The 286,518-nt window shown below is 51.3% G+C and overlaps 2 protein-coding genes across 2 annotated transcripts; one reads left to right on the top strand and one right to left on the bottom strand.

Moving 5' to 3' along the window:
- Nucleotides 1-33,196: 33,196 nt before the first annotated feature.
- EPHB2 (EPH receptor B2) lies at nucleotides 33,197-220,228 on the top strand. Its single transcript, XM_064363439.1, is given in 18 exon segments — nucleotides 33,197-33,228; nucleotides 88,947-89,011; nucleotides 91,953-92,637; nucleotides 172,514-172,669; nucleotides 174,414-174,749; nucleotides 193,030-193,154; nucleotides 203,169-203,331; nucleotides 205,736-205,844; nucleotides 206,658-206,722; nucleotides 211,934-212,056; nucleotides 212,643-212,890; nucleotides 213,883-214,098; nucleotides 214,959-215,108; nucleotides 216,299-216,492; nucleotides 218,321-218,476; nucleotides 219,036-219,138; nucleotides 219,229-219,342; nucleotides 219,345-220,228. Coding segments are annotated over 18 exon segments (3,348 nt in total). The 5' UTR covers nucleotides 33,197-33,215; the 3' UTR covers nucleotides 219,672-220,228.
- Nucleotides 220,229-258,546: 38,318 nt separating this feature from the next.
- On the bottom strand, nucleotides 258,547-280,369 carry LACTBL1 (lactamase beta like 1). The gene is made up of 8 exons (XM_012439768.2): nucleotides 280,250-280,369; nucleotides 279,782-279,909; nucleotides 270,947-271,082; nucleotides 267,448-267,557; nucleotides 264,556-264,713; nucleotides 262,856-263,094; nucleotides 261,459-261,564; nucleotides 258,547-260,157 (listed from the first exon to the last, which is right to left on the bottom strand). Exons 2-8 carry the CDS (start codon nucleotides 279,791-279,793, stop codon nucleotides 259,176-259,178), a joined length of 1,743 nt encoding a protein of 580 aa, XP_012295191.2. The 5' UTR covers nucleotides 279,794-279,909; nucleotides 280,250-280,369; the 3' UTR covers nucleotides 258,547-259,175.
- Between the last annotated feature and the right edge of the window lie 6,149 nt (nucleotides 280,370-286,518).

The raw sequence follows: 286,518 nt of genomic DNA on the forward strand, positions 1-286,518 counted from the left end.
AAAAAAAAAAAGAGCATAGTATCTGCAAGAGTTGCACAAGGCAGCCGAAGAACGTTTTGCAATATTAAATAACTTATATTACTCTTAAATTTGTATATACGTAGGTCCAGCTATAACATGCTTAAAGTGTGACGTCAATTACTTACGTGGCTGTTGGATCTCAATATTGCCTTGAGAGACAATAAAAAATCGTGCTATATATGATATGATTTACATGAAGAACTCACAGCTTATAACATTTTCCACAATAATCATAATTTATCATCTGCAACTCCATTACAATGTTTGAGCTTGCAACATAAAATTCATGGCTCATTTCCTAATCTAAACATTGCTTTAAGAATTTTATTGACAATTTGTTGCTACATCCTCAACGGAGCAAGTGTTTCCAAATTGAAATTAATTAAAAACTAGCTAAGAAATACAATGACTTGCGAAAGGTTGTCTAATTTCACATTGCCATCAACGGAACAGAAATTATGTGGGAATTGTGATTATCACCGCACAATTACTATTTTGCTGAAATAAAGGCAAGAAAGACAAAATTGATGGAACAAATAATAATTTATGAATCATGTAGGTTTTTATTGCTCATCCAAATATGATCAGCCCATCAAAAACTACCCAGACATGTGTAATATTATACTGTCACCTTTGATACCTTACTGACTTTCAGCCGTATAAAAACTGCAGCTTTACTCATATTTTATATTTTGTTATAATAAAGGTATAGTTGCCATATTTTATTTAACTGTTTATTAGGTTTGATTTATAACTTTTATTTCATTTTTGAGACAGGGTCTTACTCTCTTTGCCCAGGCTGGAATGCAGTGACATGATCAGGGCTCACTGCAGCCTTGATTTCCTGAGCTCAGGTGATCCTCCCACTTCAACCTCCCAAACTGATGGGACTAGGGTACGTGCCACCATGTTGGCTAATTTTTACCGATAGATAGATAGAGATATAGATGTACACACATACACACACACGTGTGTATGTGTATGTGTATATGTGTGTGTGTGTGTGTATATATGTGTGTGTGTATATATATATATTTGTTGTTGTTGTTGTTGTTGTTGTTGTTGTTTGTAGAGATGGAGGTTTCACCATGTTGCCTAGGCTGGTCTGCTGGTCTCAAACTCCTGGACTCAAGTGATCCACCCACCTCAGCCTCCCAAAGTGCTGAGATTACAGGCATGAGCCACTGCACCCAGCCTGATGTATGACTTTTAAATATTAGACACAAACTCCATTTGTACCTTGCCCTGAACCCCACAAATGTTTGGATGGACCTGGCCAAGGAACCAGCCCAGCCCAGGACCACACAGGATTCAAATGCTTTGTCTCTCATTCAAACCTGCATTTAATGAGCCCCTACTGGTTGCTAGGCATTGGGAATTGGGTCAAGATGTATGGTTTACAGCCCCTGTTCTTGGGAGCACACCAGCTCACAGTGGAGCCCAGAAAGCTCCAGATGCAGCCATCAGAACCCCTCTAGGAGGCTGGCTTCAGTGGCTCACGCCTGTAATCCCAGCACTTTGGGAAGCCAAGGCGGGTGGATCACTTGAGGCCAGGAGTTCGAGACAAGTGACTTAGTGACTACCCTACTGAACCGCACAGAACGGAACAGCTTCAATATCTTGGAAAGTTCTCTCAGACAGCTCTGGCCCAGAGCCGCACTGTGCAACCGAAATATAAGGCAGCCACATGTGGAATTTTAAATTAGAAAATTTAGCAATGTTAATAAAGTAAAACAAAACAGGTGGAATTCATTTTAATAATACATTTTCTTTAATCTAGTATCTTCCAAATATTATTTCAACAGACTCTCCTGATGGGCTGATCCCGGCCAACATGACCAAACCCTGTCTCTACTGAAAATATAAAAAATTAGCTGGGCATGGTGGTGCATGCCCATAGTCTCACCTACTCGGGGGGCTGAGGCAGGAGAATCGCATGAACCCCGGAGGCGGAGGTCGCAGTGAGCAGAGATTGTGTCACTACACTCCAGCCTGGGTCCTGGGTGACAGAGAGAGACTCTGTCTCAAAAACAAAACGAAACAAAACAGAAATAAAAAGAACCCTCTAGGAGGTAATATGTCAGAGCGCTTACATATACATCATCAAGTTTTAATTCAGATGGGCCTGGACTGAGGTCTTGAGTCATCACATCTTCACTGAGTGGACTTGGGCAAGTGTCTCAACGTCCTTATCCATAAAAGGACTGTGATGTTCTATACGTGACATTATTATGTATGCGATACTGTTAAATTCTATATGTGATATGATTATATTATTATTATATCACTATCTGATACATTTTTATAATATCACCAGCCAGTGGTTATTGTGAAGATCAGTGAAGAGAATGAGCATTAAAGCCTGTCACACAATGTATGCTACAAAGTCCCTCTTTTTTTTGAGACAGGATCTTGCTGTGTTTCCCAGGCTGTAGTGCAGTGCCTCGATCATGGCTCACTGCAGCCTCTACCTCCTGGGCTCCAGTGATCCTGTTACCTCAGCCTCCTGAGTAGCTGGGAGTACAGAGGTACGCCACCACTCCTGGCTACTCCTTGTATTTTATTTTATTGTTTCTTTATCTATTTTTTTTGAGATGGAGTTTGGCTCTTGTTGCCCAGGTTGGAGTGCAATGGTACGATCTCAGATCACTGCAACCTCCGCCTCCTAGGTTCAAGGGATTCTCCTGCCTCAGCCTCCCAAGTAGCTGAGATTACAAGCATGCACCACCATACCCAGCCAATTTTGTATTTTTAGTAGAGACAGAGTTTCACCATGTTGCTCAGCCTGGTCTCGAACTCCTGACCTCAGGTGATCCATCCACCTTGGCCTCCACCACCGCGCCCAGCCTGTTTTTTATTTTTGAGATGGAGTCATGCTCTGTTGCCCAGGTTGGAGTGCAGTGGCATGATCTCAGCTCACTGCAACCTCTGCTTCCCGAGTTCAAGTGATTCTCCTGCCTCAGCCTCCTGAGTAGCTTGGATTACAGTCATGCACCATCACGCCAAGCTAATTTTTGTATTTTTAGCAGAGACAGGGTTTTACCATGTTGACTTGAACCCCTGACCTCAAGTGATCCACCTGCCTCAGCCTCCCAAAGTGCTGGGATCACAGGCCACTGTGCCCAACCTAATTTTTGATTTTTTTTTTTTTTTTTTTAGAGATGGGGTCCCACTATGTTGCCCAGGCTGGTCTCAAACTCCTGGGTTCAAGTGATCCGTCTGCCTCAGCCTCCTAAAGTGTTGGGATTTCAGGCGGGAACTACATGCGGGGCCACAAGGCCACTCTTGATAAACGCTACTTGTGGTGGTCTCCTTATGCTGCCTATTAGAGATCTGACCTGCCACCAGACTGTGGGTTCTTAAAGGGCAGGAACCAGGGTCTCTTCATCATCTCTGCCCGTCCCTGTCCATACCCTTCCCCTACTCTCCTTCCGCAGCACCTCATCCAGAGCTCCCCTCTTTGACTGGCTTCCTTCTGAGGTCAGACAGGTGTGAAGCTATTCAGCTTTGGTGCCTCCCACCCCCAGGGCCTAACTCAGGCTAGGCCAACTCAGGCTTAGCAAACCTTTTCATCCTATAAGGCAGTTGGTGGTTCAGCAATCAATCTCCCCAGGGTGGGTGGGGGTAGGAAGAGAAGCGAGTTCTGGGCTGGGAGACAGGAGACCTGCTGTGAACTCTGTCTGCTGTGGTGGGCGGGTTACTCTCCCTCTGTAGGCCTCAGTATCCCAACTGTAAAACAGGCAGGTCAAACCTGATGAATGTCAGGGCCTTTCTATGGCATGATGGAGAGATGAGGGCCACCGACCAGCCAGCATCTGCTCAGAGGAGGGAGGACAACAGACACACCCCTCCTGTACACACACGCTCACACATGAAATGGGTGCACTTGGATTCACCTCTGTTATGGGGTTGCTGTAAGCCCTCGGTGAGCTAATAAAGAGCTCAGAACAGTCCCAGCTCCTGCTGTAGGTCCTCTCCAAGCATTTGCTCTTATATTACTTTTCGCTATTTTTATATATATTTTTTGGTGTTATATTATTTATACAAAAAATATTATTACAGTACATGAATTATTATTATATTTATTCCATATGGAGCGTGTGGATGAAGAGGCAAGCATTGGTATGATCGAGCTGAGTCCCAGGCCTTTAACAGACTGCATCTCATTCAATCCTCCCATCAACTCTCTGAGGGTATGATCATTGTCCCCCATGTCACAGATGAGGAGACTGAGGCTTAGAGAGGTAAAATGGCTCACCCAGGGTCACACAGCCACCAAGTGGCGGAGCAGGGATTTGAACCCAGTTCTGACTCCAAAACCCTCACCCTTTCTCCTAGGCCTCACTGTCTTCTTGGAGAAGAAGAATTAAGTTCTGCATCCCGTGGCTGGTTCCCTTCAAGGTGACCAGTCTAGTCACGCCTCTGTTGGTAAGACCTACCTGTAGACTCCCTCTACAAGTTCTAGTCCCAGGCAAACAACAGGTGCTGGCAAGGATGTGGAGAAACAGGAACAGCTTCTACACTGTTGGTGGAGTGTAAATTAGTTCAACTATTGTGAAAGACGGTATGAAAATTCCTCAAGGATATAGAACCAGAAATACCATTTAACCCAGCAATCTCATTACTGGGTATATACCCAAAGGATTTTAAATCATTTTACTATAAAGAAACATGCACACATAATGTTTATTGCAGCACCAGCTACAATAGCAAAGACTTGGAACCAACCCAAATGCCCATCAATGATAGACTGGAAAAAGAAAATGTGGCACATAAACACCATGGAATACTATGCAGCCATAAAAAAGAATGAGTTCATATCCTTTGCAGGGACATGGATGAAGCTGGAAATCATCATCCTCAGCAAACTAACAGAAACAGCAAACCAAACACTGCATGTTCTTACTCATCAGTGGGAGTTGAACAATGAGAATACATGGACACAGGGAGGAGAACATGACACACAGGGGCCTGTCAGGGAAAGGGGAAGGAGAGCATTAGGACAAATACCTAATGCATGCAGAGCTTAAAACCTAGATGATGGGTTGACAGGTGCAGCAAACCACCATGGCACATGTATGCCTATGTAACAAACCTGCACATTCAGCACATGTATCCCAGAACTTAAAGTAAAATAAAAAATTAATAAATAAATAAGTAAATAAGAAGCTCTAGTCCCAGGCTGCGTCCTATTAGGTCAGGATTCCTCCAACTGCCACGCCACAGCCCTAGACTCAAGAAAGGACACAGTCCCCGCTGCAGCCTTGGTCGAGGTTTTCTGGAAATGGACAGGTTTTTAAAACAGTGAGAGCAACCAGGAGCTCAGAAATCTCCCCCCGCCCACCCTGTCCATGGCCTCATTTGCATAATCCCCACAATCCAATGCAGACCCAGCTTCCCTTTGTGATATTAATTAAGTGGAGGAAAATGTCCTGGACAAGAACTGGCTCCCGTTTTTCAACCATTGTCCCTTTATGCCACCCCCCACTGCTTCATCCCTCCCAAATATGTCATGGGTATGGTGCAGAATCGGAATTCAGGAACAAAAGGTTTGACCCTCTACCTATGTGTCCCCCATTCCCATATCCCCAAGGGCTGCTGGGCCCCTGAAGCCAATGGAAGAAGGCCTGCCCCTGCTCAGAAGCCAGGGACCGGTGGGTGCTAAATGCTCAAATGTGTGATAAAACAGGCCATTTGCATTTAAATATTAATCCTAGAGGAAAATAATAGACTATTAGTTAATAGATGGAATTGACAAGCTGGCTGCATGCCAATTCCATCTCAGACAGTTGCAGGGCTGAGCTCAGCCCAGCCGTTGAGATGATCCTAGAAAAACGGGAACCACCCGCCTTATCTCCTTGGAATCCCCTTGGATTCCTTGCCCCAGACTTCCCAGTTGGAAATCTGAGGCCAACTGCCAATTCCACTCCATGAGCTGCAGAACATCTCACCACCGTTGCCCACTAACTTGCTGTGTGACCTTGAGTTAGTTACTTTCCTTCTCTGAGACCTAGTTTCTTCATTTATAAAATGAGAGGGATGGAGAAGCTGATTCCAGCCTGGCTCTTCCAAATCTAAAGATTCTAGGGTTCTGGCCAGGCTCAGTGGTGGCTCATGCCTGTAATTCCAGCACTTTGGGAGCCTGAGGTGGGTGGATCATCTGAGGTCAGGAGTTCAAGACCAGCCTGGCTAACATGGTGAAACCCTGTCTCTACCAAAAATACAAAAATTAGCTGGGCATGGTGGAAGGCACCTGTAATCTCAGCTACTAGGGAGTCTGAGGCAGGAGAATTGCTTGAATCCAGGAAGCGGAGGTCGCAGTGAGGTGAGATGATGCCACTGCACTCCAGCCTGGATGACAAGAGTGAAACTCCTTCTCAAAAAAAAAAAGAAAGAAAGAAAAGATTCTAGGGTTCTGTCATCATCAATATCAAGCATGTGGGTTGAAGACTGACTGGGCACACTTCACCTCAACATCTTGGGGCCTATTTCCTGGGAACAGAATCTGTCCAAGGAACATCTGTGAGGGCTGAGAAGTTTAGGCTCCCTACCCTCAAAGCTCCTTCTCCTTCCTTGAACTCAGCTCCTCTCCTGGATCCTAAATGCTTGTTCCCATCTGAAAGCAGGTTTGGAAAAGGACCAGGACATCTGAGTTCACCATGAGGCTCTGGGCAGGGCTGTTCCCTCTCCTAGGAGACCCAAAGTCAGCAGGGCTTTGGGCTGGCCAGGAGCCCAGGTGTACTCCACCCACACGGGGCTGGTGTCTCCTGAATGGCACAGAATGAGTCAGGCAGACAAGGTGGGTGCTGAGAGGGAGCAACCTGCCAAGAGCAGGAAGGCACAGAGCCTTCCTCAAGCATCCTAAGAGGATTTGGGGCAGCAAATGAGATGATGTTTGTAAAATGCTCAGCACTGCCCCGGCACCAACTTTTTTTTTGAGACAGGGTCTTGATCTATTGCCCAGGCTGGAGTGTAGTGGTGCAATCATAACTCACTGCAGCCTCAACTTCCTGGGCTTAAGGAATTCTCTCACCTTAGCCTCCCAAGTAGCTAGAACTACAGGTGTGCAACACCACGCCCTGCTAATTTTTTTTTTTAATAGAGACAGGGTCTTGCTATGTTGCCCAGGATCATTTTGAACTCCTGTGCTCAAGTGATCCTCCCACCTTGGCCTCCCAAGGTGCTGGGATTACAGGTGTGAGCCGCCATGCCCAGCCAGTAATTGCTATTATCGGTATTATCTCAGTGGTTACAGATGCCTTCGATTCTTAATAACTACAAGTCCTGTTCAGGCCCCCTGAGGCTTTTGCTCGGTTTTAGTAAGTCCTGATCACAAAGTAGAGATTCCTGGTTTTTTATTGCCATATGCGTCCTCCCAAAAACTCTTTAGTCAATTTCTTGCAATCCAGAGAATCGTCATAGCTCACATGTCACCACCTCCTAGAAGCCTGCCTGCTTGTCATCATGCCTCTCCATCCATCCAACAATCCATCCATCCATCCATCCATCTACTCATCCATTTGGCAAACGTTTCCAGAATGTCTTCTTTGCCTGGTCCTGTTTAAACGTGAATCACCCAAAGCCTTTCCAGAGAGTTCAGCTACACCCACAACCAGTTCCACGACTTTTTTCTTTTCACATTCAGGGTCCTTAAAAAATGGGACCTGCAGGCCAGGCACGGTGGCTCACGCCTGTAATCCCAGCACTTTGGGAGGCAGAGGTGGGCGGATCACGAGGTCAGGAGTTCGAGACCAGCCTGACCAACATGGTAAAACCCTGTCTCTACTAAAAATACAAAAATTAGCTGGGCGTGGTGGCATGTGCCTGTAATCCCAGCTACTCAGAAGGTTAAGGCAGGAGAATCGCTTGAACTCAGGAGATGGAGGTTGCAGTGAGCCAAGATCCTGCCACTGCACCCCAGCCTGGCAAAAGAGCAAGACTCTGTCTCAAAAAAAAAAAAAGAGACCTGCACCTTACCCTGCTGTGTGTGTTCCCAGCCCCAATGCCCAGCCTAGTCTGGATGTTTTCTGTGATTATACCTGGATAGGGGGCAGCTGTCCTGGCCTTCAGAGCATCCACACCCAGCTCACTCGCCCAGCTCCCCCACCCTACTGCACCTCTGTTGCCAGGAACCCATCAAAACAGCACTATCAAACTCCAGGAGAGAGGCAGATTGGGAAACGGTCGGCCAGGGGAATAGCCATAAAATTCTGTGTACTCCTGTGGGGCGCAAAGATCAAAGTATCCCATATCAGGCTCAGTATACAACCGTAACAACCTTTTACCTGGATATGGCACTCCACAGTTGACAGAGGTGTTTCCCATCTCCTGGCTTCTTTCATCTTCAACAGGGCCCCTGGCCACAAGGAAACTAAGGTTCAAGAAGTTACAAAACCACCCAAAGCTACACAGAAAGTAAAGGGCTGACTTGGGATTTCAACTCGTCTCTCCTGACGTTTAATCAGTGCCTCTGAAACCACATCACAGCTACAAGCTTCAGAAGGGCCTAAATCTGGGGATCGGGAGACCTGGCTCCCAGCCCAGCATCCATGAGTCTGTTGAGCGACCTTAGCTAAGTCACTTCCTCTCCTGACTGCCATTTCCTCCACTGTAAAGTGAAAGGGCTGCCAGGCTCACAAGGTTGTTGCAAAGATCAAAGCAGATGATGGGTGGGAACAGACTGTAGAGACAGGCTGCCCACTGCAAGCTTGACACCCCTCACCGCACCCACCCACCAGGAGCCTCACCTACAAGCTGGACACGCCAGGCCCTCCAGCTCCCAGGAGGAAGTGAGCTTTGGCTCCACGTGGTAATGGAGCTACTGGGAGCTACACGGCTCACAGCTACTGGGTAGCATTTTGCCACCTGTCTCCTACACCAAGCAGGTTCTTTCTACTTGGGGGAGAGAAGTCTCCCTTCACTCTAGCAAGCAATTAGTCAGTGCCCGTGTGCCAGGCCCTTTGCTGGACTTGGATTCAGAGCGGAACAGAATTCAGTCTGCCCCAGGGCAGCTTCCTGTATGGATGGGGCCTGAACTCGCAGGGAAAGGAAACAGACATTTCACAGGTATTCTCGAATGACAGGTGTTTTCTGTGGGTCATTGCATGCTATGCCCATCATAAACCTATAAGGATCTGGTCCATTTGACAAATAAAGAAATCTGAGGGCTGGGCACAGTGGCTCATGCCTGCAATTCCAGCATTTAGGGAGGCTGAGGTGGAAGGAGCTCTTGAGTCTTCCCTGAAGTTTGAGGCTGCAATGAGCTATGATCATTGCACTGTACTCCAGCCTGTGCAACAGAGTGAGACCCATCTCTAAAATATAAAAAAGAAAGAAAAGCTGGGTGCGGTGGCTCATGCCTTTAATCCCAGCACTTTGGGAGGCCAAGGCGGGCAGATCACTAGGTCAGGAGATGGAGACCATCCTGGCCAACATGGTGAAACCTTGTCTCCACTAAAAATACAAAAAATTAGCTGGGTGTGGTGGCACATGCCTGTAGTCACAGCTACTCAGGAGGCTGAGGTGGCAGAATTGTTTGAACCTGGGAGGTGGAGGTTGCAGTGAGCCGAGATCATACCACTGCACTCCAGCCTGGTGACAGAGTAAGATGGAAGAAGAAAGAAAGAAAGAAAGAAAGAAAGAAAGAAAGAAAGAAAGAAAGAAAGAAAGAAAGAAAGAAAGAGAAAAGAAAGAGGAAAGGAAAGAAAGAAAGAACTAGAGGGAAGGAAGGAGGGAGGGAGGGAGAGAGGAAGGAAGGAAGGAAGGAAAGATGGAAGGAACTGAGAGTTAAAGAAGTTGAATATTCTCCCTGTTCAAGCTCAGCCATGATTCCAACACATCCCTCCCCTAACTCCAAAGGTCATGCTCTTTCTGATCCACAAAGCTACTTTGCAAGAACATAAAATGAAGGAAGTTGAGGTGTGTGTCATCAGCAGGCTAGGGATATTTCCATAAGGACTATTGGTCTATGGAAGATTCCTGGGGAGCTGGTCTGTGATGAGGTCTTTGGAGGATAAGCAGAATTCTGGAAGGCAGGATAGGGAGAAATGGGGTCTAGGGTGAAGCTGAGCATGAGGAGAGTGTGGAAGTGAGAAAATGGAGGAGTTCCTGGAGAGCTGAGGACAGCAGTTTGGCTGGGACAGAGGACACCTGGAGGGAACAGTGAAATAGGGCTGGGAAGGTGGGCTGGGTCCTGTCCTTGAATGCCAGGCTAGGGAGTTTATATTACAGGGGGCAATAGGGGGGCATGGAGGCCTTGTGAGCAGGAAAGTGGCTCCACTGAAGGGGTTTGAGGGTTGTGAGCAGAGAACCAGAGAAAGAGGATGAGATTTAATGAGATTCATCCCCTGTACTTTGCATTTAATTTTCCTCTGACATTAAATAATTTAAAACACTGAGCATGTCCTGTGGACAAGGCCCCGTGCTTGTCCACATGGATTATCTCATTTCAGCCTCACAGCTCTAGGGGCAGACACTATTCTTATTCCATGTTACAGATCGGGAGACTGAGACAGAAAAGCAGAGGGCCTGAGGACACAGTGCTCATCAGAAGTGGTACTGGATTTGCACCCAGGCAGTCCTCTCCCCAAGCTATAACTCTTCAGAATGACAGCAGGAGGGAAGCCTTTCTCCAGAATGACAACTCAGATGACCCTTTCCCCAAAAGGCTGGTCATGAAGTGGGGTGCGGGCCCAGGGGTCAAAAGTGGAAACCCAGGACCCCAGCACCTCCTGCCTCTAGCCATCTCCCTTCTGATGGTTCTCCTAGAGGGTGCATTCACTTCCAGGGCCACCAGGTGGCAGTCAAGAGACTGGCTAATTGGCGCTGCAGCCCAGTCCAGACTCCGGCGCTGAGTCACAAAGACCCAGGGCTGACAGTGAGGAGTTGGGCACAGGGTGGCTTTCACAGAACCCTCCCCTCCTGGTTGCTTCTCTCCACTCTCCCTGCAGCCTCTGTGCTCAGAGGGGCATCCAAAGTGGAGCTGGGTTCGCAGGTACCTCCAGAAGTGGGAAAGCAGGAGTTTCTGGTTTCATGGCCCATCATCTCCCTGGAATAGTACGCAGTGGTCAGCAATGAGGTTTCCAGCGGGTTTTTAACAACCCAAGGGAATGCTCGCTCCACAGTGCTAGGTGGGAAGAAATAGGGCACAGCACCACACAGACAGCAAGGTTATAGTTACATGCAAAATACTTGTGCCTTAAAACAAATGTCTGGATGGAAACAGATCAAAATATTAGTAGTGCCTCTCAGGCTGGGGAGATTAGCGGTGGATTTGTTTTCTTTCTTATCTCTTCTACATCTTCTTTATTTTTAACAATAAGTATGCGTTACTTTTATCATAAGGTAGAAAGAAAAGTTTTCTTGAAAGGGGGAAGAAAGAAGATTAGCTATGAAGACAATTTTTTTTTTTTTTTTTTTTTGAGACGGAGTCTCTCTCTGTCACCCAGGCTGGAGTGCAGTGGCATAATCTTGGCTCACTGTAACCTCTGCCTCCAGGGTTCAAGCAATTCTCCTGCCTCAGCCTCCCAAGTAGCTGGGACTACAGGCGCCTGCCACTATGCCCAGCTAATTTTTTGCATTTTTTTTTTTCAGTAGAGACAGGGTTTCACTGTGTTAGCCAGGATGGTCTCAATCTCCTGACCTCATGATCTGCCCACCTTGGCCTCCCAAAGTGCTGGGATTACAGACATGAGCCACCATGCCCAGCCTGGCAATTTTTAATCTTTTAAATGTAACCTCCTCCAGGAAGTCTCCCCCGCTTCTCTAAGCAGAAGTAGTGACTCCCTCCTCTGTGCCCGCAGAAGGCATGGACAACCTCTATTAAACAGCACTTTGCATTCCTTAGGGTAACTATTGCTGTTATCTGTATCTATGCTATCCAATATGGTAGCCACTAGCCACCAGCCACACGTGTCTATTGAATACTTGAAATGTGGCTAGTGCAAATTGAGCTATGCTGAAATATGAAATGAACACTACATTGCAAAAGCCTCATATGAAAAAAAGAGTATAAAATGGTTCATTCATTACATGCCGAAATGATAATATTTTGGATATATTGGGTTAATATATTACAATTAACTCCATCTATTTCTTTTTCCTTTTCTAATATGGCTACTAGTAATTGTTAAATTACGTATGGGGTTTGGATTGCATTTCTATTGAACAGTGGCTGGTTCATGAGCTTCATGAGGATAGATCTGGGGCTCTCTCAGCTCAGGCCCAGAAAGGGGAAGAGCCCTGTCTGAGGTCACACAGCCAACTAACTGGTGGCAGAACTAGAACTTGAGCTGGAGCCATGTCTCTGTACTAAGAAATTCCCCCTGGCCTGGCACTGGCTGTAGGAGTGGTTTGACCCACAAATGGCCATGTGCCCCATCAGACCTGCATCCATCAGCAAAGGCACTGGGATGCAGTCAGAGACTTGGGTACACTGAGAGGGGATGTCTGTTCTGTGTTTTCTCTGGGCTCTGCCACTCAGCGTAACACTTCCCCTCCCTGCAGGAACCCTGCTACCTTTCCCCTCAGGAAGAAGGGGAGTCAGGGAAAGCAAAGGGGGCCCAGAGCTCACTGGCATCCTCTGGTATGGCCGAGACCCTCACCAAGGTCCTGTGGCCCCCATGAATCCACAACAGTGAGAGGCTGTACGTGACCCCAGAGAAACCACTTTGGCCAATGCCCTCATTCAGCGTTTGTGACAAGTGGGGTTCAGAGACGGTGAGTGCCCTGCCTGAGGTCACACAGCAAGGTGAGGGAGGGCTGGGGAGCTAAGGGAGACAAGTTCAGAGAGCCCCTGCCGCCTCCATCTAGGGGCTCTACAGGCCAGCTCAGCCCCGCAGCCCTGGAGGATGGTGGCATGGGTTAGCACATGGGGTCCCCCAGGCCCTGCTCAGCCGAGTTCATGCTGTTTTCCCCACCTCCAATCTATCCAGTCTCAACTTATGATCCTCCATGAACACCCATTGTGCTTAAACTACAATCCATATTTTCCCTCCCTGACCTAACCTCCTCCATGCCCCAGCTGATCGCCACACATCAGCTCCTATTCCCATACACAGTATGGAATGTTCCTACCTCAGGGCCCTTACATCTTCTGCAGTTTCTCTGTCTTTCTTTCTTTTTTTTTTTTTTTTTTGAGATGGAGTCTCACTCTGTCACCCAGGCTGGAGTACAGTGGTGCAATCTCAGCTCACTGCAACCTCCATCTCCCAGGTTCAAGCAATTCTCCTGCCTCAGCCTCCCAAGTAGCTGGGATTACAGGCACACACACCACCACACCCAGCTAATTTTTGTATTTTTAGTAGAGACGGGTTTCATCATGTTGGTCAGGCTGCTCTCGAACTCCTGACCTCATGATCTGCCCACCTCTGCCTCCCAAAGTGCTGGGATTACAGGCGTGAGCCATCATGCCCGCCTGCATCTGCAGTTTCTTCCGCCTGGAGCTCTCTTCCCACGTATCGGCATGGTGGACTCCTAGCTGTCCACCTTTCAGCTGTCATGTTGCCTAAGAAGCCTGCCCTGATTCCCCCGGCCAGAGCAGCCCCCTGCCCTCCATCCGTCACTGCCCCATCACCCTGGTCATTATCTTTCTCGCACTTACCACTATTGTTATTAGCTTGTCCATATATTGGTCTTTCTGCAGCAGAATATAGGCTCCCAGAGATCAGGGCCTTGTCTAGCAGATCTTCAGCTGTGTTCCTGCCTCCCCAGTGCCTAGTATGCAGGAGGTGCCCAACTAATGTTTGTCAATCAACTCTGATTGAAAGAGACATAGACCAGACAGGTCACTGAAGCCTCACTCCAGCTGCAGCAAAAGCAAGCAAACAAACTCCAAACCTGCCACATGTCCTTGGACAAGTGGCCCCTCTTCGGGTCCCAATTTCCGCTTCTGAAAAATGGCGTTCCCCTGGCTGCCAGGCTGGCTCGCAGGATAGGCTGGTTGAATTAGCATGAGTCGAGTTGATGGGTGTGAACGCTGCTTTGTAAACTGTTAAAGCGTGATTGCAAATTCGAGTAGCTGTTGTCATTAGACAAATGAAGCTTAAACCGCCTCTTCCTCTGCTGAGGAGGGGATTGGGTCAGATGCTCCCTGGGGTCTCCTGCCCTGGGAGTGTACAGTAGAGTTCTGCATCTGGGCACTGCCCTCATGGAGCTCACAGTCGGCTGGAGTTGTAGAGATAACATGCAAATCAGAAGCAATCATCAGAGAAATCAGCAGTGGACCATGTGGGGCTGATTATCTTTCAGGGAACAGATAATAGGCAAATAGGTCAGTCAGAGAGGGGTGAGGCGAATGTCAGTTAAGCTCTTGGTGGGGGCTGGGGTGAGGCTGAATCCAAGTCTTTAGAGCCAAGAAGGCAACCAGGTGGAGTGCACAGCTGGGACAGAAGCACAGCTAAAGGCGGTTGCCAAGAGATCGGGGAGGAAGAGCCTGGCCACCCCATAGGATCCCAAATGGGGAATCAAATACTGTTTAGAGAAAAGGATGGGAGGGAAGGGAACTTCACTATCATCACGAATTTTCAATTTTTTCCAGGCAAAGGCCCTGGATAGATGTCTATTTCATTAGATAACATTGAACGAGTCACTTTCCTCTTTTTTTTTTTTTTTTTTTTTTTTTTTGAGATGGAGTTTTGCTCTTGTTGCCCAGGCTGGAGTGCAACAATAGGGCGATCTTGGCTCACCACAACCTCTGCCTCCCGGGTTCAAGCGATGCTCCTGCCTCAGCCTCCCGAGTAGCTGGGATTACAGGCATGTGCCAACACACCTGGCTAATTTTGTATTTTTAGTAGAGATGGGGTTTCTTCATGTTGGTCAGGCTGGTCTCGAATTCCCGACCTCAGGTGATCTGCCCGCCTCAGCCTCCCAAAGTGCTGGGATTACAGGCGTGAGCCTGGTCCAATTTCCTCTTTAGGCATCACCTTCCTTATTTGTGAAACAGGATGTGGGAAGCTACCCTGAGCTCTGAGCTTCCGTGAAAGGCACAAGGTGATCAGCACTGGGGTTGGATGGATCTGGCATTGAATCCTGGCTCCGATTTGCCATGTGACTTTGGACAAATTACTTATCTGGTCCTCAGTTTCATCATATGAAAATTTCACACCTGCTGCACAGAGTAGGAAAGATTAAGGGGGACAAGAAATAAACGAAGCTCAGCCTGGTGCCTGGTACCAGGTCCTCACAATAAAGCAGAGGCACTGCTCTTCCTATTTTGAGGGAAAATGGGAAGTAACCGCTGACCATGGGTAGATGGAGTCAAGGGTCCCAGGAAATAGAAACAAAGAAAAAAAGTTGAATCTGCCCAGTACATAATAGGTGCTCAATAATAAATTCTCAAAATTTGTAAGTGGCTAGGACCTGAATGCACTGGAGGTGGCCAGAGTTTAGAGCTGCTCTGCCCAGGAGAGGGAGGATTGCCTTAAGATGGGCCAAGCTGGGGGTCCCTCAAACCCTGGGTCTCCTGGGTGGTCTGACAGGCAGGAACTGAAAATAAAGGTCAGCTCCACCCCAGTGGATCTTGACCCTGGTGAGGGGTGTGTAGGCTTAAAAGGGGAAAATCTCCCGTTTTCCTCTCTCCCTGCTCACTCCTGTTCTGTCTCCCTCCCAGGCTGCCTCCTCCTGGTGGCCTTCCAGGATGACACCCATTTCAATTGGAGTCTTAAGGACCCAATTTTTCAAACCTTAGATGGATTCCCAAAGCCTATGTTACCTCATTTTCTTGGTATGGACTGAAGGGTGAGCCCTGACAAAGGAATTGCTGGGACATTTTGATAGTTTGTGGGACAAAGGGACACAGAAGATGTGGGTAGCATAGACTTAAATTGCCTTCGACTTAAACCACCTGCTCCTCCACTGGCCTCCTCCATCCACTCCACAGAGTTCCAGGCTCCTGATGAAGTCTCCTTAGTCAGGAGTGGGCTCCCAACCGCCAGGGGTCCAGCCTGGGTGATTGCCACAGGCCCCCTGCAGCCGCCTACCATCCAGACCTCGGTAAAGTCTGTTAATGATGATGGTGATGAAGGCTGTCAGAGCAGGGCAGGGCCCACAGGGTTGGGGCTCAGGGTTGTGTTTTCCCTGAAGGGAAGGCCATGCACAAAACCACGGCTGCACAGACAGGTCCATTCCACAGCGTGGGGGTGGCTGGGGCTTTCCCCAGATTCCCCCATGGACTTCCTTCACACCATTCCCAAACTGCACTGGGAGCGAGATCAACAGAGAAGAAATCCAATGTACAGATAGACAAGTCTGCAGGGAGGGGCTCGCTCAGAACAACGAGGCAGAGAGGGGAGGCCTGGGGTCTGCCTGCCAGGGCCCAGCCCACCAGTGCCAGAGTGACCCCTCCCCAACCCCAGGCCCTCGGGTTAGCGCCAAGGCCCACTCTCCCACTCGGAGGCCCCAGTCCAGCCCCAGTGCCTGGGAAAGCCGCCTGTTTTGTTCCCAGATGCCCCACCACCCCCCTTTTTTTTTTTTCATTCATTGCAGTTCAGTCCCTTTGGAAGCCGCAGGGACCTGGGTGGCAGGGCTGAGGCGAGGGGGTGGCACTCCCTGCCCTGACAGGTAGTGCCAGCCCCCGCTTTGGGAAGCCCCTTCCCCGCCCCCCCACCCCCCGTCCGCTCTCCCTGCCCCTGTCAGCCGCGCCAGACGCTCTCCGGCTTTGCAGCATTCAATAAAAATTGAGAAACATTTGGGCTGAAATCGCTGCTTTATCTGGAGGAGCCACAGCGCCGGGAGAGACCACTGCTGCGCGGGGGGAGCCCGGGGTCTCGGTGGCCCGAGCGCGCGGGGTCGCCGCGCTCCAGCGCCCGCGCTGCCCCCGGGTGACCCTGCGGGCGCGATGTGAGGACAGGGGCTCGGGGCGGCGCGGGGCCGCCGGGGGCCGGGGCGCGCACGGCGGGTGGCGGCTCGGCCGTGCTCCCCCTGCGCCCGCGGCTCAGGTGGGCCGTGCCCAGCGCTGGCGGAGCCCGGGTCCCCGTTCTGCCCGGGCTGGATGGCTCATTCTGCTGGCTGCGCGGTGGCGGCGGCTGTGTGTGCGCCGCGCCTCGCCGCTCCCCCCGGCCCCCCGAGCCCGGGGCGCGCGCTCCCGCCCGGGCCGCCCGGGGCCCGCGGCGCCGCGGCCCGAGGCTCCGGGAAGCGCAGCCATGGCCCTGCGGAGGCTGGGGGCCGCGCTGCTGCTGCTGCCGCTGCTCGCCGCCGTGGAAGGTGAGCAGGCGGCCGGGCGGGCGGGCGATGGGGGCGGGGAACGGCCGGGCACGGGCGGCCGCCGGCGCCCACCTCCGCCCCGCGGCCCTCAAAGTTTGCCCGGGGGCCGGCACCGGGCGCAGGTGGCCGCGGGGAGGTGTGTCCGGCCGCGCCGGGAGGAGCGGGGCCCGCGGGCGCCCGGGGAGCGGCGGGCGCTGATTGACTGTGCCAGGAGGAGGCGAAGGGACCATCTTGCCGAGGCTTTGTAGCCAGCCCGGCGAGCGCCGCCCAGGGCTGGGGGCTGCCCACGCGCGCTCGCCGCCCCCGGCCCAGGCAGCCGCCTCGCGCCGGCCTGGTCTTGCTCGGCACCGGGTGGAGGGGCGCGGGTCCGGCCGGGGATGGGGGGGCCCGGCGCGCGGTCGGGGCTGGAAAGTTTGGCAGGGAGCAGAGGGCGGGAGGTACCGCGGCCGGCTGGGTTGGGGGCTCCCGTCCTGCGCCCCCGGGATGGGGCCCGGCGCCCCAGAAAGCAGGGACTGGCAGAGTGGAGGGGAATGCGCCAGCCCCCGCGTTGTTGCCTGCCCATCGCCCGCGGCGTACAATGGGGTCCCCTCCCCGTGAGGACTGCACAGGGGATGGGTCCGTGGGCATCTCTCCGCCGCGCGGGGTCTCTGGGCACCCCTGCCGGCCACCGCCCCGCGGCCGCGGCGCTCAGCGTGGCGGCTGGAGCCCCGGGAACTCTCCAGCTGCCGCCAAGGCCGGACCAGATGCTCTTGCCATGTGTTGGCCTTGGCCAGGGTCGCCGGGCCCCCTCCCCATGGCCTCGAGTATTGGTACCACCCGACCCCCAGGGGGGCAGGGGTAGCTGCCAGGTCTCCCGAGCCAGCTTGCTCTGGAGGGAAAGTTAGTGGGGTCTGGGTGTGTCCATGAGGAATGGCCGAGCTTGCAGGGCAAGAAGCAAACATGAATAATGGTTCTCACGTGTACTGCACTTTACAGTTTTCAAACCACTTTACAGTTTATGAAGTACTTCGCACTATACGCAGCTCTCTGTGGTTTACGGCGTGCTGCACAGTTGACAAGGTACTTTAAGCTTTACAAAGTGCCTTCCCGCCCACAATTGTGTTGGATCTCTCAAAATACTCCTTCCGGGGAAGCCTGGTGGGTATGATTCCTCCTTCTCTTTAGCAGATAGGGAAACTGAGGCTCTGAAAAGTCCAGTGTCTCACCCAGGACCGTTGGGTGTTACAAACAGAACCCAGGTCTGAGGTCTTTCTTTGAAACCAGCACTCACTTAGCTGGGTTTTCTTGCCCCTAAACCGCGTGACCCCTACCAGGGTTCTGCTCCCGTGGGCTGAGGGATAAGGCCTGTGTGCACTTCTCAGGCCACTTTGGGGTTGTGGGGAGCCCCTTCCCTTCTTGCAGCCTCAGAAAAACTACCTATCAGACCAGGCTTAGGGGCTGCAGCCTCTGGGAAAGGCATCGTGGGAGACCCCGTGCTACAATTTGAGTTTCTCTTTTGGTAATGAGCACTTTCATGACCGCAGTCGGGGGGCGGGGGGTGTCCCTGGATGGCAGCCACAGTTTCTGGCACCGAGGCAGCTGTCCTCCGGCTCCCGGGGGATTTGGCGGCTGCCTGCGGTTTCCCGGAGTGGGGCCACTGGGGCACCGAGGGTGCCATGGGTTCTGGGTGTGGAGGGCAGCCCTGGGGCCCGGCTGCTGGCGGGAGCTCCGTGGAATATGGCTGAGGTACCACTTATTAACTCTGGCTTTGGGGAAATGACTCATGCGTTGGCCCGCTATACATTGGGATGTTTACAGTATTATGGGGAGCTTGGCATAAATATTGCTATTTAGGTTGCAGTCAGCGGTGCTGGAGGGGAAGAAAATTGGCCCTTCTCTCGTTGGAAGAGGCCTGGGTATGTTTTTAATTACTGCGGGGTAGATGGAAGGGCCACGTCTGTCCAGCCATCGCCCTGCCAGAGGCTGGTTGGAATCTGGTGGGCTGTGGCCAGCCTGGACCCTGGCCCTGGATACAGGGCTGGTGAGCACTGACATCACGGGAGGGTATGGCTACTTGGACCACCACTTGGGGGCAGGGTGGGGACGAAAGCCACGGCAGGGTGGGAGGAGGGCTGCTGCAGCACCCCAGCGCTCACCCCAGGCTCTTCCCTTGCCCCCTGGACATTAGGAATGTAGTCCATCAGCGGTTAATAAGGAGCTGGCTGAATGGATGGGGAGGTGGTGTGAGGTGGAGGTCAGAGGGCCAGCTTCTAATTTACTGTGGGACCCCGGACCAGCTCCCTTCCCTGTAGAGGCCTCAGTTTTCCTGGGTGTAAAATGGCCTGGCTAAATATCTTATAGAGTCCGTCATCTACACCCTACTTCCCCTCTTTGAGCCTCATTTTCCTCCTCCGTCCCATAAGGGTGGTGATAATGCCTGTCCTGCTTGCCTCCTGGGGTGTTTGTGAGGATCAGACCAGATAACAGATGGGAGAAATCCCCCTTCTAGAACTGGGTATGGCCTTCGGGGCGTGGAAGCCAGGGATGGACTGTGCTGCCTTTGCACATTTGGGAGACAACAGGGTCCTCCTGAGGGTGATATAGTCTGTGGAGACAGGACTGAACCGTGGGGTGGTGGGAGGGTGGCCCCTCTGGCTCCCAGCACCCAGAGCCACGTGGCCACCATTTCCTTCCCTTCCGTGTCTCCTCAGCCCATAAGGCCCCAGGAAATCCCCAGCTTTCGCCTTCGGAATAGGAGAGAGGAGAGGGGGTGTGTGTATACGAGGGGCTCCTAGGTTAGGATGGGAAGCTTAGCGTCTCCCCCAAACTGTGAGACCCCCCCACCCCCTCACCAAGAGAAAGAAAGCCTGGAACATGTGGAATGGGGGCTTAGATCCGGATGGAAGAGTGCTGGGGAAACGTCCAGCAGGACAGGAGGCCGGTGGCAGACCCGCCACTAGATGGAATCCAAAGGTCAAGGTCTCGAGAAAATCAGCCTCCTTACATCTGCTCATTTGCTCTCCAAATATTGATGGAGTTTCCTCTCTGGCTGGCATGGTGCCGGACCCCGGGCAGGCAAGGAGACGGGACAAGCTGACGGGGAAAAGAGTGGATGAGACAGAATGTGATACGAGGTCCAGTGTGCTTCCCAGGGGAGGCTGTGAAGCCCCCGGGGTGCTTGAGGACAGAACAGGGTTATTTCATCTTTTATGATTTTATGCTTTGCCTAGTTTTCTCACCACCCATTCTCCCTGCTGTGAAACTTTCTTGGCCACCTGTCATGCTTATGAACTGTGTTCTCAAGAGTTAAAGAGGTTGACTTTGGAAGTTAGAGGATGAGGAGAATTTTGCCTGAAAAAGGAAATAGCATGTCTATATGTGAATAGAAAGACGTGGAGGCAGGATGATCAGGTACTTACTTTGATGTGTCTGAGGAGGGTGGGGGTTGAGGGCGGCAGTGGGGGGTTGAGACTGAGAATAGGAGCGGGGTGGTCAGGTCCTGAAGGGCTAGAATGAAAAGCCGGGGAGTTTGGATCAGATGCCGAGGGGCAGCAGGGAGCCCTTGAAGGTTCTTGAGCTGTCAAGGGACCTGGCCAGATTCGGACTTGGAAAGATCACTGACTTGCAGTGTGTGGTGATGTTCACATGAGCCAGATCTTGTCCTGGACAGTCTCAGTAAGGCCAGCTTGTCAATTTCCAGCTAGACTGTGAGCTCCCTGAAGGCAGAGACCCATCTGCCTCATTTCTGTGTCCACAGTTGTGGTCTGAAGAGCCCTGTTCAAATTCCACCTCCCCAGAGGCCTTCCCTGATTCTCTCATCTAAAACAGACCCAGTTCCGCTCCCTTCCATCCCACCTGCTTTGTTTTGCTTCATGAAACCCATCGCCACCTGAAGAAGTATCAAAGACCTGCTTGGCATCTGCCTTGCCCACTAGACTGTAAATGCCAGGACTTCATCTGCCATGTTTGCTACCACATCTCTGGTGCCTAGAACTGTGCACAGCTGTGTGGGTGCTCAGGAACATGGAACGAATTGAATGTTGAGTGAACGAACGGATGAATATATGATCCCGTGTTCTGTGATAAGTATTGGGAGAATGATGTGGACATGGAGGAGAGTCCATCTGGCAGAGGAAATCAAGGAGGTCTTCCTGGAGGGAGACACCAAGGGGATGGCTTGAGTAGAGATGCAAGAAAGTGCTTGGGGATAACGAATAGATCAGTTCAGCTGGAGCAGAGCATTCAGATGGACCAGCAGCCACCGTGTGCTAGGTAGACAAGTCCACTTCTGATGGGGGGTGGGGGAGCCTGCCTCCCTCCCTCCCCCAACTCGACTCTCCCACCCCATACTGGGCCCACCTCTGGGGCATTACCTGTCTAAGACCCAGTGACCTTCCATGGGATTAATTTGGAATTGGTTTTCCTTTTATGTCTGTTTCTTTTGCTTCTCATCTTTAAAGGAGACTGCTTTCATGTATTCGTCTTAGTCAGGAAATCAGGGCTTAGATTTAAAACCTAAATGCTGTAGAATTTGAAGGCAAGTTGACTTATTCGCTCATTCATTTCTCCATCCATCCATATATTTTTAAAGAGTCACCAGGCACCTAGTTCTTGTCAAGGGCTGGGTGGGAGAAGGGATTGTGCCTTCAGTGGGGAACAGGGCCAGCTGACTTCATAGGCAGTGTGTGGTAGAGAAAAGGCACAGCCTTCAGGGGCAGACGGAGTTCAAATCCTGGCTGTGTGCTCTAGAGCAAAGAGCACAGACTCCTTGCACGTCAGTTTTCCCCTGGGTTCCTGAGTCAGACACTCATTAAAACTGTGGACATTAAATGCTCGTCTCAACCGCTCTGAGGTCCCTGCCCTCAATGATGGTGACGTGGACCCCATTTTGGCATTTAGACTGTCCAGGCATCAGATCAGCCATCAGTGTCTCCCCTGACCCACACCACGAGCTCCCAACTTCCCCCAGCCTCGGGATGGCAACCCCCCAAGTATAGACAGACTTAGACTCCATCTCTGCCTTTTTCTCCAGGTCCTGTAAGGGAAAAATACTCAGATTCCTAGTCCAGGGGAACTCTCATCTAGGGTCCCTAGGCCTCCTGAGTCCTGGGGATCTGTAATCACCCTGAAATTGTCATAGAACATTGGGTGGGCCCCTCCCTCCTGTGGGATTGTCTTAGGCACCCTTGGTGCTACTTCTTCAAGGTTCTGCATCAGCGCCAAAGCAGGGACAGGTTTTTTGTTTTTTTTTTGAGGTGGAGTCTCACTCTGTCACCCAGGCTAGAGTGCAGTGGTGCGATCTCGGCTCATTGCAATCTCTGCCTCCCAGGTTCAAGCCATCCTCCCGCCTTGGCCTCCCGAGTAGCTGGGACTACAGGCATGTGCCACTACACTTGGCTAATTTTTTTTGTATTTCTAGTAAAGATGAGGTTTCACCATGTTGGCCAAGCTGGTCTCAAACTCCTAACCTCAAGTGATCTACCCACCTCGGCCTCCCAAAGTGCTGAGATTACAGGCATGAGCCACTGTGCCCTGCCTGGGAAAGGTTCTATGGGCCAGTTTTCTGGACATTCAGCCCATGGTAGCCTCGGATCAACTCTGCCTGCCCAGAGCTCACCTGTGAGTTTAGACTGAAGACTGGACCTCTGCACACAGGAAGGGGCAGATGGAGCCCGCTGGTGACAGGATGCTTGGGCTGGGCAAGGCAGGGGACCCCTGCTCCCACTGAGGGTGGAGGAGATGCAGACTAGGGTGGGCCTTCTGGCAGAGGAGGACCTACCACACCTCTGACCAAGAACAGTCTCCTGACCTGGCACCTACATGCCTGACCTAGCTGGAGATTTGGGAGACGGGGAACAAGGCTGGGGAGTCTGTATTTTTAACACACTCTCCAGGTCTTTCCACTAGGCAGGCAAATTTGCCCCCCAGCAGCCTAAGATAAAACACAGAACTCCTGGGAAAGAGGAAGAGAAACCTCAGCAGGAAACTGGAAAAGACCGAAATGAAGTGAAATCAATCAGAGTTAGCGCCCACCAGCCCCGGCTGCCGCTGGCTCATGCATAAAAAGAAGGTTAGCCGGGGGAAGGCAGGGAAGGAAAGAATGTTTGCACAGCTCCCAGGGGTGGGCCGGCGGCAGGGCAGTTGTTGATTGTGGCAGCACCTGGAGGCTCCCTGATTGGGATCAGCTCAGTCCGTCTGATAAGGCGGCCTTGAAAGCGTTTTAGGGCCTTTTAAAGCAGCTGCCTTCCGGAGGGTGCGGGAGGGGGGACACCTGTCTCCCCAGCACCCCATGTCACCTGGGGACTTGCCTAGGATACCCTCACTAGGTGAGCCTCCTGGAGCCATCTGCCGCCCTGCTGCAGTCCCCGCAGGGTGGTGGTGTCCTCAGAAGGGGCGACCTTGCCTGCTGTATGGCCTTGACCAAATGATCCACTCTCTGAGCCTCAGCTTCCTCATCTGGACACTGGAGATGCTGCGCATGTGTGAGAGGCTCATTACGAGGATTAAATGAGGTCCTGTGGACAGTGACTGGCAGAACTTATTTATTAGCTGCCATAACCATTAAATGTCAGCAGCACCCTCGGCCCCGGCCAGAATGACTTGCCCCTTTCTCTGAAGTCCCACGGCGCCTTTGCTTAGCCCTGATCACTTTCTCTCCTATAAACAGCAGAGCCTGGGGGTTACAGGAAGGGTGGGTGGAGTCAGACTGTCCCTACTCTGTGTCCTCTGGCTTGTGTCTTCACCTCTGAGCCTTGGTTTCCTCATCTTTAAAATGGGGGTAATCATAGTTCCTAGCTCTTGAGATGGTTGTGAGAATGGATGTGTTAATCTCAGGAAGACTAAGCTGAGTGTGTGCCTCAGGTGTGCTGCCCTTGCAGTAAATGTTCATGGTTGCCATCCTTGCTTTCTACCAATGGGAAGCTCAATTCGCAGTAGAGGAACAGGGGGCCAGTGGACCAGATTTTCCATCTCCAGCTCTCCCCTACCCATTCTGTTCTGAGCCTTATAGGGCAAGGAGGTCTGGCTGACTTGCTAGGTAGCTGAGAGGCCCCTCCAGCCTGCCCCACTCATGGTTCCATCCAGGCTTTCTCAAAGGCCCCCTCCCCACTCCAATTCAGCCTCCCTAATCCAGGAAAGGGGTAGACTCCTTCATGGCTGTGCCCTCCTTCTTGGCCCAGTGCCTGCCAGGCACCAATTTCCCTGTCATGATCATCTGTGCCAGACACTGTACTAAGGGCATTACGTGTGTGGCCTCGTGCAGTTGTCCCAAGAGCCCCACAGGTGGTTGTATTGTGATGCCCATTTTACAGATGAGAAAACCGAAGCTCTGAGAGGAGTGAATGGCCCAAGGACACCTAGGGAGTGGTGAGGCAGGGATTCAAACCCAAGTCCAGTGACTCCGGAGCTCATGCTCTTCTCCACTTCTGGAATGTGCCTCCCTGCTCAGAGGAGAGGCTTGGCTCTGATGAGGGTCTCCAAGGCAGCTGTCCAGCCTTGAACTCCGTCAACATCCTGAGATAATGCAAGTGGGAGGGTTCTGGAACACACAAACCTGCCATAAAAATGCAATCTCTGTCATAATGGTCAGAATAATGTTGTTCTAACTTAGACAAATCGGGTGTGAACTCATTATGTTGGAAGGGGCGCCTCCGCAGAGAACAGAGACTACGGAACAGTCACAGGGCCATTCACAGCTCGTGCTTCCAAACACAATAGCTCATCGGCCCTTCACAGCTGTTCTGAAAGGGTCAGGAGCCATGGGGCCCACTTTAGAGATGAGGAAACTGAGGTCTGGGGGATAATGTGACTTGCTTCAAGCTTGACTGGACTAAGCTTGAAGCCCAAGGCCAATCTTGATTGCTCATCCATCCAGTTTGAATTCTTAGCCAACATTTGAAAATCATGAGATTTTGCAGAAAAGTCCTGTTTCTGGCATCTCTGAAAAGTCAGACAATCTGGTTTCGCTGGGCCCACATTCCCACATGGCCACAGTCGGCTGGAGCTGAATGGTGACTGCCTCTTCAGACAGAATGTGTGAGCACCAGGGGCACCTCTCCGCTGACTTGCAGCACTCCTTTGTCTTGGTGCATTACAAGTTAGTGCAGAGGTTCCCTGGGTGCTCAGCCCCTGTAAGGGCTTGAGTTTGCCTCCTGGATCTGCCTCTGTTTCCCTGTGTGACCTGGAGTCAATTGCTTGGCCTCCTGAGCCTTAGCTGCCTCGTCTGTAAAACAACAGGGGTGAGACTCAGTGGTTTTGGAGGCCTCTTCCAGCTCCACCATTCAGTGCCCAGTGCCAGGCTTCAGGCAAGAGAAAGGAGAGCTACAAAAAGTACAGGACTCCACTCCTGAAAAGTGTATCACTTATCTTTAGCAAGCCATCCCAAAACCTACTGGCTTAAAGCAACGATGATGTCTTAGTTGTTCTGATTCAGTGGCTTGGCTGGGCTCAGCTGGGCGCTTATTCTGTTCCCCTGGTTGTTAACAGGGATCCCTCGGGAGGCCGCACTCAGCAAGGTTGGGCTGGAAGTTCCATCATGGCTTTGCATACGTCTTTGAGGCTCTTGTAGAGAAGGCTGGAAGGCTGGTCCCCTCACGCTCCTTGCTATCTCCATCCTTTGCTAGTCTAGACTGTGCCTCTATCCATGGCAAGTAGCTCCCAACATGGTGAAATGGAAACTGCAAGACTTCTATTTTATTTTATTTTATTTTTTTTTTGAGATGGAGTCTGTCACCCAGGCTGGAGTGCAGTGGTGTGATCTCGGCTCACTACAACCTCCACCTCCCAGGTTCAAGTGGTTCTCTGCCTCAGCCTCCCGAGTAGCTGGGATTACAGGCGCCCACCACCATGCCCAGCTAATTTTTGTATTTTTAGTAGAGACGGGGTTTCAACATCTTGGCCAGGCTGATCTTGAACTCCTGACCTCATGATCCACCAACCTCAGCCTCCCAAAGTGCTGGGATTACAGACGTAAGCCACCGCACCCAGTTGGAAACTGCAAGACTTCTTAAGGGCTGGGCTCTAATGTCACAAAGTGTCGCCCCTGCAGCATTCTGTTGGTCAAAGCCAGTCACAACGCCAGCTCAGATTCACTCCAAGCTTCCATATTAGGTTCAAGGAAAAGAAAAATATACAGGGCTTGATTTTTTGTTTCATCCTTGAAGAGAAGTCCCATTTCTTACTCAGTTGTTTAGCACAGAAAATTTAATGGTGGGTTGTCCAGCATCCCACCCAACACGTCCTGACCCACTGAACCAGGTGACCTCAGAGTTCAGTGCCCACCCCTGCACCCTGTTCTTTTCCATGTTTCTTGGGCCAACCTGTGGTCCAAACCTGAACCTAGACCCTCCTTAATGGGAGGAGTGGCTTCGTGTTTAGCAGCGGGAGGAATTGTTGGCAGCCATATTGTAGACAGTCTCCCACAGGGAGTTCATCGTCCAGTCCAGGGATGGGGGTGGGGAGGTAGCAGGAAACCAGAAACCTCATTCCCTCCCTCCCCACCCCCAGCACTTACCCCCTGCATTGTCGTCAGTGTTATTTGGCTCCTCTGAGAGGGCAGGGACTTACCACTTCACCATGTACAGCACAGGGCTTGGCTCATGACAGATACTAGATAGATGTCTATGCAATAAACAAACCTAAAATTAACGAAAAATGGCAACCTGGAGTTGTAGATACTCCAGACCTAGTGTGAGGCTTGAGGCCAGAGAAAGGGGCCTTGGGCTGGTGGGACTGAACTGAAAGGATGGGTCCCAGGTGCTCCTGTGGCCTCGGGCAGGACACTTCAACCCTGTGGCCTGGGGCAGGTCACTTCACCGCTCTAGGCCTCATTATCCTCATCAGTGAACTGGGGATCATAATTTCAGGCACCTCAGAAGGCTGAGCTGAGGAGCAGCTGTATTCTTCATTCTGATATGAAAGACCCGGTAAAGGGGTGACTGTGGTTGTCACTCCCACCCTGCCCAGAGGCCATCGCAGGAGTGGGGACACAGAGGAAAAGAAAAAGTTCTGAAGGCGTGGGCCAGTTGTTGTCAATAAAGTTTGGAGCACAGATTGGCCCCAGAGCACATGGAGATGCGTGCAAACAGAGAAGTAAGTGGGTGGGACCACTGAGCTCTGCGCGTCACTTCCAAGGATAGTTGAGGGGGACCTGGGCACCATAGTCAAAGCTGATGCATTAAACCATTGAGCAAGAAATGTGGGCTTTTGTTTGCTGACTGACCGGGAAATCTGGCCTAATGTGATACAGGGAATAAATCATAAGAGTCTTGGTCAGAGGTCTCAGACTTGCAAGCTGGCCCACGTTGTGAATGAGTGAGGTGACCTGGCTGTCGGACATATAATAGTGCCCCAGGAGGAGCACACGTCCAGTCTAAAGAAGGCAGATGTGTCCAGGTGTGGCGACTCACACCTGTAATCCCGGTACTTTGGGAGGCCGAGGTGGACGGATCGCCTGAGGTCGGGAGTTCAAGACCAGCCTGACCAACACGGAGAAACCCTGTCTCTACTAAAAATACAAAATTAACTGGGAGTGGTGGCTCATGCCTATAATCCCAGCTACTTGGGAGGCTGAGTCAGGAGAATTGCTTGAACCCAGGAGGCGAGGTTGCAGCGAGCTGAGATTGTGCCACTGCACTCCAGCCAGGACAACAAGAGCAAGACTCCATTTCAAAAAAAAAAGAAGGCAGGTGCTACCCACTCCTGACCATGTTGTCACACAAGAATCCATGCCCAATTTTGCCAGATCTTCTGATTTGCAAAGTTCTTTTTTTCCCTCTCTTTTTTCTTAGACAGGGTCTCACTCTGTCTCCTAGGCTGGAGTGCAATGGCACAACTGCAGCTCACTTGCAGCCCTGATCTCCTGGGCTCAGGCGATTCTCCCCCCTCAGTCTCCCAAGTAGCTGGATCCATAGACATCTGCCACCGCATCGAGCATTTCCCACCCCTCTTTGGTAGAGACAGAGTCTCACTATGTTGCCCCCAAACTTGTGGGCCCAAGAGATCCTCCAGCTTCAGCCTCCCAAAGTGCTGGGTTTACAGACATGAGCCATTGCACTCAGCCTGATTTGCAAAGTTCTGATGCTCATGGGAAAACTGGTTTTTGTTTTGTTTTAAGTCTTGCTCTGTCGCCCAAGCTGGAGTGCAGTGGCACTATCTTGGCTCACTGCAACCTCCGCCTCCCAGGTTCAAGCAGTTCTTGGGCCCCAGCCTCCCAAGTAGCTGGGACTACAGTCATGTGCCACCGTGCCTGGCTGATTTTTGTATTTTTAGTAAAGACAGGCACCTGCCACCGTGCTCAGCACTTTTTTTCTCTTTTTTATAGAGAGAGTGTCTTGCCATGTTGGCCAGGCTGGTCTTGAACTCCTGGCCTCAAGTGATCCACCTGCCTCAGCCTCCCAAAGTATTGAGATTAGAGGCATGAGCCACCATGCCTGGCCTGAAAACTGGTTTTTGAATGTTTACTCATTTTATTCTAAAATGCAGTTCTGGCCAAACCAAACCACGTTTGCTAGCTGGATTTGGCATGCTGGCTGGCAGTTTACAACCTCTGGTTTAGGTATTTGGGGTAAAGAAATAGTAAGGGTATTGTTAGCACCATTACACAAATGGGGAAGTTGAGGTTCAATGACTTACTCAAGGTCAAATAGCAGGTGAGCACTGGGAGGTGTTAAAGCATGCCTCCTCACCTTGAATGGGAGAGTCTCTTTCCCCATAACTTCCCTACATGGTTCCTCCTTCCCACCCTCCAGAACAATCTAAGAACACAAGATCCATCCTGCAGGCATCTGCCATGTTTGGAGGCAGAGAGCATGTCTTCCCTAGGTTTCTTCTTGATGGAGGCAGAGTTGGCAGAATGTATGAAAAGCAGCATGGTCTTAGAATAGAACCATACTAGATTGGACCTCTGGCTCAGACACTTACGGTGTGACTTTGGCTCTCTTAACTTAGCTCTTTGAGCCTCAGCTTCTTGAACTATACAATGAGGTTAGACAAGGCGTCCTAGAAGAGGCAACTTCTAAGATGATTCTTAAGGAAGAACCAGGTGAAAAGCAGCGCGGCAGTCATTCCAGGCAACGGGAACAGCATCTGCAAAGATCCGGATAGGAGGCCCGTGAGCGTGTGATGTGTCTGGGGAGCTGGAAGGAGTCCTATGTGACTGAGAACGGGGCATGCCAAGCACTGGGGCGGGGTGCAAGCTGCCTGGCCCCAGCAGGGAGAGAGCGTGGGGTCAACATTCCCATTATGGCGACGACATATGTCCACGGCACCAACTTGTCACTTGGCCTGAGTCCATGGGAAGCCGGAAGGACAAAAAGCATCTGAAACGTGTAAGTGGGGAGAAAGCGGCTTAGTGCACAGTGGGATGCGTCCCGCCTGAATGGGGCTTCTCCGCCTCTCACGGGGAGGCAGAGCCTGGGAACAGCCTCGTCCAGAGCCCGCAGGGCCTTTTTGGAACCCACGAAAGGCCATGGCCCAGGGAGTCTGTTCGAGTCAGGGCCCTGGCCGGTACATCCTCTTGCCTGTCCCCATCAGCGTCAGCTGTCACTCCCCACGGCCTCGGATGGCAGCTCCCGCAGCTCTCGGGAGAACAGTGGAAAAGGACTCCTGAGCTGCCAAGGAGCCCCTGACACTGGGTGCCCCCGGCTGGCCCAGAAGCACAGCCATGCCAGCAAAGCTCAGGACTCCCTCTGACTGGCCCCTTCTGGAGTTGAAAGGGTGATGAGGCTGGGCCTGAGTCAGGAGAGGCTGGAGATGGCGGGGGAAAGACCCTGAACTTTGGAGACGGGCAGAACTGTGTTCAAATCCTAGTCTTTCCACTCACCGCCAGTGTCAGGGGTAAAGCATTTTACCCTCCGCAGCTTAGTTTCTCACCGTAAAGTGAGGATACTGTCACCTACCCTGTGGTGTTGTTTGGGGAATTAAAAGAGTTCATGTATTTTGTTTTAAGCAGGTGTTTTACCAAGCCTCTCTCATCCTCAGTCTCTTAGCCATTCAAAGACAATAATCATAGTAATAACAACAGCAGCAACTAGCATGTATTAAGGACTTGCTAAAGACCAGGCACTGGATTGAGGTATTGTTGTCACCTGCATCCTACAGATTGAAAAATGAAGCTTTAGAGAAGGTGCTCATGTATCCATGGCCATTTGGTCAGTAATGGTAGAGCTAGGATCCAGGCTTAGGGAGTCTGGCTCCAAGACAGATAGAGAAAGAGCTGATTTCTTTTTTCTTTTTCACATTTCAAACACACAGAGAACCTGAAAGCGTAGTAAAACAAACACCTGTATAGCCTTCACCTAGATTCAACAATCGCCAGCGTTTTTGCCACCTTTGCTCTCCTGTGTGTTTTCACCCTCTACTCCCTTTCCCCCTTGCGTGTGTGTGTGTGTGTGTGTGTGTGTAATGTAAATGTATTTTTTTCTGAACCATTTGTACATAATTCGCATACATGGACAGAGAACTGACATTTACTGAGAATTGACTCATGTATGTCTAAGGCCAGCTCTCTAAACCACTGTTTTAGATCACTTTGCCTGGCACACAGTAGGACTTTCGTATTGGCAGTGATCAGGAAGAGTAACTAGTATTACCCACAGCTTACCAAGTACCCCCCACCCCGTATTAGCTGGTTCCATCCTCACGGTGGCCTAGCATAGAGCTGTTAACGTTTTCTTCATTTTCAGAAGAGGGAAGAAAGACTCCGAAGTTAAATAAGTTGTTGCAAAATAAGAAGTTGGGATTTATACCTGGGTTGGCTTGGCAGCAAAGCCTGTTTCACAGAATTGTAGGTCACCCGCTTTTCTCTCTTTCCCGGATTGATCCCTGTTGTAGCCATCAGAGCGCAGCCCAGGGCAGCAGATGGCAGCTTCCCACCCAGCTGCTGCAGGACATAGCCCTTTCTCTCTAGGAATCAAGGGGAATTACAGAGGCTGGTGAACTTGGAAAAACTGGGGACTGGCCCAGGCCCACAGCTAACCAAGTAGTTTTGGGGACCCAAGCCTTTGGGCTTCTAGAATCTACCACATTGTTTCATGTTGCTCCGCCCCCTCCTCCTCGCCTGGGTACCCTTTTTGCCATCTCTCCCTGGTCAGTTCTTGCTGCCTGTTAAGATGAAGCTTGACCATCTCTTCTTGTGTGAAGCCTTCTCTGATCTCTCTCACTGGCCCTTCCCCCTTCTGCTCTTGGTGGCCTCTGTGTCCTTGGTGGCACCTTGTATGCCCCCCTTTTATGTTGCCTGGGTTATGCCATACCGTGTGTAGGTTTCTCCCCAACCGTACTGGGAGATTCTCAGCCATGCTGGTTGGGTAGTGTACAGTTAGATGGTTGGATGAACAGCTCAGCAGTTGGGTGAGTGGTTGAGTGACTGATGGTTAGACAGGTAAGTGGCTGGATAGAGGATAAGTGCATGGATTGGATGGCTGGGTGAATGATGGGCAGGTTGATAGTGAGGTGGATTGTTGGGTGGTTGGATGGTTGGCTGGCTGGCCCGGTAGATCGAGAGGTAGATAGGTAGATAGCAAGATGGTTTTGTGAATGGAGGGACAATGGCAGGATGGTTGCCTGTTTTGAATAGTCGGATGGATAAATTGATGAAATTGATGGATGAATAAACAGACACCAAAAACCAAAATGCATTTCTCCTCCCAAGACTCTCTTTTGTATCTGGACTGTGACATTTCCTCATTTTCCAGTTCCTGGCCCTGGAGGGAGCTAGCAAACAGCACACTCCCCAGGTTTGGAGAAACCTTCTGAGCCATTGACTGTGGATTTGCCAAGGTTTTTGCATTGGGGAGTTCTGGAGAAGTTGGCCCCCAAAGTGAATTTCTGTAAAGTAAATCCTATTTTCCCATTGACTTGGCTCACAGTTTTGGAGATATATTCCTGCTGTCAGAGGCTGGTGACAGGTGGGGGAAGAGCTGGAACTCTCCTGGGTGTCAGCTGCCCCAAGCTTCTACTCACTCCACCTTGAGAGCAGACTGATGCTGGCCAGGAGCACAGGAGCTTAGAGCCAGGGGGAGATGCAACAGCAGGGGAACAGATTTGGCATCTGGTCCCAGAAGCCTCCGCTGCCAGTGGGCTGCTCTGCTGCGAGGCTTCTGGGATAGCACACTCGGTCTCCTCCAGACTGATCTGTTTCTGTTCATCTGTCCGTACATCCTTCCTTCTCACAACCCCGCCCTCCCACCTTCATCCATCCATCTGTCCATCCATTCAACAGCCATTTTCGAAAGACTCTAGGATGCTAGGGGACATAGAAGGAAATTAAAGAAAATTGACATTCTGATGGCAAAGAATTATATCCCAGTAGAGGTGATAGGCAAGGCCTTCTTCCTCCTCTTTCTCCTTCTCCTACTCCATTTCTTTTTCCTCTTCCTCCTCCTCTATCTCTGCTTTCTTTTCTGCTCTCTCATTCTTCTTCTTTTCTTCTTCCTTCATCACTATGATGATCACAGCAGCCTCCACCATTGAGTCCTCACTAAGTGCCAGGCACCATCCTAGGTGAGGTTCTGACATGCTCTAACTTATCCCCCTAAGAACCCTGCATAGTAGGTTCTTTCCTTTTCTTTCCTTTCCTTTTTTTTTTTCTTTTCTTTTTGGGGCAGAGTCTTGCTCTGCCACCCAAGCTGGAAAATAGTGGTGCAATCTCAGCTCACTGCAACATCTACCTCCCAGGTTCAAGCGATTCTCCTGCCTCAGCCTCCCAAGTAGCTGGGATTACAGGCGCACAGCACCACACCCAGCTAATTTTTTATATTTTAGTAGAGACGAGGTTTCACCATGTTGACCAGGCTGGTCTCGAACTCCTGACCTCAAGTAATCTGCCTGTCTCAGCCTCCCAAACTGCTGGGATTACAGGCGGGAGCCACCACACCCAGCCCATAATAATTAGTAACACTTATTTTGTAGGCAAAAAACCAGGCTCCGAGATGTTCAGTGATGTGCCCAAGGCCACACTTGTGTGTGAGATGGAATGTGTTGAGTGCAGAGGAGAAAGTCCTCCAGCCTGTGCGATCAAGATGGCATTCTTTGGTAGGTGGGATTTTGTTACATAGTGGATGGAAAGAAGGGCATTCTTAGCAGGGGGAACAGCCTAGGAAAAGGCCTGGAGGCTGGAAAGGGGCAGGTTTGTAGAAGTAAACCAACCTGTGAGAAAGAAATGGCAGAGGAGATTTGAGTCTGTTAAGAGAAGCCTTGAGTGGTGAGCTATGTCTGATACTGGAAGCCGTAGTAAGCCACTGAAAGAAATCCAAAGGAAGGAAGGGTTCAGGAAGGAGGCCATGAAGCTGGGAAGAGGATCCAGAGCAGGGACAGGCAGGCTGGAGGCTGGGAGGGCTACGTGGGCCTAGCCTCCATTAAACCAGACCCTGGGTGTGGCTACTCCTGCCCAGCCAGCTACTCCAGCAGTGGGAGAGGCCAGAACATAGCCCACATCCTTGGGGGGTGGGCCACAATGGTAGGGACCAGGGCAGAGTCAATGAGTCAGGGCACTGCCTCCCTTCTCCCCGAACTGAAGCCCCACAGCTCCCAGGGAGCTCCTCCACTTCCTGTCCCACCCTGCCCACTTCACTCCTTGAGCCAGGGAAGGGTTACCAGCACCTTGCTGGGCCTCAGCTCTTCCATCGAGCCTGGACAACCCAGGCAGCACCGTGAGAACCATCCCAGAATGCAGAATGTCAGAGCTGGACATATAGGGAAGCTGAGGCCCAGAAAGGGACAGCTGCTTGCCTGAGGGCACACAGAGACAGTGGCAGGGCTGGAACTTGGGGCTAGATCTATAGCCACTAAAACTCCTTCCACGGGAGATAAGTTGGTGGCTCCTTTTTCTAACTGTGGAGACTTGGACATATTTTTCTTGTCTTGTCTTTTTTCCTGTCCTGTCTTTGCCTGTTTTTTCTTTTCTTTTTTTTTAACCTTTTTTTTTTTTTTTAAATAGAGATGGGGTCTCCTCTATATTGCCTAGGCTAGTCTCAAACTCCTGGGCTTAAGCAATCCTCTTTCTCCAGCCTCCCCAAATGCTGGGATTACGGGTGTGAGCCACTGTGCCTGGCTGAGACTCGGACTTATTTAATATCTGCCTGTAGCCCTCTTGAAAGTAAGGTGGAATAAAAACAAATAGTGAGCCTTTAAAAAATGTCTTAACCACTCTGAACCTCAGTTTGCCCTGCTGTAAAATGGGGATAATAATAAAAAATAAAACATTATTTAGTCATCATTTTTCCCATAACCTCCCTATAATAATGTGAACTTCACAAATGCTCAGCATGGCACCTAGGACTTAGCAGGTGCTCAATAAAAAATCAATGAATGAGTGAAGGAGTAAGGAATATTTATGATTTACGGGTTCCTGGCAGTGTGCCTGGCGCTGCAGAAAACCCTTTCCATGAGGAATCCTGTTTAATCCTCAAAACAATCCCGAGGTGTGGAGTTGGTATGATTATCTCCACTTTGCAGAGGAGGAAACTGAGCCTCAAAGAGATTGCACATGACTTACTCCTGGTCACACAGATCCTGGGTGATGGAACTGGGATCAAAGCCCTGCTCTGTGGGACCCACAGGGTGCACAGCTGCTGCAGAGCAGCATGAGTACTTCTGGGACCCACTGTGGGGCCTGTCACAAAGTGGTGCTGGATAGACCACGTCCCTCACCCGAATCTCCCCATTCTCCTGTTCTGGACTTCAGTTTTCCCACCTGGAAAGCTCCAGGGCTGGACTCTGACCTTTTCATGGTCCTCCTACATGGACTGATCACACTAGGGATGATCTTCCCATGGCTTAGAGGACCAGTTGTCCTGCCCGATCACGGCCCCCCAGTCCCGAAGAGACAAGGCCTCTGGAGGTGTCCCAATGGTCACTTCCCCTCTGGGACCCCAGCACCTCTGAGGTCTGGTCACTTGCTTCCTCAGGGGCCCTGAATTGGCCTCCATGCAGATCCGCCTGCGTGACAGCTCCCAGTGGCCTGCGGGAGGAGTGTTTTCTCAGCTCCCTGACGGCATCCGTCCCAAGGTGCGAGGCTCCAGCTGCACGCGGCGGGCCAGGCTGCCGTTCTGTCTGGAGCACTGCGTGGAGAAACAAACACAGCTGTGTTTATTCCAGAAATTACACATCCTGATAATCTGCTCACTCGGGGTAATGCCTCCCAGTTAGGATCACAGGGGGAGCTGCACCAAGGTTCCTTAATTTCTGGGCAGGTTTTAATTCTCTGTGACATCTGTGCTGTTGGTCAGCAGGTAGACCTCAGCCAGCGGGCACCCAGACAGCTTTGGATGCTCAGTCCTGAGGTGGGTGGACATTCTTACCTGGGCATAAGATGCTGGAAAGAGAGGACCTTTTGTCTTGAAACCTCCAAATTAAGATTTCAAGCCTGGCACTTCAGACCACAGCCACGCTGGGAGAGAGAAACACACAGACTTATATTAGGAGAACGCGACCCAGGACTGGATTGTGGATCCAGCCATGTCGTTGCTCCAGAGGGTTTCTATGATGCCCTGTTGCTTTCGGGTCACTTTTCCATGGCCCCTAGGCCCATGCAGTCGCTTCCTTCCCACTCTGCCTAATGTCCATCACCCATTCTGGTCTCAGGCTTCCAGCCGCTCTGGCCCTTTCAGTTTCTTGCAACTCCTAGACTCTTCCCACCACAGGGCCTTTGCACCGCTTGGTCCCTCTAGCTGGAATGCTGCTCCCTTATCACCCAGGTAATTCTCACCCATCCTCTACTTTTTCAAGGAGGCCTGCATAGCTCCGTGGGCCCACCTTTTGCTGCATTTGTCACCATCGTAATTTTAAAATGATGAGTTTGTTGCTTTGAACATCTCTACCTCTCCTACCAGACAGTCAACTTTACAAGGGCAGGGACCATGGTCCAATTGCTTCATCACTAGATTCCCTGCACCTAGCATAGCACCCGGCCCCTACTTAGTAAGTGCTCGACTGATATATATTGACTGGAAGAATGAATGAATGAATGCACGGCTCTCAGATGAGTGAAAGGAGGATATGCTTTTGTTTGTTCTTGTGGGTGACAGTTGGCAGAGTGCTGTGACATCCGTCATCTCCCTTTAATTGAACAGAGTGGGATTGAAGTCTGCAGGGGCTTGGCACGGGGCCAGGCCCCAGGGTGGGGGTGTGGGATCCGAGGTGAATTAGGCATCGTGGGCCTGGCCTTGGGGAGCTCACACACTGGCTGTGCACAGCCCCCTGGGAGGAAGGTCCCACTGGTATTGTTCTCCTGGATGGACAGATGAGGTTCCTAATACTCAGAGCCGGGGGTGGAGGCGGGGGTGGCTTGATGAGGCCACACAGCTAGTCAGCGGGACAGACGTGCACTCAGATCCAACGGATATCAAGCCAGGTGGCCCTTCCCCCACTTCTCCGGGCACTTGGGTGGAGGTGTCAGGGCTCCCTGGCCTTTGGGGGTCTCGACATCCAAAGCCCTTACCAGTTGTGTGGCTGTGGACAAGTTACAGGGGGCAGCAGGGACTGTCCTGCCCCATGGAGGTTTTCTTCTAGTGGGCAGGACTGATGCCAGATATCCAGTGCGTAGCTTAAGCAGGGATGCGCTAAGAAGAAAACCGCAGCAGAGATGGAAGGGCCAGCGGGAGGAGGGGATCAGGAAGGCCCTTCTGAGGAGGAGGTGTTTGAGCAGAGCCCAGAAGGAAGCAAGAGAGCGGGCTCAGGGATACCTGGGGCAGGGTGTTTCAGGCAGAGGGGAGAGCTGGGCAAAGGCGCTGTGATGGGGTGTGTAAGGCCGCCAGCGTGGCTGCAGCGGGAGGGCCGGGGAGAATGGGAGCAGGTGACACAGAGGGACCGGCCGTGGCAGGACTTTGGCTTCTACCTGGAGTGAGATGGGAGCGGTGCAGGGTTTTGAGGAGGTGACAGGATCTAACCTGGGTTCAGAAAGCACCACTCTGACTGTCATGAGAGGCCCGACAGTGGGGGATGGGGCAAAGCAGGGGACAGGAGGAACCACCACAGAGTCCAGACAGGAGACAGTGGTGGCTGGACCAAGGGAGCGGCGGTGCGCTGTCAGTAAGTAGCCCTGGTTTTGCTTCCCAGGCTGCCTCACATAGTTTGGGGGATCCAGAGGGGGTGGATAGAAAATGGACCTTAAATGTCTTCTCACTCTGGCCTGCCCCCACTCACCCCAGGAGGCTCTGTTGGCATTTTTGGCATGGAAGCATATGTCTCTGTCTTTCTTTTTTTTTTTTTTGAGACGCAGTTTCGCTCTTGTTACCCAGGCTGGAGTGCAATGGCGCGATCTCAGCTCACCGCAACCTCCGCCTCCTGGGTTCAGGCGTCTCTGTCTTTCTAACGTAAATTGATAATGTATTGACAATGCAATCTCCTGGCAGCCAGGCTGGTGACTCTAGCATGTGCTAGATCATTCTGGAGGGAGTGGAAGACAGAGGGGCAAGAAGAGCCTGGCCTGGGCCCAGGTCCACCCCTGTCAGGACTTGCTGAATGACTGTGCACAAGTCCCTTTCCCTCTTTTGGGCTGGGGGCTGCACTGGGGGACAGCGGACCACTGAGGGGTTCTGCAGCCACACCAGCTGGGTTCATGTCCTGGTACCAGCTCTTACTAGATATGACTGTGGACAAGTTGCTTCATCTCTTAGAACCTCAGTTTCCTTATCTGTCAAATGGGGATGGTAACAGTCCTTATCTTAGTAGGTGGCTGAGACATAGTAAGTGCTCAATAAATAACCATCACCAGCCGGGCAGGGTGGCTCATGCCTGTAATCCGAGCACTTTGGGAGGCCAAGGCGGGTGGATCATGAGGTCAGGAGTTCAAGACCAGCCTAGTCAACATGGTGAAACCCTGTCTCTAGTAAAAATACAAAAATTAGCTGGGCATGGTGGTGTGCATCTGTAACTCTAGCTACTGAGGAGGCTAAAGCAGGAGGATCACTTGAACTCGGGAGGCAGAGGTTGTAGTGAGCTGAGATCATAGCACTGCACTCCAGCAGTGCAGTGGGTGACAGAGCAAGACTCCGTCTCAAAAACAAAACAAAACAAAACCCACCATCATTCCTGTGTAGAAGAAAGAGGCACAGAAGCCAGGGCCAGGAGGCTTTTGTCCGACCTGTGCCCCAGTCTTCGTCCGACCCAAGAGGAATGTGGCTCGTCCTTGGTTTGAGCAGTCCTAAGGATCCCTTGGTCTCAGTACTTGCAGAACCTCAGCAGCAGTTGCCCTGGAAGGCGGCCCCCTCTAGTGGAGGAGATTCAGCTCCAGGCCATACAGACCATTGACAGGCTGTGTGACCTCAGCCTGGGAGCACAACCTTCCTGAGCTCCGGAGGTGATGAGCTCCCCCTCATCTGTGCAGTGGGAATTAGAGGGCCTGCCTCCCAGAGTGAGGATGACATAAGAACCCACTTGGAAAGGACTTAGAGGGTGGGGCTCTGCAAATTCTGGCTCCCTTCTGCCCAGATGTGTGGGCCAACTGCCTCCCAGGAGTGGGAGCCAAGAGCTCCGGGGGCCTGGGAAAGGTGAGGGGGCCAGAGGAGGTGGGAGCAGAAGCCTGGAGGCAGAGCAGGGCTTGGGGAAGCGCGTGGGGGCCGGAGGGCGGCTCTAACTCTTCTCTCTAATTTTTGAGAAACTCTTTCCCCATCTTCATATAATTAAGAGTATTTTTAAAATGCCTTGTTGAAATAAAAATAGTCCATTTCCATATGACCTCATTTCATTCCACACCCCCAGTGCGCGTGTGCACACAGATATATACACACACACAAATGTCTAGATTCTAAAGCTGCCTTCGGTGCCTCTGCTGAGAGGGTTCTTATTTTTGTCTAGCAGGTAAATATTTAGGGACCCCCCTGCTTTATTTTCTGGTCTGCAATTGGAGGCCCTCCAGGGTCCGTTAACAGCGGCTGACACTGTGCGACTCTGCAGTTTACATGCCTGTTCACATTGCCATCTCCATTGCTCCTCCTGCGTTCCTGGGAGGGGGGTCGCACTATGACCCATCACGTAGAGGTAGGACCATCTTTTTACCAGCAGCACCTAGTCCAGACCTGGCATATCACACACAAAAAATCAGCTAGTGTCTGTTGAATACAGATGAAGAACGAGACCCTTAACACAGATGAAGAAACTGAGGCTCAAAGAGATGAAAGGATTTGCCCAAGTGGATTTTTCCTGAGTTTTTATCCAGGACTGTCCAGACTCTCTGCATGTTCCCCCTCCTAGGCTACCTTTCTTTTGTTCTTTCTTTCTTTCTTTCTTTCTTTCTTTCTTTCTTTCTTTCTTTCTTTCTTTCTTTCTTTCTTTCTTCTTTTCTTTCTTTTCTTTCCTTCTTTCCTTCCTTTCTTTCTTCCTTCCTTTTCTTTCTTTCTCTCTCTTTCTTTCTTTTTTTCTTTCTTTTTCTTTCTTTCGACAGAGTTTCCCTCTGTTGCCCAGGCTGGAGTATAATGGCATGGTCTCACTGCAACCTCCGCCTCCAGGTTCAAGTGATTCTCCTGCCTCAGCCTCCCGAGTAGCTGGGATTACAAGTGCCTGCCACCACGCCTGGCTAATTTTTGTAATTTTTATGGAGACAGGCTTTCACCATATTGGCCAGGCTAGTCTCGAACTCCTGACCTGAAATGATTTGCCCACCTCAGCTTCCCAAAGTGCTGGGATTGTAGATGTGAGCCACTGCTCCTGGCCTAGGCTGCCTTTCTAACCAACCTCTTTATTTTCAGATGGGGAAATCAAGACCCAAAGAGGGTAAGGACCTGTGCAGATTCACACAGTGATGTGTGACAATACGAATGACAAAAATATTAGTGTTATACAATTTTAACATTCCTGTTAATAGTCATTTTAAAGGACTGATTTTACAAAGTAGTAAGTGCCAGAACTGGGATTTGAACCCATGATTCTCTGAGTCCAAAGCCCATGCTCATGACACGCTACTACATCAGGCTGGTATGATTTGGTGGGGACAGAGCTAGAGTTGAACCCAGGACTGGATTCTTGGCCTCCTGATCTCTAAAAACAAAACCCCAGCCCAGAGGCCACAGGGGAGGCCCTGTCAGGAGCTTCTCAGTCAAGAAGGACAGAGTCCTGCCCTGGGCCCCCCACCCAGGGCCAGTCTGGGCTGGGGCAGGGGGCTTGTGTCTCTCTCAGGCCTCTCTGTGAGGGGGCTTCGGAGCAGCTGCCTCTGTGGCTCAGGCTGTAGACACCTGGCCCTGGCTGCCTCTTTAGCAGGAGCAGGATAAATCTCCCATCCCCCTCCGCCCTGCACAGCCCGGAGTAGTTCACAGCATCCTTTTCCCCTCCAGTCTCACCCAAGCCTCTCAACATCCTTGTGAGACAGTTAGGGTAGGCTCCCCAGTCTCCAAGCGGAAAAACCGAAGCCCACAGATATATACACCCAATAAAGTACCACCAGTACATCAGTATTCTTTTTTTTTTTTTGAGACTGAGTTTCGCTCTATTGCCCAAGCTGGAGTGCAGTGGCGCAGTCTCGGCTCACTGCAACCTCTGCCTCCTGAGTTCAAGCGATCCTCATGCCTCAGCCTCCTGAATACCTGGGATTACATGTGTGCACCACCACACCCAGTAGATATTTTTAGTAGAGATGGGGTTTCACCATGTTGGCCAGGCTGGTCTCAAACTTCTAACCTCAGGTGATCTGCCTGCCTTGGCCTCCCAAAGTGCTACAGTTACAGGCGTGAGCCACCACTCCCAGCCTGAACATCAATATTATTTTGCTGTGGTTCTTAACTTCTTTGGTGTCATGAAGACCCTTGAGAAGCTGCCTCCTCAAGGCAGGCTATGAACTGCCCCCTCCTGGAAATTTGGAGACACACCGATACTTTCATGCACAAATTCAGGGGACTTACAGATTACAAGCCTCTGTTGTGTTGCTTTGCGGTGCTGATGATAGGAATAGAACTTTGTTTTATTGAGCCTCTGCTTTTTGTTGAACAGGGTGTTTGATGCTTTACATACATTATCTCAGAACACCCCTGCAGGGTAGGGAGACTGAGGCTTAAGAGAGGGTGATGCTGACTAAGGCTGCACTGCCGGGATTTGAACCAGCTCTACTGACTCCTGTGACCTGGGGGGCATGGTGTGGGAGCATCTTCCTGAGACTATTGTTAAGAACTAGGGCCTATGCTGGGTACAGTGGCTCACACCTATAATCCCAGCACACTTTGGGAAGGTGAGGCAGGAGGATTGCTTGAGGCCAGGAGTTCGAGACCAGCTTGGGCAACATAGCATGACCCCATCTCTACTAAAAAAATTTTTTTTTAATTAGCCCAGGCATGGTGGTGTGTGCCTAGAGTCCCAGCTACTTGGGAGGCTGAGGCTGGAGGATCGCTTGAGCCCAGGAGGTCAAGGCTGTAGTGAGTTGTGATCACACCACTGCATTTCAGCCTGGGCGGCAGAGTGAGACTCTGTAAAAAAAAATAAGAAGAAGCAGCAGGGCCTCTAAGGAAGTTTAGAGTCCATACTTTCCGCCTTTGGAAAAGACTGCTGGCTTACCCCAGGCCTGAGAGCAGGAAGAGCTCCTGAGAAGAGGGTTTCTAGCAACCTCAGAACTTTCAGCAGGGAGCCTCCTTCTCCCACTTCCCAGGGGTCTGATTTGAGGCTCTGGGTAGAGCCTGTCTCTCAAGTCTATATGATGGGAAAGTCTGCAATTCAAGCTGGACTCATTTGGCTTCCCTCAATGGGAATTTGCTTTCCTTGAAATCCTCCCCCTACCCCAGGACAGACGAATGATTCCTGTAGGGCACTTGGGACTCCCTTGGAAATGAATCTGCCAGAGAACAGGACTGAGGGAGATGACTGGAAGAGCCCCTGCCTGTGCACCCCTCAGGAGCAGAGCAGCCTCTGGTATCTTGTATGGTGGATAAGAGTGTGGGCTCTGATGGACCTGGGTTCAAATCCCGGCTTAGACCTACACGTGGTGTGACTTTCGATAGGCTGCTTTCCCTCTCTGAGCCTCAGTTCCCCGTTAGTAAAATGAGGATGATGAATAGCACTAAGAGATGTGTGGCACTGTCCCTGGCCCAAAGGAAGTGCTCAATAAAGATAATCATAGTGGTCATCACTGTTGCTATCGTAAGCAGAGCAGGGGGCTGTGGAAGAGAGTGCATCACACACACGGAGGTCTACAGGAGGAGACCTCCCTTTCCTCTTTGGCAAGATTGTACCTGGAAGGGGGTTGGGCGAGGAGTGATCAGGCTGGTATGGGGGAACGTTTGGAGACAAGGAGGCCCCTCTGCCTGGCTGGTATGGGGAATGAGGCCTGGTGCTGGTCCCAGGGGCACAAAAGCCTCTCGCCTTCGACTTTCCTCCCAAATCATTCTGGAGGTTGGACAAAGAGTTCCATGGGGCCCCCTTCCCAATGCATGAGCCGGGGCTCTGTTTGGCAGCCCCCACCCCACAGACCCGCCTCAGTCACTGTGTTGGCCAAAGCGTGGTTCCCTGGGGGGGGGTGGGAAGGAGCCTGGGAGCCTTGGTGGGGCCTGCAGGCCGCGGTCTGGTTCCCAGAGGCCCTGGAGGGGGCCCCTTCACAGCTTCAGCACGAGGCCCGTTGGGGGTGGGGGCAGCCTCCGCAGCGCGGCGTGTTTGCGCCGCTGACACTCTGGCAGGGTCACTGTGGATAAAGGCGCTACCCAGACCCGGGGCCCAGCCTGCAATGGGGCTTTCTTGTCAGAGAGGAGCCTTTCTTCCCAGCGCACTGTGGGGCGGCGGCAGGGGGTCACCCGGATAATGGAGCTTTGGGCCAATGGAGATGCGGGACTCAGCCGGCCCCTCCCTGTCGGAGCTGGGGAGGAGGGGAGACCGACTGGCTCAGATCAGCCGCCACCTTGGCCATGGCGCTCTGGGTGGATTCAGAAGGGAAGACGTTGGAGAACCTGGGACTCCCAGAAGCCTTCAGGTGTCTGCGAATCCAGCCATTGGCCTGACAGGAAGCTAGGGCCAGTCATCCAGTGCTTCGGTTTCCTAGTCTGGCTGCCTCGTGCTTCTCAGGAGACCCCCCGACTCTGCCCCCACCCCGGGCCAGAGCAGCACAGTCCATTACAGCTGTGCCTCCCTCTCGCCCTGGCCATTCAGCTGCTGTCTGACTCTGTTCCCACAGCCACCACCTGACCTCGAGGCTTCTCCCTGCCCCCTCCTGGACCATCTCGGTGACTCTTGAACCCCCAGAGCATCACCCTGAGTCTTCTAAACTGCAGTTGAGACCACATTACCTTCCTGCTCAGACCTTGGGCTCCTTATCTAAAAAAATCAAGGTCAAACAGCTGCTCGTTGACCTGGCCCCTGAGGCGCTCTCTGTCCTCTTCTCACAAACTCTAGGTGGATATCATTCTCATCCACAAATTCTAGGTTTCATACATGCATACATGTTATAAACTCCCATGGCCCCAGATCTTCATTCAGGCCCCAGCTGCTACCTAGAATGAATGCCCTTCTTACTTTTGTCTAGCGAACTCCTACTCATCCTTCAAGGCCAAACTCAAATGTCCCCTCCTTGGTATATCTTGCTTTCTACTTACCCTCAGCCTTTGATTCACAATTCTTGTAACACCAAGGTATGGCTAATTTTGTCTACATCACCCTCCCCCATTAAACTGGATTGTCGAGACTTTCTTGTCTTATTCATCGTTGGGCCTCCAGTGCCTAGCATGGAGTCTGTTACCAACTGGCTCCTGGTTTGATGTTTTATGAATGAGGGAATGAATGAATACGTTGTCTGCCCATAAAAATAACTTCCTTCTCTATCCTAGAGGCTTTTACAACTCAGCGCGACACTCCCACAAGACCTTGGAAGTAGGAGGAAGTTACCATGATGCACAGGCTGTTCAGATGCCTCTGAAACTAGGTAGAACCTAGAATGAGACTGGATCTGGGTCTCAGGCCAGAGCAAGGTAGCTCTTATATCAACCTAGTCTCACAAAGGTCTTGGAGTTCATGCTCTACCTTGAGGTAAGACCTGGTCAAACCATTTAAAGATGAAAAAATCCCAACTCATCTCAGAGCTGAGCATTCTCCACTTAGAGGCTGGATGGATTCTTAGGAGCTACTGGGCTTAATCCATCCCCTCTTAGCACAGATGGCTTTGGTCACTTGGGATCCTCGTCTTAGTTTCTCTTCCTCTTTTTCCTTTGTCATTTTCTTGTTCCTTAGTATTCCTGCCTCTGTGCTCGTCTGTGTTGATGGTCTTTCCAAAGCCAGGAGTCCCCAAATGTTCTTGCTCCCCAAACCCTCAAGCACGTGGTGATGATGGTCATGAGAATAATGGTTTCTGTCCCCGAGTATGCCTGGGTGTCAGGTGCTGTGCTGAGCTCCGCTGGTACCGTACCCGCAGGAGCTTCCTAATGAGCGCCTGTGGTAGCTACTACCATTAATCCCCACATTGCAGATGAGAAAACCAAGGCTCACAGAAGCAAAGTAATTTCCCAGAAGTCATCCGGGTAGTAAATGGCAGAGCCAGGATTCAGATCTACATATGAGTTCCGTGTGCTTTCCTGTTCTAAGGCCATACTGCAATTCATTCATTCATTATCCAGTCATTCATTCAGTAGCCACTTACGGAGCCCGCAGGCTATTAGTCATTGTCACCATTACTCATTCCTTGCATCCAACAGTCGTTTACTGAGGACCAACTATGTGCCAGGGCTCTGCTGCAGAAACTTCTAGGGGAGGTGAGACCTTGAGGTTGGCATTGGCAGAGAGGAGGAAGAGAGGCGTTCCCCCCATGATGGGGGAACCTCTAGACCAGGGTGCCCCCACAGTCCTTGCACGATTTGGACCTGTGGCCCTGAGTCCTGTAGTCTAGCAGGCTGGGGAGGACACCAGCAGTGAGCAAGTGTGCCCACTCCCGAGTCACCTGGCACAGCGAAGCATGCTCGGGATTGTTCTTTTCAATCTATTTTTTATTTTATTTATTTTGAAAACTTGTGTAGTTTTTTTTGTTTGTTTGTTTTTGTGACAGGTTCTTGCTCTGTCACCCAGGCTGAAATACAGTGGCACAATCATAGCTCACTGCAGCCTCAAACTCCTGGGCCCAAGCAATCCTCCCACCTTGGCCTCCCCAAGTAGGTGGGATTACAGGCGTGTGCCACCATGTCCAGCTAATTCTTTTTTTTTTTTTTTTTTTTTTGAGACAGAGTCTCACTCTGTCGCCAGGCTGGAGTGCAGGGGCACGATCTTGGCTCACTGCAACCTCCACCTCCCAGGTTCAAGCAATTCTCGTGCCTCAGCCCCTCAAGTACACTGACCGCAGGCACACGCCACCACACCTGGCTAATTTTTGTATTTTTAGTAGACAGGGTTTTACCTTGTTGGCCAGGCTGGTCTCAAATTCCTGACCTCAAGTGATCCACCTGCTGTGGCCTCTCGAAATGCTGGGATTACAGCCGTGAGCCACCGTGCCCGGCCTGTTTAGGGTTTTGGCTTCTAGACTTAGCTCTGCTCCCTTTTCCATATCACCACATCACCCCATCTCTGAGCACATTTTCTGAAGTGAGCCACTGAGACCTGACTCACCTGGGCAATCCACAGCCTCAAAGAATTCATCTGTGTAAAGGGCCTGGCACGGATGATCAGACCCAACCCAGTCTAGGCATTTCTGGGGTCTCGGGCAGGTGACCCTTGGAGAATCAGGGTCAGGAGAAGCTGGTCCGAGCCTGCGCAGCAGCCCAGAGGCTGGGAGTAGAAGGAAGCTGCCCTCCCCCACGTGCCCGGCCTGGCCTGGAATCGTTCTTGGATTCGATGAGTGATTCATGACCTGACGCTGCAGAAAGTTGTGCCGGGCCGCAGTAGGGCTGCCCGGGGTTTGTGGTTTGGAACACAGAGAAGAATTCCCTCGTCGGCTCAGGCTGGGATAACTTACTTGTTGAGAGAGACATTTTCACAAAATAAATCCTTAGAGAAACCAGGCGCTGAGGCAGGGAGGCCTGGTGAGGGATTATCCAAATAAATCGGTTTTGAAGCTTCGGGCCCAAATGATTTGCCTGAGCCCTTTGTTGCTTCCTTGTATTCAACCTGAGGTCCCCAGTGACCCTGAGATCTTTTTCAGTGGTACTGATGCAACCAGGTCCTCTCCTCTGCTCCTGGGCGATGTCCTCATCATGTGGCCTCACTGGAACACGCTTCAACTGGGGTCACTGGGATATGTTGTTCTTGTGGGGCGTGTGTCATCATCAGTCTCATCTTTTACTTTTTCTAAACAAGGTTACGATTCACATTTATGTAGGACAATTCTTCCTTGTGTGGGACTATCCTGCCCAGTCAGGGTGTTCTGTACCCCTAGCTCCAGCCCATGAACTGCCAGTGGCACTCGGTATGGTCACTGTGCCCTCACAATCCTTAAAAGGTGAGACCCGGCCAGGCACGGTGGCTCATGCCTGTAATCCCAGCACTTTGGAAGGTGGAGGCAGGTGGATTGCCTGAGAGCTCGGGAGTTCGTGACCAGCCTGGGCAACACGGTGAAACCCCGTCTCTACTAAAATACAGACAATTAGCTGGTCATGGCAGCATGCACCTGTAGTCCCAGCTACTTGGGAGGCTGAGGCAGGAGAATTGCTTGAACCTGGGAGGTGGAGGTTGCAGTGAGCCAATCGCCCAATGGCACTCCAGCCTGGGCGACAGAGCGAGACTCCATCTCAAAACAAACAAGCAAAAAAGAAGGTGAGACCTGTGGCCCTGGGGTCCTGCGGTCTGGCGTGCTTGGGATGGTACCTCTGTGGCATCAGCATTGAGCAAGTATGCTCTCAAGCCTCACTTGTCACTACAACAACCACAGCTGCATTTCTGAGTGCCACCTGGGGACACCGTGCCAGGCAAGGCTCACTGGTCTCACCAGGGCTCGTGTCCTGCCACCCTGAGTGTCTTGCCATTCCTGAAACTCACCGGACCCTTTCAAACCTTCCTGCCTTTCCTCCTGTTGTTCCCTCTGCCTGGCATCCCCTTCCCCACCCCTCCCATCTCTCCCAGAGCCCCACCCTCCCTCAGCCCAGACCCCTCGCCAGCATGCCAGCCCCTCCCTGCTTCCTGATGTGGGTGGCCTTGGACTCATTTCTTCAGCTTTCAGGGTGTCATTTTCATCATCAGTAAAATAGGGAGCAGAATGGAACCTTCCTCCCTTGGCTGTGGGGGGAGTCCGTGTAAGGTTCTGAACTTGGTGTCCAGTGATGAGGCCAAGCCGGACTTGCTGAAGGCAAGAGGATTGGCACCCCAGCTCCTGTGGCCTGCTCCCGTCTACCTGCCTCTTCTCCCTGCCCCCAGGTCTCCCCTGTGGTGGGGGATGCAGGTCCCATCTTCCTATGGGGCACTGGCTTTGGAGACCCCCCCCACCCACCTGTCTCCTCAGATTCTGAGTGCCCAGTCTCCCCAGCGACAGCCCTGGGAGACATCTCCTCTCTCGCCGTGGGCCTGCTGGGACCTGTCTTCCCAAGCTGACACTTCACAAGTCTGTCCCCTCTATTTTATCCTCCTGCTAAGTAAAACTCCTTAAAACGCGTTCCTGGAGCCGTCTGTTTTCCCTCTTATCTAAATCCCAAGCCCTCCTGTCTCTCTTTGGGAGATAAGGGGTTCCTTGCAGGTTACTGTAGTTAAGTGCTGGGCGCTCACTGCCTGACTCATAGAATAACTCCTGGCACATAGTAGGCTCTTAAATACGTGTTGAGTGAGTAAATGGACCCTGTAGCCCTTCTGTTCTTCCTGTTCGGAGGTTTGGAATGAAGTCTAAAAGCTCAGGGAAGGTAGGATATAATTGCTTTGACAGCCTGGTTTTCTTCCCAGCAAAAAAAAAAAAAAAAACAAACTCAGTTTCTCATGTTGGCTCTGACTCAGTGCAGTAACAAAAACAAGGGCAATAATAGTTCACCTGCGTGGAAGCCCAGAATGTCCACACACTGGGCTTGTTACCCTACGTGTCTGTCTTAGGGATGGGCTTTATTTTTCTCCCTGTTTCAGAGATGAGAAGGCCGGGGCTCAGTGTGGTTAAGGCACCTGCTCCCATTGGGGAAGTGGCAGAGTTGGGGCTTGAACTCGTTCCGTGTCTCCAGTGCCCATGCGCCTCATTGGTACCTCATACCTCCTCTGCACCATTTTATTTTACTCACAAACTCATCCTGCTGCAGATGGGAAATCTGAGGCTCGGAGAGAACAGCTTGCCCGAGGTCCCCTGGGTGAGTGGGTGGGCGGGCAGGGTCCAAGCCAGCATCAGACCCAGGCCCCTGCTCGTAGGATCCATCCACATCACCTTCCTGGCTCATATGAACCCAGAGGCTGTGTTGGTCTGCAAAGCTCTGGGCTCGTGGTATGGGCAAGCCATAGGGTCACTAACATGAGGACCGCCCGGCTGATGTAGAAGGATGCCTTGAATGAGACAGATTGGAGACAGAGAGCCCTGTCTTCTGCATTAAGGGTGGGCCTGGGAGCAGTCAGGAATAATGGAAGAATGTCAGTGGAAAGGGTGGGGGCAGGGGCAAAGCTGTGAGCCGGAGCTCTGTCCAGGTTCCCAGCTCCTGGGCCTCACCCAGATCAAAAAAAAAAAAAAAAAAAAAAAAGGATGAATTAACTAAATGGCTTTCTAGTCTTTTTTTAAAAAAGTCCTTTCTTTATTTCTTTCTCTCTTTCTCTTTCTTTTTTCCTCTCTCTGTCTCTCCTTCCTTCCTTTTTTTTCTGAGAGAGGTCTCACTGTGTTGCTTAGCTGGAGTGAGGTGCAACGGCTATTGAAGAAGCAATCATAGTTCACTACTGCAGCCTTGACTTCCTGGGTTCAAGATCCTCCCACCTCAGCCTCCCGAGTAGCTAGGACTAAAGACATATGCCACCACACCCAGCTAATTTTTTTTGTTTTTTGTAGAGGGGACTCACTAAATTTCCCAGGCTGGTCTCAAACTCCTGACCTCAAGGGATCCTCCCACCTCAGCCTCCCAAGTAGCTAGGACTATGGACGCATGCTATGACACCTGGCTGACTTTGCTTTGATGTCTTTCTAAGCAGAGAAGTTTAACCCCCAGGTTTTCTCAGGGTCCTTGTTCCAGTTCCACTTTGACATTAGCTACACTCATTTATGAACCTTTTTAGTTTTTTTTTTGAGACAGGGTCTCACACTCTGTCACCCAGGCTGGAGTGCAGTGGTGTGATCATGGCTCACTGGAGCCTCAACTTCCTTGGCTCACGCGATCCTCCCACCTCAGCCTCTTGAGTAGCTGGGACTTGCCCCACCGCGCCTGGCTAATTTTTTTTTTAGAAGAAGTTTTGCTCTTGTTGCCGTGCAGTGGCATGATCTCAGCTCACTGCAACCTCCGCCTCCCGGGTTCAAGTGATTCTCCTGCCCCAGCCTCCCGAGTAGCTGGGATTACAGCACGTGCCACCACGCCCAGCTAATTTTTTGTATTTTTAGTAGAAATGGGGTTTCACCATATTAGCCAGTCTGGTCTCAAACTCCTAACCTCAGGTAATCCACCCGCCTTGACCTCCCAAAGTGCTGAGATTACAGGTGTGAGCCATGGTGCCTGTCCCAACTAATTTTAAAATTTTTAGTAGAGATGAAATCTCACCATGTTGCCCAGGCTGGTCTTGAACTCCTGGGCTCAAATGATCCTCCCACCTCAGCCTCCTGAAATACTGGGATTACAAGCATGAGCCCCACACTCAGCCCAAATAAGCCTTTCTGGGCGATGACTCTGTACTAGGCATCCTACTCTCTGGAATGTATTGGCTATTAATAGTCACAGCACCCAGGGCTCGGTGATGCCACCCCTAACGTCTGAAGGGCTGCCAACCTCCAGTACCAGCTTACCAGGATCAGCTTACTTCTTGTGAGACCCAGGCTGAGGCACTTCACCTCTCTGAGCCTCAGTTTCCTCCTCTGTAAAATGGGATGGTCATCACTGCTTCATAATACATTTGGGAGGATTTTTGCAAATTTAATTTAATTTTTTAATTTTATTTTTTTGAGACAGGGTCTCACTCTCTTGCCCAGGCTGGAGTGAAATGGGATGATGTTGGCTCACTGCAACCTCCACCTCCCGGATTCATGCAATTCTTGTGCCTCAGCCTCCCAAGTAGCTGGGATTATAGGCATATGCTACCATACCCGGCTAATTTTTGTGTTCTTTTGTAGAGACGAGATTTCGCCATCTTGGCCAGGCTGGTCTCAAACTCCTGGCCTCAAGTGATCTGCTCACCTTGGCCTCTGTAAGTGCTGGGATTACAGGCATGAGCCATGCACCTGGCCCAGGAGGATTAAAGTAGATGATAGCCCCAAAGCTCTGAGTACGGTGCCTGGCACGTCGTAGGCCTAGGCCTCCTTCGCCACCTCTACACATGGTAATGTCATCTGCTTCTGGACTGGGTCCCCCAAACTCTGAGTCAAGAAGCCTGACATGGCATCCAGGTAATGAAGCTATTTTTATCCGAACCCCCAAATTACAACGTAGGAGTTCTGACAGAGTTTATAATTGATGTGCGAATTTGTTTCTAATGGAACTCACCCAGTAGTACTAAAAAGAATCAGATCACATTTCATTATTAACACAATGAATCACCTTACTCAAAATCACAAAATCACCCCAAATCATGATTTCCCTAAGAAACAGATTGGGGCAAGGATATGAATAAAATCAGTCATATAATCCCTTTGGAAAACAGTTTAGCTGTTTCTAATAAAATTAAGCGCATGCCTACCTCATACCCCAGTAATTCCACTCCCTATTTAGTACATTTGACCCTTGAACAACATGTTGGTAGGGGTGCTGACCCCCCACACTGTTGAAAATTCATATATAACATTTGACTCCCACAAAACTTAACTACTAACAGCCTACTGTTGACCAGAAGCCTTATTGATAGATAACCTAGTCAACTAACACATATTTTGTATTTTATATATATACTTTATACATATGTTTTATATATATATATTATATATGGTATTCTTACAATAAAGTAAGCTAGAGGAAAAGTGTTATTAAGAAAATTGTAAGTTGGGCATGGTGGTGTGTGCCCAAAGTCCCAACAATTTAAGAGGCTCAGGCAGGAGGACTGCTTGAGCCCAGGAATTGGAGGTTACATTGAGCTACAGTGAGGCTATATGAGCTATGATCACCCAGTGAGCCTGGGCAACAGAGCGAGACACTGTCTCAAAAAAAAGAGAAAATCCTAGGCCAGGCATGGTGGCATGTACCTGTAGCCTCAGCTATTTGGGAGGCAGAGACAGGAGGATTGCTTGAGGCCAGGAGTTCAAGGCTATAGTGAGCTATGATCATGTCACTGCACTCCAGACAGGGTGACAGAGTGAGAACCTGTCTCAAAAAAAAAAAAAAAGAAAAGAAAAGAAAAGAAAAGAAAGAAAATCAAAAGGAAGAGAAAACATGTTCACTATTCATTCAGTGGAAGTAGATTGTCATAAAGGTCTTCATCCTCATCGTCTTCAGGCTGAGGAGGAGGGATTGGTCTTGCTGTCTCGACGGTGGCAGAGGCAGAAGAAAGTCTAAGCATAAGTGGACCTGCTCCATTCAAACTGGTGTTATCCAGGGGTCAGCTGTATATACCTAAATGAGATGAATCCACACGTTCACCAAAAGACAGGTGCTAGACTACAGTGTTCATAGCGGCTTTGCCTGCCACAGCCTCAAACTGGAAACAACCCAAATGTCCATCAACAAAGCATAGGCAAATAAATTGTGGCATATTCATTCACATGATGGAATATGACACAGGAATAAAAAAGAACTGCCGATAACACGCAAGATCATTACACCTCGCAAAAGAAGCCAGACATCTAACAATACACACCGACTGGTTTCATTCATAGAAACTTCAAAATCAGGCAAAACTCATCAATGGCAATGAGGCCAGGATCGTGATTGCCTATGGTGAGGGAAGGATATTGATGAGGAAGAGACATGAGGAACTTTTTGAGTGGTAGCTACACGGGTATATGCATTTGAGACATTCATCAAGCTGTACACTTAAGATCTGCGTGCTTTACTGTATATGAGCTACACCTCGATTAAAAAATAAAAACTTTAAACGTCCCTCCCCACTTTCTAATTGGTTTGGCATTGGGCAAGTGACCAGTCTGAGCCTCAGTTTCCTTTATCTCTGAAAGGGGGTGGTCACGGGGATTGAGAGGATGTACTGAGATAATTATAATCCGGGCAGCAGCCTAGCTCACGGTGGGTGCTTGGCAATGGAGGGCTTTGTTGATGTCATTCAGCAAGGACTAGGCTGGGCCTCAGATGAGGCAGCTGTGAGCACGGGGCAGGACGCGGCGCCTGGCATCTGCTCACAGATGTGGCTGGTGTGCCTAGCTGATGCTGCTCTGGATTCTGTGACAATCTGTAGCTTATCTTTCAAAGCCTATCTCCGCACCCACTTCCACACCTCAGCAGTCAGTCTGCCCAGTGGGGACGCAGCAGGATCGGGATGTTTAACTTCTCTGTATGCCAGCAAGGCTTGGTGAGAAAGACCTCCAAACACATAGTGATCAACTCTGCTCTGATCGAAATCTAGACATGGCTGAGTCGCTGCTCTGGGCCAGGCATTTTGCCAGGGAAGGCAGTGAGTGCAGCCTCGGAAAGATCACACCAGACACCTGCCCTTTGGGCTGTACAGCCTGGCAACGGATCAGTCATCCAAGGATGAACCTCACAGACATGGGGCAACAGCACCTTTCACAATTGCCAAAAGAGGCAGTCATGATGGGGTCTGGTAGGCCCGTATATGTGGTTTTTCACTGGCTTCACGCAACTCCACCAGGGGGGTGTTGTTATCTTCAGGTGGCTGGAAGAAGTGACGTGAGTGTGGCCTGAAAGATGAGTGAGAGTTGACCTGGCTAAAAGGGACACGAGGGTGCACCAAGCTGGGGGAATATCCTGGGCGAAGACCCAGCAGGAGTGTGAGTTATTAGAGGTCGAAAGGATCCAGAGTGGCTGGAACTGAGAGCTCAATGGGGAGAGGGGCAGGGTGAGGCCCGGGAGGCCTGTGGGCTCCTCCCCAAGCCTGCTTCTGTGTGTCTTCACACTTGGAGCAACAGGAGGTCAGTCCAGTGTTTTCTGCATGGGGGAGATGAGATGCTGAAATTAGCCTTTGCAAAGAATAACAAAACCTCCATGATCGACCACAGTACGACCACCTACTGTGGACTGTGGACCGTGTTAGACTCTCCAGTACACACTTCTGAATCCTGACCACCTCCTGCACAAGAGGTCTCCCCCCACCTTTCAGGATGCAGAAGCCAGCTCACGAAGGTATGAAGTGTGTTTTCTTCATGACCTTCCCACAAGCATGTAGGGGAGCTGGGATTCAGACCCTACTGTGTCTGAGGCCACGTCCACACACTTCCCACTGCACCCTCCTGACCTGTGAACCCTTCGGGGTGCAAATCTCTTAGTTAGCCTTGCTATCCTCATTCCTGGAAAAGGGGGTTAGGACCAGCCCCGCCTCCCTCCTACGGAGTGTTTTAAAGTCAGATGAAATAAAGCAAGACATGACATATGGTCAGAGCAGGCGAGCCTCTTTATAGAGAGGGAAACTGAGGCCCAGAGGGGAAGATCGACTGGCCCCAGATCATACAGCCAAACTCCAATTCTGCATCGGCTGCTGCTTACCAGAAACCCAGGGAGAACTGTCTTCTGCTCAGGCTTCGGTCACCAGGCTGAGGGCCCAAGCAAGGCAGGTTCATGTCCTCTGTTCATTGTGGTCAGAGCAGCTGTGGGCCACAGATAGCCCAGGCAGGGTTACTTGTATTAACAATGGCTGAAATTTATTAAGCACTTTCTCTGTGCCAAAACACTCTGCTAAGTGCTTTTACGGAATTATATTGTTTAATCCTTGACATTGCCCCAGGTGGTGAAGTGGCTTGCCCAAGATCAGACTCAAAATCAAGGTCTGTTGATGCCAGACCGACGAGGCTGTTCCAGACTCTGTCATCCTGGTAGAGCACATCGAGAGGGGCTTGAGATTCTCCAGCTGCCAAAGCCCTTGCATAACCACAGGCAAGGGAGGGGGTTCTGAGATGACTCACCCACCCAGCTGAGCAAAGCAAACACCCCGGCGTGGCATGTCGTCTGTGGGCTGGCATTGCCAGACCCCCAGTCATCAGGGACCTCTGCCAGCAGGGACAGCCTGCAGGAGAGCAGGCAAGCGAGCCGTCGGGATTCCTCTGCCGTTTGGGTGTGACAGGTGTGACCTGTTTCCTCACCTGAAATGAACCCATTTGCTTCCTTTTGTTGGTGGCTTGAGCTCTAGAACCCCTTGTGCTATGGAGCTGAGCCAATCCGCTTGAGGAAAAGGACAATGAAGTTGGGCGGCCCCACTCAGCCACTGATGGGCTGTGTGACTTTGGGCAAGTCACTTCACCTCTCTGTGCCTCAGTTACTTGATTCAGCACCTGAAGATAATAACACCCACCTGGTGGAGTTGTGTGAAGCCAGTGAAAAACCACACATACGGGCCTGGCAGGTTAGCATGGTAGTGGAGAACCAGTATGACTCTAGAACTGAATTTCCTAGGTCACATCCTGGCTCTACTACTTGCTAGCTACTTATGCAAATGATTGAATCCTCTCTGGCCTTAGTTTTGCCATCTGTAAAATGGAGCAAGTAATCTTGTTGATTTCGCTGGGTTACTGTGAACATTCTAAGTGTTTCCGCACGTGGAGCTCTTAATGCCTGCCACAGAGTAAGCACTCAGTAAGGTTGGCTGTTGCTCTAAGTATTCCTTCATCCTCCCTCCCAACTTGCTTCCTTTCTCACATTGGCTGCTGGGAAGCTCAGAGCAAATATTGTTTCCTAATTAGGATCACTACCTCTGTTTTTTTGAGTCTGTCTGGATCTGTCTCCCAGGCTGGAGTGCAGTGGCACAATCTCAGCTTACCACAACCTCTGCCTCCCGGATTCAAACGATTCTCCTGCCTCCTCCTGAGTAGCTGGAATTACAGGCATGTACTACCACACCCAGATAACTTTTGTGTTTTTAATAGAGACGGGGTTTCATTCACCATGTTAGTTAGGCTGGACTCAGACTCTTGACCTCGTGATCCACCCTCCTCGGCCTCCCAAAGTGCTGGGGTTACAGGCATGAGCCACAGCAGCTGGCCTACCTCCTCTTTTTTACATCAATTTGATTCTAATGTCCTGAGATATACATACATACATACACACACATACATATATATATATAATTAAAATAAATTACATAATTTATTTTAATTATAAAGTTTCCTCCAACTCGTTCTAGAAATAGTATTAGGTTGGTGCAAAAATAATTGTGGTTTTTGCCTTTGACAAAGTTATGGCAACAACCAGAATTACTTTTGCACCAACCTAGTAGAATATATCACACATGTCATGGCGCCTCTTGTCTGTGACCTGCTGGCCATCAGGGCCTGTCCCATTCTTTCCTTTTTACTTGGTGGCTTTGCTGGTTACCAGCATGTTGGTGCCCTGGAAAAAAGAGGAACACAGGGCAGGGACTGGGATGTGCATTTCTTCTAGAACTCTCTACGCCCCCCACTGCCTCTCCCGGGTCTGGGCACATCAGAAAGATCCAACAGAAACCTGGAAGTGAATTGAAGGATTCAGACAAAGGTGTTTGGGTCTATGGGTGACAACAGGTGTTTCTGGGTTGTCTTGTGTCACAGATCCCAGGTGACATCAGCCCCACTGCCAAGGGAGCTGTTCCTCCTGGCTTCTCTTTGAGGGAAGGGGAAAGGAAGGTGAAGGTATTGGGCCAGCATGGAGAGGGGAAGGATGCTATCTCCTCCCCATCCACAGGGTGGCTTAGGTCTACCGGAGCCATTCATTCATTCATTCACTCACTCACTCAGCTGGGCCTCCATCGGGTTCCAGACCCTAGACTGGGGGCTGAGGATACTGAGGTGAATCAGCTGGCCCCTGCCCTCATGGAACACCCAGAAAGACATACGGACAGAAGGATGGGGATGAGGAGGAAATGCATGAAGTTACCCCAATCAAGATACATGGTTTGACAAAGGACTTTCTTCTCAAATTTTGAATGTATTTATAACAACAGCTGTCATCCATTGAGTGCCAACTATGCACTCAGAGCTGTGCACAGCCCTTAACCTGCATTATCTCATTAATAACCCCCGATGGCCCCCTGAAGAAGGCAGTTAGATTCTTATTTGGCAGATGAGGAAACAGCCCAGAGCAAGGATGTGACTTGCCCAGGGTCACACAGCAAGCAAGTGTCAGATGTGGAATTTTAAGTCCAGAATCCTTATCTCAACTTCTCCCATGTGCCACCTCTCCATGAAAAGAAAGGCAGTGGGGTAGTTTATATTGGGGCAGCCCAAGAATCCAGGGAAGGTAGTGGCCAGAGCAGTAGAAGGATTTTCAGCAGGCAGGGGGCAGGGGCAGCAAGGGAGATGGGCTGGGATGGGTGCTGAAGCCCAGACCCTTCTGTGGCATCAGAGCTTTGCTCTCTTCTCTTCCTGGAGTTCTGGGTCACTAGAGCCAGACTTCTGATGTGCTTTAGTCTTGTGTTTACTCGAGTGTCAGACGGAGCAGGCTCCAGGGGAACACGGAAATGGCATTAAATAACGCTGAATCACACGGTAAGAAAGTTCCCCTTCCCTTCTCCTCCGTGCCTGCTGATTACTCACGAAGAAAGTCTCTGTTTCCTGCCAGCATGTCTCTAACACCTCTCTGACAGCCCCTAATCTCCCTTTTCAATTGGGAAAAGTAGACTTCAAGCTCAGACCCTGCTAGGGAGCGGGAATGCCAGGACATCATCTTGTTTTCATCACGAATAGCTGAGCTTATATATTTTTATTTAACAAACACAAACATGGCACTTTCTAACTGCTTTGCAAATAGTACAAATATTTCATCCCCATTACAACTTCATGAGATAGGTGCTGTGCTCCACCTTCCAGGTGAGTAAGCTGATACACAGAGAGGTTGAATGACCTGCCCGGGTCACACCTGGTGAGTGTCAGAGCAAGGACTAGGAATCCTGGCTGCAGGCCCCAGAGCCCATGCTCTTAACCATCTCCCCAAACTGCCTCTGTTTCTAGGAATTGGTGCTGGCTTTCTTCTAGTGCCAGGAGTAGTCTTATTTTTCCTTTACTAATGAATTTCTTTGTGTGAAAATAGATGAGGCAATTTAAAAGTAAAGTGGAGTCCAGGTGGTTGCGTGGATATGGCCAGCCAAAGTCCTAACAGAAGTTCAAGGGCTACTGAAGTTTGAAGAACACTGGTCAGTCCAAGCCCTTCATTTGCGGAGGGGATGCCCTGAAGAACAGAGAGGGGATGGGACCTCACAGAGGTCACACAGTGAGTGAGCCTGGAGGCCGCCAGGACAGATGGGAGCTCTCATTTCCCACCCACCCCCGTCTGCTTCCTGCACACAAGACTGATGGATTGGATCCAGGTGGCAGGAGCACAGAGGTGTCCTCACCTGCCCAGGAGTGTCCCTCTGCGGTAACAGGATCCCTGTTATCTCTGCTGTTCTGGGAACAGGCAGGTCTGAGCCCCAAGGCCCAAGCCCAAGTCAGCATTTTGGCCACCGCAGAGCTGACTTCTGTCACATGTCTTTACCTTGTCTTCCAATTCTCAACAGAGCCTGAGTGGGGAGCTCTGTCCTCAGCCTGCTGGTCAAGGCTCACCTTCTCTACCTTTATACTCTTCCAGAAGCTTCCAGAGCCTCTGCCTTGGGAGATGTGAGCGGACCTGGGTTCAAGTCCAGTTCTCCCGCATGCCCACCATGTGGCTTTCTTTAGGATGCTCAGCCCCCACGAGCTGTGCCGTCCCCGTGTAGAAAGTGGGGATGTACAAGGTCAGGGACAGTGGGCCGGGAGGATGCACCTGCCACACAGAAAGGCAAGAATGATGTCAGCTCCTTCTGGAGTCACCTCGCTGCAGGGCCACCTCCTTTGTCATGAAGGCCACCAGCCTTCTCCATGAGGGTTCTGGGAAGTGGAGAATGAATTAGGGCTGTTGTCCCCATCACAGAGATGAAATGCCCCAAATCTGGGGCTGGCTTCTTTAAAAATCAGGCTGGGGTTCCAACCTGTGCACAGTGACACCAGTCACAGGCTTTGGACTCAGACACTCACTAGTTCCGTGTGGCCTTGGGTGGGTCATTTCTGCATTCCCAGCCTCAGTTTCTTCATCTGCCTAGTGAAACCATGCAGGGTTGTTGTGAAACTCACACATGATGAATGTTCTTGGAAATGTCTGACGTACTTCACAGGTGTTATTTTTGATTGTTTTCATTCCTTGTGTAGTCAGAAAACTAAGTGTGCAACACTCTAGAATCACTAGGTGGGGTGTGGTGGCCCATGCCTGTAATCCCAGCACTTTGGGGGCTGAGGCAGGCAGATCCCTTGAGCCCAGGAGTTCAAGACCAGTCTGGGAAACAGCGAAAACCTGTCTCTACAAAAAATACAAAAATTAGCTGGGTGTGATGGTGTCCACCTGTTATCCCATTTACTAGGGCGGCTGAGGTGGGAGGATGGCTTGCACCCAGAGGTCGAGGTTGCGCCACTGCACTCCAGCCTGGGTGACAGAGTGACACCCTGTCTCAAGAAAAAGAATAGCAAAATAAGATTACTATGTAGTCAGGACAGGGAATTAAAACCCACTCTTTAGTAAGAGCCTCTGAAAAAGGCCTGAGCAGAGTTGGATCCAGGCTGATCTATATATTTGTATATAAAAATATATATGCATATAAATATATGTTTATATTTTAATTTTTTATGTACTTTAATATTTATAAAATAAATTCATATTTGTACACACACACACATTTTGAGTTGGGGTCTCACTCTGTTGCCCAGGCTGGAGTACAGTGGTGTGAACATGACTCACTGTGGCATCAGATTACTGGGCTCAAGCCATCCTCCTGCCTCAGCCTCCTGATTAACTAGGACTACAGGTGCATGCCATCATGCTGGGCTATATATTTTTTTTGTAGAGACAGGATCTCACTGTGTTGCCCAGGCTGGTCTTGAACTCCTGGGCTCAAGTGATCCTCCTGCCTTGGCCTCCCAAAGTGCTGGGACTACAGGCATTAGCCACTACACCTGGCCCTAGGCTGATACTTTGTTTCCTGTCTGTTCTCCCAGTCAGCAGTCTTTTTCACCTGCTACTGGGTTAGGCATCGTGGTATGGAAGAAAGGTCACGAGCCCCAGAGTTGGGTAACCCTGGATTTATAGCCCAGCTCTCCCACATCCTGGCTGTGTGACCCTGGGCGAGTTGCTTTAACTCTCTGACCTTCAGGTTCCTCATCTGTAAAATAGGGGGGTGCCTCATCAGATCGTTGTGTGGATTAAATGAGCCACTGCACATAAAATGCTCGGCACACATCCTGGCCATGGTGGACACTTACATGATGGCTCTTCTTATTGTCCCATGATCCCGATGCACTGGGTCCTGCCATGGGCTGTCATGGTCCAGTAAGGTGGCTTTGGTGGACATGGAGAGTCATTCAGTCCCATGCCCCGATGGAGGAAGCCCAGGCACCAAGCCCAGTCTGGGTGGCCAGGGAAGGCTCCCGTGAGCCAAGCCACAGGGAAAGGCAAGGGCAGGCCAGGTGCAGAGCTCAGCACAGGCGCGAGCATGGAGTCCAGAGCGGGAGGGGTCTTTTCCTTTGGCTGTGCCCAGGCTGCGTGTGGGGGAGAGGCAGAGGAGACAAGGCTGCTGAGTGGATGGTCCCCCTGGGGACAGTTTGTCGGGGAGCTTGACAAGGTTAAGGATCTTCCTTGGACATCCTTTCACTTCCCCTCAATAACCTGGTGCGGATCTATCATCCCAGTATTTATCTAAACCCTTGCTGGACCCATTTATATCCTCCGCCTCTCCAGCTTCTTCGCATAATGAGCTCCAGATGTGGTGAAGGGGCCTTTCCCAAATCGCTACCTCAAGCCGGGAGGGTGCTGGGATCGGGGGGATGAGTCCTCATTCACCAAGAGATAGGAAGGCCTTGGAGCCTGCAACTCAAGCTTGGTTTCACCCTTACACGGGCCCAAGACAGTCGGATTTGTGATTCCCTGGGGTTCCAGGCTGCTGTAAGGAACCCAAATCCTGGGCCTGAGTGCTCTGTGGGCTCCCTGAGGGGTACCCGAGATATTAAACCCCTATGGCCACCCTAGGAGTGAGACAGGCGGGCAGTAAACTTTCAACCCATGGAGTTAGCAGAAATGTCCCCAGATCGAGCCAGAATGGTGGCTCAAAGGTGCTCAGAAGGCTCCCGTCCTGTGGCTCCCAGCTGTCAGTCTCAATTTCTACCATCTCAAGCCATGTTCTCACTGTTGTTCTACAAATGACTCACTTTACTATTTATTGGACAAATGTATGAAGCTGGAAGTCCGTATCCCGCCATAAATAAAACACCAGCATCTCTTGACACACACAGAAGGTAACTGTAACTATAAATACGACAGAAGCAGGACAGGGTGACCACGTCCAGCTCCAGCCTCGTGCCCACTCCTTGGCTGGGCTCCTGCAGAACGGAGGGCACCTGAGACCAGGTCTCAGGGGGCCAGAGAGGGGCCCAGGGAGGCCGGCAACGGTGGTGCATGGTGTGCAGTGGAGCTGACCACTGCTGTGCAGCTGGGGCTCGGTCCCCCAGTTCTGGTACAGGGCCGTGAAGCGCACACCTCAGAACTGCCGCCTGCCCTCCCTTGTCAAGGCTGTTTACGGGGAGCTGCCTCCCATGTATGACACTGTGTGCTGTGGGTCAGAAGGTAGAGGCTCTTGCAGGCACTGGGCATCTTTGTAGCCCCAGAGCAGAAAAGAGAGGTCGACAGGGGAGGGGAGGGGAGGGGAGGAGAGGTAAAGGGCAGGGGAAGAGAGGCGAGTGGCAGGGGAGGGGAGGCGAGTGGCAGGGGAGGGGAGGCAAGGGGCAGGGGAGGGGAGGTGAGGGGCAGGGGAGATGAGGTGAGGGGAGGTGGGGTGAGGGGCAGGGGAGGGACAGGTGAGGGGAGGTGAGGTGTGGGGCAGGGGAGGTAAGGCGAGGGGCAGGTGAGGTGAGGGGAGGGGAGGGGAGGGGCAGGAGAGGTGAGGTGAGGGGCAAGGGAGGTGAGCCCAGGGCCCTGTGCACTAGAGACAGCTCCACAGGAGGCCCTGAGCCCAAGGCCCCCCTCTCCCGCTCTTTACTGGAAAAGACCAGCGTGTTTCAGAGAGGTGGAGAGGTGTTAACGTCTCAGCAGCCCCAGTGGAGACTTTCTCTTTGAGGGATCAGGGAATTGAAGAGAATTGAAAAGGGGAAAACGTTCTCACTTTATGGCGTCCTAGAATGCGGTGTCAGGTGCCACTAAATCCTCTCGCAGATGGCCCCCGTGAGAAAACTGAAGTCCGGAGCCAAGAATGGACGTGCCAGAACGACTGCCTCTGCTGTCACTGCACTGACCTGCCATCCCTGGATCTGTTTATGCTCACTTTTACTATTTTTAAAAACAAAGACGGGAAAAAAACGTTTTTAGATGGATGCAGGGGAGAGGATGCCCCAAATCAAATGGGCAGGAGGCCACCTTCAGCCATGCTGAGGTCTGAGAAAGAAGCCTCGGAAAGGCCCATCCATCCCGCTGGCCGACCCTCCCCTCCCTGTCCTTCTGGCCCATGCCCCCAGGGTGAGCTCAGAATTATTTTTCCCTCCCTCAAGACGGAGTCTAGCTCTGTCGCCTAGGCTAGAACGCAGTGGCACAATGGTGGCTCACTGCAACCTCCGGTTCAAGCGATTCTCCTGCCTCAGCCTCCCGAGTAGCTTCGATTATAGGCGCTCACCACCACACCCAGCTAATTTGTGTCTGACCTAACTGTAGGCCAGGCTGGTCTTAAACTCCTGACCTTGTGATCTGCCCACCTTGGCCTCCCAAAGTCCTGGGATTACAAACATCAGCCACGGCGCCCAGCCCGGAATTCTTGATAGTAGAGGAATGGCAAGGACAGAGAGGGGCGCCATCCCACTAGGAGGGGCTTCCAGGGGAACTAGAGGCACTGTGTTTGAGTCCTCGCTCTTCCCCGAAATGGTTATGTGACCTTGGGCAATTACTTCACTGCCAAGTGCCTCGGTTTCCTCATCTGTAAAATGGGAATAATACAGTGCCTATGTCAAAGGAGTATTCAGGATATTAACTGTTCATAAATTACTGCATGTAAATGCTTCCAACTGTGCCTGGTGTAAGCACTGTGTTTGCCAGTCGTATTACTATTTTTATTTTTATTATTAGGCATAGGGAAGAAAGGAAGGAAACTAACTTGTGTCCTTATGAATGGCCAAGCACTGTGCCTACAATTTACGCAGCTCATTTTATGTAATTTTGCATCTCTGGAAAGGTGGTTCTTTGTCCGAGACCATCATTGGCATACCCAGGGTCACAGCATTGTGACGGCTAAGCTGAGGGCTCTGGTGGGGGTGGGCTGGGGGTCCATCAGACTGGAAGGAGCAGCTGGGGCTAGCTCAGGAATTCTGTGGGAAGAAGCTTGCACTTTCTCCCACAAGCCCTGGGGAGCCACGGGCAGGCCACGAGCAGGGAGGGACATGATAAAAGGAGTGTTCAGGAAAGGTCTGTGTGGCTGCGGTTTCAGGATGGATGGGGGCGGCGGAACGGTCCGGAGGGGAGGCAGGAAGCTCAACTGGGCGGCTGGTCTGGGACGGTCCCCTGGGAGAGGCACAGGGAGCCTTCAGTCGGACTGACCGCCAGGACCCCATGGTCCTGGGCCCTGACCCGGCCCTGACCCTGAGTCCCGCCTGAGGTGCGGACTGGGCCCCATCCTTCCTTTTGCCCGTGGGCGGCTCTATCTGGGAGTCTCCGGAGGGCGTCCCGTCTGGGTTGAGCAGGCCTGGCCGCCTGCAGATTTATGAGGTGTGGGGGAAGCGGCGGGGGGCGGCGGGCGTGTGAGGCAGCCCGAGTGGGAGAAGGGAGAGCTGGAGGATGCTCTCCTGCCCACGGACCTGCACTGACCCCGTGTCCACCTCAGAACTGACCCCACCCCGTCTCATCAGGCCAGTCCCAGAGCAAGGCGGCACCTGCTACCTCAGTTTCTCCTCACAGACACCTTGAGGGATGAGTGGAGAGAGGTTACGTGCAAGAACCTTAGATGAGAGGAGGCTGTAGAAAGAATGTGCTAGAAGCTTCTGTACCCGGGTCAGAAGATGTGTGTGATACGAAAGCGGGTTACTAACAGTATGCTGGGTATGATTCCATTTGCAGCTTTCAAAGGAATAAATATGCATCTGTGCCTCTATAAATACATCTTATGTGCAGTAAAATGCCTAAATGATGTTTAATTGTGACGTCTTCTAGGGAAAGAGCTTTGACTTTTCACTTTATACCCTTCCATATTGTTTCAGTATCTTATAAGCATATACTTTTTTTACTTACAAACTTTTTTAAAAACAGAGCAATGGTAGGGGGTGATGTTGGGTGGGGGAAGGCTTTCGTGTTTGTGGATGACGGGGGGTTGCTGTTGCAGGGGCCTGAGGGTGCTCAGGGCTTGGGTGTTTCTGGAATACTTGAGTCATTCTCTGCTGAAAGCCTCACCCTCTGAGCGACCCCAGCCTCACTTGGGAGACCCCACCTGGATGAGCTCCCAGGATAACGCAGCACAGACAGGTTCCAGGGAGCGTTGAGGTGGGTCCAGACAGCCAAGGAGGGTTTCCCAAACGTGGTGGCCCTTGAAAGATGAGACAATTAGATGAGATGGGAAGGACAGCCTCGGGCATTCTGGAAGGGAAGCTAAGAGCAGACTCTGGAGTCAGAGGGGTGTGAATCCAAATCCTTGCTCTTTCACCTACCAGTTGTGGCACTCAGCAAATTTTGTCATCCCCGAGCCTCAGTTTTCTCATCTGTGTCGTGTTTACCCTAATGATATTAAAAATCGACAGGGCATGGTGCCTCATGCCTGTAATCCCAACACTTTGGGAGGCTGAGGCAGGTGGATCGCTTGAAGCTGGGAGTTCAAGACCAGCCTAGGTAACATAGCAAGACCCTTTCTCTACAAAAAATAAAAATAAATTAGCCAGGCATACTGGCGCACACCTATAGTCCCAGCTACTTGGGAGCTGAAGTGGGAGGATCACTTGTGCCTGGGGTGGGGAGGGGGGTTGAGACTGCAGCAAACCGTGATCGTGCTATTGCACTCCAGCCTGGATGACACAGTAAGACCCTGTCCCCTCCCCCAAAAAATCAGACCATGCTCACTCTGTGTAAGCTATGTTTTTAGGTGTAGGGATCCTAAAAACTGGGGGATGACCCCTGAGAATTTGAAAGCACCCTGCCAGATGTCCAGGACCCCAGCCTGGAAAGGCAGAGGGTCAGGAAGGGCCATGTAGCGGGACCCAGAGGGTCCTTTCTAGGAGAGGACAGCTTCTCCTGGGACAGGGCTTCCTAGGCAGGTGGATGATGTGGCAGCTCGTCATAAGGGCACCAGGCAGTCTTTAGGTCAAGGTCCATCCTGGTCTGGGTATCCAGTGTCAGCTGGCACTCATTTGCATGAGCACTGCCTCCCTGGGGCTCCCAGGACAGCCACAAAACAGGGCACTAGGCTGCCCTTGTGCCACGCCTGAGCAGTGATCCAAAGCCAGGATGGGATGCTGGCTCCCCCCAGAGACTGGGACTCAAGTCCCAGTGCCACCTCCCACTCATGGTCTTTGCCTGCAAGATCAGGTCACCTTTCTAGATCCCAGTTTCCCTCTCTGCAACATGGTGATATAAGGGGCAACCTGGACCTCTCTCTGAGGGCCACTCAAGATTTTATAGTCTGTGAGGTTGGAGATAGTTGTCAGAACCAGTTCATATCCTCATCCCCCAGCACAGAGCCTGGTTCTTATGGGGAGCACAGCCAGGTCCTGGTGGATGCATGATGGATGGATGGATGGATGCATGGATGCATGGGTGGGTGGATGGAGCATGGATGGATGGATGGATGGATGGATGATGGGTGGGTAGATGGATGGATGGATGGATGGACAGATGCATGGATGCATGGGTGGGTGGATGGAACATGGATAGATGGATGGATGGATGATGGGTGATGGGTGGGTGGATGGATGGATGGGTGGATGGATGGACAGGTTGATGGGTGGGTGAATGGAGCATGGATAGATGGGTGGGTGGATGGATGGATGGATGGACAGATGCATGGATACATGGGTGGGTGGATGGAGCATGGATAGATGGATGGATGGATGATGGGTGATGGGTGGGTGGATGGATGGATGGGTGGATGGATGGACAGGTTGATGGGTGGGTAGATGAATGGTTACTTAGTTAACTGATAAACACACCAGAAAATGACAAAAATGAATGATGAATGTTCCCTCCTCAGGTCTTTGAACTTGCTCCTTCCACTCAGAACATTTTTCCCAGCTATTTTCCCGGCTCGCTTCTTCACCTGCCATGAAGCATCCTGAAAGGGCACTTGACTTGGAGGCCACCATAGCCACTAATCACCATGGGCCTTGAGCAAAACCCTTGGCCTCACTGAACCCTAGTTATCTCATCTGTGAAATGGGGACCCTGAGGCTCCCTCTTACGCTGCTCCTGTGCTCCCGGTGTACTTCTCAACTGCAGCACCTGTTACCCTATGTTGCACTTAATGGTCTGTTTGCCCCAGGCCATTCCCGCCACCTCCACCCCCATTATCTGCCTTTCCCCAGGAGAGGGCAGGATCTCTGGGAGACTGCTGAGCTCAGCACAGGTCTGCAGTAGGCCCTCAGGGAAGGTCTGACGGATGTCTGAGTGCCCTGTTGCAGGACTGTCCTGAGAAAGCCATGACACAGTGATGGGAAGGGGCCTTGCAAACTGTCTAGGACTGTGCCCGAGTCCGCTGCTGTTGCCTTTCAGGAAGCTCAGGCGTGGCCAGGTCTATACCAACACCTCTGCCCAGCCATCTCCCTCAGCAGGTGGCTCTGAGCCTTTGGGCAGAGAATTCAAAGCCCTTTCTACCACCCCACCCCCAGCCCCTTGTGTTCAGTGGCACACTTTAAAGGAGGTGTCATTCTCACCAGGGGGACAATTAGCAGCTCGCCTTCCTTGATGAACCGTAGCACCCTCTGGAGGGATTCTCTCACCACAGCCACACCCACTGCTTCACAGCCAAATTTTGGGCCCGGCCAACAGCAGGCTTGCATGTGTTTCAGGGAAGGGGTGGAGGGGCTCGTGGACCTGCCCCAAATCCCATCCATGTGACATTCTCTCTGCCTGCCAACCTGAGGCTTGTGCACTCTATGGGTTCAAGAGGCATCTGCATCCTTTAATTTGCTAGAAATGCTAAACCTCTGAGGCACATCAGATAGATAACACAGATAACACAAGTCATCCATTTTACAGCTGAGAAAACTGAGACTTGAAGTTCATGGCCGGTCGCAGTAGCTCACGCTTGTAATCCCAACACTTCGGGAGGCTGAGGCAGGCAGATCACAAGGTCAAGAGTTCGAGACCAGCCAATATGGTGAAACCCTGTCTCTACTAAAAATACAAAACTTACCTTGGCGTGGTGGTAGGCATCTGTAGTCCCAGCTACTTGGATGGCTGAGGCAGGAGAATCACTTGAACCCGGGAGGCAGAGGTTGCAGTGAACTGAGATCACACCACTGCCTTCCAGCCTGGCGACAGAGTGAGACTCCGTCTCAAAAAATAAAAATAAAGTTCATGCTTGGCTTATTGAAACAGAGCATAACCTGGCCCAGTCTTGCCCTCCAAGACCCCACAGTTTGGTGGAGGTGGGGCACTCAGAAATAATTATCTCCCAGTGTGGAGGATGGAGTGCAGGTTCACAGAAAGTGGGGCTGAGGGAGCCCCAAAATGGCCTTGTAGCTAGGCCCTGAAAGCTGAGCAGAATTTTGGCAAATAGGGTGGGCTGGGGAGGACAGTGGGCTAGGGTCAATTCCAAGCATGGCAGTGGGGGCCTGGGTTTTTTAAGGACAGAGACCACTCTGTCCCCTGTCTGCAGAGGCAGTCGGTCACATCTATTGTGGTTTTCCTTCTAAAAGCCCCTCCTGCCCCACCTGTGCCCTCTTCCCCGGCTTTAAGTGTTCTTGCCTCTGTCCTCAGGGAGCAGCTCTCCACCCTTCCCAAAGCCTGAGCTCCTCAGAGTCTGCTTCGTGTCATCCTGGCCACAGGTAGGAGGACACATGCCATGATCCCCTGTCTGGAAGGGTGATATAACGCAGGAAGATGAGACACGCGGAGGCTGGGCCAGCTGAGCACACCCCAAGGCCTGTGTGAATCACTCCCCTGCTGCTGTAACCAATTTCTCTCCTCTGCTCCAGGGGCCTCCCCATTGTCCCATCTATACCCCCAGAAACTGGCCTTAGGACACTTAGGATGACAGCCTTGGGAGGGTGACTGTGTCTCGGGTGGGTGTAAGATCCTGTTTGGCCTTTTTCTCTCATCCTCCCCCCAAGCATGCAAAGGAAGTTCCCATCTTACCAGATAAGAAAACCAGCTCAGAGAGGTGAATGCATGTGACCAAGGCCACACAGCCCAGCCCATGGCTGAGCCAGGTGACACCAGCTGTCTCTAGAGCCAGTGGTCTTGCCAAGTGCGTGCAGGTCTGTGGACTCCCTAGGCTGGCAGCATCACCATCACCTGGGAGGCTTGTTGAAAATACAGATTCCCAGCCACCAATTAAGAGCCTACCCCCATGATTCTAATTCTTCTGGTCTCATGGGGATAAGGGAACACCAGGACTGATGTTTTTCAAATGTGCCCGAGTCCGTTGTGACGCGCAGCCAGCCACTACCCTGTGGCACCACCAAATCATGTTCAAAGTGTGACAGATCATGAGAAGCAAAAAAACAGAGTAGCGAGAACACACCGAAATGTTGGCAGTGGTCGTGGAGACGGGGAGGGGTCGTGGGGGGAGATAATTATTATTTTGTACTTTACACTTCCATCTGACTTTTCTATATTTTCCAAATTGTCTCTAATGAGCATGTATTGCTTTTATAATGAAAAATAAATAACAGAGCATCTGGCCGGGAACCATTTGGAGAGGGTCAGAGGCGCATGGGGGTCATGTCCACACAGACCCAGGTCAGCCATCCCGCTCTTGGGCAGAGCACTTGACACTGGGCCCTGAGCCTCCGTTCCCTCATCTGTAAAATGGGGATAGGAAAGTCTCAAAGTGCAGCTGAGAGTGTTGAATTAGATGATTCCCCAGAGCCAACAATTTCTCCTCCCTCTTTCCCTCTCCTGGACCTCTCTTTCCCTGGCAACCCTTCCCCTGGACGCCCTTCCCTGCCAATGCCCAGTTGAAGCCTCCTCCCCAGCTCACCCAGACGCTCATGGAGTCTGGCAGGTGCTTTCAGGGCTGCCTCAGCAAAGCCCATTTTGCAGATGGGGAAAGCAAGGCCCAGGGCAGCCGCGAGACTCGGTTGCCAGCTCTGGCTCCCTAGCAGAGGGAGGGGGGCGTACACGTGTCTGCTGCGCATCTCTGCCTGTCGTTGCCTTGCTCAGTGTGTGTGAGGGGGCAGCAAGTCACCATCTGTGTTTTCCAATAAAAGAAAATGAAAATTGAAGCACATTAAAAATAGCTCAATTGGGATTCCGAGCGGGGCTCTGAGGCCTGCTGTGGCAGACGCCCAGCCTGCCTCCCCCTCCTCCCAGCCTGGCACCGACATCACCCGGAGTCATCTGAGGGGAACGTCTCCTGGTGGCGTATGGGAAGGGGCCAGGGTGCAGGCAGTGTCCCTGATGGTACCAGGGGCCACTGGGGACCCCCGATCCCAGTTTCCCAGCTCCCAGCAGCTGTGTCCCACCAGAGACAGGAGACAATGGAATCCGGACCATATGCCTCTGGGCACACTCCAGACACCTCCACTCCTCCCTGGGCCTCGGGGCCTCAGCTAGAACCTGTACCCCCCAAGAATGGCTCAGGGGCACTTTGTGGCAAAGAGGAAGGCAGCCTCTTCTGGAGGCCTGGAAACCAGGTTCCCAGGCTACCTTTGCACTGACTCCCTGTGCCTTGAGCAAGCCAGGAACGCCTCTGGGCCCACTTCCTCCTCTGTCCAGTGAGGACCTTGGTAGGGGCTGAGGGGCAGTGTATGCGTGGGCTTCTGAGGCTCCGGTCTCCAGCATGGCTCCTTCCTGGCTTCGTGACCTGAGGAAGCCCCTTCTCCTCAGTGAATCCCAGTGACCTAGATGGAAATGAGGATGATTTAGGAGTTTCCTGTAGGGGTTGTGTCCAAGGACAAAAGGAGACATCTGTAAGCACCCAGCTTGGTGCCTGGCATGGACAGGGACTTGACCAGTGGCCACCATTGTAACCCTTCTCGTTACCATGATTTTCTGTGAAATGGGAGTGTGATGGCCCCACACTCTAGAAAGCCTGGGCGAGGTCTGCGCTGGCTGCGGTGGCTCATCATGAGGAAGGCTGTCATTCACCCAGGAGTGCTGGTGCCCGGTGATTCCCAGCATCTCTTCCTCCCCCGCGGGTCCAGCTCTCTGCAGCATCATCTGGTGCCCGTGACCAGCCATAGCACAGACCCTCAGTGAGGCAGACAAGGGGCCACGATTCCTACCTCTAGGCCCAGAGAGTGCTGGGCAGAGAGTAGCCCCGGATCCACACAGCTAGGGCCACACAGGGGTTTCCTGCCAGGATCCGAGTGGTCTGGGAGTGGATAGGGCATCCATGGAGGACCTGGGCTGCCTGGGTCTGGGCCTGGGCCTGGGCCTGTGCGAGCAGAAGCCGGGCCACATCCTGCAGGATGGACTTGGGCAGGTTTCTTCACTTCTCTGGGCCTCAGTTTCTTCATCTGAAAAATGGGGCTGATAATCGTTCCTGCCTCATAGGGCTTCGGGAAGACGAGTCCTGAGCAGGGTTTGGCAGGTGGAAAACACTAAATCCATGGTGCTCCAGTGGCGGGGTGAGGGGCACACTCCCTCCAGAAGCTCAGGAGGAGGATCTGTATCCTTGCCCTTTGTAGAGAGTTCTAGAGGCTGCCTGCATCCCGGAGCTTGTGGCTCCTTTATCCCGAAAGCGTGTCACTCCCACCTGGCTTCTGATGTCACATCGCCTCTCTAACACCAACCCTCATACCCCCTCTTACGAGGACACTCATGATTACATTAGACCCACTTGACTAGTCCAGGATAATCCCCCATCTCACGATTCCTAATCTCATTTGCAAAGTCCCTGTTGCTACATAAGGCAACATTCCCAGATTCTGGGATTAGGAAGATGGGCATCTCTGGGGGGATATTATTCTGTCTCCCATAGATGAGAAAGCAAATCTGCCTCAGCCTTGCCCAAAGGGCGCTGGTTGATGTTGATAATAACAAAATCATAACATCCGCTTATTGAGTGATTGCTTTGTGTTATAATTTAAGTTATAAAGACCATGGTGGATATTTTACTGAGCATTTACTATAGCCAGGCTCTGGGCTAAGAGCTTAACATGCATGATCTTGTCACAGCCACCTGCGAGGCAGGTACTAATCTTGTTCCTATTCCACAGCTAAGAAAGGGAAGCTTGAGGCTTGCCCTGGGGTAGTGGGTTAGGAAGTGGGGTTCAAATGTAAATGGCTATGCTGGGCTCAGTGGCTCACGCCTGTAATCCCAGCACTTTGGGAGGCTGAGGCAGGTGGATCACTTGAGGTCAGGAGTTCAAAACCAGCCTGGCCAACATGGTGAAACCCCATCTCTACTAAAAATACAAAAATTAACTGGGTGTGGTAGTGTGCACCTATAAGCCCAGCTGCTCAGGAGGCTGAGGCAGGAGAATCACTTGAACTACGGAGGTGGAGGTTACAGTATGCCGAGATTGCACCACTGCACTCCAGCCTGGGTGACTCTCAAAAGTAAATAAATAAATAAATAAATAAATAAATAAATAAATAAATAAATCTAAATGACTACTGAGGCCACTCTCTCAGCCCCTGGGATATGCCGCTGGCTAGGCCATTGCTCTGGTGTTTGGACCTCACCTGATTTCCACTGCCAGGTTCCCGCTCCCCTGCCCCTCACTCCAGTGGCAGATACAAGAACCGCTTAATGGGGTGCCACACTCGCCAGTTTGTGGGTTCCTCCAGGCGGGGCTGCACTGGGGCAGATGCACAGGAGGGGAGCGTTAAAATGGGAGGAGGGCAGAGGCTGAGAGGACAGGCAGGGGTGCTGAGGGCTGCTCGTGGGAGAGCTGAGTGGGTTCTGTCTGAGTCTAATTCTGAGTCTGGGTGAGGGCGAGGAGCTGGACATTCTGGGAACCAATTTTGGGCACACCACTGAGTGTTTGACAGGGAGCCTTGGCCCAAAACTCCTCTGAGGCTGTCTGTCTGTAGCATGGGACTCTCACTGCACTCTGCTCCTTGCAAGGCCTTCAGGAAGCACCAATGTGTTGAAAACCGAGTCTAGCCAGGTGCGGTGGCTCACACCTGTAATCCCAACACTTTAGGGGGCTGAGGCAGGAGGATCACTTGAGGTCAGGAGTTCGAGACCAGCCTGGCCAACATGGAGAAAACCCGTCTGTACTAAACATACAAAAATTAGCTGGGCGTGGTGGCAGGCGCTTGTAATCCCAACTACTCAGGAGGCTGAGGCAGGAGAATCTCTTGAACCTGGGAGGCAGAGGTGGCAGTGAGCTGAGATGGCACCACTGCACTCTATCCTGGGTGACAGAGTGAGACCCTGTCTCAAAAAAAAAAAGAAAATCCTGAGTCCATCCCATGAGCACCAGCATTCTCCTTTGCTGGAGCCCTGGGGTCCTTCCCCAGTTCTATATTTCCACCTCTCCATGAGCTTTCTAGGTCACTCTGAATCTTAGGCCCCACACATTGGCTGCCTCACCAGGGGATCTTGGACCAGGCCCCAGAGTGCCTCAGTCTTTCTGTCTCTGCATTGGGTGTGGCCTTCATGCTGCATGCCAGCAATCCCTAAGGCCTCAGCTCGTGATGTGACTCCTTCACAACCTTTGCAGGACTGACAAGGAGGCTCCCCACTCTGGGAATCCACCACTGGCCTGGTCTGCTCCCTGGGGTGGGGGCAGAGGGGAAAAAGGTCAGGTACTGGAAGAGGGCCTCCTGCAGGAGCACGTGTCTTCCCTGCTCCTTCAGTCAGAAGCTCAGGGAGGATTCCTTAGACACTCCCTATTCGCGGCATCCTCCTCCATCAGGGTCTTCCCGCCTCCCTGGAGAGCTCAGCTGTAGCCAGTGGGAAATGGGACAGATAATTGCAACTTTAAATAAGGCCAAGTGAACGCTCCCTCCCAGGCCCAGCGCAGGGGACTCTCTGAGCTTTGAAGGGAGGCAGCAGGAGGAAGCCTCAAACAGCGCTCAAAGTTCCAGAACTACCACTGCCTCCCTGGTGACCCCAGGAAAGTCACAGCTCCTCTCTGGGCCTCAGTTTCCTCATCTGTCAAATGGGGACCACATCTGTCAAATGGGGACCACATCTGTTAAATGGGCACCACCTATGAAAAGTCCCTAGCACTGTGCATTGAGCACCTAGTAGGTACTCAATAGCTGGAAATGAGGATTATGATTATTATCCCTGCTCAAAGGCAGCTGTCCGGCTCATCCCACCTGACCCCAGAGGTTTCTCTGGGAGCTGTTCTCAGTCTATCCACTCCAGGTGAATGAGGGGTGGTGATGATTGAGGTACTAGCAGCCTCTCCTGAGCTAGGTTGGCTGTGCCAGGCCTTGTGCAAAGGGTGTTTTGTTCATACCTATGAGTAGGTGTTGTCTACTATTCCCATTTCCCAGATGAGGTCACTGAGGCTGCAGTCTTGTGGTGGGTCGGGGGAGGAGAGGGCTAGCAGGGAAAGGGTGGGGAGCCCATCAGCCTGAGGGGACCACCCACCACACACCTTAACTCCAAGAGAAGCATCTTGTCCTAGCGGGATGCAAGCCAGCGTGATGAGATGCTTGAGGTTCTGGGTCCAATTTGCTATTTATAGGAAAAAAAATTCTGAGTCTGCTCCCAGCATCCGTAGGTCTGACTGGGCTGCTCCAGGCTGCTGCCACCATCACCAGTACAGAATTCCTGTTGAGAATGAATCCCAGTGTGGGGCTGGGAAGCTGATGGGCTGACTGGGTAGGGCACTGGGCCCAGCTGTGGCCTATGGTCTGGACCAGCAAAGTGGCACCACCAGCAGCTTGGGAGGCTTCTGTTTGGCTCAGAGACAGGGCTGGGCTTGCCGTGTTTGTGGGCTTAGCACAAGGCCGTCTGACACTGCCTCTCCTTGTGCCTCAGGGAAGCTGTCTCCAGGTCACGCTGGGTACCAGTGGCCTTCATCCTCCACTTACCAGCCCAGCATTGTAGAGCCCCAGGCCCAGTCCAAAACCAGGCTAGGAAATGACATCAGACACACTCTGGAGGGTGAATTGAAGCCCGGAGAATAGGCATCTAACTCAAGCTGGGGAAGTGGGGGTGGTCTGATTCCATGCTGCCACCTGAGGCCTGGAAGCCCACCCTTCTCAACCCTGCTACCTGCATCAGCTCTCACCTGAGACTTCGAACTCCCAAGAGGCTCCTTAGGATCATGAAAGGAGTTTGGGTCATACCACCCAGAAATCAGAGTCTGCCTCCCTCACCAGCTTACAGGGATCTTGCCTGCTTACTTGTTCTCACTGAGCCTCAGTTTACTTATCTGCAAAATGGGGGCAACGATCCATCCCTTGAAGGGCTTTGGAAGGCTTAGAGTAGCTCAGGTGCGATACTGGATGTCCATTGCATGGGACAGTGCCTGGCAGGTAGTAGGTGTTCAGTAAACGGTAGCTATGACGATAGCGATGCTAGTGGTGGAAGCAGCATTCCCTCACTTCCTGGCCCATGTCCTCCTTCCCATCACCGGTTCAGGGTGCTGCTTCTCCCCCTGTGTCTTCTCCACCCCAAAGGCCCCCTTCATTTCAAGCCCTGCTCCATGTCAAGAGCCCCACCAGTCCATGCCAGAAGCTGGCTCTTTGGCTGGCATTGCCTCTCAGGGTATCAGTGGGAAATGGTGGGAAATACATGGTAACTGACGATGAAGACATGGAGTCTGTGGTGAAGATGGTGATGGGAAATTGCTGAGCAGCTCTCCCGAGAAACATCGACATGCGAGAAAATGCCCCAGCTGAGCCGTGACTGCCTAACTGTCTGAGATGCCAGGTGCGGTTGGCAAGGGAGCCCAGGGAGTCATGCTGAGCAGAGATGGCACCCTGGGGTGTTCTGTCACTGCACCCACACTGCCGAGGGCTGCAGAGGCGGTCCTGGAGCCGAGCGTTAATGTGGGAGGGATGCAGGCATTCTGGAAACGTCTCCTCCAAGGCAGCAGCCTCTCTCAGAAAGAGTGAGGGCTTTGGAACCATCAGACCTAAATTGGACCCTCTTCTCTGCTCCTGACCAGCTGTGTGGCCTGGAGAAGCCCTCTGTACCTTTCTGATTCTGCAATTTCCTTATCTATAACATGGAGCCATTACACAAGAGAACAGAGCAACAGCTGTCAGGCCAATTCTTCTCTGGTCCCCTGCTGTCTTAGTCCTTCAACCTGGCATTCAAGACTCTCTGTGAGGTCAGACACAGTGACTCACACCTGTAATCCCAGCACTTTGGGAGGCTGAGGTGGAAGGATCACATGAGACCCAGAGTTCAAGACCAGCATGGGCAACATAGCTAGACCCCAGTCTCTACCAAAAAAAAAAAAAAAATTAGCTGGGCATGGTGATCGCGCCTATAGTCCCAGCTACTCAGGAGGCTGAGGTGAGAGGATCGCTTGAGCCTTGGAGGTTGAGGCTGCAGTGAGTCATGATGCTGCCACTGCGCTCTGACCTGGGTAAGAGAGAGACCCTGTCTCCATAAAAAAAGGACTCGGTGATGTCTGGAGTTCTCTTGTCCTGGGACTTCCTTCTCCCTCCTGCCGGTTCTTGAAGGGGCCCTGATCATTCTCTCCTCCTGGCCTTTGTACAAGCTGTTCTCTCTGCTCAAGACACCCTTTCCCCTTCTCCTGGCGCTTCCTCTTTCCCTCCTTCCTTTTGCCCTGCTGTCTCCTACTCAATTTGGGATTCAAGCCAGTTGTCGCTCACTTGGGAAGTCTCCTCTAACCTGCAGGCAGGGTTAGGATTCCTCCTTTGCTGTGAGATCCCCCTTACAGATTGTAGGGCAGAGGACTCTGGTGGAGGTGGGGCTGAACCTGGTTCAAGTTCCCATTCGCTGGCCCCTCTTTGGGGTGGGATGGGCCCCAGCCATGTCCAAGTCCATAATGTGATGTGGACAACAGATTCACAGGCCAGATGGGGGCCTGGTGAAGCAGGCTTTCTGAAGGCAGAGGGAGCCAGGTTCTGATGCCACAGAACAGAGCCCAGGATGCCAGATTCGGCAAGGGCCCAATTCACAGGTGGAATGTGGAGCTTGGAAAGTGTGTGGGAGCCGTACAGGGTTGAGGCTTTGCTTCAAATCAGCAAGTCAGTGGTAGTGTCTATTTTTGATTCTCTAATACTTTTTTTTTTGAGACCAAGTCTCACTCACTCTGTCGCCCAGGCTGGAGTACAGTGGCGAGCTCTCAGCTCGCTGCAACCCCCGTCCCCTAGGTTCAAGTGATTCTTGTGCCTTAGTCTCCCAGGTAGCTGGAATTACAGGCATGTGCCACCACACCCGGCTAAGTTTCATATTTTCAGTAGAAACAGGGTTTTGCCATGTTGCCCAGGGTGATCTAGAACTCCTGAGCCCCAGCAGTTCACCCGCCTCAGCCTCCCAAAGTGCTGGGATTACAGGCGTGAGCCACCACATCCGGTCTGATTTACCAGTACTCAGCATGGGCCTGGCACATAGTAGGTGTTCAATGAATGCAGACTGGCTGCATGGGAGGAGTGGATAGCAGATGTATAGATCATTTGGAGGTTGAGGGTTCATGGGATGAGATTTGAGTGATGTGAATGGATGGACAGGTAAGTGAATGGGTGAGTGGATAGATGAATGGAAAGAAGAGAGGTAGGGAGGGTTACTTCAGCCTCCCTCTTCAGAGGAAGAGAGGGAAGGAGAAAGGGAAGAAACCTAAGTGGGATGCTGGGCATATGGGCGGTGGATAAATTGGTGGTGTAAGGACAGACAGGTGAATGCGGTAAATGAGAGAATGAGTAGATGGATAGATAGATGGATGAGTGGAAGGCAAGATGGCAGAATGACTTCATAAATAGCTGCTTGGATTGGGTTATTTGATGAATAGATGGATGGATGGATGGATAGGTGAGTGTGCTGGTGGATGGACTGTTGGTTAAGTCAATGAGTGGGTACATGGGTGGGCAGATGGATAAGTGAATACATGTGTGCGGGTGGGTAAATAGGTAGGTGGGTGAGTGAGCAGATGTCAAGATAGTTTATGGATGATTGCAAGGATTGGGTGGTGGGAAAGATAGATGGATGAGTGGGTGTATGGGTCAATGGGTGAATGAATAAACAGTACATTTCATGTAGCTAAATGCCTGACACCCTGCCCAGAAGCAGAGGGGTGGTCTGGGTTCTGGGATTTGAGTTAATTGTCCTTCACTGGGGGAAACCAGTGCCAATTAGGCAAATACATCAAGTCCCAGCAGGTCCTGCAGCAGGCTTGCTAATTGACTCCAACCCAACAGACCCCAGCTTGGACTTACAGTGGCCTGTGTCTTATTGATTTCTAATTTACACTCCGTTCGCATGCACAAGGATTTGAGGTGACTTATAAGATTATGCCTGCATGTAGCAGGACACTTAGAAATAAAGGGAGACAGCTAAGAGGCCATTTAGCAGAGTGACTAAAAGAATACCTGGTTCAGCTCCTGGATCTGCTACGTACCGGCTGTGTGATGTTGGGCAGGTTACTTAACCTCTCTGAAGGTTATTTCCCCCATCTGCAGGAAGGAAGGGATGAAGGAAGGGAGGTTGGTTCAGTAGGAAGATGAATGGATACATACGTGGGATGCTAGTGGATGAACAGGTGGTAGAATACTGGGCGAGTGGAGTGGGACAGATGGGATGGGGTGAGAGGGTGGGCAGGTGGGTGGATGGATAGATGAGTGGGTGGGTAGATGGGGACAATAATCATTCTCACATGGGGCATTGTAAGCATCAAAACAGATCATGTGTGACAGCTCAGCATAGTAAGTACTTTGGATTATGTAGCATATGGAGGCATCTTGATACCAGTGATGGCATTTCCTGGAGGAAAAACTCAGACACTGCGACAGGTGATGTCAGCAGGAAAGAGCATTTATGGCCTGGGTAGGCCTGAGTGATGAGGAGTAAGGTGGCTTTAATAGAGAGGCTGGTGGCTGCCACACAGTGAGCCAGACTCGGGCCTGCCTACAAGGCACTTACAGTCCAGTTGAGGGGCAGATGAGTAAAAGAAAGTTGCAGGACAAGGTGACAAGTACGGCAATGGGAGATACAGAAACTCTGGGAGCCCCAGAGCAGGAAGACTTCCTAGAGGAGAGGACATTTGAGATGAGTCTTTTTTTTTTCTTTTTTCCCCCCAAATTGGATGTCATCTTTTTTTTTTTTTTTTTTTTTTTGAGATGGAGTCTCACTCTGTCACCTAGGCTAGAGTGCAATGGCATGATCTTGGCTCACCACAGCCTCTGCCTTCCAGGTTCAAGCGATTCTCCTGCCTCAGCCTCCCGAGTAGCTGGGACTACAGGCATCTGCCACCACACCCGACTAATTTTTTTTTGTATTTTTTTAGTAGAGATGGAGTTTCATCATGTTGGCCAGAATAGTCTCGATCTCCAGACCTCATGATCTACCTGTCTCCGCCTCCCAAAGTGCTGGGATTACAGGCACAAGCCACCGTGCCCAGTCGAGATGGGTCTTAATGAACATGTCTGAATGTCCTAGGCAGGCCAGGAGGGCGAGGGACATGGCAGGGAGAAGGAACAGCACCTCGAGTGCCAGCTGCAGAGTGAGGCTCTGTCTGATGGGCAGAGGCGAGGTGCACAAGTTTAGAACCACTCAGAAGGGGTGCACCTATGAACAACCCGGGTGCCCAGTCTTCCTGCCTTTATTGGCCAGCCTGAGGGTGTCTCAGCTCTGCCACGTCTTGCAAGTGATTGGCTCTCTGAGTTTTCCTCGCCTCTCCTGTAAAACGGCCCTGATGATTGGCCCTCCCTCGGTGGGTCCCGTTAGGATTTCCGGAGATGAGTGTCACAGTGGTAGGCACTGTTCTGTGCACACAGTAGCTGCCCAGTAACGCCGGCTGCCATGATTATACTTCTTTTCCTACTGAATAGTTGTGAAAAGTGCGTGGGTTCGTTTAAGTAAAAAGATTTTACTTAAAAGATTTTACTTAAAAGATTTACTTACTTAAAATTAAGATTTTACTTAAAAGATTTTACTTTAAAAATTAAAACATCACTGGGCAAATGCTGGCTGTGAGATGCAGCCTGTTGTGTCGGGAAGGCTTGAGGGCGACTGGCCTGGGTTCGGTTTCTGACTCACTACGTGGCCTTGGTCAAGTCGCCTAAAATGGGACCAGTAGCAGGCGTTCCTCAAGGTTGTCGTGGGAACTAAAGGAACGCTTAATGTGTCCAGGGCTGTTCCCGTCCCTGCCTCCCTTCTTTCCCTTCCCCAGCAAGCCCTGGTGTTCATTTACCACCCACCCCACCCCCAGCAACCCCATCCCAGACCCCCATCCATCATCCTGTCCTTTGCGGAGGTTAAGTGGGTCCCCAAGCAGCGAATCCAAACTCTCCCGAAGCCCCGGCTGCACAATGCGGCCTGCTGTTAGCGAGCAGCCAGCCTGGCCCGGAGGATTGGGTTTCAGCCGGGGCGGCCGGCGCTGGCGGATGCCCAGACCAGCGGCAGGCAGGCAGGGGACAGAGCAGAGGAGCTGGCGTCATAGGGACTCCTCCGCCTGGGCCTGAGAAAACAAGAGCAGGCTCCAAGCAGGCAACCAAGGCAGAGAAGGGCCTCTGAGCGGTGGGAAGACGAGAAGGGGTGTGTGCTACGAGAGTCCTCGGGCAGAAGGATTTTACATTAGCTGGGTTCCCTTTCCTTGAGACTGAGGGCCGAGCAGGGGACCGGGGTGGAAAAACAACGCACTGCTTGTTGGTAGATTTCACTTTAGAAATCCGCAGTCTTCCAGGAGCGAGTCCAGGGCTTCTCTGGCATCACCACCCCTCGCCTTGCTTTAGGCTGGTGAACCCAAGGCCCTCGGGTCCCCATTCTCATGATGTTTGTTTATTCATTTATTATTTTTTATTATTATTACTTTTAGAGATGGAGTCTTGCTCGGTTGCCCAGGCTGGAATTCAGGGGCACAATCTCAGCTCACCGCAACCTCCGCCTCCCTGGTTCTAGCAATTCTCCTGCCTCAGCCTCCCGAGTAGCTGAGACTACAGGTGCACGCCACTTTGCCCAGCTAATTTTTTGTATTTTAGGAGAGATGAGGTTTCACCGTGTTGCCCAGGCTGGTCTCGAACTCCTGAGCTCAGGCAATCCACCCGCCTCAGCCTCCCAAAGTGCTAGGATTACAGGCATGAGCCACTGCGCCTGGCCTCTCATGATATTTATAGAGAAGCGGCCTCGGGAAACTCAGTTAGGCTGACCTGGGTTCAAATCCCCGCCTTGCTTCTTTCTGGCTGTAGGACTTGGGACAGATCTCTGAGCCTCTACAGGCTCTGTTTCCTCATCTGTACAATGAGATAAAGGTATGGGCCTTACAGGGCATGCAGAGGGTTTAGCTCAGGGCCTGACACCAAGGGCACTGGGAGATGAAAGCAGTGATTCTTCCTTCCCTTTCCTGAAGCAGCATCGTCTAGTGGCTTCTGGGATTGGACCAAAGGGATGAAATTTTACCCTGCCCCTTACTGGCCATGTGGGCTTTTGGGAGTCCTTGACCTTTCTGAGCCTCGGTTTCCCCATAAGTTTGCTCTGGGATGTAAATGAGACAATATTGATGAAGTGCCTGCCCCAGTGGCCTTCACCAACGTTAGTGAGTTTCCCTATGGCTCTGTATGGTCCAGCCTTTGCATGTTGTAAAAACCTTTTGCTCCCAATGCCTCCTTTGATCCTTAAAACAATGCAGTGAAGTATACAGAACAAGGATTTTATCATCTCCATTTTACAGATGAGGAAACTGAGGCTCAGAGAGGTGAAGTGAGTCTTCCCAGCTTGTCAGTGTCCTTGCCTTCTCCTGGAATTTCTAACTTGAACCATGGAAAGAGTGCTGTGACCATGGACAGTCTGGGACAGGCCTCTGGGCTGTGGCTAGCATCTTACCAGGCCATGAGATGCCAGCCAGGCCCAAGTTCAAGTCACCTCAGTCCCGCTAGCCCCAGACAGGGTGCAGCAGGAACTGCTGGGAAGAATCCAGGCTGGCATCTGCCGCTCGGGTCTCACGCCAGGCTGATTTGCTGCCTGGGCTGCAGGCCATGGTCAATCTGTAGGCAAAGACCCATGGGCGCAGCTCCCAGGTGTCTGTTCATCTTCAGCTTCAACCCTTCCCCCCTGCTAGCCCCCAATTCTAGCCTCATTTCCTCTGCCAAGGCCATTCTGTGACCCAGCAGTTCTCAGGACAGACCACATCACTACCCTCTTCAGGAATCTTCTATAGCCCCCGCTGCCTACAGGACAAGACCCAACCTCCTTAGCCCCACATTTGAGAGACTCTCCACATGCTGGCACCCTATGCTGTGCTACAGTCTCCTTCCGTGAAGCCTTTTGCTCCCACTTCATGGGACAGACACCCCAGCGTGGCACAGTGGCTAAGGACGTGGACTTTGGTGCGAGGCTGACCCGGCTCCATCATCACTTCCTGGCCATGGAAACCTTGAACAACCTCTGCAAACTTTGATTTCTCCATCTGTAAAGGGAGATCCTAAAGTACTTACTTCACAAATAGTTAACGATGAAATGGGATAATGAGTGCTAAGCGCTTGGCCTGGAGCCCACCACTGAGAGCCAGTCATCAGTTTCAGTATTGCCCAGACTTCCCTGATGTCTTACACTTCTGTGCCTTTGATTCTGCTGGGCCCTGTATGTGGCGTGCCCTTCCCTCTCCTCCCAGCTCACATGCCACCTCCTCTGAGGTGCCTTTCCAAATTTCCTGCTCAAAGCTACTCCCTTCTTCATCTGGGTTTCCTGGCTCCTGGCCGGGACCAGCCGTCTCACTCCGCCTCTCCCTGCAGTAAGTTCACATGTCGGGCACTAGTCTGGGAGCTGTTTAAGGCAAGGGCCTGCGGATCTGCCTCTGTGTCTCCAGTGCCTGGCTCGGGGCCTGGCACACATCGGGTGGAGGAGATGTTCACTGAATGACCGTGACTTTGTTACTTAACCCAGCCAGAGCGGGAGAAGTCAGGACAGCTGCCAGGAAGAAGGAAGAAGGAGACTTTGAGCTCAGTTTTGGAAGAGAAGTTAGCTGGGCTAAAGAAGCAAGAAGGACCAGCCATTCCAGGCAGAAAAATCTAGAAGGGTCAAGTCACCAATGCTCAGGGAGGTAAAGTGCCTTCTGCAAGCAGAGGGAAATTCTGGATGGCTGGATACGAGAGACACGAAGACAGTGGCTGGAAGGTTGTTAGCGGACCTATTGGCAGGACCTCGAGTGCCTCATTGAGAGTTAGGGCTTGATCCTTCAGGTAGCAGGAGGAGCTCTGAAGGGCGTTAAACGGGATCACACACGGACTTTAGAAACATCACCCAGCTGCCTTGCGGGTGATGCAGGTACTGTGGATGCATGTACTGTGTGCCAGGCCTAGTTCTCAGTGTCAAAGACACAGTGGTGAACAAGGTGGATGCAGACCTCCCCCACATGTGTGCCCTGGGAGATGTCAGATGAACAGGGCTCACCTACATGGTGTCATTTAATTCTCACAATGACCCATTTTACAGATGTGGAAACTGAGGCTCAGAGAGGAGAACTGGCGTGCCTGCAGTCATACACTAGAGCGTGCCAGAGCCAAGGTTCTGGCCTGGGCAATCTGTGCCCCATGCCCCTGCTGCCCTCCTCCCACCTTCTCCTGTTCTCAAACAGGCCCACACAGAGAGAGAAGACAAACATACACAAGCTCTGATGACTTTGTTGTTTTGTGCTGTCTGTTGTGTTTTTGTTGTTGTTGTTGTTTTTGATTTTGAGACAGTCTCGCTGTGTCGCCTAGGCTGGAGTGCAATGGCACAGTCTCATCTCACTGCAACCTTCACCTCCCGGGTTCAACCGATTCTCCTGTCTCAGCCGCCCAAGTAGCTGGGATTACAGGTGCCCACCACCACACCTGGCTAATTTTTGTATTTTTAGCAGAGACAGCATTTCACCACGTTGGCCAGGCTCGTCTTGAACTCCTGACCTCGTGATACACCTGCCTCGGCCTCCCAAAGTGCTGAGATTACAGGTGTGAGCCCCTGAACCCGGCTGTGTTGTCTGTTTTTAAGGCTATAGCCACGGCATCTTAAAAATAACATAGATGCGAGAAAACATGGATGTGGGTTCCAGTCCTAGCCCTGCCTCTGTGCACTGATGCAGGTTGGTTCTCCTCTCTGACCTCAGTTTCCTTGCCTGTGAAATGGGGTTAATAATAGTATATGCTTCTGGAGGTTGTCATGAGCCTGAAATGGCATTTAGAGGGCCCTGGCCAGTGTTTGGCATACAATAGGTGCTTAATGAAAGTTCCTTCTTCATGACTTCGGGACACTCACATACTGCCATTAGTGCAGAGAAATAGCATCTGTGGTCCTAGAGAATTATAGCCCACGAGGGGATCAGACAGAGCTAACTAGGGGTGGATTGGAGAGAAGGGGGCAGCCACCCGCTCCAGCCTGAGAGCAAGGGGCCCCCTGCAGCCACCTCCTGTCAGCCCAACGCTAATGACTTCAGTGTGTCTCCCCTTTAAGTTCAAGTATTTCTGAAATGCACACTGCTCGTTCACACGTAGCCGGAGGGGACACTGGGTCCCCCCAGCCCGGCAGTCAGGGCCTCCTGATTGCTTTCTTCTGTGAAACCTCCCGGAAGGAGAGGGGGTGTGGTCACAGTAGGGATAGGGCCAAAGTCACTCCCATGGCCAGGCCCCTGTTTTCACACTGAGGAAGACACTCTGGGCTGGTGGCCCCACCTCCAGCTTTTGCCTGGATGCTAAGAATCTGCGTAGCCTCTTTCTTCTTCTGTCCATTGGGATTTTTTTTAATTGGCATTAAGAGCAGCCAGGGTCTGGGAACCAGACATTTCAATAGGGTAGGAGGGGCCAAGGGCAGGTGAAATGGCACAGTTGGCAGAGTGGGAAGCGGATGGCACCAGTGACGCTGGCAAGGATGTGGGCAGACAGGAATGCTCCAGCAGAGGGGCCTGGGAGAGCTGCTGTGACCCTTCATGGCCCTGTCCTGTGCTACCTAGACAGCCCTGCTAAACCTCTCCAGGCTCAGATCTCAGCTCCCAGCTCCCACCACTTCCAGCCCCACCCTCAGCCAGCGCTTGATTCCCACAAACCCAGCTGTGGTTCACCTCACCTCCTGACCTTTGCCTCTGCTTCCCCTCTGCCTAGCATGCCCTTCCCACTCCACATCAGCTCCCTCCCCCCCACCCATTGGTTGTTTGCTGTTTGTTTGTTTGTTTTGAGACAGAGTCTCTCTCTATCACTCTGTCGCCCAGGCTGGAGTGCAGTGGCACCATCTTAGCTCACTGTAACCTCTGCCTCCTGGGTTCAAGCAATTCTCCTGCCTCAGCCTCCTGAGTAGCTGGGATTACAGGTGCCCGCCACCACACCCAGTTAATTTTTTGTATTTTTAGTAGAGACGGAGTTTCACCATATCAGCCAGGCTGGTCTCGAAGTCCTGACCTCATGATCTGCCCACCTCAGCCTCCCAAAGTGCTGAGATTACAGGCGTGAGCCACCATGCTGGGCCCCCCTCACCCATTCTTTAAGCCTCCATTCAGGAGTCACTTTCTCCTGGAAGCCATCCCTAAATTTGTCATTTTTTCCCCTCCTTCCATGTTCATGTCCTATAACCCTCAATACAACATGCACATCCTCACTGTGGTCTTAGCCACATAGTGTGGTGATTAATTATCTGTGTACAGTGACAACAGCTTCCCCTGCATGAGAGATTGTCACCGTCACAGTGGGGATAGGGATGGAAACATTTCCAGAGCTTCAGAGGCAGCCTGAGGGAGCCCAGCGGCTCCCGAAGTGTGGGAAGTGAAACGATGTTTGGAACTTTGCAGATGAACATTTTTAATTGTAATACTCTGTTTCTTTTCCTTCCTGTTATGGCAAGGATATTAGTTTTCCATTTATAATAATGATTATGTTTTTTTCTCTTTAAGATGCATTTGAGAAAGAAAAGGAGTCAAGTGGAAGAAAAAGTAGTAACTAAATAATTGTACAGGCTGTAGGTGGAAATGGCTAAGTCGGTAACGTTGTCTATATGAAAGGCTGTAGCCTGGGCAACCCTACGGAACAGGACGCTAGCGTATGCTCAAGCCTTGCAGATGGGGAGAGGAGGCCTAGATGCCAAGCCCTGTGCTAGGCCTTAGGGATCCCAGGACCAGGACCCCGCACCCACTTCTCAGGGGACCACAGAGCTCTGGGAGATGATAGCAAATAGGGGAGTTATCACCCAGAATATCTGCAAATGCTGGGAAAACAGGAAGCACCGTGGCTGCAGAGCTTTGGGGCAGAATGGATTCAGGAGGAGTTGCTAGAGGAGGTGACCTGAGTTGAGACTTCACAGGTGAGAAACATTAGGGCAGGCAAAGAAGATGTGGAGGTGAGCAGGAACCGTATGTGTGAGGTACGGGGTGAGAAGGAACACCACATCGTCTGTGCAGAGTGAGATGGCTGGTCTCTCCACCACTCATAGCTAACTGGAGTGCAGCTTGTGGCTGGAATAGATGTGTCATCTTGGGCAAGTCGTGATTCTCCTGAGGCTTTAGAAGCCTCAACTTTCTCATCTATGAAATGGGACAGTATCAAGCACCTCTTGGCATTGTTGTGAGACTGTTGGTGAGAGATTCTGGCTCCTAATAGGGTCTCAGCGGACGTGAGTTCTCTCCCTTTTTAGATTTTTGGGGTTGGAGGGGAGACCATCTGGGGTGTTACGGAGTAGAAGAAGGAAGTGGTGGCGGTGGAAATGGAGCTTGGTTTCCTGAACCTAATAAGTTCCTGAGGCAAGGACTATTAACTCCAGATTCCCCGGAGAACAGAGTTTGACTTTTGTACTTGGTTTGAGAGGAACAAAGAGGAAACTTTCCCCAGGGAAAGCAGCATCAGATGGACTGGGACGGGCTACTTGGAGGCTGTGGCTGTGAAGCAAGAAACTGATGCCTGTCAGATGTTGGCAGGCATATCTGGGAGGTGGGGGAAGCCAGGCAAACTAAACTGGAGCCTCCTGGGCCCGCCTTCGCTTTCAGGGGTCACCTAATAAGCCCAAAGGAGGAAGCAGTGTGTGCAGGTGCTGGATGCACAAAGACAGCAGCTGCTGCTAAGTGAGCATCTACTTTGTACTTGGCTCCAAGCTGCTATACTTCCACACTCAGAAGGTATTTTGGACATTTGCCAGGTGAGGAAACTGAGGCTTATCAAGAGGCAGAACAAATGAAGTTCCATTTGGTTTGTTTGTTTTGTTTTTTGAGACAGAGTCTTGCTCTGTCGCCCAGGCTGGAATGCAGTGGCATGATCTCAGCTCACTGCAACCTCTGCCTCTTGGGTTCAAGCAATTCTTGTGCCTTAGCCTCCTGGGTAGTTGGGATTATAGGCGTGCATCACCACACCCAGCTAATTTTTGTATTTTTAGTAGAGACGGGGTTTCACCATGTTGGCCAGGCTGGTCACGAACTCCTGACCTCAGGTGATCCGCCTGCCTCGAAAGATCCATTTGTGGCCGGGCGCGGTGGCTCACGCCTGTAATCCCAACACTTTGGGAGGCAGAGCCGGGTGGATCGCCTGAGATCAGGAGTTTGAGGCTAGCCTGATCAACATAGTGAAACCCTGTCTCTACTAAAAATATAAAAAATTAGCCAGGCGTGGTAGCGGGCACGTGTAATCCCAGCTACTCGGGAGGCTGAGGCGGGAGAATCACTTGAACTCAGGAGGCGGAGGTTGTGATGAGCCGAGATTGCTCCATTGCACTCTAGCCTGGGCAATAAGAATGAGACTCCGTCTCAAAAAAAAAAAAAAAAAAGAAAGATCCATTTGTAACAGTCTGTGCTTATTTTCCTTCCTTTTATGACAAGTGATATCTGTTACCAAGCAAGGAAAGGACAGAATTAGTGTTAGAACCCAGATCTCTGCGATCTCCAGAGCCCGGGTCTGTGTGCTCTGCTCATTTGCCTTTTGTGCAGAGGTAGAGGAAGGTGTTAACATTGAAAAGCAAAAGACCAGGTTGGAGAGAGAGCACCCTTGTGCCGCCTCCTGCCATAACCTGGAGGGATGACAGATTTCCCAGAGCCAGGCTTCCAGGCAAAGCCGGGAGTGGTACGGGAGAAGCCAGCAGCGGAGATGCCCGGCCTCTGCCTCCTCCCAAGGGGATCTGCAAACTTCACGTTCCCTCGAGGTCCCTTCTTATCTGCAAACCAGCCAGCCCATTTACTTCCAGTCCTGAGATGCTCCCACTGCTCTGGGCCAGGAGAGGTGAAAGGCACAGGGAGAGCTTCTGGCCTAAGCTTCTTAGGAGCCCAGAGTTTGAGCGCCGACTTTTAGTGTATGACTTTGGCAAGCCATTTGCCCTCCTTGGGCCCAAATTTCCACCAGTAAAATGAGGATGTGAGTTCCCGGCCCCTCTTTCTCTGTGCTGTGGAATCCTCTAGTGCTTGGCCTCTGGGTCAGCCCAGGAACCTAGCCAAGGGATGGGGCCACCTGCCTGGCGGGCTTGCCTCCCCCGCCCAACCCCCTTCTTGTCCCAAGCAGAGTCTCTCCTCCCCCTTGTTCGACACAGCTCCCAGCAGCTGTTCTCTGGGCCCAGGCATAGAGCCCGGCTTGGCGCGTCTCTGGCTGAGGCCGATGAGAGAAAACAGGTTAAAAGTTCAGCCCTTGTTCTCTCCAGGAAGAAAAATCTGTAGCATTCGGAGTGTGAAAAGGAACCCTTTTTTCAGCTCCAAAGCTGCATAATAGAACTTCCCTCCAATTTGCCATCAAAAGATGCCCTTGGCACTGACTCTACCGTCCCTGGCACCCTTACCCCCCACCCCCTCCCTGTGCCAGCCCCCAGTGCAAAGGGACACAGTGACCACAGGCGGTCATGGGGATGCCAGTGCAAAGGGACACAAGCCACAGGCGGTCCTGGGGACACTTGTACATCCTCTGTTGTGAGCTCATGGGTCTGACTGGGGTCACCTCTGGCCAAATGCTTCCTCCTATTCCCGCCCTTCATCCCCTCCACACCTGCCATAGTTCAAGCCTCATTATCTCCCATTTGAACCTTCTCAGCGGCCCAGACACTGGGCACACAGCCCCAATCTCCTGGTTCTTGTCATTTAGCCCAGACCATCAAACTAATAGTTGCACCTGCCTAAAAGTTCATAGGATAGGAGGCAAGTCACCTGCACTTCACAATGTGTCACCAACTCCTGTGTGATCTTTAGGAAGTCCCTTCTCATCCCTGTGCCTCAGTTGCCCTGTCTCCAAAAGGAGGCGGTTGGGCTGGATCAGGGATAGCATCTCAGATGGTTCGTATTCGTTCCCTGGAACACTCTGGCAAGAAACATTGTGTGACCACAGTATTGGGACTGATGAGTGATGCCTGCCCTTGGCACAGAATTGGAGCAGAGCAGCAAGCATGCCTCTCACCCGCTCTCACTGAGCGAGGTGGCATCGCTGTGACCTTCTATGTCTCTTCCCCTACCCTCGTATAGCTGTTTATATTCGCACCTCATCTCTACTCCCAGACCACGAACTGCTCTATGGTAGGGCCTTGCTAGTCACAGTTTTCTCTCTCAGGGTGCCCAGTGCAGTGCCTGGTACATAATGGGCATCAGGATATATTTGTTGAATGAATGCTTGAAAAGGGTTCATTTAAATTCATTCAGTGCTTTGCAATTCCATTCAAAACGTGTTTTGAAGCCACAGAGGCAAGGAAGGGGTAGAGGGGAGGGATCCTGAACCCGACCTGGGGAGAATGGGGTTCTCCAGGGCCCTGTGGCTCTCCTTCCCCCTAGGCCATGTGGTTCCCTGCAGCTGCCAGAATCGGGGTGGCAAGTGGAACCCAGGATGGTCCAGAAGCTGATGTGCCTCCTGAACCCCCACAGGCCACATGACAAATTGGCCCCTACTGGGTGCAGGGCTTGCTCTTAACACTTCTGCATTCCTGGGACCCTGTCCTGGGGGTAGAGTTGTCTGAGCCCTGGGGGAGGGGCCCCAGGGATGGGAACACGATAGAAGACTCCAGGTTTCTAGAGAATGGGAGAGAGTGCCCTGACAAGATGTGACGGGGAGGGCAAACTGAGGGGCTCAGCTGGGACACAAGAACAGCCCTTCTAAGGCTCATGTTCCAGTTTTTGAGAACTTGATGCAAGCTGAAAAACAGATACCCAGCGTTTGATGTAAAATATCAAAGGTTTCATGGCAAACCCTCTGAAACCCATCCAGTAGACCCCAGGTTTAGTGGCTGTAAGATCCTCCCCGTCCAGGAAAGGAAGGGAAGGGCAGTACTAGGTTAGTGGGACTAGACCGGCTAAGAGGTGGAGCCTGACCATGACGTAAGGGTGGACTGGGCCCGGAGGGGCGGGGCCTAGAAGAGTGGCATCAGATGATTGGCTAGGCTGTGGGGTAGACGGGATAATAAAGTAGAGAGGCGGAGTCTAAACGGAGGGCAGTCTGGAGAATTAGAGCCAGATGACTGGGGCAATGGAAGTAGGCGGGACTCTTTGTAAAGAAGGATGAGGGCCCAACAGAGAGATTGACAGCGCCTGGTAGGTGGGGCGGGGCGGTGACTCTTTGCTCTCCCCACAGAAACGCTAATGGACTCCACTACAGCGACGGCTGAGCTGGGCTGGATGGTGCATCCTCCATCAGGGGTGAGTCAGTGGTCCCCAAACCTTGCATTGGTCCCTAGGATCCCTCAGGCCCTGCTGCAGGGCCCAAATGCCTCCTCACATTCTAACCCCTTTTCCCCTCTTCAGGCCCCAGAACCGCGCCTCTCTCAGCCCCACCCTCCCAATCGCCTTCCATTGATGGAGCCATGATCCCTTACCATTGATGGAGCCAATTGCCATGACAACAGGCTGAATGCTTTCAGCTTTTATCCTGTAGAATCCCTGGGGTGAGGCTGAGAAGTAGGTGCTGGCATTACCCCCATTTTACAGATGAAGAAAGTGAACTGTCATTTCCTGAGTACCCCTTCTATGTCAGATACTGGATTAAGCACCTTTATACACATGATCTCTGATCCCATGGAGAGGAATTATCTCCATTTTACAGATGAGAAAACTGAGGCTCAGAAAGTGTAGCCACCTGCCTGGGGCCCTATAGATAATAAGTGAGAGGCTAAAGTTTGTATTCAGGATTCTGACTGAGCCCTCTCTACCCCATTTCTGTGTCCCCATAACACAAAGCTCCCCCTCCCTTGGCTCTTATTATCCTAGGGTCTATGCTGTGAGCTCTTCAAGAGCAAAATTGGGCATAAATTACAGGCTGTGGGGTCAGATACTCCTGAAAATCTGTCTTAGCTCTGCCACTCACCAGCTGTGTGATTTGAGGCCAGTTCCTTCATCTCTCTGAGCCTTAGTTTCTTCCTCTATAAAACAGTGATGATATCTTCCTCATAAGACTGTTGTGAGGTTTTCCTGCAAGGTGTCTAACACAATGCCTGGCATAGATCGGGCTCCCAGTCAAGAGTAGCTATAATCACCCTCATCATCGTCATTGTCATGAAGTTTGATATTCATCCCTCATCCCCATGTTCTCTGGGGAGGGCTCTGGACTCTACAATCCAGCCCTTCCCTTCCCCCCACCGGGGTTCCTCCACTGGCACTCAGCTGCTGCCCCAGGGAACTGCATTCCCCTCACCCCCCAGGCCTGTGCTCTCAATAGGCAGGGCCCCAGGGTCAAGCCGCTTTCTGAGGCTCTTTCTTGTCACCAATTTTCCATCTGCGAAGGCGGCTGGGCCCACGGCCCCACCCTGCCAGTAATGAGGCCAGGCTGGGCTGCAGGGCCCCGGACGCAATTATTTGGGGTGTTTAGGCTGCAGGGCCTCCGCATGTTAATTAGAGAGAGGGGAGAAAGGCAGCGTGCTCTAATTAAGTGTTCTAATTAAGTTCTGAAGAAGAGCAGCGGTTGTAACAAGGGGCTGACTTTGTCACATGGTGCCACCAAAAAAAAAAAAAATTTTTAATGCAATGTAGGGAGCTTCAGAGTCAACGTTGAAGAAGAGGCTGAGCCAGTAAGCTCCAGACCTGCCCTCCCCGTGTGCACTCACGCTTCATCGCACCTGACCCTCCTCAGGCTGCCAGCCCGTGTTCCACACGCACGGACGTGGCCCAGGGAATCTGAGTGGCACAGGATAAAGGACACCCACTTGAGGGTGACACCTCTTCCATCAGCCACCACCCCCACAGTCACGTTTGGCAATTGGAGGCCCAGAAGGGGGAGGTGACTTGCCCAAGGCCACTCATCAAGTTAGTAGAGCTGGGACTAGAACCCGGGACTCCTGGGGCACACTTGGGGTCCTTGTGTTTCCAGGCAGCATGGGCAAGCACACGAACAGCTCTGTGTCTGTGTGACCTGAGTCAAGTGACCTCACTTCTGGTCTCTACTCCCTCCTCTTCTGTAAAAGGGTATAACCATACAGCCCATGGATGATAATCATGACAAAGAAATGAGATTCTGTGAGGGTGCCCAGCCCCAGCATAGAATGGAGAGGGGACTCTGCTACTGGGGCTCCTTTGGGTCTACCCCAGGTGAGCCCAGCCAACACCAAGGGGGTCTCAGGAGAAAGATAGGATGGGTGGCTTCCCGTAGCAAGCTCTTAGCCCCACTGAGACTGGCCCGCGAGGGCTGAATGTACTGGGCACTCACGCAGGGAGGTTGTTCCTGAAGGCCCTCGGGAGAGTTGGTGAATGCAAACAGCGGGTATCCAGACAGCCTGCTGTGGAGGAGACCAGAGAGGGTGCCCCAGGAGGGCACAGAAGTGTGCAAAAGGCTCAACAGTGGGAACGAGTGTGGTCCGTGAGTGTGAGGAGATAACCCAGGCCCTGGGCCCTTCCCGCCCCAACTTTCCACCACCTGGCCCAGCCTCCTGCAGCAGTGAGGCTTGGCGACTCTGCTGGGTTTGTGAGAGCCCAGGCTGCCCCAGTGAGAGTACAGGAGTATTTTCCCTGGGCAGGGAGGGTGGGCAGCCTCCTTCCAGGTACCAGAGAGGAAACTTTAGCAGCTGAAAGCCCCAGAGCAGAGCTGCTCTCGTGGGGAAGGGCCCTGTCTTCCCCATTATCCTACGCATTCACTGAGGGTGAGGACTGTCTTCCTCCATCAGACTGAGAGTTCCCAAGGGCAAGAGCTGTCTCTCCCTGGTCAGACAGGGGGCTCACCGAGGATAGAAGCTTTGTCTCCCCCAGCGGACTGATAGCCCCCACAACCACAAAGCTACATCTACTTTCATCAGAAGGACCTCCCTAAGGAGGGGAAGGTTCTCCCTATTTTTCCCTTCCAGGTGGGGACTTCCTGGCCGGGGTCCCTGTCTCCTTTATGAGATTAGTGCACTCCTGACAGTAAAGGCCACGTCCCCCCTGTCTGGGGAAGGTGGGGGAAGAGGCGAGGTGAGATCAGGCAGTCTACCAAGAGCAGGGTGTGTGCCTTTCCCACCTGATTGGCATGTCTCCCCCATCAGATTGGGAATTCTCTGATGTCTTCACCATTAGACTGGAGGACTCCCTAAGGCAGAGTCTGTATCTTCCACCTTAGAGTCAGTGTTTGCAGGGACTAATCCCTTACCTCCCCACCTGATGAGCATTTTACCCACAGTGGGAAGAGGTGAGTGGCTACGATGAGAACATGAACACGATCCGCACGTACCAGGTGTGCAACGTGTTTGAGTCAAGCCAGAACAACTGGCTACGGACCAAGTTCATCCGGCGCCGTGGCGCCCACCGCATCCACGTGGAGATGAAGTTTTCGGTGCGTGACTGCAGTAGCATCCCCAGCGTGCCTGGCTCCTGCAAGGAGACCTTTAACCTCTATTACTATGAGGCTGATTTTGACTCAGCCACCAAGACCTTCCCCAACTGGATGGAGAATCCATGGGTGAAGGTGGATACTATCGCAGCCGACGAGAGCTTCTCGCAGGTGGACCTGGGTGGCCGCGTCATGAAAATCAACACCGAGGTGCGCAGCTTCGGACCCGTGTCCCGCAGCGGCTTCTACCTGGCCTTCCAGGACTACGGCGGCTGCATGTCCCTCATCGCTGTGCGTGTCTTCTACCGCAAGTGCCCCCGCATCATCCAGAACGGCGCCATCTTCCAGGAAACCCTGTCGGGGGCTGAGAGCACATCGCTGGTGGCTGCCCGGGGCAGCTGCATCGCCAATGCGGAAGAGGTGGATGTGCCCATCAAGCTCTACTGTAATGGGGACGGCGAGTGGCTGGTGCCCATTGGGCGCTGCATGTGCAAAGCAGGCTTCGAGGCCGTGGAGAATGGCACCGTCTGCCGAGGTAAGGGCCAGGGCGGGGCACGTGACCCTGCAAGTGCACAGAATTGGTCTTGGCTGCAGACTTGGGCTGCAGACTCGGGCCTGGCCTCTGAAGCTCAGAGCTGACCACCAAGCACTCTAGGGAGAGGGTTTCCAAACCGGCAACCATCATTCAGCTTCTTGGAGGGAGGCGCTTGAATGTAGCACTTCCTGAACAACAATCCGTGCCCATGCTACAGGTGGTACCAGATGATCTGGGTACCACCTGCAGCGTGGTTGGTGTAGGATAAAGGTTTTTTGTTTACGTCATCATATGAGTATGTCAAGTGGTGTCTTTTTCTTCATTTACAAAGGTGATATGGTTCCCTTTTTAAGAACATGTATGTCATAGTAAGTAATGTTTATACATTAATAAGGTAACATTTGTTTGAGCATTTACTCTGTCAGTATAGACCAGACAGTGCTGCAGTGACAAAATAATAAAAGTTGATTTCTCCCTGAATGCTCCACGTCCACTGTGGGTCAGCCCGGGACTCCTCCCTCTGAGAGCCAAGTGGATGGAGCGCCACCCATTCGGGATGTTGCCATCTGCAGGGCAGACTGATGGCAGGAGCGTGGCAGATGGAATACTAGCTTTAAGGCTTCTACCTGGAATGCACCCCTACCATAACCTCTGTGCACGTTTCACTGGCCAGAGCAAGTCAGGTTACCTCCTATTCAAAGAGTTGGAGAAGTGCAGTTTTACTGTGAGCCAGGCCCACAGCTGCCCCTTGTACTGTATGTTGAGCACTTCTGTGACTTAATCCATTTCCTCCTCACAAGGACCCTGTGACAGAAGGTACTGTTGTATATGAAGAAACTGAGGCTCGGAGAGCTTAAACAGAGCCTAAGTAGAGGATCTGGGCTTCCAAAGCCCACCCTCTTAACCACCATGCCACACAGGTAGCTTACGGAACACCATTAAGTAAGTGCAGGTGGTGTTTGAATATGGCGAAGAACCATGAAGGTGAGCCGCAAACACGAGAAGTTTGTGAGCAGTACAGCCTGGTGCTAAGAAGGCTGTGAAGGTCGAAGGGCCTGGGTTAAATCACCCCTGCCACTCACTAGCGGTATCACCTTGGCCAAATGTAAAACCGTCCTTCCTACGTTGGTGTGAGGAGTCAGGAACTTGGTGCATGCAAAGTGCTTGTCATGGTTTCCAGTACACAGGAAGTGCTTAATAGATGTTAACTAAATGAGATGATGTGTACAAAGCCCAGGTGCTCAGCCTGTGAGCTGCAGTGGTGGCGCTGGGGGTATAGGGGAGTCCTCTTGCATTCCCCATTGGGTTCAGAGTTTGGGGCCAGATCCTGGGGTGTCGCAGATGCCAGGCTGAAGGTTTGGGTTCTAATCCAGCATCCCTGGAGAGCCAGGCTGAATGTGGTTGCAGTGATCCTCACCTGATAAAATGTCACATCTACCAGCTCTGTGGTTCCTCCCTCTAGCCCTCTGAGACAAGCAAGGCAGCTTTTCAAGATACCTAGAAGGATGGATGCGGGTGCCAGAGACAGGAGGAAGGGGCCTGTAGGGGAATCATTGTTGGCATCTCAAGAGACGATGGCAGCCTGGAGTGGGGCGTCCAAAGTGCTGGGGAAGAGGAGAGGTCAGATCAAAGGATATTTTGCCAATGAAAGGGATGGGATGGGAAAACAGGATGGAAAGGGAAGAGAGGGAAGAGTCAGAGGGAACAGGGCATTCCAGCTTGCAGGAGGGGGATAATTCTAGAAAAGAAATGGAGGAGTTAGGAGAAAGGGCTGGTTTCCTGGGGAAGACAACAAATTTGGTTTTACGGCCTTGGGTATAAAAGTGCACAGCCCTGGAAGACTGCAGTGGTGAGACAGGGTGTGGGTGGCAGAAGAAGTGAATGGGAAACCAGTCATTCATTGTTGATGGTTTGTTCATTCATCAAACTTTTACTGAGCCTGCTCTGTGTCAGACCTTATGCTGAGCATCAGGCAGTACAGAGAAGAATTAAACTGTGGCTCTGCCTTCTGGAACTCAGAGTCTAGCAGGGGAGACAGACATATAAATGTACAAAGGTGGTGATGTGTTAGACTTGTTTTAATAGGAACTGCTCAGGCTACAGTGGGCACAGATTATGATGGAAGGCTTCACAGAGGAGGTGACTTTGGAGCTGAGTCTTGGGTGGGTGGCCCAGAAATGCTGGAGGAAGGGTCTGCATGAACAAAGGCCTGGGAACATGAATCAACTTGGCCCATGAGGGAGGCAGGTTTGATGCGGCCACAGCTAAGGGCTCGAGGAGGGATGTAGGATAAACGGAGACAGGAGGTGTTCTCAGATGAGAAGGTATATTAGTTACCTATTGCTGCATAAAAAATTATTCCAAGACTTAGCAGTTTAAAACAGCCAACAGGTCAAAGGCGGTGGCTCGTGCCTGTAATCCCAGCACTTTGGGAGGCTGAGGCAGGAAGATTGCTTGAGCCCAGGAGTTTGAGACCAGCCTGGGCAACATAGCAAGACCCTGTCTCTACAAAGAAAGAAAAAGAAAAAAATTAGCTAGATGTGGTGGTGTGCACCTGTAGTTCCAGCTACTTGGGAGGCTGAGGTGGGAGGATTGCTTGAGGCTATAGTGAGCTATGATTGTGCCACTGCACTCCAGCCGGTAACAGAGCAAGACTCTGTCTCTAAGCAGCAACAAACATTCATCATCTCATAGTTTCTGAAGGTCAGGAATCCAGGCGTGGCTTAACTGGGTACTTTTGGCTCAGAGGTTGTAATCAAGGTATAGCCTGGGCTGTGGTTTCATCTGAAGTCTGGAGCAGGGAGGGGTCTGCTTCCAAGGTCACTCACAGGGTTGTTGGCAGGACTCTGCCCCTCACCACGTGGGCCTCTTGCATGTGCAGTGACATTCCCCAGAGTGAGAGCCAAGAGCAAATACCAGCAAACACCCAAGACAGAAGCCACAATCTTTTATAACCTAATCTCAGAAGTGACATCTTGCCACTTCTACCATATTGTCTGCATTAAAGGCAAGTCACCCAACTCAGGCCGTACCCCAGGGGAGGGAATTATACTGAGTGTGAGTGCCAGAAGGTAGAGTCATGGGGCTATGTTAGAGGCTGCCTGGCATAGGCAGGTTCTCAGAATCAGAGCTGCTCCTTGCAGACGGTGAGGGTGTGAGGCGGGGTGGGGGTAAGGTGTGCCCAGCCCTGGCTCCCTTCCACCTCTGTCTTCCCCTGGACCCGATAACCTCCCCAGGACCCCGGTCCAGTCCACCCAGCCACTGGGTGTGAGTGGGGGCCAGTCAGGGTGTGATTAATGAGCTCAGGGAGCCCAAAAGGATGCCAGCTGTTGCTAAGGTCTGTGTGGCAGTCACCCAGATGTGAGGCTGCTGCAACCCAAGCCCCACAGGCACCAGCCTCGCTGGCACAGGACGTGCAGGAATGGTGATTCCAGCTCACATCCAAGTAACGTCGCCCCAGTGCTTTCTCGTCCTCTAGCTTAGGGCTTCTCAGCCTTTATTGTGGATCAAAGTCATCTGGTTAGTTGGTTAAAATGCAGAGTTCTGGGTCTGGCTCAAACATTTCCCCTGGGTCTGGGAATGTGGCTCCAAGATGGGGCCAGGAATCAGCAGGTTTTGTTTTTTTTTTTGAGACAGGATCTCGCTCTGTCACCCAGGCTGGAGTGCAGTGGTGCAATCTCAACTTGCTGCAAGCTCCGCCTCCTGGGTTCAAGCAATTTTTGTGCCTCAGCCTCCTGGGTAGCTGGGATTACAGGCGTGCCACCACGCTCGGCCAATTTTTGTATTTTTGGTAGAGATGGGATTTCACCATATTGACTGTCCTCAAACTCCTGGCCTCAAGTGATCCACCTGCCTTAGCCTCTCAAATGCTGAGATTCGAGCCACTGTGCCCAGCCAGAATTAGCATTTTTAAACAAGCAGCCCTGATGATTCTGTACCAGGACCATGAGCTCAGACACACGATGTGATAACACATGTTTGGCTGGACCAAGCTGGCACCGAAGGCCAAAGGAGGACACAGGACGCAAGCCCAGCCCCGACACCACTCCAGGGATGGTCCACCCTGGGGCAGTGGAACATTAGCAGAGTCTCTAAGAGGATGTGATTTGAAAAGATGCATTTAATATTGAGATGTAATTTAATAGGAAAAAATCCACTGCTTTGTTAATATAAATTAGAGAAAATAAGGCTGGATTAAGTCTTCTTGGCAGATGGAGAGTGAGGGAGTCCTCATAGGGAGTGGCCACCATCCCTGGGGTGGGCGGTGATGGTGAGCAAAGGCTTACTAGTTCCCAATGCAGTGAGTGGGCTAAATGGATTCAATCTGACCAACTTTCTCTGGTGCCTACTGTGTACGGGGCACCGTGGGAGAGCAGTGGGGCCTGGGGGAGCCAACTATTCAACAGGCATGTTTTGAGTAACCTCTGTGAGCCATTTAGCCCTCTAACAAATATGCATGGTGTACCTGCTGTGAGCCAGGCGCATTCCAGGTGCAGGGGGATACAGACATGAACAAGTCCCATTCATTGCCCTCCCGGAGTTTTTAGTCTGAGTGGGTGGATGGCAGAAGACAGAAGAAAAAGTCAATGAGCAAATAAATAAACTAGTTGCAGACTGTGATGAGTGAAGGAGGAGAAAACTGTGTGATGGTAGAGATCAAAAAGTGATCCTGCTTCAGGAAGGGCTTCCTGGAAGAGGTGTCATTGAGCTGATGGGCCTGAGAAGGCTGGGGGGAAAGCGTTCCAGGCAGAGGGTTCCTAAGAAACCCTGACACTCAGGGTTTGGTCTGAAGTGGCTCCTGGGTGAGCAGAGGACTCAGACACCCAGGGAACGAGGCAGAGTGTGGTCCTGCCACAGATGAAGTCCATCCAAGCAAAGTGCTTTGCACACGTGAGGAAGAAGGCGTCTTGTATGACTGGGTATCTCAGAAGGCTTCAAGGAGGAGAGGGTATAGGGATTAGGATGCAACTTTCCCCTATTCATTCACCTGTTCACTTTTTAGCGCATGCCCATTTGGGGTCTGTACTGGCCATACAGCTGCCACGTGAGGATTCCTGGGTCTTCCTTGAGAAGAGCCCTGTTCCCTCCCTGACCCCAGTCCCCGCTGCGGCTTCCAGCAGGTCTGCTGGGAGTGGCAGGAAGTGTCCCTGGAATGCCTTCTTTGCAGCAGCCACCCCCACCCAAGTCTGTTTCTCTGACTCTTTCCAGAGTGTGATAGGTTTGATTGTGAATGTGCCTCTGCCTCAGTTTCTCCAAGCCTGCCTGTCTCTTCTTGGTCTCTCCTTCCCCACCTCAGTCCCGACTTCCGCCTGCCCAGCAGGAGCCCCCAACCTAGCCTTCTTTGGGGATCTTGCCCTGTTCTCTCCCAGTGGCCAGCCGGCATCTGCGAGGGATCTGGAGGCAGTTCCGCAGTGAGCGTGATTGCTGCGATGCTATCGGGAGTAATGGGATTTTTAATATTTAGCTTGGATGGGGAGAGGGGCTGCTAGCCAGCTCGGGGTGGTTGCATGCACATGTTGATTCGCTGGCTGCAGCCCAGACTCCCCAGTTCCCAGCTGCTGGGCTTCTCCTCCCAGCCTCTCCCTCTCGTTGCCCTGCCCTGCTGTGCAGCCCCTGCTCTCTCCCCAGCTCGTGGCCTCTCCTTGACCTTGGCTGTAGAGACCTGCTTTCAAACCCCAGCTCTGCCTCTCACTAGCTGTGTGACCTTGGGTGAGCAACTGACCCTCTCCCTACCTTTGTTTTCTCATCTGCAAAACAGAATAAACAGAGGCCTGTTATACCGAGTAAATGAGAAAATACCCAGAAGACTATTATAAAAATAAGATTAAGGACTTTCATGAACACTGTCTTTGACTATGAACTTTTTTTTTTCCTGGTGAGCTTTTTATTTTGAGGAAAAAACAACTTTCCCTTATCACAAAAGCAATGCAGGTTATTTGTAGAATCTTTAGAAATTACTGATAAGCAAAAAGGAAGAAATGAAAATCACCCATAATCCTATCACCCAGAAATAACCACCACGAAACAAACTGATATAGGTTCTTTCAGGCGGATTTCCGTGTATTTACACATATTGATTTTTTGTTTTAAGAAAAAATGGACTCCTGCTTAAACTACATGAGGTTTTTCTTTCTTTTCTTTTCTTTTTCTGTCAGAGAGACTGGATCTATGTTGCCCAGGCTGGTCTTGAACTCCTGGCCTCAAATGATCCTCCCACTTCAGCCTCCTAAAAGTGCTGGAATTCCAGGCATGAATCACCATGCCTAGGAGGAGAATTTTTGACAATAATATTTTGCGGACATCTTTACATATCATGTTAGAGCTGTAACATCACTGTGGGGAAGCTCTGAGAATCCCATAGAATAAATGTACCGTAATTTATTTACTACTGCCCTGTTGATTGACAGATAGATGCTTGCAGTATTTCACTATCTTAAACAAATGCTGAGGTGAGCTTCATTGTTTCTCTGTCTTTTTGCAGTGCTGCTGGTATTTGCATAGGATACATTTCCAGGCGTGGAATTGTAGGGTCAAAGGGCATGTACTCTTTTTAGAGCCTTTGACAAACATCGCCAAATTACCCTCCAAAAGGCTGGACCGAGTTACCCTCCTCGCCGCCGCCTCTGAGAGTGCATGTTTCCTGGCATGCTCACCAGCATGGGATGTTCTGCCTGTGGCTTTATTTTCTGTTTTACTCCAGAATCCTGTGCTTCCCAGCCAAGGGAGGGAGGGGCCAGGGGCCAGGGGTCCTCTCTGGGCCTTCAGAGTTGGATCCTCCTTCCCACCCTACTTTCAGCTCGAGCCCTTCTCACAGAGGCTGGACCAGTGGCCCAGATGTGTCTGGGGGCGTCTGCGGGGGTGGGATGAGGTCAATGGGGTGGGCTCTGGGAGGGAGGCTGCCAGCTGGCAGCCTGTGCTGTGCTGACTGGGGAAGGGCGTGAGGATTGGAATGCTGGGTGGGAGGGGAGGCCCAGACCCCCACACAGAAAGTTCTGCTGCTTCTCTTCAAGGACAGGGTGGAGATGCCCAGTTGAGGGAGGAGGAGGGGTGATAGACAACCCCTGCAGACCCCCAGGCTCAGGCCAGAACTGAGACCACACAGGCCAGCCTTTTGTTATGGGGATTAGATGGGGACCCTGGCCAATGTACTCAAGCGATTCAGGTCTTTGCTCTTAAAAATGGGGAAAATTCCATACCCTCCCCCACGTCCCCTTTCCTATCCATCCATTGGACCATCCATCCATCTATCCATCTGTCCATGATACATCTATCCATCAGACATCCACTGAAATCATCCAGCTTTTGATTTTTCTGCTTCTTGGAGGGCTCAACGATATCTTCATAGAGGACCAGGAAGCTAACACTTGTTGAGTGTCATGCGCCGGGCATTAGTGGGCCTTGGAAATGGCCATGATGGCCCCTGCCCCCAAGGCCCACTCAGCCTAGAGTTGGTGACAGATACATCTGCAGACAGTGAAAGTGCAGGGGGACTGGGGTCGTGCTAGGTAAAGCAGAGCAGGCGTTGGGGGACTGTGGAAGCAGACAGAGGCACGCAGCCCATCAAGGGGAGCGTCAGCCAGGAACAGGCGGTCAGAGGACAGCTTCCAGGAAGAGGGGCCACTCCAGTGGAAGCTGAGTGAGGAGCGAGAGTTAGGCAGGCGAGGAGGAGGTGGAAAGGCCCGGGGGCAGCCAGAGTGCGTGTTCCTGGGAAGGGTGGGGGCCACCTCAGTCCTCTCTCCTGAGTCAGGTAAATGGAAGGTTCTGGATCTCAGGTCATGAGATTATTCTCTCTGGTCCTCAAATTCCCAGTGGTCTGGGTAGGAAATATTGGACAGTTTGGGCTCCAGAACAGCTCATTCATTATTTTTCACTCAAATATCACTTCCAGGACGCCTACCGTGTACCAGTTCCTAGGCCAGGTGTGGGAGCTGCCCAGATGCTAAAGGCTCCTCCGTACCCTCCCTGGGGCTTCCATTCTAGGGCCCAGGAGAAAGCTCTATCGGTAACTACAGACTTGGGGTGCTTAGGAGGGAATGTGGAGAGAGCTGAGGAGGCTTCCTAGAGGAGGAGCCATTTTCACAGGGCTTTGGAGGATGAGAAGAAACAAGGGCTGAAAGGGCAATTAGTCCAGGAAAAAACATGGTTGGAAATGATGGTGATTTTTTTTTTAAGCCCTGGCATCTTGCTTACCCCCAGACAAGGTGTAGCCATCCAGGGAAGAGCTGAAGAAAGGTGTTCTTGGCCAAGGGAGTGGTGGAAGGGCTCCCAGGGCTTCAGTTCTCAGTACTCCCTTCAAAGGCTGAGGGGAGTGCTGAGAGGCCTGAAGGAGACCCGAGACAGGGAAGTGAAATCTGCCACCTGTGTGTCCCACACGGCGGTATATGCTATGCTTCCATTATCTTATTGAACCTTCTGTGGGTATTGTTAGCTCTATTTTACAAATGATGAGACTAAGGCCCAGAGAGGGTCAGCAAATTGCCCAAGGCCACACAGCCACTAAGTAGCCAAGCTAGAATTTGAACCTGGCTTATTAACAGGTTTGAACAACTTATTAACCCGAAGAGGACTGATGCCAGAATGTACTCACCCTTTATACCTGAGGCCCATGTCTTGTCCACCTGGTCATTGAGTCCCATCCTGTAGACCCTATGGAGAGTGACCAGCAGGGTGTGATAGAAAGAACCTCAGTTTGTGGTTGGGCGCAGTGTTTCACACCTGTAATCCCAGTCCTTTGGGAGGCCGGGGCAGGCAAATCACGAGGTCAGGAGTTTGAGACCAGCCTGGCTGATATGGTGAAACCCCATCTCTACTAAAAATATAAAAAACTAGCTGGGCGTAATGGCGGGCACCTGTCATCCCAGCTACTCGGGAGGCTGAGACAGAAGAGTCGCTTGAACCCGGAAGGCGGAGGTTGCAGTGAGCAGAGATCACGCCGCTGCACTCCAGCCGAGGTGACAGAGAGGAAAAAAGAAAGAACCTCAATTTGCTTACCGGGGAAATGGAAACATTACACCCTGCCCTGCCTCCCTCTGGATGACTGAGGAGCTCCTGAGATGGTAGAAGTCAAGAGAGCTTCACAGATAACCAGCTGAGGGACTTATGTTTAGGACTGTGGGACCTCAAAGGAAGGAGGGGGCAACCAGGAGGGCTTCTCAGGAGGGGAGGAGACCCGTGTCTGGGCCTTGAATGACGAGGTGCTTTCCTATCAAGAGACGTGAGGCAGGATGGAACGCAGTCCCAAGACGAAGGCTCGGGAGTAGGGAAGCCTCAGGGAAGGAGGCTCCCTGACCCTGGCTAACCTCTGGCCAGAGAGAAAAGCCCCCCATCTGTCCCACACCACACATACCAAATGCTTACTTCAGGCGGGCCGTTCCTGCCCGGTCGCCTCCTTGAATCCTCTCATCAGACTAGGAAACCGAGACTTGGCCAGTGTCACGCCCCCTTAGGTGGCAGGAACAGGTCTATGCTTTTGTGCCTTTCACTTCTGATTTCTTCTGCACAAGGAGTATCCCACTAACCCACAGTCACCCTGCAGGGTTGGGTGAGGTCATCCCTATTTCACAGAAGAGGAAATTGAGGGGAAAAGCCCAAGATGACCCATCTAGGAAGAAGTAGGGCTAGAACCCAGGCCATCTGACCCCGAGCCCTGTGCTGTCCTTTCTTAGCCCCAGACTGGCTCATCTGGATCCTGAAAACACACCGGCTGCCTCCAGATCACTCCAGCAGGACCGTAAACAGCTGGGGAAGTTCCCCACCCTCCAGCCACCGCCTTTTCATCTGGCTGGGCTTCAGAATCTGGCAAGAGAGGCCCGTTTATTGAGGAAGTTTATGCATTTAACAGTTTAAGCCTTTCTAAGCCTGTGGTACAACAGGATTTGGGAGCCGTTAACAATTCTGTGTGGTTAAGAGCTTTTCATTGCTCTGCGGCAGCTGGCTCAGGCCCTCCGGCCTGCTCTGGCCTCGCCCCACCCTGTTGGGCACCCCTCTCCCTGGGGCCCTTTGTCCTCACTCCCCCCACCCTAAGCCTCTGCACCTGACACCTCACAAGAGGAACTGAGGCCCAGAGAGGGGAAGAGAGTTACCCAAGGCTGCCCGGCAGATGAGAGACTTAAACCGAGGTCGGCCTGAGTCCTTTCTCCCGTCCCAGACTCCCTTCCTTGGAGAGGAGGGAACATTCTAGTGTTAATTCTTCATTGGCAGAACTTGCAGAGCCTCTCTACAACCAGCATCTGTTTGATTCTCTACCAGGGCTGTAAGGCAGGGAGTAGGCGGTGGCTTACCCAGGCTCACTCACTTCATCAGGTACCTACGGAGCTGGAATCAGAGCGCAGGCCTCCTGAGGTCTTGAGGAGAATTCTTCACGCCATACCGAACTGGTTTCTGTTCTGTTTTGTTTTCTCCCCATAGCTTGGTGGAAGAAACGCCATTTGTAATGATAATGTCTTACATATGTACAGTATTTATTTACTTACACCCAGCTTTGTTCCAGAAAAGATTGGAGGCTGCTTTTATGTAATATTTGGTCCCACTCCACGAGATACTTTGATCTGAACAATACCCACATGAGAGAAGCATGGCAAAGGTTATTCACACCATTTTAGAGACGAGGAACACCGAGGCCAGGAGGAGGCATGACTTTCCCAGGGTCCCAGACACTTTGTCAGGCAGAGCCGGGACTAGAACCCAGCACTGCAGGTTCCTGGGCCTGGCTTTTTCTGTGGAGCCCCTTGTCATCTCTAAGATGTCCAGTCACTCAGCTCCCCCCGCCACCACCTCCACCTCACCAGGGGCGAGACCCCCGGGCTCCCCTGAAACTCCAGAGGAGACCTTGGTCTCTGCCCTGGGTGGGAAGAGGCAGGCCAGCCTCAGGGGGAGCTTCTCACGGACCCCAGAATACACGGCTCATGTGAAGAGGAGTATGCGGGCGGGTTTGGCGGGATGGTAACAGGTCCCAGAAAACCTCCACTGGCCCAGCTGGGGGGCCAGGAGTCACCCTGCGAGGTGGGCTGGCCCGGGACTCCCGCTCTTGCTGGTACCCTGGGCTTTCTGCTCCTTCTTTGGGCCTTCCCATTCTCTTCCCATGGGACCTTGTGGAGGCTGGTGTAAGCTGCTGTTTTCATAACAGGGAATTTGTTTTCTGGTCGTAGTAACCTGCCTGCCCAATGAGACAACAGGCCAAGGAGAGATCATGAATGCACAGCCATTTCCATTTCACTTGCAGTCTGCAAGCTTTGTCCTCTCTGTCCCCCACCCCCAAACAAAGGGGGCCAAGGCCACAGCTTGCCAAATTCACAGCTGTAAAAACTGAGGCCAAGAACTTAGATGAAATGACTTGTCTGGGGACCAGCACTCACACGCAGGGTCCGACTCCTGACTCGGTACCTCTTGCCAGAATCTACTTGTAAGTAACAGAAATAAAATCTCCGGAGGAAGCAGGCACAGGCACATATCGATTGGGCGCTCACCCTGTGCCAGGCTGCTACCTTGGGCTTCATGAACATTCTGCTGAATCCTTACAATCCCCAGAAGCTGGGTACAACTATTACAGAAAAGGAAGTAGAAGCTCAGAGAGGTTAAATAACCAAGCCGAGGTCACACAGCAAATTGACAGAGGTGCCAGAAGTGAAATCCAAAGGCTGTACTTGTCCTGCTGGAATATTTGCAGCGTTTCATCATTAGTAAAATTTTTTCGTGACTGTTATCTCATGGGATTCTCGAGGACTCTAGGAAGTAAAAGCGCTATTGTCCCCATTCTTCAGATGAGGAAATTTTAGCCCCGTGAAGTGACCTGCCGAAGGCTCAGTGCTAGAAAGGGTCAGAGCTGGGACTGGAACGGGGTCACTGGGTTAGTTTGATTCTGAAGCCCCACTTGCTGCTGACTCCTGTTCCTAGGCTCTCATGAACACATTCGTATCAGACATTCGTCCCCTTCATTCCACGAAAACAGCTCATCCTTAAGCCCTCCAGTGACATCTGTGTCGCCAAGTCAGTGGGCAGTCCCAGACCTCACCTGCTTCCACCTGCGAGCAGCATCTGACAAAGTGACCACTCCCTCTTCTGAGACTTCAGTGGCTCCCAGGGTCCCACCTCCCTCCGCCTCTCGCTCTGAGTGCTTCGTGGCCAGTTCCTGTTCACCTCCCCACCTCTCCACCTTGGAAGCCCCAGTGCTATGTCCTTGGCCTCCTCTTCTCTCTCCCTGGGTGACTCCATCCAGTCCCACAGTTTCAGACGCCTTCTCTGGGCTGATGTCCAGCCCAGATCTCTATTCTGAAGTCCAAACTCACCTACCCCACTGCCTCCTGGCCGCCTCCACCCTGCTCCCACCCTGCCTCCTCCAGCCTGGGGTTCCTAGGATGCTTGGTCTGCCCGGAATATTTAAGACTCCCCATCTTGCACAGAGCAAAAGCCAAGCTCCTAAAATGGCCCACAAGGCCCTCCATCACCTTCGCTCCTCCTTTGCCTCCTTCCCTCCCGCCCTCCAGGCACTCTGGCCTCTTTCTGCCTGGAATCATCTTTCCTCAGATATTCACGGTGGTTGCTCCATCCTCTTCTTCAGGTCTCTGCCCAAATGTCACCTGCTCACTGAGGTTCCCCGTCACCCAATTTTTATACAGACACTCAGCCCGTCCCCTTCCCTAATGTGTTCCTCCTAATTGCCGTCTGACATACTGTGTGTTTCCTGCTGTGTTCCCCAACTCCCTGTCTTTCCCAGATGGAGTGCGGGCATCACGAGAGCAGCCATTCTGTCTGTTTTGTCCCCTCCTGTATTTCCAGGTTCTAGGGCGGTGCTGAGCTCACTCAAGGTGCTCAATAAATACTTATTCCAGAGTCTCACACACCCCAGTCTCAGACGTGGACCCTTTCAACCCTGCTGGGAGTGACGCTACTAACCGAGGCCCATGGAGAGGCTGGGGTTCTTCCTGCCACCTCTGGAGGGCTCCTGAGAAACTGACATGGCCAGGGTGCCCCCCAGGACTGTCTGTGCTTGGGACAGATGTTTCTAAGCACGGATAGACTCCTTATCCCCGATACCCAGCGTTTCCCTAAGATCTCATCCTTCTTGGAGCTGGAGGCCTCAGAGAGCATTTTTCAGTCTTAGCCGTTTTTGTTTAACATAAACCACTGTAGTTTCTGCTCCTGCTCCCTTCCCTGCCCTGGCCTGACCATGCTCTGAATCTGTGCAGTGTGGTCCTACACCACAGGCTGCCGTGGGACTCGATTCTCTCATAAGGAACTGGTGGGAGTCTACCGTGTGTCTGGGTCTGTGCAGACCCAGAATTGGAGGTTGCTGGGGGAGCCCTGCACAGAGAGCTCTCCACCCTGCCACTAGCCACCCATGAGACTGACTGCCTTGGCTAGGTTCTCTTCCTGAGCCTCAGTTTCCCTGCTGTTAAATGAGACCAGTAGTCCCAGCTTCCCAAGATGTGAAGGAGTCTCAGAGGAGTGAAAGGAGCTCAGAAGACAGGAGCAGGATGAGAAGGGAGGCACTGTCCGGCCATAGGAAAGATGGTTTCTCAGGGTGGGCACCAGCCCAGTGCTGGCAGAGCTTCTAGAAAGCAAGGTAGTATCTACATGTCTAAGGTGGAGGGGACATGGTGATGGATGAGCCCTCGGTTTTAAGCAAGTCCGAGCACACGGCAGGCACCTAATATGCGTGTGTGTCATGGCACTGTTTTAACCAGCCAGGGTGCGTTGATTGAACAGTGCAGGAGCAGCTCCCAAAGTCAGGGTCCCTGGGTCCACATTTGGGTTCTGGGACCCAGACAGAGCACTTCCTTCCCCCAGCTCCTCCCCGTGGAGCTCAGTGTCACTGTCTGTAGAACGTGCCTCACAGTCCCTGATTCTGCTGTACCTGGTCTTCGTGGCACTCCTCGAGAAGCCATCAGGACAGCTGTGACCTTCTGTGACATGAAGATAATGACCCTGTGTTGCCTCCCACCACCCCAGACACCCACAGGCAGGAAGGTTTAGCAAAGTAGGTGAGAGCCAGCCAATGGGGTTCAAATACTGGCTCTGACATCGGCTGCCTCTGTGGCCCTGGACAGGTACCTCACCCACCAAAGCCTTGATCGCCTCATCTCTAAAATAGGTTCGGTAGTAAATGGAATATTACAGAGCAAGTTGTAAAGACTCAAGGAGATAATGAATAGAAAGTGTCTGCAGAGCACCTGACACAAGGCGTGTGGTCAATAATGTCAGCTCCGTTTGTCACAGCCTGGCCCCTGCAATCTAAATGCTCGAAGTTGTGACCATCCCCTTTTGTAGATGAGGGAACGGGGGTTCAGAGAAGGCAAGTGACTTGCTCCAGGCCACACAGCAGTAAGTGGCTTGGTGGAGCAGGAGGTTTGGCCTTGGTGAGGCTTAGAGGCCATGCAGAGCTATGTCTGTTGCTGTGTCCCCAGCAAATTCTGGACCCAGAGCCTCATGTCAGCCTTAGAGAGAAAGGATTCTACCTGGCGGGGGGCTTTGCAGGCCTGACCTGGGACCGGTCAGAGTTATACTGGCTCCTTCCAGGAAACCAGCCCCAAGTTCCCAGTTCCCTCCCTTAAAGGCATCGCCGTCTGACTGCCAACATTTTAAAGCCCTATGAGTGGTCACTGGCCTGTCTGTGCTGCCTGGGCAGGCCATGTAGCTTTGGGAGCCCCACATCCGTATCCTTGGCAACCCTGGCCCTGAGCTGCCCTCCCCCACACCCTGCTGTCAGAGCTGTCTGTCTGTGGGAGCTCCCTGGAGACCCGGGAGGGATGTGCACGCATGTGCTGGGTCAGCACAGAGCGTCCCTGGTGCGCATGCGTGTGTGCTGGGCCTGCTGGGAGTTGTTTGTGTGCCCATATGTGCGCTAGCGTACCCACTGAGCCAGCCTCTGCACGTGCAGTTGGAACATCTCTGGACCTACGAGCATGTATGTACATTTCAGGGGCGGGCTGCACACAGTGCTCACCTGTGCAGGTGGCCCTGGAGCCTGCTGTGACCATTCCTCTCTCTGTATCAGTGTGTTCCTGTGTCTGCCTGACCTGCCCCAGCCTATGTGTGCAGGGAGGAGCACACTCATGAGTGTGCTGGATCAGTCCAAGTGTACACCTAAGAATGTGTGTGCAGCATGGAGGGAGGCCCCCATCTGTGTGTACACACCACTGCTGTTGAGTACGCTCACTGGGTCATGTAGGTATGTGTTTGCATGGGTACAAACCCACCCACAGGGAGATCAGCCAGAGTATTCAGATTCATGTGTACATCTGTATATTTTATCAAGCCAGATGTACATGAAAATGGGTACTTGTTAGCATATGTGAGCCGTGTGTGTGTATGTGGGCGCATGTGTATGTATGCACATGGCTGGATCAATCTGTGGAGTGTGTGCATGTGTATGTGACACACACATACACACACATACTTTCTGGGGGCCAAGATGTCAGGGCCATTGATTTTCTGTCTCTTAGAAATTCCCTTTGAGGTCCTATTCATGCCTCTTTCATGAAGCAAAATCAGTGGTTCCAGTGTTCTTAAAGCGAACCGGGCCTATTTTTCAGGAAGGCTCCATCCCTGGCCCACCTACCTCTCCCACTCGTTGTGCCTGCACTCACTCACACCCACAGAACCTGCTTGCCATGCTCAGGAGGGCACAGCAGCCCTGTAGGGGCTCAGCGGGTAGGCTCCCCAACCAGGCTCTGCTGCCTTGGCCATTTCCCTTCATTTCCTGAGCCTCGGGTTCCTCCTCTGCCCAATAGGCACAGGGTGGTGGTGAAGATGGTGAAGCCCCTGCCCAGGCTGGGGGTTGCCATTCCCCTCTTGTCTGTCTCGGCTGTTATGTTTACGAAGCACTTTCTCCTGGGGAGAGAGGCTTGTGTCTGCCCTGGCCAGGCCAGCAGAGGAGCTTTTGGAAGGGGCACCGATGAATGCCCGCTTACTGTGGGCCCTCTGCTCCAAGCATTTTGCTGACATCCCTTCATTTCATCCCGGCCACCACCCCGGGTGGCAGCTGGTGTTATCCCCTTTCCACAGAAGAGGAAACTGCCCCAGAGAACTGGAAGGGCTTGCGGAACCTCACCAAGAGCAGGTGGCAAGCCAGGATGGGGACCCAGGTCCAGTGGACTCCGGAACCTTCCCACTGCATTCCAAGAAAGCTTCCTCCACCAGGCAGGAGTGAGAGGCCAGGCCTTGGAAGATGCCCAGACCCCACACAAGGTGATAGCCTACAGGCCCAATTCACCACGTGAGCAGAGGTGCAGCGTGGGGAAACGCCAGCCTAGAGGAAATAGGTCCTCAGCCTCTGTCGCCTGCCTTGGGCTGTCCCATCCTGTCCCCTTCCCCCTCCAGACAGGCAGCCCCTCGTGGGGTCCCCTCCCGCCCCTTCATGCTGCAGTCTTTGTGGCCCAGGAAGAATGCCTCTCTTTATCTCCCAGACGCCCCTTCCCTTTGATTCTCCTCTCTCCAGCGTTTCTGCTGACCTCTGCGTGTTGGGAATCCAATTAGAGGAGCGGACAGGGAGAGTGACAGCCGTGCTGAATCCCGCCTCGGCCCCTCCGAGCACGCTCAGCCAAGCTGCAAGCAGTGCGGGGCCTGCTTGTCATGCTGGGCCCTGCGCAGGGCTTTGTGGGGATTAGCTGCTGGGGGGTGGGGTGCTCGCAGATGGGACCAGAAGTGATGCTGGTGAATGTCACGTCCAGGCAGAGAGTGGAGGAGGGGCCCCACCCAGTGTTGAATCCAGCCTGGGGAAGAGAAGAGAAGGGGGTAAGAGGCAGACTAGCCTGGCCCATAGGAGGTATGTGGGGGGAAATGATGGCCCACTTGGGTCATTTGGTTCCCCATTTGAGGCTTGGAGGGTAGAGCTGGCCGCCAAGCTCAGCTGTGCCTACTGTGGGATGTGCAGCAGAAGGACTTCCACCTGTGAGGGGCTTTGGAGCATTGGTTGGATTGCATGGGTGGGTATTGAAGCTTCATTTGCAAAACACTTTATATATGATGAGCGTGGGGACCCTGGGAACGGGGAGGTGGCAGCCTTTGAGAGATGTATCTAGAGGATCTCCCACCACCAGCCACCCCTTGGCAGGGCCACCAGTCTAAGGCCAAAGACTGTGCCCTTCCCCACCCAGCACCATGAAAGTTACCCTCCTGGCTTACAGCTGAGGAAACTGAGGCTCTGAGAGGAGAATGGTGTGGCTCAAGGACACAGGGGTAGTCCATCACAGAGATTTCTCATCCCCCTGTCTGCCCTCATCACCCAGACCCCACCCCCAACTCCCTGGACCTCCTGAGTGAGGAGAGTCCCTGATGCCCCTCCCCTTGGAGGGATATGGGATCCAAGGAAGTGGAGCTCAGGCCTTCAGGGGAAGCGGCACCAGGTAGAATATGGTCTGACTGTCAGCCCATGGAGCAGCAAATGCCCCAGCCCCACTAGAAATGTGCCAGGCCTTGTGCTGGGCCAGAACACAGAGCGGGATCCGCCGTGGCCTCTGCCTGCAGGAGCTCACCGTGAAGACAGACAAGGAGCCCTTGGTGCACATGGGGAAGTGAGAACAATGGGGACCCACTAGGGAGACCAGGACTAGGGTGTGGGGGATAGGACCACCCTCAGCCTGGCAGGCCCAGAGGCCTTCCTGGAGAAAGGGGCATCAGAACAGAAACCTGGAAAACAAGCAAGAAATAGCCTGAGGAGGCTCTGACTATTCTAGGCCTGAAAGACGGGGTAGCTGTGGGGCTTCTAGGGGGAGGGCACCTCCTGGCCTTCAAATCTTTGTGCTCGTTCCACAGCTGCCTGGGCCGGGCAGGGCTGACCCACCTCCCACCCAGTGCCCCCTGAGGCTGCACATCTGTGGCCGCTGTGGAGCTGGCAGCCACTGGTTGCTCAGGATCTTCGTAAGAATCAATGGCTCACACCTGTCGTCTCAGCACTTTGGAGGCTGAAGCTGGAGGATCACTTGAGCCCAGGGGTTCCAGACCAGCCTGGACAACGTGGTCCATCTCTACAAAAAAATAAAAACTTAGCCAGGTGTGGTGATACGTGCTTGTAGTCCCAGCTACTAGGGAGGCTGAGGTGGGAGGATCACTTGGGCCAGGAGGTTCATGCTGCAATGAGCCATGATCACACCACTGCAGTCCAGCCTGGGCAACAGAGTGAGACCCTTATATTAAAAAATTAGCTGAGTGTGGTGATGCACGCCTGTCGTTCTGGCTATGAGGAAGGCTGAGGTGGGAAGATCACTTGAGCCTGGGGGTTCGAGGCTGCAGTGAGCTATGATTGCACCACTGCACTCCAGCCTGGGCAGCAGAGTGAGACCTTGTCTCAAGAAAAAAAATTAAAATGCTTACAGGTAGTGGTTAGGGACCACGGTGCCATAAGCCAGCCCTAGAGATCTAGAATTTCCATAGTGGTGCCAGGTAGCTTCCATAACATCTTCACCAATCCCCAGGAATAGGAGTCGCCCACCCCATCTTACAAGAAGGGCCTGTGCAGTCTCACAGAGCACACTAATGGAACCGGCATTCACACTCAGGACCACAGTAGACCTTTCCCAGCATCCCAGGCTGCCGCTGCCAGCGTGGGAATGAGCTTATTGGGACGGTTGGTTTGATCCTCTGCCCCAGCACTGTGTCTGGCACATAGGAAGCGCTTAGTAGGTGGGGGATGGGTGGATGGATGGATGGAGAAAACCAATCAATCAATCAATCAATCATTCCTCACCTAGTGCCTTTAAAAAAAAATTCTGCACCACCCCCATCCTGCCAGCAAAGGCTGTATTAAATATGAATTAACTTTCAGCTCAGTTCTCATGAGTACAAAATGCAGAGGGTGTGTGAAGCCAGGAGACCAAGACCAGACACCCCAGTCTGCCTGGGCCTGAAGGTGCACACTCACACCCACTCACTCGGAAGCATATGCTCACACCCACTCACACTCGGAAGCACACACACCCACTCACTCGGAAGCACACGCTCACACCCACTCACTCGGAAGCATATGCTCACACCCACACTCAGAAGCACACACACCCACTCACTCGGAAGCACACAGTCACACCCACTCACTCGGAAGCATATGCTCACACCCACTCACTCAGAAGCACACACTCACACCCACTCACTTGGAAGCATATGCTCACACCCACTCATACTCAGAAGCACACACACCCACTCACTCGGAAGCAAACACACCCACTCAGAAGCATATGCTCACACCCACTCACTCGGAAGCACATGCTCACACCCACTCACACTCGGAAGCACACACTCACACCCACTCGGAAGTACACACACCCACTCACACTCGGAAGCATACACTCACAAAGGAAACACGCATTCATACCCTCATACCAACTCACACTCACAAGTGCGCATACACCCACTCGCACTTGGACATGCATGCTCACACCCACTCACACTCGGAAGGGCCAACTCACACTCTGAAGTGCACTCTCACAGTCATGCAGACCCACTCACTCACAGCCCTCAGCCACCCTCCTAGCCAGTGTCGGCTGGGACAGCCCCTCTAGGGACCTCCCTGCCCCACCCTGTCCTGCTCAGTGGGGCCCCTACCAGATCTGGCCTCCCTGGGCTACCAAGGGCCCAGCCTTCCCCATCCCACACCCTTCCTGCCCCTCCCAGCTCTCTGAACTTGACTCCTCCCTCCCACCTGCCCCTCCTCTCCCTCCTCCTCATCTCTCTGCCCCTCCTCCGTCCCCTCCTCCTTCAGCGTCCTCTTCTCTTCCTTCTCCTCATCTTAGTCTCCTCGTCTTCCCGCCTCTCTGATTCTCTCTCCCTCCCCATCTCTCTAGCTCCCTCCCATCTCCTTCCCTAAGGGGACTACTTGCCTGTGCCTGGACATGCTGGGGACCCTGAGCAAATTGTGGGAGAGTGAAGCCTCCCTCCTCAACCCAGACACATTGTGATTAGAACGGGCCCCCCAGCCGTCCCCCCTAGCAAGGGGCACAGGTGCCCACACACCAGGGCCACACCTCAGCCTCCTCACCTGCACATTGATGGGGTCACTGGCCAGGTTGCACACGCTCGCCTGAGTCTCAGGTTTACTTGCTGTGTGCATATTCACCCAGTAGCCCCCTCCCTGTGCCCAGCCCAAGTTAGGCCTGGGGAGAGAGCAAGCACAGCTTTGGATTCACACAGCCCGAGTCCCAAGTCCCTCCAGGCCCTGAGCAAGTGCTCAGGGTAGATGGAGGGGCCGGGCCGGGCTCAGGAATGGCAGGGAAGTCGACCCATGGAGGCTTTGGATGCCTCTGCCCTGAGTGACGCTGCAGCCAGGGCCTCAGCAGGACCAGGGATCTAGCCTGAGACCCAGCCGGCTTAGAGCATGTGTGTCAACCACAGGAGTCTCAAGCACCCATGCTCCACCCCCTCTCCTTGCCCCCCACCACCTCCCAGGGCTGGCATCCTGCAGGTACAGGATGAGCCATGCGCCGGGAGTCCACACCAGACATCTGTCAAATCCATGCCCCACAGCGGGCCTGGCCTGTTGATTCTGAAGGACTTCAGAAAATGGGTTCTAAAGGGACAGAAGGGTGTCCTGGTTTGGTGCGACCCCATGTGTGTGTACTGGTTTGGTGTGACCCCGTGTGTATCTCTGAGCCATACTCAGTCTCTCTGAGCCTCAGTTTCCCCATCAGGCCCTTGAATAAATTAAACAGGGGGCTGCCGGCCCAGAGTGGGCTGGGAAAAATGTCTCCTGACCTCCCATGATGCTCCCCAAGGTGAACATTCCAGACCTGCCCTCCCCTGTGGCCTGACTCAGGCCCTCCCTCTCAGGAGCTGACCTCCCCTCCCGCTGCCTGAGGACTCTGGCCCGGGATGCTCTCACCCTCTGTGCTTCTCTCCACCTCTCTGCAACCACCCAGTCCAGACAGCTGGGCTGGAGGGGATCAGAAACTGTGAGCAGCCCCCTCCCGCCCACCCTGGATCCAGGGTCAGCAGACCTTCAAGGGGGTGAGGGTGAGAATCAGGCAGGTGCGTGTGTGTGTGTGTGACAGAGAGAGAGAGAGAGGGAGAGGGAGCTCACTAGCGCATGTGTGCCTGCCAGGGGAGCTGCAGATGTGTCTGAGAGTGAGCCTGGTGAAAGAGAAGACAAAAGAATGGAATGAGCTAAGGGGTGGGAGGCCGAGCCCATTTGTATGCAGCAGGGGGCAGGAGCCCAGCAAGGCCGACTTGGCTCCTCCATTCCCAGACTCTGGAGGGAGCCGAGACCATCCCTACCCGCAGAGCCCTCCCTCGCACTGCATCCTGTCCAGCCCTAATTGTACATGTGGGAAAACTGAGGCTGGGAAGTCACATAGCAAGTGACTGGCGGAGCTGGGACTGGAACCCAGTGAGCCTCCTAGACCAGGGTTCTTCCCATCAGTGGAATGCTAGACTCCAACCAGGGATGAAGTTGGATAAGTGAAAGAATGAATAATGGCCACTGATGTCTGTAAAGTGCATGGTGCAAACGCTTTATCATAACTCAGTAATCATCCCCCTTTTGCAGGTGGAAAAACTGAGGTGCACAGAGGTGATGTAACTTGCCCAAAATCATTCAGCTAGTAAGTGGCAGATCCAGGATTCAAGCCCGCTGGTTCGAGTTTGTGCTGGCTGTACTTCTTAGAATAGCAAGTCCTTGAACTACAGGGATTGTCGCATTCCTGCGCCCCCAGCTCTGATCACTGGCTAGACACAGAGCAAATGTTCTACAGTGTTTGTTGAGATAATCAGTGGTGTGGGTGGGTGGGCGGGTGGATGGATGGATGGATGGTTGGATGGATCATGGATGGATGGATGGATGGGAAAGGAGTTCACCACTAGGATGCCTTCCCAGGCCCCAGGAGCCCAGCTTCTCAGCACAGTAGGGCTGCATGTGCTTGGCTCTTGCCGCCCCCATTCCCATCCCCACCAGGCAGGTGTTAGCTGTGCCCTCCACAGGGCCAGGCCCCACAGGGACAAAGCTGAGGGCGCGCCTGGGCGGCCCAGCCCCTGCACAGGCTGAAGCTGCTAACAGGCTGGAAATCTCTTTTGTCAAAGCCTACACTGCCTCTAACCTCCTTTAATTAAAGACAATTAGTGCTTTCAGCCCCTCTGCACAGCTCAGCTCCCCTGTTTGCAAACACACAGCTGCGGGAGCTTTGTGGGCCCCCCCTCGTCACCAACCCCCAGCCCTACTTCCCCAGAGACACACAGAGGTGCCTTTATTATCAGCACTCCGGCTGCAGCACCAAGAGGCAGGCGCCTCTGCTTAAAGGAAGGATGGGAACGCTTCCCAGCTAGGCGGGGACAAGGAAGAGCTGAGGACCCTCGGGTGGCTTGGCACATGTGGGCCATGGGTCCCACGCTTCAAGGAACAGCCAGCTGGGGCACCTCTGAGGGACCTGCCACCTCCCTTCCTCCCCTTCTGTCTTCTCTGCTCCTCTGGGCCTGCTTCCCGGAATGGGGGCTGTCCACGTGTTTTCTCCCAGAATCTTGTCTCTGACCTGGGCACTGCAGGGTGTGGATGCTGGTCCTGAGTACTACCTTAGGAAGGAAGGAGGAGAAATGACTTTTATTGAGCACTTGCTGTATGCTAGGGCCCTTGCTAGACTCTGGCTCTGCACACCATCATTCTGAAATATCCCCATTTTATAGATGAAGCTGCCAGGGAGCTCAGAGTGGCTTGATAACTTGGCCAAGCATGACAAGGACATAGCAGAACCAGCATTTAAGGCCAAGCCTTCTGACCTGAGCATACTGGTTGGTTAGATCTATGCATATGAGGAGCCCAGCCTCCTAGAAGTCAAAAGGCTGGCTGCTCCAGCTCCCTCCCAGCATCTGCCCCCACGGTCTGAACCTGTGCCATGTGCCAGGTAATCTCTGGTCACTGGGTACTGGGGAAGTCACAACCACAACTATGCCCTCCAGATGGTCCCAGTAAGGGGAAAATGCCACAAACAAACCCTAACGCAGTGGCAGTGCCCTGTAATTGTGGAGGGCTCTACAGAATTCCTGGGCAGCACAGAGGAGGGAGTGACTTTTCAGGGAGAGGTGGAACATTTGAGCTGGTTCTCAAAGGATGAATGGGTCTCAAAAAGAGGAGCGAGGTACAAGAGTATTCTAGCCAAAGGCCAGGGGCATTAAAAAAACAAGAGCAAATTCCAGTTGGGCGCGGTGGCTCACGCCTGTTATCCCAGCACTTTAGGAGGCTGAGGTGGGCGGATTACCTGAGGTCAGGAGTTCAAGACTAGCCTGGCCAACATGGTGAAATCCCATCTCTACTAAAAATACAAAAATCACCGGGTGTGGGGGCACATGCCTATAATCCCAGCTACTTGTGAGGCTGAGGCAGGAGAATTGCTTGAGCCCAGGAGACAGAGGTTGTAGTGAGCCGAGATCGTGCCAGTGTACTCCAGCCTGACCAACAGAGCAAGACTCTGTCTCAAAAACAAAAAGCAAATTCCAGGAACGGTGAGCAGTTCAGGCAGGTAGAGCATCACTGGGCCCATTGTGGATGAGGGGGCTAAGGTCCTCCAGAGCCTGAATGCAGTGCTGCGCCCACCTGACTTCTCAGCTTCTGTGGGAAACCATGCCTGTGCTCAGTCTCCTTTGTATCCCAGGACCCCAGCCAGTGCCTGGCACAGAGCAAGAGCTGGGGACTTACCTGCTGAGTAAATAAAATGTCCCAATAGTGGCAGGCAAGAGGCCACACACTACCTGTCTCCCTTCCTGGGCACAGTGCCGACCTCGCAGACTGACCACGGCCCTCTTCCATCCGGTCCCAAAGGGGCCTGAGGCCAACTCCTGGGAGTTGGTGACTGTGGTGAAACTGACCCGTGACTGCAGAGTCAAGTCCAATGCTCACATTTTGCAGATGAGAACATCCAAATAGTATGCTTCCGAATGGGGAAGAAGAGCTAATAAGATTAATAGCTTAACATTCACTGAATGATATTTATATACCAGGCACAGTTCTAAGCTCTTAATGTCTATTTAATTCCCATAACACTCTTATGACATGGGTATTAATCTTCATCTTCTCATTTTACAACAGGAAAAGCTGAAACACAAAGCACTTAAGTAACTTACCCAACACCACACATCGGTACATTGCAGGGCCAGGATTCAAACCCAAGGAGTCTCACTCCAGAGTTGTGCTTTCAACCACTATGCCATGTAGCCTGTCCTTGATTGGCGTGGGACCTCGTGGCCCCACCCTGTGGGGCTGCTGGACGTCCTGCCTTGCTATAAGGCCTTGGCTTCTCCCACTCCAGTGGAGACCAGGCAGCTGAGTCAGAGCTGGCAGAGCCGGGCCAGGCCTGGGATCCGTCTGCCTTTCAGCAGCTCTGGGCCTATTTCCTCCTGCCCAGACAGCTTCCCAGCGGTGCCTCTGTAGGCCGTTTTAAGTCCCCTGGCACCCTCAGCCCCACTTCCTGCGACCCCTGGCCCTGGCCTGACCCGCTCCACTCAATTTCTCAGGATGAGTTGCAGAAGCTGCAGGGTCTGTGCAGAGAAGGGAAAATTAACGAGCTGCTCCCCGGCAATTGGCAGCTTCCAGGCACCAGCTGGCCTGGAGTATTTACTCGGCACCCTCAGAGCAAGACAATTAAGTGGAGCTTAGATTGGGGTGCAGAGATGTCTACAGATCAGACAGAAACCATCCTGAGATGTTTTTCCAAGGGATCAGTGCCTAAGAACAAGTTTCCAGGGAACTACAGTCTTGATTCATTCATATTAGCATCTGATATATTAATATACATAACATATATTTTATATCATACTCATTTAATTATTTAGCATTCACTGTGTGCCAGGATCCTTGTTGAATCCTCACCATCTACCTATCTGCAAGGTAGACATAATTATTTCCATTTTACAGATGAGGAAACTGACTCCCAGCAAGGTTAGAAGACACCTGCCAGGTCACACAGGAGAGCCAGGATTTGAACCCAGGATTGTCTAACTCTAAGCTTCTGCTTCTTGCATAGAACAGACCCCCTTCTTGGTCTCTGATTGATTGTATGTGGCACTGTATTAGGCACCAAGACTAAGCCAGGAGCAAGAGAAGACCCAGTGTGTGCTGTGGACCTATGCAGTGCTCCGCAGCAGGCACGGAGCAGGACGAGAGCATGAGACCCCTTCCCTGCTCTGAAAGGTATCTTGTCTGCTCTGGGTATTAATCTTCATCTTCTTATTTTACAAGGGGAAAAGCTGAGGCACAAAGCACTTCAGTATCTTACCCAACACTTGCTGCCCAATATGTGAACCCAAGATCTGGCCAGCTTGATTGGTTCTGAAGGTAGGGTGGGGCTTCACTTAGGAAACAAACCTTGTGCTGGGCTTTGAAGGTTGAATAGGAGTCTGCCTGTTGGAGATGGGGCAAAGGACATTCCAGGTAGAGAATTCAGCATGGACACTGCAGTGCTTTGGGTGCTAGGGAAGTGTTCAGTCTGACGGGGTGTTTGGTAAAATTGTTGGGGCTGGGGGGCTTAGAGGGTTGGACTAGGCAGCTCTTGTGTGGGAGACCCAGGCACCAGCCAAGAAGAGACACAGGAGATGGGAGCGGGACCTTGCCACTGCCAACATGGTCCTATGGCAGGAAGGGCCTGATCAGCACCACACAGGAGGTGCCCTGGGCCCGGCCGGGGGTCCCCCAGCCCTCCTCTGTTCTCCTGTTTCCTGTGCCCACTGTGGTGGTGTGGAGGGAGCTGGTAGATTGCTTGGCCATTAAGTCTCCTCCTTCTGCTGCCCTCCAGGAGCTTCACATCCACCTGTCCAGCACCCCCCAAATTGGGCCATTACTAACTCACTCTGTGACCTGAGGCAAGTCACATCTCTCTGGGCCTGGGTTCCCCAAAAGTCGAAGAAAGCATTAAACCAGAGGTCGCCCTTACACCTCTGTATCCTAGAGTTCTCTGAGAGGATGAGTGTAGATCTCCATCTCTTGGAATTTCCCAGTGGGTGGGGATCAGGGCAGGGGGTGCAGGGACTTCCCAGGACAAGGGGCACATTCAGGGACACAACCGACCCCAGCAGAGCTGCCAGTGCAGGAATTTTATCTTCCAGGCTCTCTGCCTTCCCATCCCACTCCCATCCAAGCCCCATCTGATTCCTTGTCACTTAATTTCCCCTGAAAAGTCACCTGGTCCCTGTTGTCCCACCTCAAGGCCGGGAAAGAAATATAGCTCGAATGACGGACTTTCAGGCACCCTAACACACCCAAGACAAGAGGCCCTGGCAGCCCCAAGTCTCCCTCCCCAATGCCACCCAACCCACTGGCAGCTCCCAAACAGGCTCTTATTAAAACACCCTGTTCTCTGCCCTTGGAGTGAGGTGGCAAGAACCTAAACTAGGGAGTCAGAAGAAAGGGTCTGGTCTCAGCTTGACAACCCATGTGCTGTGTGACCTGGGTAAGTCCCTTGCCCTCTCTGAGCCTCTTTTTCTCCATCTGTCAAATGAGAGGGGTTGGAAAGATGAATGAATCTTTGCCCATGTGTGTATGAGAACCTCCGGGACCCCCAATGCCATGTCGTATCCTGTTGGTCTGAGAAGGGGACCAGCCATCCTGTGCTTTGGGCACCAATGGCATGGGAGATCCCTGAGGGCCAAGTTCAGGTCCAACATTTGTGAACCCTGCATTAGATACAGATTCTCTGCACTTCTCTGTTTAACCCCTCGGACTGTAATGACCAGGACAGCAGAGCAAGACAGCATCCACTCCGTCAGTCCCCACCACACTTAGGATGTCCAGGCCAGGTTTAGGCAGAAAGCCATCTTTTCCCTTCTCTTTCACTCTCAGGATGGCTGTCCCCATGCTTGTCTGTCCTTGAGCTTGTCGTCTTTCCTCATGGGTGGTGAGAAAGGGGCTAAAGATAACTGCCCCAGTGCCTGGGCACTGGGGATGGAAGGCAAGGACCATGTACAGGGGGCAGATGGGAGGGAGCCTGCAGAGTCAGGCCTGGGCTTAAAATCCCAGCCCCTTGGCTGGGCGCAGTGGCTCACGCCTGTAATCCCAATGGTTTGGGAGGCCGAGGCAGGAGGATCGCTTGAGTTCCCCAGCCTGGGCAACATAGTGAGACCCACGTCTCTACAAAAAATTTAAAAATTAGGCATGATAGCATGCACCTATAATCCCAGGAGGGTGAGGTAGGAGGATCACTTGAGCCTAGGAGGTCGAGGCTGCAGTGAACCATGATCACACCTCAAAACTCCACCCTGGGCAACAGAGCGAAATAAAACCCCAGCCCCAGCCCTGCTTAGCTGTGTGGCCCGGGGCAAGTCAGTTCACGTCTCTGAGCCCCCAGACATTTGTTGTGAAATGGAGGCACCACACTCACCTCTCCAGATACCAGGAGGATGAAATCGTAGTGAATTTAGGCACCACCCATCATACCCCGCTTGTCCTGCCTGGCCAGGGAGAGAAGGGGGCTTCGAGGGCAGCAGTGAGGCTGTGGCCCTGCCCACGGGGCCTGAACTGCTGGAGGCTGCGCACCTCGGGCCCACCTGGGGATTTTCTGTCAGGTTTCCACTCGGAGTGGGCAGCAATGATGTCAGTGAAATCATGGAACACGTTTTGTAAGAAAATTAATAAGGAAAGGATGCAGAGGGAAATTATGAGCGCTTGGAAACCTCAGCAGGAGGGGTGTGGTACTCAGAGGTGCCAGACCCACCCGGTTACATTGGAGCACCCTCAGAACAAAGGAAGTTGGGGGTATGGGCTTTGGAGAGTGAGATGTCACCTGTGAAGGCAGGAGGGAGGGACTTCGGGGCAGCCACGGGGAGAGGAACCTGGCACCACAGCCAGAAGGGCCATTCAAGCTGAGCTGGGTCCTGGCCTCAGCCTCTCTGAGCCTTGGCGTCCTCATCTGTAAAATGGGTGTAGTAACAGCTATGAGGATGAAAGGAGAAGCTGGAGCAAGCCTGCTTAGCTGGAACTCCATAAGCAGTAGCTGGTATTGCTCTTCATCGTGGGTGGGAGTTGAACATTGCCGTCTTCAACCCATCTGAGGCTTTGCAAGTTCCCTGTACCTGGCAGGAGTTTGATGAGTGTTGGTAGAATGGCCAGGTTGACAACTTGGTAGATGGACCGATGGACAGGTAAAGGGACGAGTGAATGACTGGAAACCACCCTCACTGGCCACAGGAGCCTAAATCTGTGTCGTGTATCTTTCTTCTATCACCTGCAAGCTCCCAGCTGGCTGCTGACATCTAGTACCCTTTTAATTGATGATTTATAATTTATTATAATTAGTCATATTATATACTTTAATATTGTACTCTGTCATAATTCTCTAAAGCACCTATCTATCACTTTTCTGTTTACAAAGCATATATATACCCTTCAACTTGCCTGTCAGGCAGGTTCTCTTGTTTTCAGGTGAGAAAACCCAAGCTCAGAGAGGTTCAGTAACTTGTCAAAGGTAACACAGCTCCTGAATGGCAGGACCAGAATTCACACCCTGAGTCTTTTGTCTTCCTGGGGCACTGCTCTCAGGGCTGGGGTGTTTCTGGTGATCTGGAGCCTGACATGAAGGTGTAGAGTAGGGTGCAGGGGCCACTAGGGGTGGGATCAAGAAGAATGGGGTAAGGTTGGGCATCTGAGATCAGAGGCTGAGGGTAGGGAAAGCTCAAGGCCTGGTCTAGGGTGCAGTCTGGCTCCATGTGGAGCACAAAGGGCCTGTGCCACAGCAGGTTGACCTTGAGATGGGCAGCTGTGGTGGGTGCTGGCGGAGGCCATGGAGGGGCCATCTGGGAGGTGGGGTCAGCAGCAGGCACCACGAGGCATTGGGAGATGGGTGGGCGTGCCCAGATTTTCCTGAATGAAGTATCCCGGATGAAGCATCACCACCAGCCATGTGACCACAGCAAGTGACTTCACTCTCTGAACCCTGGTTTCCTCCTCTACAAAATGGGGGCTACAATGAGAGAAGTCAGGGAGGCAGTCTGCTAAGATTTGCCCAAAGCACGGGGCACCCCAGCTGGCCTTCCTCTCAGTTCCCAGTATTCTATTTCATCTCCCCTGAAATGTGCCCACCGGCCCTCCAAAGACCACACCCCTGTATCTGAGGCCCAGAAATGATAGACATGGCCGGGCACCATGGCTCACGCCTGTAATCCCAGCGCTTTGCGAGGCGGAGGTGGGCAGATCACTTGAAGTCAGGAGTTCAAGATCAGCCTGGCCAACATGGTAAAATCCCGTCTCTACTAAATATACAAAAATTAGTAGGGAGTGGTGGCCGGTGCCTGTAATCCGAGCTACTCTGGAGGTTGAGGCAGGAGAAGCACTTGAACCTGGGTGGCGGAGGTTGCAGTGAGCCAAGTTCGTGCCATCACATTTCCAGCCTGGGCAACAGAGCGAGACCCCGTACCAAAAAAATAAATAAATAAAGGAGAAAGAAATGATAGTCACCACATGAGTTTGTTGGCTCATCTTTACGTATTTACTGAGGACCCGTTGAGTGCTGAACTTGAGCATTGCTCAGCGAGGCTAGTAGGCCCTGGGCCAGGTGCTCAAGCTTATCTGGGAAACAAGTGAAGAAGCCATTGCAGCTGAGGGTGATGAGTGCCCTAATGCAAGTTGACATTCAGGGAGCAGTGGAAGCAGGAGGTGGTGTCCCCAGCACTGCTGGGAGGAGGTGGCCTTATGTACCCGTGCAGGGTGATGCTGGAAATGGGGGATGCAAATGGAGGGAAACAGACACCCACCGAGCACCTACTCTGCACCACGCTCTGCCCTTTCCATTCATTTCCCTGTCAAGCCTCCTTGAACTGCATCCTGGTAGCCTCCTCATGCCCACTTTACAGATGAGGCCACTGAGGCTCAGAAAGGTGAATGCACTTGCTTAAGGTCACACAGCCAAGAAGCCAACCGCAGCTGAGGTGTATATACCTTCAAAGCCACTGAGGTTAGGTGGGTGGGCCTGAGGTAGGGCTCAGGGAGGCTGGGAGGAAGCAGGAGCTCCAGCCTGGTGGCCCAGGAGCTATGTTCTCACCAGGCCAGCCGAGGCCACAGGCAGCCATGGTTTACAAGGCACGGGGCTGGCCCGACTGCTTTGCTTTACAAACGCACGCCGGCTCATCTGGGGTACGTTTGCGCCTTTATGAGTGTTCTTCAAAAGCCCAGCTCGGCTCTGTGCCTGTAACCATGGAGACAGCTCTGGGTGGCTGGAACCAGTCGCCCTCTGTGGCCACGCATGAAGGCTGCCAGGTGCTGGGGCTGTCGCCACGCTGGGCAGGGCACCCATAGACACCTTTCCTGAGAGGTGCTTGTGGATGCCAAGGGGTGAAGGTTTAAATCCAGTTCCCATGAAAAGTGAAAAGGTCAAGTCCACTTCATTGACAGCAGAGCCACATGGGTCAGGGCCACCTCTCTGGCCCCCCACGTGCCTGCTCTTCCTGGGTGAGGGGAGCCTTTCCCTAGCCCACCACCCTTGGAATCAGGACAGGCTAGAGACGGAAGGTAGGGGGTGGTTGGGGGGGCACAGGGGGCTGGGTTTGAGTCCCAAAGTGCAGCCCCACATGGCCTAAGACCCTCACACAGAAATTCCACTTTGCAAATAGGGAAACTGAGGCCCATAGAAAAGAAATGAGTTGCCCAAGGCCACCCATCAAGGTAGAGGCCAGAGGAAGCCTCGTTGGCCCCTGGCTCTGAGTTCAGTGCTCATTCCGGGCCACCACAAAGCTTCTCAGTGAAACCGGAGGTGGGGCTGGGCCCAGCATCAGGCCATGGTGGGTGCAGCCAGCCCACGTTGGAGGACGTCCTGGAGGACGGCCTGAGCCCTGCATTGGCTCCAGGCCCTTCTTGGCTCTCGATTTTGGTCCAAGTCTCAGGGGCTCTTCAAAGATTCCGAAGGCATGTGAACATTTTGGAAGCAATTTGTCAGTCCTGGAAGCTGTTTGGAGGCTCCAAAGACTGTTTAAAAGATTCCAGAATCTGTTATATTTGCAAGGGCTGTTGTTCATAGTTTCCAGAGTGGTTTGCAGACCCAGGGTGAAGGTCCGGAGGCAGTGTGGGGGTCTGGGGCTGGGAGCATGGCTGGGAGCCTGGGGCGGGGCTGGAGTGGAACTGATGGCTGTCTGAGCTCCCAGCTCTCTCTCCAAGGGCTCAGTCTGTGAAGCTGCCATGTCCATCGGGCATCTGCTGTTCTGAGAGGCAGAAGGTGTGTGGGTGTTGGCAGCAGCAGGACAAGATTTAAAATCCAACTTTACCACTCACGTGCTGTGTCACCTGGGGCCAATTACTTAACCTCTCTGGGCCTCCTTCTTCTTCCCTATCTATAAAATGGGACTTAGACCACCTGTCCTGCAGGCCTGACTGTCCACCACCCATCTCATCTCAGGCATTTGTGGGATTAGTCAGAGAACACCCCCATCCAGAACTAGTTAATACTTTCCTGACTGTTCCTGAGTATGGACTTGGGGTCTCTATCCAGGGTGGAAGCCCGGCCTTCTGTAATAGCCCTGCCGGCCCTCCTAAAACCAGACCTCCCTGAGCCCTCGCCCTGCTGTGTCTGTCACTGGGGAGGAGCCACGCACTGGGCCAAAGGCCTTGGGTGACCAGGATGCCCGTTTCTGCCCATGCCCATGGAAGTTTCTGGCCGGTCACAATTCCAGTCCTGCCTCCTGCCTTCTTTACGCCCCACTGCCTTCTCCAGCACTCTTCTCGCCAAGTCCATTGGCCCAACTCCCCTATCCCCACCCACCAGTACCTCGGGTCTCAAACTTGCCCTTGCCGTCCTCTGGGCCTTGGCTCACGCTGTTCCCTCTGCCTGGAATGCCATTCCCCCTGCAACCCCCCACCTGGATCCCTGGGTTCCCTCTCCTCCAGCCTCCACCCTCGCTCACGTTGCTGTGGCATAGTCTACCCTCCAGATGTGCATTACCTCCTTGCTACCACGTAGCCCCTCACAGTAACTGTAGGATGTCCACCTGGAGTGTGGAATCAGACTGACTAAGCCTGTTACCTGCAGTGTGACCTCGAACAGGCTGGTGGCTGGGCCCTCCTGAGCCTCAGTTTCCTCCTCTGTAGAATGGGAATGGTAACTCAGGCTCTGCCCGACTCCCAGGGTGGTTGTGAGGGTCAGGTGAGATGATGGATAGATAGGAGATGTACGAAGTCTGGAGTGATGAGGCTAACAGTGGCTGAGTGATTTGCCTAAGGTCACCCTGTGGGGGATGGGGGCCAAGCCAGGACCTCAGTCCAGGTCTCTTGGCCAGGGCGTTGACCACTGGAGCCGCAGACCACTGTGGGTGCCCCTCTGAGAAGTTTTACTTTTCTCCAACTCCCTGACCCACTTGGAGAGCTGCAATCAGGCAGGCTGGCTCCCAGCTGGGATCATCACCAGCCGCTGGCTGATGCGTTAAACGCATCGTGCCTTCCTGGTAGACAGGAAGATCAATACCAAGGTGGATGGGCAGCCTCACTCGATGCCACGGCCAGCCCCCAAGGGTGAGTACGGGCCCAGAATAAATATAACCAGGTCTGCTCCCGCCACAGGGTCAGACCAGGCCAGACGAGAATGATGTCACTTTGATGTGACCACCTGTAGCCTTATCATCATCATCCCAAGCAACATTATTAGACTGTAAACTCTTCTAAACTTGTGTGTTCTTAATGTAAACACTGAACGTGTTCTAAACACGAACATGAACATCATTGAATCCTCATAACCACGATCTGCAGCAAGTCCTGATATGATTTCCATTTTGCAGATGAAATGTGGCAAAGAGAGGCTTATGACTCACCGAAGGTCACACAGCTGGATTAGAACCCGCAGCTGCCTGGCTCAAAGCCTGTGCTTGCTGCTGGGGTAGTCTGCTGCCTTTTTAGTCATATGAACCGCCCTGTGGCCGCATATGCCCACAGGCTCCTTCCTGTTCAGAAATGCCAAGCCAGAGGCTCCATCTTCAGCCCTCTTTGTGCTTTGGGCACAGTGGGCTTCAGTGCCTGAGCTTCTTGGGGTTTTCAGGGCTTGCACTGTGCTTTAGCCAAGAGCTCCTTGATAGGTAGAGAGAAACACCTACCTAGCAGTGCCCATGCTCAGCCTCATGCTTCCAGAGCTCCAAGTAGGCAGGTTAAAGGAGAGCCTGGCTCCCCGAAGACACTCTAGGCACGAATGACCCCCTGGCTGGCGTGAACTCTCAGGGATCCAAGCCCTCGGACTGCAGTGGTCTCAGCCTCACTGCCCACTGGCCAGGGGCCTGCATCGCCATAGCCAAGGATGGGGCTGACCTGACGGCAGGGACAGGAAGAGGACCCCATTGCTGAGCTTCCTGGGCTCAGACTGGGAGGTGGGCCAGAGGTCAGGGCATAAGCTGTGGAACTGCTGGGCGGGAAGGGCCCAGCCCTTTGATCTTTTCCCTGAAGGGCAGCCCGAGTAATAGGAAATGTATGGCCTTTGGGATTGAAGCCAGCGAGGCCCCTGCCATCTGTGTAATCTGGAATTAGACACTTAACCTCTCTGATCCTTAGCCGGTCACCTCCCTTACTACAGCTAGCCCTTTCACCCTCTGCCAGACCACGTGGTCCACCTGCCTTCAGATCCTTGTGCTGGATTCATCTGTCACTCAAGTTCAATGTACCTGGCCAGCCCCCCACCACGTCTTCCTCCAGCCCCACCCCGAGCCATCCTCCAGCCCTTCCTCACCTCAGGCTGCCTATGGGGACAGACACCACGTCCTGCCCATTTTCTCTCCTGAATATCCCTGAGTATCACCTTCCCTCCAGGCCCCACGAGCCCCCGCCCTGGCATAGCAGACCTTGTCATCATTCTGGATTTGGGTAGCAGTCTCCCCGTGCCCCATGCCTGTCCCCTTCCCCACCCATCCATTCTCCTCTGGCAGCTCCAGAACCATCTTTCTAAAATGGAAATCTGGTCATGGTGTGTATCTACCTAAAACATGTCCTGATTACGCACAGGATAAAGGTCAAACTCCTTCCCATCCCACAAGGAAAGCCTGTCGCCATCTGGCCCAACCTTTCCACTCTCCCCTGCCCTGGGCACTGCCACTTTGCCGTCAGCCATGCTGTGCGGCGGGGATATGCTGAGTCCTACCTCTGAGCCTTTGCACGTGCTGTGCGCTAGGCCTAGAATTCCCTTCTTTCTCTTCCCTCCCCTTCACCGTTGATCTTAGCATCCATTTATCCATGCAGATCTCCATTGTGATGTCACCTCCAAGAACCCTCCCCTAACCACCCCCTCCCCCAAGACTGGGGTAGTTGGCCATCCCCTGAGCTCCCACACTCCGTGCCTCCCCTGCCACTCTGAATTGTCACCATCTGTTTATGTGTCTTTCTCTCCACTACACAAAGTCCCCACCCCCCGGCTCAGAGATGGCCCCCATAGGTTAGAGTGAATGACCCCCAACCTTATCCTAGGCTCCCTCGTCCCAGGGGAAGTCTTACTTTCTGGCTGACTGGGGGCAGCTAATGAAGTTCTAATCCCAGCCTCCCCGGAGCCATGCTGTGAGACTTCAGGATAGTGCCTTCCCCTCTCTGTGCCTTGGCTGCCGAGGAGCTATAAAAAGACAAGCCTGAATTAGATGACTTCTCAGGGCCTTGCCAGCTCTGCTGTTCCACAGCCTGGTCTCCCAGCAGATGCCTGCCCTTCTCTCTTTCACACACTCTCTCTCTCTCTCTCTCTCTCTCTCTCTGTCTCTATCTCTGTGCTGGTCTTTGTGCCCTTCTCTCTTTCACTCTCTCTCTCTCTCTCTCTCTCTGTGCTGGTCTTTGTGCCCTTCTCTCTTTCACTCTCTCTCTCTCTCTCTCTCTCTGTCTCTATCTCTGTGCTGGTCTTTGTGCCGTTTCATTCTGCCTTGAAACTCTGGCTCTGGCCACCGCCTCTCACAACCTTTGTTTCAGCCTCTCTGGCAGCCCCTCCTTTCCCTTTCTGCCCGAAGACTTCCTGTGAAGACCAAAGACTTCTTTATGGAATTCCGGATCCAGGTCAAAGGGCAGGCCTGGAAGCCTACTGGTACCCTCCACCCATCTTCCTGTTATGGGACCTGCCATCTGCATAGCCCCAGTAGGCCTGTTAAGTCACCATGAGTCAAACCAAGTTATAAATAAGTAAAGGGGTGAGGGTCCCCAAGCGGACTCAACCCCAGCTGGCCGCCCCATCTCTGGCCAGATCTGGGGTCCTGACCACCCTGGGACAGACTCAGCCTGACAGATCTTGACATGTCATCACTGTCCCCAGAGAGTGATGGGGAAATCACCAGGCCTCCCCAGCTCCCATTAGTGTCAGTAATTGCCAATCAATTTCCTGGGAGCCTGGTGAGGAAGAGGCCCCTGGGTACCTCCAGTGAGGAAGGCACGTCTAATGGCTTTTATTTGGATTGCTACAAATTGATTGTTCTTTTTTTTTTTTTAATGGAGCTTTGGTTTTCCTTCCCGTGTCTTAACCACCCCCTCAGGGCCAGTTAGACCAAAAGATGAGTGATGGCATGACTTTTTTCTCCGGAAGAGCCGACACCAGCATGGTCATACCCACACCATTCATGTATCCTCTATGCTGAAGACAGGCATTTCCTGAAGCCATAGACACAGCTCCCATTTCTCCAGCAGTGGCCCTCCTGGAGGTTATCAGCTTGAAAGCCTAAAACAACCCTGTTGAGATATATATCACCATCCCCAGGAAAAGGGGACAGGCTCATAAAGATGGTGAGACCTAGCTAAGATCACGCAGTGAGTAAACGGTGAAGTTGAGATTTGAACCCAGGACCGTCTGGCATTGAAGCCTTGGTGCTCCCATTCTTACATGTACCATCCCAAGTATAACACAGTGAAGATGCTTCCCCTGAAAGCCAGAGAGCAACAGGAGTTACAGCTTTCATGGAACTCCTCGGGCAGAGATTAGCTGATGCAAATAATAATAACGATAGCTATAATAATAGCAGCCATTGCTGATCACGGTGGCTCACGTCTGTAATCCCAGCACTTTGGGAGGCTGAGGTGGGAGGATCACTTGAGCCTAGGAGTTCGAGACCATCCTGGGCAACATAGTCAGACTCCCATCTCTACAAAAAGTACAAAGAAAATTAGCCGGGTGTGGTGGTGTGTGCCTGTGGTCCCAACTACTCAGGAGGCTGAGACGGGAGGATCACTTGAGCCCAGGAGGTTGAAGCTGCAGTGAGCCGTGATTGCACCACTGTACTCCATGCACTCCAGCATGGGTGACACAGTGAGAGCTTGTCTCAAAAAAAAAAAAAAAGCAGCTATTATTTACCGAGCCCTTAATCATGAAACAAAGACTATGCCAATGGCTTTACATGCATGCTTCATTTTCTCCTTGGAACTACACCGAGAAGTATTTGTTATTATAACTCTTTTACATACAGAGAAACCAAGACTTAGCGGTCAAGTGACTTGGATAAGATCGCTCAGATTATTAGTGGTAGAACTGGGACTTAAACTAAGTGTGTTCGAATCCATGGCATGCACTTTTAACCATTTGCATCCGTTTGGATTGTGAGTAACAGAAAATCAAAATAACCGTGGCTTAAATAAGACTGGAGTTTATTCTTCCCTCAAGTAAATGAAAGCTAGAAGCAGGCAGCTGGTACGGCTCCATAATCGTGAAGGACTCAGGCTCCTGTCTTGGTCCCAAGATCGAAGCTGGCTACCAACCCTCCAACCATCGCATCCACATCCCAGCCAGCAGGAAAGAGGAAGTGGTAAAGACAGACACACATGCTTCTTTTAAGGACATTTCCTAGAAATTGCAGCTACCATTTCTGCTAACATCGTATCAGCCAGAACCAAATTACATGACTATACTACCCAGATGCAAGACAGATGGGAAGTGTAAGCTTGATTCTGGAAGACCACGTGCCCAGCTAAAAAGTAGGTCCTTTTATTAAGAAATAAGGAGAGGTCAGATATTGGGACAGTCATCAGTGACTTCTATCAGCATCATTCTAAACTTCCCCCTCTAGATGTTTAGATGGAAATTTACAGTGCAGTCTGACAAGTCATCAAATCCAGCTTTCTGGTGTCCCAGAAAAGGAACCTGAAGCCCAGAGAGGGGAAGGGACTTGCCCAGGATTGAACAAAAAATGGGAGCAGAATCATGCTCAGAAGCCGGTCTTCGTAATCACAAAACCCAAGTTCTTGGCACAAGAAATACCCTCTGTCCCTCCTACATTCGGGGACTTTTCTTCTGGTTCTTGGATTGTTCTTCTCACTTTCCGGTTTTCCTCTCTCCCTTGACTGGGCCTTAGGGTAGTTGCCCTTTGGGGCTTCTATTAACCTTTGGACTGAGTAACAGAGGATCCGATTCTGTTCCCAACATGGATACAAAAGATGTCTAACCTTGGCCTTCAGCATTCTGGTCTGAGGATCTTAAAGGTCTTTCCTGCTCGGACAGTCAGTTTACGAGATACTCTGAAGCCAGGGGTGGCTTTTGCTTAGTGAATGTGGTTACTAATACGCATAGAGCCATATATTCCTCAGCACATGAGGCTCCAGAGGTTGTGCTTGTGGAAGGGGCAATGGATAAGGGAGAACAAAATCCTAAGGTCCTTGGATGATGCTGAGAAGAAAGAATAATCTTTGTTAGACATCTTGTGTACCAATTACAGTGCTGCAATAAATGTAAATAAGTTATAGCTCCTTGTTGCTAGGCAGTGACTCTCAGGGTTAAAAAACAGAGTAAGTCCAGCTACATGATCTTTTGAAAGGACACATCTAAATCAAAATGGAGAAGGATCAAAGGTAAAGGGATCAGCCAGGCCTAGTGGCTTATACCTGTAATCCCAACACTTTGGGAGGCCAAGGCAGGAGGATCACTTGAGGCCAGGAGTTTGAGACCAGCCTGGGCAACATAGTGAAATCCCGTCTCTATTTTTTAATTTTTTTCTTTTAAAAAAAGGAAAGTGATGGAAAAGGCCTACCAAACAATGCTAAAAATAAATCTAAAATGAAGATGAGGAAAGAAAGCAAGAGTGTCTATATTAATATCATGCCTATTTCACAGCTGAGGCTCAGCATGATAAAGTAACTCACCTGAGGTCATCTAGCCCCTAAATGGCAGAGATGTGATTTGAACCCAGGTCTTTCTGTCTCTTAAATTTCTGCTTCCTTGGGAATATCTGGTTGCTTCCAATGAAGTCGGCCAGCATTGTGACCTTGCCCTGAGGGGATACTGATCTGGAGCCAAGTGTCTACCATCACAGAGCAGGCTGGAGCAGGCAAAAGTGAAAGGAAGTCCCTGTTGGCCAAAGGGACCAGTCCTGAGTCAGGGCATGCATTGGCCTCTGGGTCTGAGCCTGGATCGACTCCCAGGGAGCCAGCCATGTGCTAGTGTGGCCTGCCATCCAGCTTCAGGCCCAGTGCCCGCAGGGGTCTCCCCTCCCTGCCTTCCAATCCCTAGCTTCAGGCAGAGGCTGGGATGATGGAGAACCCATCCCACAGAGCCACATGGCTAAGGTTCATGCCTGGAATATAGTTCCTTTTGCCTGGCAGAGAACAGGCCTGAGGCCTCCAGGAGACAGTCTGGCTGTGGTTCAGCCCAGCCCTAAGCTAGGAGCCACCGAGACCTACATAAACCCCATCCATTCCCAGAGCAAGGGCAACAGTGAGGCCAGAGGCAGGTCCTCGTTTCTTAGGAAGAGCCAGACGGGAGACCCGAGTCCAAGTTAGCTCTGCCCCATTTCCTGCACATATCGGCTCCAGTCATCCCAGATAGGCCCACCGTGGTTCCCAAAAAGCACCCTCGACTGACTCACTCCTCTAAGTTTTGCACACGCAACACTGTGCAAATGGAGGTTAGCTAGCCTGTTTAGCTACATTTGCCCATCCTTCATAACTCAACTTGGGTATCACCTCCTCCAGGAAGCCTTCACTGACTCCTCCTCACATCTGTATTATAATGTATAGAACACTGGGTTTGGCTTTCTCTTTACTTGTATGTCTCTTCAGCCAGTGCCACAGATCTTGACCTAAGGTGTGTGGATGGCCTTTAAGGAGATTTATGAACTTACTGAAGTTGTTTACAGAATGCTTCCTGTGTGTATATATATGTGCATTTGAGTGGGTGGCAGTAATAACTTTCCTCAGATTATCTCGAGAAGTACTGTGATGCTCATGCAGTTAGGAACTGTGTTTATCACTGTATCCTCAAGTGGTATATAATAATACACATAGGTGCTATAATAAATATTTGTTAAGTGAACACTGGATGAATCATGTGCTGGGTGACCATAGGCAAGTAATTCACCTCTTTTAATCTTGATTTTTTTCATCTGTAAAGTAGGAACAAAAGTCAGGATTCCACTGTCTAAGCTTTTCCTCGTCTCTGTTTTCCTCCTCTCCCCCAGCACCTAGCACAGTGCCTGGCACATAGTAGTTGATCACCGATGTGTATGAGAAGAATGGAAAGATGAGTGATTGGCAGGTGGAAGAATCCGTGTTTAGATGAGTGAATGACAGTGAGCGAGTGAGTGGCTGCTGTATGTGGGTAGAAGACTCAGCGGATGGATTGGTAGGTTCACTGGCTGGACAGCTGAAACTGCTTAGGAAGATAGGTTGACGGATGGGTGGAGAGAGTGAATGGGTGTATTCCTGCTAAATGAATGACTAGATGAATGGATCAGCAAAGGGAAAATTAAATATTTGGGAGGGGCTGGAGGTAGGTTTTTGATACAATCATTAGTGGATGGGAGAAAATTATGAATACATGGATCATAGATGGATTTGTGAATGGATGGGTAGATATATGATAGGAAGGAAGGAAGGAAGGAAGGAAAGAAGGAAGGGAAAAGAAAGGCCTCTATCTGACTCAGGCCAGTGAGTAGGAAGGCAGAGATAGAGCGTTTCCTGTGTACAAGGCTGGCTTACAGCGCAGGTAAGCCACCTTCCAGAGCCGCTGTGTGTTGGACCCCAGCTGAGCTGTTCCTTTCCGTGGGTCCAGGGTCTCTCTGGCGGTGCCAGTATTCAGAAACTGGTATAGGAGGGAGACAAAGAGAGTAGGCAGATACCAGGGCCAGAGGGAGGGAGGGAAGACGGGTGGAGGCTGGGGCTGCCATTGGGCAGCTGCCCCTGTTTACTCAGCTCCGGAATGAAGACCCGGATAAGGGCTGTTCATATTTCTCCCTTGAACAGGGAGCTGACATTAATGAACAGCTAATTAACATCTTGGAGTGCGATGGTTCCAGTGTCAGTGTCCCTAATTAGTCTCGCGCTAATCTGCTTTAATTAACTGTCCCTGTCGTGGTTTTAATTTAATTTTCAGCTCCAGCCTGGGATGGCGGCCCTGTGAGCATTCCGTCCCAGGGCACCTATGGCCAGGGCAGGGTGGGCTGGCCAGTGCCAGGTTCCCAGGGGCGTTGTCAGAGAGCCCAGAGGTGGGCAGAGTTGGTAACAGAGAGCCTGGCTCCTCCACAGCCTTGGGGGAAGGGAACTTGGGGATGGGATACTGTCCTCCTCTTCTGAAGGAAGTACTCTCAGGTCCTCAGGAGCTCCTAGAACATTCATAGGTCAGGAGCCTAGTCTGTGGTCTCAAGCAGACTGCGTAAACTGACCACACTTTCTGGATATAAACTGTCTGATTCAGGTAAACCTGGATTCCTGTGTGACCTTAGGAAAGGCACTTGACTTCTCTGAGCCATTCTAGGTTATCAGCCCCATTAGTTAGTTATACAGTTGGATAGATGGTCAGAAGAAAGGAAGATCTAATCGATGGTTGAGGTCGATGAGGTGGGGCTGACAACCTAGATGCTGGCATCCCAGTTTTACCAAAGATGCAGTTTTTCAGGAATGATCTGCGTGCACGCCGAACTCCTTGCATGATCCAGGCAGAACAAACACTATGGTAGCCACCCTTGGGTCAAGAGTGGAGAGGGCTGGGAAGGAGCCTACATCAGGGGGTGAGCAGAGCACTGGTCCAGGACTCAGATGCCCAGGTGTCAGGCCTCGCTCTGCTGCTCCCTTCAAGTCTCTCACCCTCTCTAGGCTTACACCTCACTCCCATCTGTAAGTTGGAAGGGGCAGGAAGAGGGAGAACAAGATGCTCTCTGACTCCGCTCATGCAGTGGCCAGAGTTAGAGAATAGATGTCCGGCTGGCTCAGAAAACCTCACATCTGGAGCAGGGGGACTAAGTGGGAGCTGGGGGCTAGGGCCACCCTGGGGGCCAGGTGCGGCCTCTGCCTTTTGCAAGGCAAAGCAGGAACTACCCGAGGAGGCAGCGGCTGCCTTGGTTACCAGGGCCCTGCTGCAGGTGGGAAACCAGATCATCATGTCTGCCCCTGGCAGGAGCCAGGGAAGCATCTGCCAAGAGAGTTAGACAAATGAGAATCATCGGGGAGGGGGTATGCTGGCTGGTGTCTGAGGTGGAGAGGGGAGATCCCAGGAGCGGAGTCAGTCAGAACCCTGGTCCCAGAGCGGCTGGGAGCTAAGAGTGCAGGGCGGGTTGAAGGCTGAGGCCCCAGGAGTGAAGTGAGGAGGCCCCTGCTGAGGCCTGGATGCCGGCTCAGGGATTTAAGCTGTAACCCTGAGGATACTGGGGAGCCATGGCCAGATTTTGAGCAGGAGAGGAGCTAGATCAGCTGATAGGCCACTGGCAGCGGGTGAGTGAATTGGAGTGAGGAAGCAGGAGGCTGGAAGGCTGCCTTACTCCAGGCAGTGAGTCTGTTGAGCGCGTTCAGTGAGACTTCCAGAAGCATAGAAAGTGCTTTAGAAAACGGTGGGCACACCTGCCTCTCCCCATGACCTTGGGCTTAAGGAGTATGTTTAGAGTTTCTTTGTGGTGCCAGCTCCCAGGTACCAGCTCACACTTTCTGCAGCTGGGATCTGCAAACCCCAGCATAGGGAGAGGGTTCCAAATATATTTTCAAGGGCCCAGGAATTGTAGCAGAATTTAAATTCTTAATGTTTAGATTTTAATGCCGATCCAAATAAACAATATGGTTGTGACCAGTTCTAAAGCAACATTCCTCTCCCAGTGACCTCTCAAGGGGGAAGGCATCCTTGCTCCTGGCGTCTGAGGACTTGGGGGGTGGTCTCCAAAGAAAGGCCACAAAAGGCCGTTTCCCTTTCCAAAGAACCTGTGCTTGTCCAGCCCTGAGAAATGCCGTCGTGCCTGCCTCCGGCTGGCGGAACCCAGGGAGGGTTTATGAACTGTGGTGGGTTCCTTCTGGATGTCCCACAGCCCCCTCCTTGTCTGGCCCTAAGAAATGCTGTCACGCCTGCCTCCCCCAGGACAGCGAGCTCTTCCAGCGATGCGGGAGCCGGTCTGGCTCACTGTGTCCCTGCGGCCTGACGCAGGTCCCAACCCAGGGAGGGTTTAAGAATTGAGGCAGGTTGTTTCTGGATGTCTCACAGCCCCCTCCCCCTGCCTTTGACCTCCAGTTGATCTTTGCCTTCCGTCCAGCCTGAGCCAAACCAGTTTTTCCTGAAATTCTTAGTAAATGAGTATGGAATCCAGAGCTCCTGCCCCGCTTCCCCCACCCCCCAAGCACCACATTTCCATGAAAGGAGAAGAAACCCTCACCTTTCTCCATTCCCCTGCCCAGATCAGGGAAACTCTGCACATTTCTTCAGATCCAGCTCAGACCAGGCCACCTGCAGAAAGCCCGCCCTGGTTTCCCCGGATGAATGTGTCACTCCATCCTCAGCGCCCTTCGATCATGTGCCGCCCCCGGGCTCAGGTCCTCTCTGGCCTCGGGTTGTCTGTATTCATGGCAGGAACTGGATTGCTCCCATCTCTGTGCCCTCTGCTCCCAACCTGGCTCACAGCAGGGGCCCACAGGAGCACGTGGAAGAGAGGTACCCCTCGTCCCCAGTGTATTCTCGGGAAGGGTCCTGTGGCTGCCAGCCTGACCTATAGCATGGTAGCCTATATACACAGGAGTGGCTTTGCTGTCCACCAAGCCTGGATGCAACCTGACTGCTCACCAGCTGGTGACTTTGGGCTGCATCCCTTGAAATCTCAATTTTCTCATCTAGAAAATGGGTAAGGAAGGAGGCCAGGTGCGGTGGCTCACGCCTGTAATCCCAGCACTTTGGGAGGCCGAGGTGGGCAGATCAGGAGTTCGAGACCAGCCTTGCCAACATGGTGAAACCCTGTCTCTACTAAAAATACAAAAATTATCTGGCCATGGTAGCACGCACCTGTAGTCCCAGCTACTCAGGAGGCTGAGGCAGGAGACTCGCTTGAACCCAGGAGGTGGAGGTTGCAGTGAGCCGAGATCATGTCATTGTACTCCACACTGGCGACAGAGAAATACTCCGTCTCAGGGAAAAAAAGAGAAAATGGGTAATGATGGCACTTACCTCATGAGGTCACTGCGAGGACGTAATATAGGGGACTCACGTAAAGCACCTAGGACATAGTAATTACTCAATAAAACCACACCAGTGAGGAGGGTGCTAAAGTGCTAGAGTCCTCAGGCCAGAGCCCTGGGGGCAGTGTGGTCTACACAGACCCAGCAGAGCTAAGAGAAGCCTAATTCTGAGTGACACTCGCTACCCGTCCTGTTCCCCTCTCACTCGCGCCTGGAAATGGCTCTGCCAGGGCTCAGGAGACTGCAGAGATAACCAGCCAAAAGGTGGCAGACCCTTGGCCTTGCTCCGTCCACATGCGTATAGAGACCTACACGCCAGGGACCTGCACAGTGACACCCACAGAGACAGAGCCAGGGCGACAAACATGAGTGCTCACAGTCACACGTGCGGCCACACACACCCACACGCTCAGAGTGAAAGGAAAGAGGCCACGTTTGATGCTCAGGCAAAGACAAACATTTCAAAGCAGAGGTGGCCAGCAGGGATCTCTGTTCTGCTTCCCCGGCCCTGGGACACTGAGGGGCTACAGCCACCCCCACTCAATTCTCCCTGGGTTGAGCCAGCTGCCCGGGCTCACGGCTGTTTTGGGTCTTGTGTCAGTGACGACAGCGGGGACACCACCAGGGGCTGAGCTCCTCAAGGACTGCCGTGTGGGGTTCATGAGTGGCTGCATATGCCTCTCCACGTACCCTGGCAGAAGTAGCAGCAGCAGGGCCTATGCTGCTCCATGGCCCACCCAACGCTGTGGCCCGGGAAGCAGCTGAGGCATCCATGCCTGTCCAGCTCCCGTCAGCCCTGCCCACCCCACCTAGCAGCTCCTGGAGCCTCTTCTTCTACATCTGCACCAGTGAACATGGAGTTGACCCAATCCTTGTTCTGGCGGGAAGAGGCCAGAGAACTGAAACTGTGGAAGAAAGCTGGAGACCTTTCGGAGAGAGCTGTGAACACTGATAGAACCGCCAAGCAGCCAGGGGCTGGCAGTGCAGGGAGGTGACGAGGCCAGACAGCCCAAGATCACAGGGTGGCATGACATCACAGTCACCGCCTGTTACGGCCACAGAATTGCACAGTGTTAAAATCACAGTCAGGCAAGCATTTTAGAATGTTGCAGTCCTAGAAAGGTTGCAATAATAGAATTATCAAATGTTACAGTCATTTATTTTTTGAGACGGATTCTCACTCTATCGCCCAGGCTGGAGTGCAGTGGTACAATCTCGGCTCACTGCAACCTCTGCCTCCCGGGTTAAAGCGATTGTCCTGTCTCAACCTCCTGAGTAGCAAGGATTACAGGCAGGTGCCACTACGCCCTGCTAATTTTTGTATTTTTTTTTTAGTAGAGATGGGGTTTCACCATGTTGGTCAAGCTGGTCTCAAACTCCTGACCTCATGATCCACCTGCCTCGGCCTCCCAAAGTGTTGGAATTATAGGCATGAGCCACTGCACCCAGCCGAATGTTACAATCATTTAATCATAGAAGCACTAAGATGACTAGGCGCAGAGAAGACCAAGAAGCAAGAGTTTTAGAATGTTGCAGGCACAAAAGGGTCAGAATCATAGAATTCTAGAATTCTACCACCATAGAATATTGAAATTCCTGTAGCAGGAATTTTAGAATGGTGCAGTCATAGAGAAAAGTATGGGAGAAAATTATACAATTTTCTCACACACACATAGAATATTCACTTGTAGACTTAGAGGCAGGAATTATAGAATGCTGTACTCATAGAATGTCATAGTCAAGATCCATAGAATATTCAGTATTCAGGCGCCGTAGCGTCACATCAAGAATTAGAGATTGTGAGTGCTGCAGGAACATTTTACGTGTCTTGTGCCAGATCCTGTGCAAAGCACGTGACATTGACTGACTCATTACTCCTCAGGGCGCGGGTGAAGTGGGCAGATCCACTACGGGGCTGGGAGGCAGGAGCCACATGCAGCCCCCCAGGCCCTGAAGCCTTAGCAGGGAAGGTGGGAGCAGTTGCCTGGGCCTGCAGTCAGCCCCTCCCCACCGCCAGCACACGCCCAGTGGGGAGAGGCTCGGGTCAGCCACTCTTCTTTTGTTAATGTGTGTCTTAGGGGCCCACAGGATCAGCTTCCAGCGTGTGGGCAGGACACCTGCAGCCCCATGGGGTCGGCTCTGCAGGCCGCACCCAGATTCCAAGCCAGGGTGTGAGGGACCACGGATGCGTGGTCCCCAGAGGCCTCTCCACAGCTGGCCTTGACCCTCACCTGCCTGTCTAGTGCACACATAGCCACACTGATTTTCATCAAATACCCTTCCCCCTCCATCATTCATCCATTTAGTCAGCTGTCATTTTCAGATCACCCCTGAGGCCACTGGGGAGAGGGACATGAATCAAGACAGCCCCCTGCCCTAAGGAATGGAATGACAGGGGCATCTGGGGACACAGAGGAAGTGCTGTGGGGGTTGGGGATGGTGGGGATGGCCTGGGCATCACGGAGGGCTTCCTGGAGGTGAGGCTGCGTCTCAGACTAGCCAGAATTTGGATCTATAGGGATGACAGATGGCAAGGCATTCCAGGCAGAAAGTGATAGGAGCAAAAGCCCGGGAGACAGTGGCATGTGATGTGTGTTCAGGAATCATCAGGAACTTTTGTCTGAGCAGCAGCGAAAGCTCCAAGTGATGGCAATGAGGCAGGAGAGGTAAGTCGAGGCACCAAGCAGAGGCTTTGAGTGCCAGGCTAAGGAGGAAGGGATTTGTAAACAATAAATGGCTGTGCAAGTTCATGATGATGCTCAGGTTTGACTGGTGGGAAGGAGGAGCTGAGGCTGACAAGTTGCTTTTCCTTCCTTTAGAAACAAGAAACTGCAAATTCCTTCCCAGGACTGGTGGGCCAACCCTGGGCCAGACTCCAGAAATACAGAGAAAGGGCTTGGGCGGGAATTCCAGGGCTGCCCTGAGGGGAGCTGGCTGCCCAGCCTTTGTCCCCGGAGGCTGGCATCAGATGCCGCACTCTGAGAGGAGGGGCGGTTCTCAGACACTGAAGGGGACCCGTGCAGGGACCACATGATTCCTTCATGTTCTTTGCAGCCTCTGTAGAAGCCTGCTCAGAGGAGGAGGCCGTGCACACCAGGGAAAGGGCCAGACAGGATTGTGCTCAAATCCCCAACTGGTCTCACATTGCTGAGTGTGCTGGGCCAGTGACATTACCTCCCCAGGCCTTGGTTTCTCCATCTGTAATGTGGGAGCTAACAGCAGACCCTCCCTCACAGGGCCACCAGGAGGCAAGGGATACCTGGCCCCCTAATATGTTCAAAATTCATATTCATTTCTTTATGTCAACAGTCTTAGATCAACAAGAAGCATTTAGTCCAGTCGCCCCATTTTACATGTAGGAAAACAGAGGCCCCAAGAACAACAGCGGACATTTCAAAGGTAGAATGTCCAAGTGCGTGGGTGCTGGGAAGAGGAAGCTAGATGAAGGAAGAGGAGTCATGCTCTGTGTTGACTACCAGAGTCTGAAAGTCTGAACCTGGGATGCCAGGCAGGCAGTAAACCCAGGGGCTCCCCAGAGCAACCTGGCAGTGCTGACTGCATCTTTGCAGGTCGACGCTGGCAGCTTGTACCCTTTGAAGAACAGCAGGTCCACTGAGGATGAAGGGCGGCTGCAGGGATGGTGATGGGCGTTGAGTGAAGTGATTTCTGCAGGGCAATTTACAGAGTGTCTTGCACATAGACTGCGTTCAGGTCCTAGGCGGTACGTGAGCACCAGAGACAAAGCAGAACTGGGAAGGGGCGTGGCTGCCCCCTGCTACCTCTCTCCCTCAGTGAACAGTGGCAGCATTTTGCACAAAACCTCAGCTGTAGGCATTGTGTAATAGCACTTATCTATTCAAAAATATCGAGTGCCTACTGTGTGCCAGGTAACCTGCTAAGCCTTTTGCGTGAATCTTCTCATGTAAACCCAGCATCCCTAAAAATGAATCCTCTATTATTTCTATTTTACGGATGAAGAAACTGAGGCTCAAGGAGCCTGAGTGGTTTGCCTAAGGTCAGGCAGAGCAGGGCAGGAATCCAGGACTTTCCAAATCCAGAGCCGCAACACGTGCCACATGGCGCTGGCAGAGGTAGCAAGAGCTATTGGAGGTGATGTGACGGGGAGGGCCAAACTGATCGCGGAAACCCAGTCCCATGGCGGTAGGTGGGAGGTGCCGACCTGGGCTTCCTCAGAAAGGTGTGAAATGTTGACACCCTCCCCTCGGGCTGCTCAAGGGCCCAAGAGGGGCTGTGTGAGGCTGGGCTGGAAACCGAGGGCTGACCATCATGGCTTCCAGAGGGGGCTATCCACCGCGCACCCAGCCAGAGGCAGCCAGGATTCCATTAACCTGATTCTCTGCCCCACATAAATCTGCAAAGGGAGCCCCTGGAGGGAGGGGGACTGGGGAGAGGAAGAATTGGGCTTCCCCAGGCCCCAAATGGAGCAGCCAGTGGTGCTAGTTTCCTCTCTTGCAGTCCAGGAGGACCTTTGAGGCCCCCGGCTCTTTGAACAGGGAATGGGGAGAGCGATGGAGAACCAGAAAAGTAGGGACAAGAGCCTCCAGGCTGGGCTGCAGCAGCAGGAATGGCAGAAACAGGGTGCACGTCATCAGAACACTGGGCCGAGTCCCCCTGCGCCTGCCCAGCCCTCCATGGCCCTGGGTGAGGGTCATGTCACCGCTCTGAGCTGTGGGTGCTTTCTCAATAGTAAGGGCAAACTAATGCCACCTCTCAGTGTGGCTGGGCAGATTCGCAAGGCTCAGCCTCCAGAAATGGCGGCTGTTGCTAGTGCTATAATTTTACGGTCTTGACCCCATGGCCCTTCTCAGCTTGCCAGCCACATTTATCCTCTTTGTCATTGGAGCCTCGCAATACTTCTGCAGGGTGTGCAGGATTCTTACCAGAGAGGTTAAGAGACTTGATTAGAATCACACAGCTTCTAACCCTTGGACTGGGATGCAACCCTAGCGATTGTCATGAAGAGGGCCACCCCAGCCGGGCTACACCACTCTTCTTCAGTCTGGCTGGTTGCTAGTCCTCTGCCATGATTCAGGTCAGGTGCGTCTTCCTCCAGGAAGCCTTCCCTGACTGCACAAGAACCTGGTTAGTACAACTCCTCTGCTCTCTCACAGCCTTTGAAACATTTGTCTGAGCATTTATCAGCAGTCACAACTGTTAGGTGCCTCCACCTAAGACTCTGAGGATTCAGCCAATACTTTCTGTATAATAGAAGAAGAGGGGGCACAGTAAATATTTTATTAATGATTATGGCACCTGCACAGAGGGACAGACAGGTGTCCACAGACTCACATTGACAAGTACCGTCATGCATGCACAGTCATGCACACGCGACTTAGTGAGTACACATGCATACAGACACAGAGAATATTCTAGAACATGAATTGTGCTGATGTGGGTGACCCATACCCCCACCTCCATGTAAACACATAAAGATACTAGAGATGATATTGATACAACCTTGTAAGAAAGAAAGGAAAATTCTTGGGTCACTTAGTTTTTCATTTAAGGGATTTGTTTTGTTTTGTTTTGTTTTGTTTTGTTTTGTTTTGTTTTGTTTTGTTTTGAGACAGAGTCTCGCTGTGTTGCCCAGGCTGGAGTGCAGTGGTGAAATCTAGGCTCCCTGCAACCTCCACCTCCTGGGTTCCAGCAATTCTCCTGCCTCAGCCTCCCAAGTAGCTGGGATTACAGGCACCTGCTACCACACCTGGCTAATTTTTGTATTTTTTAGTAGAGACAGGGTTTCACCATATTGTCCGGGCTGGTCTCAAACTCCTGACCTCGTGATTCACCTGCTTTGGCCTCCCAAATTGCTGGGATTACAGGCATGAACCACCATGCCCAGCCTCATTTAAGGGATTTTTTTAAATAGTAGGTGGAACAAAAATGCAGCCATAAAATGGAAGCTAGGAAGAATAGGATTGGAATTACAACATACTAAGATTATTTGGGAGGTAGATAGGGATAGCAGTGAACTTTTGGCTTGGTTGAGGCCAATGTGACTGTTAAAAAATGTTAGGGTACCCATGAAAGACAGAATGTATAACTTCTGAACCAGCAGAGGGAATAAAAAGGCATACAGCAAATACAATCAATTCCACAGAATTAAGAAAGGAGAAAAAAACTTTAAATGGATTCTAAATAAAACATATGGTATAAGAGCATAAGTAAGGTCAAACACATGTGAGTGTTCACAGTAAATGAAAATGGGATCAGGCCGGGCACGGCAGCTCACGCCTGCAATCCCAGCACCGTGGGAGGCTGAGGCGGGCGGATCACAAGGTCAAGAGATCAAGACCATCCTGGCCAACACGGTGAAACCCCATCTCTACTAAAAAATACAAAAATTAGCTGGACATGGTGGCGGGCGCCTGTAGTCCAGGTACTCGGGAGGCTGAGGCAGGAGAATTGCTTGAACCCACGAGGCGGAGATTGCAGTGAGTCGAGATTGCACCACTGCACTCCAGCCTGGCGCCTGGCGACAGAGCGAGACTCTGTCTCAACAACAAAAAAAAAAGAAAAGAAAAAGAAAATGGGTTCGAAACTGTTAAAAAAAAAAAAAACAGAAATTCATAGTTCGGATGAGGAAAAACACAACAGTTCTATCTGTTTACTGCAGACAAGCCTAAGAGAGAACGAGGCACAAAGGGTAAAAAGTAAAAAGAGAGAAAATTATGTATCAGCAAATATTCTCTAGAATAAACTAGGTAGCAAGATACATTTCAGAGGATAAAAAGACTAAGACAAAACAGCATTATTAGGGACAAAGAAAGTCATTATATCATGTAATGACAAGACCTAATAATCCTGAACTTCATCTCAAAACACTTTAAAAAAAAATAGATACACTTGCAAGAACAAAGTGTCAAATCAGATCCACTTGGTGAGATAGTTAAGCATAGCTTTCTCAAAAATCAGTGGGGTAGGCTGGGCGCAGTGGCTCACGCCTGTAATCTCAAAACTTTGGAAGGCTAAGGCGGGCCGATCACGAGGTCAAGAAATCAAGACCATCCTGGACAACATGATGAAACCCTGTCTCTATTAAAAATACAAAAATTAGCTGGGTATGGTGGTGCACACCTGTAGTCACAGCTACTTGGGAGGCTGAGGCAGGAGAATCGCTTCAACCCAGGAGGCAGAGGTTGCAGTGAGCTGAGATTGTGCCACTGCACTCCAGCCTAGGCGACAGAGCGAAACTCCGTCTCAAAAAAAAAAAAATCAGTGGAGTGAGTAGACACAAATTATTAGACTCAAGTGAGCTAACTAATAAGAGCCCTGCTCCCAACAGAGAAAAAATGCACTTTTTTTCCCCAGATTTACCACATAGAAAATTCCATAGAGACCCACAAACCTTCCCCGGATGTATAAGTCCATGGGGACAGAATGACAAGTGTGTAGGAACAGTTAACTCTCACAAAGACGTCCAGATGTGAGAGGGAGTCTGGTGTGGTGGCCAAGGTGTTTAGCAAACTAAACACGTCCATGACCTTGGATGATGAAAATACTTTGTCTGAATCTTAGTTTCCTTGTGTAAAAATGTCAATTTCGGGACAGCAAATGTAAAGGGCCAGAAAGTTAATATTTTAACCTTTGTGGGTTTTACAGTCTCTGTTGCAGCTACTCAGCTCTGCCATTGTGATGTAAAAGCAGCCATAGACAACATGTAAACAAATGAGCCTGGCAGTGTGCCAATAAAACTTTATTTTCAAAAACACATGGCCAGGCTGGGCATGGTGGCTCATGCCTGTAATCTCAGCACTTCGAAAGGCCAAGGCGGGCAGATCACTTGAGGTCAAGAGTTTGAGACCAGCCTGACCAACACGGTGAAACTCCGTCTCTACCAAAAAATACAAAAATTAGCCAGGTGTGGTGGCACACACCTGTAATACCAGCTACTTGGGAGGCTGAGGTGGGAGAATCATGTGAACCCAGGAGGCGGAGGTTGCAGTGAGCTGAGATTGCGCCACCGCACTCCAGCCTAGACAACAGAGTGAGACCCTGTCTCAAAAAAAAAAAAGATGACTAGCCTGATTTGGCCTGTGGGACATAGTTTGCCAACCTGTGATGTAGATAATACAATTTGCCTTGCCAGGATTGGTGATGACGTAAAGAATGGTAAGAGAAGCATTGCATACAGTACAGGAGTTCAATAAGGGGCACCTATCTGCTGGGCACAGTGGCTCACACCTGTAGTCCCAGCACTTTGGGAGGCTAAGGCAGCAAGTAGGAGTCTGAGACTAGCCTGTGTGACATGGCAAAACCTCGTCTCTACAAAACATACAAAAATTAGCTGGGCATGATGGCATGCGCCTGTAGTCCCAGCTACTCAGGAGGCTAAGGCCAGAGGACCGCTTGAGGCTGGGAGATCAAGGCTGTAGTGAGCCATGATTGCACCACTGTACTCCAGCCTGGGTGACAGAGCGAGAACGCATCTCAAAAAAAAAGAAGTGTACCCATTTTGAAAGAGGACATAACAGGAGGATGTGTACACACATATACACCTAAGGCCAGAGTATCGCTTGAGCCTGGGAGAAGAAGGCTACAGTGAGCCACGATCGCGCCACTGCACTCTAGCCCAGCCTGGGTGACAGAGCGAGACCTGATCTAAAAAAACAAAATGGTGCCCATTTTGAAAGAGGACATAACAGGAGGATGTGTACACATACACACATGTGTCCAGACACACAAACACATGTACATATGTTTGCATATGCATATATAAAGACAGGGCTGCACATGTGAGTACTTTGTGCACATGAGTAGACATGCAGGTATGTGGGCAGGCTTTCATACATGTAGGCAAATCATCTAGAAAATGGGATAAGAACATGGACCTCCTGGGGTCAGTGGTGCTCCATGCAATGCCTGGCACATCGTAAGTACCTGGAAGTCAGCCTTATTCCATCTGGTAATGGGTCTGGATCATGGTCAGGGGTACCCAACACCACACATGTTCACACAGGCACCCACAATGCAGTCTGTGTAAGCTCGTTTTCAGAGGAAAACCAGGCTAATGAGGAGGTTCTCTCCGTGGGCAGCGGGTGCCCAGAACAGCCCTGACAGGGTCGCCACTTGACTTCTCCTGAGATGTTGGGCAGATGAGGAGAAAAGGCGTTTTAAGCCCTCGTCACGTCTCTGAGGGCTGGAGGACATGTGCTGAGTTGGAATTTTCAACTTCAGCTTTTTTTTTTCCTTGACACATCCATCCCAGAAACATCTGTGAGATGAAACAGAGAAGGTCTTATGAATTCAGCTCGTACTCGGCCTGTGCTCCTACCCCGAGCAAGCGAGACATGAATCACCGGCCCGGGGGCCCGGGGGCCCTGCAGAGCAGCCTCTCCGGCGGGTTCCCGGCCTTTCCTGCATAGCTGCTTTTGATTTCCCCGAAGCCTTCTGATCGTCTACACTCCACAGAGCGTGTGTCCAAGAGAGAGCTCAGCTTGCACCAGGGTGGGGGGAAAAGCCACTCATTCCTGGGCCTCTGCTGAGTCCAACTCTACACCAGCCCTCAGAGATACAAAGATGAACCAGACAAGGAGTGCAGCGAGGCAAGGCCCTTTCTCTTGTCCCCATTTTCCCATTGTTTGAAAACACTGGAGGAAGACAGCTATTGTGGTTTTGTGAGCGGTTGCTTCAATGGGCCGTGTATTTTGGTACATTGATCCGTAGAATGTTGTGCGTTGGACATTTTTATCCTGCGTGCAGGAGGGAATGCAGCATGGATGCTGCTAGGTCAGGGATCAACCAGGTAAGGTCTTACCGCCAACCAGCCAGTAATTGAACTTGACCTTCTGGGGGCCTGTGCGTGGCCTGCAGCCTCAGATCCTGCCAGATGGCTGAAAACCCCAGCCCTCTCCCACCTTTTGTCTCACCTTTTCTGTGTGTTTCAAGAAAATGAGTGGATTTCGGAGCCACAGTGACCCCTGGCCTTTTGTAGCATGCGCCAGGGCCAGGGAGGGGGCAGACATGAGGCCAGGCCTCTTGTTCATGTCTTCTGTGCAATGGACAAAGCTGTGGTGGGCACCTGCTGTGCTCTGGCACTGGGGAAACTGAGGAGAAGATAGAGCCTTCTTTTAAGAGCCCACAGTCCCAGGAGGTGGACAGCCCAGGGCCCTTGTAGAAACCTTTTTGTTTCCTCAAAGATGCAAAGTCCTGTGAGGTACAGGAGGTGGGAAGAGGGCCCTTGTGGTTCCAGGTGGCTGGAGCAAGACCAGGGGAGGCTTTACATGCGGGGCAGGGGGGTGGGGGTGAGAGGCCTGAGCTAAATTTGAGTGTGCAGAGATGGAGAAGTCTGCAGACGGCCATGGGCGCTGGATCAGCAAAGTCAGGGCCAGGAGAGCCGTCAGTCATTCAAAAGATGTCCCAACCAGAGGGGCCTAATTATTTCAGCTTCCAGTGTTATAAAGAAAACAGCCCAGGCATGAATCGGGGAAGCCATTCTCCCACTGTCACAGGGGCCCCTGGGACACCCAGTCCCCTTTTTAGGGCCATTTTCACAGCCAGGGGAGAGAGGCTCACTGGTATGACTCCCTGCACACACATAGATACCTGCCTGCCTTGTTCTGGCCAGCTGCTGTGTGGGGTGGGGAGGATGTGATGTTTACAGAGTCACAAGTTTATGAGAGGGAGGGAGATTCTCCAAAAGGGGGGTAGGCGGGAGAAATAAAAGAATTTCTCCAGTCCTGAAGAACTTGGGCCCATTTTACAGATGAGAAAGTTGAGTCACAGAAGACAAAGTAACATACGCAGAGTTGCACATTGTTCAGCAGATTCAACTAGGTGTGTATGGAGCAAGGAGAGGGAGAAGGTGAACACCACATTTCAGCCATTTTCCCATCTGTTTCCAGATCATCCCTGTCTTCCTTAGGAGAGAACCAGACAGGACCTTCCTGTTCAGTTTCTCACCTTGGCCTTCTCCACTCTTTCCCAGAATCCTTAGCAACAGACCGGCAGCCTGAGAGGGGCTGGAATCCCCCAGCCCACCCCTAGCCCTTGGAAGGCCTGGCTCTTGTTTACCCAGCTGGTGTGAACCCAGGCTGGGGTTGCAGGGGAGACCGAGGGGGCCTGTCATCCAGCTGGTGCCCCACTGCTTGGGTCTAATGACCCCTTCTCTCCCTTTCTCGGCCTCCCCCAAAGAGGTGACCCAAGGTGGGGCTTGGCCTCAAGGAAGAGGGGAGCTTGGCTCCTATTTCATCCCTTTATGTCTCTGTTCTTTTATCTTTCCTGAAAAAGCAGAGGTGGCCATGAGGAAAGAAATGGAGTCAAACATAAGAGCTGGTTTGTCAGGGGCGAGAAACAGAGCCTGAGGTTTGGCACCAAAAAACCTGGGTTTGAGTCCCAGATCTGTGTGACCTGAGCAGATCCCAAGCCTTCTCTGGACATCCGTGTTCCACTCTGCCATCTCAAAGCAATGCTCAACCCTGTCCCAGTGAAGCTCAAGTGCAATAACCAACGTAAAATGCTTTGTACAGTCAAATGCAAGAAGGTTGGTGATTACCGTCATTATTTGATTGACATAAGGGAACATACCTGCTCAGAAAGGTACATTCAACTAACCAGGGGAAGGGGCATAGGCCAGGAGTCAGAAGACCCAGGGAATAGTCTAGGCTTTACCAGGTGGCTCTGGGCATGTGCTTTTGCTTACCTCTCTTAGCCCCACTTATGTTAAAATGGAATCCTACGCCCTGTTCTCTCTCTAGAGTCTTATGGTAACCAAGTAAGATTATTTGTCCAGCCAGCATTACCCAGGACCTTCCATGCACCAGGCCCTGGGCTAGGCTGGCTCCTGTCCCCATAAAGGGCATGGGGTTCAGAATCCTAGAGGGTCAGATATAATTGAGTCTAGTCTGCTCATTTTGCAGATGGGAAAAACAAAGCCTTAAAGAGTGAAACAGCTTTCCCAGGATATCAGAAATGAGGAACACCTGTTGCCACTTCTCTGCCGAATCCAAGGCAGACAGCGCCAATCAATCACGATACTCTTCCTACCAATCCACATGCTACGTCAGGATCTTCTCAACCCAACACTCTGGGCAACCACCAGTCAATTGGTCAGAGTTGGAGGACAGGATGAAACTGCATACCAGCCCTAAGTCCTAACCCTGGACTTGCCCAAGGCCATTTGGCCAGAACCATCTGTTCTGACACTCAGAGCCTGGGTCTTTCACCCACTCTGTACCTCCATTTATTCCTGAAATCAACTCTTACTGAGTATCACCAAAGGCCTGGTGACCATCAGCAAGAGACTCAAAGTCTGGGGGAGAAGACAATCAAAGTGGAAATAATTGTGATATGGGGAGAAAGTTGGGGATATACACAAATCCCCATGGGAATCTGGAGAATTGAACAACCTGGTTATTCAAGGACAGGGTTGGGACAGGGTGGTGGTTAAGGAAGGCTTCCCAAAGGAAAGGACATTGAGTCAGCACTCAGCCAGCAAATACATGGCAAACACGGGGTCCAGGATAGCGTCCAGATGCTTCAGGCATCTCTGAGGATGAAGGACATCTGTGAACTGACATGAGAAGGCATCATAGCAGGGCCACCAACCACGATGAATAGGAGTTTGTGATGTTGAGCAAGGGCCAAAGACAGAACTTGGGAGGAGCGGCTCAGGAGGCAGGAAGGGAAGTTTCTAGGCTGTTTTGGGCTGAAGCCCAGTGAACCACCCTGGTCAAGCCCCTACTGAACTCACCCATCGTACCCTGCACTCCTTCACTTGCAGCCCTCATCATACTGCTAATTATTTAACATAGGTCTTTCCCTGCCAGGCTGGGAGCCTGACAGAGCAGGGACTGGGTCTCATTTGTTACGTAGCCCTGGCACAGTGGCTGGCTGCTTCATCCCATAAGTACTCAGTACATCTTGGATGGATGGATGGATGGATGGACAGATGGATAGATGTCATGCAGCCTCTCTCTGAGCCTGTTTTCTCCTTTGCAAAATGGGAGAAATAGTGCCAAACTCAGGGATGTTATAAGGATTAAATGAGATGACGTCACTAAAGCCTCTAGCATGGTGTCTGGCATTCAGAAAATAATACTTATTGAAGAAATGATGACGACTTAAGCACAAGTGTAAAGATACTCTAGGTAGATAACTCCTGATGAATAAATTCTGCATACTCTACCAGGATAATTAAAAGAGGAGGAAGCCTAAGACACGATTTTGAGAAATGAAGCCTAGCGGTGACCATCAGGGTGGTAAAGCCTTGGACAGAAAATGCCCCAAGTCATTTTATATTATTTTATTTTATTTATCTGATGGAGTCTTGCTCTGTCTCCCAGGCTGGAGCGCAATGGCGCGATATCTACTCCCTGCAGCCTCCACTTCCCGGGTTCAAGTGATTCTTGTGCCTCAGCCTCCCAAGTAGCTGGGATTATAGGCACGCACCACCACACCCAGCTAATTCTTGTATTTTTAGCAGAGATGGGGTCTCACCATGTTGGCCAGGCTGGTCTGGGACTCCTGGCCTCAAGCGATCCACGCGCCTTGGCCTCCCAAAGTGCTGGGATTACACACATGAGCCACCATGCCCAGCCCCCCAGTCATTTTAGAACATGGAAGAATGGAGCTAACCACCTATTCTGTGCAGATACATTATCCTAGCACTTTACACACATTAATTTATTTAATCCCCACAATAACCCCATGTGTTAAGTACTGTTATTACCCTCATTTATCATATAGGGAAACTGAGGCACAGAAAGATACCAAGGAGTCAGCCAGGAAGTGGCCTGACTCCCAAGGCCACTCCTTTAGCCACCTGAGGAGCTCACTGTCCGACGGAGGAGACTAAGCAGCAATTACTCAGGGGAGAGATTGCATCTCTGTCCCCATCAAGATGCCTGCCACGTAGCAGGTTCTCAATCAGTGTCTGTGGAATGAATGAATGAACAAATGAATGAATTTGCACACCACCAACCCTCGAGCAGTGTGACGGGCTCTAATAATGGTATTAGTAGACAAAGGGCAGTGGGTTAGTGCCTGAATTCTCCAAGATGACCGTGTCTTATCTAAGTGGTTGTCATGGTCAGTTATAAAGCTTGTGGAGGACACATGCTTTGCTGTCCATTCCTATCTGTCATTACCCATAAATGGCCTCTTGTTGTTCCTCTGAAGTTAACCAGAACCTCTTGCTGTCATTTAAGTCCTCGTAGAGCAGGAGGGAATCTGGACTGCAGGGAGGGCTGGGTGCAAAGGAGCCCATGTTCAACTCCAGGCCAGTGGAGACCTTGGCCCACTTCTGCCACCAACACTCATATATCCTTGGACAGTGACTTCCCTCTCTGAGCCTCACTCTCCTCATCAGGACAGGCCAGTAAAGATGGCATCCCCCTCGAGGCTATGGGGGTGGAAGGCACACAAGTGGCCACATTTAGGAAACAGAATCATAAGGTAGGGTTGTTCTAGAAAGATGCGATTGGCAGGCTGGTTTCAGGGGTGGCTCAGTCTTGAAGGTGGGAGCAGCGGGAGGCCATGGCAAGATATGAATGGCAGCCCCATGCCCTATCGGCCCCACAGTCACTCCTGCTCTATATGTCACAGTGCCGGAAGTGTCCATCATTTGATGAACATCTGGGATGAAGGCCTGGTATCTCCAGGAGGGATCCTGTTTTAATGCACGCGGGGAACAGACAGTGTAACATTTTGATTCCCTGGCAAAGACATATCCCTGGCCTCTCTCAGCATGAGCTGACATCAGAGAGAATGAGGCAGGGCTGGAGACAGAGGGCTGATGCCAGGAGCCGGGCAAGATCTGAGACTTCCAGCAGGGGTCCTGTGGGGCCTCTGGACAGCTGGAGGAGCCGCATGCCTGGGGTTGGGTGAGGGGCAACAGGAGAACCCTAAAAATGAAGCAAGGAGCTGCCGGGAGTAGCTTTCTTCTCTTTCAACTTTTTGCCAAGGAGCAGCGTGGCTACAGGCTCTGCATAGCCCAAAGAGGAGGCTCTGCCAGCCCCCCGGGCACCTGTCCCAGAAGCCTAATTACTAGCTCTCGATGGGCAGGCAGCTCACTGATTGAGAGTCCTTGGGGGAGAGGCAGTGCTGAAACCATGAAATATTCCGAAGGAAATACGTTTACTGCTTCGCAGAAGGCTAACAGCATCTCACTCGTCACCACCTGGTATTTGCATGGGATGTTACTGAAGGCTGAAGGACTTGCTCATGGGTCCCTGTTAGATCGGACTGCCCCCTCCACCCTCACTGTCACCACCCTGTCCATCCATTGTCATGCGTGCCTGGACCGTGGTGCAGCCTCCTCCCTGGTCTCCCTGTGTCCCCATAGCCCATTCCTCACTCAGCAGACAGAGGAACTGTTCACAACACAAGCTACTTCGCAGCCCCACTGAAGCCCTCCCACGGTTTGCCATCACACCTAGAGCCACACTCAGGCTACTCTCCATGGCCGTGGGCCCGCAGTTTGGTTTCTTCCTCCTGCTCTGCCCCGTCTCCCACTCACTTCCCCCTTATTCACCTGCTTCAGCCGCCAGACCTCTGTGCAGCCTGAAACTGAACCCCAGCCTTATCCACTCCCTCTGAGGAAGAGCCTTTGCACATTCTGTTCCCTCTGCCTGGAATACCCTTCCGCACACTGTCCCCCTAACTCCCCCTAACCGGCACCTTCTTGTCCTTCAGGTCTCAGCTCAGATGTCATGTCCTTAGAGAAGCCCCCTCTGACCACCAGCCGAAGCAGCCCCCCAGCACTCTCCAGCACATTGCCCTGTATTTGTCTCATGCCTGCTTATTTTTCATCTTCCCCATTCGATTAGAAACTCTCAAGTAGGACCCTAGCTGTTTTGCTTGTGGCTGTATCTGAGCAAGTGGCACACGTGGTAGGGCATCGTATCTGTTGAATGAAGGATCCCTGCAAGGAGAAATCGGTGATACTAACAGCCGCTTACTGAGCCCCTGCACGTCCATGGCACCGTCCAAGCTGTAACCTCATTCTGTCCTCACAGTATAAAGCCCTGCAAGGGAGTGTCCCCATTTTACACAATGAGTGTCCCCATTTGAGGAAACTGAGGCTCTGGGGGTTCAAGCAGCTTTCCCAAGACCATGCAAGGAGCAAGAAACGGAGACCTGGGTCTGTCTAATTCTGAGTCCTTGCTCTTGCCACTGTGTTGTTTGTTGTTTTTTCCTAACTTTTATTTTAGGTTCAGGGGTGCATGTGATCAGTTGCATGTCGTAGGGGTTTGGTATACAGATTATTTCATCAACCCTGGTGACGAGCATAGTACCCAATACGTAGCTTTTTAATCCTCTCCCTTCTCCCATCCTCCACCCTCAAGTAGGCCCCAGTGTGTGTTTGTCTCTTGTTCTCTTGTTCCCTTGTTTTATTCTTTCTTTGTTTTTTTTTTTTTTTTTTGAGACCAAGTCTCACTCTGTCACCCAGGCTGGAGTGCAATGGCACGATCTTGGCTCACTGCAACCTCCACCTCCTGGATTCAAGTGATTCTCCTGCCTCAGCCTCCTGAGTAGCTGGGATTACATGCACCCACCACCATGCCTGGCTAATTTTTGTATTTTTTGTAGAGACGGGGTTTTGTCATGTTAGCCAGGCTAGTCTCAAACTCCTGACCTCAAGTGATCTCCCTACGTCAGCCTCCCAGAGTGCTAGGATTACAGGCGTGAGCCACTGTGCCCAGCCTCTTATTCCTTTCTCTATGTCTGTGTATATTCAGTCTTTAGATTCCACTTATAAGTGAGAACACACAGTATTCGGTTTTGTGTTCCTGCGTTAGTTCACTTAGGATAATGACCTCCAGCTCTATCCAGGTTGCTGCAAAGGACGTGATCTTATTCTTTTTTATGGCTGTGTAGTATTCCCTGGTGTATATGTACCACATTTTCTTTATTCAATCTACTGTTCGTGGGCATTTAGGTTGATCCCATGACTTTGCTACTGTGAATAGTTCTGCAGTGAACATATGTGTGCATGTGTCTTTATGGTAGAACAATTTATATTGCTTTGGGCATATACTCAGTATTGGGATTGTTGGGTCAAATGGTACTTCTATTTTAAGTTCTTTGAGAAATTGCCACACTGCTTTCCACAATGGCTGAGCTAACGTAGCTTGCCACACAGTTATTAAAACACGCATTATTGCCTGTGTTTAACACATAGGAGGACAGAGACTCAGAGAGGTATGCTCATGTGCCCAAAAGCCTCAGCCAGGAAGAGCAGGGCTGGGATTGGAACCCAGAGTGCTGCTGTCTCTGCAGGGGCAGGGGCAGGGGCGGCAGGAGACCCAGGCAGCTGAGAAAGCCAGGCAGCTGTCTACAGCAAGAGGGGCCTTAGGGGTAGGCAGGAGGCTGTCTAGTTTGACAGCAGGGTCTAAGTGCTTCACGGGTATTAGCCATCTTCTCGACAACCTTAGGAGGGAGAGTGTTATTATCCCCAGTTTGCAGGTGGAAAAACTGTGGCACAGAGAAGTTATGTGATTAACTCAAGGTCACTGAGCTAGGAAGTGGTGGTGCTGGCTCAGCGCATGCTCGGCTACCCTCAGCACAGCACTGTTTCTCTGGGGAGATGAAGCTGGGCCAGGAGCCCCTAGGAAGCCCCCAGGAACGAAGCCTATGGCCCCCTATAGCCCGGGGCCAGCATCCTTGGGACCTTGACTGATCCCAGCCCTTTGGGGCCCTTGGTCAGATCAAGAGGGCACTAGGTCCTGCCTGCAGCTGAAGACCTTTGGCAGCTCAGCACCCTGCAAGGTACTCGGGCCCTGGAACCAGGCAGCAGGGGCAGACCCTGGCTCTGCCCACACCAGATATGTGTGCTCCCGGCCAGGCCACTTGAATGCTCAGAGCCTCAGTTTCCTCAGCTGTAAAGCAGAGCCAGGAGTTCGTCAGGATGTTGTGATGAGAGCAGGGGAGGTGACGGCGCTGAGGTAGGCCCCATCCAGCCTGGAGTCCCACTCCCTGAGTGGTGAGGGAGCAGCGGCTGAAAGCACGTGGCGTCTAGCTCAGTTTAAATCCCTGCTTTGCCACTCACTGCATCAGTGACATTGGACAAGCGACTTACCTCTCTATGCCTGTATCCCTTGTAAATGGGGATAATTATAGTATAATTTGAGATTACATGATTAATCCATATAACACACTTAAAACGGCACCTGCCCTGGGTGAACCATCATTTAATAGAAGATAAATGTTAAAACATTAGTTCTGGCCTCTTTTGTAACTAAGGAGACCCTCCTAAGGAGGGCTGCCGTGAGGTCAGAGAAAATGAGCTAGGAAGTTGTGGCCTCAAGCCCTTGCTTGGTGACAGCTGGGCTATCTTTACAGGCTGCCCTTCAACGCAAGTTGCCTCCTGACTCCTCATCTCCAGCTTTCTCAAGGATTAGTCCTTCTCTGTGGGTGCTAGAGCTAAGTGCTTGTCAAGTTTATGAACTTTCAGAACCATTTTAGAAACAATCAGGCCTCCCTAGTTTTATAAGGGCTGAGATGAGAATGGTCTGTAAGATTAGAAGTTTGTCATTTTCCTCTGCTTTGATTCTCTCTCTCTACACACACACACACACACACACACACACACACGCACACACATGCGTACACACACACACGCACACACACACAGAGCACAGCAGCCCCAGGCCCTATAAACACATTGTTCAAATAGAGGAGACATTTAGGAGAAGTCTGAAGCACCATTTAAAGGTGATTGCTGTAAATGGCCACTTCTGCAATTTGTCTCCCGACTGTTGGCCAAAGATCACTTGTGCTGCAAATCTTCCTGTTGGCTTGTAATTTTCAACTTTTGACGCTTTGAAACTGGGAAGGTGTGGGATCTTGGTAAGTTTTGGGGATTTTAAAGTTACTTGTTAAGAAGCCATTTGGCCCTGGGAAAGTTTGGGATCCATTAGACCCTAAGGAGCCCTGCAGAGGAGCCTGGAATGCCCAGGTACCTGCTCTGCTGCAAAGTACTTAATGATTCAAGAATGTCCCAGGGCAAGTCTGGGCTTGGTGGCTCACACCTGTAATCCTAGCACTTTGGGAGGCCAAGGCAGGTGGATCACCTGAGGTCAGGAGTTCGAAACCAGCCTGGCCAATATGGTGAAACTCCATCTCTACTGAAAATACAAAATAGCCAGGTGTGGTGACGCACACCTGTAGTGCCAGCTACTCGGGAGGCTGAGGCAGGAGAATTGCTTGAACCCAGAAGGTGAAGGTTGCAGTGAGCCAAGATCGCGCCACTGCACTCCAGCCTGGTGACACAGTTAGACTTCATTTCAAAAAAAAAATAAAATGTCCCAGGGCAAGGACTGTGCAGGCTTCTTCCTGATTCCTCCAGAGGTTCACAGAGCACCCTGTCATAGACGGAACCTCCCGATCTGCAGGTCGTGGGCACGGACCGGTCAGCACACCCCTGTTGCTGGGTGGGCGGCTTGTTGCCTGTCCAGCCTCAGGTCCTGCATCTCCGCACTCACAGACTCTGGGTTCCAGCCGCCGTGGACGGGCAGCAGGCCCTCAGCCTTGCCATGCAGTTCCCATCCCCACCCCGCTGCCCAGGCTGCTCCCTCGGCCTCACCTGCTTCTCCCTTCTTGCTTTTGTCTTGTCATTCTTAGTCTTCCAACGCAGCTCAAGTGTTTTCACCTCCAGGAAACCACAGTGTTACAGACCCCTCCTCTGGGCTCCCAGGCCCAGTGCCTCCTCCCCACACGCTCCCCTGGGCATTGTTTGGAACCTGCTTACTGACCTGGGCATCTTCTCCACCAGGCTGGGAGCCCGCTGAGCTGTGGAACCCTAAGCCCAGCCCAGGCACCAGCCTTGAGGAGGTGAGGCCATGTGATAGAGCAGTTAAGACCCTGCCTTTGGCCTCAGATGTGATGCTCTCGCTCTCCCCTCCCAGTTCCAACACTGGCTGGGGGTGGGTTACTCAGCCCTGCAGAACCTCAGTCACCTCCTCTAGATGTGGGGATATCAATGGTACTCACAGGGTTGCTGTAGGATTGATGATGCAAGCACACACACTCGATACTTATTAACTCCAAGTCTTCACTGCAGGGTACCTCCTATTAATACATCGATGTTGCAGATGAGGAAACTGAGATGCAAAGAGAATTTGAGAAGCTTGCCCAAGGTCAGTGGCAGAGTCAGAGTTCAAGGTCAGAAGGACCCTGACTCCAGAGTCTGTGCCCCTAACCACTGGAAAGCACAGCCCCCTGATAACTTATATGAAGCCTGGAACATAGTATAGTGGGGGATGCTGTTGGTAATTAGGTGCTCGGTTTCTTTTTAATGATAAAGAGGTGGGCTGGGCACAACAGGGGAGGAAGGGCTCAAGACCTAGGGGAGGAAGAGAACTGGAGAAAACAAAAAGGAGACAGGAAAGAGTCGAAACTGGGGAGCGGCCATCTGAGGCCAGAACAGGTGGGCTGGAGTGTGAGGGCGCCAGGGCCCAGGCAGGCTGCCGGAGGAAACGGCCGAGGGCGCCAGGGCTATGTGGCCATTTGGACACTGGCATAGGATCGCCCCTAGCTTCCCTGCTCTTAGAAAATAAAACCCCAAACTCCATCACCTAATGAGTACTCCTAGCTAATCATACTCTCTCTCTCCTGCTAGACAGTGAGCCTAAAGGCCAGGGGCCGTATTTTCTTCAACTCTGTGCCTAGTGCCTGACACAGAGCTGGGCACAAAGTGATCACTGAGAAAAAGCTTGCTCAGTTTTTTATGGAGTAAATCTATCCTCAGATCAAGGGCAGGCCCGCATGGAACCACACACATGATCGCAAATCCCCAGGGTCCAGGAGGGCTTAGATTTGGAGGTAGGAGCAGAGTGAGAATAAGAAGAGCACTCATACTTCTCAGGGATCCATACTAGGGAGGGTTTCAGGACAAGTAGGGCTCCAGAACTCTGCTGTGTGCCTGTCACTGCTGCGGAGAGAATTCATACCTGGGACCTCACACCGGTCCTCTCCAGCACCACTCAGAGTTAGTGGAAAACAAGCTAGAAGCCTGAGACGGCCTGTCCACTATCGCTCGGTAGACCTCCTTAAAATGTGGAGCCCAAAGCTAGCCCTGCCTGAGCTACCAGGAGGATGCTGGCTGTCACTCTACTTCTACTCTTACAGCTACAATCACATTGACTTTTTCAGCAGCTTTTGGCTTGTGGTCAACTCAAACCCCCAGATCTTTTTCACTGGGATGTCTGCCAAGCCACATCTTGTGCATTTGATTTATGGCTTGGGTTAGCTGAGGCCTTCTCCTGCTCCCTAGAAGCCAACAGGAGGAAGGTGATGGGTTCTGTACCCCTAGGAGGGAGAGCGATTCCAGGCCTCCCAGGGAAGATCCTTGGCATTTGTATTTCCTAATCCCTTCTCCCTGAGGTGCCAAATACTGGGACCTCTTGAGTGAGATTTTCATTAGCATTCAAGTCACAGGCCACCGGGGCTCAAGCAGACCCATCTTCCGGGTGTCCGGGGGATGCAGTGGTTCTGGAAGGCACCCAGACAAGGCAGGGAGAGAAAGGCAGGTGGTGGAGGCCAGTCTTCTGAGCTTGGTGTCCATGTTCGCTGGGGACGGCCCTTCCTCGCTCGGAGCCTCCGTTTCTTATCTGTACAATGTGGGTGACAAGTCTCCAACATCATGGCACTGTGAGGACAGAGATGCCCAGGCAGGAAGTCCCTCCCAGGGATTAGTACTTCTTTCTGTCTGGGGTCATAGGCAGCTGGGGCCAAAAGCAAATGGATACTGAGTCTCTGAATACCCCGCTCCCATTGCTGCTGCGCTGATGAGTGACCGCGGCGCTGAGATTTCCCCACCTTTGCACATATCGTGCCTGCTGAGCTGAATGCTCTTCTCTTCTGGCGTTGCCTCTTCAATGTCACCTTTGCAGAAAGGCCCTTCTGCCCACGGTCCCTAAACTGCTCCCTCCGAGGTCCAATCTCAGCCCTTGTCTGTCTCCTTCGTGGCCTGGCAGAGGTGTGCATGTCATTTCTGTCTGTTGCTTCTTTCCCTCTGTCTCTCACCCACTAGACTGTCAGCTCCATGAGGTCAGGGACCGTGTCTGCTCAGTCCCCGCTGTTCCCTGCCCCACACATAACCAGGACCCAGCAGTGTATGCGGAACGACCATTGCACATTTCAGAATGTTCTCTAGGGCTTTGGCAGCGAATTCTAACTGTGGGATCCAGGAGACCAGGGTATCCATACGGAACCAAAGACAGGGCAAAGAGGATTAAGCAAAGCATGTTTAGTCCTCTCTGCCCTGAGCGAGGCCTCAGTTTCCCTAACTGCAAAATGAAATGATAAAGACACTAACTTTTCTCCAAAGTCCTTTGAGCTCTGAAAGACTCTAAGTCAGCATAGGAAGGGGGAGATAATTGTATTGAATGGTATTGCCTCTTAGACTGAAAAAAAAAAACAACCTCTGCTAGGAATCTCTCTTGCTCTGTCACTTTCTCCACTGGCCTGTTAAAAAAAAACATAAAACTGCTCTGCGCAGGCCCAGGCCTGCAGAACCCACACTGAAAGAGTTCACAGGTGCCCTCCTGCCCTGGGCCCGGGTGGAGGGGCCCTGAAAGGTGTGTGGCAGTTGCGTCCCCGGGGCGTCCAGGGGTTTGTTGCCTTAACCAAGCTCACCAAGCAGGTAAAAAATTCCAGACATGTTCTCTGCTGACAGCTAATTGTGTCCTTTATTAATGACCATGGCTTTCTTGGGGCAGGTGGGAGGAGGGAGGAGGCCAGTCTCAGCCCGGGTAGGGGGCTCCCTCAGGTGGAGCTGATGACCACATTTCTGGATCCTGTAGAAGGGAAGTGCTAGAGGAGGTGACCCTGAAAAAGCGCCCTGCCTTCTGGAGGGGGAGGGGGCTTTCCCAGGCTCCCCAAATCCCAGCAGGGGTGGCCAGCGGCAGACACCGACAGAATGATGCAGGGATTTAGGAATCTAGGGGCCAGGGTTCTGGGCCCTGAGTTCTCCTCTCAAAACACAGCCAGCAAGGTACAGTGGATGGCCTGAACGGGGGACCCGCACTCAGGACGGCTTGGGAGGTGCTCCCAGCTCCGTCAGGCCCCTCTCGCCCTCACGGTACCAGGACTGGGCCTGCCAGGCCTTACCTCGGTGGCGCATTACACCACCTGTCAATACAGCAGCCAGATGTGCGGGAGGGGCCTGGCCCTGCCAGATGTGTCAAACTTTGCAAACACATCCGGCTTCCCCTCAGGCACATTGTGATTATTGTTTAACACTTGCTATTCCCGCATCTGTGAGTCCCAGGGATTACAGGCTGGGAGGCTGCAGCTTTACGAACCCTGTGGCAGTGATAGTCTCCAGCTGGGGGGAAGGGGTTACTCGATCGGTCCCCATTTTCTCAGGAGGGATCGGTCCCCAAATATACATGAGGAGGTGAGTTCCAGAGAGGGGCACAGAAAAGAAGTACCGAACCAGGGCTTGAGCCAGGCAGGAGAAACGGCGCACACGAAGGCCATGAGGCTAGGCTAGCAGAAGCTGGGTGTTCTCAGGGCAGCCAGGAGGTCAGTGTGGCTCAGATGGAGTGGACAAGAGGCCAGGCAGGTGGAGGGGAGTTCAGAGAGGAAAAGGAAGCTTTGTAGGCTATTGTTTGGTGGGGGTTGTTTGTTGGAATTCATCTTTGTTTATAGACAGGGTCTTGCTCTGTTGCCCAGGTTGGAGTGCATCTTAGCTCACTGCAACCTCAACCTCCCAGGCTTAAGAGATCCTCCCACCTCAGCCTCCCGAGTATCTGGAACCACAGGCTCCTGCCACCACACCTGGCTCATTTTTAAAAAATTTTTGTAGGCTGGGCGCAGTGACTCATGCCTGTAATCTCAGCACTTTGGGAGGCCAAGGTGGGCAGATCACAAGGTCAGGAGATCGAGACCATCCTGGCTAACATGGTGAAACCCATCTCTACTAAAAATATAAAAAATTAGCTGGGTGTATTGGCGTGTGCCTGTAGTCCCAGCTACTCAGGAGGCTGAGGCAGGAGAATTGCTTGAACCCAGGAGGCAGAGGTTGCAGTGAGCTGAGATCGCACCACTGCACTCCAGCCTGGGTGACAGAGAGAGATTTTGTGTCAAAAAAAAAAACTGTAGAGTCAAAGTCTCACTATGTTACTCAGACTGGTCGTAAACTCCTCAGTTCGACGGATCCTCTCGCCTTGGCCTCCCAAAGTGCTAGGATTGCAGGTGTGAGCCACCACGCCCAGGCTGTTGGTTTTTACTTCAAGTGAGGTGGAAACTTGGAGGTCTTTGGGCAACAGAAGCTGATTGCTGTTCTGCAGGCTCCTTCTGGCTGCTGTGGAAGGCTGAATGCAGCTGGAGGAGAGCAGGGACATGGGAGAGCAAGGGAGAAAGCCAGGAAGCCAGCTGGACTTCTGCCGGGATGTGACGACGCTCCTGCTCCTCTGCCCTCCTCTTCCCTCAGACCTGGGCATCAGCACAGCTGGGCTCAGACCCCAGCTCTGCCAGACACTCACTTGCTGTGTGACCTCAGGCAAGTCCCTGTTCCTGTCTGGGTCATATATTTTGTAGTCATAAAATAAGGAGCTTAGCCCAGAAGATCACGAAGGTTCTGCTGACTTCCAATGTCCGAGACCCTGCCTGACTCCCCAGCCTCATCTCCGTCCTCTCCTGGCCTTGAATCTCACATTCTAGCAACCCTGACCTATTTGTAGGTCACACACACCATGCCTGTTTCACGCCTCTGTGCCTTTGCGCAGTCCATCTCCCTGCAGCACCCTCTCCCACCAGCAGCCCTGCACAGAAGCCTGTGTTCCTCAGCACGTCTCCAGCTCGGGGGCGTCTCCTCCAGAGTTTGACCCACTCCCCTTTCTCAGTGCCCTGCACACTTTCACGGACCACACACTGATTTTCAGGAGATAATAGAATGAAGGGGCTGTGCAGTCAGAGCTGGCCTCAAATTCCAGCTGCGTATCTGGAGTTGTTCATGTTTTCGAGCCTCCGTGTCCTCATCTGTAAAATAGAGATCATCATATTCTTACTTCCAGAGCTAAGGTGAAGATGCAGCGCCATTGTTAAGCACTTACCCCAGTGCCTAGCATGTAGTAGCTAGGATTTTTGAAGTCAGATTCTAGCTGCAGAGAAAGAGCCATTGAATGAATGGGAGGGAGGTTACCCTGCACAGTGCGGCCCCAGATTCCCAGAAGAGCTCCAGCTCGGACCCCAGGACAACCTCCCAGCAGCTCATGTTGGGGAAGGGGTTCCTACCCACCCCTCCTGTCACCAGCTCCTCCAGCAGTGCTCGGTCCACACTGCCTGCCGGCAGCCACACAACACTTGGAAATGTCCTTCCTTAATTGCTTCACCAGAGTGGGGAGTCACCCTGCAGGCAGATAATTAAAAAGTTCAGAGCTTGATTAATTGGGAGGAAATTGGAGGAATGGGGCTGCCTGCTGGGAGGGCGGGAGCTCTCAGCCCCCACTGTGGGGGAGCTGGGATATCCTGAAGGGAGGCAGGCCAGAGCTGGGGCTGAGGGCAACGCGGGGGTCCAGGGGCTGGGAGGGCCAGGCCATGACACACCCTCACCGGCTCAACAGCCTTCACAGACTGTGGGGTTCTGTGTCTGGCTGCCCTGGGAGACTGTGAGCTCCCCCTGCAACTGGGGAACAGAACAGTCATGAAAGTCCTGGTTGCTCCAGCCATAGGGTCAGGGGACCCACAGGCCTTGCAGCCTGTCCCTCAGAGAGCTCCGTGCCAGGCAGTCAGCAGGGCAGGTGCAGTGGCTGCCCTTGCGGAGCTCACGGCTGACCGGAGGAGGGGGATGGGAGGTGGAGAGACAGATGTTAATCAAATGCCAAGGACAAAGGTAGGATGCGTTGAGAGTCTGTCACCAGAGGACTCCAGAGGCCTCAAGCAAAATCTCTAGTCCACACATAAGCTGAATGAGCTTAAGCACAAGATTCCACCTTTCTGGGCCTCAGTCAGTCAGTCAACAAGCAATTCCTGAAGCCTCTATCGATCACCTCTCAGCCAGACACTGGGGCTGATGCCAGCCCCCGGGGTTACCCACCATCATGATCACTGTGCTCACAGCCTAGTAGGAGAGGCAGACAGTCACCATCCTGTCTACTCAGGCAGTGGCAGAGGTGCAGTGCCAGGCATTCCTAGAGCACAGGAGAGAGGCCCCAGACCCAGCCCTGGCGGGGGATAGCCTAGATAAGGACCAACAGCTGAGTCGGGCTGGAGCGAGATTTGAAGGACGAGGAGGAGCTGGGCGGGAGCTGGGACAGCGTGTGAGGCAGAGGGAACTGTCTGAGCAAAGGCCCAGAGGCGAGACCAGGTACAGCTTGTTCCCGGAACTGGCAGTGCCTGCGGTGGCTGGAGCTCAAGGTGTGATTGGGAGCGTGAGGAACTGAAGCTGGCCGGGCGGACTGCGGAGGGGAGGCCGAAGCAGGCCGGACTCTCCCCAGGCATGAGGGAGCCACCGAAAGGTCTCGAGCAGAGGAGTGACCCGACAGATGGCAGCGGTGGGGGCCTGGCTGGCGAGGCCGGGGTGCCCCTCAGGCGAAGGGGAGGCATGTTCATGCAGCTCCCCACCCCACAAAGCTGGGTCCCGGCAGGGGCAGGCAGGGGGAACCTGGGTACTGGGGCAGGATGACTGACAGCCCCTGGGTGGTCCCTGTGGGAGCTACCCCAGTAGGGGCGTGGCCCTGAGGCACTTGCTGGATTTAAGGTGTCTTGTCTAGGAAGGGGGAAGAGGGAGGAAGGGAAGGAGTAAATGGACAAGAAAAGAAACCTTTCATCAAGTGGGAAGGAGCTCCAGGGACCTTGAGGGTAGGGGTTTTGGAAAGCACATGGATGAAGGCTGGGCACAGTGGCTCACACCTGTAATCCCAGCACTTAGGGAGGCCAGGATGGGAGGATCACTTGAGCCCAAGAGTTTAAGACCAGCCTGGATGACATGGTGAAACCCTATCTCTACAAATTATACCAAAATTTAGCCAGGCGTTGTGAGGTGCACCTGTAGTCCCAGCTACTCAGGAGGCTGAGGTGGGAGGATCCCATGAGCGCAGGAAGTCCAGACTGCAGTGAGCCATGATTGTGCCACTGCACTGCAGCCTGGGTGATAGAGTGAGGCCCTGCAGAGGCACACGCTCTGACCCGAAATCTCTGTGTGATTTAGACAGGGTGTTTCTTTTCTGTGAGCCTCAGTTTCCTCATCTCTAAAATGGGAATAACACCTCCCATTGCACAGGGAGGGCATGGACCAGGGAGGCTCCTGGCCCAGCACTGGGCACATCCTAGGCATGCGGTTCTTAGAAGGACCTCCTCTCCATCTCAGGAGGTAGCAGCCTGCTTCCAGCACAGCTTTGCCCACAGTATGGAGGAGGACCAGGCATCCTGCCCAGGCCAGCCCAGCCCAGAGGGACTGACTCTGCTGGGTTAACCTCGCAGCAAAACCAGGAAGCACGCAAAATACAAAAGCCACTTTGCATGAGGCAGACCCCAAAACCCCACCCACTCAGCCTCAGGAACACTGCAAGCCCAGCCCTGCCCTACACACAGCACAGTCCCTGAAAATATGCAAATCAGTCTTTCCACAGTTCAAAGAGAATGTAAGGGCCCAGCACTGGGTGGCTGAGCCACTGACAGCTGGTGTTCCAACCTGGAAGAAGCCATAGAGAGGGTGCCAGGCAGCGCCTTCCTTGGACCAGTAGAGCCAGAGTGGTCCAGAGGCCCAGCATGGGGAAGAAGTGTCCTGGGATCATGGAGCAAACACCAGTGAAGCCGCCAGCCCCCCTACTCTGGGTCCAGGACTCTTTTCTCTATCCAGTCAAACTCCTCTCCTCAACCGAAACCCAGAACTTACTTCCTAGAGATTCCAAGGAAGGAAAGCGAGCTGGCTGCACTTCAAACCTGCCACTGCTGACCCCAGAACCCGCTCCCTGGCCCCTCTGCCCACAGCAGCCAGCAGGTAAGCCTGGTTAAAGGAAGGCCTCTCAGCCCCCTGCTTAGTCACGGCCTCTTATGTTCCAGGGCTGAGGCCTTTTGTCTCAAAGTCCCGGTACCTGACACCTACCAGGGACTCAGTAAATGCCTGTAGAATAAATTTACAACTCGCTATTTCCCCAGCTAGACCTGAACTTCTGAAGACAGGGACTGTGTCTTCTTTATCTCCAGTGCTTAGCACATAGCAAATGGAAGCCAAGAATGAATGAATATAATAATAGCCAACACTTACATAGCACTTACTGTGAGCCAGGCAGACACTGTTACGGGTGCTTTACTTTCGTTAACTTGTTTAATCTTCCCAACAAATATAGTCAATATTATTATTATTCCCATTGTACAGACAAGAAACTTAGGCACAGAGAGGTTAGGTAACTTGCCTGTGGTCACACAGTTAATGAGAGACAGGACTGGGATTAAGCCCTGGCCATGGCCAGGTTCAATTTCATCAAACCTCGTGCTCAGGTCTGGGGAGTAGAAACTCAACCCCAGGATACAGACCTTTTCAGATGCCACCTCTACCCAGAGCCACAGGCAGAGCCCTCTGGTCTACAGGACCCCAAGGAAGACAGAGATGCTCCTTCCAAGCTTTGGCAGCCTGACATGCTGGGCCTGACCCAGCGATTGACTCCGAGGTGGCATCAGTTGTCTTTGGGATTAAGCTGGAGTCCCTGGGAGGAGAGGGGGAGCAGAGGCAGCAGGCCAGCCATTGAGGCTTTGAGGATCATCCGGTGCCAATTAACAGCCCCACCATGCCCGGCCCAGATGGAGTCCTGCCTCGGCCTGACTCAGGGCTCACTCGGTCAATTATCACCTATCCCCGGAGCCCAGGGGGCAGGCGGGGAGAAAATCTGTTTCCCTGTAATCCTCCCTCCTTTCCCCGGCCCACTGCCATCCTGCCCTGGGTTGCCTGGCCAAGATCTCTGGGCGATTGCAGAAGGCCAGTGCTGGCTGGCTGCTTTGGGCCCTGAGTCCTGGGTTTGAGGACCAGGCCTTACCTCTGCCCTGCTGAGAGGCTTCAGCAAATCCTTTCCCCTCGGCAGGCCTGACAAGATGGTATCCAGCCGTGACACTCACCACTTACTAATTTCTGAGTAGCATTTGGACACAAGGTGTTCTGGATCACAAAGATCTGAGGTCAACCCCAGCTGTACCATTGACTTACTATGTGACCTCAGGGCGATCACTTCACTCCCTCTGAGCCTCAGTTTTCTTATCTGTAAAATGGGAATGATCATGGTACCTAGTTGGGTGTGTGGTTTATGGATTAAGTGAGAGAATCCATGTTAAGACACAGCACCAGGCCTGCCACCTGGAAAATACATAATAAATGGGAATTACTATTGTCATTCCATGCTGGATGAGTAATAATAGCCATTTACGTGACATTTACTGTGTGTTCTAAGTGCTTTGTCTATATCAATCCATTCAAATCCATAGCCCATCCCCTCGAGTCACTCACTGTCCAACCCGGAGACAGACCTGCCTTCATTCAGCAAAACTAAATTGGCTGATCACCTTCCATGTGCCAGATCCTGGGCTAGGTGCTGGGGATACAGAAGTTGAAGACCCAGCCTCTTCCCCAACCAAGGTTCACCAACCAGTGGGCAGAACAAAGTCACATGCCATGTTAGTCCCGTGGTGGTCTGGAGCTTGACTTCCAAGAGCTGACTGTGCACATTTTTTCCCGTCAGGGTTTAGTGATCTCAAGTTGGTAGCTTGGAATTTGCTCCGGTGGGAGTATTTACACCACACAAATGGGCAAACACAACCAATCAGGGCTTCTTTTCCCCTGAACTGCCAGTTTAACAGCACGCCACTGCATACGGAGCATGTCTCGAGTGCTACAGTGGAGGTGTGAGCTAGTGCTATAGGAGAATGGAGGGCAGGCCGCCTAGAAGTGGGCACGCACATCGGGCTCACCAATCCAAGGGCCAGGGAGATAGCGGAGAAGGGCATTCAGGCAAAGGGACCAGCGTATGCGGCCCGGATGTCCAGAGAGCTGCAAGCAGATGAGAGGTGACAGATGGTGCTGGAGAGGTTACAGTAGGGTCGTCAGTCCTCCCAGCTTGCCCAAGACTAAGGGAGTTTCTGGGATACAGGACTTGCAGTTTGAAAACCGAGATGCGTTGGTCAATACCCTGGTCGACAGGTCCCTGGGAAGACCATGGGGAGAACAAATAGGAGGCAGAGAGGAATGTGAACCTGATGATGGGCTGGTAAGATCTGGATGACTATGCTGGGACCCACATGGGCACGGACTCAGCTAAATACTTTCTCACCCACTTTCTCATCTGATCCTGACGATACCCTATAAAAGGCACATTGATTCAATCAACCTGTATACACAAGTGCCTACTATGGGCCAGCCACTGTGCTAGGGGCTGGGGAAACAGTGAGGGCCAGACAGGCCAGGCTCCTCCTCCCCTTCCCAGGTACTTTCAATGTAGGGAAAAAGACAACACACACATTTATAAACCGTTTTCTAATATATTTACAAATTGTGATGAGGACGAGTAAAGGAAACTGAGACTGAGATGGAACACAGAAAGAGACAATCGCTTTAGCCAGGGTGGTCAGGGTGGGCCTCTTGGAGGAGGTGACATTTAAGCTGGGGCCTGAAGGAGAAAAAGGAGGCAGCCATGGGAAGAGCAGGGAAAGCATTCCGGGCAGAGGAAATAGCTTGGCCAAAGACGTGGAGGTGAGAACACGTTCGATAACCAGAGGTGGAAGCACAGAGTGAGAGGAGAAGGGGAAGCAGCTGCGAGACCATCAGGACCAACTTCAGAGGCCTTGTGCCAGGCTAGGCATGTGGGTCTATTCTAAGTGCAGTGGGGGTAAATTGCATACAGCTAAGTTTAGATAAGGTGCTGCAGGTCCGATTCATTTTAAACAGATCATTCCAGGGACTGAGGAGGATTGGCAGGGAGGCCAAAATGGAGCAGAAACCCTTTCAGTGGCTCTTCCTGTCATTATTCCATGCAGGCATTATCAGCCCCCTTTCCATATGAGGAGACTGAGTCTCAGACGGGAGGGGGCCTTCCCAAGCCCTCACACCTGTCAGAGGGACAACTGCCTTCCAGTGACTTCAGGTCTCATTATCTTCTTCCCACTTTTGCACATGACACACAGATGCAGGACAGGTGCCTTCCCAGCCCAGAAGCTGGGAGCAGAGGCCACCCAGACCTCTCAGAGGTAGCTGTTGGGAGCTGAGGCCCCAGCACATCCCACGGTCACACAGTAGACTTGGGATCAGAATTGGCCTCTGCTACTGAAGAGCTATGCCTGTGTGTTCCTCTCTGGGCCTCAGTTTCTTCAAATGTCAACTAAAGATGTGGGGCTCAATCCCCTTCCAGCTCCTCATTCATCCTCTCATCACTCACTAGAAGCCCAGCATTATACTGGGAGTTTATAGTCCAACCAGATAGACACATTCACAAGCAAGTAATTAAAATAGGCACCGTATACAAAAAAATTAGCCCAGCGTGGTGGTGCATGCTTATAATCCCAGCTACTCGAGAGGCTGAGGCAGGAGAATCGCTTGAACCCGGGAGGCCAAGGTTGTAATGAGCCGAGATCATGCTACTGTACTCCAGCCTGGGTGACAGAGTGAGACTCCATCTCCATAGATAGATAGATAGATAGATAGATAGATAGATAGATAGATAGATAGATAGATAGATAAACAAAATAGACACCCTGCCAGGAGGCTCAGGGAAAACTTCCTAGAAGAGATGATGTCTTAAAGGAGTCTAGGAGTTTGCCTGATGGTGAAGGGAAGGCATTCTAAGCAATGAAGGAAGATGGACAAGAGTCACGAGTGTGAGGTGGCCCTAGGGTGGGCACTGGACCTGGCTGAGTGCGGAGAGCAGCAGGCACTGAGGTGGGAGTGGTGGGCAATGCCAGGCTGCTGGGGCCCAGGGGCCCTGAGGAGTTTGGGCTTCCCATGTCTGCTGAGGAGCTGGTGTGGACATTTTTAAATAGTGGCTTCATTGAGATAAAATTCGCATACCATACAATTCACCTATTTAAATTGTACAAATCAGGTTGGGCATAGTGACTCACGCCTTCAATCTCAGCACTTTGGGAGACCAAGGCAGGTGGATCACTTGAGGTCAGGAGTCTATGACCAGCCTGGCCAACACGGTGAAACTGTGTCTCTACTGAAAATACAAAATTAGCTGGGCATGGTGGCATACACCTATAGTCCCAGCTACTCTGGCGGCTGAGGCAGGAGAATCATTTGAACCCAGGAGACAGAGGCTATAGTCAGCTGGTATCGTGCCACTGCACTCGAGCCTGGGTGACAGAGCGAGACTCTATCTCAAAAAAAATAAATAAATTGTACAGTTTAATGGTTTTAGTGTATCCACAGGATTGTGTAACCATCACCACAATCAATTTTAGAACATTTTCATCACCCTAAAAAGAAGCCCTGTTCCCCATTAGCAGCTCCTCCCCCTGCTCACCTATCCCCAGCCACTGGCAGCCACGAATCGACTTTCTGTCTCTTTCGATGTGGCCGCGCTGGGTCTATTTCGTATAAATGGAATCCCGCTTTCATGGCTGGCTTCTTCCACTGAGCACGGTGTGTCGGGGTCGCCTGTGCCATGCATGTGTCAGTGCTTCTTTCCTTTTCACGGCCGAATAGTATTCCAGCGTATGTGCCATTGTGGATTTTTAAGTGACTTGGAAAGGTCTGCACTCTAGAAAGCTGGCTTTGGAGAGTGGGTGGGCAGGAGGAGGCCAGATGGTGTGAGAGGCTGAGGAGTGGGTGGAAAGAGCTTTCTAGAAGCCGGCAGCTCGGGGAGCGGCCAAGACAAGACGAGAGACTGCTGAGGAGGGAAGACCTAGTAATTGATTGGCTGCAGGGGACAGGGTGGAGAGTGATGCCACTTCCCAGGACAGAGAAGAGAGAGTTTCATGAAACACAGTGCCATAGATACAGAAATGACACAGTGCCCCTTTGGGGGTTGTGGGGGTCGAGCCTGGCCAGGCAGCAGAGCAAATGAAGGGCGGCTTAGGGCAGGAGTGGCCTGGGGAGTCTGAGAGGGAGCCAGGACACTGCGAGGGGGAGAGGGTAGCCAGGAAGGGAGTCCAGATGGAGAGGCTGGCACCGCGCAGAGGGGAGAGAGAGCAGCCACCCACCAGCCAAGCCCCGGGAATACCCAGCAGATGGAGGAGGGATGCTGAGCTGGGCAGGCTCTCTTCAGAGAGGAAGTTAGGAGGAGCCTGATCTTGGGGCCAAAACCCTTTGGTATCTCTAGGGATGGTTCTAGACCTTCCTGGGAGCTTTGTGCCCTCATTCTACAGAGGAGGAAGCCTGTTCAGAAAGCCCGACTGCTCAACCAAAGCTGGGGCTGCAGCCTGCGTGTCCTGACTGCCCGGAAGCTCTGGGCAGTGCCAAGATGGTGAGCTGCCCCTTCATCCAGCCATCAGGGAAGGGTCAGTGCCCAAGAGGAAGGTGAGATGGAGGGCAGGAAGACTCAGGGGACCCAGAGCCAGTGCAGCAAAATGGAGAGAGCCCTAGATGGGGGCCCAGAGATTGGAGTTGCCAATCCCTGCCCAACACTCATGAGCTGTTGATGCAAAGTAACTCACTTAGAGGCAGGATGGTGTGGTGGTTACAGAAGTGGCCTCTGGAGCCAGAACGCCTGGGACTTAAGCCCGGCTCTGCACTGTAAGCCCACATGCTTAGACGGTTGCTTCACCTCCTTTGCTTTCATGGAGCTGAACGTGAAATCACAGCTGAACATGGCAGTGATCGTGTGTCACAGGGTGGGCAAGGCTTCCGTGAGTTAATGCGGGCAAGGTCCTCAGGACTGTGCCAGCACTTAATAAGGACTTACTAGAGCCGGGCGCGGTGGCTCATGCCTGTAATCCCAGCACTTGGGAGGCCAAAGGCGGGTGGATCACTTGAGGCCGGGAGTTCTAGACATACCTGGCCAACGTGGCGAACCCTCGTCTCTACTAAAATACAAAAATCAGCCAGGCATGGTGGCGCATGCCTGTAATCTCAGGAGTCTGAGGCACAAGAATTGCTTGAGCTCGGGAGGCAGGGGTTGCAGTGAGCCGAGATCCCACTGCTGCACTCCAGCCTGGGCAACAGGGCAAGACCCTGTGTCAGTAAACAAAAGTACTCAGTAAAAAAAAGTACTCAGTAAATGCTGCCACTTGCATATTTACACTCTGGAGTCCTGGCCTCCCCACCTTCCTGAGGGAGGCCGTAACCACTCCCCAGAGGCACTCGTTGGCATCCTCATAGATGTCACTGTGGCCTGTCAGTTGTGTCTAAGTCCTGTCTCCCCCTTGCTGCTCAGCTGGGCTGAGATCCCCGCAGAGCCTGGCCAGAGCAGCACCAGCCAGCATGGCTGTTGATTGGCATGGTTGCCATCTTTGCTGGCCCACCTGACAGAAGCTCCCACCACCAGATAGGAAATGTAGGGCCCGGGCTGCCATTTTCCAGTGTCCCGGAGGGAGTTGTCCTTGGCTTATGCGCTGGGCCCCTACTCCATCCAGTAGGCCCTAGGATCATAGCCACGCCCTTCCCCAGCCCTGTGCCGGGCACCGCGTCCATTTCCTGTAATCCTCACTGCCACTTTATGTAGTGGATGCTTTTACCAATGAGAATAGTGTAGCTCAGAGAGGTCAAACAACTTGTCTAAGGTCACTCAGCAAACTGGTTTGGAACCAGATTGCTTAATACTGCCAGGAAGTTCAGCATTATAAAACTCACAACAATCCTAGGAGGCAGATACTATTGTCCCATTTTACAGATAAGGAAGCAGTTTAAGTGACTTGCCTGAGGCCACACTGCTCACACAAGTGGTCTGGGATTTGCCAGCAGCCTACACACAACCACTATGTTCACTACCTTCCTGCTTGCACGGTCTCCAATGCCCATGCTCATTCCACTTAAGCAGGCAGCTCCAAGAAGTATGCATGGGCCGGGTGTGGTGGCTCCTGCTTGTAATCACAGCACTCTAGGAGGCTGAGGCAGGAGGACTGCTTGAGCCCAGGAGTTCGAGACCAGCCTGAGAAACATAGTGAGACCCCCCATCTCTACAAAAAAAAAAATTTAAAAATTTAACAACAAATACAAAAGAAGTATTTACACAACACTTGCTGGGTACAGGTTTTAAGCTAGGCACAGGACAAGCCGCTGTGAGTCAGACATGGCTCTGATCCTGGGGGAGCTGAGCACATGGGCAGGGGACCCCCGAAAAATAATGATGGTGGGTAAGTAAAGCACTCTGAACCCAAGCAATGTTTCAGGCACCAAGAAAGGCAGGGTCTCTGAGGCCAGAGCTGGTTGAGGGTTGAGGGAGGGTGGTTTGCTAAGACTTGGACTTGGAAAATCTAACCAAGGGGACAAGGCCTGTACCCACTGTCCCAGCAATACCACATCACCTCTCTACACTGCCCTTGAAGACTAGAGCTGGAAAATGAATTAGGGAAATTTATGTTCATTGTTTACTTACACAAACACTGATGTTCAGAGAGACTGAGTCGCTTGCTGAAGAATCCACAGTACCCAGGCATGAAATGTGCTCCAGGTGAGGGCCTGGGGCCTGTGGATGGTTTAGCTGCATGTCATCCCAAGGAGATGAAATGTTTGTTGCAAAGCTCTTTCCTGTCACTTATCCCTTGCACAATCCCTGCGAGGTATCACAGCAGAGCTGGGTTCATGAACCCAGCAGGCTGAGGCTGGGTGACGGGCAGGGCCTAGACTCTCAGTCTCCTGATCCTCAGCCCAGGGCCAGCAAGAAGAGGAAGGTGGATTTGTATATGCGCGCACACAAGGTAGTTGCCTCTTATAAGCCCTAACCTCATGCTCAGAGCGGCAGTGGATATAGACCCCATATCAGGGATGATGGCCACAGCCCATGAGAGAACCCAAATGCAGGCCAAGTGCAAATGCCGGCTGAGTGCAAACAGTGCCCTCCTTAGGCTGGCCCTGGTAATGCAGGCTCCTTTTATTAATATTTTAATACATTAAATACCAACTATAACAGCTACCATTCATTGGGCACCTGTGCAAGGCCTTGTGCCATGTGCCTTACGCTCATTCAGGATACTCAGGGACAACGGCCCTGCAGAGATGGGCCTTAGAATTCTAATTTTACAAATAAGAAAACTGAGTCTCAGAGTAGCTAAGCTGCTTGTCTGGGGCTGCACAGCTGGTAAAAGGCCTAGCCAGTACTTAAAGCCAGTTCTGTCTGATTCCAAAGTACCATTCTCTTCTGTTCTACCACGTCACCTCTCTACACTGCCCTAGGACTTTTCTTCTGCCGTGTAATCATCTTGATGGTCTGCAACCCAGGAATCTAGTTATAAGAATCAGGGCCCAGTCTGACATTAGTAAGGAAGACGGGGCCCATGCACGCTGCCCCAGACTTCTTCACATATGCCTCCTAACCAGTCAGGATTGATTCTATAGACCGTGAGACAGTCAACCGGTGACAGGCGAGGGAAGATTGCCGGGAGCCCCAGACAGCTCAGGGACAAGAAACTAGGTAGTCCCGACAGAACTAGAACTCCCACATTGGGGCCTGGAGACTTCAAACACTTCAAGAGCTGGGATCTTCCAGCAATGGTGCTGCGTCGCCACTCTGTGAGGCGTGTGGCCCCTCCGTGAGGCTGCGTGGCTCGTGGCCTCTCTGAGTCTTCATGCGGTTTCCTGGTGACTCTCCTTGTCTTCTCTCCCAGGTTGCCCATCTGGAACTTTCAAGGCCAACCAAGGGGACGAGGCCTGTACCCACTGTCCCATCAACAGCCGCACCACTTCCGAAGGGGCCACCAACTGTGTCTGTCGCAATGGTTACTACAGGGCGGACCTGGACCCCCTGGACATGCCCTGCACCAGTAAGTCCTGCGGCCCCTCGAGGGTAATGCCTGACTGAGTCCCAGGTCTCCCTGCAGAACAGCTCAGAGAGAGGGTTGGGTGCCGTCTGGTTCTAGCCAGCCTTTCCCTGGTGGGAAGAGAAATGGAAAAGTTCTCAAGAAAGGAGCGTCCTGGGGTGGTCGTGCTCCCACCACGCAGACACCACCGTGCGGGCGCCTGGCTCCTTACCCCTTTCTGCTGAGTCACATGGAAGATAAAGTCAAGGTCTGGATTCACAAAGGGACAGGGGATGGGAGGCTTGGCGGGAGATGAACCAACACAGGTGGTGTCTGTGGCAGAAAAGGCTGCCCAGTGTTCTAACCTGTAAGCGGCTGCCTGAATCAGCCCAAGGTCCGCTAGGAAGGGGCTGCCTAGGAGCGTAGTGTTGCAGCCCCTGTATCTGTCAGGGATGGCATTCAGCTGTAACAGCTGACCCTGCTGGCTGAAACTGTACAGATTTATTCTCTCACCAAAAAGGAGCCCAAGGCAGGTGGTCCTGGGACAGTACGGTCAATCCATGAAGGCCTTCAGGGCCTGGCTCTTTCTGCCATTCAGAGTGTACAGTTTCTATATTCTTTTTTGCTTTTTTCTTTTTTGAGACAGGGCCTCACTCTGTCGCCAAGGCTGGAGTACAGTAGCATAATGTTAGCTCACTGCAGCCTCGACCTCCTGGGCTTAGGTGCCCTCAGCCTTCTGCCCTCAGCCTCCTGAGTACCTGGGATTACAGGTGTGCACCACCACATCCGGACAATTTTTCTAATTTGTTTGTAGAGACAGGGTCTTACTATCTTGCCAAGGCTCTTCCCACACCCTCCCAAAGTGCTGGGGTTACAGGCGTGAGCCGCTTTAGTTTCTGATCTTAAGGTCACTTCATAGTTCAACATAGCTGCTGAAGCCCCAGCCATCACACACATTTTAGGCAGCAGAGAGGGGGAAAGACCAAAGGGACACGCCATAGCTGTCTGTCTCTTTTTAAAGAAATGATCCTAGTCAACAACTTCTGCTCTATATCAGTGGCAAGCACTCAAACATAGGAGGCTGGGAAACGCTGCCTTTTTTTTTTTTTTTTTTTTTTTTTTTTTTTTTTTGAGATGGAGTTTTTTTTGCTCTTATTGACCAGGCCAGAGTGCAATGGTGCAGTCTCAGCTCACCACAACCTCCGACTTCCAATTTCAAGCGATTCTCCTGCCTCAGCCTCCCGAGTAGCTGGGATTATAGGCATGAGCCACCATACCTGGCTAATTTTGTATTTTTTTTTTTAGTAGAGATGGGGTTTCTCCATGTTGGTCAGGCTGGTCTTAAACTCCCAACCTCAGGTGATCCACCTGCCTCGGCCTCCCAAAGTGCTGGGATTACAGGCATGGGCCACCGCACCTGACCAGAAATGCTGTCTTTTAGCTGGACATATGGCCACCATGAATGAAGCTGGGCTGTTCTGAGGAAGAAGGAGAAAATAGATACTGGGCAAGTAGAATCCCAAACGCAAAAATACTATCCTCAGTAACAAACACTGAGCAGGTTGGAACCCAGAGGGAAAGGTTTGAGCAGATGTACAGCAGGCTAAGTTATATTCTAGAAACATCTCTCTGGTGGGGAGATAGGAGAAGGAATTTAAGGAAGTCCTTTCGGAGGCCTGGGCTGGAGCCCGAGCAGTGGGCAGAGTAGTCATGTGCGGAATAGCAGCCCCTGAGCCCCCCACTGAGCAGCCCGTCTCCCCCGCCCCAGCCATCCCCTCGGCGCCCCAGGCTGTGATTTCCAGCGTCAATGAGACCTCCCTCATGCTGGAGTGGACCCCTCCCCGCGACTCCGGAGGCCGAGAGGACCTCGTCTACAACGTCATCTGCAAGAGCTGCGGCTCGGGCCGGGGCGCCTGCACCCGCTGCGGAGACAACGTGCAGTACGCCCCGCGCCAGCTGGGCCTGACCGAGCCGCGTATTTACATCAGCGACCTGCTGGCCCACACCCAATACACCTTCGAGATCCAGGCCGTGAACGGCGTTACTGACCAGAGCCCCTTCTCGCCTCAGTTCGCCTCTGTGAACATCACCACCAACCAGGCAGGTAAGCGCTTCCGACGTGGGCCGGGGGAGCGCCCTATCGTGCCGGGCTGGGGCGTGTCCCTCAGTCCTCACAAAAGACTCCTTCACGTCTGTGGAGCGATTTCTTCTTTCCAAAGGCTTCTCATGGGATCCGTCCACCTGGGAGAGTCAGCGCTCGCTTTTCATTGTAGTGGTGTTAACAATAATTGCTCCCCTTTGTCGAGGGCATATTATTGAAGGTAAAAGTTAAGCTGCTGTCACAAAAAGATCCAACACTAGGTGCCTTAAAGAACGTGGAATGTATTTCTCTCTCATGGAAGAATCCAGAGGTGAGCGGTCCACATTAGCAGGGTGGCTCCGATCCACTCAGACACTCAGGGACCCGGGTTATTTCCATGACGTTTCCCCGTGACTCCTGCTCCTTGCCTGCATGATCCAAGCTGAGTCTCAGGCGTGTCTGCACGAAGAGAGGGAAGACCCAGGGCAGCAGTGATGTTTTAAGCAAGGTAGGCAGAGGTAGCATCTTTCTCTTCTGCATGCATTCCACAGGCAAGGCCTCAGTCTCATGGCCTCCCAGAGTCCCAGGAGAGCCCGGAGATGCCATCTCTTGCAGCCTGACTTGAACCTTGATCACAAGCACCTTCTGTGACCCACAGCCCACTCCAGTCTAACTCCAGAAAACTCTCCTCAAGCTCACCTTTAGTAACCCTTTCTGTGGCCACATGGCATCCTCTACCGCACGCCCCCCCCCACTTCCTTCCTTCACCGCAAAAAAGTAAGTTGCCGAACACGCCAGGATCCCCTCCACCCCATCCTCTCTCTAATTCCCACTCCACTTGGGCTTCTGGCCTCACCTCTCTGCCAGGACCACTGTCCTCAGGTTCATGTGAGGCTAGGTCCCAGAGATGCTTCCCAGCCTCATCCCCCAGCTGAGGCCCATGTGAGATTATCGAGGACATTATGCCAGCTGTGGGTGGAAGAGCTCATGGTTGGCATTGAGAGTGTGCCCCTCAGTTATTCACTCAACAACCTTTGCCAAACTCCTGCAGTAAGCATGGTCAGGGCCGTGTTCATGGAAGACCTGAGGGAGGCCGGGCTGGAGGAGGGAAAGTGAATGGGCTCCCCAGCTGATCTTTCTGATGTAGGGTGGAGCCCAAACGATAAGCATGCAGGAATCCAGATGTGGAAGTCCAGGCCCAGGAAGTCTTCCTGGAGGAGGTGGAATTTGACTTGCAATTTGAAGGACCAGTTAAATTTTTTTTTTAAGAGACGGAGTCTTGCTATGTTGCCCAGGCTCATCTTGAGCTCCTGGCCTCAAGTGACCCTCCTGCCTCAGCCTCCCAAAGTGCTGGGATTACTAACAAGAGCCACTGCATTCAGCCAGTAGAATGTTGAAGGGAACAATAGAAAAAAATGGAATTCAGAAGGGAGGAAGGCCATGCCAAGGACACAGAAAGACAGAGGGCAACTGGCCGAGCGTGGCGGCTCATGCCTGTAATCCCAGCACTTTGGGAGGCCGAGGCAGGCAGATCACCTGAGGTCAGGAGTCCGAGACCAGCCTGGCCAACATGGTGAAACCCCATCTCTACTAAAAATGCAAAAATTAGCCGGGCATGGTGACAGGCATCTGTAATCCCAGCTACTTAGGAGGTCGAGGCAGGAGAATTGCTCGAACCCAGGAGGTGAAGGTTGCAGTGAGGCGAGATCACGCCGTTGCACTCCAACCAGAGTGACAAGAGCGAAACTCTGTCTAAAAAAAGAGAGAGAGAGGGCAACTGACTCCACGTGGTTGAGGGGTGCTTTCCACGCATGACTTCACTGCAAACCTGTAGCCTCCCTGAGAAGGAAGCATCCATATCCCCATTTCACAGATGACGCTCAGACAAGTTGAGTCCCAAACCAGGAAGAGTGAGAGGCAGGAACTGAGTAGGTCTGACAGACTCCAGTGCTTGGCAAAGTCCTGGATGTGTCCACGGCACCTTAAGCTTGACTGTGGGTCTGATTGTGCGTGTGAGTCTGGGTATTTGTGAGTGTGCTGTCATATGTGTTTGGTGACCGTGTGTTTACAATGCATATGACTGTGGCCATGTGACTTTTGTATACATGCATTTGTGAGCATGCACGTGTCTCAAGCTGAGGGGCCTTAGGGACAGGGATGGGGGGAGCTGTGTGTTTGAGCATGAGTTTGTACATTGGAATGTGGCTCTGCCTGTCTGTGTGTTTGTGTCTGAGGAGTGTGGTTTGATTTGGGAACATTTGCGGTGTTGCTGTGGCTGAAAGAGCATGTTTGTGAGTGACTGCCTATAGTTCCTGTGGGACCCTGGGTGCATTTAAACCCCACTCAGATTGGGGTCCAGAGGGAGCTGACTCAAAGCAGGCAATCTGAGAAAACCCTCAAAAGCTAGCCAGGCATGGTGGCTCACACCTGTCATCCCAGCCCTTTAGGAGGCCAAGGTGGGCAGATCACCTGAGGTCAGGAGTTCAAGACCAGTCTGGCCAACATGATGAAACCCCGTCTCCACCAAAAATACAAAAATTAGCCAGGCATGGTGGTAGACACCTGTAATACCAGCTACTCAGGAGGCTGAGACAGGAGAATCACTTGAACCTGGGAGGCAGAGATTGCAATGAGCTGAGATCGTGCCACTGAACTCCAGCCTGGGCAACAAAGAAAGACTCCCATCTCAAAGAAAAAAAATATCCAGCAAGTGATAGAAAAGACCCTTAACAGATTAGAAAGCCTCAGCTGTGTGTCTCCCTGGCTTGACAAAGCTCTGAGCTGGAGAAACCCAGGCCCCCAATGGGGTTAGAGGAAAGAGAACTCTTTCTAACTGGCAGAAGCCAGAAGGAGGTTCCTGGAGCCCTTTCCGTGGTTGCAGGGACCTCTCCTGCATCCATTTGGGAGCTCTGCAAGTGGAACTGCCTACCTGAGAAGCCTCAGCTTATTAGTAGCTAGGAGTGGGTCTGGGCTGCTGGGATGGAGCCTGCTGTCTGCAGCTAGATGTGTCCAGGAGCAGGGCAGAGCATGGAAGTGAGGGGCTTCCAGGGAACAGGCACACAGGGAGAGCCCTTAGGATTGAAAGACAGAGAAGCAATGAGAAGCAAGCACTGGGTCAGGAGCAGAGACCTAGGCTTGGCTTTGCCATTCCTTTGCTGCATGACATTAGCAAATGAACAGCATTCATTTAGTCAGTGTATGGGTCAGCTACTCCTGCAATAACACTGTGTAACAAAATCACCCACAGCTCGATAGTTTATACAATAAACGTTTATTTTCTCACTCACTAGTGTGTGGGTCAGCTGGGGTTTGATGAATCTTGGCCACGCTCTCTGTGCTGGGCAGGACTCCAGAATGTGCGTTGGGTTCAGCCTGTTTCGTGTGACTCCTCGTTCTCCTTGGACTGGCAGCCACCCCAGCCTTGTTTCTCTCAAGGTGAAGCATAGGAGCCTGGAGGGAGCCAACCATATCTCATTGGCCAAAACAAGTCCCACTGCCAAGCCCAGCATCAGTGGGATGGGGAATTACGCCCTGCCCACAGTGAGTGGGCCCTGCAGAGTTACTTGGCAAAGGATGTGGATACCTAATCCTATCACAGAAAAGGAAGAGCTGGGGTCATTGGTTTCATCTACCACACACATGAAAAATACTTCCTCCCTCTGAGGCCTCAGTTTCCCCACCCAATTGTACATAAGAACTATATGGGAACACAGGTACCAGAACCCAGATTTCTCTCTACCCCAGTCCTGCTGAATCGGAACCCCAGGCAAAGACCCTGGCAATATGCATTGTTAACAAGTGACCCAGGTGTTTTTTACCATTGGACAAATTTGGGAAAGTCAGGTCTGAGTGAGTCTAAACCCCTGGAGCCCTCAACGCCCTGAGGCTTTTGGAATTATAACGAGTCTTTCCCCTTCCTCTTGATTCCAAGCCCCTTGGCAAGCCCCTTCTCTTACAGCTGCTCAGAGCCCAGTGGGGGCCATGTAACCACACCACACCCTCACCACATCATCCCCCTTTGCCAGATGAGGAAACTGAAGCCCAGGGCTGTGGAGTCACTTATGCAAGGTCCCACTACTTAAGTGACCTCTACTAATATTTAAACCCAGGACCATGTAACTCCAAGTCTACACTGTTCTCCAGTGTAGTGTAGACAGAGTATCTGCCCTTGAGGATGTACGTCCTAGTTGGAAAAATAAGACACAGACACAGAGTCTACATACAAGATGACGTGGATGAGGACCCAAGAGTTGCTGGAGGAGGTGAGGGAGATCACAGGCAGGAGAAATCATCCTCCTAGGGAATGGGCAAAGGGTATGTCCTGGAAGGCTTCCTAGAAGAGGAGGCATTTGAGCTTGACTTTGAAGAATGGAGAGGCATCTAGCAAGCAGAGATGGAATCATGCAGGGAGGAAGATGGCCTGGGGGAGGGAAGTGCAGGAGGCAACCAGAGGGAGGATTCCTCTTTCTGTTCCTCCTAAGCGTCAGGTTCCCCTGACCCAGAATCTTGGCACATGCTGTTCCCTCTGCCTGGAAAGGCTTTCTTATCCCATTCTTCCTTCAGGCCTCGGCTCATTTTACTGACCTTCCTGACTTGGTCAGACACCTCCCTCCCCAGCCCCAGCACCATGGCCTTCTGGTTCCCATGGTTGAAATTTTAGCCTTGCGCCATTGGTCATTTGTTCTTATTCGTTTCCTCCATCATCAGCACCATGGTTTTCCCAGCGCCTAGAGGGGGATACACCACAGTGAATGTTCAGCGAACATTTGCAGAAGGGCTCGGAGAAGCATGGAGTGAGGCGGGGTGTGGAGAGGTGCAGTAAGGCTGGGAAACAAGACTGGGGACTTGATTTCCAGACAAACACGTTCAGTGGTCGGTTTTAAGCAGACCCTAAAATTCAACATATAAATATCTAGCTCATTGCCTTAAAAGGAAAAAGTATTTCTTTTGGGCAAGTGACTGGGCCTTACTCGCAATCCCTTGGCATTCACCGGGGCCAGAACTGTCTTCTGACTTCATAAAGCCATCATGCCGCCTTCGAACCACACTCTCCCTTTCCAGAACGCCTTTCTGCCTCTTGTTCATGAGTCGTGCTCACGGCCCCCGAGGAAGGAGGCTGGGCTGGGCTGGAGGGATAAGGAAACAGGGGTTGGGAGAGGTCATGCCCTGTACCCAGGTGCACCCCGCTGGCCAGTGGCACACCCGAGTCAATCCGGCTGTTCAGAAAGAGCAATGCCACCCTCCTGCCTGTCCACACCCACAAACAAGACCACGGCAGACAGGGGTGGGAGGGAGGGACAGAGGCTGGGCCTTAGGGTGGGCATTCAGGGGAGAGCTTCTCTGAGGAGGTGGCATTTAAGCAGAGATTCGAATGACAAGCAGACAGCCCTGCAGACCTGGGGGCTGGGAGGTGCAGCATTTCACCGATGCAGGGCTCATATCCAGCACCCTTGGCCACTCTCCAGGGCTGCCCCAGTCACAGCCTAAGGCCCTTTAAGGATCTCACCCTGAGCAAGCCCAGAACACCCCCACCTCTTCCAGGTTCCGGAGGTTGTGGGAAGGGTCTGTGCTTTGGAATTCGGCAGCCGAACCTAGCTGTCAGTCAAGCCTGGCCGCTCACCAGCATGCACCCTTGGACAAGTCACCCCGCTTATGTCTGATTGCATCTCCCTCATGGACACCTTCGCTCCTCCTTACTGGAGGATTTCAGCTGTGAGGATTTCAGCTAAGCTATGCAAGGTGCCTCCCAGGTTGCTGGCACAGGTAGTAGGCATCCAAAACACAGAGCTCATTCTCTATTCACTCTAATCCCCCAAACGGCTCACATTTGTCCGGTGCTTGCTGCGTGCCAGGCACAGTGCTAACTAAGTTCTTACCACTGAATCCTCACAACGATACGAGGCAGGTCCTGTTGTCATCCTGTTTTATAGACGAAAGGAAAGCGAGAAGGAAGCTCCTGGAGCCCTTTCCGTGGTTGCAGGGACCTCTCCTGCATCCATTTGGGAGCTCTGCAAGTGGAACTGCCTACTCAAGAAGCCTCGGCTTACTAGTAGCTAGGAGTGGGTCTGGGCTGCTGGGATGGAGCCTGCTGTCTGCAGCTAGATGTGTCCAGGAGCAGGGCAGAGCATGGAAGTGAGGGGCTTCCAGGGAACAGGCACACAGGGAGAGCCCTCAAGATTGAAAGACAGAGAAGCAATGAGAAACAAGCACTAGATCAGCTCACCCAGTGAGCTGGGTACACCACTCACCCAGGCCATGAAGTCACAGAGCCCGAATAATGTGTTGTGCCTCTGCATCCTCAGGGATGATGTTGCCAGACTCATGCCTACTACAGAGATGGGACAGGCTGTCCATATGCACCATCCATACTACAGCCTGGCTGGGTGTCCCCAGCCTTTGAGTCCCCCTGGAATGAACAGTGGGCCAACCACTTAGGAAGCTCTCCCATCTGCATATCCTAGGAGCTCATGTTGGAGAAAGGAGCTGGGCCTGACAAACTCAGCCCCCGTCCCACACAGCCCATTCCAAGCTGTGTAGCCAAGTTGTAAGAAGACCTCATTTTAGCTGGACACAGTGGCTCACACCTGTAATCTCAGCACTTTAGAAGGCCAAGGCAGGCAGATCATGAGGTCAAGAGTTCGAGACCAGCCTGGCCAACATGGTGAAACCCCATATCTACTAAAAATTGTTTTCAAAAGAGCCAGGTATGGTGGGGGGCACCTGTAATCCCAGCTACTTGGGAGACTGAGGCAGGAGAATTGCTTGAACCCGGGAGGCGGAGGTTGCAGTGAGCCGAGATCGCACCACTGCACTCCAGCCTGGGTGACAACGCTAGACTCCGACTGTGGGGTGGGGTGGAAGAAGAAGACTGCATTTCTTTGAGCCTCAGTTCCATCACCTACAAAATGGGCATTTATCTATCATTAACAAGAATGTGGACAGCACCATGGACAAGTACATGGCAGCGAGGCTTAGTCCCCTATTGCTGCCAGAACAAAATACCACAAACCCAGCAACTTAACACAACACACATTTATTATCTTATCGTGCTGCAGGTTCAGAAGTCTAGCGTGGATCTCATCAAACTAAAAGCAGTGTTGGCAGGGACGTGTCCTTTCTGATGGTGCTAAGGGACAATCCGTTGTCTCGCTTAGAGGGGTTGTTAGCAGAATTCAGTTCCACGTGGCTGTAGGAGTGAGGTCTCTCTCCCCTTGCTGACCATCAGCTGGGGACTGCCTGAGCTCCTCAAGGCCTCTCTTGGGTCCTTCCACAAACCCCGATATCTCTGAAGCAGCGGCAGGCCATTGGGTTCTTCTCACTCTCCAACTCATTGGTTCTTGGACTCTCTGCTGGGAAAGGTTCTCTTCTTGTAAGCACTCAAAAGATGAAGTTCAAGCTACCTGGATCATCTAGGAAAATCTCCCCATCTCAGGGGTCATCATCACCTTCATCATACCTGCAAAGTCCCTTTTGTTGTGTAAGGTAACGTATTCACAGATCCAGGGGAACAAGACGTGAACATCTTTGGGGGTCATTATTCTGCCTATCAATCACAGAAGTTAAACCTACATCAAATTAAAACTCAGCAGCAGGGGCAGAGGCCTCGGAGTCCACCCAGGGCAAACACCTCCTTTTAGAAGAAAACCTGAGGCCCACACAGGTTCCTCAGTGACGACCCAAGATCCCACAGCAGGTCCCCAACACCCCAGTCGGGTCTCTGTGACACCACTCCACATGGCGTTGTCATGGAAAGACTTTCAACTCTCCAAAGCCTTTTCTGCCACTCGTGTTCTCTGATCCTCCCGCCCTGCTGTGGGGCGAGCACACAACGACTCAGCCTCTGGAACTGGCAGGAACATGTGTACTCACCTACTTCTCTCCCTGGGAGACCAAGAGGATCAGAGGGAAATGGACCAGCAGAGCCCCCCGTGAGCTCACGCCTGGGACCACGAGGTTCGAGAGGGAGACAGAGGGAGAGGGCATTTCCCTCCCTGGGCCGAGCCCTCTGCGCGCATCTTCCTCTTTGATCCTCCCAAGCATTCTGCAGGGAGGGCATTGCTGACCTAGAGTATCATCTAAGGGTTTGGGCTGCATATTCCAGGAGGAAAAATAACAGATAGCCACTGCCACAGTGATCGCACTGATCGTGCTGGTCAACAGTCAGCCATTAACCACAAACCGACGGCATGGAACAAGAAGCACGGAGCTAGCTCGGGAGGCTCAGGGTTGGCTGGACGGCGACTCTGGTCTTGGCGCGGTGCATTCTTAGGTTTGTAGTTCATCTGCTCCGGGTCACTCGGCAGCTCTTCGGGTTTTGTCAGGGCTCTAGTGCATGTTTGGGGGTTGACTGCTGGCCACTGGGCTAGAGCGGCCCTGGTGGGGACAACCGGAGCAACAACTCTGCTCCAACGTCTCTCCGTCTCCAGCGGGTCCGCCCGTGCATGTTTTCTCATGGCAATCACAGGGAACCAAGGCAGCAGGCAGACACTCACAGGGGCTTTTGCAAGCCTCTGCTTATATCATATTGGCTTCTATCCCACTGGCCACCTCAAGTCACGTGGCCAAGTCCAGAGTCAGAGAGAAAGAACTACAGTTACAGGGCAAAGGGTGTAGATACAAGGGGGAGCAGAGGAGATTAATACAACCAGTCTAACAGAGTGGCCTAAAGGGAGCTTTCTTTTCCTGACGTGTGAAGCATGTCAGAAGATAGGAGTACAGCAACTCCATGGAGCCATCAGAGATTCAAACTCCTCAGCACACAGCCTCATGTCCTCATGGACCAAAATGGCTGCAAGGTCTCCAGCTATCACATCCATGTCTCAGGTTGCAGTAGAAGGAGAGTGAGAAGGGTAGGGCCCTCCCTTTTAAGGGAACTTACTAGAAGTCCCACACATGCTTCAGTTTATATCTCATGGCCATTCTCACATGGCCACTTCTAGCTGCCAGAGAGGTTGGGAAAATGTCTTCTTTTATCTGGGCACAGTGTACCTAGCTAAGAACCAGGATTTTGTTAATTTGAGAAAGAGAGAATGACTGATAGGCAATGAGTAGTGTCTGCCACATCCCATTTTACAGGAAAGGAACCTAGGCTCAGAGAGGTAACTTGCCTGCAGTCACACAGTGGCCTAGGGGCAGAAGAGCCGGCATCTGAACCCTGAACACCACCTTTTCTCACCTTCATACCACCACTATTCCGGAGCACACAGCTACTCATGGTGCCACTTAAGAATCTGAGCAGCCCAGACAGCTGCATGTAGCTCACATCATCCCCTGGTCCCTTAATCTGGGCCAAGTCCTGTGCTAATCACTTTACATGCAGGTCTTCATTTAACCTTTGTTGCCCGTTCTACAGAGGAGAAACTGAGGCACAGCAGGTGGAGGTAGGCTGCCCAGACTACCTGCTTTGAGGCCCAGGCTCTTAGCATCTTGCTAGGTCCAGGTACTGCGGTAGGACTGTCCCACCAGGAAGCCAAAGGTGAGATCAAGACGATTCCACAACCCACTAGGAGGTGGGGGATTGGATGTTTCCCCAGCACGAAGCCCAGGGCCGCTCCTCAAGCACTCATAGGCTACTTGTGGGCAGGGCCGGGTAAGCAGGGGTAGAAGAAAGCAGCCTGGGCTTTAGAGTCAGACAGACCTGGGTCCCCATCCCAGCCCTGCTGCCTGTGGAGTGGAAGATCCTGTTAGTCTCTTTCTTTTCTCATTGGTAGAAAGGGAGGGATGAACCCTACTCCATCTGATTGTGAGGAAGGAGCCTGGCACTGGGCAGGCTCTGCTAAATATAAGCTGAATCAAGGGGAGAGTTGATGAGCACACGAGCAGCCAACCACCACGCTAGAGAGGCGCTCTCCTCAAATCCAGGAAAAAATAATAAGAATGTCTCCTGGACCCAGTGTTTTGTTTTATTTTGTTTTTATTTTGTTTTATTTTTTCATATGTTTCACAGATTGCTAGTTCCAAAAAACGTTAATAACTGTTATGTAAGAAAAGGTTTCTGAGGCCAAATGAGCCTGGGACCACCGGTTAAACCGAGTTAACCACGTTTCTCCCCTACAGGACTTCTCAGAGCCTTAAATTAAACACACGTGCAGTGTGAGTCTCCGCAAGCAGGGGGGCTACACCTCTGTGTTCCTCAAACTTTTAGCCACAGAATACCCAGTGCCACCCCAGCACCAGTTCTCAGCTCTTCCTTTTTTCTGTCCCGTACAACTCCCTAAGAGGCCCATCCGAAAGAATCAAAGGCCCACTTTCTGGAAGTTTTATTTGCAGATATTTGGCTGTGAGAATTATCATCAGGTCATCCGGAATTGCAGCCAGATCATCGGGTGTTAACTGCTTTGCTACAGGTTTAAGAGACAAACCCTCAAAAAGCAGCTGTCCCATGATTAGCTGGGAATTCTGAGAGTCCTGTCCCAAGTAAACCGTCCCTGCTACGGACCCTGGAGGGTACGCATGCAGTGACAAGCAATTGTCGTGGAACTGTCGGCCGGCCGGTGGCAACAGGCCCCACGCCACTGCAGCAGTTCCCAACCGTGGGTGGGCACAGGGTCTGGGGGAGAGGGGACCTGCCTTCCACTGGCTGCTTGGGAACTACTGCCTGGGGCCATTGTTTTAGGGTCCAGCCCACAAGGTCAGTAGACTCAGGTTCCTGAGGGGGCCAGAAAAGGGGAGAATCTGCCTGGTCCCTGCTTTTCCCTTTCTCCCTCCTTCCTTCCTTCCTTTCTTCCTCCAGTAAATATTGGTCATGCACCTACTCCAAGCCACACACTGTTTGAGGCTCTAAGGATAAATGATTGAATGAGAGACAAGGTCCCTGACCTCAGATCATGTTAGTGCTATGATGAAAATAATATGGATATGAGAAAGGGCTACTGGAGAGGAAAGGTAGTCCAGGAGGGCATCTCGGAGGTGGTGAGATTTGAGCTGAGACTTCAGTGAACAAGAGGATTTGGTCATGGAAGATGGCGGGGAAGAAGTTTCCAAGCAGAAACACCATAGAGCCAAGGCCCTGAAGCTGAACAGGAAGGCGGCCAAAGTGGACAGCTTGGGAACAAGGGGGCAAGCAGAGGGAGGTGGCAGATGCCAGGCAGGTGGGCCTTGTGGGCCACAGTAGTGAGTAATGTGTCTGCGTCTTATTCTGGGTGCAGTGGGAAGACACTGAGGGTCATCACTGGGAAGTGAAGATATCAGGTAGACATTGGGATCTGCAAGTCTGAGGCTTGGGATGGGGTCTCAGACTGTCTTATGCCAAGTGACCTCTCCCCTACTCCCTTTGAGCTTGGGGATCTTCAGACCAGTGAAAGGGTCAGAACTCAGGGCTGTGAGGGGAAGCTGAGCCAGTCCCCAAGCCCACCACCTCTTGCAGCAACCAGGGGCACAGGCTCCTGGCTTCCTGTCCTGTCCTGGCATCCTAGTCCCAGAAGACCCTGAGAGACCACCCCATACAACCTCTTCATGCCCTGAGGAGGAAACAGAGGCACACAGAGGAAAGGCTCCTTCCCCAGGTCTCAGCCAAGGAAGGGGCTGAACTCCCCTCGGGGCTCGCTGAGGGCAGCAGGGCCCCTGACCACCTGCTCCAGCCAAGCAGACCCCGCCTGGCCAGCCTCCTCACTGCCCCTCTTGGCCACAAGCCTCTTTTGTACTTACTCCCTGGGGCTCCATCTCCTTGCAGGGGTCACAGGGCACCGCTGACCCCATCCCCCTGTCGGCGTGCCCGACTGGTAATTGAAAATACCAGAATTCCCTGATGACCAACTTACAGGGAAACCTGACACCCCAGGGTGGGCGGTGGGCAGCAGGAGGGGTGGGAGAGCATCCAGCTGTTCTCTTTTCTCTGCCGTTAATCCTCCTGGATTCCAGGAGAAAGGCCAGCCCTGCTGGCCCCTACTGGCCCGCCTTGATCATCTTCCTGGCAAATGCCGCCTCCTTGCCACGCCCGGGGTTACAGGGCTTATGGGATCAGAGCCCGGGTGAGCTGCCTGTAACCCAAGCCTGCCAGCTAAGCCCACCAGGCCCAGACCCCCAAGGCTGTGTGGGACCTGCCTCCAGCAGCAGCTGAGCTCCCAGAGCTGGGGTGGGCCGGGTGGGTGGTAGGTGAGTCAGCGGGAACCAGGCGGGGTTAGCTCTGCAACAGCAGGATGGGAGCTGGACCAGGGTGTCCTCAGGGGCCCTCAGAGGTCCGCTGGTTTCCAGACCTCCCTCGTCAGCCAGCATCGGCCACAGCCAGTGGAGGGGAAAGGATGTGTTGGACCTGAGTGAGCTTGGGTTCGAATCCCAGCTCCACTGCTTGCTGTATGGCTTTGGGCAAGTTACTTCACACTTTCATGCCTCCATGTCCTCATCTGTAAAATGGGCGTAACAGTAATACCAGCATTAAGGGATGAGTTAATGGATGTGAAGCATGTGGTTTGCTGTTAGCTGTTAGCTGTTAGCTGCATGGCCTTTCCCTTTTTCTGGGCACTAGGGGGCATACAGGGGCTGCGGGAATGGCAAGCTGAATGACAAGCTTGTTTTAGTTGACAAGCCGGTTGCCACCCCTACTAGTCCTTCTGTGGCTCTCCAGTGCCTCAAGACTGAAAGTTTCGCCCCCACCTTCATCAGCAGCCTTGTCTCTGCCTCTCTCATGGAACTCCTTGCATGGCTGCTCCAAGAGCCTCTGAGCTCCAAGGCCCTGTATGAAGACTGTAGCCTGGGCAGGTGGGGGGGCAGGCTCAGCAGAAGCCAGGCTGCAGGCAGCAGCATAGCAGGTAAAGCATACTAGACCACGACTCACGTGGCTCTGGGCTCTAGTCCAGCTCTGCCACTACCAGCTGTGTAGCCTTAGACGAGTCACTTTCCTTCTCTGGCCCTGAATCCACTAGTCACCAAAGTGTGGTCCACAGACCAGCAGTGTCAACATCACCTGGGAGTTTGCTAGAAATGCAGATTCTCAGGTCCCACCCCAGATCTGTTGAAGTAGAATCTCAGTGGGGGATATTGTGGGGAGGCCAGCAATGTGAATTTTAATAAAGTCTCCGGTTATCCTTGTGCCCATTCAACTTCTGAAAGTTCTGTAATCTAGAGGAATATATTCTACCACTGTCCTTTGTTGTTGGGAGGTGAAACTCCAGAGAGTGGTGTGAATAGAGCAGCCCCTGCTGAAATCCCAGAGGGTGGTGTGAACAAAGCAGCCCCTGCTGAGTCCCAGAAGGTGGTGTCAACAGAGCAGTTCTGCTGAAATGCCAGGGAGAGGTATGAATGAGCAGACCCTGCTGAAATCCCAGGGAGAGGTGTAAAAGGAGCAGATGCTGCTGAAATCCTAGAGGGTGGTGTGAACGGAGCAGCCCTGCTGAAATCCCAGAGGGTGGTGTGAACAGAGCAGCTCTACTGAATTCCCAGGGGGAGGTGTGAACAGAGCAGTTTCTGCTGAAATCCCAGACAGTGGTGTGAATGGAGCAGCCCCTGCTGAAATCCCTGAAGGTGATGTGAACAGAGCAGCTCCTGCTGAAATCCCAGGGAGAGGTGTGAACAGAGCAGCTCCTGCTGAAATCCCAGATGATGCTGTGAACAGAGCAGCCTCCGCAAAAATCCCTGAAGGTGGTGTGAACAGAAGCCCCTGCTGAAATCCTAGGGGGCGGTGTAAATGGAGTAGCCCCTGCTGAAATCTCTGAAGGTGGTGTGAACAGAGCAGACTGTACTGAAATCCCTGAAGGTGGTGTGAACAAAGCAGCTCCTGCTGAAATCCCATGGAGAGGTATGAATGGAGCAGCCCCTACTGAAATCCCTGAAGGTGGTGTGAATGGAGTAGCCCCTGCTGAAATCCTTTTGAAGGTGGTGTGAATGGAGCAGCCCCTGCTGAAATCCCTGAAGGTGGTGTGAATGGAGTAGCCCCTGCTGAAATCCTTTTGAAGGTGGTGTGAATGGAGCAGCCCCTACTGAAATCCCTGAAGGTGGTGTGAATGGAGTAGCCCCTGCTGAAATCCTTTTGAAGGTGGTGTGAATGGAGCAGCCCCTACTGAAATCCCAGACAGTAGTGTGAACAGAAGCCCCTGCTGAAATCCTAGGGGGTGGTGTAAATGGAGCAGCCCCTGACAAAATCCCAGGGAGAGGTGTGAACAGAGCAGCTCCTGCTGAAATCACAGACGGTGGTGTGAACAGAACAGCCCCTGCTGAAATCCTAGAGTGTGGTATAAACAGAGCAGTCCCTGCTGATATCCCAGGAAGAGGTGTGAACAGAGCAGCTCCTGTTGAAATCACAGATGGTAGTGTGAATGGAGCAGCCTCTGCTGAAATCCCAGTGAGAGGTTTGAACAGAGCAGCTCCTGCTGAAATCACAGATGGTGGTGTGAATGGAGCAGCCCCTGCTGGAATCCCAGGGAGAAGTGTGAACGGAGCCACCCCTGCCCTTGTTCAAGGCTGAATCACCTGGGCCAAGTCCTGAAATGGGAGCTTGGACCCCAGAGCTCCATGCTGCTTCTGAGTCTTACGGCTTCCCCAGTGCCTAGCATGGCGCCCAGCCTGGGACAGGCATTCATTTAGTTGAAAAACAATATGTTTCCTCCCATTAAGCTGCGAGTCCCTGGAAGGCTGGGACCCTGTGAGGTTCCTCTCTGGAGCCCCGGCCGGCACCCAGCATCATGTTGGCATCGTAGTGACTCCATGAACTGAAGCATTCTTCACCATGTCTCCCTCCTGAGGGGTGACCAGCACCACACTCAGACCTTCACATGCATTTCCACTGCCTTCTCCCAGCGTCCTGGCCAAGTGAGGGTTCCCACTTGACAGGTATGAAAATTGAGGCTCAGCAAGGCTAAGAGTACCTGCTCAAGGCCACATGTGAGTGACTGGAGGAGCAGGGATTGACCCGCAGGGATGTCGGACTCCACCCTCAGGGCTCCCCACCACCAGGCTAAACGGCCTTGCTGGGAGCTGGATGGGAGCATCCTGGCCTGAGCACGGGGCGGGTCCAGGCATGAAGCCGTAGGTGAGCAAGTACACCTGGCAGCAGCGAAATCCAAATACTCCTCACTCGTCCTTGTGGGCTCTGATGCTCCATTGATGTCACACGAGACAGCAGCACCCCCGACTCCACCCTTCACACATCGCTCCCCACCTGCTTGGCCAACCCTCTGGGAGACAGATCCAGTATTTCAAGGAGCTCTGGAGGCTGCCTCGCCCAGCCCCTCACCCCAGAATTGTCCTCAGGCCCCCGGAGGCAGGGGCGGGGCATCACTCCTGGAATCTCTGGCAGCTGAGTTTCAAGCATTCTCCTGGGCTTCTCAGAGCACCCCCACCCCACCACACACACGCAGACCCAGTGGTCAGCCCCTGCGGGTTGGATCAGAGGGGTTGAAAAGCTGGGGGAAGCAAGGGGCTTGGGGTGCTTCCCAGGCCAGCACAAGGGATGAACCCCCAGATTGGCCCTGGTCTGTGATACTCCAGAAGGGCCCTATTTTGTTGTTTCACTGGGACATCAACCTCTGACAGGCCTGTGACAGGCGCAGACCGCCTGGACTTCACAAAGAAGCCGGGCCTCTGGCAGTCCAGGACAGCAGAACACTTAGCTCCTCACAAAGCCAGCTCTGTAGGGAGGGGAAGCGCTGGGGCTGCAGGCAGGTGGGAAGTAGGGACTGCTCTGAGGCCCAGAGGAGGTCATAGCTAGGGCAGGATGACTCAGCGCCAAGCCCACCTCAGTTCCTCGCCAGCTGTGTGACCTTGGGGAAGTCACTGTGCCTCTCTGAGCCTCTGATTCCTCTTCTGCAGAGTGCAGATATTGACCCCCATCCTGCATGATCATTGAGAAGGTCAAATGAGATGCCACAGGTCTCATGCTCAGCGCACTGTGGCAAGTGACACCCGTGAACACTACAGCACTGACCACAGGCCAGGCGCTACACTGAGCGCATAACCAGACCCCTGACCCCAAGAGGCCAATGGCCCTGGCAGGGCAAGGAGCAGAGCTGAGGGTCAGGCAGCCTCCCAGGTGTAAAAGGAACAGAGGCTCATCAGGGTCGCATGGACCAGGGTCTGAGTCCTTCTCACAAGTGCTGCCACCTCATCTGGAGTGTCTCGGGACAATTTCCCACGGCTCCTTGGGGTGCCGGAGGGGAGTCTGGACCTGCCCAGGCCCGCACTGGCCCTCAGGCCGAGGGCTGCAGGGGAAGGACTGGCAGGGAACAGGGGAGCCTCAAGGCCTCAGAGATCTTCCAGCCTGGCCTGGGGTGCTGAGGAGGAAGCCAGGTCCAGAGTGGGAGGCAGCTCACCTAGGTCACACAGCCAGTTAACAGCAAAGCAGAGAGGCATTCTAGGGGCAGAAGCAGAGCAGGAGATGCGTGAGTCAGCTTCAGCCTTCAAACCCCACAGTCGATGTGCACGTCCCCTGAGCTCCTACCAGGCTGCTCCACGCTCACATCCCATGTGGTCAGAGCCCCCGCAGAGCAAGACTCGGGGCTGCGAGAAGGGTCGGCCTCCACTTTCCAGCATCCTTGTATTGGCTGAGACAAGACATCTGCTTGTCACAGACCCACCCAGGAACAAGGAAAGAATGCAGGAGATGCTCCCTTCCCCCTGGTGAGTCCTCAGCCGCACTCCTGGGACCATGAAAATCTCCAGCCCAGAGAAGCAAGGAGGCTTGCCAGAGTCGCAGCACGGGGTCCGGGGACTACACTGAGAATCCCTCTCTGGCCAGTCCCACTCTGGAACAAACACTGCTCTGGCAAGATGCAGACCTGGGTCCAAATCCTGGCTCCCCACTGACTGTGTGACCTCAGGAAGCCAAGTACCGCTGAGAACTTCCATGTCTTCACCTGTCAGCAGGGCTGATACACCACTCATCAACGGTCCACTCAGGAAGCGTGTGTAGAGGGCCAGGGCCATGTCTACGCAGAGCAGATGCTTCCTGGAGGTTTGCTCCGAGTGGGAAGGAGGCAAAAAACAGCAGGCCGGATGCATCATGAAATAAGGAATCAAAAGCCGGCTGCGTGCCATGGACCTACTGCGGCACCTTGGGCAGCTCACAGCCCCTCTCTAGACCTCAGTTTCCATGACTGCAAAATAAGAAAATTGGGCCAGGCATAATAGCTCATGCCTGTAATCCCAGCACTGTGGGAAGCAAAGGTGGGCGGACCATGAGGTCAGGAGTTCAAGACCAGCCTGGCCAACATGGTGAAACCCCGTCTCTACTAAAAATACAAAAATTAGCCAGGTGTGGTGGCACACACCTGTAATCCCAGCTACTCGGGAGGCTGAGGCAGGAGAATCGCTTGAACCCAGGAGGCAGAGGTTGCAGTGAGCCGAGATCTTGCCACTGCACTCTAGACAGGGTGACAGAGCAAGACTGCATCTCAAGAAAACAAAACAAAAACAAAAATTAACCAGGCATGGTGACACACAGCTGTGGTCCCAGCTACTTGGGAGGCTAAGGTGGGAGGATCATGTGAGCCCAGGAAGTTGAGGCTGCAATGAGCTGTGTTCATGCCACTGCACTCCAACCTGGGCAACAGAGTCTCAAAAAATAACAATCATAAAATCAAATGAGGGAATTGTACTAAGATATTTCTTTCTTTCTTTTTTTTTAGACAGAGATTTGCTCTTGTCACCCAGGCTGGAGTGCAGTGGCGCAATCTTGGCTCACTGCAACCTCTGCCTCCCAGGCTCAGGCGATTCTCCTGCCTCAGCTTCCAAAGTAGCTGGGATTACAGGCATGTGCCACCACACCCAGTTAATCTTGTATTTTTAGTAGAGACAAGGTTTTACCATGTTAGCCAGGCTGGTCTCGACCTCCTGACCTCAGGTGATCCACCCACCTCAGCCTCCCAAAGTGCTAGGATTAGAGGAGTGAACCACCGCACCCAGCTGTGTACTGAGGTATTTCTAAGCATCCTTCTAGCACTGCACACAGACCCCTGACTACCTGTCTTTTCATCTAACCACCTCTGTGAGAGCACTCACAGCACTGATGGGAGGAATGGGAGGAAAGGAAAATGACTGACTGATTTTATTGAGGTGAAATTCACATGACATACAATTCACCGTTTCCACCTCTACTGTCTCTCGACTTGATGTGACTTGAGCGTCCCCAGGGCTGGTGAAGTCATCACTGTCTGTGACCTGAAAGTGCCCCGAGAGAGATCGGCAGTGGCACCCACTGCCCTGCATGAGCCCCTCTTCCCCCTGCCAGCTCCCCCAGCCTGGCTGTGTGGCCTCAGCCAGATGCGCTTCCTTCTCTGACCCCACAGTTCCCACCTGTCCGAGCACCTCTGAGGCTGGGCCAGAAGCCACACCTTCTCCTGCCTCCCTGACCCCTGACCTCTGGCCTCTCTTCCAGCTCCGTCGGCAGTGTCCATCATGCATCAGGTGAGCCGCACCGTGGACAGCATTACCCTGTCATGGTCCCAGCCAGACCAGCCCAATGGCGTGATCCTGGACTATGAGCTGCAGTACTATGAGAAGGTACCTATGGGCTGGGTGCTCTCCCCATCACCCACCTCCCTGAGGGCCCCTCTCCCAGGCTGAGGCCTGGGGGTTCTACCCCCCTCCCCCAACTGCAAGATGAGACACATTGGTGCAGCAGAAGGAGCACTCGCCCTGGAGTCAGGCTGCCTGGCTGCCAATCCAGCTTTGCTCCTCCCTGGCTGTGAGACCTCCCACAGGTGCCTTGACCTCTCTGAATCTCACTTTTCTGATCTGGAGGATCCGCCCAACAATCTCAGTAAAATGCAACAGTCACATCCCTTTCCCCGCCACAACCCTTTCATCTTGACCTCAGTGGCTTGATGTGGTGAAAAACTGGGTTTCCAAAAAGCTGCGCTTATGAAGTAATAATTAGCCATTCACCTACTGTTCAACAGAGATTTGAAACCGCTCGAGAGAGCTCCCATCCGCCCTGCTCTGATTCCCGCTGAAACACCCTCTTTCACTTGCCTGCATGCCCTTTGCGTGGGGAGAGGTGATTTCACTTTGAGCTTTTAAATCAGCCCTTTATTACTCCCCTCGGGGACCCAAGGGTGGAAGCCACTGGGATGGTAGAAGGAGCACTGGACTAGGAGTGAGAAGCAGTAGGTTCAAATCCCAGCTCCGTCTTTCACCAACTACGTGACCTTAGGCAGGCGTCTTTATCCCTCTGCGCCTCAGTTTCTACCTGTGTCAAGTGTGGGTGAGGCCCCTTGTGGGGAGCTATGCGGGTTAAGGAGAAAAGGCAGCATGGCGCCCAGCATGGTACCTGGCCCTCAGCAGAGGCCATGCACGTCCCTGACCTTTCTTCCTCCCCTGCCCTGCCTGCTGCACAGCGGGCAACGGTGACAGGATGGGAGGCCAGGTGGACGTGGAGCGTGCGCAGCACGGGGACCAGGAGGTAGACAGCACAACTGCCCGCCCACGTGGCTGGACATCAGAGGCCCCAGGAAGCCTCTCCTTTGAATGTCGACTTCTCTTACCTGCTCCAGGAGGCAACACACAGCCACAGAGGCTGCAGTGGCCCCTGGGAAAGGCATTGCTGGGCTTCCATCCAGACTAAGGTGTCAGTGACTGATGGGGAGGCTTTTCATTGAGGGCAGGCCCACCGGGAACTGCAAATGGATAGAAGAGCTCTCCCTGAAGGCTGAGAGGAAGAGTGCAGACAGTTGCAGCCAGTCCTGCTGGAGCCCGGCTTTCTAAGGCCCAGCCTGGCCTTTGCACCCTATTAACTGCTGGATCAGCTAACCATGCGGGTCTCCGGGACTTTTCAAACACTCACCCAGCCTTCGCCGGTCGCCTTGCGGTTGCTTGCGGTTGCTTGCATATATGTTCATCCCGTCCCCTAGGAAGTACCTTCCAAGAGGTCAGGGACTATGTCTCTCCATTCACCGCCTTCTCGTGGCACCCGGGCCTGGCACCAAGGAGACACTTGATCAGTATCAGTTGAATGAACAAGTGAATGAATCCCTTCCCCTGTGCCCTGGGCCCCAAACACCTCCTGGGACTCATGCCTACCATCCCCACACCCACCCACCTTGCTGCCCACCCTTTTCCCCCATCCTCCCCCATCTCTGCCTGTTGAAATTTCAGGGTCCCTCCCAAATGTCACCTCCGCCACAAGCAAACGTGGACTCTTCCCCTCTCTTACAGCACTGCAATTGGTCGGGGGTGCCCGTGTCTCCTGCAGGAGGCCGTGGACACTGAAGGAATGAATCATGTGAATGAATGAGTGATGTGAGTGATGGAGCCTGTGAATGAAAGAGGGAACCAGCAGGACGGGGTGGCTCATGCCTGTAATCCCAGCACTGCGGGAGGCCGAGGAGGGCGGATCGCTTGAGGTCAGGAGTTTGAGACCAGCCTGGCAAACATGGCAAAACCCCATCTCTACTAAACATACAAAAATTAGCTGGGCATGCTGGCGCATGCCTGTAACCCCAGCTACTTGAGATGCTGAGGCAGAAGAATCACTTGAAACCAGGAGGCAGAGATTGCAGTGAATCGAGATCATGCCACTGTACTCCAGCCTGGGCGACAGAGTGAGATGCCATCTCAAAAAGGAAAAAAAAGGCAGGGGGAACTGATGGTGGCTGGATGTGGATGGGCAGACGAATGGATGAATTCCTTCTGTCTAGTCGCTCCCACCCCGGCCTTCTCACCTGGCCAGCTCTGACTCAGCCTTCCAGACCTCAGCCTAACAGCACCTCCTCAGATAAGCCCTCCATCACTGCCCAGATACCATCCAGCGCCCCATTTCCTCTTCTCCTTGCACCTGGCCCTTCTGCGTAGCATTTATCACAATTACCATTTTTTAAGTTATTGAGTAATTAGGTATTGACTCTCTCTACGTTGAGCTAGATAGTAAGTTCCTTGAGGGTAGAAATCTTGCACGATCTCTGCTGTGTCGTCAGTGCCTGGCACACAGTAGGTACTCAAGAGGTGTTTGTTGCATGACTCAGGAAGTGGCCACCTGAGGGCCTGAGCTGTGGGTGTTGTGAGGAAGCAGCCCCACCCCTCGCTGGGCCCTGGAGAGCCTTGAAGGAGCCGGAGTCCTGGGTCGGCAAGCCGTCTGCTCCCAGGCTCTGCAGGAACCAGCGTCTCTGCTTCCCACAGCAGGAACAGCTTAGCAACTCAGAACCCAAAAAGGCAAGGGGAAAAAAAAAAAAACCTAATTAAGAAGCTTTGCGATTAAATGAAACTGAAAGTGTTTGTCCCCAAAGACGGGCAACGGAAATGAGGAATCCCAGTGCGGGCCCTGCCTGCGACCCATTTCCTACCATGGCGGGCAGGCCTGGGGAGGCTGCTGGAGGTGTGAACCGGGAGGCAGCTCTGCCCTACTTTCTGCCGCTGCCTGAGCATCCCCAGGCCCCTGCCGGGGGTGGCAGGACCTACAGGCTCTGCAGCAGCCAAGGTTACCACCTGCCCACATTTCATGAGCACTCGCTGTGTGCTAAGCACGTCACCTCTAGCGTCTCGTTTATCCTCACCACAGGGCTCTTCACCCCATTGGATGGAAGGGGAAACTGAGGCACAGAGAAGTTCCCTAACTTGCCCAAGAGGACCCAGCAAGGATTTGGACCTATGGTCTCACTCTTTACTTGGCTCTCCTGCCTCCCAGAATTTTCCCCAAGGATGCTACTGGGATGACCTTTAAGAGGTAGACAGGACCAGCCCCTGCCATGGAGAATGTTAGGCATAAATGGTGAGAGGGATCAGGCGGTGAGAGGCTGAGGGCGCCATAGCCTAAGGTACAGAAGTGATGAAGCATGGGCCTACTTCTTTCAGTCCCTCCCCACCAGGGCCTGTGGTACAGAGAGGGGCAGCTTGGCATCTGCCAGTGGGGAGATGGACACTGTCAACTTTCACTCTCACCAGCTTTGGATCAGCCCCTAAGCTGGGTACCAGGAGTCCTGAGAGTGACCAGATGCCTCGGAGGCCTCAGGGACTTTACAGTCCAGGGAAAAAGAGTCAGACGCTGAGATCCGTGAGACAAGGTGTGACACTAGCCACAGAAGGGTCAGCAAAGGTCCCAGGGGGTACCAATAGTGGCCCACAGTCCTGGCAGGGGTGAGGGAAAGCCTTCATTCAGCAACACTTGAGCTGAGTCTTGAAAGATGCTAGGAGTTCACCAGGCAGATGCATAGTGGGAGCGCAGTCAGTCCGGGCAGCAGGAATTACAGGCGCAAAGGCCCTGGGGCAGGGACGTGCGGGCTGCGTTCAGGAAACAGACAAAGCGAGTGTGGCAGGAGCAGAAGCAGGAGCATCATGGGAGGAGGTTGGGAGGAAGGCCAGGCTGATTGTCATGGGCCTTCCAGCCTTGGGAGGCTGGATTCGATTTAAAGTATGATGGATGGCTCTGGAATGATGCAATCTGACTCAGATTCCTTTCAAGATCGCTGTAGCTTGCTGTGTGGAGAATGGATTCCAGGGAGACATGGAGACCCAGGGAGTCCCTGTACAGGGCTCCCAGGGGACACTAAGTGAGAAATGATGGTAGGTAGCACGGGCTGGGGGAGCTGGCAGCTGAGATGGCAAACACCGGCAGAGTCTGTATTTCAAAGCCCAGAGGACCAGGGAAATGTGAAGGGTGAAACCCCGGAGATGGAGCTACCTTTTCCTGGGGCAGATGCGGGTTTGTGTTTTGTAGGTGTGGTGCTTACTGGGGCAAAGGGGTTGGGGTTCAGGGAGGGTAGAGAACAGCAGCCAGGAGAGTGTGCAGAGGAAGAACCAGAAGATAGAATCCAGGAGAATGCCGGGGTTTAAGGAGGGCTAGAAAGCGGAGTTGATGAAAATATTAAAGGAGGTGCTGGCAGAGCGGGAGGGGCAGAACCTGGGGTCATGTCTGTCCCTGACCTCTCAGACAAGGCCGCGATATGCCAGCCACCACCACCAGGGAAGGACAGCCAGGCTGCAGGTAGTGAGATTTATTCCAGCAAGTCCACAGCCGGCTCTTACCTAACACGGGAATCCTCCATGTGCCTGCCGTTGGATCCTTCCCCGAACGCTCCAATCTTCCTAGGAAGGGAAGTCAGATACTGAGCGCTGCAGGCCCGTGCGGGCCCCACCTCCACCTCTTTCCCTCTCCTTTCCTTCTTCAGAAAGCGCTATCTTGGAGCCCGCTCTCCATTTAGCCCTTCCCCAGCCCCACTGGGATTTCCTAGCCTGCCCAGAGCCCTGAGCTGACAACCACTTGGCGGGATGGCTTCTGGAGGCCGCTGATAAATGGTAGCCTTGCTGCAGACCCAGGCCTGGCTACTTCCATCAGCTCCAGTGCCCCCGGGGAGGTGGCCTCCTTTGGCAGCTGCCCCAAAGCACACAGGTTCAGGATCCCCCTGGTCCCCCAAGAAGAGCATTCGTGAGGCCGCCTGTGGTCGATGGACCCTCGCAAGCCACATCGATTTTAGTATTTATTTAACAGAAAGTGAAGAGGAAGGACATTCCAGGCAGAGGGAGCAAAGGTTGGGCAGGGGTGGGTGAACTATGAAAGTGCAGGCTGTATTCAGGCTGTTGCCCAGTACCTGGAGTAGGAGCTACCTGGAGAGGTTTGTCCACTCATTCATTCACTTCTGCACTCATTCATCCATGTAAGGAACATAGGTAAGGGCTTAATCTGTAATGGTTTTTGGGTTTTTTTGGTTTTTTGTTTTTGTTTTTGTTTTTGAGATGACAGAGTTTCACTCCTGTTGCCCAGGCTGGTGTGCTATGATACGATCTCGGCTCACTGCAACCTCCACCTCCCAGGTTCAAGCGATTCTCCTGCCTCAGCCTCCCAAGTAGCTGGGATTACAGGCATGTGCCACCATGCCCGGCTAATTTTTTGTAATTTTAGTAGAGACGGGGTTTCACCATGTTGACCAGGCTGGTCTCAAACTCCTGACTTCAAGTGATCCACCCACCTCGGCCTCCCAAAGTGCTGGGATTACAAGCTAAGCCACCGCGCTCGGCCCCTATAATGGTTTTTAATGATAGCAATGATGTTGGGAGCCAACATTTATTAAGTCTTTTTATGTGCTAGAGACTGTGCTAAAAAACTTTACCTATATTTTCCTTTTAAATCTCCACAACCACCTCTTGTGGTACCTACTGACATTAACCCACTTTAGAGATGAGAAAACCGAGGCCTGGAAGGCTTAAGACATGCACCCAATGCCTCACTGGCCCCAAGCTTCCGGGTAAGTTCTCAGACTAAGGACTGAAATGGATTTCACACTGAATTTCTTCCCATCGCCCCTTGGTGCTTAATCACTGTTTAGATAAAGGTACTCCAGGGAGAGGAGAGACTGAGGGGAATTGGCATCTCTAGGGGATCTCCAGTGTGGCAGGCACTACCCTATCATGTTTTATCTTCACAACAGCCCTGAGAGGTTGGCATTGATTGTTCCATTTTTTGGAACAGAAAACAGGGGCTCAGGGAAGTGAAGGGTCTTTCCCAAGGTCACAGTGCAATTAACTGAAAAGAGTAGGATCTGAAGCAGCTTCCAGCTGGGTACAGTGACTCATGCCTGTCATCCCAGCACTTTGGGAGGCTGACATGGGTAGATCATTTGAGTCCAGGAGCTCCAGACCAGCCTGGGTAACATGATGAAACCCTGTCTCTACCAAAAATACAGACATTAGCCGGGTGTGATGGTATGTGCCTGTAGTCTGAGCTACTAGGGAGGCTGAGGTGGGAGGATCACTTTTGTCTGGGAGGTTGAGGCTGCAATGAGCCGTCATCATGCCATTGCACTCCAGCCTGGGTGACAGAGCAAGACCCTGTCTCAAAAAGACAGACAGACAGACAGACAGATAGATAGATAGACAGATAGACAGATAGATAGATAGATAGATAGACAGATAGATAGATAGATGATAGATAGAAATGATAAATGAAACAGCTTCCATTCCCTTGCCCAGCGTTAGTGAAGGGAGCTGCTCAGGTTGGTTCCTCGCTCTTCTGAGGCACCTATGGAACCAGCAGCTGCCTCCCGTCTCCCTCACATAATCAGGGACTTAAAACCTCCAACATCTCTAAGTGGGCACCCACCCAGTTTGCAGAATCTAACCCGTTTTCAAGTCTGAGCAATCCCATGTTTTACAACGGCACCTAGTGTCCATATCTGGCACTGCATCCCAAGTTTTGTAGATTTTTGAGTATCAGTTTAATGTTCATTCATTATGTCAATAATTAGTAACCTGGTGGGGGGGGGAGCCCAGAGATGAGCAAGACATGGTCCCTGGCCTCAGGAAATCCACATCCTTAAAGAAGATAGACAAGTATATCCGGACAATGGGTGAAAGAGGAGACAATTTAGACCTGCAACTCCACGCTGGGACATCTGGGAAGTCTCCCCAGCAGAGGTGGCACTTGTGCAGAGTCTTGAACGATGAGTAAGGCACTGTAAGACAAGTGAGGAAGGGGTATTTTGGGCAGGGGCAACAGTGCTTGCAAAAGCTCAGAGCGTCCGGAGGTAGTGTTGCTAGATAAAATACAAGACACATGATTACATTTGAATTTTTTAAAAATAAATATTTTAGTACAAATACATCCCAAATATTGCATGGGGCGTACTTATACCAAAACGTATTTGTTGTTCATCTGAAATTTAAATGTGACTGAGCAGCATCCTATATTTGTGTTTGCTAAATCTGGCAGCGCTACCGAGGAAGAGGGAAAGAGTTGGGGATGGCAGGAACCTAGGAAACATTAGGGATGTCGCAGGAGAGAATGGAAAATGGCGGGTGATGGAGGATCTGGAATGCCAGGCTAAGGAGTCAGCCTTCACCCTGTGGATGCTGGGGAAGGACTTTGTGGGAGGGACCCCGGGCTTGGTGCAGGGAACAAATACAAGCCCTCCCTCATGGACTTATAATCAAGGTGGCGAGAGGAGCCTCAGTCCAAAGTTGAGGGGGCATAGCAGAAACCCCCTCCCATGGCACCCACAGCGTGTGCTCTGAGACTCAGAGAAGAAAGAGATACATCTGGCTGGGAAGTCAAGGAGGCTTCCTGGAGGAGGAGGCAGATGATGCGAATTGGTAAAAGAGACTTCCTCTCTGCCACTGCCCCACCGAGCTATCCCTACCTCCCCCTGGTATGGGGGTGGTAGAGACACATTTTCAGGTCAGCGCCCTTCATATCCCTTACATCCCAAGCTTTTTCTCACCTCCTTTCCTCTGAACCTGCTGCCCCTTCTGCCAAGCATGCGTGTCTTTGCCTGGGTGGTTCCTGTTTGTTCTTTGAGATCCCATTCCAATGCCCCCACCCATGAGGGAGCTTTCCTGACTTCACCTAGTAGCCCCTGATATGGTTTGGCTGTGTCCCCACCCAGATCTCATCTTGAATTATAGTTCCCATAATCCCCACCTGTTGTGGGAGGGACCTAGTAGGAAGTAATTGAATCATGTGGGCAGTTACCCTCATGCTGTTCTGGTGATAATGAGAGTTCTCACGAGATCTGATGGTTTTATAAGGGGCTTTACCCCCTTTGCTTGGCACTTCTCTCTCCTGCCCCCATGTGAAGGAGGATGTGTTTGCTTCCTCTTCCGCCGTGGTTTTAAGTTTCCCGAGGCCTCCCCAGCCATGTGGAACTGTGAGTCAATTAGACCTCTTTCCTTTATGAATTACTCAGTCTCGGGTGTGTCTTTATGAGCAGTGTGAGAACGGACTAATATAGCCCCCATCCCAGACCAGGTCACATGCCCCTCGGCATGTGCTTACCCTATCAGTGTGAGCCTCTTATACTATTGATTCATTTTATTCTCCGAACAACCTCTGAGGTAGCCACTGTTACTATCCCCCTTTCACAGATAAAGACACAGAGATGTTAAACGACTTTTCCTAAGGTCACAGAGGTAGTAAATAGTGGAGCCGGGATTTGAACCCAAGAAGTCTGGCTCCAGCTTGTGACCTTAACCTCCACGTTATAAAGCCTGTAATAACGTGCACACGCTGAACCTTCATCATTTTGGGAAGTTTTTCAAGGGCTCTGTGCACTCCATGATGTGTATGTGATTGGCATGTACAGCTAGGCGTGCGTTCTTCTGGATGAGGGGTCACAGATTTTCATCAGGAAACATTTTCTCAGAGAGCATGATCTTCAAAGGGTTGGGATTCTCACACTGCTTGCTCTTCTGGACTGAGCTCTCCAAGGCCAGGGCCTGTGTCTTAGCCCACTGCAGAACCCCAGTCCCAGCCTAGTGAAAAGAGGATATTTGGGGAAGTTTTGCTGGGCAGCTGACAGATTCCTGAATGAGCATCACGTCTGTATCCACCCCAGTCACATCGCCACTCCTGCTGCAGCAGCTGGACCTTTGTCTCGTTCTCGACTCCTTGGATCACCCTGGGCAGCAATCGGGAAGCCAGAATCAGTGTTCTTCATCTCTCAAAGGAGAAGACATTGGGTTTGGGCATTAGAGGACATTAGAGGTGGCTCCGTGCAAAACTCTGGCTTGGTTTTTGGTTGTCCTTCTTTTAGATAGGGTTTAGCTCTGTTGCCCAGGCTGGAGTGCAGTGGCACAGTCTTGGCTCATTGTGGCCTTGACCTCCCAAGCTTAAGCGATCCTCCAACCTCAGCCTCCCGAGTAGCTGAGACCACAGACCTGTGTCTCTACGCCCAGCTAATTTTTTTTTTTTTTTTTCAAGAGAAAGGGTCTTTCATTGTTGCTCAAACTGGTCTCAAACTCCTGGGCTCAAGTGATCCTCCCGGCCCGGTCTCCCAGAGTGCTGGGATTACAGGTGTGAGCCACTGTATCCAGCCTGGTTTTGAATCTCAAAGCAGCTCTGAACTGATATGTGTCACCCTGAGCATCATTTTCCCTTCTGGACCTTAGTTCTTAACTCACTCAAGCGTGCTGAGGCTGAACAAGGGCCCTTCCACTTAACCAACCCATCAAGGCATAGGACAGGGAAGGGGATGCAGAAGTGAATGAGGTGGGCCCTCTCCCTTCGGTCTCCAAGAACAGTCTAGTCCTCAGGGTCTGCACATAGGAACCACTCAATACGTGTGTATTAGTCAGCTTTTCCTGAGATAACACTGCAAAACAAACAGTCCCAAAAATCTAACATCTTACAACAAGTGGCTATTTTTCTTGCCCATGGATTTATGTCTGTGAGTCAATGGGGTGGCCCTGTTTCATCCTAGAAGTTGGGTCATGGTCTCCACCTGTTTCTCATTCTGGAGCCAGCAGTTACCCAGTGCAAGCTCCTCTCATGGCGGAAGCACAAGAGGCTGCGACAAATCGGCAGGCACCTGTAAAGGCCCTGCTTGCATCGTGTCCACTAGACTATTCCACTGGCCAACACAAGGCATGTGGACAAATTCAACATCCATAAGACAGAGAAATATACTCTGCCTGCTTTTGTGGGCAGTGTCGAAAAGTAACAAGGCAAAAGGCATAATTCTATTGCAGGGAAGGGATGAAGAATTGGGAACCACAGATGTTTAACCAATGGCCAGACCTGCCCCCATCAGGCAGTGGGATCTGGGCCCACCATGACCAACAACCTCACTAATTTTCTTCTCTGTTCCTTGGCAGGAGCTCAGTGAGTACAACGCCACAGCCATAAAAAGCCCCACCAACACGGTCACTGTGCAGGGCCTCAAAGCCGGCGCCATCTATGTCTTCCAGGTGCGGGCACGCACCGTGGCAGGCTACGGGCGCTACAGCGGCAAGATGTACTTCCAGACCATGACAGAAGGTGAGCAGAGTCCAGCGGGCAAGTGGAGGGCATAGACTCCACAAACACAAACAACTCAAGGGTCACCATTCCCAGGAAGCACCTTTGTGCAGATTAGAAAAGGCACCCCCTTCTAGATGTCAACCCTCCCACCCTCCTCATTTCGATCCTTTGTGCACAACCATATATAAAAGCCCTGTTTCTGTTCCCGTTGTGTCAGCCAGGTCACTCCCTTTCCCAGGACTCTGGGGAGCTCATCCCTAACTTGCAGAGTCACTCTGAGCAAGTTATACATTCCTTGGTCCAATTTTTTCTCATATATAAAAATGAAAACATCACATTCAATCTGAGAGAGTAAACATATTTTATCATACGCAACTCCAATGACTTGCAATTGGACTGAGAAGGATTCTGAAGCTGCATCTGAGTTCAGCAGGAAGAAGTTCTGGGATAGATTAGTATTGTCTGCCCCAGCCAAGGGAATGGGAGGTAGTAGCCTGTGTGCTACACTCCCCACTCTGGAAGTACATGGTCTCCAAGCACCATTCCTGCTCTAATAATCTAGAAGCAGCACAGTTTAAAGAGTGTGGGCTCTGAAGCCAAAGAGATGAAGAATCCATTTCTGATTTAGCCCTAACCGTATGTACCTGAACAAGTCACCTTACCTTTCCAACTCTCAGCTTTCTCATTCATAAACGGGGGTGATAACAACGATCTCATTATCACCATCATTACCAAACTAGTGTTAGAATGAGAGACCTAGCACAGGGTTGGCACTAGGTCCCAGGCATATCAGCACCCACCAGATGGTAGGTAAGTCATAGTTTGTCATTTCTGTGAGTCTGGGATCCCTTTCACCAGCCAGCCAAGCTCCGGCGTGGCTCTGTATGACCAGATTCCAGCATCCTCTCTTAGAATCTTCTCTAACCACTAGGCATGGGCCTTGGCCTTTGCCTGGTTGAACATTTCAGAGGCTCCTGGACTCCTAAATTCTTGCCTTATCACAAAAATCCTCCCTATGACTCCACCATCTCTTCCAGCACTCACCTCCTCTGCAATCTTCCTGTTCCTCATGGCAGTTTTTTTTTTCACCTCTCTAAGCCCTCTTCCGTGTTGGGTGAGTGTCACTGGCTGGGAACTGGGAGACTGTCCCGAGATCCTTTTATTAGTTCAACAAATGTGGCTGGGGCCCTGCCGCTTACCAGGCCAAGTGTGGGTGCCAAGGACCCGGAGCTGACCTCATTCCTGATCTCAGCAAGTTCCTGTTCTGGTCAGTGAGACAGATGAGAAGTAAAAATAGCTGGGTGTGGTGGCTCACACCTTTAATCCCAGCACTATGGGAGGCCGAGGCAGGAGGATCACCTGAGGTCAGAAGTTCGAGACCAGCCAGGCCAACGTGGTGAAACCCTGTCTCCATAAAACTACCAAATCAGTCAGGTGTGATGGCAGGCGCCTGTAGTCCCAGCTACTCGGGAGGCTGAGGCAGGAGAATCGCTTGAACCCAGGAGGCAGAGGTTGCAGTGAGCCGAGATCACGCCATTGCACTCCAGCCTGGGTGACAAGAGTGAAACTCCTACTCAAAAAAAAAAAAAAAAAAAAGGGAGAGAGAAGTAAAAATAATAAACTGTAAATCAATGATAGTGTTAATGGCACTGAGTGGTTTCCAAGAGCCAGGCTAATGCCAAGTGTATCTTCTGCATTATCCCATTTCAACTCCCACCTTTGGTTCAAGCAGACCTGGGTTCAAATGCCTGGCTGGGGTGCTACTTTCTTTGTGACCTCAGGCACATCATGACCTCACTAAGCCCAGTTTCCTCATCTGTAAAATGGGATAATCCTAAGACTGTTCTGAGATAGGTAACATACTTAGCACAGTGATTGACACATAAAACACTCAGTGACAAGCATAGCTAATATTGATCGAATGCTTGCTTATGTGCTACGTGTTGTTCTAAGTGCTTTACCCAACAATCCTGAGATGGATTATTATTATTCTCCCCATTTTACAGATAAGGCAACTGAGGCACAAAGAGGTAAGTCACTTTGCCAGAGTTCACACAGATAGTAAGTGGCACCATAGGGATTCAAACCCAGGGAGTCTGGCTCCAGAGTCTGTGCTTTTTACTGCCTGTGTGTGTGTCAGCTCTTATTATTGTTTATTTTCACATCAACATTGAGATGCAGGAATTATGCCCATTTTATGGATGAGAAGTTGAGGATTAGAACAGATCATGGACTTGTCCAGGGTTACTTGTGAGTCAGTGACAGCCCATTTTCTGCATAGGCATGTGACAGGTGCTCTGTCAGGGGCAGGAACAAAGCCTGGGGATCCCAGAAGATCCAGCAGCAGGGCAGGGGGTAGGGGACAGGGGTGTTAAGATTCCCAGAGCCAGGCTGAGAATGCCCTACCATGCTTTCTCCCCAGCCGAGTACCAGACAAGCATCCAGGAGAAGCTGCCACTCATCATCGGCTCCTCGGCCGCTGGCCTGGTATTCCTCATTGCCGTGGTTGTCATTGCCATCGTGTGTAACAGGTGAGTAAGGGTCTCCAGGCTTGGCCAGGCCTGGCTGTCCCAGATGGGTTCTCTCCATCTATCCAGCCATTCCTCTACAGGGCTGGTGAACAGAGGAGGCATTCTCACAGTTGCGGGGAGAGACATGGGCAGGAAGTGGAAGCTGTCAGGTGGCCTCCCACCGCCTAAGCAGCCACCATAGGCAATCCATCCCTCTGGGTTAGGCATTGCCCCTGACAACCCCACTGTTGAAAGGGGTGGCACATTGAGACACTGATACAGTGGGCAGGAAGGACTGCAGGGTGCTGGGAACTTCGTGGATGGTGCAAGGGGTGTACAGATTGTCCTGCTTTCTGCATGAGTTCAGGGCCCTGGCTGAGGAGCTGGAAAGATGGGGAGGACTTTGGAGGAGGAGGGGGAGGGACCTCCCAAGCGGCTAAGACAGCACAAGCAAAGGCAGGAGGGTAGGCCCGTTCCTTGACTTCTGCTGGGTATAATGCAAAGAAAGATTCTCTTCTTCTTTAAAGAGTTCCGCATTTCAGAAGAGACCAAACCATAAGGTCAGATGGACAGAAGGCCCTGGGGCTTCCAGGGCCAGAAGCCATAGCTGGAAGATGACTTTGCTCTTTGAAGGGGGCTTGGCTGGAGGGGCAACTGGGGAAAACGTGAACCTGGACTTGAGGTGGGAGGACTGGGGAAGGGACAAGTGGGCCTGAAGGGGCAGGCAGGGCTGTGGCTTCTAGGGCCTGCCCACCCTCTCCCGATCACCTACTGTGGCTCCCAGGCCCCTGGGCGCCTCCAGGTGGCTCCAGCCCTTTGCTCTTGTTCCAGAAGACGGGGATTTGAGCGTGCCGACTCGGAGTACACGGACAAGCTGCAGCACTACACCAGTGGCCACAGTATGTACACTCCCCAGCGGCTGGCACCCTCGGGCCCCTCATTGTCGGTTCCCCAGTGACCTCTTAAGCCACCTTTGACCTCCTCTTGCCATGCTGCAGGCAGACAGTCCAGTGGTTGCCTGGTTACGCTAAGCTCACTCTCACCGCCAGACCTTTGCAAGTGCGGTTCCCTCTGCCTGGAGCGCTCTCCCCCTTTCCCTTTACCCATCTAGCTCTTACTCATTCCTCAGGCTTCACCATACACAGACTCTTCCAAGCAGCCTCCTCTGACCCCGCCCCAACCGGGTTCAGGGGCCTCATCCGTGCTTGCAGGCAGCATTGAAGTGGCTGTTTCTTATCTCACCGCCATGATAGTGGGGGCTGCTGGAGGCCTGGAATTGTGTCTGATATTTACCATGTCTCCCCAGCACCAGCGTGGTGCCCAGCACATAGCAGGCACTAGACACAGATTTGCAGAATAAATAAATGAATCAAACTGAATGAATGAGATGATGAGGACCCAGGGCTCTGGCCCAGGAGGTGAGAAAAGCAGCAGGAGCCCCTTCCTCCTTCTCTTCCTCTCACTCTGTGGCTCCAGACACCTGTTCTTCCCCAGTGACAACTCTGGTGGCCTCTTCCCCCACCCAGTGCCCTCATTTCTCCCACCGCCCCATCTCTGGAACAGCAGGGGCCAGTGTGACTAGAGCAGAGCGAAGAGAGGAATGGAAGGTCTGAGGGAGTCCGACGTGCAGATTCGCTTCAGGCTCAGCAGAGTCTTGGCTTTTCCTTAAGCGAAATGAGGAGCTGCTGGAGGGTTCTGAGCAGAGAGCTGACATGCTCTGAGTTACAGCCCTGGCGGGACTTCTCTGGCTGCTGTCTGGAGAATGGACCGAAGGAGCTGATACAGGGAGACCAGTGGGGTGGCTGTTGGAGGATCCAGGGAAGACATGATGGTGGTCAGACCAGTAGCAGGGTGGAGGTAGTGGGAAGTGGCTGGATTCTCACATATTTCCAAAGCAGAGCCACTGTATTTGCTGCAGGACTGGATGTGGGTGCGTAAGAATGAGCAGAGTCTAGGAGCTCCAGGTACAAAGCCTCTGAGTAAGACATGATTTGAAGTAAAAATTCCTGGGCTTAAAAATAGTTTGGGGCCAGGCACCGTGGTTCACACCTATAATCCTAGCACTTAGGGAGGCCAAGGCGGACAGATCACCTGAGGTCAGGAGTTCAAGACCAGCCCTACCAACATGGTGAAACTCCATCTCTACTAAAAATAGAAAATTAGCCAGGCACGGTGGCTCATGCCTGTAATCCCAGCTACTTCAGAGACTGAGGCAGGAGAATCACTTGAACCCGGGAGGTGAAGGTTGCAGTGAGCCAAGATCGTGCCATTGCCCTCCAGCCTGGGCAACAAGAGTGAAATTCCATCTCGAAAAAAAAAAAATAGTTTGGGGAATACATGTAAAAATAATTAAGCCATTAAAATTTCAAGAAGATAATTTAGGCAACTATTTAAACAATATGGAAATAGAAAAGGACCTTCTAAACATGAAAGCAATTGATAGCTCCTAAGAAAAAGATGGACATATTTAACTACACAGAAATAAAAGTCACCTGTACATTTCAAAAAAAAAAAAGGTCATATAGGCCAGGTGCCATGGTTCATGCCTATAATCCCAGCATTTTGGGAGGCTGAGGCGGGAGGATCACTTGAGTCCAGGAGTTCGAGACCAGCCTGGGCAATGTAGCGAAACCCCATGTCTACAAAAATTTAAAAATTAGCCAGGCGTGGTGGCACACGCCAGTAGTCCCAGGCTACTCAGGAGGCTGAGGTGAGAGGATCGTTCAAGCCTGGGAGTTCAAGTCTGCAGCGATCCATGATCTCACCAGGGCACTCAAGCCCGGGTGACAGGTGAGACCCTGTCTCAGGAAAAAAAATTAAAATGAAAAATAAGGCCAGGTGTGGTAGCTCACGCCTGTTATCCCAGCACTTTGGGAGGCTGAGGCAAGTGGATCACCCGAGGTCAGGAATTCAAGACCAGCCTGGCCAACATGGTGAAACTCTGTCTCTACTAAAAATACAAAAATTAGCTGGGTGTGGTGGCACATGCCTATAATCCCAGCTACTCAGGAGGCTGAGGCAGAAGAACCGCTTGAACCCAGGAGGCGGAGGTTGCAGTGTGCCAAGCTTGCACTACTGCACTCCAGCCTGTGCAACGGAGCAAGACCCTGTCTCAAAAAGAAATAAAAATAAATATTCCACTATTTCCAAATAAGATCACATAGAGGTACTAGGGACTAGGACTCTTAAGATATCTTTGGCTGGGCGAGGTGGCGCACACCTGTAATCCAAGAACTTTGGGAGGCCAGGTGGGTGAATCACCTGAGGTCAGGAGTTGGAGACCAGCCTGGCCAACACGCTGAAACCCATCTCTACTGAAAATACAAAAATTAGCCAGGCATGGTGGCGGATGCCTGTAGTCCCAGCTACTCAGGAAGCTGAGGCAGGAGAATCGCTTGAACCCAGGAGGTGGAGGTTGCAGTGAGCTGAGATCATGCCACTGCACTCCAGCCTGGGCAACAGAGTAAGACTCCTTCTCAAAAAAATTATCCTTCCCTCTAAGAGTTTTTGAGTGGAGGAGATAAGGCATATAAAGAGCCTGGCATAGCGTTGGGCATAAAGGGCTCAGTAAGTAACAGCTGCTATTATGATTCAGATTCTGCTCAGTCTCACAGACACTGGAGGGGAGGGAAAAATCAGAAAAAAATCGTGTGTCCATTTCCTCCTCCCAGACATCCACAGTCTTGGATAGTGGTTCTTTTTTTTTTTTTTTTTTTTTCGGAGACAGAGTTTTGCTCTTGTTACCCAGGTTGGAGTGCAATGGCGCGATCTCGGCTCACCACAACCTCCGCCTCCTGGGTTCAGGCAATTCTCCTGCCTCAGCCTCCTGAGTAGCTGGGATTACAGGCACGCGCCACGTGCCCAGCTAATTTTTTGTATTTTTAGTAGAGACGGGGTTTCACCATGTTGGCCAGGCTGGTCTTGAACTCCTGACCTGGTGATCCGCCTGCCTCAGCCTCCCAAAGTGCTGGGATTACAGGCGTGAGCCACCGCGCCCGGCCAGATAGTGGTTCTTAACCTCTCTGGCAGCCTCAGACTCCTGGGAGACCCTGCTGAAAGTGTTGGAGCCTATGGCCAGAAAAGCACATACATGTATAAAATTATTAAAAATCTGGAAGTCAGGTCGGGTGTGTTGGCTCATGCCTGTAATCCCAGCACTTTGGGAGGCCGAGGCAGGTGGATCACTTGAGGTCAGGAGTTGGAGATCAGCCAGGCCAGCATAGCAAAACCTATTAAAACTCTATTAAAAATACAAAAAAAACGCTGGGCATGGTGGCACATGGCTGCAATCCCAACTACTTGGGAGGTTAAGGTGGGAGAATCACTTGAACCCGGGAGGTAGAGGTTGCAGTGAACAGACATCATGCCACTGCACTCCAGCCTAGGCAACAGAGCAAGGCTCTGTCTCCATAATAATCCTAATAATTAATTAATTTTTAAAAATCCAGAGGTCTATACCCAAGGATGGATTTTTGAGAACTTTTATTTTTTATAATATTTATTTCCATAACTTAGGGACTTCAGAAGCAGCATGAATTACTTTTCGAAAAGAAAAGGACAATCATAATAAATGCATCCCATCTCAGGAGGTTACCAGAGCTTCCACCACCCATTCTTAGGACTGCTAAATAGCTCACAGACCCAAATTAAGAAGCCCAGACCTCCAGGGCTAAACAAACACCCACACAATGAACCCCAAATAAAGCTAATGTGTTAGAGTAGCAGTTGGCAAATTTTTCTGTAAGGGGACAGATTTTAGGCCTTGTGGGTCTCTCTTGTATCTACCCAACTCTGCTGTTGCAGCTTGATAACAGCCACAGGCATAGGAATGAGTATGGTTGTGTTCCAATAAAACTTTATTTACAAAACAGGCTGTAGGCCAATTCGCCAACCCCTATATTACAGGTTCTAACTCCTAGACTCCTGGAATGTCTAAAATAGAGGCTGAGAATGGTCAATTCATATGTCCAAGGTCACACAGCTGAACAGGATTGATGGCCTCACGCACCAACCAGCCGAGGCTTATGGTGACCCAAGGATTCCAACCCCCAACTTCTAGAGCTCCTGCCTCCAAAGTTGCAGCTCCTGGAGTGGCAGGAGAATGTGAGCAGGATGCTGGAGGAGCCAGAGGAAGGTCTGGGCTCAGGGAGGACCAGGGGGTCGGGCAGAGGAAGACCAGCTGTCTCTCTGGGAGGGGGAAGATGGATGGGTCATCTTTCCCTTCTTTCAAAGCATTTTGCTGACTCAGTGCTCGGTGTTCGGAATTAAGTCTCTGACATCCAGGTTACCTTCTTCTCTTAGTGCATAAAAAAATAAAAGTTAGGGATAGAAGAGAGGGAGAACCAAAAATAATAATAATAAAAAAATTAAAATATGCATCAGATCAGGAATCAAATTAATATGCCACATGTCTAGCCTCATGATGATTACCAGAAGATCAGGGATCCAGAAGGAGTTAAGACTTGGCTAGTGGGGTCCCTGGGAGGTGGCCCAGCAGCCATGCATGGATACTCAGTCGCTGGCGAATGGGGCGGCCCCTCTGGGGTCTGGGGTCCCATCTTGGAGGGCTGAGCAGCTAGAAAGGGACCCTGGGGGAAGAGGAGGCTTGAATTAGACCTGGAGAGACCAGGAGGAGATCTCCGTAGCAGAACCCCAAGGATGGCATGGTCTATTGCCTGCTCTTTCTGTATTCTAGTTCCAAGTCGCTCCCTTCTTTTTTGCCCCCCTTCCTTTACTTTGCACCCCTTCATTCTCTATTACCTATCCATCCGTTTATCCTTCTGTGCCCACACCCATAACAGACATTGCTTATCAGTCCTGCCAGTCTCAGTTGCTCCGGAAACCCACTGCTGACAGCCTGCAAGTGTTGAAGCAAGAGCTGAGACCCACCTGCCAGCTCTGCTGGCCTCTGTCCCTCTCACCTCCTACTCAGTCCAGTGCCCATCTGCTCAGTGAGACCCAGAGAGGCCAAAGGACCTGCAGGCAGTGGTCCAGTTCTTACATGGGCCGCGTGGGCGTGGATTTCCCTCCACAGAGGAACTGGCTCCCGCTTTTCCTTTTGTGTGCATCTTGAGTCAGTCCACATGACTGAGCCTGGTCTTGTCCCGCAGTGACCCCAGGCATGAAGATCTACATCGACCCTTTCACTTACGAGGACCCCAATGAGGCAGTGAGGGAGTTTGCCAAGGAAATTGACATCTCCTGTGTCAAAATTGAGCAGGTGATCGGAGCAGGTAGGTGGCTGGTATCCTCACAGGTACCATGGCCTTAGCCATGGGTGCTGAGACCACCCCAATGTGTACCTTTGGGTCAGAAGGTAGGATGTGGGACAGGAGCCTCAGAGGACCCTCCAAGGCCTGAAGGCTCAGAATGACCATGAAAGAAGGGCCCTCAAAAGTCGTCCAGTAAAACCACCTCACTGACAAAAGAGGAAACTGAGGCACGGAGCTGGGAAGGGACATGCACAGAGAGTCAGAGATTGAGCTGGGTCTGAAGCCCAGTTCTCTGGACCTTTGGTCCAGTGCTTTCCCCACTCCCAATGCCTCCTAGGTGCCTCTCCCCGTCTCCCGGCTTCCCCTGCACCATCCCCCATGCCCAGCCACAGACAACCAGAGAAGAACCATGAGGAATTTACTGTCCTCTCCCAAAGGTGGCTGGGACTTTTCTGGACCCCCAACATTCTTGAAGGAGTTCTGAGTCTGTGAGGATGAGTGGGCCTTTGAGGAGAAAATGTACCTGCAGACCCCAAGAGTGGGAACAGGGTGGTGGCCCTTCCACCTGGCAAGTGACATCCTGCCTATCTTGGTGTTTCTGTCTCAGGGGAGTTTGGTGAGGTCTGCAGTGGCCACCTGAAGCTGCCAGGCAAGAGAGAAATCTTTGTGGCCATCAAGACGCTCAAGTCGGGCTATACGGAGAAGCAGCGCCGGGACTTCCTGAGCGAAGCCTCCATCATGGGCCAGTTTGACCACCCCAATGTCATCCACCTGGAGGGTGTCGTGACCAAGAGCACACCTGTAATGATCATCACCGAGTTCATGGAAAATGGCTCCCTGGACTCCTTTCTCCGGGTAGGGGAAGCCAAGAGGGCCAGGGGCCCTTGAATGGGGCAGGAAAAGGAATGATGGACACAACTTTATACTGTCAGAGTCTGATGGGGTCTTGGAAAAGCTCTAGGTCAGGAATGGCTTGCAGGCTGTCACTTTCTATTCCCTCACCCATGGCAGGCACTGCTAATCAATCCCAGCACTCTCATCCACTAAGCCCAGAAGCAGTCCCAGAATTATTCTTAGTATGGTTCCCCAGGAAGCCACAATCAGTTGATCAGAGTTGGCACATACCTGAAATGTGTTTCTATTTCTGCTCTTACCCAGCCTTCTCACTATGCATAGGAGGAAACTGGCTCAAAGACAGGTAGGATTTGCCCAGGGTCACCCAGAGGGTCAAGATGAGTCCTAGACTGGAACCAAGTGTCTTGACCTCTCATTCAGGGTTTTCACCAGATTTTGGAGTTCCCAAAGCTCTATAGGCTGGTGGGAGGAGTTCAGAACACAAGGCCACCAGAAGAAAGTGTCAAGGTCTCCCAGGAGATCACTGTCAACCAGCTAGACAGAGCACAGCCTGGGCATCAGAAGCAAGCTGATGAACTAGCTGCCATTCAGCAAACATTTGTGAAGCTCCTACCCTGTGCCAGGCACCTTCCTGCACCTTCTTATTTAACCCAGAATAGCCTTGGGAGATGGGCGTGATTTAGGCCCATTTAACACACAGATGAGGAAACCGAGACTTAGAGATGTTAGGTCACATGTCCAAGGTTGCACAGTCAGGAAGGAACAAAGCCAGAATCAAACCAAGCGGGTCTGCTTCAAAGCCTGTGTTCTCTCCACCATCCGGAAGTTGGCCTCTAATGGGTCTCTCCCGGGGTCCCGAAGCATCTGTGTCCTTCCCCAAAGGAGCCCAGAGCTAGGCTGGCAGGGCCTGGCTCAGTTGCCCATTGTGAGGATGATGCAGAGCTCTGATACCTGCTCTTCCGTTTACTCTGTTTTCTCCACTTCTCCCAAAGCAAAACGATGGGCAGTTCACGGTCATCCAGCTGGTGGGCATGCTTCGGGGCATCGCAGCCGGCATGAAGTACCTGGCAGACATGAACTATGTGCACCGTGACCTGGCTGCCCGCAACATCCTTGTCAACAGCAACCTGGTCTGCAAGGTGTCAGACTTTGGGCTCTCACGCTTTCTGGAGGACGATACCTCAGACCCCACCTACACCAGTGCCCTGGTAAGATGGAGACAGGGAACACTGGAGTCCCAGGGCCAGAGAAGAGGGCATGAGTGTCCATCTCTCCCTGCAAGACACTTTCACCAACGTCCAGTTGGGCCAAGCACCGTCCTGGGCCCTGGGGACAGGGAGGCAGGAACCACAGCTCCTGCCCTCTTGCAACTCCCACACTGGTGGGGAACAAATGTGCAGAGGCATGTGGAGTGACAGGGCTGTGAGCCAGGACAGCCAGCCTTGGAGGCAGAGAAAGCCTTGCTAGGGAGGTTGATATCTGAGCTGAGAGTGGAAGGGCCCGGAAACGTTTGTCAGATGCCATGTTCTCATGGCAAAGTCCTGTGACCGGAATACAGGCTGTAGGGGCAATGGTGGTGAGCAGTAACGCTGGAGAAGTAGACAGGGCTGAACCTTGGTGCCCCTATAATGCCTAGGTTCAGGACTCTCCCCTGAAAGCAGCGAGGCTTGTTGAAGGTTTTAAACTGAAAGGACAAAAAGCCCAGAGACGGTCCCAAGTAGGCAAGTCACAAGAGTACTGTGCTGTGTGAGGCGTGCCTCCCTGTTGGGGAGACGTAAGGCACAGCTGTGGGATTGAGGGCAGCTGACAATTCTTTGGGAGCTCAGAAAGGCTTTCGGAGGGACTTGATGAGAAGGAGGTTTCCAGATGGCAGAGTAGGAAAAGGCACTTCGTGCAGAGGGTATAGCTGATGTGAATGTCCAGTGGTCCTAAGCAGCATGGTGAGTTTGGGGCACAACAAGGTGCCTCATGAGATTGGGGCATCACAGGGCACAGGATGGGAGGATTAAAAGAAGAGGTCAGACAGCCCAGCCTCCCACCCACGAACCCTCCTCATTCTGTCTCCCAGGGCGGGAAGATCCCCATCCGCTGGACAGCCCCGGAAGCTATCCAGTACCGGAAGTTCACCTCGGCCAGTGATGTGTGGAGCTACGGCATCGTCATGTGGGAGGTGATGTCCTACGGGGAGCGGCCCTACTGGGACATGACCAACCAGGACGTAAGTCTCCAAGGGAATGGGCAAGGCCTCTCCAGCCCACCAGATGGGAGAGGAAAGATCAGGGCTCCTGGCCTTGTGCCAGTCTCCCAGAGCATGGGACATAGGCCTCTGAGATCGTGGGCCTGGCTCCCAGGGCAGCTGCCAGTCCGATGGTGGCTGATTCAAATGTCTGCACAGGACCCTGGACTCTCCAGGGTGTAGGGAGTAGGAAAGGCCACCCATCCACACATCAGCATGTCTTCAGGGTGCTCGCACCTGTGGCCAGCCCCGAATGAGACCACATCTGCCCTTCAGGTGTTTACCACCTAACTGGGGGGCAAGATGATTATTCAGGGAACCAGATGTTGTTATCAGGAGCTTTTAAGATCAGGTGCTAAATCAGAGTAGCCCTGGAAGCACTGAGGCACCAGCAGCATGGGCAAGGTCAGCCAGGGAGTGATCACAGGACAAGCGGGGTTCGAACGGTCGCAGGACGTGGAGACTTGAGGACTTCCACTGGGAAAGAACAGAGTGTGCAAAGGCTGAGGTGGGCTAATGCGGGGCCGAAGTCAAACCAAGGGATTTCCATTTGCAAAAATGCAGACAGGAAGGACTCAAAGAAACTTCTTACCCAGGGAAGGTGACCCACAGTCAAGTGTGGAAGGTGAATGGCCCTGGTGGCTGAGAGGGGTGTTTGGGCGTGATAGAGAGGTAGGTGGGGATGATGGGAGGGGGCTCCAGCCAGGCTCAAGGCCATGCTGTGGGCCTGATGGGGGGAGGTATCTCACACCTGGAGCTGTAAATGGCACTAAAATCAAGCATATGGTCACATAGGATCAAGCAAGGAGCCAGAGAAGGGAGGCCTTGGGGCCATCAAAGCCAAGAGGGGGCTCAGAGGTAGGAAAGAGGAAGGAGCTGGTGGAACCAGGCACAGAAGGGTCATCTTGGCGGACCCTGGGAAAAAGCTATCTCAGGATGCTGCCAGTCCCAAGATTGGCAGATTAAGACCCAGCTGCCAGGTCAGATTAAGGGTCTAGATGGTGGGAACCCAGGTCATCCCATCCCTGGGGCTGCCTCCAGGAGGTGAAAGTGGTTGCCACGGCAACTAAATAGGTCAGATGTGCAATGTAATGGGGGCAAGATGGTCCTGGCAGAGGGTAGATGCCCTCAGCCCATCCACCCAACCCCACTCCACTCCCGCATTGTCCCAGGTGATCAATGCTATCGAGCAGGACTATCGGCTGCCACCGCCCATGGACTGCCCAAGCGCCCTGCACCAACTCATGCTAGACTGTTGGCAGAAAGACCGAAACCATCGGCCCAAGTTCGGCCAAATTGTCAACACACTAGACAAGATGATCCGCAATCCCAACAGCCTCAAAGCCATGGCGCCCCTCTCCTCCGGGTAAGGCCCTGCCCCGGCCCTGCCCCAGCCAGGCCCTGCCCTTCTTCCCCTCTCCCATCCCTTCTGCCCCCACTTCTGGCAGATGCTCTTCCTTACTGCAGTTTGGGATGGGGAAGGACAGGACTAGTGTTTGTTGGGCACCTGCCCTGCCTTAGGGGTGCAGGAGAGCAGAGGACACAGACTGCCCAGAGGAATAAAAAGGACTTATACCCTGTAGGTGGCAGAGGAGGCATCTTTCAAAGCATGATCAGAGAGGACAATATTGAAGAAAAATTACCAAAGGAAGGCCAGTGTGGTGGCTCATGCCCATAATCCTAGCACTTCGGAAGGCTGAGGCAGGTGGATCACCTGTGAGGTCAAGACCAGCCTGGCCAACATGGGTGAAACCCTGTCTCTGCTAAAAATTTAAAAATTATCTGGCCGAGTTGGCATGCACCTATAATCCCAGCTACTCAGGAGCCTGAAGCAAGAGAATCACTTGAACCCAGGAGGTGGAGGTTGCAGTGAGCTGAGATTGTGCCATTGCACTCCAGCCTGGGCAACGATAGCGAAACTCCGTCTAAAAAAAAAGAAAAATGACCAAAGGATCCAGAATCTTAGTTGGTGAATAGATTTACCTGTCACTACGTTTCCTTCCTAACTACCCTCACACTCAAACCTGGACCCGCTGACTTCCATTTATATCCTCGTCACACACATGCTCACACAAATGCAGGCCTACATGCACACAGATGAACACACAATTAAGCACAAACACTCATGCCTGCTCACACACACAATCTCAGGCTCTCACACCTACACATATCCATAGGCACCTGCACACACAACCCCATTCAGAAGTTTGTATTCACCATACACCCATCTGTGCCCCCACAGTAGGTCAGCATCCCCATGCCCAAGAGACGGGCTCGGCCTGAGGGGTGTTCACTTGGGGACCCGATGCTTCCCTTCACCTTGAGGTCCCAGGGCAGACTCCATGGGGCAGCAGCTCCCCTCTGCCTTCCTTGGGTGGCCGTCACAGGTCTCACTGCTGGCCCTGCACACACTTACTCCTCAGGACTCACAATCCCACAGGGTTTCAGAGGGGCGTCTGGCCAGGTGCCCTTAGGATCTTGGGCTGGCTGTAGCTAGAGACCCCTTGGGCCAAAGTCCTTCCTCCAGCATGTTCTTAAGAGCGGGAGATCGTCCTCCTTCCCTCTGCCTGTCTCTCCTCACCATGACCGTGCGTCAGCCACCCCTAACTCTCCAGATCAAATCCCTCTGAGCTTTAAACCTCATGAGAGCCATCTCACTCCTTGCCAGCCAGGAAGTTACTCCCGTTAGCGCCACCAGCCTTAGCTGGGCTTTGGAGATACAGTCTCTGGACAGTCCAGAAGGTGAGCTTCCTATAGCACAAACCAGGGTGCAGAAGGATGGAGAATGGCACTGGGAGAGGAAACTGTGAATAACCAGCATAGCTAGTCCAGCTGAAATCCCTCTGCCTGAAAATAAGAAGCATGGAGCAGCATCTTCCCCCTCCTCATTCCTGAGGTCCAGCCTCTCGGCCATCCCTGCAGTGCCTTCCCTAGACTTCCCACTTGGTCCCAGCTTTGAGTTCTGCACACACACTCACTCTCACCTGCTCATACCTATATGCATGCATGTTTCCACAGGTTCAAACCCATGCCTGCACTCATGCAGAAGTACCCACATACATACCCATTCACTTATGTTCATGTAAATGGATGCACACGTGCACATTCATGCATACGCAGCCTGCAGGCACGTCCCTGCACACTCCCTGCAGACAAGTGCCCTGACTGTCTCTGTCGCCTACCCCCAACCCCAGCATCAACCTGCCGCTGCTGGACCGCACGATCCCCGACTATACCAGCTTTAACACGGTGGATGAGTGGCTGGAGGCCATCAAGATGGGGCAGTACAAGGAGAGCTTCGCCAATGCCGGCTTCACCTCCTTTGACGTCGTGTCTCAGATGATGATGGAGTAAGTGCCCAGTCACCTCTGCTGGTCACCTTATCTCCCCCTGTCCACGGGCCCCACCAGCCAAGTGGGGTGATCTGGAGGGTGAGGAATAGATCGTGTCCCAGTAGGGAAGCAGGGACCAAGGGGCAAGACGGCCAACTTTGGAGTCATCTGTGGACTGATACCCAGGTCTGCCTGCCACCTACAAGCTGTGTGACCTGGGGCAAATCATAGCACCTCCCTCAGCCTGTTTTCTCACCTGCGGACTGGAGGTTGGTAGGAAGGGTGAGGGAGATATCAAGGAAGTGGGTGCTTAGACAATGCAAGCTGGCTTCCCTTCCCCATAGCAGGGGAGAGAAGGGTGCCTCAGCGCCCTGATTCCTACCCAAGTACTCTTCCACCTCGCTCCATAGTCACACCCTCCAGCTGTGGCTGCCTGCCTGCTCCCCACTCCCCACTCCCCAGGACTCCGTGCTTTGCCATCTTCCCCACCCCCCCAACCAGGCCCAGGCAGCTCTCTCCCAGGCACAGAGCCCCTCCATCCACACATTTCCCTAACCCACGTGCTTCTCTCCCAAAGGGACATTCTCCGGGTTGGGGTCACTTTGGCTGGCCACCAGAAAAAAATCCTGAACAGTATCCAGGTGATGCGGGCGCAGATGAACCAGATTCAGTCTGTGGAGGTTTGACATTCACCTGCCTCAGCTCACTTCCTCCAAGCCCCACCCCCTCCACCCCACGCGCCGGCCCTCCTGGTGCTCCATCCACTGCAGGGCCAGCCACCCGCCAGGAGGCCACAGGCCACAGGAAGAATCAAGCAGCGCCAGCCACGAGACGTCACCAAGAACACATGCAACTCAAACCACAGAAAAAAAAAAGGGAATGGGAAAAAAAGAAACCAGATCCTGGGAGGGGGCGGGAAATACAAGGAATATTTTTTAAAGAAGATTCTCATAAGGAAAGCAATGACTGCTCTGGGGGGTACAAAAGGGCTTGGGAGATTCATGCGATGTGTCCAATCGGAGACCAAAAGCAGTTTCTCTTCCACTCCCTCTGGGAAGGTGACCTGACCAGAGCCAAGAAACACTTTCAGAAAAACAAATGTGAAGGGGAGAGACAGGGGCCACCCTTGGCTCCTGTCCCTGCTGCTCCTCTAGGCCTCACTCAACAACCAAGCGCCCAGTGGACGGGACAGATGGACAGGCAGCCACCCTGAGAACCCCTCTGGGAAAATCTATTCCCGCCACTGCTGGGCAAACAGAAGAATTTTTCTGTCTTTGGAGACTATTTTAGAAACTCCAAAGAAAGACACTGTTTCTCCTGTGGGCTCACGAGGCTGAAAGGGGCTTTTGTCCTCCTGGGTCAGAGAGAACCTGGGGACACCAGAAAAGTCAGCCTTCCTGAGGATGGCCGTCCCCGGGTCTGCAGCTCCAGGTACATATCATGTGCACAGCCCAGCGGCCCGACTCGCCTGGGTGCCTGCTCCCACCAGCCCCCACCTCGAGGACTGATGCTGCAGTGACTGCCGTCAGCTCCAACTGCCGCTGAGAAGGGTTGGTCCTGCATCTGGGTTTGTTTACAGCAATTAGTGGACTCGGGGGTATTTTGGTCAGGGTGGTTTTGGTTTAGGGGGTTTGTTTGTTGGGTTGTTTTTTTTTTATGACAATGAAGTGACACTTTGACATTTCCTACCTTTTGGGGACTTGATCCTTCTCCAGAAAGAAGGTGCTTTCTGCTTACTGACTTAGGCAATACACCAAGGGCGAGATTTTATATGCACATTTCTGGATTTTTTATACGGTTTTCATTGACACTCTTCCCTCCTCCCACCTGCCACCAGGCCTCACCAAAGCCAACTGCCATGGGGCCATCTGGGCCATTCAGAGACTGGAGTGAGATTTGGGTGTGGAGGGGGAGGCGCCAAGGTGGAGGAGCCTCCCGCTCCAGGACTGTGGATGAAAGTGACAGATTGAGGAGGAAGTGGGCTCTGAGGCTGCAGGGCTGGAAGTCCTTGCCCACTTCCCACTCTCCTGCCACAATCTGTCTAGTACTTCCCAGGCATACAGGCCCCTTTGAGGCTCCCGAGTCCCCTCAGATGGCCAAAACCCAGTTTTGCCTCTGGGAGCCTAAACCAGGCCGCATGGGAGGCCGGGACCCGGATCGTTCACTGTGATACCCTGCCCTCCAGAGGGTGCGCTCAGAGACGCGGGCAAGCATGCTCCTTCCCTTCCCTGGAGAGAAAGTGTGTGATTTCTCTCCCACCTCCTTCCCCCTGCCAGACCTTTGCTGGGCCTGAAGGTCATGGCCATGGGGAAGCCCTCAGCCTAGGGATGTGGTCACAGACTCCCTCCTGTGAGCCAACGCAGGCACCTGAGCAGAGCAATCAGTTAGTGAATTGAATGGAAATAAACACTTTAGTTATAACATGACCCCTGTTCTCTGTAAGTTCCAAGGGAGACCCTGGCACTCTTGGGACTTGCCATGTGACCCAGGTGCCAAGGGTTGCTATTCTAATCAGCCCTTCCTCCCTCGGGCTTCTAGAAAGCCCAGGGCAGAGAATACACATGGAGAATGACAGCTCTACGTGGCCTTTCTGGCTCTGGCTTATCAAAAGCACAGGCAACAAAGGAAGTGAGTTGGAAGTGGCTCAGAACTTAGCATTTGATGCCCTGGGAATCAGGGTGAGCCCCTGCAGGTACATCAGGAGTAGATCATTGACGGCGGTGCACTTAGAAGAGGGTCCACGTGTCAGTTCAACTGCAACAGTGGGAATGTGAGGGTCTTAGAGTGCCCATGGACCCCTAGGCAGAGCCACAGGTATGACCACCTTATCCAAGCCAACTCTGGTTTTCTCTGTGCAAATGAGCTCCTGCTCACATTAAAATCAGAATTCTGCATGTGACAGGAGGAGGCAGGGAGATGGATGTGCCGTGGAAATCAGGTCTGGCTGAGGAGGGGGAGCCATGGAGGCCACCTCTCGGGACCTTTCCCAGATCCAAGGAGATGGCCAGTGGGAAAGATTCGGGCCACAGGCAGCCAGCTAGCAGCACCACAGTCAGAGCAAGCATCCAGCACAGCCCAGCCTGTCGTCTGTCGCTCACCTGTTCCGGGAGCCTGAGCTGTAAAGGGAAAGGAAGGGATTACAGAGAAGTGTGGGCCCCCGGGGGGACAGCAGGGTGAGCCACAGGGAAAGCACTGGCAGGTTTCCTGCAAACTGGCCGGCAGTGGCCCACTGGCCTTCACTTTGTGCCCCAAAAGTGCCCCGCGCGGGTGGCAGCTGTCTCAGCACACAAGGTCACCTTCTGGCAGGAGCTGCCCTGATGCTCTTTAGATTAGCTGTTTCTCCAGCCCACCCCACACTGCTCTGGGGCCCCACATGGGGCTGGCAGTCAGTGCCTCCTGTCAGATGGCTTCCTGTCCTAAGCGGCTGGGCTGGTGACCGCTAGCCAGCACGTCTGCCCCTCCACCCTCCAGGGCCAAGTTCCTCAGTGGCCATGGCCCCTGCACGCCTGCTTCCCAGGGCACAGGTGCTACAGACCTCTGTGTCTCCACTTCAGGGTAACAAACAGATGTCGCTGTGACTGTCCCAGGGGTTCAGGCGCTGCTCGCATCTCTTCCACCTCCACCCATCCACCCCACCCACCACTGGGGCAGTCCCCCCGCCCCAACCTCTTGCTTGCTGCTCAGCGGGGAGTGGCAGGCCGTGCTGCCAAGCGCCTTCCACTTACGCCACCCGCTTGCCCAGGCGCACAGCTCTGAGCCACCCGCTGCCTGGTTACTAATCCTTTCCTGGCTCAACCTCCCCAAGTGCCAGCCCCCGCCTGCCCAGTAGTGTTAGGGGAGTTTCCGGCTGTTCTGCACACAGTTGGTACTGGAGGAAAGAAAGCTGCCTTGTAAATACAAGCCAGGGCACTGTGGAAATGGGGACCAGCTGCTCTGAGAGGGGCCAGGCTGGGTAGGAGAGAGCCATGCTACCCACCCCACCCCTACTGCTCCAAATCCCCCAAAATGGATCATTGTTGGTGCTCAGCAGTCCTCTCCCTGGGGGATGATACTCAAAATATCAACTGGGAAGATGTGGGCAGACCAATCAGAATAGATAATGGCTGAGTGCTGGACCAGAGGCCTCAGAGCCGGGACCCGGTGGCGGGGCAGTGGGAGACACTGAAGGGACTCAGGGCTGTGGCAGTTTACTAACCGGCAGTGCCTGTTACTCAGATGGCATCAGCTGAACTCTCCCCCATCATTTCCAATTGGTCCCCACCCTGCCACCATCTAGGGGCTTCTCTGCCACCACCTTGTGAGCAGTCGCTAGCCTCATACTTCTCTCCCTTCAGGGGCTCATATCCAGAAGGCTGGGAGCTCCCACCCTGCCCAGTTATTCCTCCTGCCTGGCTGAAGCACAGGAAGGACCCAGGCCCCAGACCACCACCCACCCCAGGGCTAGGCCCAGGGCCACTCCTGGCTCTCTCCAGGACCCCTGTAGTTTGAAGATGGTACCGAAGGCTGGAAGACTCTTGCTAGGGAAGATCACGTAAATGCATTCAAAAGACAGGATACCACATGATGCTAGGGCAGGTGTGTCCCAACCCCAGGGTAGCAGCCTGCTCCTGTCACTAGGGACATGGATCTGGGGAGGCACTTCCCCTCACTGAGCCATCTATAAAATGAGAGCATTGGAGTGGGTGAGGCAGGCTGTGCAAGACACTTATACATCTTAGTCCCATGAGGAGGGAGTATTCCCCCTGCATATTTGTGGGGGAAACTGAGGCTCAGAGAGATGAAGTACTTTGCTCAGGATTACATAGCCTGAAGGGGCAGAGCAAGGCCATGAACTTTGCTTTCTCTGCTTCTGATGCCTCCTCTACCATGCTCAATTAGATGACAAGAAACAGTTGACGTCTGACGTGGGCCAGTAAGAGAAGAGAAAGCTCATGTAGGCTGGGGCTGTCAGGGAGGGCTTCATGAAGGAGGCTGTCTTGAAAATGACAGAGGTCAAGAGAAAGGTCATTCCAAGATGCAGCTGCCAGAATGGTCCAACATAGTGAGGAGTTGCGTCTGGATGGACCAGTAGAATGGGGGAAGTGAGGGTTGACATAAGGGGAGATTGAGGCAGTTTAGGCATGATACACAGTCCAGCCACAGCAGATTCTTGAGCAGGAGAGTAGCAGGGTGAGCACCAGGTACTAGGAAGAAGCACCAGTTCAGCCATCAGATGGGGCAGGATGCCTCCCAGCTACTCCTCTCCCCGAGAAGGAAGAGCCCCCGGTCTCATTTATTCTGGAAGAAGCCAGGGTCTGCTGCATCAGTTTCCATCCTCACTGACGCAGATAATCCAAAGAGTCACTTCAGCTGCTTGAAACAGCAGGGTTGGGTCTTATGCTACCTGATTCTTAATTCAGCTGATATCTACCCCATTTCCTCCAGGCTTCTCTAGAGGTGGCAGGGGTGAGGTGAGGAGATAGCTGCCAGGCACCGAGGGAGCTGAGCCTGGCGGGGGCAGGTGTGCAGGTGAGCATGAGAAACTCCTCAGGAAACCCATCCCTGCCCTGATCACCCTAGCCCTGGAGAGATCACCCACATGTGCTGGAATGGGTCTGGGGTCCTGTCTTTTCCAATAGTGTGTTATCCTGGGGAAACCCAGAGGGAAGTTCAGGGAGCCCCACTGTGCTGTGTGATGCTACACACGCATGTGAATGCACCACCAGGCGGCTTTGACCCAGCCTTCTGCAAAATGGCTTCTGCCATCAAACTTAGGGTGGATATGGCCTTGCAGCTGCCAGTTTTTCCTTCAGAGAAACCAAGGTCAGAGTGTTGGTTGCAGAAAAGGACTTGGCCTTTGTCACATAACAGGAAAGAGAGTGGGCTCAGGGCACACCCCCTCGAAAGCTAATCTCAGGAGGTTGAAGCCACAGGGATTGCAATAATCACTGAATGCTTACCATATGCCAGGTGCCAAAGCATTATCCTCTCCACTTTACAAGTGAGGAAACTGATTCCCAGAGATGATTCCCAGAAGATTCCAACCAGGCCATCTGCCTGCAGTCCTTCCTTCCCACCTCCCGGAATTTCTCAAAATGTATGCCATCACCCACCTGTATCAGAATCTCCCGGGCTATTTATTGTTTAACATGCAGATTCCTGGGCTCCACCCCAACCCCTTAAATCAGAATCCCTGAGGTTGGGCCCAAGAGTCTCCATTTTTGACAGTCTCCTCTAGGAGACTCCTCCAGACACTGGCATCCTCACTTGACTTCCCCGACCACGAACTGCCCCAATGTCTGCAGAGAGAGGGTCTGGTGTAGACAGGGATTAAGAAGAAGCAGGGCATTTTCAGACAGAAGGCCCAAACCCAGACACAGATTAGGACCCATGAAGTAGGGGTAGAGCTGACCCTCAGGAATGTGCCCCGACCGAGCTAAGCTTTCAGGAAAGTTAGAAAGACACTCAGACCCAGAGTGTGTCTGAGTTTAGCTTCACAGCATGAAGGCTGCCTCAGGAAAGCTGATATAACAAGAAGCAGCAGCAATTTAATGCCTTGGAGGGGCCAAGCAGCCCACTCAGGGCCACCCGGGGAGACCCCACAGACCCCAAGGCTGTGGTTCAGGCCTGCTCACTCAACACCTGGCCAGGTGGGGCAGGCACAGGCAGGGTGGGGCTTCCAGCTGGACCTAGAGCTACAGATGCCCCCCACCCACCACCAAGCCCCGCTACCCAGACTAAGACACAGCTTTCCCTGGAGGAGAGAGGAAGCAAAGGCCCCTGTCTCTATGCAAGACCTAACAGCCCCTGTTGGAGGAGAGGAAGCAGGAGAGGGAGGAGGGAGGAGGTCACAGCTGGGACCACATACACTCTTGGGAGCCCTGCTGAGACTGCAGGAGTCAAGAATTCTGATGTTCCACAGGTGAAAAATTCCAAGATTCTAAGACTGCAAAGCCCATCATTCTAAGATTCCAATGGAACAATTCATGTTTCTAAGATTCCATCACTCTGTGATTCTATGCTGCTAATTCTTGCAATTTCCAATGTCATTGTTCATTGCTGGTCCCCAAACCTGTGGGCCCTAGCGTTTTTTAAAAAGCACAAAAAAAAGAGCAAGAAAGAGAGAAAGAGATGGGGAGGGAGAGAACTGAAAACAGATACGAGCAACAGCTCCATCCTTTGGATCTGAGTTACAGATGCACCTTGGCAAGGGCCAAAACCCTCCTTTTGAGTGGGGTGCTGACATTCTTTCCCTGGTAGAGTGGCAGAATTGCATATGTCAGGCCTTCCTAGCGGGGAAGGGGGCTGGTTGTTCCAGGCTACGGCTGAGTAAAGCCCCACACAGGCCACAGTGCCCACTGGCTGGTGGACTTAGGAGCCAAGCAGGGGCCCCACTGGCTCAGTTTGGGGAGGGACTCATCTGGGGTAGAATTTCCCTCCCCGCAGTGAGGAAGCTGCAGGGCCGGGGATTTGTCTTGGGAGAACTCCACTGAGGAATATTCCCCAAGCAAAACTCCTTCCTGTTCAGAGCCCGAGTCTTAACACTGGACAACCACAGGGTCTTGCTGCAAACTCCAGAGCCAGGTGCCTTCCCTCTGGCATTTGGGACATAGCTTCCATGGCCACACAGCCCTCAACCCCTTCCAAGGACCTCCCCTCCCTTGCCCTTTTCTAATCTTAGCCACTGCCTTCCAGAGCTGGGAGGCCACATGGCAGAGGTGCCTGTGGATCACACCACGATCGGCCTGGCCCCTTTCCCCTCATGGACAGGGACTCTGATAGGCAGGGGGCACCAAGTCGAGCCTCTGAGGCTGACCCAGCATAGGCCTGGCAGGGGCATTCACTCACAATCAGCCTTTTGGGACTCTGGAGAAGAGCAATGACCATTTGGTCATGCCCAGCCCCCAAATCATCATCATAGCTGCTATTTCTTGAGTGCCAGCAATGTGCCAGGCACCGTGCCCAACTTTTTACACACAGTGTCTTGCCTAATTCTCATACCACTCTGTGAGACAGGTACAGTTATTACTCCCATTCCACAGACTAGGAAACTCAGAGACGTGACATGGTGGGTCTCACCTGTCACACAGCCAGTAAGTGGCCTCTGACCCCAGCATCTCCCTCTGAATCACTATGCTATGCTGCTACCAGTGCTCCACACTCAGCCCCTCTCCACTGTCAGATCCTTTGCCAGTCAAGCTCCAGATCCCCGGGGGGCACTGTGGCACCCTTTGAGCATGGTCTCCCTGGAGCTGCTGTCAGAGTCACAGGCTGTGGGAGTGAGCACACACACTTCTTCTCCTGAAGCATCTGCCGCAGCCTGAGCTATGCAGACCAGAGCTCTCAACCGGGATATGGGGCTGTCTGGCAGGGCTTCCCAGAACCCTGTTTCCTGTGGTCATAAACATGGGTTTTCCTGACAATGTTGGGAGGTCAGGGAGCGATGCAGCTGGGGTTCCGATGGCCGTGGGTCAGACCTGGCTCCTCTGGACCCCACTGCTGTGACCAAGGAAATCTCACCAGCTGTGTCCAAGATCAATCCTGACCCTGTTACTCCAATGCCTTTGTAGGAGTATTTTTAGCAGAACCTTTTTTTCCCAAAATAAATGTGAATTGTAAAAATTACCACTTGGACTCAGTATTTCTTTTTCCTCTGAGGTTCCCCAGAGAACAAGTAGGAGCTCCCAGAGGCCCTGAGCAGGGTTCTGAAGCATGACTAGGAGTTTTCCAGGGCTAAGAATGGAGCCAGGCTAGGGCTGGCCCTGGAGCTGGGGTTGGGGTGCAGATTTGGCCTGGGCTAGGGTAGAGTGTTGACATAAAGCAACTCCTAAGCGTTCTAAGAACACTCCATTGTGTTGAAGAGTATAAGCTCCGTCAGGGGCCCTGCGGTTCATAGCCCAACTCTGCCATCTGTTAGCTGCCTTGCAGAGGTCACATTACTGCTGAGCCTCGTTTTCATGTCTGTAAAATAAGTGCAATTGTTTCTAACTCCTAGAGTGTGGGTGAGGAGTCAATGAGATGGAGCATGGGAAGCCTTGGCACTCACAGACATTAGCTATTACTATTGCGCTGAGCAGGAGGCCTGCAACGGCAGAGCCAGTGTCTATCCTACACTCTTGCTGTGTTCTTTGCAACCAAGACGATGCCTGCTGAATTAGTTCATTCTCCCATTGCTATAAATAAATACCTGAAACTAGGTATTTATAAAGAAAAGAGGTTAATTGGCTCAGAGTTCTGCAAGTCTGTACAGAAAGCATGATTCTGGCATCTGCTCAGCTCCTTGGAAGGCCTCAGGAAACTTACAATCACGATGGAAGGCAAAGAGGGGGCACACACGTCACCTGGTGGAAGCAGGGGCAAGAGAGAGAGGGAGGAGGTGCCACACTCTTAACCACATCTCACCATAACTCACTCGCTATCACAAGAGCAGCACGGCGGGGATGGTGCTAATCCATTCATGAGAACTCTGCCCCCATGACCCAACCAGCTCCCACCAGGCCCCACCTCCAACACTGGGGATTACAATTTGACATGAGATTTGGTGGGGACACAGATCCAAGCCATATCACTTGCCTCATGCTAGACATTCAATACATATTTGTCATGTAGGTATCAGAGACATTCAGGGAGGGTTCTATGGTCAAATACATTTGGCGAATTCTGGGGTAAGGCAAGTTAATCAGATTTATTTATCTCAGGATATTGCAGATCCTTAAATACGGTAAAAGTGTAATGTAAATCCCTAAGAAGTTGTTACCATTTTCAGGCTTGCCCTCTCGGAGAGCATCTCATGGGACCAGTGTCCCTGGGAACACACTTGGGTAATGCTCTGGGAGTTAGAGGTAGATCTGGGGCTGGGTGTTGAAGTTGGGCCTGGAAAACACTATGGCATAGAGGTCAGAGAGGGATGGGAACCAGGAGGCTGTCCTCTGATTCACCATGATTGTAAGTTTCCTGAGGCCTTCCCGGGAGCCAAGCAGATGCCAGAATCACGCTTCCTGCACAGCCTTGCAGAACTGTGAGCTATGAGTGAATCATAACTCACTCACTCATTCATCCATTCATTCAAAAAGTACTTAACTGAATTCCTACTGCACAAAAGTACTGCATTAGATACTGTGGGGGAAACAGAAATGACTCCTGTCCTCACGAGCTTATCAGGGCATTTGGGCCACTTCACTGCCTATGAACCAGGCACCCATGGAGAGCCAAGCACTAGGCTGGTGCTGGGAGCGCTGCAGTGAATGAGACCCATGCCTGGCCTCGTGGAAGTGCTCAGTCAGAGGAGACCAGCAGGTATGTGAGTCACTACAACTCCAGTGATGTGCACCACATGCAAGGTGTCAACAGCTTCCAGGAACGGAGCAACTAATCCAAAGAAGAGCCCCCTGGGGAGCTGAGCAGGGTTCCAAAGCATGATGGGGAGCTCCCAGGAAGCCAAGGGGGGATGGAGATAGTATTCCAGGGCAAGGGAATGGCAGACGTGAAGGTATGAAGTCAAACACTGATGTAATACCTTTTGTGAATTTCTGTGTGTTATGGTCTGAATGTCCCCCAAAATTCCTGTGTTGAGACGTAATCACAAATGTAACAGTATTTAGTGGGGGGCTTTAGGATGTGATTGAACCATGAGGGCAGAGACCTGCCAAAGGGTATTGACGGCTTCCGAAAAGAGGCTTCACACTGTGCTCAGCTTGCTTGTTCTGCTCTTCTGCCACATGAGGACGCAGAGTTTGTCCCCTTTGGGCCTTCTGTCCCTTCCACCAAGTGAGAACACAGAGAAGGCACCATCTATGAGGAACAGGCCCTCATCAGACACTGAACCTGCTGGTGCCTTGATCTTGGACTTCCCAGCCTCCAGAACTGCGAGAAATAAATTTCTGCTGTTTACAAGTTACCCAGTCCTGGGTATTTCATCATCACTGCAGAAACAGACTAAGACGCTATGTAAGTAACACTGGCATGGAAGTGACTGCTGGTTAAATTTAATACATGACCCCTTATGCCAGTTCATAAAGCAGGCTGGCAAGGCCACCAGATCCCTTAAGGAGGAGAGTCTGTGACAGCTCACGGTGAGGTCAGCTGGCTCAGGCACCACACACAGGCACACAGCATGGTTGGCTCAGCTGGCAAATTCCAGGCCTTCCTTAGGTGTCCTGGGACCTCTGACCCATCACTCAAGATGCCTTCCGTCTCCTAACCTGGTTCCTCTGAGAAGCCTGGATCCCCTTTCTAGTTCCACTTGCCCCAGTTACTGGCCTAAACTGGGCTTTCCTTAGACTCTCCTTCCTGTTCTGAGATCCAGTACAATCTCACAGGGGTTTTCTCCCTGCTCAGGGATCCTGCCCCAGGTCCCCAACTCCCAGCTCTCTCACCAAGCCCTTACTGTTTCCTCTCAACGTTCTCACTCTCTCTCCCACGTGTGGGACAGTTGAGACCAATCTTTGCCCCTCCAGGCCCTAAATGGGCACCCACAAACTCAGTCATTTCTCAGACACAGGGGCATTGTGGTTGTCACAAAAGATGTCAACAAGGAGAGAAAGAGAAACAGGGGAGGGGCTTTCCCCATAGCATCTCACTGGGTTTGGAGTTATGGCCGTGGAAACCCCACTCCCACCCCCATGGGACCATAGAAATGCTCTGCCCCTCCCCACCCCCGCCACTCCTCCACCAAACCCATCAGATCAGTGTCTGCCTGGATCAGCCCTACCCCAGAAACCCTGATGACACAGTGCAGGGGGTCCTGGGGCCACCAGCCCTCCTGCCCCCTACCAACCACACCTACTGCGAGCACCTCCTTCCTTGCTGCCCCCCTGGGAGACACAAAGGTGAAACCAAGACAACTGTTACAAGCCAGGCACGGTGGCTCCTGCCTATAATCCCAGTGCTTTGGAAGGCTGAGGCAGGTGGATCACCTGAGGTCAGGAGTTGGAAACCAGCCTGGCCAACATGGTGAAATCTTGTCTCTACTAAAAATTAGCCGGGCATAGTGGCAGGTGACTGTAATCCCAGCTACTCGGGAGGCTGAGGCAGGAGAATCGCTTGAATTCAGGAGGCAGAGCTTGCAGTGAGCTGAGATCACACCACTGCACTTCAGCCTGGGCAACAGAGCAGTCAGTCTCACAAAAAAAAAAACTCTATTGCTACAGCAGAAACCCTGGTGATGGTGAGTCCTCAGGCAGCAGAAAGTGTGCTGGAGTCGACCCCATCCCCTTCCCTCAGCTCCCCCAGCCCTATATACTCACACATATCCATAAACACCCGCTTTCAGCCAGAGGCACCACACATTTACACAAACTTATTTATAAGCAACCCCACAGTGCACACAATCTTGTCAGCTGCACACAGACACACATTCACACACAAAGCTGTGACATCCCTCCCACCCCACACCCACGCGTACACACAGGCACACAGATGCAGGCTCATGCTCAAATTCAGCCCCGCCCTCTGCTCGAGTCACACGTACATGCGATCAGCCCCTGTCATTACAACAGAGAACGTTCTCCAACACCACTCCGTGTCAGCCACTGTTCTGAGTGTTTTGCCTGTATTATCCGCTTAATCCTCTAAACTTGTGCTTTTCAAATTATCTTCGGTGAAAGACTAGATTTGTTTTTCCTTTTGCATTTGTTATTTTTTTTTTTTTTTTTTTTTTTTTTTTTTTTTTTTTAATTGCATTTTAGGTTTTGGGGTACATGTGATAAACATGCAAGGTTGTTGCTTAGGTGCATACGTGGCAGTGTGATTTGCTGCCTTCCTCCCCTTCACCCATATCTGGCATTTCTCCCCATGCTATCCCTCCCCAATTCCCCACCCCCCCGCTGTCCCCCCCACTCCCCCACAACAGACCCCCATGTATAGTGCTCCCCTCCCTGTGTCCATGTGTTCTCCTTGTTCAACACCCGCCTATGAGTGAGAACATGTGGTGTTTGATTTTGTGTTCTTGTGTCAGTTTGCTGAGAATGATGGTTTCCAGGTTCATCCATGTCCCTACAAAGGACGCGAACTCCTCGTTTTTAATGGCTGCATAATATTCCATGGTGTATATGTGCCACATTTTTCCTGTCCAGTCTATCATCGATGGGCATTTGGGTTGGTTCCAGGTCTTTGCTATTGTAAACTGTGCTGCTATGAACATTCGTGTGCATGTGTCCTTATAGTAGAACGATTTATAATCCTTTGGATATATGCCCAGTAATGGGATTGCTGGGTCAAATGGAATTTCTATTTCTAGGTCTTTGAGGAATCGCCACACTGTTTTCCACAATGGTTGAACTAATTTACACTCCCACCAACAGTGTAAAAGTGTTCCTATTTCTCCACATCCTCTCCAGCATCTGTTGTCTCCAGATTTTTTAATGATTGCCATTCTAACTGGTGTGAGATGGTATCTCAACAGAATGGGAAAAAATTTTTGCAGCCTACCCATCTGACAAAGGGCTGATATCCAGAATTTACAACGAGCTAAAAAAGATTTACAAGAAAAAAACAAACAAGCCCATTCAAAAGTGGGCGAAGGACATGAACAGATACTTTACAAAAGAAGACATACATGAGGCCAACAAGCATATGAAAAAATGCTCATCATCACTGGCCATTAGAGAAATGCAAATCAAAACTACATTGCATTTGTTATTTTTTATTATTTTTAGAGATGGCATCTCACTCTGTCGCCAGGCTGGAGTGCAGTGGCATCATCATAGCTCACTGCAGCCTCTAGCTCCAGGGTCAAGTGATCCTCCCCACCTCAGCCTCCCGAGGAGCTGGTACTACAGTTGTGTACCACCATGCCCAGCTTTTTTTTTTTTCCCCAGCCTATGGAGGATCCAGTAGGTGGTCTGGCTGTGAAATCAACACCCAAACTTGTCCAACACCCAAACCCTGTTCCACAAGACCAGTCCACCAATCACGTTTGGATGCCCTGGCAATGTCAGGCTGTCATACAAGGTTCTAAAATGTCCGTACCTATCTTGTTATACACCGATAATAAATAGTTCTAAGACAGGCGCCAATCCTGGCTATATTTTGAGTGGCACTGCCCTAAAGCACCCAAGAAAGTAAATAACTGTCATCATCCCCATCTTACAGATGGGAAAAGTGAGGCGCAGTATTTTGAAGGAAGTTGCCCACAGTTACACAGCTAGCAAGTGCAGGAGCCAGGATTCAAACCCAGGTGGTCTGCTCTAAAACTCGTCTCAGGTCCCTCCACACTTGGACACAGAGTTCCACTCACACACACAACAGAAGACACCTGCAAACACATAGGGGCAAGCATTTCCAACATAGGCATACACAGATGAGCACGTATCCATCCACCACAGTAAACACACACGTGCACACACAGATGTACAGTCACAAGTAAACAGATGCGTCTGTTTTGCTAACCAAGAAGGTTCCCAGTGCCAGCACAGTGGCTGACACACAGTAGGCACTTAGAAAATATTCCCAAATAAATCAATACCCTTCTGTTTATTCACCTCCTTACCCACAATGACACATGAACACATGTGCACAGACTCTCATGCATGGAGGGACTAAAACAATGGGTTAAGAATAGGCTTTGGGTTCAGGCATATGACAGTTCAAATCCCATCTCCACCATTAATGCTATGTGACACAGTGAAGTGTGTCTCTAAGCCTCAATGTCACCATCTAGAAAATGGAGATTAATTCATCTTTTTTTTAGATGGAGTCTTGCTCTGTTGCCCAGGCTGGAGTACAGTGGTGTAATCTCCGCTCACTGCAACCTCTGCCTCCTGGGTTCAAGCTATTCTCATGTCTCAACCTTTCAAGTAGCTGGGATTATAGGCACACGCCGTCACACCCGGCTAATTTTTTTAGTAAAGATGGGATTTCACCATGTTGGCCAGGATGGTCTCGAATGCCTGACCTCAAGTGATCCACCCGCCTCGGCCTCCCAAACTGCTGGGATTACAAGCATGAGCCACCACGCTCAGCCTAATTCATTATTTACTGAACAAATATTTATTGACTGCCCACAAATGATGGTCAGTTCACCAGGTACTGGAAATAGAGCAGTGAACCAATCAGACAAAAACACTTGCCCACGCAGAGCTCACATCCTGAGAGGGGCAGATAGGCACTTAAACAATCAAACACAATATATTAGGTGGGAAGGAAGCCATGAAAAAAATTAGCGGGAAAGGCTTTGGGGAGTTCTTGAGCGGGGTTGCAATTTTACAATAGAGAGATTGAGCACAGAGAGCACATAATCTAAGATCTCCTTCGTACAAAGATCAAGAAGAGTTCATCGACGGTGATAGAATTCCTAAGAGTAGTTACTTCTGGGAAGTGTGGAAGGGAACCTTACAGAGGGCTGGAAATGTTCTACTTCTTGATCCAGTTGGTGGTTGCACAGGTATAGGCATATGTTAAAAAAAAAAAAAAAAGAGAGACAAAGATTACTGCACCAGAAACACTTTTGTACATTATCCCAAGGTTTACAAAAATAGCATGGTCAGGGAAGGTCTCATTGAGAAGATGACATTTGAATAAAGAAATAGCCGAAAGGGGCCAGGCATGGTGGCTTGTGCCTGTAATCCCAGCACTTTGGGAGGCCGAGGCAGGTAGATCACTTGAAGCCAGGAGTTCAAGACCAGCCTGGCCAACTTGACAAAACCCCATCTCTATTAAAAATACAAAAATTAGCCAGGTGTGGTAGGCACACCTGTGATCCCAGTTACTCGGGAGGCTGAGGCAGGAGAATCATTTGAACTCAGGAGGTGGAGGTTGTAGTGAGCCGAGATGGCACCACTGCCCTCAAGCCTGGGCAACAGAGTGAGATTCTGTCTCAAAAAAAAAAAAATGGCTGAAGGTGTGAGGGAGCAAGCGAGTGGCTCACTGGGGAAGTGCTTTCCAGACAGAGGGGACAGCAGGAGCAAAGACCCTGAGGCCAGAGGATGCCTGGAGTGCTCAAGGAGCTGCAAGGATGCCAAGACGGCTGGAGCAGAAAGAATAAGGGGGAGATTGTGAAGAGCTGGAGTCCTCTGTGGACCAGGAGGGGACTTGCACTTTTCTCTGCATGAGATGAAAGCTTGTGGAGTGTCTGAGAGCACCAGTGCCATGATCTGACTTTTAAAAGGATTGCTCGGATTGCCCTGCAGAATGATGGTGGAGGGATATATCAGTCAGGGTTCTCCAGAAAAACAAAAACAGTATGATATATACTAAAAGATTTATTTCAAGGAGTTGACTTACCCAAATCAGCTAGCATATCCAGAATCCGTTAGGCGGACCAGCAGGCTGGAATCTCTCAGGCAGGAGCTGATGCGGCAGTCCAGAGGCAGAATTTCTCCTTCCTTAGGGAAACCTCAGTTTTGCTCTTAAGGTGCCTTTCACCAATTGGCTGAGGCCTACCCAGATTACCGAGGATAATCTCCTTTACTTAAAGTCCAGGGATTGTAGATGTGAGCCACATCTACAAATACCTTCACAGTAACACATGGATTAGTGTTTGAATAATCAGGCTCTACAGCTTAGCCAAGATGACACGAGAAAAGCAACCATCACAGGGAGCCAGGAGAGAAGCAGGGAGACAGGAAATAACAATAATAACCCTAGAGGGAGAGGAGAGTGGCTTGGAACAGGGCAGCAGGAGCAGAAGTGGTGAAAAGTGATTGGGTTCTGGGCACAGTATGAAGGTCAAGCCGGCAGGATTTGCTGATGGATTGGATGTGGGTGTGAGAGAAACTGGGGACCAGAAAGGCCTCCAAAGTGTCTGACCTGAGCAACAGGAAAGATGGAGCTGCCACCAACTAAAATGAGGCAGACTGCAGGAGGAGCCTGTTAGGGGAAGATGGAGAATTCCATTACGGACATAAGTTAGTGATGCCTCTTAAACATCAAGCAGGCAATTGGATATATGATCTGGAGGCAGAAGAGTAAATCTGGAATCTGGGATTTAGCCAGATGAGTCTGGCAAAGCCAGAGCAGAACCAAGGAGATGAGAGTAAATGCAAGAGTGACAATAGTGGCTCGGCAGGGTGGCTCACACCTGTAATCCCAGCACTTTAGGAGGCCAAGGCAGGCAGATCACCTGAGGTCAGGAGTTCAAGACCAGCCTGGCCAACATGGTGAAACTCTGACTCTACTTAAAATACAAAAATTAGCCAGGCGTAGTGGCGCATGCCTGTAATCCCAGCTACTCGGGAGGCTGAGGCAGGAGAATCACTTTAACCTGGGAGGCTGAGGTTGCAGTGAGCTGAAATCGTGCCACTACGCTCCTGCCTGGGTGACAGAGCCGAGACTCCATCTCAAAAAAAAAAAAAAAAAAAAAAATGGAGTGACAAAATAGCAGTGGACCTTGGGGCCAAAGCTAGGTTCAGAGCGCAGGGCAGCATGAGGACAAGGCAAAGGTGTGGAGCCAATGCATTCATTATTGGGGGTACGGGGAAGACTGCAATGAGGATGCTGGAGAATTGACTCAGGAATGTGAGAGGTAGTGGTTGCAAATCGGGGTCCTTAAAATTAAGATGATTGAGAGGCTGCTGTTGTTAAGTCAAGGGAATGACCATAGGACACAGGAAGTAGGATAGATGGCAAGGGAGGAGTTCAAGGAACCCACAGGCAGGGTGTCAGCAGCAGCATCCCAGGTGGTTATTGAAAGCACCAAGAATTCAGACCCAGCCAGGCACGGTGGCTCGCACCTGTAATCTCAGCACTTTGGGAGACTGATGCAAGTAGATCACTTGAGCCCAGGAGTTCAAGACCAGCCTGGACAACATGGCAAAACCCCATCTCTACCAAAAAAAAAAAAAAAGGACAAAAAAATGAACCAGGTGTGGTGGCGTGCACCTGTGGTCCCAGCTACTCGGGAGGCTTAGGTGGGAGGAGGAGGCAGGAAGTACGGGGTGGGAAGTCTCCCTGATGGCCTGAGAGGCAAGTGGAGAGTGCTAACCCTCTACCTTGCAAAACCTTCATGAGGGCTAAATAGGCCCACCCTATTTAGGCTATTTAGAGAGGGCTAAAAAGAGCTAATGGGTGGCCACAGTGCCCAACAGACAGCCTGGCACGTAGTAGGGGCTCTGTAAGCGCTACTCCCTATGACCCCCTAGAAGCAGCCCTGCACTGCCAGTGGAGGATGGGAGGCAGGGCAGGGATGGAGGCTGAGCTTGGCCTTTTTCCATGGAGCCACTCTGCCCCCTGGGGGATGGGGCGGGCAACAGCTGGAACTGAGCCCCAGAGAAAAGCATTTTATAATATCCTGGGATAGGTGGGGAGCGGTGGGTATTTGACTCTCTGCCCCCAGCTTCCCACCCCAGCTGGGATCCAGGTCAATGTGTGGGGAGCTAAAGATATAGTGATGGGGCAGGAAGCAGAGAAAGTCAGATCAAAGATTATTCCCCTATCAGCTCCCCTGGGTACCTCTTTCAAAGGCCCCACTTCTGACTTATTAATTAATAATACTGACTGGGCGTGGTGGCTTACACTTGTAATCCCAGCACTTTGGGAGGCCAAGGCAGGAGGATCACTTGAGGCCAGGAGTTAAGACTGGCCTGGGCCACATGGTGAAACCCTGTCTCTACAAAAAAATGTAAAATGAGAAATAATAATAATAATGTATGTCAGCTCCAGGCTACTGGCCTCAGAATTTCTCTGCAGGACGAACTCGGGAGCAGCCAGTCACTGGGGTGAGGGACTAGGAGACTGGTCTTGTGGTTGGAGTTACCTAGGCAGGGAGCTGTTTGTCTTCAGATGGTGAGTTTATTGGAGGCAGTCTGGGGAGGGGCAGCCGATGGACACAGCCACCATGACACCTCCATCGTGTATTTCATCACTGAATGTCATGACCACCTAGATGGTTACTACCAGAGTGGACTGTCACAGGTCTAACAACCAACTTCCAAGTGTAGTTACTGGATGCTGGTTGACCTTTCTGTTTAAGTTAAGGGGTAAGATGAAACAGGAAATGGGCCGGGCACAGTGGCTCATGCCTGTAGTCCCAGTATTTCAGGAGACCAAAGTAGAAGGCTAGCTTGAGCCCAGGAGTTTGAGGTCAGGCTGGGAAACATAGTGGGACCCCATCTCTACAAAAAAAAAAAATTGTAGTTAGCTATGCGTGGTGACATGTGCCTGTAGTCCCAGCTAGCTACTCAGGAGACTGAAGTGGGAGGATCACGTGAGCCCAGGTGGAGGCAGCAATGAGCCATGATTGTGCCACTGCACTCTAGCCTGAGTGACATGGTGAGACCCTGCCTCAAAAAAAAAAAAAAAGAAATAATAACGATTACGTTGGAACTTCATTCATTCCTCAGTGACATGAGTGATTTCTATTAGATAATTTATTTATTTTTTTATAGAGATATGGTTTCACCATGTTGGCCAGGTTGGTCTTGAACTCCTGACCCCGTGATCCGCCCACCTCAGCCCCTCAAAGTGCTGGGATTACAGGCATGAGCCATCACGCCCTGCTGAGAATTTAATTTTTAATGACGACATTAACAACTGGCTCCCAAAATTCCTGGAAATGTACCAGTTGGCTCTCAAGATCCAGTGTGAACTATCTCCCACACAACACTGGGCCATTCTCCCATTTTACATGGTGGAAACTGAGGCTCACAGAGAGGGGGCATCTCGAGCACTGAAGGTCACACTGAATGCCTGGTTGGGGCAACACCCAGGTATATTTTGCTCTTATGCTGAGTTCTTTCAACCGTTTCCTAGATTTTCAAACTCCCTTCTCAGAAAATTCCAGCATCTTCTCTACCCACATCTCTGCATCCCTAGAGCACTTCAGTGCAATATACAGAATTTCTTCTTCCTCTTCCTCCCTCTTTGAAACCAAATTTCTGGCAAAGGCAGCCTGAGACTGGATCCCTCCTCACACCTTTCCAGGGTCACGAACTCTGGACCGAGCCTCTGGGGCCATGAAGGAGCCCCTGGGCCCAGGGGGGAATGAAGGGAGCCCAGCCCAGCCAGCACACACTCAGGTGACTCAATAAACCCATTTTTAGTTCACACTTGTTAATCCAACAAGGATTGGTACAGAGAGTTTTAGAGACCCAGAGAGCTGTGTTGGGACCCCACTGATAAACTTGTGATCTTGTACAAGTCAGCTCACTTCTCTGAGCAAAATGGGGTTTCTAATTCCTACCCTCAGGATTGCTATGACAATTATCTAATAGCTGCCTTCCTTCCTTCCCAGTTTCCTTAAATGGTGTGATTCACTGGATGCCAGGAGCCCCTTGCTTATTCCCAATGTCAAATTGCACCATTAAAGGGTCATACTTTGGGTTTTTGGCACTGTCTTCTTCCATCTGTTCTTTTTCAATCCTACACTCTTGTAGAAATAGCTGATGAATCCTGCGCACCCTCCGGAGTGAGTTTATCCAGGCTTCCTCCCCGCCCGAGGCCCTGGGGCCTTCCCCTTCACCACCTCTCTTCCTCCTCCAGGTAGGAAGGGGCTGAAGCCTGACCTCCCAGCTAGAGGCCCACAGCCGGAGTCCTCAGCTTGGGTCTTCCCACTATGGAGTCTTAATCTCCCCAGGAGAGGAAAGGAATCCTAACCTCTTGCTTTTCTTCTTCCCCTACAGTGCCCCCAGGTCTTCTGAAGGGTTCCTTTTTTTTTTTTTTTTTTTGAGATGGAGTTTTACTCTGTCACCCAGGCTAGAGTGCAGTGGTACAATCTCGGCTCACTGCAACCTCTGCCTCCCGGGTTCAAGCAATTCTCCTGCTTCAGACTCTCAAGTAGCTGGGATTACAGGTGCAGGCCAGCATGCCCGGCTAATTTTTGTATTTTTCAGTAGAGACAAGGTTTCACCATGTTGGCCGGGCTGGTCTCAAACTCCAGACCTCAAATGATCCGCCCACCTCGGCCTCCCAAAGTGCTGGGTTTACAGGCTGAGCCACCACGCCCAGTCCCTAAAGGGCTCCTTCTGAAGGACTCTACTGCAACCAGCCCTTAATGTATCTGTCCCTGCCCAGACCTAGCCCCCATCCCAGCTGCCCAGGGTGACCCCTAACCATGGGCCAGAGATGGGCTTCCCCATCCTGGCTCTGCCACTATGTTGCTGTGTGATCTCTGCAAGTTGCTTCCCTCTCTGAGCCTTATTCACCCATTCAGCAGATACTTCTTGAGTGCATTCTGCACACCAGGCACTGCCAGTCATGGGGGTTATATCTGGAAACAGGAGAGACAAGACGCTCACCTGTGTGAACCCTACAGTCCTTATTAAAACAAACAGAATAAAAACAAATGGTCCTAAGTGCTAGGACAGAAGCCAGCTAGTCTCTGAAACATCAGTTCGTAGAACGGCAGGGAAGGTGTCTCTGGAAAGGAGCAGGCAGCAGCCACATGAAGAGCGGAGGAAGCAGAAGGTCAGAGAGGCAAAGCCTCTGGCCCCTGGCCTGTGAAGGAGAAGGTTGACTGAATGTGCTCCAAACACCGCTCCTCAGAGTTCAGGGATGTGCCCTAGGGAACTTCCAGGGCACAGGGCCAACCTCTGCCTCTTAACTCCACCTTTTCCAGAATAATTCTGCTTTTAACTATTTTGAAGATCAGATTTACGACTGAACGCCCTGGCTTATGCCTGTAATCCCATCACTTTGGGAGGCCAAGGCAGGAGGATCACTTAAGCTCAGGAGTCCGAGACCAGGTGGGCAACATAGTGAGACTGTCTCTACAAAAAAAGAAAAGAAAGAATACTGGGATGTGGTGGCACATGCCTGTGGTCCCAGCTACTTAGGAGGCTGAGGCGAGAGGATTGCTTGAGCTAAGGAGGTCATGAGGCTGCAGTGAGCTGTGACCATACCAGTGCACTCCAGCCTTGGTAGCAGAATAAGACCTTGTCTCAAAAAAACAGCAGAAAAAAAATCAGATTTACATGTTGTTTGAAACAAAAATTACATAGCTTAAAAATATTCAAAAACCTACCACATCCAGGTCTTCACAGGAAACAGAAAAAAAAAATTCAAAAACCACTAGAATCTGTTTCACTAGTGATAAGATGATTGCTAAGGATCCTTCCAGCTCTAAATCTTAGAATTTCTGCATTCAGGCTGGCAGCGGTGGCTCATGTAATCTCAGCACTTCGGGAGGCCAAGGCAGGTGGATCACCTGAGGTCAGGAGTTCAAGACCAGCCTGGCCAACGTGGTGAAACCCTGTCTCTACTAGAAATACAAAAAAATTAGCTGTGCATGGTGGTGTGTGCCTATAATCCCGGCTACTCGGGAGGCTGAAGCAGGAGGTTGAATTTGGACCCAGGAGGCAGAGGTTGCAGTGAGCTGAAATTGTACTCCAGCCAGGGCAATAAGAGCGAAACTCCATCTCAAAAAAGAAAAGAAAAAAAAATTCTGAATTCATGAAACAGTGACTGTCATGTCCCAGGAGAGGGAGGGAGAATATTGCAGATGCCCTTGGAAGGATGGGACGGAGCAGGTGAACCTCTTGTTTATGGCTACTTAAGCAGTAGATCCTGGAAGAATCAAAGAGCTTCCAGCTGGGTGACCTCAAACAAATTGCTGAACCTTCCTGGATCTCAGTTTCCTCTCCCTTGACACATGGATGTATGTTTCCTACTGCTGCTGTCACAAATCACCATAAATATGGCAGCTTAAACTACACAAATGTATTATCTTATAGTTCTGTGGGTTAAAACTCCAATGCAAGACCTGACAGGCTAACTTCGAGGTGTCAGCAGAGCTGGAGGTTCTAGGGGAGGCTCTAGGGGAGAATCTATGTGCTTTCCTTTTCCAACATCTAGAGGCTTCCTGCATTCCTTCGCTCATGGCCCCTTCTTCCATCTTCAAAGCCAGCAATGTTGCATCTCTCTCTGACTATTCTATATCTCATATTTCCTTCTGCCTGCATCTTCCACTTGTAAGGACCTTTGTGATTACATTGAACCCATTCAGATAATCCAGGATAATCTCCCTATTTTAAAAGTCAGCTAAGGGATGGGCACAGTGGCTCACTCCTGTACTTCCAGCACTTTGAGAGGCTGAGGTAGGAGGATCCCTTGAGGCCAGGAGTTCCAGACCAGCCTGGGCAACAAAGTGATACCCTCATCTCTGCAAAAATAAAGAAATTAGCTGAGTGTGGTGGTGCATGCCTGTGTCCCCAGCTACTCAGGAGACTGAGGCAGGAAGATCACTCGAGCCCAAGAGGTCGAGGTTGCAGTGAGCCATGGATCTTACCACTGCACCCTAGCAATAGAGCAAGGCCCCCTCAAAGATTAATAAATAAATAAAAACAAAAGTCAGCTGATTAGCAACTGAATTCTATCTGCAACTTTAATTTCCCTTTGCCATGAACTCTAACATACTCAGATTCTGGAGATAAGGACATGGACATCCTTAGGGCACCATTATTCTGCCCACCACATAGGGTTACGTTCCCATGTAACCCATGGTCCCATTTGGGGTTACCGGCCAAAATTCTGGTATCACAGCACTCCCTAACCTGCTCAATAACAAAGCCTCCTGTTGAGGCAGGAGAATTGGGAAATAGGGCAACCAGGGGTAAAGGCATAAGCAAAAGAACAGCAGGTGCAGCCAGTGCTAGGCAAGGTTAGGCAGCAGACAGGCCACATCCTCACTCCCGTGGTAAAAAGAAGTTTCCACTTCAGCTTCTGATTGACCAAGGGCCAAGCCTCTGCTTCAGTCTCTGATTGGTCACTAGTCAATCCTTCATAGGGTATAACCAATTGGAGGCCTCTAAAGGGTACCTAGGGGTGTTACCAAATTAATGGTGGCAGGGGGTGGCTCTTCTTTTTTTGTTTTTTGGGTTTTTTTTGAGACAGAGTCTCACTCTGTTGCCCAGGCTGGAGTGCAGTGGTGCAATCTCAGCTCACTGAAACCTCCACCTCACGGGTTCAAGCGATTCTTCTGCCTCAACCTCCCAATTAGCTGGGACTACAGGTTTGCACCACCATGCCCAGCTAATTTTTTTTTTTTTTTTTTTTTTTGGTATTTTTAGTAGAGACGGAGTTTCACCATATTGGCCAGGCTGGTTTTGAACTCCTGACCTCGTGATCTGCCCACCTCGGGCTCCCAAAGTGCTGGGATTACAGGCGTGAACCACCACACCGGGCCGGGGGTGGAGGGGGGGTGCCTCTTGAGCCACTTGCTCAGGCCTGCACCCGCTCTATGGAATGTACTTTTGCTTTAAGAAACCTGTGCTTCCGTTATTCCATTCTTCTGTTGTTTCGTGTATCTTGTTCAATTCTTCGCTCAACAAGCCAAGAACCTGGACAACTCACAGTCAAGACCTTCCATCTAGTAACACTTTGATCCCCCTGGGGAGGTCCCCTGCGGAGGTCCCCTGCAAACACCAGTATTTCTAGGGAAGGGCCCAGGATGGTGTCATTTCGCACATGCCCCCATCTTTCTTTCCCCGCCCCCCTCTCCAACCACAACCTGTCATTCTTCCTACCAGGTCCAGGTCCTCTTCAGCTGCCTCAGGTAGCTCCAGTAGCTATTCCACCCTGACATGGGCTAGACATTGTGCTATGGGCTTTAAATACATGATCTCATTTAAACCTCACAGTCCACGAAGGGAGCAGTATTAGTGCTGTTCTCATTTTATAGGTGAGGAAACTGAGGCACAGAGAGGTTAAGTAGTCTACCAGAGAACCACTAAGTGGTGGAGCCCAGACTGACAACACACTGTCCTGTCCAACACAGACCTGAGGAGCCTTCGTCCCTCTGTAAGCAGATTAATTCCCTGCAACCCAGATCACCAACCAGACTGGCATTTTTGACAAGGCCTTACTGAAGTCCAAGAATAATGGAGGGAATGTTCGGCACAGAGAATGCAACCCCGGGACCATCAGAGAGTGTTTCTCAGGCCCCCGGGCCCAGCCCCAGCCTTGGACGCCCTCCCTCCCACACACACACCCCAGGCATGAGGTAGTGGACGGCCCACCCCACCAATGAGAGGCACCTGGAGCTGCCCCACCTTCTGAGCCACACCTAACCTTTGCAAGGTCCAAGAGGAAAACATCTGCCCTCCACGTGCAGCTGAGATGACCAGTCTCAGTGCACAAGTGCAGGTATGAAACAAAAGACACATTTTTATGTCCTTTGACGCAATTAAATCCAGCGAGTCCCCGTTGTACCAGACTGGTAGAAAACTCGACCTTGGTAATTACTGGGCTCCTCCTCAGACTTGTGCAAAGGTCCAGGGGCCTTTTGCAGAGCCACCATTGGCCCATATGGATGCCTGCTCTGGGAGGACATGGATTTGCACCAGGACACATTACAAGTGACACATGGGCTGGAATTCAGCCCCTACGTTCCCACTGGGCACCCCAGGTGCTGCTCTGGAAGCTGCCTGCCTCCACCCCGCTCCAGTCTGAGGATGTCTCCTTCTCTCCCTCAGTGCCTCCCAAAGCTGCTCCCCTCCCTCCCCACCTTGCACAGGCTCTTTGCAAGTTTGGGCTCTGACCAAAAGAGTGAAGCATCTGCCTATAAGCAGGTTCTCTTTTCCACCCAGCAAGGTTCCCAGAGTGAGAACTAAAAGTACTAAAGCCCTGGCAGGTTCCTTTAAAAAAGAGAAAGATGGGCCGGGCACAGTGGTTCACACCTGTGATCCCAGCACCTTGGGAGACCAAGGCAGGAGGATTGCTTGAGCCCAGGAGTTTCAGACCAGTCTAGGCAACAAAGTAAGACTTTGTATCAATAAAAAAAAATTTATAAATTAGCAAAGCGTGGCATGAGCCTGTGGTCCCAGCTACATGGGAGGCTAGGGTAGGAGGATTGCTTGAATCCAGGAAGTCGAAGCTGCAGTGAGCCATAATGGTGCCTGTCTCAAAAAAATAAAAACAAAATAAAATAAAATTTCCTAAAAGAAAAAAATATAGTGAAAACAAACACAAATTACCTTTTTTTTCTTTTTGAGACAGAGTCTCCTTCTTTCACCCAGGCTAGAGTGTGGTGGTGAGATCAATGCTCACTGCAGCCTCAATCTTCCAGGCTCAAGCAATCCTCCCACCTTAGGCTCCCTAATAGCTGGGACCACAGGTGTGCGTCACCACACCAAGCTAATTTAAAAAAAAAAAAATTTACTAGACACAGGGTCTCATCATGTGGCATAGGCTGGTCTCAAACTCCTGGGCTCAAGGGATCCTCTTGCCTTGGCCTCTCAAAGTGCTGGGATTACAAGCACGTGCCATTGTGCCTGGACTAATTCTTGATATATTATCCTGCTCCACACTCATCTTCATAGTACAAACAGAAATCGAAACAGAAACACAAAGGCTCAGTGCAGATTATATCAGTGCTTTTCAAACCTCGGTTCACGACTAAATTTCAGTTGGGTACCTCATAATTGTCCAGTTTTCTCTTGTCGTGTAATAAAGAACCTCAAAACTTAGTGGCTTAAAACAAACAGTAATTGCATTATTAATTGTCAACTAGTTGAATGTTATTATTTTAATTCGTTCATTGTATTATTATTCATATTAATTATTTTAATTAGTCATTAATTTCGTGGGTCAGAAATTCAGGCAGGGCTTGGCTGAATGGGTCATTGATTCCATATGACATTGAAAGAGGTCATTCAGAGGTATTCAGCAGGTGAATAGGTCAGTGTAGGAATCCAAGGCAGCTTCACTCACACCATGTCTGGGGTCTTGGCAGGGATGGTTGGGGGTCTGGGCTCATCTGGGACTCTACCCCCAGTAAAGCATGTCTCTGAGTAGTCAGACCTATTTATGTGACAGCTCAAGCTTCCCAGGGGAAATGGCTCAAGAGGAAGGGAAAGCTGCCAGTGCCAGACCTGGTTCCGGAAACTGGCATCCCATTGCCTCTACATATTCTATATTCTATTGGTCAAGAAGCCCCAGATTCAAGAAAAGGGGACATAAACTTCACTTATTTATTTATTTTTTTTGAGACAGAGTCTCAGTCACTCTTTTACCCAGGCTGGAGTACAGTGGCCCGATCTCAGCTCACTACCTCCACCTTCCAGGTTCGAGCAATTCTCCTGCCGCAGCCTCCCTAGTGGCTAAGATTATAAGCACCTGACACCACATCCGGCTAATTTTTTTGTATTTTTAGTAGAGACAGGGTTTCATCATTTTGACTGGGCTGGTCTCAAACTCCTGACTTGAAGTGATCCCCCCCGCCTCGGCCTCCCAAAGTGCTGGGATTACAGGCATGAGCCACCATGCCCAGCCCCTCACTTCTCAATAAAAGTAACAGCAGGGAACTTGTGGTCATCTTTTATTCACACATATTTTTTGGTTAATAAAATACAATTTAAGATATATATATAATTAAAGAGGTCAGGCCAAGCACGGTATCTCATGCCTATAATCTTTGCACTTTGGGAGGCCAAGGCAGGTAGATCACTTGAGCCCAGGAGTTCAAGACCAGCCTGGGAAACATGGCAAAACCCCATCTCCAAAACATACAAAAATTAGCAGGGCAAGGTAGCTTGCACTTATAATTCCAGCTACCAAGGAGGATGAGCTGGGAGAATCACTTGAGCCCAGGAGGCATAGGCTACAGTGAGCCATGATCGTACCACTGCACTCCAGACTGGGCAATGAAGCAAGATCCTGTCTCAAAAATAAAAAAATAAAATAAAAACTCTGTTCTAAATCCCTACCAAGCATTCAGGTTAATAGGGAGAGCTGCAAAATATGTGAAACAAAAACTGATAGAACTGAAAAAAGAAATAAACCAAATTACAATTATAATTAGAGACTTTAGTTTCCCTCTCAACAATTGATAGAACAACAGATGGAAAATCATAAAGGATACAGAAGAACTCAATACCTACAACCAACAGAATCTAATCGACATCCAACAATCTCCACTCAACAACAGCAGAACATACATTATTTTCAAGCACCAGTGAAATATATACTAAGATAGACCACATCCTGGGCCACAAAACAAACCTCAACAAATTAAACAACATCTGAAATCATATAAAATGTGTTCTGTGACCACAGTGGAATCAAAGTAGAAATCAACAGCATAGAGATAACATGAAAATCTCTGAACCCTTGGAAACAAAGCTACACATTTCTGAATAATTCATGTGGTCAAAGAATAGGTCTCAAAAGAAATTTAAAAACACATTTACTTTAATAAGAATAAGAATACTCCAAATTAACACATGTGGGGCATAGCTAAAGCAGCACTGAGAGGGAAATTGATAGCACTAAATGCTTACATCAGAAAAGAGGAAGAGTCTCAAATCAATAATCTAAGTTCCCATGTCAAGAATCCAGAAAAAAAATATCTAGGAAAAAAAGAGCACAATAAACTCAAAGCAAGCAAAGGATTGAAATGATAAAATCAGAGCATAACATTGAAAACAGAAAAGCAAGAAAGAAAATCAATGAAACAAAAAGCTGGTTTGCTTCACTGTTTCAAAGTTGACAAACTTCTAGAAAGACTAACAGAAAAAAAGAGAGAAGACATAAATTACCAATATGAGGAATAAAACAGGATGTCACTTTAGGACCTGCAGATGTCAAAAAGACAGTAAGAATTAGCTGGGCATGGTGGCACATGCCTGTTGCCCAGCTACTCTGGAGGCTGAGGCAAGGGAATTGCTTGAATCCAAGAGATGGAAGTTGCAGTGAGCCAAGATTGCGCCACTGCACTCCAGCCCAGCGAAAGAGCAAGACTCTGTCTCAAAAAAAAAAAAAAAAAAGCAGATAATAAGAGAATACTATGTATAACTCTACAGGCATAAATTTGACAGCTTTGATGAAATGGGCCAATTCCAGTAAAAGCAAAAACTACCACAACTTGCTCATACTGAATAGTCCCATAACCATTTAGGAAATTAAATTAACAATGTTTTTCAATTACCAGAAAAGAAAATCTCCAGAGCCACATAGTGTCAATGGAGAATACTACCAAGTGTTTAAAGAAGAATTAACACCATCTACACAATCTCTTCCAGAAAACAGAAGAGGCACAAACATTTCCCATTTCCCAATTCATTTTATGAACCTGATATTATCCTGATACCAAAACAAAAGATAACACACACAAAAATGAAAAAAAAAACTATAGACCAATATTCCTCATGAGTCTAGATGCAAAAATCCTTAATAAAATATTAGCAAATAGAGTCAGCAACATATCAAAACAACTATATACCATTGAACTGGCCCAATTTTCCCATAGAACTGATGTTTACAAGCTTTTTTAATAAAATAGAAATTGACCCTTCCAGTCTTGAAGCTTGAGAAATGTACATTTTTCTTATCTGAGTTCCTTTCTCAGGAAATAGCTATTAGGCCTCCCAGATAGTATCAGGGAGATGAAGCTTTCCAGATCACTGTATCTGGATGGTGAGGTGCCAGCCCCCTTATCTATCTGATGCCTGTTGACCAACTCTTATATAAACCCCTAACTTTTCACAGGGGAAAGAGATTTGAGACTTGTCTCTCATCTCCTGGCTGACATCACCCACAAAAAAGCCTTTCTTCCCTGGCAATACTCATTGTCTCAGTGATTGGCTTTCTGTGCAATGAGCGCAACTGAACCTAGATCAAACCCCTAGCATTCAGTGACAAAATTCTGGCCTCCTGACTTGGATTGCATTGCTTGTGACTTGGCAGCCACAGTCTGGGAGAGTTTTGGGAAACCTTCTAGCAAATGCTCAGCCATATTTGGCCAGAGGTTTTAGTCTCTCTCTCTCTTTGGCCCCAACTGCAGTCCTGATTGCCTAGTGTTATATGTAAAATTTTCCGGTGCCACAGAAGAAGTAGCACTCAAATATTAATTTCCTCAGCAAGGGAATTTACTTCTATAGAAGGGTGCGGCTCACAGATGGAACAATGGTGAGTACACACTTGGACAAGGGAGGGGAAGGGGTACTTATTCCCGAAGGAAGTCACCCCTACAGCTGTGTCATTCCCCTATTGGCTAGGGTTAGACCCCACAGTGTAGTCTAATTCTGATTGGTTATTTTAAAGGGAGCAGGGATATGAGCTAGAGTGGCGGGGTGGGTAGTTTGGCAGGCAGGACGGTTATGGGCAGGTCACAGCATGTCACCAGAGGTCAAAGCAGGTGACCAGAGCAGGTGACTGGAATGAGTCAAGACAGAGCAGGGGACCAGGGGAATAGATGTGAACTACTGGTTAGAACTGGTGGAAAAGGTTGTTTACTGAAACTACGAGGAAGTTAAACTTTAAAATGGACAATTAAAGAATAAGAGACCTGAACATACTGACATACTGATTCTTTGAAGAGAAACTTGGGGTTCACTATATCTAATACTTGGAAGAATTTTCTTTGAAATTTGACATCTGCATCTGGACAGGTGAGTGTCTTTTGTGGGTACCAGACAGTAGGAGCTGCTTCTGTCAAATTGGGGGATTCTGAAGGAATTTCCATTTGTTGCAGGTTAGACAAGCCCGATCCACTAATGTAAGAGTAGAAAGCACTCTATTTCAGTTTGGACACTTGCTGAGCTTGTTAATTACTACTGCAGATAAACTGCTTTTTGTTTCATTTTGCTTTGTTTTGAGACTGAGTCTCGCTCTGTTACCTGGGCTGGAGTGCAGTGGTGCGATCTCTGCTCACTGCAACCTCCACCTCCCGGGTTCAAATGATTCTCCTCCCTCAGTCTCTCAAGTAGTTGGGACCACAGGCATGCACCACCACACCCAGCTAATTTTTGTATTTTTAATAGAGACAGGGTTTTGCCATGTTGGCCAGGCTGGTCTCAAACTCCTGACCTCAAGTGATCCACCTGTTTTGACCTCCTAAAGTGCTGGGATTACAGGCATGAGCCACCACCCCTAGTCTAGATTGTATTTTGATAAGTGTTTGTAAGTGTGTGTGTGTGTGTGTGTGTGTGTTAACGTAGTCATGGAAAATCAAAATTTGACCCCCCCCAAAAAAATAAAATAAAATGAATGAATGAATAAATAAAACAAAATTCAACCCCAGAATGCAAGCTGCTTGAGTAAATTCTTCAAAATTGACAAATCATATCTTACAACTAGATTCATTTTTCTGTCAATGGGAAAGGAGGATGAAATTCCTGATGCCTAAGCTTTTATGCTCCTTTGTCAGAATAAACCTGGTCAAGTTAAATGTAAAATTTTGATGCCATGGATGGAGGCTTTTAAGAAGGGTGGTGAATCTACACTTTGCCCTGTGGTCCCCATGTCACCAGCAGAGAAGAATCCTCCTTAGATGAGGAAGTCTGGGCTGCTACAACTTCTATAACCCCAGCCCAGCCATCTCAGCACTCTCCACCAGCTGCCTTGCAGTCAGCTTCAGTCTCTTCAATGGCTCCAACCCCTGAGACTTCCAAACCCTGCAAAACCCTTTCCTGACTCCTGCTAGCCCTCTCACTTATGGACCAAGGACCTGCACCCTGGTTCCGCCAGGTCTTCTCCTGTTTTTTCCTTTGCTCTCTCCTTTCACCAAGGAGACAACTGGGAACCCCAGAGAAATGGTCTTGTCCTCTTGCACCCATCAGGGGACACAATTTGGCTTGGCTCTGCTACTGTTCCCTATAGGGCAATTCCCTCTGAGACCAGACTCTATTGGGGGTTTAACTGAAGAAGGACAGCCTGCTGGAATGATATGAACTTACATAATTGTAGGCAGAGCAAACCGGCCTGTAGGGATAACCTGAAACATCTAAGTAACCTCTGAGTCTGTTTTCACGACTCATCACCCCACATGGGCTGATGTACAGAGCCTCCTTAAAGTCTTGCTGGCATCTGAAGAATGTTATATGGAGCTAGAAAAGGCTCAGGAGAAGGTTGATCGGTTACACACAGGAGATCCTAATAATGGGGTGAGGACCGGTAACAGTCTGGCAGTGCCCCTCCATGACCCCAACGGGAATCTGAACAACAGGGTCTCGGGACTGTTTTCTGCTGGGGCTCTGGAAGGGAGTCCCTCAAACCAGAAGTTTAAACAAGGTGCAGGAAATTAGAAGAGAAGTGGATGAGAAGCCATCAGCATTTTGGAAAGAATTTTGGAGGTTTACTCAAAATATTCAGATGTAGGCCAGGCACGGTGGCTCGTGCTTGTAATCCCAGCACTTTAGGAGGTCGAGCCAGATGGATTGCTTGAGGTCAGGAGTTTGAGATCAACCTAGTCAACATGGTGAAACCCCGTTTCTACTAAAAATACAAAAAAATAGCTGGGTGTCATGGTGTAGGCCTGTGTAGCTGTATGCCTAGCTACTCAGGAGGCTGTGGCAAGAAAATCGCTTGAACCTGGAAGGCGGGGGATGCAGTGAGCTGAGATGGTGCCACTGCACTCCAGCATGAGTGACAGAGTGAGACTTCGAAGAAAGAAGAAAGAAAGAAAGAATGAATGAAAGAAAGAAAGAAAGAAGGGAGGGAGGAAGGGAGGCAAGGAGGGAGGGAGGGGAAGGGAAGGGAGGAAGGAGAAGAAAGAAAGAAAAGGAAGGAAGGAAGGAGAAAGAAAGAAAGGAAGAAAGAAAGAAAATAAAAGAAATATACAGATGTAGATCTGACAGTCCTAAGAATTCCAGGTTAGTTAATATGAACTGTTTGTAATATGCAGATGATATCTTGATAGCCAGTGAAACAGAGGGTAACTCCATCCTCCATGCCATCAAAGTCTTACATTTCCTAGCAGATAAAGGGTACAAAGTTTCTAAGAAAAAGGCATAGATCTCTCATCCTGTCATTCAGTACCTGGGATTCAAACTATCGCAAGGGACTCATAATCTTCTCTCAGATCACAGAGGCAATAAATCAGGTGGCAGTCTCCAGTATCCCTAAACTATGTGGTCCCTTAGGGATGCCTGGATTTTGTCAAATTTACATCCCTAACTTTAGGTTAATAGCCAAACCTCTCTACGAGACTTTAAAAGGAGAAGAAAGGGACTCCCTTTCTTGGAGTGGAGAATGCCGAAAAGCCTTTCTAACTGTCAAAGAGAAATTGATGACAGCCCCTGCCCTGAGTCTCCCTGACCTACACCAACCTTTTGATTTATTTGTTCAAGAAAAACAGGGAATTGGACTTGGAGTATTAACTCAAGACCTTGGAACCTTAAAATGTCCCATGGCCTACTTTACAAAACAGCTTGACAAGGTAACTAAGGGCTGGCCTACCTGCCTAAGGGCAGTGGCTGCCACCTGTGATATATTGCAGGAAGCTCAGAAGTTTACCTTTGGGCAGCCCATGAAAGTACATACTATGCATTCTGTGTTTCCCCTGCTCTAGCAGAAGGGGGCTATTGTTGACTGCCAGGGCTGGAAAAGCACAAGCCATGCTTCTAGATAGACCAAAAATAACTCTTATTAAAGTTATTTCTACTCTGAAGCCTGCCACCCAGCTACCAGGGTACCTCCAGCTCCTGTTGATGATTGCATTCAAATAATTGGTCAAGTTTGTTCCAGCAGACTGGACCCCGTGGATTTGCCATTAACAGAACCCAACCAAGAATTCTTCACTGAGGGAAGCAGTTTCATGGAACAAGGAGTCAGGAGGGCCAGGCTGGGTTCAGGCTTACTTCACCAGGACTGAGAAAGCTGCCGAAGCGGTAAAGGCTCTAATGAAGGAAATAATTCCTCCATATGGATTCCCACAAACTCTCCAAAGTGACAGTGAAACCACTTTTTTTTAGCAGGATTTCACTCTGTCACACAGGCCACAGTGCAGTGCCGCAATCACAGCTCACTACAACCTCAACCTTCCTGGCTCAGGCGACCCTTCCACCTCAGGCGACCCTTCCACCTCAGGCGACCCTTCCACCTCAGGCGACCCTTCCACCTCAATCTTCCTAGTAGCTAGGACTACAGTCACGCACCACCACACCTGGATAATTTTTGTATTTTTTTGTGGAGACAGGGTTTTGCCATGTTGCCCAGACTGATCTCAAACCCTGAGCTCAAGCAATCTACCTGCCTTGGCCACCCAAAGTGCTAGGATTACAGGCGTGAGCCAGCACGCCCAGCCCGAAGCCACTTTTATAGCCCAAATAACCCAGGAAGTATGGCAGCTTCTGAGTGTTAATTAGAAACTGCATTTGTCTTGGAGACCCCAATCTTCTGGAAAGACTGAAAGAATAAATAAGACATCAAGGAGTTGCTTTCTAAAGTTTGCCAAGAAACAAATCTTACCTGGGAAAAGGTCTTGCCCCTTGCCCTGCCATGACCAGTAGGGTTTTTTTTCTAGGTATTCAAGGCTGGTTCAATATTTTTAAATCAACCAATGTAATCTACCAGATTAATAGACTAAAGAAGAAAAATTACATAATCATATCAATTTATACAGAAAAAATATTTTATTAAAATTCAAAATCCAATTATGAGTTTTTAAAAATTCTCTCAGAAAACTAGGAATAAGAGAATAATTTCCTCAATTTGATTTTTAAAAACCTACCAAAAACCTATAGCTAACATTTTACTTAGTGGAAAAATACTGAATGTTTTCCTCTAACATCAGGAACCAGGCAAAGATGTCCACTCTCACCATTCTTATTCAACATAGTAGTAGGAATTCCAACTAATGAAATAAGGCAAGGACATTAAGTAAAAATACAGGCTAGCAAGGAAGAAACAAAACTATTTATATTTACAAATGACATGACTGTCTACATAGAAAAATTCCAAGGAATCTACCAAAAACAAAAACAAAAACAAAACAACTCCTAGAATGAATAAATGGGTACAGTAAGGTCACAGAATACAGGATTAACATACGAAAAACAGTTATCTTTCTGTATACTACCAATAAACAAGTGGCCAGTAAAATTAAAAATATAAGACCATTTATAAACTCTCCAAAATAATGACATGCTTAGGTTTAAATCTAACAAAACTACATGCTAAAATTATTTGCTGAAAATTATAAACTACGTATAAAAGAAACCAGAGAAGATGTGAAAAGAGAGACATATTGTGATCATGAATTGGAAGACTCAAAAGATGTGTCACAAACTGATATTCAGATTTAATAAAATTTCTATCAAAATCCCAGCATGCTATTTTGTAGTGGATGTAGACAAGATTTCCATAACATTTGTATGGAAAGCAGAGAACCCTTAATAGCTAAAAACAATTTTGTGAAAGAAGAATAAAGTAGGAGAAATCAGTCTACCCAGTTTATAACTTCAAGATTTATATACAGCTATAATGATCAAGACTATGCTGTATAGGAAGGAATACATTCAAACCACAGCACCTGGTGGAGGCAGAGACACATAGATCAATGAAATAGGATAGAGAACCCAGGAATAGTCCCACACAAATATGCTCAACTGATTTTTTTTTTTTTCGAAACAGGATCTTGCTCTGTTGCCTTGGCTGGCATTGCAGTGGCACAATCATGGCTCACTGCAGCCTCATCTTCCTGGGCTCAAGTGACCCTTTCACATCTCAGTCTCCCAAGTAGCTGGGACTACAGGTGCATGCCACTATGCCCAGCTAATTTTTGTGGGTTTTTTTTTTTAATAGAGACAGGATTTTGCCATGTTACCCAGGCTGGTCTCAAACTCCTGGGCTCAAGAGACCTGCCTGCCTTGAACTCTCAAAGTGCTGGGATTACAGGATTGAGCCACCATGCCTAGCCCAACTGATTTTTGTCAAAGGTGCAAAAGCAATTCAACAGAGGTGCAGTGGTTGGAATATGTTCCTTCCAAAATTCAGGTATTAACATTTTATGGCCAAAGTGATTGTATCAATAGGTGGGCCTTTCAGAGGTAATAGTTCATGAGGGTTCAAATGGGATTAAGTCCTGTGTAAAAGAGTCTTCTCTTCATGCAGCATCCAGCTTGCTTGCCCTTCTGCCTTCCACTATGTGAGGACACATGATCCTCCCCTCCAGAGGATGCAGCAACCATGGCACCATCTTGGAAGCAGAAAACAACCTTCACCAGACAACCAAACCTGCAGGCGTCTTGATCTTGGACTTCCCAGCCTCCAGAACTAAATAAAATTTAGTTCATGAGGAAAAAAGTTCCATTCTTTGTAAATTACCTAGTTTCAGGTACTTTTGTTATAGCATCACCAATGGACTAAGACAGGAGGAAAGAGAGCCCTTTCAATAAATGATGCTGGAATAACAGGACTCCCATGGGCAAAAACATGAACCCCTACCTACACCTCACACCTTATACAAAACTAACTCAAAACAGATCACAAACTTAAATATGAAACACATAACGATAGACTTTTAAAAAATACCATAGGAGAAAATCTTTGGGATCTAGGGCTAGGCAAACAGTTTGCAGACTTGACACCAAAAGCATGATCCTGTAAGGCCAGTTGCTTCATCGGGAGCTCGGACGCACACCCCCCTGCCTTCTTTTTCAAAAGCTCGGACAAGCCCGGACGAGCTCAGGCAAGCTCAGACATGCTCAGGCATGTTCCCTTCTCCCATGCTCGCACAGCCTGGCCTTCCCTTAAAGAACCCAGTATGCAAACAAGGTCTTGTAACCCTAGCCTCTTGCCAACCAATAGCAGTCAAGTCTTATTGACCAATAGCAGTTGAGTCTTAACAACCAATACCAGCCAAGTCTTTCCAGCCAATAGCAGCCAAGTCTTTCCAGCCAATAGCAGCCGAGTAATTCCAACCAACAACAAGCCAAGTCCTAGATGAAGGCTTGTAACTTTACCCAATAGTAGTCCTGCTCTCCCACAACCAATCGAACACCTCCACTCCCTATAAAAACCCCATGTCTGAGAGGAGTCCGTGTGACTTCTCCAGCCCCTCCTGTCGGACCGCAGAACCTCACCCGGGAGCCTGAATAAACGCTTCATATTGGATCTTCTTGTGCTGGCCTCAGTTTCTTCCTTTTAAACTCGGCGAGAACAAACCTTACAGATCCATAAGAGAAAAAGTTGATAAAGTGGTGTGTTAATTTCCTGCGGGAACTATAATAATTACTACAAAATTAGTGGTTTAAAACAACAGAAATTTATTCTCTCACAGTTCCAGAAGCCAGAAGTCTGACATCAATATTACTGGGCCCAAATCAAAATGTCACTAGGTCTGTGCTACCCTTGCTGGTTATAAGAAAGGAGGCATTCCTTGCTTCTTCCAGTTTCTGGCAGCTAACAGAGTTCCATAGCTTGTGGTTATATCATTCCAGTCTCTGCCTCCGCAGTCACATTGCCTTTTCGTCTTTCATCGGTACTGAATCATCCTCTACCTCTCTCTCATAAGGATACTTGTGATTACATTCAGGGCCCATCCCAACAATCCAGGATATCCTTCTCATTTCAAGATCTTTAACCTGCTGGGCATGGTGGTTCATGCCTATGATCTCAGTACTTTGGGAGGCTGAGGCAGAAGGATCACTTGAGCCCAGGAGTTCGAGACCAGCCTGGACAATATAACAAGACCTAGTCTCTACAAAAAAATTTAAAACTTTTAGCCAGGCCTGGTGGTGCCCACCTGTAGTCCCAGCTACTCAGGAGGCTGGGGTGAGAGGATTGCATAAGCCTGGAAGTTTGAGGCTGAGTGAGCTGCAATGCACCACTGCACTCCAGCCCAAGGGACAGAGTAAAACCCTGTCGAACACACACACACACACACACACCTTTAACATAATCACTTCTGCAATCACATCTGCAAAGTTCCTCTTTTTTCTGCCATAAAATGTACCTTTACATGTTCCAGGGATTAGGATGTATACATCTTTTGAGGGGCCACTATTTAGCCTACCACAATTGGACTTGATCAAAATTTTACAATTTTTCTCTGCAGAAGACCCAAGAGGATGAAAAGACCAGCTACAGACTAGAAGAGATTTGCAAACTATGTACCTGACAAAGGACCAGTTTCTGAAATGTGTAAAGAACCCTCAAAACTCAACAATTTTTTGAAAATCCAATTAGAAAATGGGCAAAAGACAGAAAGAGATATTTTACTGAAGAGGATATACAGATGGCAAAAAGCATATAAAAATGTTCAACTTCATTAGCTATGAGGAAAGTGCAAATTAAAACCATAATGATACATCACTACACACCTATTAGAATTACTAAAATAAAAAAATAGTGACAGTAACAAATGCTAGCCAGAAAATAGGGGGAAACTTGATCATGCATACATTGCTGGCTAGAATATAAAGGAATACAGCCACTGGGGAACAGTTTGGCAGTCTCTTTAAAAACTAAACATGCAACTAACCATTCGAACCATCAGTTGCACTTCTGGGCATTTATCCCAGAGAAATAAAAACTTAACGTTTTTCATACAAACACCTATAAACAAATCTTCATAGCAGCTTTATTCATAATAGCCCCAAATTGTAAACAACCCACTTGTCCTTCAACAAGTGAATGGTTAAACAAATTGTGCTGTATCCATACAGGGAACTACTATTCTGTAACAAAAAGAAACAAACTATTGATACTTGTAACAACTTGGATGACTCTACAGAGAATTACATCAAGTGGTTAAAAGAATCCCAAAAGCTTATATATTATATGACTCCATTTACATAACGTTCTTGAAACTACAAAATTATAGAAATGGAGAACAGATTGGTGGTTGCCAGAGGTTAAGGGGAGGGTGTGGCTGAGGACCAAATGGGTGTGGTTAGGAAAGGGGAAAGAGGGATTTTTGTGCTGGTGAAAATGTTCTGGACCTTGACAGTATTTTTTTTTTTTTTTTTTTTTGAGACATGGTCTCACTCTGCCATCCATAGTAGAGTGCAGTGGCGCAATCACAGCTCACTGCAGCCTTGACCTCCAGAATTCAAGCAATCTTCCCACCTCAGCCTCCCCAGTAGCTGGGATTATAAGCAGACACCACCAAACCTGGCTAATTTTTGTATTTTCTGTAGAGATGAGGGCTCACTATATTGCCCAGGCTGGTCTCAAACTCCTGGGCTCAGATGACCCACCTGCCTCAGCCTCTCAAAGTGCTGGGATCACAAGCATGAGCCACTGCATTAATATGAGCCTTGACTGTATTAATATGAGTATTTTGCTGGTGCTATTGTACTAGAGTTTTGCAAGATGTTTCCATTAGAAGAAACTAGGTAAAGGATACATTGATTATTTCTTACAATTGCTTATGAATCTACAATTATCTCAAATTTACAATTATCTCAAAATCAAAAGTTTACTTTTTTAAAAAGATACACAAAATGCACACCCAGATTTTATACTAGATTTAACAGAAATGAAAATCATCAAAATTTTAAAATTCTGCTCTTTAAAAGACACCATTAAGAAAATGAAAAGTCAAGTCAGACACTGGGGGAAAATACTTGTAATGCATGTATCAAACAAAGGACTAGTATCCAGACTATATAAAGAGCTTTTATAATTCAATAAATACATTAAAACCACAGTAGGACTTCACAACCATGAACATGGCTAAAATGCAGAAGTCTAACAATGCCAAGTGTTAGCAAAAATGTAGGACAACCGAAATGTCACATATTGCTGTTAGGAATATAAAATGGTACACATATTTTGGAAAACTGCATACCAGTCACACCTAGATAGCTACTCAAGAGAGATGAAAGCATGTATTGACACATAGACTTAGATAGAAATGCTTTTTCATAACAGCCCTAATCTGGAGACAACCCAAATGTCCACCAACAGAGAAATGGATAAACAAATTGTGGTATATATAAACAATAGAATAAAAGCAATAAACTATTCATACACACACAGACATGGATGAACCTCAAAACCAGCGTGCTGACAAAGGAAGACAGACACAAAAGACTATACCATATAGTTCCATTTGTATGAAATTCTAGAACAGGCAAAGCTAATCTACAGTGACAGGAAGCAGATCAGCAGTTGCCTGGGGCTAGGTGAGAAAGAGAGAACTGACTGCGAAGGGGTAGGGGGAAATCTTGGTGGTGATAAAATTTTCTATATCTCTATTATGGTGGTGGGTATAAATATGTGTCAAAATCACCCAACTGTACTCCAGTCATGTGTTTCATTTTATGTAAATTATAACTCAATAAGGTTGATTTTTATTTTTATCTTTTTGACAGGGTCTTGCTTTGTCACCCAGGCTGGAGTACAGTGGCACAAACATGGGTCACTGCAGTTTCCAAATCCTAGACTCAAGTGATCCTCCTGCCTCAGCCTCCTGAGTAACGGACTACCAGCCACCATGCCCAGCTAATTTTTATTTTATTTCTCTACAGATGGGGTCTCACCATGTTGCCCAGGCTTAGGTTGATATATTTTTTTTTTTTTTGAGACAGAGTCTTGCTCTGTTGCCCAGGCTGGAGTGCAGTGGCACAATCTCGGCTCACTGCAACCTCTGCCTCCCAGGTTCAAGTGATTCTCCTGTCTCTGCCTCCTGAGTAGATGGGATTAGAGGCGCCCACCACCAAGCCTGGCAAATTTTTGTATTTTTAGTAGAGACAGAGTTTTATCATGTTGGCTAGGCCGGTCTGGAACTCCTGACTTCAAGTGATCCACCCACCAAAGCCTCCCAAAGTGCTGGAATTACAGGCGTTAGCCACCATGCCCCGCTGCTTATGTTGATTTTTAAAAGACAAAATGCAAGCCCATATTTTGCTTTAGATTCAACAGGCACAAAAGTAGTGTTTCAATGCTTAAATTTCTGGGTGCTTGTTAAAAGTTTCTAAACGCTTACTCTAAATGCCTGTACGTAATCCTTCCTCCCCTGTGGATGTGGAGCAATTTGAATTTCCGGCTGTGGTCCGAGGACCACACTTTGAGTAGCACCACCCTACTCCATTTTGCCAACTACCTGGGTTTTCTAACAGGCATCCCCACAGCCTCCCCTTCCAAACCTCACTCTGGAAAGCTGGGAGGCCAGAGACAGGGGGGTTCCAGGCTGAGCCCAGGGTCACTGGGTCTTGAACACCGGCTTGTGCTGCAGACGCAGCACTCGGTACGTGTTGAGGCCGGGCACGTCGAAGCCGGGGGACAGCCCGTGGTGATCCAAGGGGTAGAAGTTGACCAGCTGCCCATGCTGGGCCTCAAGCGAGAGCCACGCATCCCCGAGCGGCAGAGCGCAGGGGAACTCTCGGGCCACGTGCAGCTGGAAGACGCGGCCGCGCAGGTGGCGCAGCGCCAGGGTTCGGAATGCGGGGGGCACCAGCGCCTCCACGCGCGGCCCGAACTGGCGTAGGCGCAGCTCGCCCGCCGGCCCGGCGCGCACCTCGTAGAAGGTCAGGTTGGCGAAGGTGAAGTAGCCGACGAAGGGGCGCGCGCTGGGCGGCGGGGCTGGGCCGGGCTCGGCCTCCCGGAGGGCGTGCTCCAGGGCGGGCAGGAGCTCGTCGTAGACCCGCGCCACCAGGTCGGTCCCGGGCGGCCGCGGCCCGGCCAGCAGCAGCACCAGGCCCAGGCGCAGCGGGGGCACCAGCGAGAAGGTGGCGGCGTAGCCGTCCAGGTCGCCGTCCTTGCGCACCACGCGGTAGCCCCGCTGCGCGTGGAACTCCCACGGCGTGCCCGTCTCGTTGGCGAAGTAGGCGCCCGGGCAGGCCAGCAGCGGCGCCAGCAGCGTCTTGGCGGCGTCTGGCCGTAGGAGCCGCCGGGGCCCGCCCCCCAGGAGCGCCACGGCCAGCTTGGCCAGGTCGGCGGCGGTGGAGTACATCTGGCCCGACGGCCGGTACCAGCCCAGGTCGTAGAGCGGCGCCGGCCGCCCACTGCCATAGAAGCCCGCGGCCAGGCGCGCGCGCACGACGGGCGTGAGGTCGAAGCCCGTGTCCGCCATCCCCAGCGGCTGCAGCACGTTCTCTGAGACCCAGCGCTGGTAGTCGCCCTGGGCGGTGTGAGCTGCCAGGACGTGGGCCAGGAGCGAAAAGGCCAGCGTGCTGTAATGGCACCTGGAAGGAGAGCAGTGGCAACTGGGATGGGGCCCCTCCTCACCTGCCCACGCTGTCTGAGATGCCACCAGTTTGACAGGACTGGGTGGGGCTGGGAAGGAACCTGCTCCCCTGCATCCTAGGTGGTCAGACCTGGAAGAGACTTCAGGGCATTGACTTTCTCTCTTCTACATCTGGGAAGACCAAGGCTCAGAGAGGGGCAGGGAATTGCCCAGGGTCATATAGCAGGTTGGAAGAGAGCTGGGCTCAGCGGTGCACCTGGCAAAGTTGTCAGACACATCTTATTGGCCCTTCACACTTTAGTATGATTTACTTTATCGAATGAAAAATTAAAGGCTTACATTGCTCTGGGGAAACAAAAATGATAGTGACCATGTATGAGGCAAGGTCTCACCCCTCCCTTCTTCCAGGCTGGGGCAGACACCAGTAACCAGCAAGAGGCCTCTTTTCTTTCCAGGAGCAAATACCGTTTCAGAATCTCTAAAATAGTGCCTCAGGAAGGTGCAAGGATGGGTGAAAATTCACAAATTCTACTAAGCATTCCTGAACTCTAAGCCAACTTCCTTATTTTTGCAGATGAGGAAGATTAGTTAGATGAGTTTCACAGAAATAAAGTGCATCACCCAAGGTCATATTGCAATAAATTATTCGCAGAGCTGAAAGGAGGACTCCAGCCTGAAGATGTCCAGGCATCTCCTCTCTCTGCATCACCTGGATCATTTCTTCCTTAAGGGAAGTGGGGCCTGAGGTTCAGCATTTGGAGAAGCAGAGGGACAAATTTGGAAATGGGTCACTGCCCAGAGGCGGGCCCCTGAAGCCGGTCCTCTGTCTGGCCCCACAGTCCCACTGCTCCCAGAGTGGGGCTTCTCTGTTCAGTGGCCACCCAGCTATCCACTCCCCATCTGGTCAGCAACCCATTTATTTCCAGCCTGGCAAAATCTGTATTCACCTTGCTTATTTGCTCACAGTGTCTCCCTCGCAAGAGTGCAAACTCCACGAGGAGGGCCCAGTTGGATTTCTTTGCTGCTGCACCTCTGTGTTTAGCACATTCTGGGCAAAGTAGGTGCTAAATAAATGTTAAGTTGGTGAATGGAAAAAAACATTCCATTCAAACAGAACTGGATTCTGGGCCCAGCTCTCCCCTGCCTTGCTGGCCTCCCCTCTCTAGGCCTTGGCCTTTCCAGCTGGGGTGCAAGTCTTTCTGACCACCTAGGATGAAATGATGTCAGCTTTTTCCCAGGCAGGTGTGTCTCCCCAGGAGGCTCCTAATGTGAGGCTGGGCATCAGGGTATGCTCCTCACCTGGTTCCCGGGTCCACCACCAGTACATCATCCTTGAGCAGGTTCAGGGCCTCCTGGGTGCTGCCCTTCCACAGCAGTGAAGTGGAGCGGAGCCTTCTGGGCAGTCCTAAGGAGGAGCAGTGATCAGACTTACCGGGCTCAGCTGAGGGTGGGATGATGGGCCCCTGGGTGCACTCCCTCCCCACCTTCCATGAGTTGAGAGATAATAAAATGGTTTTTTAAAAAAAGAAGGGCCGGGCACTGTGGCTCATGCCTATAATCTCAGCACTTTGGGAGGCCGAGGTGGGGGGATCATGAGGTCAGGAGATCGAGACCAGCCTACCCAACATGGTGAAACCCTGTCTCCACTAAAAATACAAATATTAGCTGGGTATGGTGGCGTGTTCCTGTAATCCCAGCTACTCAGGAGGCTGAGGTAGGAGAATTGATTGAACCAGGACCCAGGAGGCAGAGGTTGCAGTGAGCTGAGATCACACCACTGCACTCCAGCCTGTGCTACAGAGTGAGAGTAGCTGGGATTATAGGCACGAGCCACCACACTGGGCTAATTTTTGTATTTTTAGTAGAGATGGGGTTTCACCATGTTGGCCAGGCTGGTCTTAAACTCCTGACCTCAGGGGATCTGCCCACCTCAGCCTCCCAAAGTGCTAGGATTACAGGCATGAGCCACCATGCCTGGCCCTTAATATTCTTAAGAGTATTTTCTGTGAGCTGTCAATTCTCTTCCTCTCCTTTACCATTTTTCTGTTGGGCTGTTGGTCTTTGTAATAATTTGTAGGTGACTTTTATACATTAAGGGAAATTAAGTCTTCCTTGTAGAATTGTTTACAAATATAGCCCTTTTTTTTTTTTTTGAGAGGAGATCTTACTATGTCATCAATCATAGCTCAGTGTAGCCTTCAACTCCTGGGCTCATGTGATCTTCCCACCTCAGCCTCCCAAGTAGCTAAGACTACAGGTGTGCACCACCTCACCTGGCTATTTTTAATTTTTTTTTTAGAGATGGGGTCTCACTATGTTGCCAAGACTGGTTTAGAACTCCTAGGCTCAAGTGATCCTCCCACCTCGGCCTCCCAAAGCACTGGGATGGCAGGCATGAGCCACTGAGCCTGGCCACATATTGACTCACTGACTTGCTCTTCTTGCCTTATCAACTTGATTTTGACCTGCCAACTCATCTTGATGTTTCTACTTGGTCTGTTTCCAGGCTTTACTTCAGCTTTTACCTCAAGAGATGTTTCTTTCCCTGGCCCACCACCCACATCCAGTGAGAGGGAGGTAGGGCCAGTTTAGGAAGCAGATGCGAGAGTGAGCCCATTTCAACTGGATGAGAACCTGTTCCTCAGCTTCCCCATTTGAAATGGTTTGGGTCAGCCTGAGTCAGTTCTGAGACTCACCTGAGAGCTGGCTGGCCATCCTTCGAAGGGTGACAGGCGAAGGCCTTGGGGCAGGGCCCACCTCCTCCAGCCCATCCCTCAGGCCCTGCCGTTCGGGGGCTGATGCCAGGCCCAGCGGGTTGTTAATGGTGAAGGTGCTGGCGTACCGCTCCAGAGGGTCATCTAGAGAGGCCACGATGCCCTCCTCCCACAGACGGTACAGCATGAGCACGGGGAAGATCTTGGAGATGCTGGAGATCCTAGACAATGTTGGGAACACAAGGGGTCAAAGGGCATCCTGTTGGCCCCACAACCCACATCCACCCTGTGCCCCTAGCCTGCAACTTTTTAGTATTCTAGAGAAGCACTGCATCTCTGCTTAAGTCAACATCTCCAGCAGAAATGAACCAGCCTCTGTGGAACTGCCGTTGGGATGCTTGAGAACACAACCAGAGCAAAGGGGCTGAGGTGGGATGGATATCCTGTGCCAGGCTCTTTACCAGGCATTTCCCATTCAGGAACAGACCTGGGTTTGGATGGTGCCTCTACCTCTCACTGGCCCTGTGGCCTTGGGCAAGTTTCTAGACCCATCTGAGATTCCATTTCATTGCCTGCTTCACCGGTTGTATTAATAAAAGGATGGGATGAGGTTGTGCGTGTAAAGCGCCTGGCTACATACCTGGGAGGTGCTAAGTGCTCAATACGTGAGAGCAGATAGAACTGTTGGCCCCATGCCTGGCACAGAGCAGGTGCAGTTTCAGTGCAGTTCCCTCTGGACTCCTGTAAAACCCACAGTGTCCCCAGGAACAAATGTGTTCACTCTACATTGTGAGCTTTGAGGAGCCCGCAGGTAGCACACAGGAGGGAAGACTCCCAGTATGCAACTGAACATCCCCAGCTGTTTCCATCTGGGCCACTGTTGCCACTTGACAGGAACCTGGGGCAAGGACCCAGGAACTGATTATGGTTCCTTTGTGGCACATGGTCAGGGATGAGGGGACGGGCACAAGGCAGCCTTTTTTATTTTGGGAGATTTAGAGCCAAAGTTCTTTCCAGAAGGGATTCCTTCCTGACCTTTTACCCCTGTGATGTAACATCAGGCACTCACTGGTCATCTCTGGACTTCAGTCTCCTCTTCTATAAAATTGTCAAGACTTAGGCAGGGTGCAGTGGCTCACACCTGTAATCCCAGCACTTTGGGAGGCCAAGGTGAGGGGGATCACCTGAGGTCAGGAGTTCAAGACCAGCCCGACCAACATGGAGAAACCCCGTCTCTACTAAAAATACAAAATTAGCCAGGTGTGGTGTCTCACGCCTGTAATCCCAGCACTTTGGGAGGCCAAGGTGGGCAGATCACCTGAGGTCAGGAGCTCGAGACCAGCCTGACCAACATGGAGAAACCCCGTCTCTAAAATACAAAATTAGCTGGATGTGGTGGCACATGCCTGTAACCCCAACTACTCGGGAGGCTAAGGCAGGAGAATCTCTTGAACCCAGGAGGCGAAGGTTGTGGTGAGCCAAGATCGCGCCATTGCACTCCAGCCGGGGCAACAAGAGCAAAACTCCGTCTCAAAAAAAAAAAAAAATCGTCAAGACTTCATAACAGGCCCTGGCAGATTAGACCCCAGCCATGATTCTCTTCAGTATCCTTACCTCCTAGGTCCCCCTTGCCCTCCCATCCCTTTCCCCCTCCACAGGACCCTAGAGATCACCCAGCTGACCTGTACATGGTGTACTCATTGGGGGTCCCAGAAGTCGGGTCTGAGCCATTCTTCTTCCCAAAGTTCCCTGTCCAGAGCACAGTGTCATTGTGGATGACAACAGCAGACATGGCAGCCACGCCTGGGGCAGACATTGCCTGGCGCAGGATCCCGTCCACCTTGAGGGAAAAGAACGGGTGCAGTGACAGGCCCCCCGCCCCCACCCTCAGTAGTCATCCTGCACAGCCACACCCTGCACACAGCACTCCAGTGAGCCTCCAAACCATGCCCCATGGACTGGGGCCCCCACTGTTGGGCTTCTTCATAAGATGTTTGCTCGAAGAAACAGTTTCTTAGCAAAAGAAAAAAGGAGAGGGGGTTAAAACTTTTGCTTTAAGGCCTGGCGGGGTGGCTCATGTCTGTAATCCCAGTACTTTGGGAGGCCAAGGTGGGCAGATCGCCTGAGGTCAGGAGTTCGAGACTACCCTGGCCAACATAGTGAAACCCTGTCTCTACTAAAAATACAAAAAGTTAGTCGGGCGTGGTGGCAGGCACCTGTAATCCCAGCTATTTGGGAGGCTCAGGCAGGAGAATCGCTTGAACCCAGGAGGCAGAGGTTGCAGTAAGCCAAGATGGCGCCATTGCACTCCAGCCTGGGCGACAAGAGCAAAACTCCATTTCAAAAAAAAAAAAATACTGCTTTATAGTCAAACCCATGTCAGATGCCCTAGAAAACTTCCAGTAGGCCTAGCCTGAACCCCTGATGTTGGAGAATTCACTATTAATGCAGGGCGGTCGGCCCTCTTTGAACATTTATTTGTTTGGTTATTTAATTTTATTTTTTTTTACATGAAGTCTCATTGTGTCTCCCAGGCTGGCTCACGCACAGCTCACTGCGGCCTCGACCTCCGGGCTCAGGTGACCTCAGACTTGTGGAGTAGCTAGGAGTACAGACACATGCTACCACACCCAGTTTAATTGTTTAACTTTTTTGTAGAGACGGTGTCTCACTGTGTACACGAGGCTGGTCTCCATCTCCTGATCTCAAGCAGTTCTCCCACCTCGGCCTCCCAACGTGCTGATTACAGGTGTGAGCCACCTCACCTAGCCTGAACATTTATTAAAAAATACCTCATTATCATCAATGATGAAGCACAATGATGATGATAACAGCTGACATTTATTGGACATTTAGAATGTGTCAGGCTGTTCTAGTAACAGTAAAAAAAAATAATAATAATGAAAATTTAAAAATAGAATGTGCCAGGCATGGCATAAAGTGATTTTCATACATTGTCTCCTTTAATCCTCGTAAGTCCGTGCTAATTTCTGTCCATTTTGCAGATGAGAAATGAGGGCCTGTGAGATAGGGGGTGACTTGCCCATGTGGCTACTGGCTGATGGAATCAAGATTAGAACCCTGTGCCAAGTCTAGCCCCAGTTCTTTTTTGCTGTTGTTTTGATTTTTGGTTTTTTGGTTTTTGGTTTTTGAGACCAGAGTATTGCTCTGTCACCTAGGCTGGAGTGAAGTGGCATGATCATGGCTCACTGCGACCTCTGCCTCCCGGGTTCAAGCAATTCTCCTGCCTCAGCCTCCCAAGTAGCAGGGATTACAGATGGGTGCCACCACGCCCAGCTAATTTTTGTATTTTTAGTAGAGACGGGGTTTCGCCATGTTGGCCAGGCTGGTCTTGAACTCCTGACCTCAGGTGATCCACCCGTCTCGGCCTCCCAGAGTGCTAGGATTACAGACATGAGCCACCGCGCCCGGCCCCTACGTCTTAATTAACTGCCGGACCACCTTGCCAAGTGATTTTACATATCCTTGGCTGAGCTCTGTCCACCTCCACTTTCCATCCCTGCACTAACTTTGCCTCTCTAAGCCTCTGTCCCCTCTGTAGATAGGGATCCATGAGGAATGCATGTAAGAGGCTTCATGGCAATGGCACATACCAGGTGCTCAGCAGAAGGCAGCATGGTTATTATTGTTGTTCTTTTGAAAATGTGCTGTAACTCCTGAAAGCCACATAGCACCCTTCTGTTCTCTCCCCTTCACAAAAGCCTTTCAGATGTTTGCAAACAGCGATTTTTGGCTCTGCACTGGCCCATGCCTTCTCTCTTCTTGGTACTCAACAGCCCTTTCCCTTTAACTGTTCCTCAGATGTCAGTTTCGAGTCTCCCCCACCATGCTATGGCTCATATATTTCTGATCATGTTTCACTCATCTCCATGTCTCCCAAGGTGGGTGACCCAAGTGGCTGGGGTCTGACAGGCACAGACTAGAGCCGACTGACACCTCCCTCTAGGATTTGGCCATCCTGCAATGGTAAACGTTGTGTTGAGGGGCACGGAGTGTTTAATCATATCGAAGTGGCCTCTGCAGTATGGGCTCGGTCATCCTCTCCCAGCTCGTCCTCCCCACCTCCCACCTATGGCCTCTCAGTTCTCTGCATGTGTCATGTACTTTCTGCAGCCTCCAGGCCCTGCAGGTGCTGTTCCACCTGTCTGGAGCACAGCCCTCCACCCCAGCCTCCCTCACCAGACACGGGTCATCTGGGCATTTGCTACTTGTTCACATCGCAGCCTAGACACCACTTCCTCCAGAAGCCCTCCCTGACCCTAAGGCCCATTCCTTTGTGCTCCCAAAGTCCCCTAAACTTTTCTTGCCCAGGGTTATAAATGTTTGATGTCGTCACCGTTCTCCTCACTGCCAGATCAGTAATTTCTTGAGAGCAGGTCAATGTCTTCTTCCTGTCATATTCCTAGTGCCTAGCACAGAGTAGATGCTCAAGGAATACATGTTGGATGGATGGATGAATGAGTGAATGCCACTGCCAGCACAGAAGGACTGCCCTCCCCTTCATCACCCAGGCCCAGCCTACATGCCCAGTTCCCTGATGGGTCATCACTGACCTTTTCCAGGGCCTCCTTCAACATGGGGAGTGGGTGGACCAGGGGCACGGGCTCAGGATGCCGGGGACACATCCTCACAGGGGCAGAGGTCTCCTCTGGTCCCAGGGAATCTGGAGCGAACATCACATGGTGGGGAGGGGACAGAGATCAGGATAGGAATCTAGGAGATGGGGGAAAGTGGTGACAAAGGCCGGAGCAGTGCCTCAAGGACAGCCCTCCCCAGCTGAGCCGGAGGATGTCAGGGTACAGAGACCAGCCATAGGCCCTGAGGGGCCTTAGGATCAGAGTGTGCCCTTGGGGAGAAGGCCCAGCCCCGCAGGTGACATCCATCAGGCCACAGCTCCTGGTTGGTGGTCACTGCACTCCCCTCTCCCTTGCTTAACCAGCTTCCCATCTCCCTGTGGTCAATGGACTTAGACCATTCTGGCTGCATGGGGCAGGCTCAGCCACATCTGCCTGTACATCTTACCTGTCCTCATCTTGATTATGTGTTTGGCTGGACTTCCAGCCCCACTTATGACTCAGGCCTGAACCACAGCAACAACTCATTGTCTCACTAGAGCTGAGCATCGGGGCTGTGGGGCTGAACCTGCTCTGCCTTTGTCGGGGTGTGTGGCTTCCTCAGCACCTCAGGGGAGATGGTAAGGAGCTGGCAGTCCAGGATTCAGGCTGTGATATCATCACAGCAGCACCCAAGCCTTTTCCTCTAAGGCTGGAGTGGGGTGTGAAGGGGGATGAGCACCCCCCAGGACTATTAATACATCCTCCTCATCTTCCACTGCGCCATGAGACTCCACCCAAAACTGAGACAAGGTGCCTGTGAGAGGTTACATATGACCATATATTCTTTTGTGTTGTTGTTGTTGTTGTTGTTGTTATGGAGTCTCACCCTGTTGCCCAGGCTGGAGTGCAGTGGCGCAATCTCAGCTCACTGCAACCACTGCCCCCCTGGTTCAAGCAATTCTCCTGCCTCAGCCTCCCAAATAGCTGGGACTACAGGCATCCGCCACCACACCCGGTTCATTTATGTATTTTTAGTAAAGCTGGGGTTTCACTATGTTGGCCAGGCTGGTCTTGAACTCCTGACCTCGGATGATCCACCCACCTCGGCCTCACGAAGGGCTGAGATTACAGGCATGAGCCACCATGCTCAGCCATATGACCATACATTCTGTCAGCTCCTTCCACCTTCGAAACTGGCTGGCCTTGTGACTTGCTTTGGCCAAAAGAATGAGGCTGAATAAATTGCAACCTTCCTAGGCCAGACCTTAAGGTGCTTACTCCCTGCGAACGCTGCCACCTTGTGGACAGATCTGGGATAGTGGCCTTGAGAGCGGGAGTCTACACTGAGAGAGAGCCCCCCCCACACCACAAGCTGACTTGCCCTCTGCACCGGAGAGAGCCCAGGCTAGACCAGCAGCAGAGCTGCCAGCCAGCCTACAGAATCATGGGAAATAATCACTTGCTTTGTTTGAAGGCAGTAGGCTTTGGGGTGGTTTGTTACTTAGCAATAGATAACTGACACGGTCCCAAACAGGAAAATTACAAACCTTAGGGAGGATGCCTCAACAACGTCATGACGTGGGTTTCACAGGATAGGGTGGTCCCAGCTACAGCCTAGGCTTTGCTCAGCCTGCAACCCAGGAAGGGGCTGGTGTCGACAGTGGTGCCCCTCCCACTTTAACGTGTACACACGAAAAATCACCAAGGAATCTTAAAAGGCAGGGTTGGCCCGGCGCGGTGGCTCGCGCCTGTAATCCCAGCACTTTTGGGAGGCCGATGAGGGCGGATCGTTTGAGCCCAGGAGTTTGAGACTAGGCTGGACAACATGACAAAACCCTGCCTCTACAAAAATTACAAAAATTACAAAAATTAGCTGGATGTGGTGCCGTATGCCTGGTCCCAGATACTCGGGAGTCTGCGGTGGGAGAATGGTTTGAGCCTGGGAGGTAAAGTTTGCAGTGACCCGAGATTACAACACTGCACTCAGCCTGGGCAACACAGTCAGACTCTGTCTCAAAAAAAAAAAAATGGCCGGGTGAGGTGGCTCACGTCTGTAATCCCAGCACTTTGGCAGGCCGAGGTAGGTGGATCACTTGCGGTCAAGAGTTCAAGACCAGCCTGGCCAACATTGTGAAACCCGCCTCTACTAAAATTATCCAGGTGTGGTGTCAGGTGCCTGTAATCCCAGCTACTCAGAAGGCTGAGGTAGGAGAATCGCTTGAACCTGGGAGGCAGAGGTTGCAGTGAACTGAGATGGCACCATTGCACTCCAGCCTGGGTGACAGAGCAAGACTCCAGATTCGATTCAGTGGATATGGAGTGGGGCCTGAGAGTCCGCTTGTCTAACCACCCCTCAGGTGATACCCATGGGAGGGTGAGCACCTAGATCAGCGCGGTCTGCAGACCACGAACCGTTTGTTTCCCATTTGTGACAAATTAAGTACCAGTTTAAGTTAAAGCATTTAGAACTTTTCTTGCTGTTTGATGAAGTAATTTTGCATCTGTTGAATCTAATAATTGAAAACTTGGGCTTCTGTTTTGCATGTCTTTTTATATTTCTCTAATAATTAATTCTTATGTATTTGTAAGTAATACTGGTCCGCTATGAATTGGTAGGTGAGTAGATTGAGAAGCATGGCCCTAGAAGAGAGACCAGGCTGCTTACCCAGGGTCTATTTGCTTGAAAGGCTAAGAAGCCCTTCATAAAGAAACTTACCCTAGAAAGAAAGGGCTGTGGGTGGGAGAGGAAGGAGCTGGCAAGAAAATAAAAGGAGTTATTTCTGCAAAAATCTCTGTGGGACTTGGAAGCCCAGGGCACCTCACTGAGATTTGGAGCATCTGTAACATAGGATGACACAGGAATGGAGACAGGGATTCTTTCCCTGACTTCTGCAGAGACGTGGGACCCTGGACCACCCAGGATCCCAACAGGTTGGCAGTCCCAGGGATTGCTATACCAACAGTGGGCCCAGTAAGCATCACCAGCAGTGCTGGCTCCTTTACTGGGCCTTGATCCACCAGGAAGAAGACGCTTCCAGGCATGGCAGCTGCTGCTTCTGAACACCTGTGAGTTGTTCCTATCGAGGTCTTAGATATAGCCTCAGGAGGGTCTTGAAAGGGGACTGCGGCCTGGAGATTCCACCATGGTGGCTGAAGGCAGAGGAAGGGAAACACCGTTTGCTCTTTGTGTGCGTGTGTGTGTGTGTGTCCCTGAATTTTACCCCCAAACTGGGCATCTTGAAGAAACTCCAGTGGCATCAGGATCCTCATTTTATACATGAGGGCATCGAGGCACAGAGAGGCCACAGTTAGTGAGAGTTGGACCAGAATGTCCCAGAGATGCACAGTTAGTGAGAGTTGGACCAGAATGGAGGATGGAGCTTCTGGGTCTAAATCTTATGGTTTCCCCTACACCTTAGGATCAGGGGTGGCAGCTCAAAGCCCAGGAGGACCCACGGGGCTATGGGGAAAAACTCAAGGCTGTCTCTGCACTCACCAGTCTTCAGCTTGGGGAGGTGATACTGCCACAGGAAGCAGCCAGTCATGACCACGGAGAGCAAGCAGAAGAAGCTGCAGATGGCCGGAAGGAGCCACTTCTTCTTCACTTTCAGCAAGCTGAGATGCCAGCCAGCCTAGGGGAGCAAGGACATAGGGTACAGTCCCCTTGGGGGTCAGCCAGAGGGAAGAGAAGGACCCTAACCCTGCCTCCTCCTAGCCTCAGGTTAGCCAGATGTCATGAGAGCCCACAGCTTTGGATAAATTTCACACCTGTGAAACCAGTGCCCTTCCCAGTGCTACTTTTTCAATAGTTCTTCCTTGCAAGAGCACCCACACCTCTGCCTGCTGTACTTCAGTCCCCTATGGACTTAGTGGAATATCTTAAGACCAGCTGAAATGCCACCTCCTCCAGGAAGCTTTCCTCGGCTCTCTTGTAATAGTCTGTTCTCACGCTGCTAATAAAGGCATACCCAAGACTGGGTAATTTATAAAGGAAAGAGACTTAATTGAGTCACAGTTCCACATGGCTGGGGAGGCCTCAGGAAACTCACAACTTTGGCGGAAGGGAAGCAAACATGTCCTTCTTCACATGGCAGCAGGAAGGAGAATGAGCAAAATGGGGAAAAGCCCCTATAAAACCATCAGATCTCCTGAGAACTCACTCACTATCACAAGAACAGCATGGGGGTAATCGCCCCCATGATTAAATTACCTCCTCTCATGTCCCTCCCATGACACATGGGGATTATGGGAACTATAATTCAAGACGAGATTTGGGTGGGGACCCAGCCAAACCATATCATCTCCTCACCCACGTCTCCTCCCAAGGCACTTGGAACAAGCCAGGGTACAAATCCAACTCTCTGTAGTATCATAATTGTTCTACCATATTAGCTGATCTACCTATTAGAGTGGGAGCTCTCCAAGGGCAGGGCCCCTTCTTCACTTCTCTCCTCTTTGGCCTCTGGTCTATCCTGGCTGCCCAATGCGTGCTTATAGAGTGAGTGTGTGGGTGCTGAGGGTGCAGGACGAAGCTTCCCTCCATCCCTCCTCACACCCACTTTCCAGAACATCTGCCTCCTCCATTCCTCCAATTTAGTGTTCTTGAACCTGGGAAAGAGCACCCAGCAGGCACATGTAAAGCTCTCAACACGTGGCTGGTACTCCATGGTGCTGACCAGTTCTGGAAGGCTGGTCACGTTGCCACAGCTCCCATGTTGCTCTGCCAAAGTGAGTAGAAAAACCTTTACAATGAAAAAGGACCTGTGTGGATACCTCTAGAAGGATGGCGCTGCAGAGAAATGGGGTCCTTTCCCAAAGATCGGTGTGGGAGATGGTCAGGGCAGGCAACACAGAGTGTGAGATGATGCGAGCAGGTCCTAAAGCCTGCCAGAGAGGGAAGCGGAGGGCAGGTAAGGAGGAGGCTGAGAGACTGGAGAGGGAGGACGCGTGGGCTTTCCCCCTTTGCTCGGCACTTCTTCCTGCCACCATGTGAAGAAGGACATGTTCGCTTCCCCTTCCGCCATAATTGTAAGTTTCCTGAGGCTTCCCCAGCCATGTTGAACTGTGAGTCAATTAAACCTCTTTCCTTTAAAAATTACCCAGTGTTGGGTATTTCCTTGCCCCCAAGAAGAATTGTGTGTTCCCTCATAGTCAACCCAGACCCTGGAAATGCAGTACCACTTCCAGCTAGTATCCCAAAGCCTTTTAAGCCCGTGCTAAGCCTTTTAAGAGGAATGTCAGTATGAGGCAGGCACTACTAGTGCCCTTATGTTACAGATGAGACTCAGAGAAGTTCAGTGACTTGCCCCAGGTCACATAGCTATTTGCAGAGCTGGGATTTGAACCCAAAGCCCAGTTTTCAACCTACTCAGCCAAAGTTCTGGAAGAGCCTTAAATATCATTTATGGAACCATCTCATTTCTAGGTGGGAAAACTGAGGTTACAGGAAGAAAAGGACCTATCTAAAGAAGAATGGCCATCATATATTGGATGCTAGCTTTATGCCCTGCCCTGCCCTTATCCCTTAACTTGTATTATCTTATTACAACTCACAACCTTCCCATGAAGTTGGCTTGCCCATTTCAGAGATAATAAAATGTGCTCAGAGAAGTTAAGTGGTTTGCTGAAGGTCGCAGAGCAAGTTGGTAGTGAATCCATTCTGCCTGACTCTCATCTGACATGTGACCTCTTTTGAACTACCATCATGTTCCCTGTGGCCTAAACTGTACTGGGAACAGGACTCTTCCCTGCTCTCCCCTGATCCTTTTCTGTCTATCTTAGCAGGCCTACAGAATGAGAGAGCTGGGAAGGAATTCAAGATTATTCCTTCAGGGCTGGGCACCATGGCTCACGCCTGTAATCCCAGCACTTTGGGAGGCCGAGGTGAGCAGATCTCAAGGTCAAGAGATCAAGACCATCCTGGCCAACATGGTGAAACCCCGTCTCTACTAAAAATATAAAAATTAGATGGGCTTGGTGGCACACTCCTGTAGTCCAAGCTACTCAGGAGGCTGAGGCAGGAGAATCGTTTGAATCTGGGAGGCGGACGTTGCAGTGATCCAAGATCGTGCCACTGCATTCCAGCCTGGCACCTGACAACAGAGCGAGACTCTGTCTAAAAAAAAAAAATTCCTTCAGGACCCTTATCCTGAGGATAGAGGACCATTTCCACCTGGAAGTCCTCAAGCATCTAGAACTCAACATCCAGAAAAGACAACTCACTTCTTTCACCCCCTCCTCCCTCACTTGTATTTTCAACATCAGTTCATGTCACCTGCTTCCACTTAGTCACTCATGCCTCAGGGTCTGCCTGGGCCCCTCTGTGTCGTTCAATCCCTACCTCCAGCCAGTCATCAAGTCCTGCTGGCCTGTTACAATTAGGAAATATTTCAAGCATACTGAAAAATATACACAGGGCCCAGAGGCTCACTCCTATTATCCTAGCAATTTGGGAGGCCAAGATGGGAGGATCACTTAAGCCCAGGAGTTTGAGACCAGTCTGAGCGACATAGTGAGACCTTTTCTGTACAAAAAAATTAAAAATTGGCTGGGCGAAGTGGCTCACATCTGTAATCCCAGCACTTTGGGAGGCCAAGGCAAGTGGATCACTTGAGTCCAGGAGTTCAAGATCAGCCTGGGCAACATGACAAAACCTGCCTCTACAAAAAATACAAAAATTAGCCAGGCATAGTGGCGTGTACCTGTAATCCCAGCTACTCAAGAGGCTGAGGCGGGAGAATCACATGAGCCTGGGAGGCGGAGGTTGCAGTGAGCCAAGGTCACACCACTGCAGTCCAGCCTAGGTGACAGAGTGAGACCTTGCCTCAAAATAAATAAATATAAAAATAAAAATTAGCTGGGTGTCATGGTGCATGCCTGTGGTCCCAGCTACTCGAGAGTCTAGGTGGGAGGCTTGCTTGATCCTGGGAGGTCAAGGCTGCAGTGAGCCATGATTGCACCATAACATGCCAGTATGGATAACAGAGCAAGACCCTGTCTCTCTCTCGCTCACTCTCTCTCCATATAAATATATACGCACACATATACACACACACATTTCATATATATATATATATAGAGAGAGAGAGAGAGAGAGAGACAGGGAGGGGGGGAGAGAGAGAGAGACAGACAGACATAATGTAATGAATCCTTAGCACTCAACTTTGTTGAATCTTAACATTATATCATCTTTTTCTCATATATTTACATTTTTCAAATATATTATGTCATTAGTTATTTACTTCGTTCAGTTTACCCATCCCATAGGGATTGTTGTTTGTTTTGTTTACTGAGGTATTCCCAGTACCCAAAACAGTTCCTGGAACATAGCAGATCCTAATAAATATTTGTGGATTTTTTTTTTTTTTTTGAGATGGAGTTTCACTCTTGTTGCCCACGCTGGAGTGCAATGGGGTGATCTAGGCTCACTGCAACCTCCGCCTCCCAGGTTCAAGCGATTCTCCTACCTCAGCTTCCCGAGTAGCTGGGATTACAGGCATCTGCCAACACACCCAGCTAATTTTGTATTTTTAGTAGAGACAGGGTTTCTCCATGTTAGTCCGGCTGGTCTCAAACTCCCGACCTCACACAATCCGGCCGCTTCGGCCTCCCAAAGCGCTGGGATTACAGGCATGAGCCACCACACCCGGCCAATAAATACTGATTACATGAATGACTGGAGAGAAATAAAACATCTTAGGTCGAGGTGAAGCCCTCTGTGTACCTTTTGTGGATCTCAGTTCCTTCCTGCTCCCCACAAATGTGACACCCATGCTGATTTATGCACGCGTTTATTCTTTTACTATGTGTTTATGTTTCCATAAACAGCATGCAGTACTGTTTTGCAGGGTTTTGAACGTACATAAATGATTTCATACTGTATAATCCTCCTGCGATGCAACTTGCTTTTTATTCAATTAGCTGGCTACAGTTCTGGGTTATTCATTTTAGCTTCTGCAGGGTGTACTGTTGTATAGACATACTGGGTGGTGCAGTAGTTAGAGACTGCAGCCGGGCTACCTTAAAAACATGACTATTTTACAGTACAGTTGGAAACTCTGTGCTAGGAGTGACATTTCTGGGTGGCAAGGTACAGCCTTCTTCAACTTAGCCACATGCTATTCTATTCCTCTCTAAAGTTGTCATTCCAATTTATCCTCCTACCACCCTTTTCTGTGTGTGTGTGTGTGTGTGTGTGAGAGAGAGAGAGAGAGAGAGAGAGAGAGAGAGAGAGAGACAGAGTCTCGCTCTTTTGCCAGGCTCCAGGCTGGAGTGCAGTGGCACGATCTCGGCTCACTGCAACCTCCGCCTCCTGGCTGCAAGCAATTCTCCTGCCTCAGCCTCCCAAATAACTGGGTTACAGGCGCGCACCACCACACCCAGCTAATTTTTGTATTTTAGTAGAGACGGGGTTTCACTATGTTGGCCAGGATGGTCTCAATCTCTTGACCTCGTGATCTGCCCGCCTCAGCCTCCCAAAGTGCTGTGATCATAGGTGTGAGCCACCGCGCCCGGCCTATACTCATGCCACCTTTGATTCTTACTGCTATTAATATTTTTAATCTGCAGCATCTTGATGACTAATAACTTTGAATATCTTTTATGTGTTTATTGTATGTATCTGGGTTTGATTTTCTGCAGTTGGACTGTTCTCCTTTGCCTGGTTCTTTTCTATTTTCTTTTCTTTACTTAGAGTTCTTGTTTGTGGCTTGATTTTCACGCCGCGTTGATAACTTTTGTGGACAGGTAGAATAGTGTAGTGGTGAATCCATGGCCAGATGGCCTGATTTGCAATGTTAGCTCAGCCACTTACCACTGTGTGACCTTAAAAAAGTCACTTAACCTCTCTCTGCTTCTGTTTCCTCACCTGTAAAATGGGGATGATAATAGTGCCTAACTCATCAATTTGTAAGGATTAGATGAGTTAATATATAAAAATAACATTGTCTGACACATGGTAAGCCCTATTAGCTATTACAGTATTTTGGGATTGTTTTGAGACAGTATCACTCTGTCACCCAGGCTGGAGTGCAGTGATGTGATCAGTTTTTGTATTTTTTGTAGAGACAAGGTCTCACTATGTTGCTCAGGCTGGTCTCAAACTCGTGAGCTCAAGCAATCCTCCCACCTTGACTTCCCAGTGCTGGGATTACTGGCACGAATCGTTGTACCTGGCCAGCTATTACAGCGTTTTTGAATAGGAGGGATTTGGGTTTTGGTTTTGGTTGTTGCTAAATTTAATCACTATCGTCTTTTTGGTTTGCATTGCGTGTATGGTGTGTGTGTGTGCGCTTAAGAAATCTTTTTCTTCACAGAGGTCAGAGGTAAAGGTTTTTGTACTTTCACACACAAAAGAATTTTTGGTTATAGAATAAAGTAGGGATCCCATTTTATTTTTCCATATGGATAATCAATAGTCCGGCACTATTCATTAAATACACCAACCTGTCCCCCACCGACTCATATGCCAACTCTGAAATATATCAACTGTCTGTACGTACTGACATCTGCCTTCTGGGCTCTGTTCCAGGAGAGTCTTGCTGAGTTTACGTTCCATCCCTCCCCGTCCAACCCTGCACTCTCTTTCATAACAAAGATCACTCACATGTTGAGCACAGTGTGCCAGGCGCTGTTTTACAGGAAACAATCTGGCAAGAGAGACTTCCTGTGATCCAACTCCGACGAACTCCACCAGCCCTTTCCCCGCACTTGTGTCTTTATGCCCCCACCTCCCGCATCATTGCTCCTCTCTGTGCTTTTCCATCTGCCATTCCCTGGGGCTGTGGTTTCCTTTTATCCTTTTCCATCAGACAAACTGTGTTCTTCCCTTAACACCCATGGGCATCTGTGAAGCCTTCGCATTCTCCTTTAGGCAGAGCTGCTCATGGTAACTGGCTACTACTGGCTTCTTTGTCTGGGTCCCTATGAGGTGAGGATTCTCTCCAGCACCAGTAGAGAATTTCCTCCTGGCTCGTATGCCTTCAACACCCGGGACCCCACCTGGCACCAGCAGGTTCTCAGGAAATTCTTTTAAACTTTACATTATCGTGCAAGGTGAAAGACTTGGGTTCAAATCTTAGCTCCACCTCCTGAGTCAGCTGTAACTCTGGACAAGTCTCTTCCCCCTCTGGGCCCCTGCTTCTCCAGTCGTTGAAGAAGAGGGTTGGGCTACTTGTAAAGAGCTTACTTTACATCTGGAAATCTTGTGTGATTTCAAAAGTGTCTTTCAGCTGTAGAATCTGGGGATTCCCACTGAAATCATCTTTGGTCATAATGTTCAAAGACTGGAAACAACCCAAATGCTCTTCAATTGGTGAGTAAATAAACAAACCATAGTACATTGATACAGTGGAATACTACTCAGCAATGTAAAGGAACAAGCTACTGATACATGCAATCATGTGAATGAACCTCAAAGGCATGATGCTAAGTGAAACAAGCCAGACTAAAAGGCTACAGACTATAGAATATCTCTTATAGAATATTTTGGAAAAGGCATAATGATAGGAACAGAAAACAACTCAATAGTTACCTGGGGATAGGGATTGGGGTAGACTACTGAAGAACAGAAGGGACTTTGGGGAGGTGATGGAACTGTGCTGTGTTTATTGTGGTGGTAGTTATGGGATTGTATATATTTGTTCAAACTCATAGAACTCTGGGAGGCCAAGCAGGAGGATCACTTGAGGCCAGGAGTTCAAGGCCAGGCTGGGCAACATAGCGAGACCCTGTCTGTACAAATAAATAGAAAAAATTAGCCAGGCCTGGTGGCATGCACCTGTAGTCCCAGCTACTTGGGAGGCTGAGGTGTGAGGATTGCTTGAGCCCAGGAGCTAGAGGCCATAGTCAGCTATGATCATGCCACTGCACTCCAGCCTGGGCAACAGAGTAAGACCGTGTCTCAAAAAAAAATTCATAGAACTGCACATATTTTATTTCATGTAAATGATACTTCAAATTTTATCAATTAAAGCCATTAAAGATCTCAAAAGCACTGGGATTCTCCACCTGTTGGAGGAGTAACCCCAGATACAAGACTATGCCTCAGCCACAAAGGAGTGAATGGAAGGCTCTCAGACGCTGTCACAGGATCATATGGAAGATGCTCCCCTCCTAGCGTGAACACAGAGCTGCAGGCACAGTGAGGACCCCTTGATGGGAAGGCAACCTGCTATCCCTTAACTGGCACCTAAGATGTGACCAGCACATCCTCAGTTTATTTTAGGTGAAGAATAAAATTCAGAGACATTAATTGACTTGCTGGGTCCATGGGCAGTGAATGGCAGAGCTGAGAGTCAAGCTCTGTAAGACGTACCACCCCACTCCTCCTCAAAATGCAGCTGGGTCTCTGTACCCCAGATCTGTAACCCTCCTCTGGGGCCCAGCCTCATCTCAAATCTGTCTCCAATCTCAGGATTTATTCCAACAGACCCAAAGGTGGGTCAGTATTTAATCTCTAAGCTGCTCGCCAGCTGCTCACATTTTGACTTGCAGTAGGCACTAGAAATCTCTCTCCTTTCCCTTCCCAGCTGGAAATTGCTGGCAGCAGGGGAGGACCCAGGAAGAACCAGGATCTCCCAAACCCCACCTATAAAACGGCTACACTACCCCCAACCCCTGCTCCTTCTCAGGTGGTCTGTGCCGCAATCACCCTCACCTTCTTCCTAATGCTCACGGACCACTGTGGGACTACTCTTCTTTGTCCAGTCATTCATGCAGAAAACAATCCCCAAGGACTTGCTGTGTACTGGGCCACATCTGCCCTCAAGGAGCCAGCAGGAAGGTGGCATGGTCAGACACAAGGGCCTGGGGACAGCGAAGCAGGACTTGACTCTGGCTCTGCCTTTACTAGTTCTGGGCAAATGACCTCATCCTTTTGGATCTTAGTTTTCTCATCTGCATAATGCAGATAACAATTGTTCCTACATCTTACAGAGTTTAGTTGAAAATAATAAGATAGTGCATGCAAAGCCCACAGAAAGCTGTTCACCAATTGGTAGCTAGAGGGGTAATAAGGGGCTTCAGGGCTCACAGATACAGATGAACTCAGCCTAGGGGAGGGAGGAGGAGAGAGTCTTTGAACAGGTAGTTGGGAATGAGCTGGGGTCACTCCAGGCAGAAGCCTCTGGGGGTGTAAAAAAGGAAAAAGAATTAGTTTCTGGTTCGTTTTGAGAATTCAGTGAGTTTATGTAAAATATTTGAAACTGTTCCTAGTCTGCAGATGCAAGCTCTAGAAATGTGATGATGATGATGATGATGATGATGACGATGAGGAAGGCAATATGGGGGGATTTAGCCCAATATTTGAAGGGTTCTTGGGGCTGTGCCTCACCTGGGTCTTCATTCTCTCCAAGGCATGGAAGATTCTGGCTCTTTGAGGATTCAGGTCTACACCGCAGGAGATCCTGTAAGCAGAAAACTGAGTCCGAGGAGTAAAGGCAAAAAGAGTTCCTGGGGGGGCTGGAAAAAGAAGAAGAGGGCAGAGATAAGCTAGAAAACAAGGAGGGTAGCCAAGGATGCGGGGGGAGCAAAGCAACCCTCCCCTTCACATGTCTCCCCCTCCCAGGTGAGAGAAACAGCAGGCTCAGAAACCCCTGCCAGGTGACCCAGCATCCCAGTTTGTCCAGAAATGTCCTGATTTTAGCACCGAAAGTCCTGCATTCCCAGAAACCCCTGAGTCCCAGGCAAATGGGACCACTGGTCACCCTGTGTGCCCCTGCATCGAATTCCAGCTTCTCTTCCCCCTCCAGTCTGCTCAGAACAATCCGATCAGGCCCTCAGGCTCTTGGCCACAACTCACCCTCTTCAGAAGGTTCCAGCAAGAACAGGGCACTTCAGGCCCCAGCTTGGCCGACTAGTGCCTCTGGGAGTCCCCTGTGTTCCAGAGGACAGGAATGGCTTCCTGTGCTCTGAGGCACAGGCTTTATCAAGCTCTCCAGGGGCCGGCAGATGTGGCGCCTAATTTCCCCAGCACTAATCCCTCAGAGTGGCCTCTACCATGGGGATTAGCTTCTGGGGTCCCTGAGCAGCGGGGAAGCGGGGGAGATCTGTCAGAAAGCACTGGCTAATACCATGTGACCCGAGTGCTCCACACGCAGCACAGTTCCATCACCTCCCCAAAGTCCCTTCTGCTCTTTAGTAGTCTATCCCGTCCCTACCCCCAGGCAACGATTGAGTTGTTTTCTGTTCCTATCATTTTGCCTTTTCCAGAATGTTCTGTAAGTGGTATTGTATAGTCTGTAGGCTTTTATTCTGGCTTATTTCACTTAGCATCATGCATTTGAGGTTCATCCACATTATTGGATGTATCAGTAGCTCATGTCTTTATATTGCTGAGTAGTATTCCACTGTAGAGCTGGACTACAGTTTGTTTATTTACTCACCAGTTGAGGAGCATTTGGGTTGTTTCCAGTCTCTGGATATTATGATCAAAGATGATTTCAGTGGGAACCCCCAGATTCTACAGCTGAAAGACACTTTTGGTGAAGAAAGGAATGCTCTCCCCAAAAGGAGTCTCTGCCAAACCCAATGTGGAAAAGAGATGACAGGAGGCTACCAGAGTCATTTCCAGCTGGAAAGGGAAAGGAGAGAGATTTCCAGGCTTGGTCCAACCCCACACAAGTTCCTCAGGCACCTCTGAGGAACCTAGAGCTCCAAGGAACCCAGTTTGAAGACCACTGGGGTCAGCCTAATGGTGAAATATATAGATAATCTAGATTCAAATCCCAGTATGCTACTGCCTGTGTGACCAGGGATCATGACCCCTTTGCCTCATATCTATAAAATGGGGACAATAATACTACCTTGGCTAGTGTGTAGGTTAAATGGAATGTGCTCATGAGTTCAAGGCCAGCCTGGGCAATATGACAAAACCCCATCTCTACTAAAAATACAAAACATTAGTTGTACATGGTAATGTGCATCTGTAATCCCAGCAGGTGGCCCAGGACCCGGCACCTAGTAAGTGCTTCATAAAGTTTGGCTTCTTGTCATGGATACTTGGCTTTTTTTTTTTTAAAGACAAGGTCACAGTGGGCACACTGGGCACAGTGGCTTATACCTATAATCCCAGCACTTTGGGAGGCCAAGGCAGGAGGATGGCTTGAACCTAGGAGTTCAACACCAGCCTGGGCAATAGAGTGTGACCTTGTATCTACAAAAAATTTAAAAATAGCCAAGTGTGGTGGCGTTGCCCCATAGTCCCAGCTACTCTGGAGGTTGAAGCAGAAGCATTGCTTGAGGTGAAGGCTGCAGTGAGCCGCGATGAGATTACGCCAGTGTGCTCCATCCTGATGACAGAGAGAGACCATGCCTAAAAAAAAAAAAAGTCATGCTCCGTCACCTAGGCTGGAGTGCAAGTGCTGCAACCAAAACTCACTGCAGCCTCCAACTCCTGGGTTCAGGTGATCCTCCTGCCTCAGCCTCCTGAGTATCTGAGACTACAGAACACACCACTATGCCCAGCTAATTATAATTTTTTAATTGCTCTTGGTACAGATCGGGGGTCTCCCTTTTTTGCCCAGATTAGTCTTAAACTCTTGGCCTCAAGTGATCCTCCCATCACTGCCTCCCAGAGTGCTGGGATTATAGGTATAAACCAAAAATGAAATTCTAAGGCCCCCAACCATCTGAATGGACTTCCTCCTCAGCCAAGGCACTCTTAAAATTTAACCTGAAAGACCTGAAGACTGGTTCAGGCCATGATGGGAAGTGGTAGTCAGACATGCTTCATCATACCGCTCCAGAATAACATCACATAACAAATAAGAAAAGAAATCAAAATATTTTAACCCCAAATATATTTCCCTGTTATATCTTGAAACTGCCCTGCGAAGTTTGTCTCTTGGGGGGAAAAAATCTACATTCTGTAGAGAATCCTCTCTTCTCTTTTTCCTTTTCAGATCCAAGAGATAATCAGCAAAGAGTCAGGCACCCTTTTAAGTCTCATCAGAAAACATTTTACAACCTATTCTCTCTGAAGCCTGCCAGCTATAAGCTTCCGCTGCACAATAAAACTTTGGTCTCCCTAATCCTTTACCTTAGCCCAAACGTTTCCTTTCTATTGATCTCAGGTTCTCAAACTCAACCAATTGTCACCTAGAACATTTTTAAATTTACCTATAGCAGCTGGTCAAGCGCGGTGGCTCACGCCTGTAATCCCAGCACTTTGGGAGGCCAAGGTGGGAGGATCACCTGAGGTCAGAAGTTTGAGACCAGCCTGACCAACATGGAGAAACCCCATCTCTACTAAAAAAAATACAAAATTAGCCAGGCATGGTGGTGCATGCCTGTAATCCCAGCTACTCGGGAGTCTGAGGCAGGAGAATTGTTTGAACCCAGGAGGCGGAGGTTGTGGTGAGCCGAGATTGCGCTACTGCACTCCAGCCTGGCGACAGAGAGAGACTCTGTCTCAAAAAAAAAATTACCTATAGCCTGGAAGCGCCAAATGGAGTTGTCCCACCTTTCCAAACCAAACCAATGTGCAGCTTAAATGTATTTGATTGATGTCTCATGCCTCCCTAAAATGTATAAAACCAGCCAGGTGCAGTGGCTCAGGCCTGTAATCCTAGTACTTTGGGAGGCCGAGGCGGGCAGCGTACCTGAGCTCAGGAGTTCGAGACCAGCCTGGGCAACAAGACAAAACCCCATCTCTACTAAAAATACAAGACGTTAGTTGGGCATCATAATGTGCGTCTATAATCCCAGCTACTTGGGAGGCTGAGGCAGGAGAATCACTTAAAGCCAGGAGGTGGAGGTTGCAGCCAGCCAAGGTCACACCACTGCACTCTAGCCTGGGCGACAGAGCAAGACTGTCTCAAAAAAAAAAAAAAAATGCTGCACCCCAACCACCTTGGGCACATAATCTCAGGACCTCCTGAGGGCTGTGTCAGGGACCATGGTCACTCATATTTGGCTCAGAATATTTCTCTTCATATGTTTTACAGTTTGACTCTTTTTGTGAACATAAGTGTGAGCCACCACTCCCAGCCATGACTTGGCTTTTATGTCAAACTTCTACCTGGCCCCTGTGGCAGATATCAGATCTTTCTCTGTGAACATTTTAGAAGATCATTGATTTTAGTTGATACAAAAGATAAAACAAAAAGTTCCTTCTCAGCCTTAGATGAGGTTACACATTGGGATTACTTGGGGAGCTCTTAAAAACCACTGGTGTCTGGATCCCGCTGTAGAGATCCCCAGAGGCACAGTTTGGATCCTGTCATCTTTGAAGACTCCTTGGTGATTCCACTGTGTGGCCAAGGTTGAGAAGCAGAGCCCCAGACCAGTGAGTTACTCCTCTGCAACTCACGGATCATACCAGCCTCCACATCATTATTTCAACAGAGCCTTGAAACACCATCTCCTTCTGCTGATGCTCAGGGTCAGAGATGGGGTGGAGGCAAACCCTTCTAGATCTTCTTCTGTAGCTCCCATAGCTAAAAATCTGAGAGATTTTATCCAAACTCCACATTGTGTGGCTGGCTAAAGAGGCTCACAGAGGAGAAATGACTTACCAAGGTCACATAGCAAGTTTACTGACAACAATCGACCTGGGATCCAGGTCTTCTTCGTTGCACTTGGCTGCTTGGTTAATCTTTTGGCTCAGAGCTGCCAGCTCGTCTCTTGGACACAGACCGCGTGTTGTCAATATGCCACATACAGTCCTCAGCGCTCTCTGTGCTGTGTCCTCTGGTCTGCACCATCCCAGGAGGCTTCTTCTTCTATTCTGTCTCCATTTTAAATCTGAGGAAACTGAGGCTCCGGTAAGTGAAGTCCCCAGGAAGTGGCAGGACTGGGATTGGACCAGGAGTCTTGTTGTTCCCCAGACATTGACGAGACTCCTCGGTTGGTGTGAGGTTAAATGAAATGTGCTCGTGAAGCATGCAGCCCAGAGAGAGCCTGGCACCTAGTAAGGGCTCCATAAAGTTCGGCTTCTTATTATGACTCGGGTTTTTTTTGTTTTGTTTTGTTTTGTTGAGATAGAGTTTCCTCTTGCTGCCCAGGCCAGAGCACAATCTCAGCTCACCATAACCTCCGCCTCCCCTGTTCAAGTGATTCTCCTGCCTCGGCTTCAGATTACAGCCATGCGCCAACATGCTCAGCTAATTTTGTACTTTTAGTAGAGATGGGGTTTCTCCATGTTGGTCAGGCTGGTCTCGAACTCCCGACCGCAGGTAATCTACCGGCCTTGGCCTCCCAAAGTGCTTAGATTACAGGCTTGAGCCATCGTGCCTGGTGTTTTTTTCTTTTCTTCCTTTTTTTTTTTTTTTTGAAGTAAGTTCTCACTAATACTACCTATGGGCAAGCACTGCGTCTCATTCAGGTTTATGTCCCCAGACCTAGCACTGACTATTTATATCAGTTAATCCACTCCAGGGTTCTGCAGCCCTTGCCCCCAGGACACCAGGCCCTCCCTAAGAACTCCTCCCACGCTCCTACCCAAGTTCTGAAGGCAGCCATTTTTCACTGTGGAGACCAGCCCTGCCCCTCCCGAATTTAGTAAGATGGGAACCCACAGCATGTCATACAGCACAGTGACCCCAGGATGGCAGTAAATGCCTGCGTGTAAGATCTCTGGCCCAGCCTGAGCCTCCTTTAAAGGGAAATTTACTTGCATGTTTCTCTTCCTCCAGGCTCTTTTCCAGGGGCTTTTCATCATGAACCAAGATATTCCCCACAGTATCCCCACAGGGAGGAATGATTCATCATCATTTACACATGAGAGAGCATGTTCATCCTTTGCCCTTCATGGCTGCCTCCTACTCTTTGGGGGAAAAAAAAGAAAACCTTACCTGCGTGATCTAAACCTATCCAGTAGATGTCCCTGTGAGTCAGACTGCAAGAGTTCAAATTCCAGTTCCCCCACTTACTATCTGTGTGACTTTGGTTGCATTTCTTGGCTTCTCTTGGATCTCAATGTGCTCGTCCAAAAAATGAGAACCTACCTCCTTGCAGGCAGGAGTGAGGATTGCATGAAATAAAACACCTAAAACGTACAATCCAGTAGCTGGCATGCAGCAAGAGCTCAGCAAATGTTAGTCACTCTTATTACCATAAGTCTCATTGCCCCCTCTTCCTGGCAGAAAGTAATTGTCCTCACTCTCTGCATCAGGACCTTTAAGAAAGAAGAATGTAGGCTGGACACAATGGCTCATGCCTGTAATCCCAGCACTTTGGGAGGCTGAGGCGGGCAGATCATTTGAGGTCAGGAGTTTGAGACCAGCCTGGCCAACATGATGAAACCCTCCACGGATGCTTAAGCCCTGATATAAAATAACATAATATTTGCGTATCACTGACGCACATCCTCCTGTTTATTTTAAATTATCTCTAGATTACTTACAACACCTAACACGATGTAAATGCTGTGTACTTAGTTGTTATGCTATATTGTTTAGGGAATAATGACAAGGGTTAAAAGTCCGGGCCGGGCACAGTGGCTCACACCTATAATCCCAGGACTTTGGGAGGTAGAGGCGGGTGGATCACCTGAGGTCAGGAGTTTGAGACCAGCCTGGCCAACATGGTGAAACCCCATCTCTACTAAAAATACAAAAATTAGACAGGTGTGGTGGCAGGCGCTTGTAATCCCAACTACTTGGGAGGCTGAAGCAGGAGAATCGCTTGAACTCTGGAGGCAGAGGTTGCAGTGAGCCAAGATTGCACCATTGCACTCCAGCCTGGGTGACAGAGCAAGATACCATCTCAAAAAAAAAAGAAAAACAAAAAAAGAAAAGAAAAGAAAATCACTGGCATTTAGATGATATATAAAGCCATCACCAAGATAGTGAGATGGAGAAAAGAAGGGATCTGAGGAGAGAGCTCAAAAATGCAAGAGATCTGAGCATTGAGTGAAGGCAAATACCACAGTCATTGAGTGTGGGCTCAGAAAAGTCTTTACTGGAGAAACGCAGAGGATGGGTGGAAGCTGAATGAGGCATTGAGTTGTTCAACCTCTCATCATCATTTGGACAGAGGTGCAGGGAACCAGGGCATAGCTGGAAACACCATAGAGTGCTCCAGAAGGGGAACCCCACCTTCCTACTCTACTCTTTGTATAGGCAAATG

Source organism: Aotus nancymaae, unplaced genomic scaffold (assembly GCF_030222135.1).
Source record: "Aotus nancymaae isolate 86718 unplaced genomic scaffold, 86718_ANA_hifiasm-v0.15.2.pri h1tg000053l, whole genome shotgun sequence".
Taxonomy (NCBI): domain Eukaryota; kingdom Metazoa; phylum Chordata; class Mammalia; order Primates; family Aotidae; genus Aotus; species Aotus nancymaae.

What these genes read in the sequence shown, in the direction of transcription:
- LACTBL1 (XM_012439768.2), bottom strand. An exon ending in CCTCCCCAAGCTGAAGACTG is followed by an intron (nt 267,558 to 270,946) that starts GTGAGTGCAGAG and finishes TGTTCGCTCCAG; the next exon opens with ATTCCCTGGGACCAGAGGAG. An exon ending in GTGGTGGACCCGGGAACCAG is followed by an intron (nt 260,158 to 261,458) that starts GTGAGGAGCATA and finishes CTCTCCTTCCAG; the next exon opens with GTGCCATTACAGCACGCTGG.